Below are 288,358 nucleotides of genomic sequence, written 5' to 3'. Positions count from 1 at the left end.
TGTGGATAGTTCTGTGAAAACATCCACTGAATGTGCAGCGGCAGTCAAAAAACCAAACAGAATGCTGGGAATAATTAAGAAAGAGATAGATAATAGAACAGAAAATATCATGTTGCCTCTATATAAATCCATGGTACACCCACATCTTGAATACTGTGTGCAGATGTGGTTGCCCCATCTCAAAAAAGATATATTGGAATTGGAAAAGGTTCAGAAAAAGGCAACAAAAATGTTTAGGGGTATGGAATGGCTTCCATATGAGGAGAGATTAATAAGACTGGGACTTTCCAGCTTGGAAACGAGACGGCTAAGGGGAGAAATGATAGAGGTCTATAAAATCATGACTGGTATAGAGAAAATAGATAAGGAAGTGTTTACTACTTCTCATAACACGAGAACTAGGGGTCACCAAATGAAATTAATTGGCAGCAGGTTTAAAACAAATAAAATAATGTATTTCTTCACACAACACACAGTCAACCTTTGGAACTCCTTGCCAGAGGATGTTGTGAAGGCCAAGACCATAACAGGGTTCAAAAAAGAACTAGATAAATTCATGGAGGATAGGTCCATCAATGGCTATTAGCCAGTATGGGCAGAAATGGTGTCCCTAGCCTCTGTTTGCCAGAACCTGGGAATAAGTGACAGGGGATGGATCATTTGATGATTACTTGTTCTGTTCATTCCCTCTAGGGCACCTGGCACTGTCCACTGTTGGAAGACAGGATACTGGGCTAGATGGATCTTTGGTCTGACCCAGTAGGGCCATTCTTATGTTCTTATGACCCATGAAGAAGTACAGTGCAAACATTGTGACAAAGGTGCATATTTCCGAAAGGTCAAAGCTTGTCCCTGTAGCTTTAAAAGACCAAAGGCCAAGTTCACATCTCTGGTAATTTCATTTGTTCCGGCAAATTTATACTAAGGATGAATTAGGTCCCAGATCTTAATTAAAAAAAAAAAAATCAGTTCCGCGGTAATTATTATAGGCCAGTGTCTTGACTATAATATGCAGGAATCTGTTTTATTTTTTGCGAACCACTTACAACTGGAATTTTGGAAATTTTAATCAAAGGAGAAATGTTTGTTAATCATTATTTAGAGCCAGTTATAATCATTTGCACACATTTTGTAGTGCTGTTTGCAAGACTGATGTAAACAGTTAAGAGTGTCTCACAAATTTATCCTTAAGAACGTGCTTGCTCCCAAGGTAAGGTGACAACATTATGTTTAGTTTGAGTATCATTTACAAGAAACCTTTGGAACTTTGGAAATATTTGCTACTGGTAAGAACAACAATTTGAGGGGATGAGAGATTAGTATCTGCCCACACTATTGTTTTCATAGTCAATATATTCTTACAACACTATTTGTTTAAAAAAGACATTTCTAAATCAGTTGCTAAGCAACAGTGGTCTTTTTTTCAAATTTAATTCTGTAAATATTATGACTTATCTGTGGCCTAAGAAAGTCCTGTTGCCTCCCACATCTAGTCTTATGCCAAGGACAGATTTATTTTTGATATGAGAGTCACTAATTCAATGCCCTTGACTTGTCTGACTTCGTGGGCTGGTTTAAAGGGCATTGTACCATTGATCAGGCAAGTCAACAGAACAACTATTGCAGCTACTGAAGGAAGTATCCATTCATTTTTTAAACTCTAATGGTAAATATCCTTTTTGTGTCATATATGACATAGTGGAAGTAGAGATCCTGATACACCATGGAGTTTACTATTTTGTCATCGCATGGCAAACTTGCGACAATACCATTACACCTGTAATTCAGGAGAAGTTTCTATCCTTTGAAGTCATGAAGAATAAGGAGGGGGAGACATGAAAAATAAAGTGTTAACAAACTTTTCCTTGTTGGGGGCTCTGAAAAAGTTGGTTTTTGAGTATTACTAGTAACTATAGTGTGGTCCTCATTGTACTGTAGCGTATGCAATTTGAAACTACAAAATATCATGTACATTGTCAAAAATTGTTAATTTGTTGTGCTTTCCTGGTAAATCCCTAGAAAAACACAACAAATATATCATGATATGCTATATTTTGACAACTGTACAAGGGAAGCCAGACAGGCCAATTGAACATACTAGAGTGGGATAGGTCAAAGATTGAATTCAACCAGGAAGAGCAATGAAGCCACATGGGGAAGTTTTCTGTGGCTTTCACACCAATGCCCTATCCAGGAGAGGATCAGAAGGACTGGATCTTGTTCTCAAAACTGCATGTTTCTTGATCTGTGGGAATGAATTAAATTTTATTTAATATTTATAAAAAGCACATTATAAGTACCAAGTATTTAAGAATGTAATTATCAGTTTCAAAAGAAGAACCAAAGTGGAAGACAATTAAAAACTTGTAAATTTATTAGCAACTTTAATTATGAGGAAGGATTGCCTGGTGGTTAGGACCTTAGGCTTGGACTCATGAAACCCAGTTTCCATTCCCTGCTTCACCGCAGGTTTGTATGTGGCTTTGAGCAAGTTTCTTAGGCCCAGATCCTCAAAAGTATTTATGCCCCTAACTCCCATTAATTTAAATTGGAGATATGAGCCTAAATACCTTTGAGAATATGAGCCTTAGCCTCTCTATACCACAGTTCCCCATCTGTAAATTGGAGATAACAGTACTTCCCTTTCTCAGAGGGGTGTTGTGAGAATAAATACATTGAAGATTGTAAAGTGTTCAAATACTATGGTAATGGTGGCCATATAAGTACCTAGGATAGATTCTAGGTGATGCCTTTTAGTAGTACCCAATCAAGTAAAATCAGTACAATAGTCTACTGTAGTAATATTGCTAGTTTTTGGCTTCTGCGCATTCTTTCAACACACATTAATAGGAAATGTGAGTGGTACAAAAGGTAACAGTGATATGGGTGTCAATGGACATGGGACGAAATTCAATGGAGCAGCCCCTGCTTTAGGCCAGGCCTGCTTTTAGTCCAGGATGTTTAATAATTAAGCCCAAAGTCAGGTTAAACTGCTCCCATATTTCCTGGGTCTACAGGAATTTTGATAATGGAACATATACAGAAAAAGAGTCTGAGACATGCAGCTTTATCTGTTCCCCTCCTTGTTTTTCACTAAAACTCCTACCTAATGAAAGTGTGTCTTTACAGTGGAACTTATGTTCATTCCCAAAACTATTTTGGATTGAATACAAATATCTGTCACCATAGAATGACAATGTCCTTTTTAGAATGTTCCTTAGTTTTTGTTCTGTTTGTTTTATAAATGTTCATTTGCTGGACAGCTACCTTATTATTATAGGAAAATACTCTGCATTTCCTTTATAATTTACAGAAAAATTACAGAGGGAAATAGCCAGGGGTATGATAAAACCGTGGCTATATGAGAGTTTTGAATAACTGGGAAGTGTTTTATAATATCTATTGGACAAATGTGGGACAGTATTTATAAGGATCTAGTTTAATAAAATGCCTGCTCACAAATTCCATATGTGTCTTTTTAGGGGGAAAAATGAGAATAAATGAGATTATTCATTTAAATAAATGAAGTTATGAATCTTTGGTTGTATTTATATACAGATATCACAGTTGTCATTTCAACTCCACACACGCAATAAAGGGGGACAAAACCCATGATCTTCTGCTCCTAAAAAAGGCCCCTACTATTTGAACTCAAGAAGAACTAGCTATAGTAATTGGAGAACCTCGTTATAGGGCACCCACTAGCAGGGTATATAACTATACATTTGGGGAGTTCTGACCTTCAGTCAAGTAGAAGGTGACAGGACATACCACTGGCTTTTATATTATATAATATACACACTGAGGTGAGGATTTTTTCTGCTTCAGTATGAGTATGAAACTTCCATTAGCCTTTGCAGGAATTATGCACACATCTAGGACCAAAAAGATAAACACCCACTGTATTTGTCACAAGTCCATATTCAGCATCTAGTAGATAAGGATTGGAAGCCCCAGGGAACTTCTTTTGAATAGTATTCTTTGGGTGAGATTTTCAAAGGCAAGGAGAATTAGGCACTTATCTTCCATTTGTGCCTTTGAAAATCTCACCCTTAACATCAACTGAATCTTTATTACCTCAAAATGTGGATGCCCACTGTGATTATACAATTCAGCTTCAAGATAAGGATTCCCATAGTTTTCTCTAAAAATATAATAAATTATATATCCAGTAAGTTAAATACATTCTCTTATGTTAATGGCACTTAATGCTTCTTTTGACACGTTGTGATTGTTGCCATTTATAAGACACTTTAACTATACAATATGTTCTTTAAAAATGTCTTTATGCACATTTAATTATTTTATTAATTATCATTAACAAATATAAGATGTTTCTTTTGATTATGTACTTTGCTTTTGCAGTTAAGAAGGGGAAAGAGTAACTTAAATACGTGAAATTTAATTAATTAAAATTATTTTTTATTTTATGTTATTTTTTAAAATCTAAGTATGACTGAAGTAATATGAAGTAGTGAATGTTGTTTTGTGCCTGAATTATTAATCTGCCTGTTGAATAGAACTGAGCAACTATTTCACAGTGAATTATTAATTAAATGAATGTAGACTCTTTTCTGCTTGTGAATTTCCTCAGCAAGCTTATGATTTTTTCATACTTACTTGATATTCAAATTTCTTCACCATATTAATTGTAATTTCTACAAATTATTTTTGATCTGTAGATTGATTGTGAGCAAGTCACTAGGAATATTCAAAATTCTTGGTTTGTTGGCTAATGTTGACTGTTTACTGATTGTGCAAGTACAGCTCTTAAAATCCAGTATGGATATTCACAAATTGTAAATTCATAATTATCCTTCTATGATTGTTCTCTTATATTTGCTTAAAATGTGCTGCTCCTGTGAAAATTCCTGCTTGTCAAATTGTTTACTAGAATGCTAATGACAGGAGAACAGACAGGGTGCAAACACAGCATAAATGAAGTCAGGTTTTATGGTTAAAATGAATATTTTCAGAACATTTCTTGAGATACACAAGCAACATCTTGGAGTAAAAAAGATATACTAAGGATTTTGTTTTAGTGAGGGTAAATGAGGCCCAAGTTTGTATTTCTGATATAATAGATACCCATTGGGGTAGTGCTAACATCTGTGATGGATTTTCAAATATTTTGCTTACTATTAAACCCTCCCCCATCTCTTCTAATAACACCAATATTAACTAGGACACTTATGAGTCAGCTGAATCTTTTTTGGCACTCCACTCTTCCTGTTTATCCCAGGAGTTATGTTGCATATTCTGGGTCTGATTCTGCCAACAATTTTGTGAGCACTAGTCAACTCAAGTGAGTAGCCCCTATAATGCCAATGACTACTTTCTTAAATAAGGTTTGCAGGTTTGTTCTCTCAGCTTTTGGTTTGTTTTCCAATTTTGTTTTGTGTTTTTAAAATATGCATAGGTTGTAAACTCTGGGCTAGATTATGAAAGGTACTCAGCTTCCTTTTGGGCATCTTAATGACTTTTCAAAAGGGCTCAGCATTCAGTGAATCCCACTGATAACAGTTGGGTAGTGAGCAGTTTTCGAAAACTGGCCACCTTGCTTAGGTGAGTAAAAGGAAGCTGAGCTCTTTTGAAATCTGGCTCCAGTTGTGGGTGCTGAGCATTTCTGGAAATCAGACTTTTAAAAAAAATTAAGTTATTAGATAGGAATCAACTTTTATCAATTAAATTATATATCGATAGGCCCCAAACTAACAAAGTACTTAAGAATGTGCTGAACGTTTAAGTTCATGAGTAGTCCCATTGAAACTGAAATGCTATAGTGCTTTGCTGGATATGGGCTATATTTTGTAAGTTCTTTGGGGCAGAGCTACCTTTATTATATGTGTGTGTGGTTCCTAGCCCATTGGGACTCTAACCCCTGATCAGGACCTCTAAGTGCTGCAGTAAGAATGATAGTTATCCTGTAAGCATCATTGAGGCTATTGCCTCAATAGCCTTCCTGAGGTTTGATACTCATAGAAATGTATGTTGATGTATGCACTGTACAATATAGCTTAGCATTGTGTATTATATGATTTTGATACATATTTAATGAAATATTTTAAAAAGTCTAAGGTTTCCAAGAGGAGAAAGTAAGTAACTTGCTTTTTTTGTGACATTTGACATTATTTCCCTCACCTCAGTTGGCTGGATGTGCACCTTTTCAGGTGTTTCAAAAGGCTAATGATTTTTAGGAAAATATTAAATTCACATATTTGAAGAAGAGGTGATTTTCAGGATTTATACATTTAAACTATGCCATCAGATATGTGGGGTATGTGTAACATGTAGATAAGGCCTCCATGTAGATGTTGCTCAACTGGGGAATTTGTTCAGGCACAAAGTGAACAAAGAGATTAAATATTAACAGTGGAACGATAACTCTTTTTTCTGGTTAGACCTATCATTAGCAAGCCAGGAGACTTCAGACTGTCTGGTATATATATGAACACAAAGTGCCTTTCACTGTCAGTACCTTCAGCAGGGGAAGGTTACCAAGATGTTTAAGCAAGCCAGCATCATGAAACTGCTATTGCTGTGTCTGCTCTGTGTTTCCATAGTTAAATCCCTGGCTTCTGTAGATTATGATGATGAGGTTGTAGTAATGATGATAATAATTAATAATAACAATAGTAATGCTTGATCTTGCTTAGTTGTATATATGACTTTATAAGCTTTATAATTTAGTTAAATTACAAAAATAAAATGTTTAATTATCTCAAAAACATATTCATCTTCAGCTTAAGGTGTTCAAAGAAAATTGTTTGTAATTATTTTTTTCTCATATGTGTAACAGCAAACTGTAGGGTTTTCCCCTCCTGTTTTCTGATGTATTTTCCTTCTCTTCCCCCTCTCTCTCTTTGTAGGAAAGTGACAACGCTCCCAGGGTAAGATTGGATTTAATTACATGTTCAGACATATTCAAGTAAGGATATTTATTTAGCAATTTTAACATTTATTTAAGAGCATGAGAAACAAACTCTGCGTAAGTAAAAGAGTAGCAAAATGTGTGTTCAATAATGCCTTGAGACTATTGAAGTCAATAGGAGTCTTTCCATTGATTCAGTGGGCTTTGAATCAGGCTCTAAATGAGCAACAAAAGGAAGGAACTGGTTCCCAGTTCATACTGCACTGGAGTTAGAAAGAGAGAAGTAACATTCTGAAACAGAATTAAAAAACAACAAACAAACAAAAAAACCCACCAAGGCCAGTCTAAAATTAAGGCATAAAAATGTGTATAGCTGGTATATTAATTTTGCTTAAGGAAAGAAATTTAAAAGAAGTCAATATTTGATTTAAAATTGGACTTTTAAAAATCTTGTACAAATCCCTAAACAAATGAATACCAGGTTCAAAAATAAGAAATTATTTCATATGTGGCATAATTGGCTGGATCTATAAATTGAATATGTTTCTGATATACTATTTTACCGAATAACTTCCCAGCCATTTTCTACTGTACACTGCTTATTTCTGATGTTTCTAAGAGTTTGATCTCATAGCCATTACACATGTGGGTCTTACTTGTGAGAGTAGTCTCATTGACTTCACTGGGCTACCCACAGTGAGGGTGTGAAGGATCAGATCTGAATTTTTTGGTCTATCCTATTTCCCTTATTCAGAAGATTGTTATCCATATAGATGCCTAATTCTTTTTTGAATCCTACTAATAACTTGAAACTCCATGTCCAGTGGCCATGAGTTGTGCAAAATAATCTATTTCTTTTTATCAGGTTTAAGTTTCTCGCTATTTATTTTTTCTGAACCTTTTCTATTTTTGCTATTTCTATTTTGAGATTACAATATTTTCAGTATTAGTTTCAATTTCATCTTTTAATTGTGTCCTAACAATTTGTTCACTTTTTTAATGCCAAAGTACATTGAACAGATGTTTTCATTCAGCTACCCAAAATGATACTCAGGTCTTTTTCCTGCATGGAATTAGTGTATTTCTTGTGTCTAAAATGTGAGAGATAGAGAGTAAAATGACACCTAAAATATGCCAATAAATTGATGTATGCTATTTTTATATTTTATACAATTGATGTACCTGCTTTTAAAATAATGATCCTAATTATAAAGAGTTTTTTCTCCCTCTGGCTTTGTGTAGGCTAATGGCGAAAAAGTGGATGCTCGAGGTCACAGACCAGTAGATAAAAGACGGGAGCCAATGCCAACTCTCAGACCAGCTCCTCCTCCCATTAGTAAAGGTGGATATCAGGCTCGTCCAACAAAACCACCCACTCGGGGCCAGAAGAAAGAAAATGTCGTTTATCCTGATGCTGGAGGCTGCAGGCATGCATCAGATGAGCTAGTAGGTGTATTTTCCTTGTAATTGCAGTGGAGACAGATGCACTTAATAGTAATTGTATCCCTGCTTTCAGAAATGTACTAAACCTCACAATGGTACTACCTGCAGCTCAGCAGGTATCTTGAGCTTGGAATGTTCAGTAGCATTCAGGTGGTTACAGTGAATTCGATGCACTTCCCTTTCTAGTGCTTTGATGATACCCCTCCAGAAACATTAGTCATCACTATTTTTTCAGAACTCATCTTTTTAAACTGTTGTGCCCTTTAATATTTTTTTCTTTCTTTAACAGTTGTGAAGAACAGACAATTTTCTTAATCAACCAGACACCAAGAAGTGACCATTGTAGTTCACTGACAGCCCAACTCTGCTCTCCCTTGCTCGTGTTGAGCAGTACCTGATTGAGCAAGTAGTCTTGTTGCTTTCATGGGATTATTTGTTGAGTCAGATCCTACTTATGATGAGCAGGGAGGCAAAACTGAGTCCTGAATGATGAATGTAAATAATTATGAGCTAGATTGTGCCCCCCCATCACTTACATGGCTGTGCATTGGGAGGGAAGGAATAAGGAGCCTCTCTTCTCACTCTTCATGGCCTGCAAAAGGGCTGGATAGAATTGCAAGACCTGTGGTTGAGGAGGCATAGGGACTGCAATTGAGATGCTGCCCTCTACTTGAGGAGCCATTCATTGGAGAGGTGCAGTAGAGTAGGCAGAGCCAAAGGTTCACTTCTCGCCCCCACTCCCACTGATTTATTACCCTAGAGATGAAAGGAACGAAGATGGAAATATGTAGCTGTGTCTTTAGGCATTACGAATTGAAAGAAAGATATAGCACAGATCTGCTTTAACATATTAATACATTATCCAGGGCATCTTCACTATCAAACATTTTTGCATCTATCCTGTATGGCATGGCTCTGTCCAGGTGTCCAATATTAAAAGGAATCCCCCACTTTTTAAATTCTTCAAGCATTCATTACATTCTACCATCAGTCTTTAACCCAAGCTCTTTTAGGTGGGTAGTATATGCAAAGACAAGTAGTATGTCTAGTAGAATGCTAACTTCTCTATACTGAACCAGTTGTGCATCACATTACCTCAGTCTTGGTCTCCAGTAAAAAGCATAAGTTGTTACCATGCTGCTAGGCATCTTAGTATTTGAGAACTTATTACTTCTAACTAGAGATGACTCAAACAAGTTTGTTAAAGTTCAGTTAATCAGAAACGCAGGATTATTTTGGAGGCCTTTAGTAGGTTGGGTACTTTCAGTCAAATACTGCTTTGAAATTTGGTGCTTTTGTATTTTCTTCATCCGTTTTGGTATATTTTCATCCTTCAGAGGAATAGTGACTGATGCTATAATAATAGTGCAGGCTTCCAGAGGAGATAATTGTTTAAATCTTTTGGTGTATGGTTGTTTCACATGAAAGATACTCATACCTTATGTACCAGACTAAAGTTAATACTTAATTTTGTGATTATGTGGGGGACATATATCTCAATATTTTTGGGTACCTGGTATGGCTGTAGTGCTTGATGAGTCATAATTTTGTAGCTGCAGATGGTTAAACCATGAACAGTTGGTAATCCAGAAAAATTAGCCAAAAGCAGGTGGTGGATCACAGATATTAGGGGGTCTCCCCTGCCCAGAACTTTAATGAGTTATCAGAAGGGATCCCCAACTGGAGCTTGAGCCTGTTTTCTCCATTTAAGATGGCAGTTTTTTTTCCAATAAATTGAATGTCTGAAGTATTTTGAGACCATATTGAGACAACTAAATAAATGGCTTAGAGTTGCTAGATGCTCAGCACATTTAAAAATCTGGTTACTTGTTTAGGTGCCTAAATATGAGATTGGGAACCTAACTTTAGGCACCCAGTTTTATAAATCTTGGCCCTAATCTACAGCACTTGTAGTTGACTCTTCCCCCCCCCTGCTTTTTTAGGGAGTGTTGTGTCCAACTGGGTGTGAGCTGCAAACTGCATTGGTAAAACAGGAACAAAGTGTGAAATCCGACATTCGGGACCTAAAGAACAAAGTAGAAAAACAGTCCGAAACCTCTTCAACATTCTATGAGTACATGAATACACTAGAAGATAAACTGCAAAGAAGACAAAAACAAATAAAAGGTACATTATTGTTATGCATCATTGCAGTAAATCAGTATTACAGACAAATTTGCATTGCTACAAGTATTAAATATATAGGGCTTATTAAAAAAGGTTACAGATAGGAGCATCAGTCTAAGTAGCTAAGGTGTCACAAGTCCATAAAACTAAATCTAAAAAATCCTAGCTGAGGGGCCAAGGACCTGATCCTGCTTTTGATGAAGTCAAAGGTAAAACTTGCATTGGACCCTTAGGCCTGTGTCTACCCAACAATTAAATACCCAGGTCAGCTGACTCGGGATCGCAGAGCTTGGGCTGTGGCACTGTAAAATTGCTGGGCTCCAGCCTAAGCCTGAACGTCTACACAGCTATTTTTAGTCCCACAGCCTGAGCCCTGTGAACCCAAGTCAGCTGATCAAGACCAGCCACAGTCGTGCTGCAGGTCTTTTATTCCAGTGTAGACATACCCTAGATGTCCCCAGCTCCTGGACAGCCATAATAAGCTTCTGTGAGGATGTTTACTACAGGTCCTTGGCAGAATATGGTTAGATGGGATGGGATCTGAGTTACTACAGATAATTCTTTCCTGGGTGCTGGCTGGTGAATCTTGCCCACATGCTCAGGGTTTAACTGATCACCATATTTGGGGTCGGGAAGGAATTTTCCTCCAGGGCAGATTGGCAGAGGCCCTGGAGGTTTTTCGCCTTCCTCTGCAGTGTGGGGCACGGGTCATTTGCTGGAGGATTCTCTGTGCCTTGAGGTCTTTAAACCACGATTTGAGGACTTCAATAACTCAGACATAAGTTAGGGGTTTGTTACAGGAGTGCGTGGGTAAGATTCTGTGGCCTGTGTTGTGCAGGAGGTCAGACTAGCTGATCATAATGGTCCCTTCTGACCTTAAAGTCTATGAGTCTATGAGAATATAATCACAGCAAGAAATTTGTCCATTTATACTGAGCCATAATACAAAGTATGTCCCTGTTACTGGGACTAAAGCTCTTTGCACACTGTGAAATCAGGGAAGAGGGGGAAAGGACACACAGAGCACTCTTTTCATTTCTACAGCAGAAGTAAAATCTCAAATAATACTGACTGGATCATGGTTTATAATTTGGATTAGAATATGCTAGTTGGAAAACGTTGAAAATTGTGACAGTTGTTATACATTCTCTTTTCTAGATAATGAAAATGTAGTTTCTGAGTACAACACAGAGATAGAGCAGCACTATACATACATCAGAGAGAACATGGACAACAACATCCCATCTAGCCTCCGAGTCCTCCGTTCAATTGTGGATACCTTACACAAAAAGATACAAAAACTGGAAAATGCTATATCATCCCAAATGGAAAATTGCCGCTCTTCATGCATTGTTTCCTGTAATATCCCAGTGGTATCAGGCAAAGGTAACTCATTTACATGTACAGAAATCTCTCCCTTCCGTCCTTTATATCAATGTACAACTGGACAGATGCATTATGAGCACATGTTCACATTCCTCCAAAACATATGACACCAGTCACCAATCAGGACACCAGAGTTGATGGACTACTGGCCTGATCCAGTATGGAAAATCATATGTATTACCTGTCTTATTTATCTATTGTGGGTGGGATTTTCAAAAGCACCTAAGTGATTTAGGAGCATGAGTCCCACTGACTTTCAAAAAGGCATTGTGCGTCAGTGGGACCTGTCACTAAGGAGTTTTTGGAAATCTCATCTTATAAGGGATTGTGGGACAATACAGGTATAATTTTCTTTCTTTCGTGATTCCCTCTTATGTCATTTTAATTTATAATTTAAATCAAAGTGAAATCAAGCAGAATTAGATGTTTGTAAGATATTCCTGTATAATTAGCAAATAGAAATCTATTCTGTTAATTATTGTCTTTATGAAGAGGATTGTTCTACTAGAATTTCATAGATCCCTCAGAAACATAAACTGTTGATTTATGATTGCAGAATGTGAAGACATTATCAGAAAAGGAGGTGATTCATCTGAAATGTACCTCATTCAGCCTGATGCTTTCTTCAGACCTTACAAGGTTTACTGTGATATGACCACAGCAAATGGAGGTAAGTGTGAGATGAACTATGGTGCTGTGACAGGGATAACTATAAATATGCACAAAAATGAATTTGCACTGCTCCTGTATTTCTTTGCATTTGTGCTCATCTGAGATTATAACTTTTGGCACTAATTATTAGTTAATCTAAAGCAATTGTTCTCATGCTATGGCTTGTGAACCATTGCAGAATGTCGCCTACGGAAAGTTTTGAGAACTACGTGCTGAGGGATCTGAGTGCTGGAGTGGAAGGTGGCCCATGCATAGTAGGATCTTTCTCTAATAAAGTGGAGAAAGAATTGTTGGCTAGTCACTGACTGGGCTTGGTAGATGAAATTTTGACTCATTGTATATTTTACTGTGGCTAGATTGAAGTGAAATATCACAACTGTTCTAGGGAGGAAGAAAAGCGTGTGACTGCCCCCATCTCCACATCCTCCAGGTTGGCTGTGTTAGGGCTTCCTGGAGCTTGGGTCCAGGCCCTGTGCAGAGTGCAAGGACTGAGCCCCGGATGCTCCCAGTTTGGAGCAAGTGGAAGGGAATGGGCAGATAGGGAAGCTTTGACTCCTTCCCCACCTTTCCCCATTCATTGGCCAGAGGAGTTGGCTAGGTGCATGAAGGGGAGTAACTTGCACACTTTCAAGGCCTGCAATGTATTAAAACCTCCAATGATGGAGATTCCACAACCTCACTGGGTAATTTGTTCCTAACTGTAAGGGTAGTTGAGCACTGAAACAAATTACAGTGCAATCTCTGGTACTGAAGGTTTTTAAGAATAGGTTAGATAAGTACCTGTTGGGGATGGTCGAGACCAGTGATGCTCAGACTGAGGCTCGTGAGCTGCAAGTGGCTCTTTAATGTGTTTCCTGTGGCTCTTTGCAGCACATGATATGAAAACGCTGTGTGATTTAATTATTAACCAATCTAAGTTATTAACCGATCAGGATGCTTTTACTATGTTATTAACCAATTGTGGTTGATAATAAAATAATAATATGTGGTCAGTCATTTTGCTGTGAGAATAATATAGATATAAACTAAATATTTCCCCATCATACTGTTTAAATATGAACATATAGTACTATAGTGAATGAAACAATGAATTCACATACAGTGGCTCTTTTGGGTAATGTTGATCACTAATTTGGCTCCTGAACTACTGAGGTCTGAGTATTGCTGGTCTAGAAAATACTTAGTCCTACCTCAGTGCAGGGGACTGGACTAGATGACCTACTGAGATCCATTCTAGTTCTACATTCCTATGATTTTGTGATTCTACTTCTTCCCTCTATGCCCCAAGCAAGAGGGGAAAATGGGAAGAATTGTGCCTCTGAGACTTTCTCTGCCTTCCAGTGCTCCTCCTGGGGCAGCATAGCTACTCGTCACCCACAACTCACAACTAAGTAAATATCTAGCCAAATATGAAAATGTTACAAGCATTCTTTGCTTCTGACATGAAGATAGGCATTCAGGCCAGTACAGCAGTTTAACTATTTATAGATTATTTCAGAGAGTGCACACTCCAAAGATTGCACTCTTGCTTCATTAGTACTGTGATCACATCTGTAATAAGGGACCAAACATGTCCCTTTTGGCCTCCCTCTTCCAGCCTGACTCACAAGATATGGTACCATTCAATGTGAGTAGGGTGGTAGAACTAGGCCCTTACGCTCTGGGATCCTCCCACCCTGCAGGGTCTTAGAGCCCGAGCTCCAGCTCGAGCCCAGAAGTCTACACAGCAATGAAACAGCCCCATGATCCCGAGCCCTGCGATCATGAGTCTGCTGTCACGGACCAGCCATAGGTTTTTCTTTCCTGTATAGACATACCCTAAGGGTTCAGTCCTGCTCCAGTTGAAGTCAATGGCAAAGCTCCCTGTAGTAGGGTTGACTCTCTCCTGAGAGCCCCCTTGTGGTCAGAGGTCACTCTGCAGTGCCTTGCCTCTGTTTCCCCCTTTTTAAAACTCCTTACACAGACTCCATACATTTTTTCTGTGGTCAGAATACTCATTCTTTGGGTCTGGATTCACTCACAGAACATAAACTAAAAATAAAACATACAGTCCCAAATTAAAGTCCAACCGACAAACATTTCTCTTCCTACTCCCAGGCCTTTCTGCCTAGGGAGGCCTTTTTGCCCCCTGCTTGCTTGGGTCTCTCCCAGGCCTTCCTTCCTGGAGAACTTTGCAGTCCCTTTCTTTTTGTCCCCCTGCTTGCTCAGGATCTCTTCTGCCTTAGCCGGCTATTCCCTAGCTGGAGTTTTAGTCCCAGATCCCAGGACTCTGCTGGAACCTGCACACTCCTAGCAGTCTCTGCTCTCCCTGAGTGAGCACCCATCCATCCACCCCCTTCACTGCAGCTTCCAGCTGCTCTTTCCAGGGTGATCACCTGATGTCTCTTGAGTTGTGCCTCTTTCAGTAATCAGGGTTGGCTAGTCCCAGACCCTCCAGCTCCTCTTACACACCCCTTGACACAAACAGGAGCAGGATTACATGCTAACACTATTTGTTCTCTTGTTAATTGCAATTTAATTCAAATATTGTTGCCCCTGCAGGATGGACTTTGATTCAGAACCGCCAAGATGGCAGTGTTGGCTTTGGGAGAACATGGGATGCATACAAAAAAGGATTTGGAAATATTGCAAAAAGTGGAGGGAAAAAATACTGTGATACTCCAGGTAAAATTCTGAATACAAACCTTAAAGTGCTTCTTTTATTAAAACTTTTTTCTCAGGTTTCTTAAAACTGTCCACACTTGATTCAAAGGATGTTCATTAACTGTAGCAGATTTATGGGAAAATAGTAAAGTTGCCTTAAAACATATTCTGAAAGTGGTTTCACTGAGTTTCCTTTTATTGGTTGTCAGGTGAATATTGGCTTGGAAATGACAAAATCAGCCAGCTTACCAAAATGGGACCCACTGAAGTTTTAATTGAAATGGAGGACTGGAATGGTGCTAAGGTTTCAGCTCATTATGGAGGATTCACCATACAAAATGAGGCAAACAAGTATCAGATATCAGTTAGTAACTATAAAGGCACAGCTGGCAATGCTCTTATGGATGGAGCTTCACAACTGTATGGCGAGAACAGAACAATGACAGTTCACAATGGCATGTTCTTCAGCACTTTTGACAGAGACAATGATGGATGGTATGTACTTGCATTAGCAATTTTTTTTAATATCAAGATAAAGCTATCAAATTGGAGATATTACTGCTTTATGTGCATCTGAATATGCATTGTTCCACAATCTTTTAGAAAAGGGTAATATGTGCTAATTCTGCAAAATGTCACAATCTCTTAGAATATGTTTACTATCTGCTAGTCACCAGCCAAATGCATGCACTGTGCCACTGAAGTATCCAAGAGCAGAATTTGACCAAATGATTTAGACTAGAGCTGTACCAGAATCAAATACAGAGCACCTGCAGGTACACTGGAGTAGTGGGTTGAAGTTGTTCTAAAAATCACATCAGTGTCCACAGACTGGCACCTTTGGACACTGTATTATCATTCACATTAACTCATGAGATTATGGTCCCAATCTTGCTGTCCCTGAAGCCAATGAGAATTTTGACACTGAAGTCAATAGGAGCAGGATCATTGGGCCTTAGTCAGCGTGAGCCAAAAACGAAGGAGATCTGCTCCTGAAATTAGCAAAATATCCTGTTCTAAAAGAAATTCTACCTAATCAAGAATAGAAAGAATTTCAATTGTTAGTGATAAAGTGCATAATTTAGAATCTCTTTGGCACTATAAATGCCCTCTAACCCTTTTACATAGTCATTTACTCTATTATAATGTTTACTAATAGAGGAATTGCTTGTGTTGGCAAATCCATATGGTACGTATTGTTCGGTACCATTAAATTACAATGATATTTGCATTAGAAACACATATGCATAATATAACATACTATAGGAACGTTGTGTGCCAGTTTTCTTAGTTTTTAATTAAATTCAGTAGGTGAATCCTTATTACTGTGCATGGACTTACGCATTGAGTACCAGTGGTAGCTATAGAATATTTTGATGTGGTAGCTCTCTTCTCTACCACTATCTTTTTCAGCTGTAGACATGCAAAAAAATTGTGCATTGGAGTGATCTATCATAAGCACTTTTCCACTTTGTTATTTTTAAAATGTGTGTCATTTTTTATGTTTATCAGAATGAGGAATCAGGTATAGTGCAAATTTTCCTGTGCATTTCTACCAATGCACCTCCAGCATCCCTGTCATTTAAATCTTTGATTTTTCTGAAGCAGATTTTTCTAATTCTGTGGTAGTCTTATGTGGCGAACAAACATACAGTAGAGACTAGAATAAGGTTGCCAGAATAATTTTCATTTCCTTCCAAAGTTGCATTTGAACTCAGGTATCCAGAAATGAAAGTCTAGTGCATGAACCCACTCTGACACCTTGTTTCTGTCCAGCCTCTTTTTGAAACCAGGTCCCACATAAGTTTTAGTTAGGAATGTAATTAAGTCTATCCTGTGACCATTTACAGAACTGTTAGGTATTAGTTGATAAGCTAAAATGATCTTTCAAAAAAGATGCAGCATAATTGTATACAATTTGTTTGCAAATTCTTTGGGATAGTTTCTTAAAACAGGAGATTGCCTAATGGGGTGGTCTCTCATTCAAGATTCATTGTAGATGGATGTTTCTTCTGAGCCTAGACTTTTCATTATCGATTCTTTGGCTGTTTGGGCTCAGACCATATGCTATTATGCATAACACATACCCAGATGAAGTGTATAGAACACACTCGATGATCAATCATTTGTGGAAAGTTCAGAGATAACTTTTACTACATCTTCAGGATCAGAAAAAACAGATTCATACATGCACACACAAATAAGAATATAAGAATTGCCCTACTGGGTCAGACCAAAGGTCCAACTAGCCCAGTATCCTGTCTTCCGACCAGGGCCGGCTCCAGGCACCAGCCTGGCAAGCAGGTGCTTGGGGCGGCTGCTCCGGAGAGGGGTGGCACGTCCAGGTATTTGGCGGCAATTCGGCGGACGGTCCCTCACTCCCGCTGGGAGAAAATCGTGATCACAGCATTTTTTTTTTTTTGGCTGCTTGGGGCGGCCAAAACCCTGGAGCCGGTCCTGCTTCCGACAGTGGCCAGTGCCAGATACCCCAGAGGGAATGAACAGAACAGGTCATCATCAAGTGAGCCATCCCCTGTCGCTCATTCCCAGCTTCTGGCAAACAGAGGCTAGGGACACCATCCCTGCCCATCCTGGCTAATAGCCATTGATGGACCTATCCTCCATGAATTTATCTATTTCTTTTTTGAACCCTGTTATGGTCTTGGCCTGCACAACATCCTCTGGAAAGGAGTTCCACTGTGCGTTGTGTGAAGAAATACTTCCTTTTATTTGTTTTAAACCTGCTGCCTATTAATTTCATTTGGTAACCTCCTAGTTCTTGTGTTATGAGAAGTAGTAAACAACACTTCCTTATCTACTTTCTCTACACCAGTCATGATTTTATAGACCTCAATCATATCTCTCCTTAGCTGTCTCATTTCCAAGCTGCAAAGTCCAAGTCTCATATCTCTCCTCATATGGAAGCCGTTCCATACCCCTAATAATTTTTGTTGCCTTTTTCTGAACCTTTTCCAATTCCAATATATCTTTTTTGAGATGGGGCGACCACATCTGCACACAGTATTCAAGATGTGGGCGTACCATGGATTTATATAGAGGCAATATGGTATTTTCTGTCTTATTATCTATCCCTTTCTTAATTATTCCCAGCATTCTGTTCGCTTTTTTGACTGCCACAGCGTATTGAGTGGATGTTTTCAGAGAACTATCCACAATGACTCCAAGATCTCTTTCTTGAATGGTAACAGCTAATTTAGATCCCATCATTTTATATGTATAGTTGGGATTATGCTTTCCAATGTGCATTACTTTGCATTTATCAACATTTAATTTCATCTGCCATTTTGTTGCCCAGTCACCCAGTTTTGAGAGATCTTTTGTAGCTCTTCGCAGCCTGCCTGGGTCTTAACTATCTTTAGTAATTTTGTATTTTTTTAAATTTTGTATTTTGTAAAAATTTATTGTATTGTTTAGCTACAGTGCATCTGTCACTATTAACTGTGTGTTTCCCTCCCTCCCCCCCACCTCCCAGGGTTCATGCAGATCCAAGAAAACAGTGTTCTAAAGAAGATGGTGGTGGTTGGTGGTACAATCGATGCCATTCAGCCAATCCCAATGGCAGATACTATTGGGGAGGGCAGTACAGCTGGGATATGGCAAAACACGGCACAGATGATGGAGTTGTATGGATGAACTGGAAAGGGTCATGGTATTCATTGAAGAAGATGAGTATGAAGATTAGACCATTCTTTCCACAATAATCATCATTAAAATGAACAACATTAAATGTTTTCAAGTGCATATCAAAGTTAACTTCTTTAGTGCATGATATTTGATTTTGCCTTTACATAAGAGAAACAAAAATTCCAAAGTTTATATGTCTGACTATATTGTGACTTGAATTGGAGAAGTCATGCTGAATATAAACCTATGTCTGACCCATTAAAAAAAACTTGCAAGTGTCTTTTGTACCCTTTGTACTTGATCCCAGGATGGAAGTAACTGACAGCTATCTTGTTAGTCCAGAAATAGATCAATATCAAAAATATCAATTCCTTTTTCTTATAAAACAATTCAAAATCAGATATGAGGTGGGAGAGAATAATTTATCTTCACAGAAAATGTTTAAAGTAACTAAAATCTTAAAACAAAAGTGTCTTATAAATTATACTTATTTATATGTTACCAGTGAATAAGCAAATGTGTTCAAATAGGTGGCAGAAGATATATTGATGTTCATTAAATGTTTTCTACTACTGCAAAAGAATGTATTCTTATTCAGAAAAATGCACAAAGTAGCACAAAACAAAATTATTTCCTTGACCAACACAGGTTAAAGGGATCTCGTGACATTTCACTCAGCACCCCTCTCTCCACTTCAGGACCAGTCCCAGAAGCAAACCTCACTCCTGCAGCCCTCCTCCAACTGAGATCTCTCAGCCCTTTATAAGTATCACCTGACCCCTTCCCAGCTGGGTCTTACAATTGGACCTGCCTGGCTAAGGTCCCTGGCCCATAGAGGGGCAGACTGCCCTGTTACAGCCTCCATAGGGAGGCAGAAGCCCTCTTTCTATGGCCACACCTGGTCATGGAGAGGACCTCAGTCCTTCAGCAAAACCTCCACTGATGTTAAGCCAAGAAGCTTAGTCTGACAAGAACTGAGTGAAGACTACAAGAGTGTGTCCATGATTACCCCTTTGTCAGTTCCTAAGGATATTGTTACAATACATGCTAATCCATGTGATTAGAAACAGGGAGAGTCCACTCACACTCTCAGTTATCAGTCACACAAAGAAAACTCATGCACAGTACATATTTGTTGGTTAGCTTTAACCTTAAAGGCAAACATCTGCAGGATAAGCACAATGCATCCTTGTTACTCACAGGATGTAATTGTTCTTCCATACAGATAAGCTTTTGATTAAAAAAATTCTTACCAATACACCGTTGTATAAAAAATAGCACATTTGTATATGAACCCTAGCTACACACTACAGGAAAGAAACATACAAAGAAAAAATGTACTATTAAACCTAGTATGCTATTATGAACCATTCAAACTGAGTACTAGTATTCTGTTACTAGTCCTATTAAAGTCAATGGGATTCCTCTCACAGCAATGTACTACTGAATGTGAGTAAAAGTGGCAAAATCAGGCCCTAACAGAATGTAGAGGCTTTCAATCAAATGCTTTCCACACCCTGAATAAGGTTGTTTTGGGAACCTTGCTTTGGTGAGTTACAGTGATGTATCTTATTTTAAAACTGTAGTATTTATGGTGAGCTAGCCACCAGGCAGAGATGGGGTGGAAGTGACACTTGTGTAAGTGTTTGCAGGACTGGGAACTAAGATGTCCACAGCCATCTAGAAGTCATTCCCCCAAATGCATAAGTATTTTCATTTATTAAAGGTAAAGCCTGCCTTCCTTTCCCCTTTGTGGCTATGAGAGACTCTGAATCCATCAGAAACAATGTTGTTCTGCTGTGCAAGATGGGACACTCCTAGCACACCACACTGTACGCTGTGTGGAGATTCACTTCACCACAGTGTGCAGGGACCTTTGGGAGGGGCGCAGCATGAGACTGTTCAATTGTTGACTACACAAATCCACTGGCCAAAACACACACAGAGAGGAAATAATACAGTACTATCCACACTTTGCAGATGGGAAACTGAGGGACAGAATGCTTCAGATTTCATGTTTGACCCGGGGCAAGTCATTTAGATTTGCCCCAGGTCAGACAGGAAATCTGAAGCAAAACGGGATTGAACCCACATTCCTGGAGTCCCAGTCCAATGACTTCTCCACAAAAGCAACCTTCCTCTCTAACTGAATTGCTCTTATGTTGGGAGTTTATGACAGGCAAATACTGGATCCAACAATGCTATTTGTACAGTGACTTTCAAGAGCAATAATTGCATTTTGATTTAGTGGGCATTTGTAAAGGGTTGTAAAGGTTTTATAAATTGCCTATGTGACTTATGTGATGTCCTGCTTGTGAGTAAAGGATGTTCATGTGTTGGAAAGGAGAAGATACTCTAGATTTTTTGGGTTTACCATTGAAAAGGCCCAGTGTTAGTCTAACAATTCATTCTGAAAAAATATAAACTTTGTATTGTAAGTGATGTATTGTATAATTTTGGGCATGGGTACCCACTCATTTTCTAACTTGTTAAAGGATGGCTCCCATTCCTAAGTGTCCCTTTTCAAGGAATATTTTAGAATATTGCAATAAGAGTTTGTTTGACTTTTAAAAAATTCTTCAGTGTAGTTGAGGTAAATGATTAAGTTCAGCAAATCGCCACCCTTAAGCAGGGAGGAGTTTGGCTGGCTGGCCGGGAGAAGAAGGCAATGCTTGGGGGAGGAGGGGAGACGTAAAGCTGCTGAAAGAGCAGCCAGCATGATAGATGACTTACCACATAGGAATGATGGGTTTAAAAAGGTCAGCTGGGCCTGGCCACTCCCTCTTCACTCAGAACGCAACTCTTTATTTAAGTGTATAGCGGATGTTCAGTGCAGGTACTCAATAAATTAAGGCACAAAAGAACGAAAAAATGGCTTGGAAAAGGAATTAAGGAGAGGTGCTTGGTAATTGAGCGAACCGGGGGCAGTTGGGGACTCCTATAATTGGTACAGCAGTGAGCTAACCCCCGCATCATTATAGTCCACCTTAACCCCTCCTATGAGGGGGTGTGGTTGGTAAGGTCCCTGCAAGGGAATTGCTGGAGGGACCTGGATGAGAAGGGGGAGGAGCTGGTGAAAGCCCCCCCTCCCACTGGAATTGGCTGGAAGTGGTAAGTTCCCGGCAAGGGAATTGCTGGAGGAATCTCGATAAATGGGGGGGAGGGAGCTGTGGAAGCCCCCCCCCAAAATTGTCTGGAATTAGTAAGGTCTCAGCAGGGAATCTGCTGGAAGGACATACATTTTGCACCTGTACTGCACACATTTTATCCACCGGGTTAGTCCCAGACATCTGTCTAATAATAAAGTTGCAGCCTGATTAAACCCATATCTAATGTCTCCTGTCATTCTTTCGGCATAGCCAGACAATGGTATGTCTTAAAAAGAATGTGGAATGGAAAGGGACTACTATGGGAACCAGCTGGCTTGTTGCAAAGCACTGTTCAAATTCCACCTTTTGATGTTATTTGATTTTTTCTGTGTATTGAATGTAATTCTTGATTTAAAATGTGATCTATTGACCCCAGAAATTATTTATCTATCTATCTATCTATTAGCTTGCCCCCTCCGAATTATCAGCAAGTTGAACTCCAACTATGTCCTGAAAAAATCACTGTATATTAGTGTATTTTTTATTAATTAACTTCTTCTAGAATATTGGTAACTGATTAGAAGAGACCAGCAAGCTACAATCATTATTTGACTTTATCACCTTAAGTGTATGTGTTTGCTTAATTTGTGAAAATACTTAACAAAATTCAGCGGAGAAACACTTTCCCCATCAGAAATATATGTTTCCTGAAATCCTGTAATAGCTATGCTTACTATAATATCATAACTTTATTATTCTTTATAAAGATTTATAAAACTTGACATTTTTTGCAAGCTGTATTAGTTGTGAATAAGAAGACAGAAGAAATGCTTTTACAATTAAACAATGTTTATTTTTTTAAAGCACAAATGTGTCTCAGTTGCCTTCGGTTTGATTGGGTAAAGACACACCATGTATTTTGAGGTATATTAAACAAAAATAAAATAACCTGTTTTACTGTAGGGTTTGACTACTGGGTTTCTATGGGCCTAATTTTCATTCTAACAACTTTGAGAGAATAGTCTGAGGCTCTAAATGGTATCCAGACCACTCCATTTTCAATCTCATAAGGAACATTGTTCCTTGGGTCATACTGGCCTCCTCGGTAGTAAATGCCGTTGAGATTAGCAGCTTGACAGTTGTTGTACCACCAGCCCCCACCATACACTTCAGCACAGTTCTCCTCCCATTGGTCCCTGTCCCTGTCAAAGGTGCTGAACTTCATGTTAGCATGTGCTGTGTATTCACTACCTTCCTCCACTGAGCCTATGATCAGTGCATCCCCAGATGTCCCCTCATAAGCAGAGACGCTGAGGACATAGCCTTCTGACTCAGAACCTACATGTATATTATATTCTGCATAAGCATCATTGCCAGCCCAGTCCTCTAATTCGATTCGAAGGACAGTGTCCTTCTGGGTCAGTAAGTGGATGTTTTCATTGCCCAGCCAGAACTCTCCTTTCCCTTTGTCATCCACGCTGCCAAAACCTTTCTTGTAGTCTTGCCAGGTCCGGTTAAAATTCACTGATCCATCCAATCTCTGTTGGATCAAAAGCCATCCTCCCAAAGTGGTCTGTTGGTCGCAATAAACTGAAAAAACTTTATCGGATCCTGCTGGCTTGATTCTGAAAATGCCACTTTTGGCACCAGAAGTGTGTTTCTGGCGGACATCATCACAGTCTAAAAAAAAAAGTTGATCTGGTTCACAGAAGTTATCAGTAAAACTTTACATAGGCTCACGGGAATCCAAACAGTAATAATGTTGAGGGGAACTTGCTAACCATATTTTGGGAAATGTGCCATGCAACATTAAAAAATAGAGTTTACATGCAATTTAAATTGCAGATAACATTATCTGTGCAATTCATTTAGTATCCAATTATTGATATAAAATTTTGTCTCTACCTATCCTAAATGGCAACAAACAGACACATTGCTTGCATTGTATAATCAAATTAAATGGATTGCAGTGTAACCAGCGTGTCAGTTTGATTGTGGACTGAATCTGGCTCTGCTAACTCAGGATCTATTTTCAGTCATGTGGATGGATACCTGTCCCAGTGTAGCTTGTTCCAAGCTTCTCTCCTCCTGTTCTCAAGCTGCGTGCCCGAAAGTCTGGGGTATCCTCTCCACTCTCATCATGTTGCAACCCACCTAACTCCTCAGTCACTGCTCGGCTCTTTAGCAATTTGGTTTCAAAAGTGGAGCCACCCTTGTTGAAACTAGTAGAGCTGCTACTGCTGCTGGTCTTTATTGTCTTGGAATGAGCCGAACTGCCACTCTGAACTTTGCTGGAAGGGAATTTAGATGTGTCAAAGACATCCTCTTCCCCCTCCCCTAGATCTGTGAAACTCTCCGACCCTCCAAAACTCATAGTGTGACTAGCAGATCCACCACTGCTAAAACTTCCAGTTCCAGTTCCACGGTCAGTGCCACTAGTGCTTGTGTAGGTGGTATGGAATTTGCTACCAGCAGACCCAAACCCTGGGGTAAAAAATTTTCCAAAGTCTGGAGTTAAGCCATCAAAGTCAGGGAAGTCTCCTCTCTCACCCTGAGAGGTCACTCTGACATTCAAGGTGCCCCCTTGCTCTGCTACTTCTTCCTTCCCTAAACCTTGAAATTTGGAGCAGTCAGAACCATCAGGTGAAGTCATTGTTTCAACAATCTCTTCTCTAGGGCCTCCAGGACCACTGATAATTTTTTTGGTGATAGTTTTGATACATGTATGGTGGATTACAGAGGAGCTAGGTCTTTCTCCCAAACCACCAGATGCCTTTCCATGATCAGAAGTCACTATTTTGCCATCTCGTGGTCCTCCACCTACATCTGATCCTACTGAAACATGTGAAGAAGTCTCTACTGAGGATCCTTTTGCCTCTGCTTCTGGCCTTTCTAGGGTCATCACAACCTGTTTAATATCATCAAGGATGGTTAGCTCTTGGATTTCTGGCAGAACCACAGTTTTATAATGCCCAGGAACAGTAGAGTCCTTCAGTGGCCTCATTTTCAGCACCTTCAAAGAACTAGTTTCAAGTTCAGACTGCAGATTGATTGAATTGGCCTGTGTGAGCTGCTTCTGGATGTTTTCATAGCTCTCTGTGTCCACTTGGTAACTGAAACTTTTAGCACAGGATCCTTTGCAGGCACGTATCTTAATATCAATGTCCACCTTTACAAGAGATAGAGAGAAATACATTTGTTTAGATGGTGATCCCTGTCTCTTTCAAACAACTCTCTCTTTTTACCAGAGTGAGAACTCTGGTGATTACACTAGAGCCCACTGCCTCTCATTCAACTGTGTGTGCTCCAGCCTACAATTGAACTTGGGCTACTCCAAATCTCAGTTTTTAAATCTGAAGCACCAAAGATCCACTGATGGTTACAGCATGTATAATTGGCAATACTGGAGTCCTAGAATCATCCCTGCAAGGGCCCAATTTTTGCCATTCTTATTCACACTGTGTAGTATGGTCCCACTGATTTCTGTAGGAGTCTTCTGGAATAAGGTACTACTCAGAGCAAGGCAGAGTGGCAGAATTGGGCCCTTGCAGGTGTACCTATAGTATACCTGTCAAAAAATCACATGGCTATGCTTAGGGACCTACCAAATTTACGGTCATGAAAAACACATCGCGGACTGTGAAATCTGGTCTTTTGTGTGCTTTTAACCTATAATATACAGATTTCTTGGGGAAACCAGTGTTTCTCAGATTGGGGGTTCTGACCCAAAAGGGCTCTGCAGAGGGGGTTGCAGTATTGCCACCCTTATTTCTGCACTGCCTTCAGAGCTGGGCAGCTGGAGAGCAGCGGCTGTTGGCCAGGCACTCAGCTCTGAAGGCAACGCTGCACCAGTAGCAGTGCAGAAGTAAGGGTGGCAATACCATACCATGCCACCCTTACTTCTGTGCTGCTGCCTCCAGAAACGGGTGGCTGGAGAGTGGCGGTTACTAACTGAGTGCCCAGCACTGCAGTCAGCAGCAGCACAAAGGTAAGGATGGCAATACCATACCATGGCATCCTTACTTCTGCGCTGCTGCTGGCAGCAGCTCTGCCTTCAGAGCTGGGATCCCGGCCAGCAGCTGCCACTCTCCAGCTGCCCAGCTCTGAAGGCAGAAGTAATGGTAGCAATAACCTTGCTACAATAACCCTACAATAACCTTGCGACCTCCCCACAACTCCTTTTTGGGTCAGGACCCCTACAATTACAAGCCATGACATTTCAGATTTAAATAGCTGAAATCATGAATTTTCCGATTTTAAAAATCCTATGACTGTGAAATTGACCAAATTGGACTGTGAGTTTGGTAAGGCCCTAACTCTACTGGTATGTATAATGGTGGTGGGAATAACTGGTTCAAAGGAGCGACTGATGAAAAGAAGAATTAGCCTCTGGATCAGGGTTCAAAATGATGTTGCTCGCCCTGCTTGGTGAGCCAGGACATATTTTGGCAGCCCATCATTTTGGTTTTGCTCCTCAGCCTGTCCTACTGCTGCCTTACAGCCACCTTGTGTTGTCATCAATGCAACTAGCTAATCAAAAGGCCAAAGATCTTAATACAAACATAGATGGGCTATACGCCAGCTGTGAGAGCCCAGAAAAGAGATGAGATACCTTTATAGGTGCTCCCTCCTACCCTAGCTGCTCACAAGTCTCTCATCAGCCACACCTGCAGCTCCTTGGAGAAGGAGGAGCATCACTCACTGAGGCCAATCAGTGCCAGTTGTAGGGAAATGCAGCACTAACTATTCTTGTTTCCTGCCCGAGAGAGGGCAGTAGGCAGAAACTCTCCCACTAACACAAGAGGAACAACTACACAGACAATAACTCAGAGGGAGCCTACAAGCCTGCTAAGGGGCATCTGAATCTCACATAGGAGGATCTGAGCCTCATTGAGCAGAAACCAAGCCTATCTGAGTCTGAGGGGACATCTGTCTCATATAGGCGGAGTTTGGTTTGAAGGTAGATCTTGTGAAATTATTGGTCCATTTTCTTTTCAGCTGCAGAATTCCTCTGGATGTAAGGACTGATAGGTCCTGTTTTTTGTAGCTGTGCTTTGGAAATAACAGAAGTTACATGACAGTCACCTACCTCCAAGCGCTTCATCTCCACAACCTGATCTCGGATACTGTTTTGCAGTTCTTTAATCCTGTTTACTTGGACAAAAACTTTCTGCTTTAATGTCACAAGTCTCCTTCTCAGATCTTCTGAAACTTGTCCATATTTAATGTCACTCTCTGGAACAGAAAAATGTCCTTGTCAGCCTCATGGGAGATTTCTCCCCCAAGAATAGCAGATACAAATTAAATAAATAAAAATCAGAAATACATTTACAAGGATCCAAATTAACATGGAAAAAGATCCATTTAGAATTTTAAGTATATATGTATACCATAATATTGGATAGGTAGAAATTAGCACAAGATTTTATTTTAGTTAAGAGTCTTGTTATTATGTATGATCTGCCTTTTTGATAATAAGCAGTATTATGGCATATTTATTTTAATTAAATATTAATTGGTTGTGCAAAATAGTGCAGGAAAGGAACCTAGTGTGTTTTGGAAACATTAGCCCAACTGTGCTGGAAAGAAAACACACATTTTGATTCCTTTTGTAGGACAGAATTACCATTTTTTAAAAAGAAAATATTGCAATAAACGTATGAAATTTATGTGGTTGAAACAAACATGGACTATAATCATGAAGATTTTAGATATGTTAAATTAGATACAAGATGCAAATATAGTCTTGCTTTTGCACAAATATTTTTCTTGCAAAAGTATAATTCTGAAAAGGAAACATTCATGTTTTCAAAAATAATTAAGCATTCTCTTCTACAGGGATGCAGCAATAGTCTCAAAACTATGGTAAAAGAACAAGTGACTTTTAAAAAAAATCAATGAGAGTTTCTCTTTCAAAGGGATTACAGGATTCAGCCCCATGTAAATTGCTGTGTTTGAAGATCAATACTGCAGAAAACTATTGTTGTTCTAATTCTGCACCTGCCATAGCCAACAGCTGCTATCTCTCCCCCCAGGCCTGCTTTTGAAATATTTCTTTCAGATATAGATTTAGGGCCTGATCCTGCATTTCTTGCACACTCAAAAATCTCATTAACTGCAGGAAAGGCATAAAGTACAGGTCTTTAAGATGTATTATTCCATTTCTATGTAGTTACACTAACATAAAACTGGCGCAATCCGGAGAAGAGTCAGGCCCAATATTTTTAAGTCATGGTTATCTTACAAGAAGGACAAAGTAAACCTGCTTTCAACTGGCTGCTTTTAGCAGAAGTTAACATAACGTTGGTATATATTTTAGAACAACGCATATGTTAATACTTACCATGGCCACTGGCCACATTTCCTTTCAGGATGTTAATTGTTTCCACAGTTAACACGTTAGATTTTTTGTACTTGTTTTCATTATCTAACAACAGGTTCCTAATTCTTTGTATTCTATGATGAAAATCTTTATCAGTTTCATCAATCAATCCTTGCATCCTGCAGCCTGAAGGACATTTGTGACCCTAAAATGAGCAAAAATGAAAGATAAATATCTTAATGATACACATTTCTTTAGTATTATGACTACCAAGTTTTGTACAAACCTGGAAACCCACTAATGAGCTCAGGGCCAGATTCTGCCTCATTCCCTCATTTATCTTACATACTCCACTCATTCCACTATTAGTCCAGTTATTTTCAGTAGAAGAGGGATGGTCTTGTGGTTAAGACTCTGGACTGGGACTCAAAAGACCTGCTTTCAGTCCCTAGCTTTGCTACAGATTTCCTCTGTGACCTTGGAAATTTAATGTGGGGCTGATTCTTCATCCTGTTACATCGGTTTTACAATGGTATATTTCCATCAAAATCACTGGAGTTAAACCAGTGTAAAATTGCTGTGATGGAGTGGGTAATCAGGCCTTCAGTCTCAGTTCCCCATTTGTAATATGGGGATAATGGCAAACCCTCCCAGAGGTGCTGTGAGAATTAATTCATTATTCAGTCTGAGGAAGAGTGGCAGAATCTGCACCTCTATAAGAGAAGTTTGCCTAAGAAAAGCAAAATGTTCCTAGAAAAGCAAGGAGATTTGGAAACACACCAAAGTACAAATGGCAAGTGCCCAAAGGAGGATTAAGACTGAGAGGACTCAGAGGAGCACCAATTACTATTTTCAAAGCAACAATCACTATACATAATGCTCATGCTCTTATTGGTGTTAATGGCAAAACTCCCATTAACGTCAGATGGTGTAGGACCTGACCTCTTATGATTGGGTGCTTATACAAACATACATCCAGTCAATCAAACAGTGTGTATATTTTACTGAACATTTTGTCATCAGATTTTATATAAAGTAACTTCTTTTTGTTCTTCCTTTCCACATTTCTTTCCTGCCAGTAAATATTCCTCCCCACCACCACCCATTTAGTCCTTGGGTATCAATACTCTTGAAAATTTCCCACTCTTATCTGTTCTTTCTCTTTAAGGCACTTTTCTGATTCTGTCTTTCTCTAAACTTACTTCAATTTCTTTTTTCCTTTCCTTTCTCTCTCTCTTTCACTGGCTCATTTTTAATTCCTCTGTGATCTTCTCACCCTCCTTGCTCTATCCCTTTGTCTCTTTTTCCCTCTCTCCACACAAAATGCTTGGAAGTGGGAGGCTCTGTGCCACTATTCGCTTGGCACATGGCAAAGGGTAGCCCTGCAGCACTCACTGAGCCTGGATTCTGGTGCTCTGAAGATCCAATAATGAATGCACTATTGGTGTTATAGTGGATTCTAGTGGCGTGGTGGTGGGACTGTAACTATGAAAACAACTCTGATGCACTTACAAGTACTTTGCTGACCCATGAAGCAGTTTTTCCTGAAAATCAGGTAAAACAGCTGTGATAACTGATGCATTACAGATATACCATGTTGGATCTAAGATATATTTAGTAAACGTTCATGGCACCAAGGAAGTGTAGTGCACCTAAGGTCCATTTGAGTAGCAGTGATTAGCTAAGCTTTCTGCTTCCCTCCTCTTTTCTTACCCAGTCATCATCTGCACAGAAAGGCCAGCTCTTATCCTGTTTGCACTCGGATTGGATTCCATGTTCCATCACCCTCGGGCCACGCACACCTCCTCCCTCCTTCAAAAATAGGCTATCTTCATCTGTTGCCTGCCATAGAGACAAGGGAAAAAAGCAAAAGTGAGATTAGTTTTATAGACAGCAGTACAATGAAGTAATAAAACTGAAGTCACTGAACATTCTATGAAACAGTTAGCCTATGGCAGAAATAGGCATGTGGAAAAATATAATCAGTCAGTGTAAGTAATCTAGTCCATAAGTTTCCTGCATGAAATTATTTTGTTTTGTCCAAATAAGAGTCTCCTTCTAATCTAGTTAAAGCATATAACTATGGTATTGGATGATGCTTAAGATATTTTTAATAACAGAATGATTAAGCATGCATTTAATATTATATGTTTACATAAAAACAACTGCTTTAAACTGAATTGATAGTCTTTTAATTAAGCCCCTCAGTGTTTCTAAAATAAACCTCTATTTTCAGTCTACACTTTAGGCTACAACTAGGCATAGAAATGCTATGTGGTGATCTCTCTTTATTACTTCTGGTGGTTTTAAATTACAAGAGGTCAAAATTGTTTATAACTCTTTATTGGAAGGCATAGCTTTAAAAGCACAGGAAAATAATACTAATATGGTGACTGAGGGAGGAAATAAACATACCAAGATTTTGTTTAATCCTGAAAGAGGAAAAAGTCCTTGTTCACCAATTCTAAATCAAAATGTCATAAGGATTTTTGACCATGCATACTAATCTTTGTTCAGGAAAGTGATCACAGCAATATTTCTATTTCTCTAACAGATAGTACAGATGTCTTTGGGAGGTATCAGGTGTCACTGGGTACCTTTGACCACATTACAAATTATCAAAGTAGAATAAAAATTAACTCAGAGATGAGGAAGATCTTAGCTTCCAGAGCCAGCTCCTCAGTTAGTTTGGGGTAAAGTCGTTGAAATCAACAGAGTACTGCTGATTTACACCAACTGAGGATCTGGCCCATACGTATCTTTAATCTAATGAGCAAAAAAAAAAAAATTAAGTTCCTAAATATGTTCCATGGGCTTTTAAAAATTGACTTTACACACAAGTACATGATAGATTGTAATAGCTCCAAATTGACCCTTTCTGTTTGATCAGATCACCCACACACACTCTGACTTCTTCATTTCTTTCAAAAAGAATAATAAGGAAATGTGTATATAAGAATTTACCAGAGTATTATAGGCTGAATCTTAAACTAGCCAACAACAGGTTTAAATTAGCATAGCTGGGAGCTAAGGCTACTGCTCTTCTTATTGAAAAAGATATTACTCCTTAGCTCTCCTTCAGCCTGACAATGCTGCCACTGAAATCAATGGCAACATTCTTATTCTGTGCCTACGTACTACAGCAAAGATGGGACCAAATTCTGTCTCATGTACAACCAGAGAATCCCACTGAAGGCAACTGAGATCCAGGGGTGCAACTGAGAGTAGAATTTGGCTAATAACATCTAAAATCCCACACAGGGCTTGGAGACCTCTGTACCTAGGTGCAGTGGAATAGGTTAAGGACTTACAGCCTCACCTCTGAATCTACTGATTATTAGCCATTTATCTTCTTCGCGCTGCCAGATACCTTCAGCAAAATTCATCTCCAGTGCTTCTTGAGGAACCAGATTGGCAGTAAAATGCAGAAGAGACTCAAGTGGGAAGGGCCAGTAATGAAGTGGTTAGGGTAGGCTTGTGTGAGTGTGTGTCTGTGTCTTTTTCAAACTATGTCATAACCAAAGAGTATTTGTTTTAGTTTGTTACGTGAATATTCATTCAATAAAATGCCCTTTTTTTCAAAAGAGAAAGCCAAGATATCAAAAGAGTCAAATAAAGTGAAATCATACCCAGACTACGCTGAGGCACAGCCATGTGCACAAGATCCTCAGAAGTATCATCTTCGGTGGCAGGCTGAGGAGGAGTCTGACGGAAAGGATACCTTCCACTTGGTTTTTGCTTCATTTTAAACCTTCCTGAACTGCTTAGATTAATCATTATGTTCTCTTCTGTTTGAAGAGTTGCATGCAGCACGCCCCCAGTTGGTTACCTGAGGCCTCTTGCACAAGCTCCTGAGTTTGTTTGCTCTAGATAAGTTTGTGCAATGCCAGCTTGGGGGTGGGGTAGAACCCACATTCCAGGAAAGAAATTGTCTACAGCTTCATTTCTGGTAACTAAATTTTGGAATAACGTGTATGTAAAATAGCCAACAATACTTAACCACTGGAAGATATTCATGCTGCAAATCTGGTATTTAAATAGCATAATTAAGCAATCATAAAATCATAAATTTGTCCTTAATTGTATGATTATCTTCTGTGGACTTCAAAGTCAATGGGGCTACTTACTGCAGGAAAGGAAGCAAGATCATAGTCTAATAAATGTTAATTCAGGATATATATGGTCATCGACATAAACTAATTACTGAGAGATGTTTCTATGGACGTCCCATGCTCAGCTCTGCCATTTTCATAATTCTGGGTCAGTCTCATCCTGCGCTCTTTACTCAGACAAAATTCCCATTGACGTCAAATAAGGACTAACGAGCTGACCCTAGTTGTAAAACTGTGCTGTTTACACATTTATATAATTAAACAGTATTTGCTTAGTATGAAATACATATATCCCCATGCTTTATTTTATCTGGCTACTAAAATATAATTTAAATTAAGAAAAGAAAAAGTAGAAGTTGGGTCTGAAACTTTTCCCATTGTTTTCAACATGCACTGCTAGATACAAGATACAGTATATGGCTGACCAAATCTTCCCTGAGCAAGTGTCCTCTGTCCTATGTTTTCCACTTGATTCCTTTGAAATAAACATTGATTTATAAACAGCAATTGTACAGCAGCTTAGTATCTCTGAATGGCTGGGAACAAATATAGAGGATAAAGCTGTCTCCTAATGACACCTACTTTTATGTAGACCATACACTTTAAGAATCAGACATTTTTTAAAGGAAAGTATGAAGAACAGAAAATATAAGAACAGTCCTATATTATGAGATAGGGCTAGGTGCTGGAGGGTTATTTCTCTCAAGTCATTTTTTCTGCTGGGGAAATAGGGATTGGTTCAGTCTTATTTAGTATCACTGATTTAATGGCAATGTAGTTATTCTTAGTGCATAGTTTCATATTTTGATTGAAGTGGGAGATTTAGCATAGGAGAAATATTTTTAGAATTAGTACATCCCATTTAAAATCCCTGTAGTGTGTGATATGGTGACTTATTGCAATCATATCAATATGTGTAATAATACCAAGGAAACCCTTTAACGAATAACCTGGTGGCACAAAAAGTTCTTTCAACGTGTTCTGTTTATTCAGTAGGTATTGGTCTATGAAGGCTCTGTTATATTATTAAATGTGCTTTGGCTGTCACACAAAAGAAAATATATTCATTTAGAATTTATGCTTTTACTGGTTCACCTTTTTTATATTTTGCTTCGTAGGTCTTTGGAGGTTATAAATCACATAGGACTCCTGGCAAAGTTATTAAGATCCGGTCCATGTGGAGGTTGCTACAGAATTAATAACGACGGTTCATCAGTTCATATGAAGTTGTATATTGAGCAGAGACATGAGCATATTTTAACTGTAAGTCCAACACACTAACAGAGTTTATAAACTCTGCTGGTGAAATACTGTGCTTGTGGTGTTTATAAACTTCATTGGCTGAACCTTTCCTACTGGATTAAAGAAGAACTGGGTCCAGACTGGATAAGAGATTTGCATTTGTCCTTAAATAGTAGGAGAGTTTCTCCTTCACTTATGTATATTCCATGTATCTCTTCCACTCATCTTTGGCAATGACCTGTTTCTTTCAGTTAAGAGGCAGAACATTATCAGCTGCCATAATAACTTAAGAGCAGAGCACATGCATATGTCTTTGCCGGAATGGGATCTTATTCTGTGAACTCTTCTATATATGAATCATGTCTTTCTATCTGTGGTTCTGGGTGCCACTGGAATATAAAACAAAGATGATGATGATGATGATAGCTATTTCAAAACAAAACTTAAAATTTTTAAGGATGTGGGGAAACAAGTAAATATTATACTGCCTGTCAAATACTCGACAGCGTTTCTTTTTTGGAACAAAAAGTGTCACCAAAATATAATAAAATCTAGCATATGCAGATGTGGGACTATGCAGTTTAGAAAGTGAATAAAATTTGCTCTTGTGTTTTTAAAACTGCACCACACTAGGCATTCACAAACATCCCCACCACGCTGAAGCTGCACCATTGTATCTGTGTGCCATCCTGTAGCCACATTTTAAAACTTACTGCTAACTGCGTGCAACAAATTTAATTCGTAATAACTGCTTCTAATTGATCCAGCAGTCCTTTCATGTTCCCCTTCTCACCCTCTCACTTCTTATGCTCCTGCTTCTCCTCCTGTTCATTGTTCCCTGAGGGGTCAATTCAACTCCTAGTGAAAAAAGGGAGTTGAACTGAATCCTTTGTCTCCCTCTTCCATTCTTAACGTCATGCACCATTTCATGCTGCTCCTATGACTGTCAACAAAGGGCTAGATTCATACAAAGGGACTTTGGTGTTGTAATGCCTAACTCCTAGGCACCCTGCTGCCTCGCAGAATTCTCAGCACTGAGTTAGGCATCCGGGATGCCCATACAACACATGGGGAGTGCTGGGCATCTAACAAACAGATTCTCAGAAGCCAGCAAGCTGAGCAGGGAGGTGCCAAAGCTAGACAGGAGTGAAATGCAGAGGGAAGGGACAGGGTTCAAGCCACCAACCACAATGGAACTTAGGTGCCCTAACCACAGGGCTATTGGGTTTTCTGGGACACACACCCGGCCACAAAAATTACTGACCTGCTCACTCTTGGCTGGGGCCTGATCCAGTATATATACGATCCAGCAGGTGTGGTCTGAGCACACCCACTGAATCAGGACCCCAGGTGAGATAGTCAGGGGAACACCTAGTTTGAGAATCCCACCAAAGACCCAGGAAACAGTTGAAAAAGGGGAACAGAAAGGAACAGCAGAGACCCAGTGAGAGTTGCCATGAGAGAGCTGCATGAGACTGAGGGAGAATTGCTGAGAGCTGTTGGGAGAGTGCTGCAGATGAAAACTATCAGGAAGAACTGACCAGAGTGGAGAAATCCTGCCAAGTAAAAGGGAAGAACTCAGAGAGGCAGGCTGAGCCCAGGAACAAGAGTATTGATTCTGGAGGGAAGTTTGAATGAGCAGGGGTAGGACTCACAGGCAAAGGGGAATGGGGATGGAACACTGCAGGGACCAGAAGATGTGAGTTGAGGGCTGTGGGAGAAGAGCAGCAAGAAGAAAGGACAGTTACCTGTTCCGTAACTGGCGTTCTTCGAGATGTGTTGCTCAGGTGTATTCCGCAGTAGGTGTGTGTGCTCGCCACGTGCACCGGTGCCGGAAGTTTTTCCCTTAGCAGTACGCGTAGTGGGGGATCCCCACTGTGACCCCTGGAGTGGCGCCTCTATATCACGCCATAAAGGGGGCTGCGCACTCCCCTCACCCTCAGTTCCTTCTTGCCAGACAACTCCAACAGAGGGGAAGGAGGGCGGGATGTGGAATACACCTGAGCAACACATCTCGAAGAATGCCAGTTACGGAACAGGTAACTGTCCTTTCTTCTTCGAGTGACTGCTCATATGTATTCCACAGTGGGTGACTCCAAGCTATACCTGATGGAGGTGGGTAGGAGTTTAAGGTTACCAGGGTGGAGTACCGCCCTACCAAACCCGGCGTCATCCTGCATTTGGGAGACGATCGCATAGCGCGATGAAAAGGTGTGGACAGAGGACCATGTAGCAGCCCTGCAGGTGTCCTGAATAGGGACATGACCCACATAAGCAGCCGACGAGGCCTGCACTCTCGTCGAATGAGCCTTCACTAGAAGAGGCGGGGGAACCCCTGCCAGGTCGTAACACGTGCGAATGCACGAGGTGATCCAGCGGGAGATCCGCTGGGTGGAAACCGGTTGCCCCCTCATGCACTCAGCCGATGCAATGAAAAGCTGAGGGGATTTCCGGAATGGCCCTGTCCGGTCTAGGTAAAAAGCCAGTGCTCTATGCACATCTAGCATGTGTAGGCGTCGTTCCTCATTGGAGGAATGGGGCTTGGGACAGAGAACTGGTAGGAAGATGTCCTGATCCATGTGAAAAGCCGAAAGTACCTTTGGCAGAAAGGCTGGGTGCGGGCGGAGTTGTACCTTGTCCCTATGGAAGACCGTATATAGGGGATCAGAGGTCAGGGCCCTAAGCTCCGAGACCCGGCGGGCTGAGATGATAGCCACCAGGAATGCCACTTTCCATGATAAGTGGGACCAGGAACACATGGCCAAGGGTTCAAAGGGGGGGGGCATGAGGCGGGAGAGCACTAGGTTCAGGTCCCAGAGTGGGACCGGGGGTCTGGTGTAAGGGAATGCCTGATCCAGACCTTTCAAAAACCGGGAAGTCATGTGGTGGGAAAATACTGACTGACCAGACACCGGAGGGTGGAAAGCCGAAATTGCCTGCTAAGTGTACCCTGACCAAGGTGGGCGCCAGTCCTTGGGTCCTAAGGGACAGGAGGTAATCGAGGATGAGCTGGAGCAATGTGGATGAGGGGAAGGAGCCCCTCTCCCTCGCCCACGTGGAGAACCGATACCATTTGGCCAGGTAGGTTCGTCGTGTGGACGGCTTCCTGCTCTCCAACAGAACTTGCCTAACATCCTCAGAGCACCTCCCCTCCTCCTCGTTTAACCATGGAGCAGTCACGCTGACAAGTGAAGCGCGGCCAGGTCGGGGTAGAGGAGGGATCCTCCCTCCTTGGAGAGGAGGTCCGGTCAGAGCGGCAGCCTGCGCGGAAGGGCCACTAGAAGTTGTAGGAGGGTCCCATACCAATGTTGACGGGCCCAATCCGGCGCTATCAGGATAACCCTCGACCCATCTGCCTTCACTTTCTGTAGGACCTTGTCTATCAGGGGGACGGGCGGGAAGGCATAGAACAGGCAGCCTGACCATGGAATCAGGAACGTGTCCGATATCACTCCTTCGCCCCCTCCTGCCCTGGAGCAGAACTGAGGGCAGAGGCGATTCTGGTCGGTGGCAAAAAGATCCACCTGGGGAGTGCCCCACTCTAGGAAAAGCTGCCTGGCAACCTCCCTGTGAAGTGACCACTCGTGCTGTTGGGAGAAAACCCTGCTCAGGCAATCGGCTCACGTATTGCACACGCCAGGTAGGTTAAAGGCCCTCAAGGAGATGTTGTGGGTTATACAGAACTCCCACAGGTCTAGGGCTTCCTGGCACAAGGCCGAGGACCTCGTGCCCCCTTGCCTGTTGATGCAATACATCGCGGTCGTATTGTCTGTGAGGACTCTGACCATCTTCCCCCGCAGATACCGGTGGAAGGCTATACAGGCTAGGTGCACCACCCTGAGTTCTCTGACATTTATGTGCAGGGACAACTCCGAGGCCGACCATCTGCCCTGGGTCTGGAAGCTCCCCACATGGGCTCCCCACCCCAGGTCCGAGGCGTTCAACACCAGATGTATCGAGGGAGGGGCCTCTCGGAAGGGAATCCCTTGCAACATATTGCTTGGGAGGGACCACCACTCCACATCGGCCACCACCACGGGTGGAAGCGTGACGACCTTGTCCAGGCTGTCCCTGGTTTGGGAATATTGGGAGGCCAACCAAAGTTGAAGGGGCCGCATCCTGAGTCTGGCATGTCACACCACCGAGGTGCATGCCTCCATATGGCCTAAGAGTTGAAGGCACACCCTTGCCGTCATTACAGGGAAGGCCGTGACTGAAGCTATGAGACCTTTGAGCGTCTCGAACCTGTCTTGGGGGAGAGAGGCCGTGGCCACTACTGAGTATAACAGCGCCCCATGAAGTGTATGCGCTGAACCGGGACTAATGTGGACTTGTCCTTGTTTACCACTAGGCCTAGACTATTGCAAGTGGCCAGGAGGAATTCCACCTGGGCCTGTACCTGAGACTTGCCCTTGAGTAACCAGTCGTCCAGGTAGGGGAAGATTTGCAGCCTGTTCTGCTGAGGTGGGCTGCCACCACCGCCATGTATTTGGTAAAAACCCTGGGGGCCATAGAGAGGCCAAAGGGAAGGACCATAAACTGGTAGTGGTCCTTCCCTACCAGGAAACGGAGGAAGCACCTGTGACCCTCGAAAATATGGATGTGAAAGTACTCATCCTGGAGGTCCAGGGCTGCAAACCAATCCCCCGGGTCTAGGGATGGAACAATAGAGGTCAGGGACACCATACGGAACTTGCAACAGACCAGAACTGGTTAAGATACCACAAGTCGAGGATGGGTCTGAGCCTGCCTTTCGCCTTCGGAATCAGGAAATACCGGGAGTAAAACCCCTTGCCCTGGAATTCCCGAGGTACCATCTCCACCGCGCCCAGGGTGAAGAGGTGCGCCACCTCCTGGTTTAGAAGGAGGGAGTGCTCCGGGTCTCTGGGGACCTCCCAGGACAGAGGATGGTGGGGAAGGGGCGAGGCGAATTGCAACATATACCCCTTGGAGAGGATACTGAGGACCCAGCAGTCCGACATTATACGGGACCATTGCCCTCGGAAGGCAGATAAACGGTTGCTAAACACCAACTTTATTAACTGCAGGGCTTCCCAGGCAACAGGCCCAGTGGTCCCCCGCAAAATCAAAAGCGCCTCTTCCCCTGCCTCTCGCCCTTCGAGGGGCCAGGTCGTGGGGCCGAACGGGACTGGCGCTGAGATCTACGCCTCTGCTCCCTCTGCCTCTTAGGCGGGGGCTCATATCTGCCCCTAACTGGGGGAGCTGAGGTCTGAGGCCTGGGTTTGTCCTTGAGTGGCGGGACATACAGGCCTAGGGTCTGCAGGGTGGTGCGGGAGTCTTTCATTCCATGCAGACGAGTGTCTGTTTGGTCCGCAAACAGGGCTTTCCAGTTGAAGGGCAGGTCCTGCATAAGGGACTGGGATTCCGCGGACAGCCCGGACAGCGAGAGCCACGACGCCCTTCGCATGGAAATAGCTGAGGCCATCGAACGGGCCGCTGTGTCCGCCACATCCGAAGCCACTTGAAGAGCTGCTTTCACCGCTGCCGCACCCTCGTTGACCAAAGCTCTGAATTCCCTCTTGTCCTTGTCTTGGAGAAGAGGCTCGAATTTCGGCAGAGACCCCCACAAGTTAAAATCATACCAGCTCAGCAGCGCTTGGTGGTTTGCCACCCTGAGCTGAAAGCTCGCCTATGAATAAACCTTTTTCCCAAAAGTGTCTAGTCTCCTGGCGTCTTTTTCTTTAGGGGTGGGTGCGGGCTGGGACCGTGGCCATGTCTCTCACGGTGGTTAACGGATTCCACCACCAGTGAGTTTGGGGTTGGGTGAGTGTACAAGTACTCGTGTCCCTTTGCTGGCACGAAGTACTTCCGCTCCGCCTTCTTAGAAATGGGTGCCAGGGAAGCCGGGGTCTGCCAAAGTCCGGTAGAAATATTGGCTACCCCCTGGTGAAGAGGCAAGGCCACACGGCCCGGTGCCGAGGAGGACAAGACATTAAACAAAGTGTCCAACGGCTCCTCCATCTCTTCAGCCTGGAGCTGGAGATTTGAGGCCACCCATCTAAGAAGCTCTTGATGAGCCCTAAAGTCCTCCTGCGAGACAGGGGGCAGTGCGGCTGTGGACTCATCCAGTGCCGACGAGGCGACCGGTGCTGCCTCCAGGGTGTCGGGCGGTACTGTTGGCTCAAAACCTGCATCCAGGCCTGGGTGCGATGCCAGTGGTTCGGTGCCCGAGGACTGATCTCGGTGCCGAGACAGGGACGCCGAGTGGACCTGGGATGCCCCTGCCACAGAACGGGGTCTCGCTGGTGCGGTTGCTTGAGGCCACGGTGCCCATTGGCACTACTGTCCTTGTAAGAGCGAGGACTGACCCATATAGGGTCCTAACAGAGCCACTTGCTCTTGAGGGGCACTGCGGCCCGGGGAAGGATGGCTGGGAGCCAAGGCTGAGGTCACCGATGAACGCACGGTGCCATATGAGCGGCTGGACCAGTCCCGGCCATGTCGACGCCAACCTCGGGATTTGGACCTTGATGACGACGACATGTATACATCAGAGGTACTGTCTCTGGAATCCCTCCGGTGACCGTGGCTACGAAGCTTCGGTGCCGGTGACAGTCAGGATGCACTCCAAGTATGGCATCTGTCTCGGCGAACACTCGAATATGAGTGGTGGTGCCGACGGCGTCGAGGACTACTCCTGTCACTCCTATCACTTCTGTCCCGGTGCCTGTGGCCCCTCTGGGCAGTGGAGGCCTCCGGTGATTCGCTCTCAGGCGACCCGGCCCGTGGAGTAGAGGTCTGTTGCGGGCTATGGGAGGGTCTCTCAGAATGGGCAGGCACCTCAGTCTCGGATGTGGCTGGAGATGGTTGGTGCGCGCCCAGTGGTGGTTTCCCTCGGGACCGGGGGCCCAACTCAGGCGGCGCGCCCGGCACTGGAAGGACGAGGATGTCATGCGCTGCCTGTGCTGCCTCCGGCATCGACGGTATCCTCACCGCAGGAAAGGCACGCGCGGATGGGAGCGGACTACTCCGCTCAGCACGAGTCAGAGGTCTAGGTCCTGATGGGGATCGTGGGCTGCCCAACTCGGGTCCAGCCTCACCCCTATCCTTGTCTCGGCACCACTGGGTCTTCCCTTGCTTCTTAGAGGGGGAGCGGTGCCGACTGGTAGATGGGGCCTCACTCCACACCGAGGGCATGGTGCCCGGTGCTGTGTCAGGTCGGCGCGGTGGTGCCGGGGCCAATGCCGACTCCATGAGTAGAGCTCGGAGTCGGATATCTTGTTCGCGCTTCGTCCGAGGCTTGAACGACTTGCAAATTTTGCAACACTCTCTTACGTGACTCTCGCGCAGACAGCAAAGACACTGAGAGTGTGGATCGCTTCTGGGAATGGAATTGCGACAAGAGTCGCATGACTTGAAGCCTGGGGCACGGAGCATGCCCCAAGCCAGGCTACTAACTAGAGAAACTATCTACAGTCGAAGAATTGTACCACTAAGGCTAGAGGCGCTACAGCAAAGCTGGAGCACAAAGTTCCGACTACTTTCACTGGCGGCAAGAAGGAACTGAGGGAGGGAGGAGCACGCAGCTCCCTTTATGGCGCGATATAGAGGCACCACTCCAGGGGTCGCAGCTGGGCTCCCCCACTACGGGTATTGCTAAGGGAAAAACTTCCAGCACCGGTGCACGTGGCGAGCATGCACACCTACTGTGGAATACACATGAACAATCACTCGAAGAAGAATGGAGAATTGCCGGAGTTGTGGAGTCCCTGAAACAGTGGCATAGGAATTGGACAAGAGGGATTGTTGACCGTTTGGTGGGCATCCTGGAGATGGTGATCCTGGAGTGTGGGGCTGAAAGACTGCTGCATTTTAACCTGCTTTACTTTGAGAGTTTGGAGAATTGTCTTACTTTGAGAACTTGTTGAAGGTTTACATTTTTCTAATAAATTATGCCTGGAAGCAGGGCTTGTTTTGGACTCCAAGAAGGACAACACTCCTTGCCTGGGTGAGTAAGGTGACCATCAAGCTGATCCATGGTGAAAAAATTGTGCAACTCAATCATCCCTAGGAGGAGGAGAGATGAAGGGGAAACTAAGGCATGACTTGCCTATTTTGCAGTGGTTGGCCACAAGAGGGTGCCCTGGCAGGGGAAGTGAACCCTCCAGTGTCTTCCCCTTCCACTGTTGTCTTTCTGCTTTCTGTTTGATTTATTATTTTTGAGTTAATTGGGGCAGGGACCTGGTCTTTTTCTGCTTTGAAAGTAGATGTTTCATTTCTGTCTCCTGGTAAAGTCTGGTAAAATTATCTATTGAAGTCTAGTCTGTAGATAATAGTAATTTGATTCAATAGTCTCTTCTAGCTTCAGCAGTGGATGTGTAAAATGATCCCTAAACTGTATTCTCATAAATTTCAGGTCAGTCTATAATTATTATGTTGGCAGATTACATCAGAAAAGAGTATGTAAGGCTCTTCATGTATAAACATGGTATCAGATTAAATCATTCTCACAAATAAACAGATTCTTTAGGTCCAGGTTTTTATAGGTATTTAGGCATTTTGGTGTTCTGTGTTGCAACATCTAACTGATTAAGGAGCCTAAATTGTATTTTCAAAAGTAATTTAGGCACTTAGGGATGTAAATCCCACAGACTATAAATGGGATTTTGGCTCCTAAACCCCTTTTGAAAATGAGATTTAGGCTGTGAAATCAATTAGGCATTACAATGCTGAGCACAGCAATGCCTAAATACCATTAAAAATCTGGACCTTAGCTTCTAACTTTAGCAATACTATGATTCATGGTGCATTCTCACTTTGAATCCTCTTCAATTTTGTTCCCTCTGTCTCAAAAATGTTATAACAACCGTTCCTGCTGGGCTCTTTACCTGTGGCTGAACAGAAATGTTCCCCGCTGTTAGCCAGGCAGTGGGGGGAGGGGTAAAGTCATCATCCCAGAGAACTGTGTGTGTGTGTGTGGGGGGGGGTTAGTTGGGTTTGTGCTGCACGTTAACCTGGAAACTGCAGCCCCTCCTTTTAAATTGCCAACCCATTTTAAATGGCCAACCCAACAGCTGTTTGATATGGGAAATGAGGGTGCTGCTGTTTGAAACCATTTCCACATCTTATGAAGGTTAAAGAAGCCAAAAGACTGTGGCTTACCATGGCTGTCTGCAAGCCGAATTCTGTTGTCCGGCCCTGCATGAGTGATCTCTCACCCCAAACCAGCATACACTCAATAAGAGGCAAAATGCAACCTTGTAACGAAAGCACATGTGCTATGTAATGTTAACAACAAGATTTACCATGAAAGAGTGTACCCATTGTTCTATAAAATGTGTCTTTTAAACTACCACTCTCCCTTTTTTTTCCTCCACCAGCTGCATATGTTTCTCCTTCGCAGAGGCTAGTGAAGATTAGAGGGCGAAAAAAATGCACTCGGGATGAAATGTTCTCTGAGCTCATGCTATCCTCCCACACTGACAGACCACAGCAAAATGCGTGGAGGCAGACAATGTCAGAGTGCAGGAAAGCACAATATGAACGTGAGGAGAAGTGATGGGATGAAGAGAGTAAGTGATGGGCTGAAGAGAGTAAGTGGCGGGCTGAAGATGATCGGTGGCTTCAGCTTGCTGACAGAAGGCAGGAGTCAATGCTCAGGCTGCTGGAGGATCAAACTCATATGCTCCAGCGTATGGCTGAGCTGCAGGAAAGGCAGCAGGAGCACAGACCGCCGCTACAGCCCCTGTGTAACCAACCGCCCTCTTCCCCAAGTTCCATAGCCTCCTCACCCAGATGCCCAAGAATGCAGTGGAGGGGCCTCCAGGTACCCAACCACTCCACCCCAGAGGATTGCCCAAGCAACAGAAGGCTGGCATTCAATATGTTCTAAAGTGCAGTGTGGCCATGTCCTTCCCTCCTCCTCCACCCCTCCCGGGCTACCTTAGCAGTCATCCCCCTATTTGTGTGATGAATTAATAAAGAATGCATGAATGTGAAGGAACAATGACTTTATTGCTTCTGCAAGCGGTGATCGAAGGGGGAGGGGAGGGCGGTTAGCTTACAGGGAAGTAGAGTGAACCAAGGGGGGAGGAGGTTCATCAAGGAGAAACAAACAGAACTTTCACACCGTAGCCTGGCCAGTCATGAAACTGGTTTTCAAAGCTTCTCTGATGCGCAGCGTGCCCTGCTGTACTCTTCTAACCACCTTAGTGTCTGACTGCGCGTAATCAGTGGACAGGCGATTTGCCTCAACCTCCCACCCCGCCATAAACGTCTCCCCCTTAGTCTCACAGATATTGTGGAGTGCACAGCAAGCAGTAATAACAATGGGAATAATGGTTTCACTGAGGTCTATCTGAGACAGTAAACTGCGCTAGCGCATTTTTAAATGTCCAAATGCACATTCTACCACCATTCTGCACTTGCTCAGCCTATAATTGAACAGCTCCTGACTAGTATCAGAGGGGTAGCCGTGTTAGTCTGAATCTGTAAAAAGCCACAGAGGGTCCTGTGGCACCTTTGAGACTAACAGAAGTATTGGGAGCATAAGCTTTCGTGGGTAAGAACCTCACTTCTTCAGATGCAAGTAATGGAAATCTCCAGAGGCAGGTATAAATCAGTATGGAGATAACGAGGTTAGTGCAATCAGGGAGGGTGAGGTGCTCTGCTAGCAGTTGAGGTGTGAACACCAAGGGAGGAGAAACTGCTTCTGTAGTTGGATAGCCATTCACAGTCTTTGTTTAATCCTGATCTGATGGTGTCAAATTTGCAAATGAACTGGAGCTCAGCAGTTTCTCTTTGGAGTCTGGTCCTGAAGTTTTTTTGCTGTAAGATGGCTACCTTTACATCTGCTATTGTGTGGCATGGGAGGTTGAAGTGTTCTCCTACAGGTTTTTGTATATTGCCATTCCTGATATCTGACTTGTGTCCATTTATCCTCTTGTGTAGTGACTGTCCAGTTTGGCCAATGTACATAGCAGAGGGGCATTGCTGGCATATGATGGCATATATAACATTGGTGGACGTGCAGGTGAATGAGCCGGTGATGTTGTAGCTGATCTGGTTAGGTCCTGTGATGGTGTTGCTGGTGTAGATATGTGGGCAGAGTTGGCATCGAGGTTTGTTGCATGGGTTGGTTCCTGAGTTAGAGTTGTTATGGTGCGGTGCGTGGTTGCTGGTGAGAATATGCTTAAGGTTGGCAGGTTGTCTGTGGGCGAGGACTGGCCTGCCTCCCAAAGTCTGTGAAAGTGAGGGATCATTGTCCAGGATGGATTGTAGATCACTGATGATGCGTTGGAGAGGTTTAAGCTGAGGACTGTAGGTGATGGCCAGTGGAGTTCTGTTGGTTTCTCTTCTGGGCCTGTCTTGTAGCAGGAGTCTTCTGGGTACACGTCTGGCTCTGTTGATTTGTTTCTTTATTTCCTTGTGTGGGTATCGTAGTTTTGAGAATGCTTGGTGAAGATCTTGTAGGTGTTGGTCTCTGTCTGAGGGGTTGGAGCAGATGCGATTGTACCTCAGTGCTTGGCTGTAGACGATGGATCGTGTGGTGTGACCGGGGTGGAAGCTGGAGGCATGAAGGTAGGCGTAGCGGTCGGTGGGTTTTCGGTATAGGGTGGTGTTAATGTGGCCATCGCTTATTTGTACGGTGGTGTCTAAGAAGTGGACCTCCCGTGTAGATTGGTCCAGGCTGAGGTTGATGGTGGGGTGGAAGCTGTTGAAATCATGGTGGAATTCTTCCAGGGTCTCCTTCCCATGGGTCCAGATGATGAAGATGTCATCAATATAGCGTAGGTAGAGAAAGGGCATGAGTGGACGAGAGCTGAGGAAGCGTTGTTCCAGGTCAGCCATAAAAATTTTGGCATATTGTGGGGCCATGCGGGTGCCCATAGTGGTGCCACTGGTCTGGAGGTATATATTGTCACCAAATTTGAAATAATTGTGCGTGAGGATAAAGTCACAGAGCTCAGCAATAAGTTGTGCTGTGTCATCATCAGGGATACTGTTCCTGACAGCTTGTATTCCATCTGTGTGTGAGATGTTTGTGTAGAGAGCCTCTACATCCATGGTGGCTAGGATGGTGTTTTCTGGGAGGTCACCAATGCATTGTAGTTTTCTCAGGAAATCTGTGGTGTCACGGAGATAGCTGGGAGTGCTGGTGGCGTAGGGTCTGAGTAGGGAATCCACATATCCAGACAGTCCTTCAGTGAGAGTGCCAATGCCCGAGATGATGGAGCATCCAGGATTTCCAGGTTTGTGGATCTTAGGTAGTAGATAGAATAACCCCGGTCGGGGCTCTAAGGGTATGTTGATTTGTTCCTGTGTTAGTGTAGGGAGTGTCCTGAGTAGATGGTGCAGTTTCTTAGTGTATTCCTCAGTGGGATCTGAGGAAAGTGGCCTGTAGAATTTGGTATTGGAGAGTTGTCTGGCAGCCTCCTTCTGGTAGTCAGACCTGTTCATGATGACAACAGCACCTCCTTTATCAGCCTCTTTGATGATAATGTCAGGGTGGTTTCTGAGGCTGTGGATGGCATTGCGTTCTGCACGACTTAGGTTATGAGGCAAGCGATGTTGTTTTTCCACAATTTCTGCCTGTGCACGTCGGCGGAACCATTCTATGTATAGGTCCAGACTGTCATTTCGACCCTCAGGAGGAGTCCATATGGAGTTCTTCTTCCTGTGTTGTTGGTGGGAGGGTATCTGTGTATCAGTGCGCTGGTTCAGTGTCCTGACTGTGTATGGCTTCATGAGCCATAGCATTAAGGGGTAGACTAGGTCCCCAAGGATAACTATAGGCATTTCAAAATCCCCAATGCTTATTTTCTGGTCTGGGAAGAAAGTCCCTTCCTGCAGCTTTTGAAACAGACCAGAGTTCCTGAAGATGCGAGCGTCATGTACCTTTCCCAGCCATCCCAGGTTGATGTTGGTGAAATGTCCCTTGTGATCCACCAGTGCTTGCAGCACCATTGAAAAGTACCCCTTTTGGTTTATGTACTCACTGGCTTGGTGCTCCAGTGCCAAGATAAGGATATGGGTTCCATCTATCGCCCTACCACAGTTAGGGAATCCCATTGCAGCAAAGCCATCCACTGTGGCCTGCACTTGATATCACTACTGTTGATATCAGCAGCTCTTTGATTGCGTTGGCTACTTGGATCACAGCAACCCCCACAGTATATTTGCCCGCTCCAAATTGGTGCCCGACTGACCGGTAGCTGTCTGGGATTGCAAGCTTCCACAGGGCTATCGCCACTCTCTTCTCAACTATGAGGGCTGCTCTCATCTTGGTATCCTGGCGCTTCAAGGCAGGGGAAACCAAGTCACAAAGTTCCATGAAAGTGCCTGTAAGAGGTCGAACTCGCCCCTGTGGTGCCTCCTGCTGGTCATCCATGGTGTAGTGGGGCGGCTGCCCCACTCCCTGAGAGTATGTGCTGCGGCAGGCCAGTGGGCCTGCGCAGATGCACAGCCAATGGGAGAAGGGCTTACTGGGAGCCAATCAGGGCCCGGCTCACCCCTATAAGAAGGCTGCCCAGGAAGGGAGCAGGCAGTTTGTCCCAGGCCTTTGACAGGGGAAGGTCTGTCTCCAGAGTAGGGAAACTAGCACCACGGACAGCGCAGTGCTGGCCAGGCTAGGGGAGCAAAAAGGGAGCTCTAGCCTGAGGCCTGCCAGGCTGCAGGCCCTGAAGGGAAGGGCCTAGCGGGTGCAAGGGGCTGTAGGGGAAGCGGCCCAGGGAAGTAGGCAGATGGACGGGAGAGAAGGAGGACAGCAAGGCTGCCGCCAGAGGGTCCCTGGGCCGGGACCCAGAGTAGAGGGCGGGCCTGTGTCCTCTCCTTTCCCCCTTGCAGTACACTCAGCCATTGGCAGTAGGGAGCGGCCATTATAGACCATGCCAGATCCTTGACAGGAGGGATTAGACTTCGGGGTGTGTGTTGACCACGGTGGCTGGACATAGATTGCCCTCCCCCCCAGAAGGGGGTGTGGAAGGACTGAGGGGCACTGCCAGAGGGCAGTGGTCCTGAAGAGAATGCCGCGAGTTGGTGAGTGACGTGGGCTCAGAAGCCAACCGAGGGCAAGACGACAGGCGGGATACCACCGAGAGGGGATGCTCCACTGGACTGAGCTAATTCCCGGAGTAACCAGTAGGAGGTGCCATGGTGGTGACTCCCAACCTTGTTACACATGAGAACTAGCTCAATCCAGCCCGGAGCACCCTCTGCAGGCCGGTGATCCGCCTGTTATTACTAGCCCCGTGTCCCTCCCAGGACCCCGGTGCCCCTTGCTCTGGGTGCTGCCCAGAAACACATGCTGGGTTTCCCCTCCCAGGGGAATCCCCACCCACTAACCCCACCTTGCCTCAGAATAAGGCTACTGCCAGTCACCATCTAGCCCCACTCCCTGGGGCAGACTGCAGTATCAGTCACTCATCACAGGCAAGGTTGGATTTGGACCTGCTGCCTTGGCCTACCTCTGGGCTGCCCTCTGCAACCCCCAGTACCTTTGGCCCAAGGTTAGGCCGCAGCCTGGGGCTTTCCAGGCTGTAGCACCCCAGCTCCTCTGCCTTTCCCCAGCCCTGCTCCACTCAGGTACCCTACCCTCCATGCAGCCAGGCCCTTCTCTCTCTGAGTGCAGAGAGAGACTGCTGAGCTCCTGGCTCCCAGCCTCTTTATACAGGCCAGCTGGGGCATGGCGCAGCTGCAGCTACTTCCCCAATCAGCCTAGGTAGCTTTTCCCACAGCCCCAGCCCTCTGCAGGGCTGGCTTTAACCCTTCCCAGGCAGGAGCGGGTGTCCACCCCGCTACAGTGCCCTTACACATGCGAAAGTTTTGCAGCCACTGGGAATTGTCCCAGACCTGCAACACTGTGTGGTCCCACCAGTCTGTGCTTGTTTCCTGGGCCCAGAATCAGTGTTCCACGCCATGAACCTGCCCAATTAACACCATGATGTGCACATTGCTGGGGCCCATACTTTGTGAGAAGTCTATGTCCACGTCCTCATCACTCTCGTCACCGTGCTGCCGTCGCCTCCTCACCTGGTTTCGCTTTTGCAGGTTCTGGTTCTGCATATCCTGCTGGATAATGCACATGGTGTTTACAGTGCTCGTAATTGCCACGGTGATCTGAGCGGGCTCCATGTTCCCAGTGCTATGGCGTCTGCGCTGAAAAAAGGTGCGAAACGATTGTCTGCCATTGCTCTAACGGAAGGAGGGGCGACTGACAACATGGCTTACAGGGTTGGCTTACAGGGAATTAAAATCAACAAAGGGGGTGGCTTTGCATCAAGGAGAAACACAGACAACTGTCACACAGAGTGGCCCCCTCAAGGATTGAACTCAAAACCCTGGGTTTAGCAGGCTGTTGATTTCACGGACGGAGGGAGGGGAGAGCAAATGAATACAAAACAAATTTGGTCTATTTCTTGTTTTGATCCACTCCATCTATCTTCTACATCTTGGGCTGGCAGCAGACGGTGCAGTACGACTGCTAGCCATCGTCATCTCCTGGGTGCTCTCCAGAAGACGGTGTAGTATGACTGCTGGCAGGACTGAGTCTCCAGGAGACGAAACTTGAAAAGGGAATGACCTGGCTGAGTCACTCCCATGTCTGCACAGGCGCCCCTGACCGACCTCACCGAGGTCGGCTAAAAGAGCACCCAGGAGTATGACAACGATGGCTACCAATCGTAACGCACCATCTGCTGCCAAAAGGCAATGAGCTGTTGCTGTGTAGCAATGCAGTACCACGTCTGTCAGCACCCAGGAGACGTATGGTGAGCTGAGCGGGCTCCATGCTTGCCATGGTATGGCATCTGCACAGGTAACCCAGGAAAAAAGGCGCAAAACGATTGTCTGCCGTTGCTTTCATGGAGGGAGGGAGGAAGTGGGGGCCTGACGACATGTACCCAGAACCACCCGCGACACTGTTTTTGCCCCATCAGGCATTGGGATCTCAACCCAGAATTACAATGGGCGTTGGAGACTGCGGGAACTGTGGGATAGCTACCCACAGTGCAAGGCTCTGGAAGTCAATGCTAGCCTCGGTACTGTGGATGCAGTCCATCGACTTAATGCACTTCGAGCATTTTGTGTGGGGACACTGTAGCCTATAGGACTAACCTGCTTGTGTGTGTGTGTGTGTGTGTATGTGTATATATATATATATATATATATATATATATATATATATATATATTTATAAATTTACTTTATACTTTATAAATTTTTTTTCCTTATAGTTTAAGTATTTAATGTATTGTAATAGGTTTATAAATTTATATTAAAGTATAGCTGTAATGCAAAAAAACCTACAGGCCGTATCCTGTATGTTAAGCCAAGGCAAAGTTAGCATACCTATATTAAAACCTTTTACTCAAAGCAAAGTTGACCTATAGCTTGTTACCTAAATAAATAAGTACCCACGCCGATGTCTATAACCTTTTATCTAAACCAATAGACAATAAAAAATGGCATAGCGGGTTTTTCCCACAGACTTAACAAGTACACCACAAGAAACTGATGTGCATACATACCTATTGTAAAAACTATTCAAATCCTGTCATCAATACACACATACATACTAGCCTGTCATCAATACACACATACATACTAGCCTATGGGGTAAGTGTACCCTAACATTTCTGTGGGTAAGGAATAAAATTTGGGCATTAAAAAAAAGGAGGTCCAGCATTTGCCCTATAAAAGAGGTAACCCACCTCAATAGAGTATCTCTGTTCTCACTTTACTCCATCTCCATTTCTCCTTACTTTACTCCATATGCATTTCTCACTATCTCCATTCTCACTTTACTCTATTCTCATTTACTTCCTCCACTCTATCTGCAATAACTGCTACTATTTGTAGACTATACTTGTTCTTCTTAAACTTTTTAAGTTTCAAAGAAACTAGGCTAAGCTTGGTTTCCCTAAGTTTTATTCTTAGTTTGTTTAAGTTTTATTCAAGTTTAAGTTAGTCAAGTAAACCCTAGTCAGCTTTAATAGCGCTTAGCATTCTCTAAGCACTGCATCCCTCACTCAAAAATTAAGAAACCTGAACCACAAGGCTGGTCCTGTGTCTCTTACCACCAGGTTATCAAGAAAGAGTGTAAGTATGTTAACCAAAGCTTTGTTGCATGTAATACTATATTATCATATGTATCTTTTAAATAGCAGTAATGCAATTGTAACTTTGTAACTCTGGGTATTTTACAATTTACTTACTATTATTGATTTTAATAAAAAGTCTTTAAGGCTATATCTGTCTCAGTGTAAGCTTCCTGTCATACCCCCAAGGGTCCTTTATAAATTCTGTGAAGCCTAATTCAGAACAAAAACTTTTATCTTCTAATCAAACAAATTGGCAAGCCTAAACCCATACTAAATATTAATAATTATTATTAATATTATTATTAAAATAAAATAAAATTACATAAACTAAATTCCCATATTATCCAAATTAATATTAACAGTACACCCTAAATCAGGCTACAACACACACAATTGACTGTATAAAAATGATTTCTAAAAAACTGACTTCTATAAATTCGACCTAATTTTGTAGTGTAGACATACTCCTGGGGTCTTCAGTGAGGTCTGGATTAGGCTCAAAGAGACTGCAAGACCGAGGCATATATATAAAATGGCACATAAAAAAAAACTGTGCAAAGATCTCTAAGACTGCAAAACAAAGCACTCACTAATTAAGAAAAACCACCATTCAGATTGCCTATGCAATCTTCATTAGTCTCCTTTGTCAGTCTGCGTTAAGATAGTCTTTAAGAACCTGATCGCATACTATTTTTTCCTCACAGGATGCCAGCCTCCTTCAGTGCACAGGATAGACAGTGCTCAGTTAATGAGCAGCTAGTCAATATTTTGTTTTAATCTCATCATTCAGTGCATGGCTCTGGATCTTATTTACCATGCACTATTCAAATCCTCCTGGGCTTTCCTGTGGTGCTCATCTCTATAGTATCTAGTGCTTCACAAACTTAAATTTAGTTATTTTCATAAGACTGCTATGAGTTGAGATAGTATTATTCCTGTTTCAGAGATGGGGAACTAGGGCACAGGTGCCTAAAGCCACAAAGATATTTAGATGCCTAACTGTGTCTGTGGGCCTAAGTCCAGCATTTACATGCCACTAACATTATCAAAGCCACCACTCAGTTGTTGCCCAATTCTGCAGGTGCCTATCGGGTTCAGGTGTCGAAGTGGGCACTTGTAGGCATTCCCAAAGCTGCCTAAGCATTGATACCACCCCACAGCTAATGAGCATCCATAGCCCTGGCAGCCCCAAAGCAAGATTCTTAGGCCTGGTCTACACTATGACTTTAATTCGGATTTAGCAGCATTAAATCGAATTAACCCTGCACCCGTCCACACAACGGAGCCATTTATTTCGAAATAAAGGGCTCTTAAAATCGATTTCTATACTCCACCCCGACGAGCGGAGTAGCGCCAAAATCGATTTTGTCAATTCGAATTAGGGTTAGTGTGGCCGCAATTCGATGGTGTTGGCCTCCGGGAGCTGTCCCACAGTGCACCATTGTGACCGCTCTGGACAGCAATCTGAACTCGCATGCACTGGCCAGGTAGACAGGAAAAGCCCCAGGAAAATTTGAATTTCATTTCCTGTTTGCCCAGCGTGGAGAGCACAGGTGACCACAGATAGCTCAGCTCATCAGCACAGGTAACCATGCAGGCCGATAATCGAAAAAGAGCACCAGCATGGACCGTACGGGAGGTACTGGATCTGATCGCTATATGGGGAGAGGATTCAGTGCTAGCAGAACTTCGTTCTAAAAGACGAAATGCCAAAACTTTTGAAAAAATCTCCAAGGGCATGATGGAGAGAGGCCACAATAGGGACTCAGATCAGTGCCGCATGAAAGTCAAGGAGCTCAGACAAGCCTATCAAAAAACAAAGGAGGCAAACGGTCGCTCCGGGTCAGAGCCGCGGACATGCCGCTTCTACGCCGAGCTGCATGCAATTCTAGGGGGGGCCGCCACCACTACCCCACCTGTGACCATGGATTCCGGGTCGGGGATAGTCTCATCAGCTACACCTGAGGATTCTGCGGATGGGGATGAGGAGGAGGACGAGCTTGCAGAGAGCACCCAGCACTCCGTTCTCCCCAACAGCCAGGATCTTTTTCTCGGCCTGACTGAAGTACCCTCCCAACCCTCCCAAGCCAGTATCCAAGACCACGACCCCATGGAAGGGACCTCAGGTGAGTTTACCTTTTAAAATATAAAACTTGTTTTAAAAGCAAGGGTTTTTAATGATTACTTTGCCCTGAGGACTTGGGATGCATTCGCAGCCAGTACAGCTACTGGAAAAGTCTGTTAACTTGTCTGGGGATGGAGCGGAAATCCTCCAGGGACATCTCCATGAAGCTCTCCTGGAGGTACTCCAAAAGCCTTGCCACAAGGTTTCTGGGCAGTGCAGCCTTATTCTGTCCTCCATGGTAGGACACTTGACCGCGCCATGCTTGCAGCAAGTAATCTGGTATCATTGCCTGACAAAGCCTGGCAGCATATGGTCCCGGTGTTTGCTGGCATTCAAGCAACATCCGTTCTTTATCTTGCTGTGTAATCCTCAGGAGAGTGATATCGCTCATGGTAACCTGGTTGAAATACGGGAACTTAATTAAGGGGACAGAGGTGGCCGTTCCTACTGGGCTGTTTGCCTGTGGCTGAAAAGAAATCCTTCCCTGCAGTTAGCCAAGCGCAGGGGGCGGGGAATTGGCCCTGAGCTTTTCGCGTTTGGCTAGCAGGGATCTTCCCTGTTACCAGCCACGCAGTGGGGGGAGGGATAAAGCGATCATCCCAGAAAATTGGATGCGGGGGGCGGGGGGGGGTTAGTTTGTTTTCTGCTGCTGAAGGTTAACAGGAAAACCGCAGCAGTCAACGGGCTTTGCTTGGTATGTGGGAAAGGAGGGCGCAGAAGCCGAAAGACAATGGCTTACCATGGCTGCATGCAAGCTGAATTCTGTTGCCCGGAACTGCGTCTGTGATCTCTAACACCAAAGCCACAGGCACTCAATATTAAGATGGAAAATGCGACCTTGTACAGAAATCACATGTGCTATGTATATAGTGTTTTTCACCATGAAAGAGTATAAGCATTGTTCTGTAAAATGTATCATTTTAAAAACTTCTCTCCTTTTTTTTCAACCCTCCCTCAGGCAGCTGCAAATTTTTCAAGCCTCCCTCCTCCGTCCCGAAGGCTATCTCAGATAAGGCGTCGGAAAAAGAGGACACGAGATGAGATGTTCGCGGAAATAATGGAATGCACCCGCAATGAAAGAGCTCATTTGAATGAGTGGAAGGACACTGTATCTAAATTTAGGAAAGATGCCAGTGAATGTGAGGTCATGAGGGACGCTCGAGATGAGAGGTGGCAGGCTGCAACGCTGGGGCTGCTGCGTGAGCAAACGGATATGCTCTGGCGTCTGGTGGAGCTTCAGGAACGGCAGCAGGATGACAGAGTGCCGCTGCAGCCGCTGTATAACCTCCCTCCCCCCTCACCATGTTTCATATCCTCCACACCCAGATGTGTAAGAACGCGGGGGTGGGGAGGGGAGGCTCCGTGCACCCTCCCACTCCACCCCAGTGGACAGCCCAACCAAAAGGCTGTCATTATATTGAATTTGTTCAGTGGCCTTTTACTTCCCTCCTATCCTCCTCCCAAACCTCACCCAGATTACCTTGTTGGTTCTCTCCCTATGTTTATAATCACTTAATAAAAATACATGATTTTTAAATGATAGTGACTTTATTTCCTTTGAAAGAAAGCTGGGGGAACGGGGAGGGTGGGTTCCTTACAGAGAATGAATGAGTCAATAAAGGGGGCGGGTTTTCATGAAGGAGAAACAAACATGAAGTTCACACTGTAGCCTGGCCAGTCATGAAACTGGTTTTCAAAGCTTCTCTGATGCACAGCGCTTCCTGGTGTGCTCTTCTAATCGCCCTGGTGTCTGGCTGCGCGTAATCAGCAGCCAGGCGATTTGCCTCAGCCTCCCACCCTGCCATAAAGGTCTCCCCCTTACTTTCACAGAGATTGTGGAGCACACAGCAAGCAGAAATAACAATGGGGAGATTTCTTTGGCTGAGGTCAGAGCGAGTCAGTAGCGATTGCCAGCGACCTTTTAAACGGCCAAATGCACATTCTACCACCATTCTGCACTTGCTCAGCCTGTAGTTAAACAGCTCCTGACTCCTGTCCAGGCTGCCTGTGTATGGCTTCATGAGCCATGGCATTAAGGGATAGGCTGGGTCCCCAAGAATAACTATTGGCATTTCAACATCCCCAACAGTTATTTTCTGGTCCGGGAAGTAAGTCCCTTGCTGCAGCCCTTTAAACAGAGTAGTGTTCTTAAAGATGCGAGCATCATGAACCCTTCCCGGCCAGCCCACGTTGATGTTGGTGAAACGTCCCTTGTGATCCACAAGTGCTTGCAGCACCATTGAAAAGTACCCCTTGCGGTTTATGTACTGGGTACCCTGGTGCTCCGGTGCCAAGATAGGGATATGGGTTCCATCTATCGCCCCACCACAGTTAGGGAATCCCATTGCAGCAAAGCCATCCGCTATGACCTGCACATCTCCCAGAGTCACTAGCTTTCGTAGCAGCACCTCAGTGATTGCTTTGGCTACTTGCATGACAGCAGCCCCCACAGTAGATTTGCCCACTCCAAATTGATTCCCGACTGACCGGTAGCTGTCTGGCGTTGCAAGCTTCCACAGGGCTATTGCCACTCGCTTCTCAACTGTGAGGGCTGCTCTCATCGTGGTATTCTGGCGCTTCAGGGCAGGGGAAAGCAAGTCACAAAGTTTCAAGAAAGTGCCCTTACGCATGCAAAAGTTTCGCAGCCACTGGGAATCGTCCCACACCTGCAACACTACGTGGTCCCACCAGTCTGTGCTTGTTTCCCAGGCCCAGAATCGGCGTTCCATGACTATAACCTGCCCCATTAACAGCATGATCTCCAAAGCATCGGGTCCCGCGGTTCGATAGAATTCCATGTCCATATCCTCATCACTCTCGCCTCCGCGCTGCCGTAGCCTGCTCTTCGCCACCTGGTTTTCCAGGTTCTTGTTCAGCATAAACTGCACGATAAGGCGCGAGGTATTTACAATGTTCATGACTGCTAACTTGAGCTGAGTGGGCTCCATGCTTGCCGTGGTATGGCGTCTGCACTGTTCACCCAGGAAAAAGGCGCAAAACGGTTGTCTGCCATTGCTTCCTGGAGAGGGGGGAGGTTATACCCAGAACCACCCGCGACAATGTTTTTGGCTCCATCAGGCATTGGGATCTCAACCCAGAATTCCAATGGGCGGAGGAGACTGTGGGAACTATGGGATAGCTATGGGATAGCTACCCACAGTGCAACGCTCCGGAAATCGACGCTAGCCCTGGTACATGGACGCACACCGCCGAATTAATGTGCTTAGTGTGGTTGCATACATTCGACTTTATACAATCTGTTTTCCAAATTCAAATTATATAAATTCGGATTAATCCCGTAGTGTAGACATACCCTTAAACTAGGCATGCCACGGCAATTCTCTCTAGCAGGATCAGATCCCATAAGCATGTTCAGAGCATACCCAAGACCTGATAGAGAAGTCACAGAAGACAGTTAGCAGCAAACAGGCTAAGAATCTTTTGAGTGTGTGTGGGGGTCTCACATGTTCTAGTGGTTAGGGCAGTCACTGAGATGTGGAAGACCGCAGTTCCCTTTCCCAAGTGAGTGCCCTAATCGGCAGACTATTTGTTATTCTATGGTTGGTCCCTGTCAGTCTCTATTGTTGTGAAGCTGTTCTACTTTGCATATATAACTAAATGTTCTTTGGGTCAGAGAGAAAATGAGAGTGCTTCTACAGCTAGGGTACTCACCTAGGATAAGGATTTAAATACTTGTTCCAAATCAAGAAAAAATAGAGACTTAAACTCAGGTCTTCACAGCCCACGTGGGCTAATCTACTGGCTATACTGGATTGAGGCTAGCTCTCTTGTCTGTATTTCAGCTAGTCAGGCACAGGTTACTTAAATGGCAGATCTGTCCTAGACAACTAACTCCAGGAGACCATTCACAAGATGAAAATCCCAAGCAGAAGGAGGTGCCTCCATCTGTCCCATCACTCAGGTGCTGAAAGCCCAAATCAATGGGATTTGGCATCTAAATACCTTTGAGGTCTAAGCCCTGCCCCTTTCCTCTGCATTTCACTCCTCGCTAGTGTAGGCAGCTCCCCACTCAGTTTGCTGGCTTCTGAAGATCCCTTCCTTAGGTACCTACTGCTCCCATGCACTGTATGTGGACCGAAGAGTGCCTAGCTCAGGGGTGAGAATTCCAGTAGATGACAGAGTGCCTAGGGGTTAAGTATTATGCTGCTGAGCAGAACAATGCCTAAGTACCTTTGTGGATCTGGCCCAGGGAGGTTAAGGCCAAAGTCCACTTAATCTGAGATGTCTGGATCCTGATTTTTCTGAGCACTCAGCATTTTATAGCACTTTACATATTCAAAGCACAGCTTCCACTGAATTCAATATTATCTGTAATGCTCCAGGGTCTCAAGTTGTGTATCCATAAAATGAGGAACATACAGTAGCCTATAATCCCATTTATCCTGAGTAAAGGGGCTGAAGCATCATTAAGGGGCTCTAAAAGCCTGGATACTATTAGAGGAGAATGCCCCTGTGCAGGAATTCAGGAAGAAAGCTGCAGGCTGGGCTTCCAAAGACACCCTGGCATAGGATATATACAGCGAGGCAGGGATCCCAGGATTCAACCACTCTAGCCCCTGGACAAGTGAAGTAAACAGGGACTGTCCATAAATTATGGAATGTTTAGGGGATGGTTGAGTCCTTTGTTTTTTGTATTTATTGCAGTTTTACAAAGCATTACAAGGGATGAGTGAGTCTTGAAAATCACCACAAATGTGTTACATAATTTCTGGACAGCCCAACAACCCAAACTGAAAGATGTTCAAAATGCTAGACCAGCACTTAAAACACCATTATATAAGTCACAGGGAAAGAAATTTCAAAAACAGTATCAAGCTGGACTGCTACAGACCAATCCACTACCATCCTACCTCATCACAGTGAAATGTACGTAACTAAGACAGACTCTCACCAAATACAGATTTGTAACCAGAAACTAGAGATGTAAGTCAGGAGACACCCATCTAAACCCAGAGAAGACTATCTGTGGAGTCACAGAATCATAGAATATCAAGGTTGGAAGGGACCTCAGGAGGTCATCTAGTCCAACCCCCTGCTCAAAGCAGGACCAATCCCCAACTAAATCATCCCAGCCAAGGCTTTGTCAAGCCGGACCTTAAAAATCTCTAAGGAAGGAGATTCTACCACTGCTCTAGGTAACCCATTCCAGTGCTTCACCACCCTCCTAGTGAAAAAGTTTTTCCTAATATCCAACCTAAACCTCCCCCATTGCAACTTGAGACCATTACTCCTTGTTCTGTCATCTTCTACCCCTGAGAATAGTCTAGATCCATCCTCTTTGGAACCCCCTTTCAGCTAGTTGAAAGCAGCTATCAAATCCCCCCTCATTCTTCTCTTCTGCAGACTAAACAATCCCAGTTCCCTCAACCTCTCCTCATAAGTCATGTGCTCCAGCCCCCTAATCAATTTTGTTGCCCTCCGCTGGACTCTTTCCAATTTTTCCACATCCTTATTGTAGCGTGGGGCCCAAAACTGGACACAGTACTCCAGATGAGGCCTCACCAATGTCAAATAGTGAGGAATGATCATGTCCCTCGATCTGCTGACAATGCACCTATTTATACAGCCCAAAATGCTGTTAGCCTTCTTGGCAACAAGGGCACACTGTTGACTCATATCTAGCTTCTTGTCCACTGTAACCTCTAGGTCCTTTTCTGCAGAACTGCTGTCTAGCCATTTGGTCCCTAGTCTGAAGCAGTGCATGGGATTCTTCCGTCCTGAGTGCAGGACTCTGCACTTGTCCTTGTTGAACCTCATCAGATTTCTTTTGGCCCAATCCTCTAATTTGTCTAGGTCCCTCTGTATCCTATCCCTACTCTCCAGCGTATCTACCACTCCTCCCAGTTTAGTGTCATCTGAAAACTTGCTGAGGGTGCAGTCCACGCCATCCTCCAGATCATTAATGAAGATATTGAACAAAACCAGCCCCAGAACTGACCCTTGGGGCACTCTGCTCGATACCGGCTGCCAACTAGACATGGAGCCATTGATCACTACCCGTTGAGCCTGATGATCTAGCCAGCTTTCTATCCACCTTATAGTCCATTCATCCAGCCCATACTCCTTTAACTTGCTGGCAAGAATACTGTGGGAGACCGTATCATAAGCTTTGCTAAAGGAATAACACGTCCACTGCTTTCCCCTCATCCACAGAGCCAGTTATCTTGTCATAGAAGGCAATTAGGTTAGTCAGGCATGACTTGCCCTTGGTGAATCCATGCTGACAGTTCCTGATCACTTTCCTCTCCTCTAAGTGCTTCAGAACTAATTCCTTGAGGACCTGCTCCATGATTTTTCCAGGGACTGAGGTGAGGCTGACTGGCTGTAGTTCCCCGGATCCTCCTCCTTCTCCTTTTTAAAGATGGGCTACATTAGCCTTTTTCCAGTCATCTGGGACCTCCCTCGATCGCCATCAGTTTTCAAAGATAATAGCCAATGGCTCTGCAATCACATCTGCCAGCTCCTTTAGCACCCTCGGATGCAGTGCATCCGGCCCCATGGACTTGTGCTCGTCCAGCTTTTCTAAATAGTCCTGAACTACTTCTTTCTCCACAGAGGGCTGGTCACCTCCTCCCCATGCTGTGCTGCCCAGTGCAGCAGTCTGGGAGCTGATCTTGTTCATGAAGACAGAGGCAAAAAAAGCATTGAGTACATTAGCTTTCCACATCCTCTGTCATTAGGTTGCCTTCCTCATTCAGTAAGGGGCCCACACTTTCCTTGACTTTCTTCTTGTTGCTAATATGACATGCCAACAATGTGACCAAGGGCAGAATGCGACAAACTCTACTCCCGTGTCCGAAATATAATAAAAATTAGCTCTTATATAGCACTTTTTATCCACAGATCTCCAAGTGCTTTACAAAGGACATCAGTATCATTATCCTCATTTCACAGATAAGAAACTGAGGCACAGAGGGATGAAGTGACTTGCCCAAGGTCCCCCAGCAGACCTTTGACAGAGCCAGGAATAGAACCCAATGTAAGTCCCAATTCACTGTGCTATCCATTAGGCCACATGGATACCCCATACAATATGAGGGAATGCAAGAAAGATACTCCTCAAACTACAATTTACCATGACAAAAAATCTCATTAAAAACAATGAGGAAAAATTGGGCTTGACTCAGGGAGAAGGGAGATGTCATCATGTTTTACAGCAATCTGTCACCAGATAAGGAATGGACAGTAATAACAAGGACCCATAGGATCACAAACACCATGTGTAACCAAATCCTGGGTGGGCTGTACCTGCCTCTGACAGGTACCTGAGTAGTTAAAAATGTGTTAAGGCAGCATTATGAGGAATCCATAACAATGTGAGAAAAACAGTTAATGGTTTGCATGTGCCTTGCCTCTAAATGAATAATAGGAAAGTACCAGTGTATAAACTTGGGATGGGTGAACTGGAACAGATTTTTACGACAACTTCTGTAATTGTTTTGATTTGTTTACATGCCACTGGATCATTAATGACAAGTTTTATGTGTTCTTTGTAATCAAATTTTATTGAAAGTGCATACAGAAAAATAACCCCACACAGAGCAGACACAGTAACTTGCTCACGCAGAAAAGCTAGGGCATTTAATGATTTTGTTTTAATAGTGAGCATCAATTAACAGCCAGAGCTGAACTGAAGAAGTTTAGATGAAGTCATTGTCCCAGAGGTAAAAGATTTTGTTTTCCTGTCCAGATAAATCTTTGTTAAACTGTCTCTTTAAATGTCTCCAACCTACAACAGAAGTAAAAAAAAAGTATTATAATATTCTCCACCAAAGGATGAACTATGTATGGTTACGATGGTATGTTTATGGTGGTCATGCATATTTAGACAAGTTGAATTTCAAAAGGGACAATGCTCAAAATATATAAAGGCAAAGAGTCATTTCTGATGACAAGACCATATCCCTTTATTTGTCAGTCAGCTGAAATAAAAATTGTACAAATATACTAACATAAAAGTAAAAATGGGTTTCTGAGAAAATGCTGCACAGTGATAACGTTTATAGGCTATACCGGAATGCCAAGTGGAGCTATAAATATATTATTGTTAGAACTGTTATCTGCTGTCTATTATCTTTCTAAATATCGCCTCGGCCATCTGATCCAACCTGTTTGGAGCCACCTAAGTTGTGCTGCTGTCCATCTCCTATTGAAAGTCTGTTGAATGGGATGACTTTCATCGTAGTTTTCTTCATGGAATACCACCGAGAACGCCAGGTTGCCCAGATAATCCCATTGTCGTATCCAGCTGGACCAACCTCTCTTGCTGAGTAAGTGCCACCTAAAATATAAATTGTAGCAGAATATATAATTGTTTGTAAAATAATTTATATGCACATGCATGTCTGTAGTAATGAAATCCCTGTACAAAACTATACTTATCGTGCACCATTGACTGCCTCTACCTACTAATCTATCTCCTCCAGGATTTATTCTAACATTCCAAATCTCTGAGCAGCTTCGAACTGCTGTCACTGTAAAAAAATATCAGCCCGCCAGAAGAATGTTTCCTTCTCCTCTCCAAATGTAGATTTCCTCTCAAATTACACTGGTCTTAGGTACAGACAGCCAATATTCAGTCCTGCATGAGTGACAGGTTTAAGGTATGAAATCTCAAGATCAACCATGAATCCATGACGGTATGGTGTGGAATAAAGGTTTTATTGGTACTTGATGAACATGATCTCCATAACTCCTTCATGGCTACATGATTTATGAGTAATGTAGCCATCCTAAACTTATACTGATAAACTCTTTCTACTACATCATATCATCATGTATATATCCCAAACACACTGCGATTGCAGATTCCCTCTCCTCTTCTCCCTTTGTACAAACTTCTGTCCTATCAAGTCTGTTTCTCTCCTGAATTCCCTATCTCTCACCCTTTTTTCCTTATCTTTCCACCTTGCCTTGGGTTTTTTTGCCTGTCCTCCGGCAACGGGATTATGATTGGGACTCTGTTGCTGGAGACAATACTTTTGTAACCACAAAGCAAAAGGGAGAAACTTCTTGTCTTTGCCTCTAGCAGCAGTGGAAGACAGCACCTGTGCTTTAGCTCTTGCATACAATGCTTCCCCCCAGGCTCAGCAGAAGCTACCTGGAGTAACATATAAGGGCTGGGAGAGTATCAATTTGTGTTGCTCAGCAGCAAGGATCAGCTATGAAGTGTAAGGAATGGGATGGCCAAAAATAAATAAACAGCTAAAATCTACACAATGTTTTTCTCCATCGCTAGAATTTGTTGTAAAGCCATGAAGTTATTTTTTATATGAAGTAGGTACCCAAAGCATGTATTACCTTGATAATATTTGCCATTGAGGTTACCAGCATGACATCTATTCATCCACCATCCTGCTCCATCCTGTTCAGCACAATTGCCATCAAATTTATCATTGTCACTATCATAGGTACTGAACTGCATGCCATTATGGGATGTAAAAAATTTGTCACTGGGATCATCTCCAAAATCAAAACCATCAAGGGCATCCCCAGCTTCACCACCAGCAACAAAATAGGCATAGGTCAGTCGGTACTTGTCTGCTTCAGATCCCACTTTGAACACAGCATAGTCTGCAGTACTGTTAAAAAAAATAATGGTGAATTTGTGTATACTGGATTCCCAAAACATACACAATTAGACTATAAATGACAGCATTTTAGAGTCAGTTCCTGTGTCACTCTATGTCTAATTAGAAGACATATCTAATATCTAATTAGATATTTCCTTGCCAGATTATAATATGTCACCTTAATGAATCATTATGAACCCTTCTAAACCCCCCCAAATTTAGGTAGTCAAAGATAGGTAAACTGGGTCATCTCAGTGGTCTTAGAGTAGTGCTTTGCGATGGCTTTCAGGAGATCTGAGTGGGATAAATAATCACTGTCTCTCATTGTCCATGCTGGAATGAAATGGGGATGGTGAGAGCAAATTGCTCCTGGAAGGAGTAAATGGCTTGCACCACTCAACACCCGTCTCTTTCTACGGAATAGCGAAGTATGACAACAATAGGTTCTGAATGGAACCTCATCTAATTTCCAGCAGTTAGAATGATGAGTTATCAAATGGGATGTCAAGGGTGTCATGGCAGGCTAACCCCGGGGGGAAAGTAGAACATCTTAAATGCTACACATGGGTTGTGAAGAAACTGTGTAAGGAAGAAACAGACACATTCTACAGAGTAAATTATATTTTCCAAGGAAGATGTCAACATGGAGCTTTCATGAGCATATGTTGCTTCCTTTTTTATCACAAAGTTGCAGGTAGTGAGAGAAAATTCAACTGCAAATATATTTATGGTTTTATAAACTGATAGAGAAGGTAGTTTGATACAAATAGGCTAATGACACTGCATTATCCATTCTTCTGAAAGTTGTACAAACTGATCTGGCAGTGGAGACAGGTATCTGATATCTGGTAGTAGAGACAGATATCTGTGGCTGTACCAAAAAAATCAGTACACATGACAGGTGTGTATTTTAAGTTGACTTTTTTAGAAGGCTCATTAGTGAAATACCTTTTTTTATTCTCCCAGTCTTCCAGTTCTATCCTTAAGGCATATGGAATAGTAGACTGAGTGGTTATTAAATGAATCTTTTCATTTCCCAGCCAGTACTCTGACTGGTCATCTGGTGACAGGTGTCCAAATCCTTCTTTGTACTGAACCCAGTTTTTCTTGAAGTCCACGCTCCCATCAAGTCTCTGGTAGCAGATTAAGAAAGAAAGAAAGTCAACCAAAGCAGCATGTGCCCATGTAAATGAAATTCTGTTATATAATCAGAATTATTCATGACCTGAATTTACAGATTACATACTCTCTGGAACACTGTCCATCCATTGCCAAATGTGTCAATCTCACAATAGACTAGAAACTGCTGCTTAGCTTTTAGAGGTTTGATGAAGTAAAGACCACTGTGTCTGGCACCTTTATTTGCAATGTCTTGACAATCTGCAATAAACAAACACCATTGTTAGTATTTTGGCTAAAGTCTCATCTTGTTTTAAAGGTGATTTTAAAAGCATCTGATCATTTTCTAGTACAGTGCAACATACACAGTACATATAATAATTACTATGGCAAAGTTATCTCTGTAGGCTAGGTCTTCATCACACAGGAAGTCCTATTGAAGTTAACGGGACTTGTATAAGGATGAGTAAGATTTTACTATTAGTAAATATCTAGGTAGCATAACTTGAATGTAAAATACAATAATTTTATTTGTTTCTGCAGTCATAAAAAGGGCATTTTTAGGTCTAATGTATTAGATTAATTATTTCTGTGTGGCTGAGCGGAAATATTATAATATAGTATCCTTTCTGTTCTTATAACTCCATAAAAGCACTTGCCTGGTCTATGGACTAAAATAAAGAGAGGGTTTACTGGGATAGTCAAATCTTGGCTAATCATGCCCAAATGCGAAAATAAGATTTGTTCCACAACATCCTAGATGAAGAACACCTGTCTAGTATTTCTGTTGAATGACGCACTAGCCAACAACAAACAAACATAAAAATAGCAGTAATACAATGTAAATATGGAAAAGCATTATTTACATTGGTCATGATGCTGAGTCCCTTATTCCCATGGGTAATTCTTAGAGAAATTAATGGATCATGTGATTAAGAATAACTCCTGTAAGAAAGTTTTGCAGGATCACCCATTTAAGTACTCAGATGGCCCTCACCACTATATTGTCGACAGATAACACTTAAGAATTAATTTAAGCCACACAATAAGCATTTCATGTACCTCTTCCAGTTGTTTCCAGTATTTGGACTGTCTCTTTGCATGGCTCCTGACATTGTGATGTAAGCTGATTAGTCATCTGTTTTAGTTGTGAAATCTTCTTAGTGTTTAACATCAACACATCTGTCAGTTGCCTAGAGATAAAAACATAAAAATTACACGTTATGCCAGTTTTTCTTAATGAGAACAATACATATTTCCCTGAAATATGCCTTACATATCTAATGTACTAATCTAAAATATGTTGCTTTATTTAATGAGACAATGTAAATCATTTTGGGCTACAGTGTGGTATTTAGCTACAGCCCTACACTGTGGGGCAGTGCAGAGCTGCCCCATCCCCATACAAGCGTTTGTGCATTCTGCCTTACACTGCTAACCATTTGCACTGGGAGGACAATAATTTGCTACAATCAGAGCCTGGCTGGTGCACAAGAAAGTGGAGCCAAGATTCTGCCTACTCCTCTTCTCTATCTGCCCCCTTTATTGCAAGTTGCTTTTGAGTGGGAGCAACTTGGTAGCAGTTTTTGCACTCTCCTGAGAGTAAATACTACTGTTCTGGGTAGCCCATAAGAAGGCTGTACAAGGTGGGTAGTCTCCCTCCGTGCTCTCATTTTCACTATGCTGTTGCATAAGGGCCAGCCCACATTCCAGCCCTTTGTAAATACCTATTAGAGCTTCCATGTATATACACCTTTTCTAGAATTTTGGCTTTGATTTAATGTTTATTACATGTATCCAGAACTGAAACTGTATTTACGTGACCATTCCAGATCTTATCCCTTCACTACCTCCCTGTTGTTTGAATGTCTTTTGCCTTGTCAATTCTCCAACGTACTGCGCACTCTGGCCCTAATCCAACAAAGTGCTTACATGCATGCTCAATTTTGAGCAGGCCCATTGCCTGATTCAGGAAATCACTGAAGCACATGCTTAACTTGGACATGTTTTACTTGGACCAGTATCTCTTTACCCAGTAAAGCCCATTCTTGCAGTCAGTGCATGGACAAAGCTCTATGGGAATTTTTATTTTGTGAGAATTGCAGGTCTGAGTTCTGGAGGTAAAGTATATAGTAAGGTACAAGAAAGTACAATAGAAACCTGATTTTTATGAAGGTTTGGAGGACTCTTGAAACCTTCATAAAACTGGGAGTTCATAAAATTATGGGAACTTGAAATAACATGAAAAAATAACAGGAGTCTGCATCCATGACCCTACATATTATGAAAATTAACTATTGCATATTTCTGTTTTAAAAAGAGTAAACACATTTGAGAGCAATTCATTCTAATATTATATAGAGTGTATTAATTAAAAACAATATAAACCTAAATCTAATATGAAAATTAAAAACTGTCATCAGTGGGTGGTTAAATAAAAAATGCTCTCAGACCAGGTGATGCAAAGGCATTTAAGATAAGATATAGTTACATTAATTCTAAATGTCAAAAACTCAGACTTACTGTATATTAACCAATTCTCAGTGATTCCTGGCATAATATTATCACAGGAGTGACTTTGGCATTTAAAGTTAAATAGTACAATTACAATTTATAAATAATAATTCATTATTATAATTTAGATAAGTTAAATATGTTTTCAAATATATAGAACAGTATAGACTTAAGATGAACACCTTTGAGTTTAATAGTTATTCTGGATTCACTCCAATGAAACAGAGAGCAGAATTTGGTTCATGATGCATGTTCAGCAAAACCAATAAAAAAGTACCAACTGGCTAAACAAATCTTTGGTAAGATCCATGTTACAGTTTCATATTACTAAAATCTCTGAAGTCTAAGAATAATAAATGGAAAAATTTTGAACAATTACTTAAAGAAAAATACTGATTGAAAAAAAAAAAAAGAACAGCCAAACTTTCCCATGTTCTTACAGCCTGGTCTTGTATTCCAGTGGGAGATGTGGGTATTCAAGAAATGCAGGATCACATCCTAATTATGCAGTTATGAGTGAAAAGACACCAAAATGGTCTTTATATGCAGAAATGAAGTGCTGTGAAAAAACTTCAATTGCAGCTGGTAAAATAAAATAAAGGAACAGATCTGCATAGTTAAACAATATCAAATTGGAAAATACCTACTGTATAGTATTTTCATGTTCCACAATAGTGTTTTCATATCTGATAATTTCATCAATTATTTTCCTGTTTTTTTGAGTAAAACCATTGATCACATCTGTAGAACAGGAACAATATATTAATGCAATTACATGTAAAAGTAAGAAAACTAAATTTTTCATATTTTTCTCGGTTTTGTAATTGTCTTTCTGTTCTCACCTGGCAGACTCAGTTTCTCTGGGAGGCTGTGGATTTGGATTTGGCGGATCAACTGTTCTGTTACAGTGGAAGAGTTAGTGATCTGTTGCAAGAGATTTTCAAGGACCTGCAGCTCCTTATCCACACCAGGGTGGTATTTAGTTAAGAAGTCTGCAATGCCGCATGTAGTTGGGCAATAGCTACCCTAAAGGGAAAAGAATAATTAAACATAATAATAATAAAATAATAAAGGACCAGTCCAGTTTCTACAGTGAGGCAAAAGAGATGGTCACTCAGGGCAGGAAAATATTAAGGGCAGCCCAACATTCAATAAGGATTTCTGTAGGTAACTGTGGACACGTAGGACTGGGCATTTGCTACTGTGCTTGCAGTATCAGAATCTGTAGAGACAGTCCTGATAATGCATATTGTTATTAAATATTAAAAATAACAACATATGTTATTGATAATAGTATACTTTAGAATAATACATGGTATTATTAATGGAATTTACAGTACATTTTAGAACAATGAATGCTGTTATTAAGAGTGAACCGTAAAGCATAATATTACTTTTAATAATAGTAGATATTGAAAATAACAATGCATGATAAAACAAAATAATAATGAATGTTAATTATAAGTGGAACAATATTTTATTCAGTTCCTTAATTTAGAAGAAAGGAATCACACATCTACTTACAAATCGTTCATCTAAGATGCAGCAGTTTTCTCTGGTAGCAATATACTGAAAGGGGGAAAACAACATTATTTTTTAGTTATTGTTCTCCTTATGGTATTTTTGGGGCATTGTAATTTTTTACTGGTCCATTTGTACAGTTTCACTTACTGCCATGCAAGTTGAAAAGAGTAAGGACAGAAGATGCGCAGTAGCCCATCTGTGTAACTTCGGCACCATGGTGTCTATACCAAAGTGTGCTTCCAGCTAGTATGTGTGCAGAGTCAATGACTGAGAGATTCAGCTGTACGGGCTGCTGGAATCTGCCCTGACTCCCCTGCACTTCACAGCAGCAGTTTAAGGGAGCTGGCTGATCCTGGGGGCGGGCACCGTGTTGCAATGTGTAGGGGTGGGACAGTGGTGGAGGAACAACTTCTCAGTGCCTTTGTCCTGGATTCCCAGAATTTGCACTGAAGCTCCTGCTCCTCCCATTTTTAGCAGCAGTCTCCCACTTGCCCACACTATGTCCTTTGCAGCCAGGGCAGTGTTAGGATCTGGAGAAAGCTAAGGGGAGGCATGGAGCAATCGCTTCCAGTAACACTGGAGTAATAAAACTAACATATGATTCTGGACAATGTTGGAATGGTGCCTGAGATGAGCCCCGGTTGTTTAGTTCAAGGAGAAGCCCCAGTTACTCTCAGGGCCTAAATGTAAGAGGCACAGGTTATTCAATAAGGACAGGCTGCTATTTTTCAAGCAGTTACATTCTTACAATCCACAGATTCCATTCTGGGGAATTGTGTGTGTCAGTTGTAGGATCAAAGTGTTTTCCTTTCTAATCACCACTGGTTCAGAACCCATGCTTTGAAAAGAGCATTCCTTCTGTAAACAAGATTGTACACTCTTAGAGGCAAGGACTGTCTTGTATGTCATGTTCGTACAGTGCCTTGCCCAATAGGGCTAGAGAAAAGACAGTCTTGTGGTTCAGATATTGAACAAGGACTCTAGGCTCCATTCCCAGCTCTGCTACAGATTTCAGGGTAGGTCCGCAAAGCACTTAGGTATTCCAATCCTCAGCACTGCGGGGCCTCCTTTTTAGGTGCCCTGCCCCCCTAGTGGAATTCACAGCCCCAGGCTAGGTATCTAGGATCCCTATACAATGGATGGGGAAAGATTGGTGCTTACAGAAGGAATCCTCAAAAGACAGCAGTTTAGCAGGGTGCCACCTAAGCTAACCAGTGGGCAATGCCAGCCAAAGGTAGTTAGTGCTTAACTCTGAGCCGAAGGGAATTGCCTACCTCTGCTTGGGATTCACAGGCTTGTGCCCTCTCCTGGAGCTAGGCATCGAAGCCAGGTCAGCCCTTTCTTATGAAAAACCACAGAAAGAATGAATCTCTCAATGGCCAATAGCTGACAGGTTCAGGCACTTGCCTAGGAGACCTGTTTTCAATATTCATAGGCGTAAGGACATGATCTTGGTCTCCCACATCCCAGGTGAGTGCCCTAGCTATTGGGTAGTCTGAGACACACACTCACACCAGGCAGCCCCAAAAATTCGCAGTCAGACAGCCCTCAGCTGTCTTTTGTGTGAGGCCTGTTTGGGCCCCACAGATGAGACAGGCAGGGAACGTCTAATTTAAGACTCTTGCCAGGGCTTAGGTGTGAGCTAAAGCATGGAGTGGCTTGGGGGCCTCAGGGTTTAGGTGGTTTTGCACAAACCCACCAGCAGAAACTTAGATGCCCATGGGGTCTTTACTGGTGGAAATTTAGGTACCCACAGAGTTTAGGCACTTCCAGGATGTGGGTGGCATCTGAGCAGGGATTTTGAAGCTCTTGATGTTGCTTAAATGTTAGACCTAGACACCTAACATGGCAGGAAGGTTCCTAAGTCCTTTGTTGATCTAACCCTTCCTGTATAACCAGCGGCAAGTCATTTTACCTCTCTGTGCCTCAGTTTTCCGTCTGTAAAATAGGGATAATAATATAGCTATCTCATATTATTTGCTTATCTCTTCTATTAGGATTGTAAATCTTATGTTAGAAGGTATAATGCTTAGCGTTCTGGGGCCTCTAGCTGCAATTAATAATTGACTAGTTGGTGAGAGGCAATGTGGCCCATTCAGCTGGCACTTAGGAGTCCTGGGTTCTATATCTAGCTCTGCTACTGGCCTACTATGTGACCTTGGGCAACTCACTTCACCTCTCTGCACCTCAGTAAAATGGGGATAATTACACTTACCTTCTTTGAGACATGCTTTGAGATCTATAGACAAGTTATGCTAGACATCATTGCTAATATGCACCAAAAACATGAGGGTTTATAGCTGCTATATTTTTATCCTATCTAATATAACTGTGGGTGGGTAAATATCAAATCTTATTTGTATCCTGATAAAGTTTTATGTATTGATGACATATTTTATATTGGTCTGGCCCAGCCTGGATCCTACCATATACAAAATTGGCAGAGAATATATATATAGATACCATCAATCAAGCTGAGAGAGACATCAACAAGATGGTATAAAAGTTGTGTACATAGATGGGGGGGATCATCTTTCTAGGGGTTGCACTGAAATTCAATTAGAGTTGGGTACCTAACTCCCTTGGGCTTGTCTGAAAATGCCAGCCAAGTGCTGGCAGCTCTCCCTTCCAAAGAATGGCATTAGCCATCTTCATCTATAATGGACTCTGCTGGCTTTAATAAATTATGAAGGATATGGCTCCATCTCATAGTTAATTTGTTCTGTTCTCTGGACACTTAAGCTTGTGTAAATAAAAATGGGTAAAAGCCAAGCAGTACTTGTGTATTCCCCCACCACCTCACCAGCACTGTTCACACAGAAATGGTCAAGCAGACAACAGCTATGGTATACAAATGTGAATCTTTGCCTATAATACGTTCCATTTGTCTTGCAGTGAGTCTCCTGCCGCTGGTACTCCAACATTCTCCCTTGTTGCTTCATCAGATGCACATCATTTGTAAGTCATGGTGACCTCCTGGAATGAGACTGATGCAGGGTCCAGAGGCATCTAGAAAGCACTGTTTCAATGCATGCAGACAACACAGATTGCAATGTTTCCATTAGACTATGAACAGAATGGTTCAATGCCTAGGCAGTGTAAATTGAAAACACCTATGAAAAGTCACTGGACTAACCTGAGTCATAACTGTGCACTCACAAATGGACTTGATGACAGGAGAAGGCTCCTGACCCATATAACAAACTATAGATATATTCTGTACTTTGTCTCCTCCACAGAAGGGATTTTATCCAGGCTTGAGGCCCCCAAAGGAGCCTTCAGTGACAAGCGTACGGGAGGTGTTATTTATTCTGTGCAGAAGTTTCAGGGTTCAGAAAAAATGTTGAGTCTAGATTGGTGATGATAACTACTAGCACCCCTTGGGGGTAAAGGTATTATTTCCAAAATATATAGCTTGAAAATGGTTTTGAGGGTAATGCAATAATTCTTAAGGAAGTAACTATCCTCTGCTACCCTTACTAAGGAACCATCCACTGCTAAGAGTTTGACTGTCATAGATAATTGGCAAGTTGAGGTCTGCACATGATATTACAAGAACTAGCACAGAATATTTGGGAACTAAATTTATGGTGAGTTGCTTGTATTACACAACAGAGATATTATTAGGTCTATAGAGTTAAAGTGTATGGAGAGAATAACTGGTCCATCTGTATAATGATTGTCAGGTATCTGTTTAATTTTTAAATGTTGCCATTTTTCATTCCCAACTAGCACCTAGTTTACTACTCAACAGGAGCTGCAGGTTTTACACCTCATGAAATATACATTCTTCCTGTTCTTTGCAACTGTTTATGTGGTCATGATCTGGCCGAATGGGAATTAGGTCCCTAAATATGGTTGAGGATCTGGATCTAATCTATTGTATCTCCACTTCCTATACTCTCCTTCTGAGCTTTCACTTTGCATAAACCTGGACATTATTTATTCCTGGCTGTCTGTTGGCTCCAAACCTGAAAATGAGATGTGTTCTTAGCATAAAGGATGTATGGTGTTTTATTACCTCCCTAAAATTACACTTTCTTTGTGTTATTTATGCCCCAGCAGAGTTAATCCATTTATAAATTGAATGTTCTCTTAGAGAATGGATTATTCACGTTTTTGGAGATCTATTTGCTCTACTATGTGTCCAATTTAACTTGCCTATATTGATTTTTTGAGCAATTTTACCTTTCCTGTGGTTTATTTACTGATTTGCCAAGAAACGATCAATGATTAATGTAATGCAGACAGAAGGAAGATTTCTTAAATTCAGTTTGCTTTTTCCATGGAGTTTATTTTTTGAGTAGATAGCAAAGGTGAATCAGTATTTAGTTAAAAGGGGATTGCTAATCTAGTTCAAAAGCCGAGTGGTATACTTATTAATCAGATAAGGTGACAGAATGTGGGTACATTTGTTATGCAAACACAGCTTTAATTCAATCATGAGGCTTTTTTTGTGTGAGTGTTTTGTCAAAGAATCATTGGAAAGCTATCCAACACTTTCCTGTTATTGGTGATAAATCCTTATGTTCAGAAAAACAAAATAAAACCATGAAACGTGTCTGTGATTGTGAAATAGTTGCTGATATCTAGGACATTATTTTAATTTCTTTTGGGAAAAAATAAACTAGCTTCTACTTATCTATCTCTCTTAGATTTTGTACATAGCATTTATCGCTGTGGTATCTAATCATTGCTGCACTGATCACATTGCAAAAGGCCTATTGTTGTAGCTTCCTACCAAACATAAAAACAAATGCACTTAAGTGGGCACACATTAATGTGCAGAAGCAGTACTATTTTATACCCACATTTTGGGGTAGATTCTGATCTCATAACACTCATGTAAATCCAGACTCAGATTAAATCAGTGAAGTTACATTGTTGTAATGGATACCAGAATCTGGCCCTTTAATTGGCAAACCTTGCCTCTGACCCCACAACCATTCACCAACATATATGATTCCTGCTTGAAGCATAAATCATCTGTTCTAATAAGGGTGCATAATTCCCAAGGGCATGTCTACACTACGAGAGTACTTCGATGTCACTTAAATTGAATATGTGGAATCGATATTACAAAGTCGAACGTGTGTATCCACACTAAGGACAGTAATTCGACTGTGTGAGTCCACACTAACGGGGCAAGCGTCGACATTGGAAGCGGTGCACTGTGGGCAGCTATCCCACAGTTCCCACAGTCCCCGCTGCCCATTGGAATTCTGGGTCGAGCCCCTAATGCCTGCTGGGGGAAAAAATGTGCCGAGGGTGGTTTTGGGTAACTGTTGTCATCCAACCGTCACTCCCGCCCTTCCTCCCTGAAAGCGCCGGCGGGCAATCAGTTCGCGCACTTTTCTGGTGATTGACAGCGCGGACACCATAGCACTGCGAGCATGGAGCCCGCTGTGACCATCGCTGCAGTTATGGCCGTTGTCAACACCTCGCACCTTATCAGCCACCTTTTCCAGAGGCAGATGGTGAGAAATCGGGCGAGGAGGCTACGGCAGCGCGATGAGGACATGAAGTCTGAGAGTGGCACAGACCTGTCACAAAGCACGGGACCCCGCGCCGTGGACATCATAGTGGCAATGGGTCATGTTGATGCCGTGGAACGGCGATTCTGGGCACGTGAAACAAGCACTGACTGGTGGGACCGCATAGTGCTGCAGGTCTGGGATGAATCCCAGTGGCTGAGAAACTTTCGCATGCGGAAGGGAACTTTCCTTGAACTTTGTGAGTTGCTGTCCCCTGCCCTGAAGCACAAGGACACCCAGATGCGAGCAGCCCTGACTGTCCAGAAGCGAGTGGCCATAGCCCTCTGGAAACTTGCCACGCCAGACAGCTACCGGTCAGTCGCAAACCATTTTGGCGTGGGCAAATCTACCGTGGGGGTTGTTGTGATGCATGTAGCCAAGGCAATCGTTGATGTACTGCTGTCAAAGGTAGTGACCCTGGGAAACGTGGAGGTGATCATAGATGGCTTCGCAGCGATGGGATTCCCAAACTGCGGTGGGGCTATAGATGGAACTCACATCCCTATCCTGGGACCGGACCACCAGGCCAGCCAGTACATTAATCGAAAGGGCTACTTTTCCATGGTGCTGCAAGCACTGGTGGACCACAGGGGACGTTTTACCAACATCTACGTCGGATGGCCGGGCGAGGTTCATGACGCTCGTGTTTTCAGGAACTCTGGTCTGTTTAGACGGCTGCAGGAAGGTACTTACTTCCCGGACCACAAAATGGGGTGAGGGATAGCTAAGTGGTTTGAGCATTGGCCTACTAAACCCAGGGTTGTGAGTTCAATTCTTGAGAGGGCCACTTAGGGATCTGGGGCAAAATCAGTACTTGGTCCTGCTAGTGAAGGCAGGGGGCTGGACTCAATGACCTTTCATGGTCCCTTCCAGTTCTAGGAGATAGGAAAATAACTGTTGGGGATGTGGAGATGCCTATAGTGATCCTCGGGGACCCAGCCTACCCGCTATGCCATGGCTCATGAAGCCCTATACAGGCACCCTGGACAGTGAAAAGGAACTCTTCAACTACCGTCTGAGCAAGTGCAGAATGGTGGTGGAGTGTGCTTTTGGACGTCTCAAGGGGAGATGGAGAAGCTTATTGACTTGCTCCGATCTCAGCGAAACCAGTATCCCCATTGTTATTGCAGCTTGCTGTGTGCTCCACAATCTCTGTGAGAGCAAGGGGGAGACCTTTATGGTGGGGTGGGAGGTTGAGGCAAATAGCCTGGCTGCTGATTACGCCCAGCCAGACAGCCGTGCGATTAGAAGAGCCCAGCGGGACGCACTGTGCATCCGGGAGGCTTTGAAAGCTAGGTTCCTGAGTGAGCAGGGTAACCTGTGACAATTTTGTTGGTTTACAGAGAAGCTGAACCTGCCCCCATTTCTTTACCCAGTGACTGTTCACTATCCTCTCCAGTTTCATACCCCGTTCACCCCCTTCCAACCCACGTTTAAAAATAAAATCACTGAAAATTTGTTAATGAACAACGTTTTCTTTATTACTGTTTTCGCGGTAAAGTGTTGAAACTGGGACGCAGACTGTGGTGGGGAGCGGGCGTAGTGTACTGATGCAAAGGACGCTTCTAAACTCGAGGAATGACAGGCTCCTGCTTCTACAGTGGTCCACACTGGTGAACTGATTGTTTCAACGGAGCCTGCCACCCCTCCTGTTCGTGACTCTGTGTGTGGGGGCTATGTGACTTTGTGGCAGGGGGAGGACGGTTACAGATTCCCTGCTGCGTGGCTCTGTGATCCAGGATAAGGACCGCTGCATAAGTTCTGTAACCGCCCTCCCCCGCCACAAAGTCACATAGCACCCCCCCAGACAATGAAAACCACCTCCCAGACTGACCAGGGTGACTAGTGACTGCACTGTGTGTGTGACCTGCTGCTGAACCTGCCCCTGTGTCTGTACCAACCACCTTTCCCCCCCTTAAAACAGACTGTCCTCTAAAAAAACATGATGGAAACAGCAATTAACAGAAACGTATTTTTTATTAGCAAATGGACAGTTAGGGGATGAAACTGGGATGGGGGCTTGGGTGAGGCAGGAAGGAAAGGACTTATCAAATTTTGGGGAATGACAGCCTTCTGCCACTTGAGCAGTCTGCAGGGGTTGAGTGACAGTTTTCATGGGCTCTGCAGCCCCTCCTTCTTGGTACTTTCGGTGAGGGGGGTATGGGACTTTGTGGCGGGGGACGGTGGTTACAGATAGACTGCAGCGGGGCTCGTCCTCCTGCCTCCGGTCCTGCAGAACATCCACAAGGCGCCGGAGCGTGTCCGTTTGCTCCCTCATTAGTCCAAGCAGTGTTTGAGTCGCCTGCTGGTCTTCCTGCCGCCACCTCTCCTCCCGTTCGCTGTGTGCTCGCTGGTATTGGGACATGTTCTCCCTCCACTGACTCTGCAGGGTTGCCTCGGCTCGGGAGCAGCCCATAAGTTCTGAGAACATGTCGTCCCGTGTCCTTTTCTTTCTACGCCTAATCTGCGACAGCCTCTGGGAGTCTGATGACAGGATAGGTCGGGAGACAGCCACAGCTGTGGGATGGGAAAAAGGGAGTGAATTCCTCAGAAAGATAAATTTTTGGGTGAACAAAGAAAATAGTCTTTCTCTGTGAAAAAGACAATTCACAGCACCTATCACATGCGCACTCAGGACAAGGTTGAATTTTCGGTCTTCGCATTCAGTCCCTGGGGTCTTGCAGTGCAGATCACAGAATCGGAACAGCACAGCGGAATTTGGGTAGCGGGCTGACATGGTAAGCCGTAAACTTATGGCAGCTTAAAACTTTAATAATAGCACTGCCCTACTTTGACGTTCAAAGCAATGCTCCTAGCGTTGGCCAGTTCCTGCTGCCAGCAATCCGGCAAGCATGAACTCTGCCCCATCCCACCCCCTCGCGGCTGTCCCCAGGAAAGATCCCTCTATGCTGCCCCTCTCCCACCTCCACTGCATGGCTGTAAACCGGCGGTTACAGTTCTGTAAAGGAACAGGGAAGCAGTCCCAATACTAACATTCCCCTAATTCAAAGCAGGTCACCATGAGCGACATCACTCTGATGCGTATTTCAGACAGCGACAAAGAACGCATGCTTCGGGAAAGCCTGCAAAGACCAGGGCCGTATGCCGCCATGCTGTGCAAGGCAATGATACCGGAGTACTTGATGGTAGCCTGGCGCGGAAACGTTTCATACTACGGAGGACACAACATGGCCGCTCTGCCAAGGAACCTCATGCAAAGGCTTTCCAATTACCTCCAGGAGAGCTTCATGGAGATGTCCCCTGAGGATTTCTGCTCTATCCCCGGACATATTGACCAAATTTTACTGTAGCTGCACTGGCAAGGGCTAAACAGTAGAGCGCCTAGGGCAAACCAATCAAGATATACCGGAGATTGTTAGATTTTTTTGCAGCAGTTGCACTACCAAAGACTAGAACTTTAAGTGCCTAGGACAATCTAATCATGAAAAAGCCACAGTTAATATTAATATTCTTTTCAAAATAAATGTTTACATGTTTAATCCACTTACCGGCTGATCCTTCCCCTGATTCTGGGTCCAGGTTAACGCCTGGGGACGGTTGGTATGGGATCTCTGTGAGGGTGATGAAGAGATCCTGGCTGTCTGGGAAATCAGCGTTGTAAGCGCTGTCGACTGCCTCGTCCTCCTCATCTCCTTCCTCATCTTCCCCGTCCACTACCATCTCAGAGGAAGCGGGCGTGGACAATATCCCATCCTCAGAGTCCACGGTCAGTGGTGGGGTAGTGGTGGCGGCCGCACCTAGGATGGAATGCAGTGCCTCGTAGAAACGGCATGTCTGCGGCTGGGATCCGGAGCGCCCGTTTGCCTCTTTGGTCTTCTGGTAGCCTTGTCTCAGCTCCTTGATTTTCACGCGGCACTGCGTTGCATCATGGCTGTATCCTCTCTCTGTCATGGCTTTGGAGATCTTCTCGTAGATCTTTGCATTTCGTCTTTTCGATCGCAGCTCCGAAAGCACAGACTCATCGCCCCACACAGCGATCAGATCCAAGACTTCCCGATCAGTCCATGCCGGGGCCCTCTTTCTATTCTGAGATTGCATGGCCATCTCTGCTGGAGAGCTCTGCATCGTTGCCAGTGCTGCTGAGCTCGTCACGATGTCCAAACAGGAAATGAGATTCAAACTGCCCAGACATGAAAAGGAATTCAAATTTTCCCGGGGCTTTTCCTGTGTGTCTGGTCAGAGCATCCGAGCTCGGACTGCTGTCCAGAGCGTCAACAGAGTGGTGCACTGTGGGATAGCTCCAGGAGCTATTAGCGTCGATTTCCATCCACACCTACCCTAATTCGACATGGCCATGTCGAATTTAGTGCTACTCCCCTCGTTGGGGAGGAGTACAGAAGTCGAATTTAGGAGACCTCTATGTCGAACTACATAGCTTTGTTGTGTGGACGGGTGCAGAGTTAATTCGATTTAGCGCTGCTAAATTCGACATAACCTGCTAGTGTAGACCAGGCCCAAGTCAAAGATACTACATGACAAAACTGGATACCTGTGTGGACTGGTAATAGTGACAAGAAATAAAGATGATTTTAAAAATTAATTGACTGCCATTTTAAATACTGCATAATAGCAAAGCTGAGTCAGTGTACTACAGGCCTATCTATTTGAACTGTTACTTCATTTATAAATAGCTATACAAAAGTGAAAATGAAAAAAGTTTCCTGAGTCACTTCACCAATGTACACTTTCTGTTTCAATATGTAAATCAGGGGAAAGCTGTAAAAAGGAACATTTCCTTGCCAATTCAATAGTCCATTCCCTGCAGACGACATGCTGCCACATTGTTCCTGAAATAAAATATGTGAAATATTTGTGAATCGGCAAATAATTGTTAGCATGGCTCCATGGGTGATGTCAAATATTACTCTTTCTCACTAATAAGAAACTGTTCCCTCCCTTTATGTTACAAATAGACATTGACGGCATGGCGCATGTGCCCTTCCATTCAAACTCAGATTGGAAATTTATATCTGAAATAAAAATTTTAAAAGTGTGAAATTTCTTAGCTTAATGCCATTGGACAGCTTCTGTTTGGTCCATTTTTAAAGAGTTTATAATATATTTAGCTGCATATACCTTTTATAAAAATTACTAGTTGAAGATATTTTCAAATCTCTTAAGACTGTGTAATATATATATATATATATATATATATATATATATATACACACTGAAATCAAGGATCAGAGCCTAAGGCTTGTATCACCATCTGTAGGAGCAAATCTCAGTGCCATTAACAGGAATTCCATCATGAACTAATCATAAATATCATCACACTCTTCAAGATCCACGGGTTCTACACATGTTTATCACAACATGTGGTGTACCTCCTCCGTAAATGTCTCAATAACAACTATATGGGCGAAGCCAGACAATCACTACTTAATTGAATGAGCTCTCACAGAAAAGTTATAAAAGACAAAAACACCATATAACATGTGGGAACACTTTTCACAAAACGATTGTGCCATATTTGACCTCAGTGCTCATTTGTAAAGAAACCTGAATAACACCTTCACAATACAATCTTGGGAGCTTAAACTCATAACTTTGCTAGACACTTACAATCATGGTCTTAATAAAGACACTGGATTTATTGGTTTATTACAACAGTCTGTAACTCACTAAATCACCTATTTTTGTCCCATGACTGCAGAGGTGTTAAAACACCACACTTCACCTTGAATAGTCCCTTACAACAGGGGGTCTTAACCTTTTTCTTTCTGAGCCTCTCCCCCCGCCCAACATGCTATAAAAACTCCACAGCCCACCTGTGTCACAATAACTGGTTTTCTGCATATAAAAAAGTCAGGGCATTAGGGGGTAGCAAGCAGGGCAGTTGCCTGGGGCCTCATGCCACAGGGGCCCCCGCAAAGCTACATTGCTCAGGCTTCAGCTTCAGCCTTGGGTGGAGGAGCTCAGGGCCCAGGCTTCAACCCTATGTGGCAGGGCTTTGGCTTTCTGGCCTGGGCCCCAGCAAGTCTAATTCTGGCCCTGCTTGGCGGCCCTCCAGGGGGCCTTGGACCCCTGGTTAAGAACCACTGCCTTAGAATATGTGTTAACTACTTATGGTAAACAATCTGTTCCAGTTTGTATTTAGCTGTGATGTTGAGTATGTTTCCCAGACATGAAGAAGAGCTCTGTGTAAGCTGGAAAGCTTCTCTCTCTCACTGACAGAAATTGGTCCAATAAAAGATAGTACCCTACATACCTTGTCCATCATGAACTAAGGACAGTACAGGCACGGGTTGTTTTAATTTTTGTTTGAGAAGAGCAAACAAGTAGAAAGTGTAGGTGTATCTCTGCCCTAGAAGGACAGCACAGCTTACACAGCAAAAACACTGCCAGTTTAGACAATTCTGTGTACGTGGATCTGCCTGTGGGCAGTGTTCCCATATCCGTTCTCTGATAAATACATTTACAGTTTAAACAAGGCAGAGTCTGTCTCCAATCCATATATTTATTTCAATGTCTATTTATATCTAAAAAATTGATAATCTTTTCATTTAGAGTGCTGACAGCAGACTTAACACTAAGCTGTTGCCGGTCTGAGATAGCTTCTGCATCTTCTCCCTGGGGGAAGAGGATGGAAAGATCCATGTAGCAGCACCCCTTCTAGTCTCTGCTCTCATATTCAACCACTGCATATTGACACACAGAAAACCACCATGGAACTGAGCTCCATGATGTGCAATGGGTGTGCCCCTCAGTGTTGACCCCCAAAAGCGTTGCCCCCCTTTGGCAGTGCAACCACATCAAATATGTTACCAAGGACGGAATCCTCTGCAGCCAGAGAGGTAGGAGTAGGTCTGCTCCTAACTCAGTTTCATCTGTGCAATGCCCCCTGAAGTCAACTAAAGTCAATGAAGTTGCCCTGGTGTAAGTCAGGTTAGAATTTGGCCCACAATCTATTTCTGGACTCACTTGCCTTTTCCTGCATTCTATAGAACTACAGTTTATCTGCAACGTATGTTTTGAAAATTGTACAGAGTTACATAACAGGCCCTTAGGAGTACCTACAATTTTTTGGAAGAAGATTATAAAAATTTCTACATGCCCAGTCCTGTACTCCTTCAATGACCAATACGCCTTTTGACATTAAAAAGTATTAAAAGTACAATTTTCAGAAGCAGCAAATGATTTAGGAGCCTGAAAAATCAATGGGGCTTAAGCTCCTAAATTATTTAAGTGCTTTTGAAAATTTTATCCTAAAGGCACAAAAGAACTCAGGGCCGCCCAGAGGATTCAGGGGGCCTGGGGTCTTCAGCGGTGGGGGTCCTTCCGCTCCGGGTCTTTGGCACTGAAGGACCTGCCGACGAAAACTCTCGTGGGGGCCCCTGAAAACTCTTGTGGGGGCCCCTGCGGGGTCCGGGGCCTGAGGCAAATTGCCCCACTTGCCCCCCCCCCCCCCCGGGCAGCCCTGAAGAACTTAGGAACAGGTTTTTAATAACATGATGATTTGAAGGAATGATCAATCTTTTGAAGTCTCCTCATATTCATTTTTAACCATCTACACATTTACATGATAAAAAACACTAGTGATTTTGTTTAAGTACCATTCAAATCCCAAGCAATTAAAAGAGGACATAGCTTTAATAACAATAGAAATGTGATACAAGGCAACAAGAGTGATACAGTTTGTGCTTACAAAAGACTGTGTGTTATTATTTTGCTCTGTTGTAGCTTGAGTTTATCTGGGTCACAGAGCATGTGACAACATTAAATTTGTATACGCTAAAATTCCTAAACACAACAGGATTTGCTGGGAACAACTTGATCATTAGCATTGAATCATGATGCTTTTGGGAGTTTGTGACACAATATTTTTCTATGAAATGCTGGATTGCAAATTCCAGCTTTTTACTGATTTACAAAGAACAATTTAGACTGTTGGTTCATTTAGAAAAGGTTAATTTTTAGAGTATCTTCAAAAGAGAGATTACAATGTGTACTTTACCTTGAGTAGAAGAGTAGTGAACTCCATTTGTTAAACAAAAATATGCACTAATTTGTAATGATAAGATAAGAAATCAATTCAAATATTTGCTGAATATTTTGTAATTAGTTGAAGCCAGGGCGTACAATAAACGGAACTAAATGTTGGTAGCTATTGATATAGTACTTTCAGAAAGGAACAGACAGATAACACTAATGGCAACGTAGCAAAATTTATTACTGGATAGGAGAGTTTGGCTTGTGGAACATTGTGTTACAACATTTGTACTGTATTTGCCTTTTTGTGTGTGTGTGTCTCTGCAGCTGCCTGATTGTGTACTTCCAGTTCGAAATGAAGTGTGTGGTTGACCGGTCAGTTGATAACTCTGGTGTTTGTAACTCTGAGGTTCTAACTGTTGCTAGTAATGAGCTTTTATTGTTTATCACTGACTTCAGTGTGGCTTTGGGGTGATGATGGGGTCTGTCTGTATGAAGCTCATTACAGAACCGGGTCTAAAACTCTAATCAGAGAACAATAATTTGTGTGTGATAAACGTCAATGGGAACAAATCTACAAAAGAATTTTGAAGTTTTTAGGTCAACCTGTTTTTGAGTTGTAGAGAGAGAATTTAGAATAATTTTCACACACACACACACACACACACACACACACACACACACACACACACACACACACACACACACACACACACACACACACACACACACACACACACTTACTTTATTTTATGTTCCCTAACTTGAAACAATGACTTTTCCCCAAAAGTATTCTCTGACATAAACATTAGGTTAGCAAAATTTCAGGCCAAAAGGCATTTTTTTTTCTCTCTGAAATTTTAGGGGAAAGGGGAGGAGGTTCAAAATCAGGCTCAGAACAGTAAGTGTTTTATAAACTGTCACAGTAGGCACCGGAGTCAGTGGTGACTGGCCCCTGCCATATAACAGGTTATCACCTTTTGTAATGCTGACCCTCATGTGACTATGGCTTGGAAATAAAGATATTTCTATCTATATCTTATCAGCAACCCTACGTATCAGACCATTACTACATAAATTTAACTATACAGTCACTACTGGACTTCAGTAATAACCATATAGTGCCATCTAATGTCCTGTATGTGCAATTTTACTTTTTCAAGTCTGTATTAGGTGATTCACATAAAAAAACAAACTACAAAATTGAAACTTACAACACTGCAACGTTTCCCAAACCCAGCATGAAAATGGCTTGAAGGTAGCTCATTTATACTTTCACTAAGGCATAAAGAAGTATGTTAATACTGTTGCAGTTGACAGTTAAGTGGTTCTTGTAGTTGCATCCCAACTGCTACCCAACCAAGTCTTTCAAAGACACAGTAGGTACTTTCTGAAGGGCATGATTCACCAAAATGAGCTCTTTATGCAGGGCTACTATCTAGTGAATAGGCACTGAACTGGGAATCAGGACACCAATATTTTATTTCTAGCCCTGCCGCAGACATGCTGTGTGGCCTTAAGCAAGTCACTTCACCTCTCTATACCTCTGTTTCCCCTCCCGCCATCTTCATTTGTCTATTTCGATTGTAAGCTCTCCAGGAAAGCATCTGTTATTATGAGTTTGTACTCAGACACTACAGTGATGGGCAGCAGTATAAAACTCAAAGATAGACGGATCTAGCACAGTGGGACCCAGATCTTAGCTAAGGCCTTAGGTGCTATTGGAATACAAATACCTCATCAATAAATAAATAATAATAATACTAATAGTAAGGACTGGCTCTAGTTCTGCAGTTCTAAGCAAACTGGCAAATGACTGCCCTTAATATCCACCACGCTCTCTTTTGTTGCCCCTATCATCTAGGTATCGTATGTCACCGCTTCTTCTGGCTGTAAAAAAGAGCCTGTCCTTTGTAAATGTATACACCATTTTTAACTCAATTTTAATTACTGTAAATAAAAAAAAAAAAAATGTAGCCCTCCACTCAAGTTAAATGAAGTAGATCAGTGGTTTCCAAACTTTAACAACCTGTGAACCCCTTTCACTAAAATGTTGTCTCGTGAACACCCACCTAAAAATGAATATTTCCAGGGATTTTTTCCTTTACCTGAGTATAAATTATAAAAGCAGTGATCTTGGAAATATAAAATTTGTTTTTATGACAATCTTATTACACACTATTTATTATTAATTATTATTTTTCATTACAGTATTTTTATTACATTATGAAAACGGCAACATTCTTCCAAGATCTCACTTTCGTAGCTTGTATCACTTTGAATAAGCCTGTTATAAGACAAGTCTCCTATGTTGCATCAAGGAATATCAGATGTGAAACAGCATGAAGGTATTTTAGAAGCCAACTCAAAGAGTTCCTCCTACACAAGCATTCAGGTCTTGAGCAGTCCAGGCAAACAACGCACGTTACAACAAAGCTTAAACTTGTTTTTCATAATAATTTTAAAAAACAATACCAGCTGCCTATTTAATTTTAAAAACAGCAAAAAATATCCACCTCCCTTTCCATTTCTTATAAGGAGTCTTGAAGTTTAAATCTCCTCAGTGTGATAGATATGCTTACTTTGGTCTGCTTAGTTCTTGGAAGTCAGGGGCCCCGTGCTGCCCGGCGTCCCTAGGGACAGCTCTGTCCACAATTAGGGAATTTTTTCCTGAGAACCCCCTGTAACATTTTGCAAACCCCCAGGGGTTCATGAACCCCAGTTTGGGAACCACTGAAGTAGATGAATGCATAGACTACTGTAAGGGATTAAGTGCTTGGTTTATCTTCAGCACACGTGACGCAGACCTATAGGTGGCCTACCCACGCATAAGGGTATGACAATCAGAAAAGATCTGTGGACAATCGCTGTCAAAATCTATGGTATGATAGTATTTGAAGGCAGTTATAAGAATAAGTGAGGCATTCTCTGTCTCTCTGGGATCCAAGTGAATCCCCTATACAAAACATCAAAGTAAGTTAATTCATGTTTATGCTTAACTCTGCCAAGCAATACATACGTTTGCCTGATAATATACCAGTTATATCACAAATTACAATTGGTGTTGACTGGAACAACTGACATTTATTGGCATGATGAAGCCACTTTTTTGTGACCAGATAATTATTTTGCAGTGTTAGGCCAGGATGATGGATGTAATAGGTGGTGCAACACAGCCATCTACTGGCCATCCTAGTAAAATTATTTTTTCTATTAACACCATCAGTTTGCATAGTGTGCTTTTTAAACTCAGGAAATAATCTTTCTTGGTGTGAAATCCTGGGCTCACTGAGGTCAATGGGAGTTTTGCCATTTCATCCTGGTACTTCCATAGTATATGAATGTATATAGTTTTATACTAGTGACTGAGATTTCTCTTGGATATTTCTCAGCCACAGACATGAATAAGGTTGCAGTGGAGGAACACTATTAGATCCTCAGCTGATTATGATTTTTGTTGCTTTTCTCTAGACTTTCTCCAACTTGTCCACATCTTTCCTGAAATGTGGCACCAGAACTGGACACAATACTCCACTTGAGGCCACCATGGTGTCAAGTGACTCAGACAGGTCTAGCAGAATGAGTACTGTTTATAAGTGCTGTTGATGGACATTGCCATAGCCTGAAGCCTGATTGACAAGGATCCAGGACACGGGCAGTTAATACATGGCACTGGAGATTTGTTGTTGTTGTTGCTAGCTTCTCCATTAGCTTACATACAAAACTGTGGGGGGGGGGAGGAGGGGAGAGTGAGGTCAATAAATGGTCAATTTCAGACCTGATGTAAGCAGGTGCAAATCCACTGACTGCATTAGGCTTGTACCCAATTACACAAGGTGTGAATTTGGCCTGAAATGTTTTATGAAGTGAAGTCAGAGGTTTTTTTATTTAAATTGCATTTATTTTATTTTATTTACACTATACATTTTTCTTTTTTAAAAATAACTATCTAAAAAAAAACAAATTTAAACAAAATTAAAAATCTGATTTAAATTAAAGAATAGTTAATCCCCATTTAATAAATCATTTCATTGTAAATATGAAACATATTTTGATAAGAGAAGTTTATGTATCAGAAACATTTAAGGTTGCTTTGTTAAATAAAAATTAATGTTATATGCTGTTTTGTGTGTTTAATTAAATTACAGTTGCCATCCTAATACAGCTTTATACAAATCATAAGCAAAAAGTTTATTATCTAGTAAATAAGCAATAGATTATTCACCATTTTCTAACATACTAAACATGTACAATTAAATAAGAATCTGAAAATATTAAGCTATATAATTGCTTAAATAAATATATATAGTTATAGTGTACCTCCTAGGTAGCAAAAAGATGTACAAAATGTAGGGTAAAGGCTGTATTATGTTGTAAACCAACATGTTTTTATAATTATATCAACCAATGAGAATGCACCTTTCTTAGAAAATAACTGACCTACAAATGGAAAAGCTGATAAAAATTGATGATTTATATCGAGGTTTTCCACCTGGTGATTTAAATCAATCCACCCTGAGTGCAGCCAGCATTCTGAATCAATTAGGACAGAATGCGAGTTACATTAGCTCCTGGTTTAAAGAAACACTGAAATAGTTTAGGATGTAGGTTTTAAGGATGGTCTTGTGGTAAATACACTGGACTAGGACTTGGGAGCTCTGACTGCAATTATTGTCTTTGCCACAGGCTTCTTTTGTCACCTTGGGCAAATGACTTTCTCTCTCTCTCTGCCTCAGTTCCACATCTGTCAAACAGGGATAATGATCTACATCATCTCTGCTTTAGTTGTTGTTGCCTGGACAAATTGATTTATGTTTCTTATGTGCTCAGATATTACAGTGATATTGGATAAAAATCAAATTTTTAAATTCATTTGTAATATTAAAAACTTAGCTACACTACTGTGCATGCATAAAAATTATAAAGTAAAGTTAACTGAAGAAAAGGGGACTCTGGCTAGTTCAGTTTCATTCTTCAAGGTGTGAGGAATGTTTAGCTATGCCCCAAGAATGGTTCCCTGATCACCTTGTGGCATCAAGTGTGTTCGTGTGCAGGCTTTCTAGAGGAGGACTTGGGATCATATATGTTAAAATACAGACACCACTCCTTCCACTGAAAGTAACACCTCGGAGCCAATCTCCACCCTGATCGTTCTGCTTGCACCTTGCATCCCTTTTTCCAATCATTGTCTGGCTGCAGCTTTTTTTAAATTGCAAACTTCTTGAGGCTGTAGTTCTGCCTTTCTATTGCTGTACAGGGCCTAGCACATTTTGGTGGCTCAATAACTAGCATATCCTCCTGCTTTTGTCTCTTTGCCCACAGGCTACCGAGGTGGCCTGCAGTAGGAGCCAGGGGTTGGTGACACTTTTCAGTAGAAGGAGATAGGAAGGGCTAATTTGTCACTAGCTGTAGGGGCCTTAGTGCTACCAGCCCAGGGCCTCTGCCCCAGAGCCAAGGCAGGGCCAGCTCCTCTCAGCCCTGGTGGTGGGGACTAGGAAGCACCGATCCAGCCCCGGGAGCCGGATCGGGCCCGGGGCTGAGTCAGCAGCGGCCCAGCCCTTCGCCTCCGCCTCCCGCCCCGGCCTCGCTCGCCCGGCGCCACCATGAGCTGCGCCGCCGCGCTGCTGGGGCTGAGGGGCGCCGCTGCCCCCCGGCTTCTGCGGGCAACAAGCAGCCGCCGCCGCTGGAGCAACCTGGGCGGCGGCTCCTGCGAGCCCCAGGCGGGCGCGGCCGTGCGGGTGGGCTGCGCTGCGGGATTCTGGGGAGACACGGCGGCCTCAGGTACCAGCGTTGGGGGGACGGGCAGAGGGGTGGGGAGATGCATCAGCTCCCCCCCCCAGCGCACACCGCACCGCACGGCCTCCCGGCTGGGGTGGCCCATGGCGCTGGGGGGGGTGATAAGCCCAGCAAAACAACCCTCTTGTCACCGGAAGCGGATGGGGCCGGCGGCGCGCAAGATGAGAGCCGCTGCCTTGCTCCGCTCGAGCCCAGACCCAGGAGTAAAGCTGGGTCAGCGCCGCGGGGGTGGGGGCTGACGCAGCCCCACGAGAGGGGGTTTGTAGAGCCCGCCCTCCGTCAGCTCCCGTCCCGCGCGAGGCGCCTCCCAGCAAGGGATGCCTAAGCTCAGAACATTGTCAGCCCAACTTGATTGGCATGAGCATCTCTAGTGGCATTGGCAAAGCCAGCATAGGGCCTCATTCCCCCACCCCTATGTTGTAGGGTATAGTTCTAGATATAGGTACGGTGCTTTGTGTTTGGACTGTTTGTTTTAAAAACTGTTTCCCCTTCCTCTCCAATACATAAATAAAACAGTGATCACAGCACAACACTAAGCATCAGCCCACAAACAACAAAATATTTAGTGTCCAATGTTACAGACACTTACTCATGTGAGTAATTTGCTCACACGTTGACTCTAACGGAATTGGTTAAGTGAGTAAAATACCGTGCATGTATGTTTGCAGGATTGGGCCCAAAATCTTAAAAGTGATATTTCTATCATTAATATATTGTCTCATGCTTTGCAGTAATATATGTTTTTCTGATTTTGTTTTTTGAAAATGAAATGGCTTTTATTGTAAAATATGACTTCCAACTAAGAGTTACTTAATATCTTTTTGATTAGTTCCTCAGCTTCTCTATGGAGGAAAATTGGATTTTCTGGTTTTTGATTATCTTTCTGAAATTACAATGTCTCTGTTGACAGCTGCAAAAGCCAAATCACCGGTAAGGAAAGAATGATTTTAATTATGAAATAATAATTCAAGCAATTTCACATGAGAAAGGAATCACAATAATTGTATAATTGATGGTTTGATTTAGTTAACTAAGTTTTACAGTTTGCGCTGTTTGAAATGTTCTAATATCGTCACAAAGTGATCAATGTTTTAAAAGTGCTTCAAATCTTTGCAGTTGCTGAATGATGCAGGACAGTTGGCTGGAAAGCATTATTATACAAACATTAAGATTTTAAAATAAATCAGGCCCAATCCAGCCAACACTCCTGGGACTACTTGCATGAATAAGAATATGCAGGAGTAGGTACTTAGTATTAACATAGGAGAATGTTAATAGTCTTACAGTGCAAACATTTAGTCTTGATTATTTTAGTTTGAGATGACAGATGGCAGATCTGATTTGATTGACTAACCATAAAATCTTACTACTAAGAAATATCAGCAATATAGCTCTATTAGAAAGAGACTGTTAATTGCAATACAAACATATTGGAAGATCAGAGTGTTATTTACTCTTGGAGGAATTCTGCGCCACTATGCATGCACAGAATTTATGTCCCCTGCAGATTTCTTTGCTTCCCTGCAGGAAAATGACTTTCTGACGGGGAAGCAAAGGGAAGCCACAAGAGCGGTCATGCGACCCTACCCAGCAGTATGTTTCGGAGGCCCAGGGCAGCTGGCAGAGAGGTAAATCACTGTGGGGCTGGGGGCAGGACTGGGGAAGATCCGGCTGGTGGCTCCTACCCTGCGCCAGGCTTAGCTGCTAGTGCTGGCTAGGCTGGAGAGGACAGGACTTCCTCTTCCCCTGTACAACTTCTGGGACCGGGTCAGACCACCACCAGATTTCTTCCCCAGCTACAGGAAGCTCTGCAAACTCTTCCCTCCCCCCCTTTCCTGTACCCCCTGCTCCTCAGCTGCAGGGGGAGGGATCCCTATACATGAAGCTGCTCCCACAGCCACCCTATCCCGTGCATCCAGACCCCCTCATACCCAGTCTCTCCTTCTGAGCCAAACCCCCACCTGCACTCAGAACTCTCCTGATGAGCTCCACTCCCCCTGCACGTGTATCAGCCCACAGAGCCACCCGGATCCCCACCCCACCGAGCCCCACCCAGCTGCACCTGGATCCCCACCCCACTGAGCCCCACTCCTCCAGCATCTGGACCCCCCCACTGAGCCCCCACACACCCAGGCTCCCCCCGCTTAGCCCCAATCACCTTCACCTGGATCCCCCTGCAGAGTCCCATTACCATTGCACCCAGAACCCCCCAACAAGCCCCTGTGCATCCAGATCTCCCCCGCACCCAGATCCCCCCCACACTCTACACCCTTTCAATCCACACCTGGATCCCCCCACTCTAAGCCCCTCCACACTTGGATCCTGCTTTGCTGAGCCTGCCTGCCCACGCATGGTTCACCTGGTGTGGAGGGGCAGGGCCCTGGGGTGTTTCTGGGACAGGCCCGGTCCTTGCACTGTATCAGGGTTGGGTGCAGCTTCATTGCTGAGTCCGTGTCCTGGGCGGGGAGCTGCACAGTGATCTCCCACCTCTGTGCAGCTAGTTGCCTGTGCTCCCCATGCCATGCTGGAGCCTCCACATTTATTTGACAAATAAAATTTGCAGAATTTTGCAGAATTTTAAAATACTGTGCACATAATTTTTCTTTTTTTGGCGCAGAATGCCCTCAGGAGTAGTCATTGTAGTTTCCATTATTCATTCTTATTCTGTAAATTATAGTCATGTCTGAATATAAGATGCCCTTTAATATAAACATAGTAATAGTACAATAGCTTCATAAGTTTAATAAACATATTATAACAAAATTTGAGATTCAAATATTTGATCTTGGCTGCTCCAGAGATCACTGCATTTCAGTGGAGGAGGAAATTATCCCTCACCATTCATATATCAATTTCAGGGTGGAATCTTGAGTGGTACTAAACATCATTAGCCTTTATTATTTCAGCAGTTGGTCAGTCCCTCATAAGGTCAGGCCTATTGAATTCCAAAGGAGTTTTCCCATTATCTTCAGTGGGAGCAGGGTTGAGTCCGTAGGCCCTGATCCTGCAAAGATATAGGCATATGAGTAATTTTAGTCACATGAGTAGTCCCATTAGATTGTGGATGAATTCAATTTAATGTTAAAAACAATGGGCCAAATATCTGCTAATGAAACTGGCAGAACTTCATTGCCTTCAAAGGAGTTCTGTCAGTTTACGCCAGCAGAGAGTTAGGCACACATGGCTTGAAATTTGAATGCATGGTCTCAATTCATATGGCTTCAATAAAACTTCTCCTTGAATGGGATAGTTGTGAAGTGTTTTTTTGTATGTTGTAAATATATTTTGTATTTTACTTTATAAATGGAATTGATTAGATCATTTGTTCCCTGTATGATTCCAAAAGCTAATTAAAAATAGTGGTATTTGAAATATATAATTAGACTCCTGTGAAACTAATCTGATGTCCATTTGTGTTGTATTTATGTTAACCTATACACCTCTACCCCAATATAACACTGTCCTCGGGAGCCAAAAAATCTTACCACGTTATAGGTGAAACCGCGTTATATCGAACTTGCTTTGATTCACCGGAGTGCGCAGCCCTGCCCCCCCCGGAGCGCTGCTTTATTGCGTTATATCTGAATTCGTGTTATATCGGGTCGCATTATATCGGGGTAGAGGTGTATATTCTTAAGGATTTTTTTATTTTAGAGAAATGTTTTCCAGGTTTCCTTTAGAAAAATAAAGGAATTAAGATTTTTAATTATAGAATTAAGAAAATGAGTATTTTCTTATAATTTTTAATTATAGAATTAAGAAAATGAGTATAGGCCGTGTTTCAATCTTTTCTGCAATCTAAGAGCCAATAAAGAGAAGGAGTTGATTTACCCATGACGAAGATTTGGCAAGTACATTATATAACTTTTTATTATTTCAGGATTTGGGTTACACTCCTGATTTTGTGTTGACTGCAATGGGTCCCTATATTAAGGACATTCACAGGAAAGGTATGTTATTGAATAATATGGGTTGGATAATTTTAATAATTTATAGCTTGATCTTTGAAGTACTCATCACTCTTAACTACTATTGTCTTCAGTATTAGTTGGGGTTGCTCAGGACCTCACAAGATCAGACCCTTAGTGTTCATATCTTCATTGTGTACTTTGTTACTTCAAAGCTGAATATAGGAAGTCTGACTGTTTTTTCTATGGTTTGAATGAAAACATTCAGCAAAGGGAATTCTCATTTTCCCTTACCTAATACACTATATATTACTTACTGTATAAATTGAGCTATGCATTTATTTTAAAAGGGAAATTGCATTTTTCTTGTCTCCTTTGAGATGTACTTTTATCCAGTTTCATGTTAACTGTTTAATGAGTGAGGTGGGAAATGGTTTTCCCATCCCAGAGAATTTTCAGAATTTGAAAAAAAAAAAAAAATCCAAAACATTCCCCATCCTGAATTGGGGCAAGTATCTTGAAAACTTTAGTGAACAGAAAATCTGGAAAAAAAAATTGACTGGGTCAAATGAAATGTTTCACTTTGATAATTCTGAAACATTTTGTTTTGATTTCAACTTTTTTATTTTTCTACTTTGTTTTTTACTATAAATTACATTTCAAAATGAAAAGTCATTTCAAACTGAAAAACAACTTTTTCATTTAGAAAGTGTCAAAACAGGATGGTTAGACAATTTTAAACTTTTTTTCAAAATTTTGTCTAAAATCAAAAATCTATCAAAACAAACCCTTTCCTGTGAACAGTTTCGGTTCTGATAGATCAGCATTTTCCAATGAAAAAACATGTCATTAAAAATTCCCGACCATCTCTATCTGTTTATATTAATAGAGAGACAAAGTGGGTGAAGTAATAACTTTTACTGGACCAACTTCTGTTGGTGGAAGAGACATACTGATTTATACTAATAGAAGGTTTATACTAATAGTATGCAGCCATACCAGTTTTCTTCACAACTCCTTAGAAGTCAGATTTGTGGATAACTAATAGAAGGTTTATACTAATAGTATGCAGCCATACCAGTTTTCTTCACAACTCCTTAGAAGTCAGATTTGTGGGTAAAAGGTAGTACTAATCTCCCTAAAATCCTCTCATAATTCCAGATTATGCCTGCAATTTTAGAATAGCTGTATGTTTCTGCCCAAGAGTCTTCAGTGAAGTAGTGAACAGTGTAGACGTTTAAATTATGATTAGGTTTCAGAGTTGCACCAGTCACAAGTCTGTTTATCTGTAGACTTGATGAGAAAGCACAACATTTGGTTTATTGTTCTGATTGATCAAGTGCTTGACAACATGCAACAGTGCATCCTGGGGCTCAGGGTGTTAAGCCTTTCTTGTAGTATAACTGGTGGTTTTAACACTGAACTTTTTGTTCTGTTAAGGTGTTCGTGTCATTAGTAATGCTGGTGGAATGAATCCACTTGGATGTGCTGCTCGTCTTCAGGAGGTGGCAAAGAAAGCTGATGTTGATTTGAAAATAGCTGTTGTTGCTGGAGATGATCTGATGGGCGAGGTATTTTATTGATGTTTTATGGCTCAGTAAAAGTGTGGGAAGTTTGATTAATTCTTTCATACAGCACAGGAATGACATTTAAAATATGTGGTGTCATTGGAGCTTCACTTTTGTTTAATAATTATTATACATTGCATCATTATTTGAGAAAATAGCCTCTATCCTTGGTCTGTTTTATATATGGCATGCACAAAGTTAAGTGTATATTACTCAAATCAAATTTAACTTAAACGAGCTAGATTGATTGCAGACACAGCTGATTCCATAATCACTACTAGGGATCATGTTTTCTATTTGTTAAACTCAGAAGGCATGAGTTATCTGATCTGAGAGATTGCAAGAGTCTAAAGTGGCCCTGGTGTTTCAGTTCATAGTGGTATATTCACAAAACTGACGTGTTTAGTATAGATAAATAGTAACTTGAGTGTGTCTAGAAGCTAATGAATTCTGCTTTTTGAGCTGACACTGTAAGACTAGTTTTGGATTCTAATGTACTAATAGCAGGCCCTCTGTTTCTAATCATGCTAGTATTTCTAGTGGCTCATGTTACAAAGTAGATATTTATTTGTGGGGGCAAGATGAAAATGTTTAGTAATCAGACAGGACATTTGAATTTCTAGTATGTTTAACATTGAGAAAAATGTCCAGTTTTCCCCAGCTGCTCATGAATGATGCTACATAAATTATGTGTGTTAGAAAAATAACTCATTTTAAAGGGAATGATTTGCTTCAGATCCATTTAAAATAAAAGTTAATAATAAAGTCCAAGGGTGAAACCTGGCCCTACAAAAATCAGTGGGAGTTCTGCCATTGACTTCAGGGGGCCAGAATTTCACCCCAAGTCTGCTCCAACTCCCCTTGTGCCGAATCTAAGTCTAAATCACTTTGCTTTTGGCTGTGGAGAGATAGTAGAGTTGCTCAATTACTTTTGCCTTGAGGATACCTGTAATGGCAGATACCCTGGCCTGCTTCAAACACTGTAGTACCTAGACTTGGCAGTCTGCAGAAGGTGTAACCCCACATGCATCAGGTCTGCAAGTCCTTGTCCACTTTGTACAGAAGCTCAGCCACTGTATATAAGGCTCTCTGAGTGCAGAGAAGGCAGGATTTAGCCCTAAGCTATTTTTAATTTCTAGTTGCCGTATAGACTAAATAATAGTGACTCTTTGATCTCTTAAATTGAACATTCCATAGTTTGCACAGACTCAAAGCTTCATAGATTCATAGATTCTAGGACTGGAAGGGACCTCGAGAGGTCATCGAGTCCAGTCCCCTGCCCGCATGGCAGGACCAAATACTGTCTAGACCATCCCTGATAGACATTTATCTAACCTACTCTTAAATATCTCCAGAGATGGAGATTCCACAACCTCCCTAGGCAATTTATTCCAGTGTTTAACCACCCTGACGGTTAGGAACTTTTTCCTAATGTCCAACCTAGACCTCCCTTGATGCAGTTTAAACCCATTGCTTCTTGTTCTATCCTTAGAGGCTAAGGTGAACAAGTTTTCTCCCTCCTCCTTATGACACCCTTTTAAATACCTGAAAACTGCTATCATGTCCCCTCTCAGTCTTCTCTTTTCCAGACTAAACAAACCCAATTCTTTCAGCCTTCCTTCATAGGTCATGTTCTCAAGACCTTTAATCATTCTTGTTGCTCTTCTCTGGACCCTTTCCAATTTCTCCACATCTTTTTTAAAATGCGGCGCCCAGAACTGGACACAATACTCCAGCTGAGGCCTAACCAGAGCAGTGTAGAGCGGAAGAATGACTTCTCGTGTCTTGCTCACAACACACCTGTTAATACATCCCAGAATCACGTTTGCTTTTTTTGCAAAAGCATCACACTGTTGACTCATATTTAGCTTGTGGTCCACTATAACCCCTAGATCCCTTTCTGCCGTACTCCTTCCTAGACAGTCTCTTCCCATTCTGTATGTGTGAAACTGATTTTTTCTTCCTAAGTGGAGCACTTTGCATTTGTCTTTGTTAAACTTCATCCTGTTTAACTCAGACCATTTCTCTAATTTGTCCAGATCATTTTGAATTATGACCCTGTCCTCCAAAGCAGTTGCAATCCCTCCCAGTTTGGTATCATCCGCAAACTTAATAAGCGTACTTTCTATGCCAATATCTAAGTCGTTGATGAAGATATTGAACAGAGCCGGTCCTAAAACAGACCCCTGCAGTACCCCACTCGTTATGCCTTTCCAGCAGGATTGGGAACCATTAATAACAACTCTCTGAGTACGGTTATCCAGCCAGTTATGCACACACCTTATAGTAGCCCCATCTAAATTGTATTTGCCTAGTTTATCGATAAGAATATCATGCGAGACCGTATCAAATGCCTTACTAAAGTCTAGGTATACCACATCCACAGCTTCACCCTTATCCACAAGGCTCGTTATCCTATCAAAGAAAGCTATCAGATTGGTTTGACATGATTTGTTCTTCACAAATCCATGCTGGTTGTTCCCTATCACCTTACCACCTTCCAAGTGTTTGCAGATGATTTCCTTAATTACTTGCTCCATTATCTTCCCTGGCACAGAAGTTAAACTAACTGGTCTGTAGTTTCCTGGGTTGTTTTTATTTCCCTTTTTATAGATGGGCACTATATTTGCCCTTTTCCAGTCTTCTGGAATCTCTCCCGTCTCCCATGATTTTCCAAAGATAATAGCTAGAGGCTCAGATACCTCCTCTATTAGCTCCTTGAGTATTCTAGGATGTATTTCATCAGGCCCTGGTGACTTGCAGGCATCTAACTTTTCTAAGTGATTTTTAACTTGTTCTTTTTTTATTTTATCTGCTAAACCTACCCCCTTCCCATTAGCATTCACTGTGTTAGGCATTCCTTCAGACTTCTCGGTGAAGACCGAAACAAAGAAGTCATTAAGCATCTCTGCCATTTCCAAGTTTCCTGTTACTGTTTCTCCCTCTTCACTAAGCAGTGGGCCTACCCTGTCTTTGGTCTTCCTCTTGCTTCTAATGTATTGATAAAAAGTCTTCTTGTTTCCCTTTATTCCCGTAGCTAGTTTGAGCTCATTTTGTGCCTTTGCCTTTCTAATCTTGCCCCTGCATTCCTGTGTTGTTTGCCTATATTCATCCTTTGTAATCTGTCCTAGTTTCCATTTTTTATATGACTGCTTTTTATTTTTTAGATCATGCAAGATCTCGTGGTTAAGCCAAGGTGGTCTTTTGCCACATTTTCTATCTTTCCGAACCAGCGGAATAGCTTGCTTTTGGGCCCTTAATAGTGTCCCTTTGAAAAACTGCCAACTCTCCTCAGTTGTTTTTCCCCTCAGTCTTGATTCCCATGGGACCTTACTTATCAGCTCTCTGAGCTTACCAAAATCCGCCTTCCTGAAATCCATTGTCTCTATTTTGCTGTTCTCCCTTCTACCCTTCCTTAGAATTGCAAACTCTATGATTTCATGATCACTTTCACCCAGGCTGCTTTCTACTTTCAAATTCTCAACGAGTTCCTCCCTATTTGTTAAAATCAAGTCTAGAACAGCTTCCCCCCAGTAGCTTTTTCAACCTTCTGAAATAAAAAGTTGTCTGCAATGCAGTCCAAGAATTTGTTGGATAGTCTGTTCCCCGCTGTGTTATTTTCCAAACATATATCCGGATAGTTGAAGTCCCCCATCACCACCAAATCTTGGGCTTTGGATGATTTTGTTAGTTGTTTAAAAAAAGCCTCATCCACCTCTTCCACCTGGTTAGGTGGCCTGTAGTAGACTCCTAGCATGACATCTCCCTTGTTTTTTACCCCTTTTAGCCTAACCCAGAGACTCTCAACACTTCCGTCTCCTATGTCCATCTCTATCTCAGTCCAAGTGTGTACCTTTTTAATATATAAGGCAACTCCTCCTCCCTTTTTCCCCTGTCTATCCTTCCTGAGCAAGCTGTACCCATCCACACCAACATTCCAATCATGTGTATTATCCCACCAAGTTTCAGTGATGCCAACCATGTCATAGTTGTATTTATTTATTAGCACTTCCAGTTCTTCCTGCTTATTCCCCATACTTCTCGAATTTGTATATAGGCATCTAAGATACTGCTTTGATCTTTCCTCCCAGTTTTGTCCTGACCCTCCTTTCTCTCTGCCAATATAGCCCACACTCCCTCTCGTTTCCCACCCATCTCCCCGGTCTCCATGTTCCCCACTTACCTGTGGGCTTTGCTCACCTGTCCCCGTCGAACCTAGTTTAAAGCCCTCCTCACTAGGTTAGCCAGTCTGTGTCCAAATAGGATCTTTCCCCTCCTCGAAAGGTGAACGCCATCTCTGCCTAGCAGTCCTTCCTCAAATAGCATCCCGTGGTCTAGGAAGCCAAAGCCCTCCTGGCGACACCATCTTCGCAGCCAGGCATTCACCTCCATGATGCATCTGTCTCTGCCCGGGCCCTTACCTTTGACAGGAAGAATCAAAGAGAAAACCACCTGTGCTCCAAACTCCTTCACCCATACTCCCAGAGCCCTGTAGTCACTCTTGATCCGCTCAGTGTCACACTGCGCAGTATCATTTGTGCCCACATGGATGAGTAGCATGGGGTAGTAGTCAGAGGGCCTCGACAATGCCTCCGTAACGTCTCGGATACGGGCTCCCGGCAGGCAGCATACCTCCCAAGATGAAATGTCAGGGCGACAGATGGGCGCCTCCGTCCCCCTCAGCAGAGAGTCTCCGACCACCACTACCCTACGTTTCCTATTCGCAGTGGTGGCAGCAGACCTCCAAGACTTAGGGGTACGAGGCTTCTCCTCCTTTACTGTAGGGGGTGATTCCTTCTTTCCTGTATCAAGAAGAGCATAATGGTTACCTATTACCACGGCAGGAGGGTTCGGAGCAGGGGTGGAGCACTGCCTGCTGCCAAAAGTAACCAGCTGCCAGTGTCCACCCTGAGCCATCTCCTCCTCCACCAGTGGTGTATCAGCAGTCCTGTGTACTGGGACAACTACCTCAGCTGTCTCCACATGGACACTGTCGAGGAATTGCTCGTGGATTCGGATGCTCCTCAACCTAGCCACCTCCTCCTGTAGCTCTCCCACCTGCTGCCTGAGAGATTCCACCAGCAGGCACCTCTCACATTGGATGGTCCCCCCAGCCTGGATATCAGTAAGTGGAAATTGCAAGTTACAGTCTCTGCAAAACCACACCAGGATCTGGGTAGAAGCATCCATGCTCAGGTGCTCTGTCTGGCTACAGGCACAGGTGGAGGAGACAGAAGCAGTGCTGGCACAGGTGTTGCGGGTCTTCCTAACCATCGTAAGCCTCCCTCTGTCAAACTCCCATCTGCAGCCCCCTGTCCGCTGAAAGGGTTGTTTAAGCAAGAAGTTTTGAATGTAGTTGGTTTTAGGTTTAAAGGGGAATAAAGAGAAAAGAGATAGAATCGGCAAGGGACCCTCGCCCCCTTCCTGCTCCCCTTCCAAACTCCCTTGCGAAATTCCCTGTTAGCAGCCTCTGTTCGCAAAAGCTCCCTGGTCGCTTGTGCGCTGCTTTATAAAGCCCTGGCCTGTATGAATGCCCCGCCCACTGATTAAGGCTCAGCCACTTACCAGAGGCTTCTAGCTTTCAAACCTTCCTTTGAAGCTCACAGCTTCCAACTGCCAGCCACAGCACATGGTCCTTCAAACAACCAAACAAACAAACAGACTGACAAACACAAGCTCAGCACACAGCAAGTAACCCTCAAACACAAACAAACACACACTACAGACAGTCAGTTACCCCAAAAGGGTGCTGTATTGCTCCTCCTTCACCTGGAGAACTCCCTTGCGAAACTCCCTGTTAGCAGCCCCTGTCTGTTGACTGCTTCCAATACAGTAGAACCTCAGAGTTATGAACACCATAGTTACGAACTGACCGGTTAACCACATACCTCATTTGGAACTGGAAATACACAATCAAGCAGCAGCCGAGAGAGAGAAAAAAATAAAATAAAAGCAAATACAGGACAGTACTGTGTTAAATGTAAACTACTAAAATATAAAGGGAAAGCAGCATTTTTCTTTTGCATAGTAAAGTTTCAAAACTGTATTAAGTCAATGTTCAGTTGTAAAGTTCGGAAAGAACCACCATAACATTTTGTTCATTTCAGAGTTACGAACAGCCTCCATTCCCAAGGTGTTCGTAACTCGGAGGTTCTACTGTAGCTTATAAAGTACTAGTTGGTTTCTTTAGTAGGTAACTTATTGTAATTAAGTCTAAGGTAGTTTATGGTTGGTAGGTTTGCCGTTTGGGTGCCTTAAGACATTTGAAATCTAGGTAATATTGTGCTAAGAGGCTGCATTTTTCCTCTATATGCAGACCGCCTATGCAAAAACCAAGAGAATTAGAATGGAAAATGCTGTGTTTCATATAATATCTTTTGCAGATGTGATTATTTTCCCTTTAACTCAGGAAGTCTAGCAGAAAACTGTTAGATATTTCAGTGCACTGTATGTTACACTTGATGGGAAAACTGGTATAACTTAAGACAGAGATGGCCACAGTGTTGTTCAAATGTACTTCAAGTGTCACAGATTGGCCTGCACCCTCTCAAATTATTAATACAGGGGCATGGCCAACAGACACTACAGTTCCAGTGGTGGCTCCAGGCACCAGCGCAGCAAGCGCATCCCTGGGGTGGCAAGCCGCGGGGGACAGCCTGCTGGTCCCTGTGAGGGCGGCAGTCAAGTTGCCTTTGGCGGCATGCCTGCAGTAGGTCCGCCGGTCCCACGATTTCGGCGGCAGTTCGGCGGCGGGGACGCCGAAGGCACGGCACTGATATGCCGCCAAATCGCCGTGACCAGCGGACTGCCCTCAGGCGCGCTGCCGAGAGCCACCTGACAGCCAGACTTGGGGTGGCAAAAAACATGGAGCCGCCCCTGTACAGTTCCTAGCATGCCATTAAATGTGAAGAAAGCTGGAATCTGCTCCATTGTTTACAAATTAGGTGCAACCCTTTGGCTTCTGGGGTGAAATCCTGACCCTACTGAAGTCAGTGGGGATTTTGTCATTGATTCTAAGGGAGCCAGGAATTCACCTTTGGTATGTTGCTGTTCTGATCATCCCATGACCACAGTTTAGACATTCCTGATCTGCAGTCAGCATTTAGATTCTCTAATTTGTTAGTCCAGTTATCACATGAGTGACACATAGTTATGTAGATGATAATTAGAGCCCTGTGCGGATTCAAAATTTGTATCTGCGTCCGATCCACGATTCACGAACATGGTCCTCAGATGTAAAGCAGATATCTAGATTTGCAGGGCTCTAATGATATGTATTGCTGACACCAAACATTTTAAATTGATCAATGCAGTGTGATAAAAATTTAGTGTGTGTAAAGTTCCAATCTTACACTTAATAAAAATAAATGTAGCAGAAGTGAAGATTTTTGTCAAATGCTAAATTGCTAATCAATTAGAGTAGTCTCTGTCTTTATTAGCTTTGGTAATGAGAAATAGGGATGTACTGAAGAGAAAAGGTCAAAGATCAAGCCACTAAAATCCAGTTTATTAACTGGGTCAATACAGAAGGCCTGCCGGCACCTGTAATGTTGACAGCTGTCTAGGATTAGAAGTTAGGTTCTCAGAAAGGTTGTTTAGATAGGTAATCCAGATCCAAATATTGCATGTGATCCCAGAGTTATTCCACAATTAATGAACTGTCAGCTATCCACTGTAAGACTGAATTGATATAGTGCTACTGAAACCAGTGAGGTGAGGCCTGAGCCTTAACACTAGCTTCATTTTCTGATCTTGCAACGACTGTGATTACAGCAGATATTTCTGTGGAAAGGGTTTGATTATGTTCAATTTTAAATGTGTTAAGGACATCTGAAGTAATTGTAACTTACAATGAGTTGATAAATTGTGTAGGTTTACTATCTTTGAAGTTGAAGACTTTGTTTCCTCCAACTTCACGAAAGCTCTGATGAAAAAAGATTAACTCGGCCTCTTATTGGACAGTGTTTGTTAAAGTGATTTACTTTTTGTTAGGTATTTTAACAGTACCATTTTGCCTCGAGTTACGAAAAGATGGATATTTGCTGTTGTCTGATACTTAATACTGTAAAATATTCATAGACCTGGATGTTTTAACAGAAAGACAACCTAAAAGGAGATGGTATCACAGATATGGAGAGTGGAAAGCCATTTCCAGAGAATATTCACAGCATGAATGCATATCTTGGGTAAGATATTTTAAAAGTTGTATGTTTTGTATGTTGTTTTAAAAATGTTGATGTCATACACATTCTGTTGATTGCATCAAGATCGTTTGTTTTGGTTTGCAAGTAAAATAATAATAATGTAGCGAATTAATGGTGTTGGGCAGCCTGCAAAGTCAGATTTATTTGCTTTCTTTCTCATAAATATTTAGCACTGAGATTTTCCTGTTGTAACTCTTTGGCATCACTCACCATTCATCCTCAGCTTTTATTTCATGCCAAAAAATTTTAGTTCAGTTTAATTTTAAACAATGCCAACAATCCCTTGAAATCCACGTACAGAGGCTCCTCTCCTTGCATGGAACAGGGTGGTGGGACAGGGGGCAGCTGCTCTGGAGCCATCATCCCTAAACAAAAGTATTGGAATCTGTGAAAAAAGTAATGTAATCTTAGGCTGCATTAGCTTTTCTGTGGCGCCTCTCCCTGCTGTGAAACTTCTGATGGAGCTGGGCTGTCCTGAAGTCTCTGCGTAGGTGGCCCTGCCCTCCAGAACCTTTATGGATCTGGGGATTCTGGGAACCAAACTTCCTGTCTGTCCCATGGGGAACATAACTGTTCTTTCCTCCTGGGGGAAAGGTTCAGAGAAAACTTCAGAAGAGGAACTTTCAAGAGTTTTCTTCCATTTGTCTCACTTCTGCAGGCTTTTTTGTGGAAAGGGGTGAGTTGGCCCATCATTCCTATTCTATATCACTATTTGACTGTTCAGAATTTTTTAATAGCTGTCCAGTTATAAGTATACACACATGCCTGGTTTACTTGAAGACAATGAATGTGTTGGCATATGATTCTAAAAGACTAAATGTCTTTAGTTCACTTTTCTTTTTCAAAATACTACTCTTGTAACTCTTCTCTCTTTGATTTTTGGCAGTCTAAAGTCTTTTGTTTGCAGAGAGCATAAGATACGTTTTAGCTCAACCATAAGTTATGGGCTTGATGCAGGGATCATTGGGAGAAATCGTGTGGCCTATTTTATGCAGGAGGTCAGACTAGATCAGGGGTGGGCAAAGTACGGCCCGTGGGCCGGATCTGGTCCATCTAACATTTCTGTCCAGCCCGCCTTGACTAACATTTCTGTCCGGCCTCCTCTGCCCCCTCGCGATCTCCGAGTCTGGGTTGCTCAAAGTCCCGTGGTGCAGCCGGGCGCTCAGGCAGGCTGCCTTCCTGCCTGCCATGGCCCCACGCCGCTCCCAGAAGTGGCCGGCTGCTGCTGGCATGTCTCTGCATGCCCCTGGCGGGGGGGGGGGAGGGGAGAGAAGGCAGCTCTGCGCGCTGCCCCTGCTCCCAGCACTGTCCTCACAGCTCCCATTGGCTGGACACTGGCCAATGGGAGCTGCGGGGGCGGTGCTTGCAAGCGCGGGCAGCGCATGGAGACCTGCTGCCCCTCCCCCACAAGGGGCAGGCAGAGACGTGCCAGCAGCAGCCACCAGCAGCCGCTTCTGGGAGTAGTGTGGGGCTATGGCAGGCAGGCAGGCAGCCTGCCTGAGCCCTGCTACACCACCGGCTGGGAGCCGCCTCTGGTAGGCGCCTCCCAGCCAGAGCCTGCACCTTGCACCCCCTCCTGCACCCCAATCTCTTGCCCCAGCCCAGAGTTCCTTCCTGCACCTAAACTCCCTCCCAGACCCCACATCCCCTCCATTAATATAGTAGACATGTGTGGCTCATGGCAACTTACCGAAATTTGTGGAGTGCCCCCCCTGCGAAAATTATTGCCCATCCTGGACTAGATGATCATAATGGTCATTTCTGGCCTGAAAATATATGATTCTATGTAGCATAACCAGATAAGAAATCAAATATATTGTAAGCTTTTTGTTGTAAGTTTACTGCTGATGAAAGCTGCCAGAGTTCTAGCCCTTACTATATATAGTGATCTCCTAACATACCAGGTACAACATAAGCAGTTCAGTATTCCCCACATAGCCCCACTATTTTGCTAAAAGAAGAACAGGAGTACTTGTGGCACCTTAGAGACTAACAAATTTATTAGAGCATAAGCTTTCGTGGACTACAGCCCACTTCTTCGGATGCATATAGAATGGAACATATAATGAGGAGATATATATACACACATACAGAGAGCATAAACAGGTGGGAGTTGTCTTACTAACTCTGAGAGGCCAATTAATTAAGAGAGAAAAAAAAAAAAAAAAAACTTTTGAAGTGATAATCAAGCTAGCCGAGTACAGACAGTGTGATAAGAAGTGTGAGAGTACTTACAAGGGGAGATAGTCAACGTTTGTAATGGCTCAGCCATTCCCAGTCCTTATTCAAACCGGAGTTGATTGTGTCTAGTTTGCATATCAATTCTAGCTCTGCAGTCTCTCTTTGGAGTCTGTTTTTGAAGTTTTTCTGTTGTAATATAGCCACCCGCAGGTCTGTCACTGAATGACCAGACAAGTTAAAGTGTTCTCCCACTGGTTTTTGAGTATTTTGATTCCTGATGTCAGATTTGTGTCCATTAATTCTTTTGCGTAGAGACTGTCCGGTTTGGCCAATGTACATGGCAGAGGGGCATTGCTGGCACATGATGGCATAGATCACATTGGTAGATGTGCAGGTGAACGAGCCCCTGATGGTATGGCTGATGTGATTAGGTCCTATGATGATGTCACTTGAATAGATATGTGGACAGAGTTGGCATCGGGGTTTGTTACAAGGATAGGTTCCTGGGTTAGTGGTTTTGTTCAGTGATGTGTGGTTGCTGGTGAGTATTTGCTTTAGGTTGGGGGGTTGTCTGTAAGCGAGGACAGGTCTGTCTCCCAAGATCTGTGAGAGTAAAGGATCATCTTTCAGGATAGGTTGTAGATCTCTGATGATGCGCTGGAGAGGTTTTAGTTGGGGGCTGAAGGTGACAGCTAGTGGTGTTCTGTTATTTTCTTTGTTGGGCCTGTCTTGTAGGAGGTGACTTCTGGGTACTCGTCTGGCTCTGTCAATCTGTTTTTTCACTTCAGCAGGTGGGTATTGTAGTTTTAAGAATGCTTGATAGAGATCTTGTAGGTGCTTGTCTCTATCCGAGGGATTGGAGCAAATGCGGTTATATCTTAGAGCTTGGCTGTAGACAATGGATCGTGTGGTGTGTCCTGGATGGAAGCTGGAGGCATGTAGGTAAGTGTAGCGGTCAGTAGGTTTCCGGTATAGGGTGGTATTGATGTGACCATCGCTTATTAGCACAGTAGTGTCCAGGAAATGGACCGCTTGTGTGGATTGATCTAGGCTGAGGTTGATGGTGGGATGGAAATTATTGAAATCATGGTGAAATTCCTCAAGGGCTTCTTTTCCATGGGTCCAGATCCTGTTCCGTAGGGACAGCTTCTGTGGATAAGAATAGTATCCATCTCACTTAGCCTCTTTGCTGTGACTTCCCAAAGGGCTGCCCAGTCTAATGGTAATTTTTAAAAATAGCCACCTGCCCACAGTGAAGTGCACAGGGAGTCCTCCTGTTTCTTTCACATAGGCCACCAAAAGTCATTACATGTTTAAAAAACAAACAAACTCCCAAACAAAAATAGCTAATTGTTCAACTTCTCAAACATTTTCTTACTGCAAAAATCCACATTCCTGCTGTGTGAAAGTGGAGTTTTCTTTTGGTCCCGTTAAATAAATGGTTTCCACAGACTTGTATGCAGACTACATGACTGCACATCTTACCATCTAGGAAAATATTCAAGTATTCAAGGAAAGATAGTAAGTAAGTATTTAATGCAGCATACATATTTTTTCTAGATGGAACAAAAATATTGAAATAGAGCTCTCTTAGTTTGTCAGTCAATATTTTCTTTTGAAATTGCTCTTGGCTTGTTTACTTATTGACCCTCAATATATAAAAAAGGAAAAGTCGCAATGAGCTATACACGAGGCAGCGGAACATAACATAAAAATGGTCACACTGGTCCATCTAGCCCCGTATCCTGTCTTCTGACAGTGGCCAGTGCCAGATGCTTCAGAGGGAATGAACATCACAGGGCAATTTATTGAGTGATCTATCCCCTGTCATCCAGTCCCAGATTCTGGCAGTTGGAGGTTTAGGGCGACCTAGAGCATGGGGTTGTCTGATCATCTTGGCTAATAGCCATTGATGGACCTATCCTCCATGAACTCATCTAATTTTTTTTTAAACACAGTTATACTTTTGGCCTTCACAACATCCCCTGATAATGAGTTCTGCAGGTGAACTGTGCATTGTGTGGAGAAGTACTTCCTTGTGTTTGTTTTAAACCTACTGTCTTTTAATTTAATTCAGTGACCACTATTTTTTGTGTTATATGAAGGGGTAAACAACATTTCCCTATTCACTTTCTCCACACCATTCATGATTTTATGGATCTCTACCATATCCCCCTTTAGTCATCTCTTTTCTAAACTGAACAGTCCGAGTCTTTTTAATCTCTCCTCATACGGAAGCTGTTCCGTAACCTTAATCTTTTTTGTTGCCCTTTGCAATTTTCCCCTTTGTGAAATAATACTTGCCCTCCCCTGTAAAACACTTTGAAATCTGAAGATCAGAGTGCTAAATATTATTGTTGTTAATAAAAAAATGGAACCCACAGTTAACACATACCTCTTAGTGTGTGTGAAGACAACTTTGGCTGCATAATTTAGGTGGCTAGCTTTATTAGTTTGCCCTGTGTTTCTAATGAATGATCCTTTATATAATGAACATATTCAGATAGCTAGAATGGGTGTTTTTAAGTTAATATCATAAAGTATGTGTGCATGATGTAATATGATACCTCTGGAATAAATTTAATTTTTAAAAGAAATTTTAAAAATAGTTATTTTAAAAGTGTGAATTAAATACTCAAAAAATGTTGTTTTTGTTATGTCAGAGCAAGACCAATAAGCAGGGCTCTTGATCTTGGAGCTGATATTGTTGTGACTGGTAGATGTGTTGATAGTGGCATTGTATTAGGACCACTCATTCATTCGGTAAGTATAAGTCGCTTTTTCATAACTGGAGCTTAACTCTCTTTTCATAGTGCTGTATTGTGAATACATATGAATGAATGGTTAGTAATCATTGTCAAGTACTTTTCTTTTTAATTTAGTATCTACATTTTAATAAAAATAATGAGGTCATGTAGCTTTTGGCCTTTTCTTTGTCGTTTGACATTCATTTTAATTTGCCATAAGGCACATGCCATCTTTTCAGTTTCATTTAATACATATGTTAAAATGGTCCCCTTAGGCCCCCCCTTAAGGCTGGAGACCATGGGGCTAGGCAACCCTGATTACTAAAGTGGCACATCTGAGTTGGATCAGGTAATTCCCTATAAAGGGCAGCAAGTGGCTGCAATGAAAGTAGAAGCTCAGGTAATTGTAAAGCAGGGGTTCTCAAACTGGGGGTTGGGACCCCTCAGGGGGTCGTGAGCTGTCAGCCTTCACCCCAAACCCTGCTTTGCCTCCAGCATTTATAATGGTGTTAAATATATAAAAAAGTGTTTTTAATGTATAAGGGGGGTCGCACTCAGAGGCTTGCTGTGTGAAAGGGGTCACCAGTACAAAAGTCTGAGAACCCCTGTTGTAAAGAAACTGTAGGAAGTGAGAAAGGCTTCTCCTATAGGAAAGACCATAATACCAGCAGAATGTAGTAGCCTGAGCCAGGAGGCTGAACTCCTCCCAGGCTTTACCTGGCTGTGAATGTGAAGGACCCAGCTTTGTGAAGGAAATTTTGGAACTCAACTCCCTACCTAATTGCGGTGGTGGTGGTGGTGGTGGGGAGATTGGATCAGGGTTGGGACTTGGAGGGCCAAATTCTTATTGGGGGGGGTGGGAGGGGGAGAGAGAATTGGGACCCAGCTCTGGAAAGAAGGGCTGGAGACTCCGTACCTAAGAGGGGAGAGACAATGAATTGGGGTTGGGGTCTGGAGGACCAGTGTGTGTTGAGAGGACTAAATAAATTGTACTCCCAGAAGGGGAGTGACTTACTTAACTTTGGACTGAGTGAATTATTGAGGGGACCGGAAGAGGGGGAAACACAGACAGGGTGCCAGAGAGTGATCTCTGGCCATAGCGGGGCATTCAAGAGGCAGCAGGTCATGGCAAGCTCTCTTGTTCCATGTGGGATTTATTGTTCAAATAATGTTTTATCTGAAGTACAAAAAAATAGAGACACAGGGTGAAATCATGGCCCCATTAAAGTCAATGTGAGTTTTGGTGTTGATTTCAATGGGGCCAGGATTTCACTCTTAATCTTTTCTACGTTCAAATTGTAGTGCATAAGATTGTGAGATGGAAAATGTCCTTTGCCACAAGGTGGCACAAGTGCTTTTTTGTTTTGTTTATAAAATGCTGGTGAGCAGTTTTTTCTTCTTGTGCTGGTCTGTTTTCTAAACAATTTTCTTTTTAAGTTGAATTTTAATGTGATGTTTCTCAGATTAATCTAGCTACAGAAATAACACAATGCAGGATGTGTGACGTTTTTTGAGCACTTATATATACATAATACCTTTATGACCACACATCTTGGAATGTTGACATCTTTTTTTTCTTTTTGATTCATATTAAAATATTACTAGGTGTGTGTATGAATATAAGAATAATAAATAGTTCATTTTAAAACCTTATACTTTTTTGACTGCACGCTTAGAATGTCTAGCTAAACTTTTCCTTTTTTAGTTCAGGTCATTAGTAGTAGTTCTATCCATAACTTATTTAAATACGCGAGAGAAAAATTATTTAGTTTCTCCCACAGAAAGTTGCCATTATTAACCCCAGAGTGGCCTGTATGTGGTTTTTCATATATGGCTTGTCTTCTCTGTTAAAAAAGTAAAATGAATAATGCTGAATATTTCATTACTTGTATTGTGTTAATTTTAATTTATTAATGCACTATACAATTAAAACAAACAAAAATCCCTTCAGATTTTCAAGGAAGATTGGGCTGCTGACAATGCTTTATTACTCAGAGCATCCACTTAATTTTATTATCTCTTGAAGCCTGTGTGTGTGTGTGTGTGTACATAATGTATTTGTATTTTTTTTTTTAGTTTGGCTGGAACAGGGATGAGTTTGACTTGCTAGCAGCTGGAAGGTAAATGATATAACTATTAAAAATGTTATAAAATGATCTTGATTTTTAAAATAAAATTAAGTGAGCTATTAAAGAGCTTCAACACACAGAATACATGGGTGACCATTTTGTTGAATACACTTGTTTGGATGCTACAATTTATTAAATTAACTCTTTAAAAAAGCAAACATTCTGTGAAGCTTTGGAACTTAAATTTTAATAAAAGAATGAGAAAAATTAAAAATATGCTTAAGAAACTATACAGATGGTTTGTGTCCATTTTGTGAGAAAAGGAATGAAACCTTATGTTATAGACAATAAGGTAACAGGGCTAGATGCAGGTATCACTGGGTAAAGTTCTATGGCCTGTGGTAGACAAGAGGTCAGACTAGATCGGGGTCTCAAAGTCCCGGCTCGCGGGCCATCTGCGGCCCGAGAACCTCCCTAATGTGGCCCGTGGGGCTCCAGCAATTTTGGGGCCGGGTCTCTCCCTTGGCCCTGCCTGCTGCACCCAAGTGCTCCCCCTCACATCTCCCCCACCCAAACTCCCTCCCAGAGCCTTAGGCAGGTGGGGGGTAGAGTTTTGGGGGGTGAGTTCTGGGCAGCATGAGTGACATTATTGGTCTGCTGAGAGGATTTGAGGACTGGCACTGGCCGTAAGGTAGATTGAGTTTGAGACCCCTGGACTAGACGATCAGACTTGTCCCTTTTTTGGCTTTGAAATGTATGAAAGAGTGATACTCAGCTAATCCCAGTGGACTCATCAACAGGGCTGGTCAAAACTCAGAATGTCTGTTCTGCAGAAAATTCTGACACTTTGAAAAAGTTTTTAACCTTATTTGGTATGAAAACTTGAAATGTCAGAATTTCCTTCAGAAGAGACAGTCTGAAAAGTTTTTGTTTTGGAAAAATTGAAACATTTTGGTTTGACTATTCCAAACAAAATAGGCCAGCCAGCTGCCCACTCCTGGAAAGTCCCCAGTGAATTCCCTATCATGGAGCAGGGTCCCTATAAAATCCTGGGAGCTCTGGTTTTAGCTGGGGGTTCCCAGGTCTGCCAGGCTCCCAGCGGTGCAGCAGGGAGTCTCAGAGCCCCAAGCTGGGCACTCAAAATCACTAGTCATTTTTGAAAATATTGGCTTTGATATATAAACTGCATCAAATAGCTATGAAGGAGGTGTCCAGCATGTTCCCTTCTGTCTTATTTAACCCTGGTTATACTGTACTGTTATATTTGTGAATAAGTGGCAGTTTGTTTTTCAACGTAGTTACTCATTGGAGTGTTCTTTGTTTTCCAGTCTTGCAGGCCATCTCATTGAATGTGGCGCTCAGTGTACAGGTGGAATATTCACAGACTGGCATACTATTCCAGACTGGTAGGGAGCTGTAATACTGATATAAAAGTGTTTGTGTGTAGCCATTAGGCCCAGTTTTCTACTCTGTGCTTTTTCCTGTCTGTGTATTTTGTCATATTTCCTCTTTAAGATACACAACCTCCGTACTTCTATTATCTTTCCTGACTACATAGGGCCTGTCATGCTCCAAATGGAGTCTTGTCATTGATTTTGATAAATGCAGCTGTGGGGCATTTATCTGCATGTTTGTTGTCCTTGGTATTGTTTTCTCTAAAATATATTTGTATCTTCTACTTTTTAGAATGATCTGGTATTATTCTTGGTTCTCTACTGTCTGTTGTCTTCTCACTGTGTTCTTTGATACTGGCAATTGTATACTTTATAACTGCTATGCCAATCCTTCAGTTGGATCACCCAGGCTGCTATGCTTTTTCTGTTGCAAAATATATTTCTTAGTCCGGGTTTGATCCTGCAAGGCATTACATAATGCCTCCAACTCCCATTCAGGAGAGAGCATTCAGTACCTCAGGAGTTAGCACCTCGCAGGGTCAGATACTCTCTTTTCAGACCTTTGTTCATTAATGGATAGTGTTCTCCTACACAAAATAATCCTAATGATTGTACAGTTTAGCCTGAGAATCAAGTGACAGAGTTAGTGTTTGTGGTAACAAGATGTTCTGTTCAGCTTACAACATTATAAAACTAATCGTACTTACTGGCATATCCCCTTGTATCCTGCAGTACCATGAAACTGCTTAAAAATCCTATGTAACTGGATTCCAAAAGAGCTTTGTTATCTAAAGTGAGCCCAGGAAAATGCTGTTTCCTGTAAAAATGCTAGTAGATCTTTGTTTCTGGGAGTTTTTAATGCTAAATAACAGAGGTGAATGGTTTTAATAAAAAAGGAAAACATGTTTCAAATATATAAAACTCCATGAGATGCACATGTACACATACATTATGTATGGGTATATGTATCTGTGAATATTGATGTACTTATATATGGCTATCTAAAATCATGGTATTTCTGTGACACTAATGCTGACTGCTGGTAGCATAGAATTAGTGCGTAATAGTAGACTGGGACAAGGTACCTGGGTGGCAGAGACTGGGACTTTGGAATCAGGGGGCAGAGATGGGGATTGGCAGGGCAAGGAGCCTGGAACTGGGAATCTGTGAGGTGGTAGGAAGGGAGACAGATTTGACAAGCTTGGATGCAGGGGAAGAACTGGGACTGGGCAAAGAGACTGGGATGAGAAGTGGAAGGAGGTGAGGGCAGTGAGGTTGGATGAGAAGCCTGGGGAGGGAGACTGGGAGGAGATGGGCATGGAGAATATGGGTGGGAGAGAGAGAGACAGATCAGCGAAGGGCATGGAGAATATGGGTGGGAGAGAGAGACAGGTCAGCGAATGGTGGAGGGAACTAGGACTGGAAGGACTGACCAGGCCAGAAGAGTGGGTGTGGGAGAGACTTGGGATAAGGAGTCTGAAAGGGTTGAGGTTAGGATTTACTGGGCATGGACACTGGGACTGGGATCAGAAGCCTGAGGAGTGGAGACTGTGGTTGACTAGGTGGGGAAAATGGGACTGGGACAAAGAGCCAGTGGTGAGGTAGAGACAGGATTGAGACAGGGACAGGTTGGAGGGGAAAGGGTAGAGGGGATCACGCTTGTGGGGAATGAGAAGAAGTCTGTTCCCACCAGAGCAAACTCCCCTCTATTGCCTGAAATGGAACCCAAGATTCCTGAATCTCACCATTCCTCTGCTGCCAGCAAGTATCATCTGTGAAATCCACTGACAAAGTGTCTCATTCCTCTCTAGTGCTGACTAGAGGACAGAAACTTCTAGGGCTTTTTATTTTTGGTTTTAACCAATAAAATAGCCTTGAATAAAAAAAAAAGCATTTATCCAGTTAATATTGGAAAAACATTGGAAATAGTTACTTGTATGGAAGGGCTTGTCTACACAGAGCCGTAATGCCAACTATGGGCATGTGATTTCTAAAGCCCACTGACGTGTTACATATTTATTGGTCCATGTAGACCCTGCTGGTGCACACTAAAGGTTCCCTAGTCCGCTTTAATGTAGTGCTGGGTGAAACAGTAATACATTAAAATTCTATAGGGAACATTACTAAGAGATTACTTATGACTATATACACTATTGTAATGAATAATGTGTATATAATATACATTACTCATTACAACATATACAAAGAGAGAACTCTGAAAAACACAACCTCAGATTTTTGGATATCTACATGAAGCTCAAAAATTGCTAAAAATAAACCCTGAAAAATGAAATTAATAAACACTGAAAAACAGAAGCCCTACAACTTACTGCTTTGATCAGTTACTGCTTTAGTTCAAGTTGCTGAGGTTGGTACTGTGGATGACCCATGTGGCTCTTAACATGATGCTACATAATGGAATTTCTGTTTCCTTTTTTAAAAACTGAGGAGATTACATTAAAATCACTCTTAAAACATTAAAAGAACATTATTAAGGGTTGCAAAGTCAAGCACTCAAAAGTTACGAAATGCCAGAATTAAGGTTATCTGTGTAACCTTAATTCGACCCCTTTGTGCCTATGCATTTGTGACACAGTCTTTTATTACATGATCACATATTGTTTTCCCACAGGGCCCATCTCATTCAGTGTACAGATTGGATGATGCTCACTTAATGAGAAGCTATTCAATATTTTGTTTTCTTTTCAATGTGTGAATGCCTTATTTAATGACACTATTCAATCCTTGCTCTGAAGACAGAATTATTAATGTTCTTATAAGCTTTCCTCTGGTGCTCATCATTATACTATCTGAGTGCTTCACAAACATTAATGAATTCATTTTCACAGCTCCCCTGAGAAATGAGTGGGCATTATCTCCATTATATGTTTGGTGAATTGAGAGATTAAATTCAAAAGTTTCCACTAATTTTGGGTGTCCAATTTGATTTTTCAGAGTACTTTTCATTATATAACACTTAGTATGTTCAAAGCACATTCAGTTGCAGCTACAAGTGCTCAGCGGTTCTGCAAAGCAGACCCCACGGTCTCAGGTCAGGGACCTATAAAAAGAGGAACACACAATTAGTGTCCACATGTGAAAAGTGGGGTGCTTACAGGTGGACCCACAGCTGGAAGTGAATCGTCTCAGAAAATTGGTGCAAAGTAAATTAAAATCAACTGACACTATCAATGCGATCTTCTTAGATGGTAAAGGGTACAACAGTCCATTTCTTACACATTGGAATCCTTGAACCAGTTCTGTGGAGAGACACGTTTTTTGAAGGAGACAAGACTTTGTGGTACAAAGGGAGACAATGGCAGGTAGTCCATTTTGGATCTTGGCTCTCTCCACAAGGAGATCAATATTCCTCGTGGAACTACTGAAATGTATCATGGCCTTATCTTTCCAAAACTTCAGAATATGAAAATAAAACTCCTGGAGATTACTGAAGATATAATCAGGGAGAGTCACTCAGGGATACTTTAGCTTCTGCCCCAACAAGCATTTTCAATACACAATGCTCCACTTTTGGACATGTAACTTCTACATGGATATTCACAAAAGTTATATCATCCCTCCATTGAAGCAGAAGGGATACATGTCTAAAGTTGTCTGACGACCTTCTCATGTTACACAGGGTCCAGGCTAAAAGCCTCCAGAAACATGACTTTGAGTGAACAAGTGGAAGGGCCATTTACAGCCCTCACAAAACTTTTTCCCTTTCTCATGTTTTGAAGGGCTTGAATGGTAATAGCTGCTATTAGATTGCCTGACATTTTCCATTATAATGCTGTTTTTAGTTGTGTGACTTTGTCAGATATTTAACCTTGTGAGCTGAAATTTTCCATGCTTTGTCTCTGCCTCAGGGTGGGTTTTTATTGTTTTTGTTTTTTGAAAGTTTGAGCAAAAATGGTTCAGCTGTTTTTGAGAATGAAGTTTGTAGGGGAAAAATGCAATTTGTTCAATGTTAATTTTTTGAAGATTTTCTTTTTGACAAGCTTCAGTGTTTAGAGTGGAAAGTTGAATTTCATCAGCAATACAGTCCTGGGGTTGAAGAATTGCCTTTAATGTCCATCTGAAATTGGCCAGATTAGGCCGAAGTATGAGAAGATCATTATTTCCATGTGAATAGTAGGGCCATAGTTAATTGGTGCTGTGGTGGTAGGATGGGTTGAAGCTGGGATGTTCCAGTTCCTCCTTGCCCTGCTCCTGCTAGTCTTGTGGCTGTGCTGGACTAGGTTGTTAGGAGATCCCACAGGAAATGAAAACTTCCATTCTGCAGAATTTGGATTTGCCTGGGTGCCTCAAGCAGGCAGGATCCAATCTACAGGCAAGATGTTTGCATTACTGCTTTAAGCCGTTTGTTCTGTTCAGCACATATAGGCAGCATGGTCCAGTGAAGTAAGCATGGAGCAGGAGCCAAGAGCTCCTGAGTTCTAGTTCTGATTCTGTTACTGACTTGCTGTGTGGCCTTAGACAAGTCACTTTGCCTTCCTTTGTGTCTGTTTCCCCTACTTGCAATTTGAGATAATTACATGTGGTAGTGTACAGCCTCACAGCAATGTTGTGAAGTTAATGTTTGTGTTTTTTACAGTACATTATAAAGTGCAAAGTAAGTGTTAAAGATTATTTAATTTCCTTTTCCATTATTTACTGATCTAAGACCATATCAAATAACTTCTCAATATCTCAGTGCACTATGTTCAGTGAATTTCCCTTATCTGTTTATGGCTAAAATAGCTTCAAAGACCAGATTAATGAAGTATTACCTTTCCTGTTTGAATTCATGGTGGGCTTTTCTAAGTTTCCTGAACAATCCTTGCTGATCTATAGTCACATAGTTTGTCTCTTAATCCTTTATTTAAATAATGGAATTATGTTTGCAGATTCCCCATGCTAAGGAATCTCTCCAAACGCCTGTGAACTTTTACAAATGTCAATTAAGAGTTCACTGGTTTCTTTGCTTACTTCTAACTTCATGTATATCTGTTCTCCAGACTTCGTGCATCTAACTTTTCTATAACCAATTTTGTTGTGTGGAGTACACTGCCTATATTAGAACAAGAACATAATTAGTTCAGGAGGACTGTTCCAAAGGCAAAACAATTTTAAGTATGCATTTAGAGCTTGATGATCACTGATTTCAATGAGAATTGTGATGCTCAGCCTCTATCAAAAACAAGCCCTGAGAGAGAAGCTTTGGGGGACTATATAGCACCTTAGCTCCTCTGGTGCCACCATTTGTTCTTCTCCTCTCTTTGGAAAAATTTTTTTTGGACAGATCTCCACCTTCTTATGAGAGGAGTCGAGCCAGATGGCCTCTTTAGAAGCTATAACATGTTGGTTTTGTTTTAAGTGTCTTTCTTGATCATTGCTTCTATTCAGAGAAGTTCTTTGGAACAGAAAGAAAAGCCTTTAAAACTGGGAAAGCAACTTCCATAGAACCTCAGAGTTAAGAACACCAGAGTAACAAACTGACCCGTCAACCACACACCTCATTTGGAACTGGAAGTATTCAGTCAGGCAGCAACAGAGACCAAAAAAAAAAAAAAAGGCAAATACAGTACAGTACTGTGAATAACCATAACGTTTGTTTGAATGAATAACCATAACGTTTTGTTCAGAGTTTCAAATATTTCAGAGTTACAAACAATCTCCATTCCCGAGGTGTTCATAACTCTAGATTCTACTGTATTCAAGAGTTCGTCCAGATGTCCATGAAGAGTCAACCACATTTTAGCAGTGTTGGAACTGTATTTACTACTGTTTTTTTTATCATTTTCCCTGTGCAATTACATTGTTTTTTATGAAAACCTTCTGTTTCTCTCTGTGTCATACTGCTCTTCTCCTGTTTGCCTCACTGTTTTCTCTTACCCATCTGGGTTTTATTATTTTACTGCACTGAATTATGATTTATGTGTGTCTTTAAATACTTCCAGTTTTCTGATGCTGATTTTCCATTTATTATTGTGTATCTTCAAAAGATATAGTTAACTCAATCTCCCTACGTCCCTTTGCCTCCAAGATCCTTGAGCCCAGTCTGCTTCTGCTGTTTTGACTGCTCCTCTAGTACACTCCTGTTTTCTCCTCCCTCCATTCCACTTTACCTGCTCTAATAAATCGCCAGTGACCTCATGGCCAAGTTGTAGGGCCGGTTTTCCATTCTGATTTCCTGTATCTGCCTGTCTACTTTCAGAACTGTTGGTCATGACCTTCTTTCTGTGTTCTACCTCTTCCTTGGGTTTTCATGAATCTTTACTCCTCTGATTCTCTTCTCACCTCTTCAACCACTGCCGTAATCTATGGCGTAGTCTAGTTTAGTGTCGTAGTCTATGGCGGCTCCTTCACCCCTCTTTTAGTCTTTGGGGGTTCTATGGTTACTTCTACATTTTATTACTGGACAACATAATTTATGTAAGTGTGTGGTCTTATCTGTCTTAGCGCAGGTAATACAGTTAGTTGATTGTCTTGACAGTTTATTCAGTATTTTCTTGAGTTTGTGTCTAGAAAGGCTCTGTGCTGTATCTTATTGACTAATTTTTAATTTAGTTGCTTCTATAAAAATGTTGGTGTGTGTTGGTTATTACTTATGAAGTAATTAATAATATTTTTTCTTTTATTCTGAACTCTTAACATTTTTAATGTTTTTAATTCTTTAGGCATAACATGGGGTTTCCCATAGTAGAATGTTCTTCTGATGGACGCTTTACTCTATCCAAACCACCTGACACAGGGGGCCTAATCTCTTTTGGCACCGTGGCTGAACAGTTGGTGTATGAAATTGGCAACCCTCAGTGTTATCTCTTACCAGATGTCACATGTGACTTTTCTCAAGTTTCCATTACTGAAATTCCAGGTTAGTGGCTGTTGCAGGCAGAGGACCCTTATATTGAGGAAATCTATTCAGTAAGTTATGTTGGCAGACTAAAGTAGTTACTGTAGTTTCCATTTTTTCCATGTAACTTTACTTGTTAAGTCTGTTCTTTTGAAGCCTGATCTTAAGATGGGCTGTCTCATAAGGATATCCAGATTGCTTTGTGCCATTCTTTGGAAATTTAGATTAGCTGTGAGCAATTCCGCAGATTTTTGAGTAACCTAATTTTTTTTCTTTATTAAAATACATATATAATAATTACCCAGTTTATTAAATCATGTATTTCTGTAGCACTTAAAAATATTTTTGCTGTGACTTTCAGGAAGTACTCCCCATCTCTATTAGACTTGACTACATTTTAATCCAGTTCACCCTCCTTTTGTTACTAGTTACTGATGCAGCCCCCCCACCCCCACTGCCACACACACACAGTCTCTCTCCCTAGTGGCAATGGGTAGCCACCACTCTGCTTAAGACAACACATGATAAACCTTCATTTTTTAGCCACTTGACTGTGTCACCTTTAAAAGGGTAAGATTTCTCAGCTAGAGAACAGCTGTTACAGAAATCCCACTGCACTACCCTCCAAAATACTTTAATTTCAGGCCCAAATTTGAATACTAGACTTCAAGATCAGAAGTGTGGACAAGCCACCTTGCTAAACTGCTCATTTAGAGTAACTTGACATCTCTTAGCTCTTAGTCCCCATGTTTTATAGACAAACCAGTGTGAAAAGGAATTTGCTTTTTATGGATCTTATCCAATATGGGAATCTAGTTCCCTTATAAAACCCAAAACAATTAAAACTCAAACTAAAAACTCATTAGGATAAAATCCTAAACTTCATATTAGCCTTATTTTTAAGCAAAACATTTCTATCTTAAAATTGTACAGTGAACCTTCTGCTCATGCAACATAATCAAATGACAAATAGTCTGATAAGGCCAGCTTGTTGCTTTTAGCCACTAGTCCTTTTAAAAAATAGAACCTTAACCTTCCAATGAACTTTTAGCTTGTAAATGACCCGATATGACACGTTTGAACTTAAAATGAACTTTCACATGAACTTTCAGTTAGTCCTCCTCTTAGAAATATAACAGATGGAAGATAGGCAGATTTCTTAAATACTTTTAGTTTTAAGTGCTTTGACACGTACACCAGAAAGAACAGGGCAGGCTATCTATTTTTGATGTTCACATTGCTGATTTTGTTGTACTGCAGGATTAGTTACAATACTCGCTTGAACTAAGAGGTTTTCTTTCTGTTTTCTTTTTGTTGATGGATGTCATGCATTTCTTTTTCACCTTATGTAAAAATCCTGCAAATCTTCCATCTGATTGTAGAGATATTATTCTATAATAGCAGAGAGGCAATTTAAATTAACACTAAATTAACCTTGCTGTTGTAGTTTTGACAGTGACATTTAAGATTATTGTAAATTTTCATTCTTCAGAAAATGTCTGAAGAAGTTCTCTTTATTTTTGGTCTTTACGAAGTTCAGAGTATTTGTATGATGGCTTTCATATTTTGCTAAACACTCGCAGGCATAGATTTGTTAGAGATAAACTGCATCTTATTTAGATGTAGGTGGGTTTAGACATACTGTATTTGAGTAAGACCCTGATCCTGCATTACTGAAGTCAATGGGAACATTGCTGTTGACTTCAGTGGGTACAGGATCAAGCCCTAAGACTAGACAGGCAGTGCTTTGACTGATTCCTCGCACGTGTTACGATGTGCATTGTCAAGTACATTATTTGCCCTGAAATGTTCTCTAGATTATCTTGTTACTGTTATCAACAAAAAGATTAAGGCTATATAGGGCCTACATCTATACAACTTTTGCCATCCAGCTCCAGCCAGGACACATTTTCTAACAATGTTTCTTCAGACAGACTCTGGTCTTTCTCCTAACATTAATTCCTTAATCTTCCCAAGTGAGGCAGCCAACTGCAGTCAGTGGTCTGGTACATTGCCACCTGCTGCTCTCTTTCCAACACCCTTTCTCTGAAGGCCTCCTCAGTCAGGGGAAGGGATCGGGTCACAATCCCAAAGATCCAATAATTTCACCTTAATATTGCTTAATATGAATTTTTTTTTAAAAAAAGCTTCAATCCTTGAATTTGCTGAGAATTGTAGATGTGTGTCATCCTTGCATTCGAACAGAAGACAACAGTTGAATCCTAAGGCCATGTCATGTGTTACATATTCAAATATTCTGTGTGTAAATATTTCAACAATTATGTTAAAAGGCAAATTGAAGGTAGTCCAGGGGTTTATACTCCATAGATTTGATGCTTGAGTTGCTAATGCAGACGTGGCTGTTCAATAGAAAACTTTCTCTTTTGCATGGATCTTGATGATAGGAGTATCAGTAACATTTTTTGCTTTGTATTGTGTCACATAAGGTGAATTGATAGTACTTTCTCAGAAATTATATTGAAGTCATTAAAATAGATGTTTTTTAACCATTGTAGGTATTGAAGGTGGGGCAGTGAAAATTCATGGAGCAAAAGGATCACCTCCTTCAACGTTTTATAAGGTTCTTTTCTTATTGCTTTGATAATTATATAGAATGAAATGCTCTTGATTTATGAAATGTTGGTATTTTGGAGAAAAAGGCAATACTACTGCCAGGTGAAACCCTTATTTTTCCACACCTAGTATATTAACGCACGTAAGTGAAATTGCTATATACAAAATTGAGGTTATGTTATAAGTCTTTGGGGAAGTCCACAGTAAACCATAGTAATTAAGATTGAGATGGTTCTTTAATTATAAAATTCTGTTTTCCGTCACAAAATCATATTTTAATTATAGTTGTCATTTTTTGTCTTGCTTCAATGTGAAACATATTAAGCGCATGATTCTCAAAGACAAAACACTGCATAATCACTTATATCAAGATAATTCTTTACAGTTTGATAAGGGTGCTGTGAAAGATTAATGAATTAATGTTTGTAAAGTCTTTTGATATCCCCCTATTGGAAGATGCTACATAAGTGCAAAGCTTTTTTTTAATTATGTGTTGTTATAGTCTTTACTCCCCTGCAGGGACACCAATTTAGGCAAATACATCAAAGTACAAATAGGGCAAGCCTAATCCCATTTAACTCAATAACAAAATTTCAACTGACTTTCCGCGGGAACAAGATTGGATCCATAAATTAAAACTGCTCTTAATAGTGAGATAGCAAAGCAGAGTTGATTTGACTGGATCCATTTAAAACTTTTAAATTCTTTTTTAGAGAAGATGTATAATTTGCAAATATGCTGACACTATTGTTTGTGTGATAAACTATAGATCAGACATACCTTTTTAAAAGTCCAGTGATTACATTTAAAATATTTCTACCAGTTTGAAAGTTTGTTTTTTATTTTTTTTTAATATAATAAAAATATCTAAAGGTAGTGTTTAAGTGACCACTTTATAAAATGTATTTAAGATTTAAAAAATAAGCAGTATTGTTTTCAAAGAAGATGGAGGTATGATTTTGGACTTAGGTGACCTCAGTGCAGAAGCCAAAGTAATCTCTAAAGACATTGGGTTGGAGTATATTACTAACTCTTTTTCAGATAAATGAATAGCTCCTATTTCATTTTTCTCAGGTGTGCAAACAATCCTTAAGTTTTCCACTCATGCATTATTTTTCTAATAATCATCTGCTTTATAAAGGAATATATTTTGTCCTTAACTGTCACAGTATTGGCTACATACTCTATAACTGGATTCGCCATGGGTATTCGATCAAGATTTCTAATTACATAATGTTAGAATAAAAAAACTCGATCTGTGTGGTCTGTGCCTGGGAGCAAACTTTTTCCTCAAGTTTGGGGGGGGAAGTTTCAGTTGTTTTTGAACCTTAAGAATACCTTTAAAAATAAATAATTGAGAGGATTTCTGATTGTCAACTGATAGAACTCAGGTTGGTTTGTTTTCCAGACTCAGATTTCATTAGTGAGTATGAAATCTGTGGACTAATCATTGCCTGTTTTGATTTAAAAAAATATCATTTTTAAAAGAATAAATATATTCTAAAAATGACACTGGATAAACAAATTATTACATTTCATATAAGGATAGTGTCAGAATTATTTAATTCCATATTTGAATGAACCAGCAAATAATTTAGATACAAAATATTTTAGATAAAGAAAATTTGATTAAAATATGCACTCTCTTTTTCATGTATTACAGGACATTAAAATAGTACTAAAATAACTGTAAATAAGTCAATAGGCCATTTAAAATATACTTGTTTAGAGACATTTTTAGAATATATACTGTAATTATATCATTTAAAATGGGAGGCCTTACTTAATGTTCTGAAAAATCAATATGACATTAATAAGACTTGTTTATATATTTATGTATTAGTTTTGTAGAACATTTTGTTTACTCAGAATCTCAGATACCATTATAATGGATGGACAGATGTCTTTCTTACATACTCTTCCCCCCTGTCGTCCCGTCCCGTCCACTGTTCCCCCCCGAAAACCAAAACAAAAACTTAGGCTTTATTTTGTGACCTCTGAGGAAAGAGCTAAATATGTATAGCTTTGGTAAGTGGTGAGTGGAGGGGCATGCTAATAGACTAGAAGTGTTTGAAGGGTGGAGGAAAATGCAGGAAGAAAAAATATCTAGTGAAAAAAATATCTTTTACGGTAAACTATGAGAAATCCCTCAATTCATTTTATAACCGTTAATTACTAGGTAAATGCCACTTACCTGGATGGTTTTAGAGCTACAGCTGTCTGCCCAGTGATAGGGCCAAAGGCAGTGGAAAAGGGAAGACAAACTGCGGAAAGCATTCTGAAAAGGTGAGTATTTATTACAGATATGCTTTATTTTGCCTTTTAAATTTAAAATCAAAATATAATGGTAAACTGTACTAATAAGATGGCAGCTATATCAACTGGGAGATATCCTTGAAGATAGCATTCTTTTACATGGAAGGACATTTCAAAATATAAATGGTAGAAAAAGGTTCTATAATTTACTTCTCCATAAAATTATTATACAGCTACAAAATACTAGTGACATGATTTATCAGCAAATAGATTGTTTCTGAATAGTGCGAGAAGTTGGACTTTGTTGTTTAGCCAGTTTTAGTCCTAGACCTTGGTGACCTAGTGAACTGAATAGCTTGCTAACTTTTGACGAGGGGCCAGTTTCTGTCCTAAGGCACCCTGAGGACCTTATTAGTCATTTTGGAACCTGAGTACATTTTACTTATTTTATTGATTTCTTCAAACTTTAAAAACTATAGATGTCCATCCAGGGCTCTGGGCACATATCCTCCCATACATTTAAAAATTGTAACATAAAGGACTGCTTATAAACATATCCACTTCCACCTGAACAAAAAGGGGATTAAATAGATGCCCAGAAGTTTAATGCATCTGAGCTCTGAAGGACCAAGGGTGGAGAAGAGAGTTCTACAATCAATGACCCCATCAGAGAATACTCTGCCAGCAGCCCCCTTTTGTGTATATTGATGGAGCTCCAGCTCAAGTGCTTCTGCTGATTTTGGTTCTGCCAGAACTAGACTGGGAGAGATGCAGTCCCCAGTAGCTAGTGCACACTCATTACTCCACACTAACTCTCACTATGGACATTTTTACCACGCACTAACAGTGCCATTGTGGACATTAGCTTAATGCACGATGCACAAAATATGCTAAGTTAAACCACCGGAGGGAATTCTTAGTGCTCAGTAAGAGTGTCCACAGGGGGATTTAATTCGGAGTAACTAATACACTTCAAATTCACACCCTAGCTTATTGCTCACTAACTTCCCTGTGTGCACAAGCCAGAGGTCTCAAACTCTTTGGGATTTATAGATTAAAACCAACATCTTGAATTCTATCCAGAAATGTATTGGAATCCAGTGCAGATCCCAGAGTACTGGGCTAATGTGCTCTTAATGTGCAACTCCACTTAGGGCAGTTCTACATTACCGCTTAAGTTGATGTAACTTAGGTTGCCCAGGGGTGTGAAAAAGACATCCCCTTGAGTGACGCAAGTTACAGTGACCTAAGAGTGGTCCACACAGATGCTATGTCAGGGGGAGATGCTCTCCCTCTGGCATAGCTTCTGCCTGTTGGGGAGTTGGAGTAATTATGCCAATGGGAGAGCTCCATTGGCATAGAGCATCTTCAGCAGACAGGCTACAGCAGTCTTCTAGTGTAGACTGCCCTTAGAATCCTGCAGACTGCTTACACCACTAGCTTCAATTAGTGACAAATGATATCTCTGTCTCCTTCATTCTTCCCTTCCTTCCTCTCCATTGTTCAAAATGAATAATTTGCAGAAGCCTTATGAGTGGTTTTGAGTGTCTCCCCTTGGGATTTTTTGTATGTGTGCATTCTAGTGCATTGCAAAGGCACATAAAGTGCTCTTCAAAATTATCATTGTGTTGCTAGCAGGTTATCCCAGGTAAGTACATGGTTGGGTAATATCCAGAGAAGGGAATGAATTTCATTCAAAGTAAGGAAATTCCCTCCATCTCCACTTTAATCCATTCACCCATGTTTGAGTTAAAGTGCCTGCCAAGTCAGGACTGAGATGGCCTCTACAGGAAACCCAGCCAAGAAACAAAGCCATCATGCTGCTTTGGATAGGCACTTTGTAGAGCAGCAATGCTATTAGTGCTGCAGTAGAATGACTACAAATCCCACAACAAGGGTTGGGTCAAAGGACCCACAGGACATAGCTATGGACTGAAAGCTGTCCACAGAACATATTTCAAACTTAAGCACCTACATTTTATATGTATCTGTTTACAGTAACTCCTCACTTAACGTTGTAGTTATGTTCCTGAAAAATGCGACTTTAAGCAAAACGATGGTAAGCAAATCCAATTTCCCCATAAGAAATAATGTAAATGGGGGGGAGGGTTAGGTTCCAGGGAAATTTTTTCACCAGACAAAAGACTATATTATACACACACACACACACACAATACGTTTTAAACAAACAATTTCATACTGTACACAGCAATGATGATGGTGAAGCTTGGTTGAGGTGGTGAAGTCAGAGGCTGGGATATTTCCCAGGGAATGCCTTACTGCTAAATGATGAACTAGTATTTGGCTGAGCCCTCAAGGTTAACACGTTGTTAATGTAGCCTCACACTCTACAAGGCAGCACAAATGGAGGGAGGGGAGACAGCATGGCAGACAGAGACACACACCCTGTGTATGAGAGATGCAGAGAGAGAGAGAGAGAGAGAGATGCTGACCCCACTCTAAGTACATTGCCTTTTTAAGTAGATCAGCAAGTTGAGACAGCAACTGCTGCCAGCAAGCTCCCTCCGTCCTGAGCCCTGTCCTGTCCCCGCCCTGCTCTATGGAGATGGGGTAAGTGGGGGGCAGGAGCAGGGGGAGCCCCCCTTTCCCCCTCCTCCCCTGCACAGCAAGCAGGAGGCTCCCGGGTGCAGCTCCAAGGCAGAGGGCAGGAGCAGCACATAGCAGTGGGGGGAGGGACAGCTGAACTGCCCGGCAATTGATAGCCTGCTGGGCGGCTGCTGCACAGGGAACTTACGGAAACTGGGAGCTGATAGGGGGGCTGCAGGTCCACCCTGGTTCCAAGCCCCCACCAGCTAGCTCCAATGAGCAGCTCTTTCTGCAAGCAGTGGACAAAGCAGGCAGCTGCCAAACAACGTTATAAGGGAGCATTGCACAACTTTAAACGAGAATGTTATCTAATTGATCAGCAATGTAACAACGTTAACTGGGACGACTTTAAGTGAGGAGTTCACTGTACTTCATTGGGTGTGGGGTTGCTCAGTGCATCGAAAAATCTTGGCCACTTGTATTTTGGTGTCATAAATATGAATTTAGGTGCCTGATTTTAGGCACCCAAGTTTGCAAATTTTTACCTTAATGAGTAACACAGGAATATCATATTTATGAATCACTTTTAAATTAATCTTAAATACATTGATCTCTTTACTGCTGGTCTCATGTGTAATATTGACAATTCAATGAGCATATACAATAGGTGTATTTAAAATCTTCCACTGGTGTGAAAGATTCTGTCGGTTTTAATGTAATTTCCTTTTTGAACCTATAAAATCTCTTAATCTGGTGGAAATATGTAAGGGTGCCAGATATATGGTGTTGCCTCATATACTTGGTATGTGTTAAGGAAGCACTGACACTGGTAAAGGGAAACAGAAGGACATTTTACATTGTTGTTTTGGTTTTTTTATATATATACTACCCTCCTATTGACTGCCTTCACAAAGTTGAACTTTCTGTCTGTACTAATTTTGACCTTTTATCATCTTTTTTTTTTATATTGATATTTTCTTTCAGTTTCAATGGAGTGGAATTACTATGACAATTTTTAGTTTGATTACTTCCCTGGTTTTGTAACTGCAAAATTGAAGAGATCTAGTTCTGTGAATAGGGTAAAATACGTCACCTCTACTAGTTGAATGGCTTTGCAGAAACTAAGAATTATGGATTCTCTTGCACCAATCACTGTGAAAGCTCTGAAAGCTTGTTTCTAGTGTGTATTTTTCCATGTCACTAGATGACTATACAGAGTGTTTTGCTACTTGTGAGAGAGAAAACAACCTCTGGCAACAGTTCGAGGTTTTTGCATTGAGAGGTTATATAGTGTCTCTGATTTGAGCCTGAGGAAAGAATTTGGAGGATTTTAGACACAGACACATTCAAACTGTAAGTGCCACTGGGGTTTTTCCAGCTCTGTGTGGAAGAAAGAGAGGGTTTTGCCCCATGTTCCAAGGATACCACCCAGACCTGTTCAGATTCTGGAGGATCCATAAGAGGCACATAGCTATATGTGCAAGTTGTTCTGGAGTCTCCTGAATCAATGCATCCACTATCCATCTTGGCTTTTCCCCATCTCTAGTCAGAACAGCCTACTTTGGGGGCTGTGCTGATTGGCTGCAGGCTTCTTAGTAGAGTGAAAATTTTCTACTACTATGGTTTGGGGTGGAAGTGTCTCAAAGCCCAGGCTCCAGCCTGAGCCCAAACATCTACATTGCAATTTTTAGCCCTGCAGCCCAAGCCCTGCAAGCCCGAGTCGGTTCACCCAAGCTTTGAGACTTGGTGCCTCAGGTCTTTCATTGCAGTGTAGACGTACCCACAGTGAGTCAGTAGCTGAGCTCATAGTAGGACTCAAGAGTTCCTGATTCTTTACTCTAGACCATGTTGTATGGAATCTGGAACAGTGTAACGTCTATTATTTTTTCTCACTTCCAGTTGTTTTGACATCTGGTAAATATAGGTTAACCTATATTATCTGTGGCTCTGCTGAATATGACCTGCAATGGAAAAAAATGTGTATATACTTCTTTTTAATATAGTATGAAGAAAGCTGGAAAGATGTTTTTCCACTGTTTTCCCCCTTTCCTCCCTCCTGCTCGTTGTTAACTATAGACATATTAGGAATGTCAAGTCTTGTCTTCCTGGTGTTTAGTGGCACTTCCACTGGGAAGGACCCAGAAAAATGTATTGAGAGCTTCTCAGCTCTTAACTGAAGAGCTGAGGGTGGTAAAAATTCAACAAATAACTTTTCTTCCAACTGTTTTTAGGCATTTAATTTACATAGGGATTAACACAAAACAAGGAATTTTAAAGTCTGAATAAAAGTTCCTCCTGAACTCAGTTAAGTAGATTTCATTTCTTTGGTACTTCTGATGTCATTCATGTATTTCTTAATTATTCATAGTGTCTTCCAGGAAGAGCAAATATAGGAGCTGAATTTCTAATGTGAAAGCAAGCAGAATGTATTAATTTTAATAACATTTTCTGCTTTCTTCCTTCATCAGAATGAAGCAAGTAAAAAAATACAAGCCCATTTATTTTTTCCTTTGCAGGCCATCTATAAGATAACTTAAATAAATAGAAATTTAGAATCAAGAGGTCAGGATGTATTTTAAGTATGACTAACTTGATATTGTCATATGATATAGCAGTAAATTTGCCCAGATAAGAAATATTCAAATCCAAATTTAACTAGAACAGAACTAAAACTGATGGACTGCACTGTTACTGCATATAATATTTTTTAAGCAGTTTGATAATAACAAATAATCTGTTGCAGGACTCGCCTTATTTTCAGGCAGCTTGGGTATGAAGATTACTGTGCAGTTAACATACAAATTTTAGGTTCTGAAGATACATATGGACCCCATGCTAAAAAGAAAATAGATGATGTAAGTACTAAGCACAAGAATATGAAGCCTTTTCTGACCCATTTTAATTCCCCCATGTTATCTTTATGTAACTTTTTAAAGAGATTACTTACTGGGGGAAATTCCTGAGCTGACAACATCTTGCAAAGACTTTTGCACGTGCCTAACTTTGATGTTCACGGGTCTACACATGAACCTAATGTGAGTACTCAAATGTTAAGTAATGAGTAAATCTTTGTAGGATTGAGACCTTGCTGTGCCACAAATACATTGTTATGAAATCTAAAGGAACACTTTTTAACTTATGTGTGTGTGTAAATAAATATCTGCCCAAGAGCAAACTTCATAATAGTAGGAGTTCTTTTGATGTGATCACATATTACACCTATTTAAATTATATTAAAATACTTTAAAAGAATGTTAAGGCTACACAGTTAAGCATTCAGAAGTTAGGAAATACCAGAATTAAGGTTGCCTTAATTAGGCCCCCTTGTGTATATGCATTATGATAGTCTTTAATTACATGATAATGTGCTGTGTTTTGTGACTTGTTAAATTCATATGTACAGATTTGAATGGTAGCCATAGTGGGTGCAACTACCATGCATCTGCTCCAACTAAATCCACATATGAAGGTCTGTAAAAGACAGCAATAAATCTTGAGTTAAGTTATACACTTAAATATTTAGGTTGTGTGACTTGTTCCAAAACAGTAGCATCTAATTCTTCTTTGTCAGTTGCAAAGTCTTGCAAAATTCCAAGATACATGTTTGGCAAAGCTCAGTCTATGAATCTGATGTGAGGAATGTGTCAGTATTTTAAAATTGCTGAATATATATGTTTATAGGAGACAAGAACATGTGTTATGTAGAAAGTTAACAAACTGTTTATGAAGAGTCAATTTCCACAATAGAACTAGGTAACTTATCAGTGTAACTGTTTATTTTAATGTTTATGCTTAACTTCATTCTGCAGTGCAGCAAAACTCCCTCTGCTAAATCAGAGTGTAATACTTATGTGGCGGACCTATGCCTTCCCTTTCCAGGATCATATGCTGTGATTCTCTATTTTAAACACACACAAACTGTATTAAATAATATTACTAAGGTCAACCTCTCAGAAGTTAGGAAATGTCAGAATTAAAGTTGCTTGTGCATTATGGTGCTGTCTTTAATTACATGATATAATACTTCTCTCCCTCCTCCCCCCCAGGACCCATGTTCTCAGTTAGTACACAGAATGGAGGGTGCTCACTTAATTAGCAGCTATTCAGTATTTTTGTTTTCTACTCCTTGTTCCATCTGTAGCCCTCACTTCTTATTTACTGTACAATATTAAAACCCTGCTCTAAAGACAGTATTATTAATTTCTTCATGAGCTTTTCTATGGCGCTCATCATTATAATATCTGAGTGCTTCATAAACATTCATTTATTTTTGCAACACCGCTATGAGATGAGTGGCTATTATAATCCCCATTTTACAGATAGGGAACTGACACACGGAGATATAAGATCATCAAACCCCCTGGTCTCAACTCAAGTAGCCAAAAAAATGAGGAACACATGATTAGTTACTATCTGTCAAAAGGTTAGCTTAAGCGATTTGCTTAGAAAGTTTGCTGTAGTCCACAAAAGCTTATGCTCTAATAAATTTGTTAGTCTCTAAGGTGCCACAAGTACTCCTGTTCTTCTTTTTGCGGATACAGACTAACACGGCTGCTACTCTGAAACCTGTTCTGAAACTGTTTCTTTTAGGCCAAGTATTGTAGCATCAACTAGTCTTTAATTTAGACATATCAATCACACTTTACATTAAGAGTACGTATATAAATAGTTTTTATTAAGAAGTAATAAATGATTAAGTAGATATTATAAGCGTGTTATAGATATGAATATTATATGTTATAGGTGGTTATAAGAATCCATTGAACTCATTAACAATTGATTAATCATTTACTGAAACATCTGTTATTTGTTTATTAATGCTCCACATACTGTTTATATACATATCCTTAATATAGGATATGACTGAAATATTTAACTTTGTCTAGCTAGCACTTTTTGCTAAATATGTGTCCACTAGATTTTTAAACATGACCATGTAAATCTGGATGTATTAATAACTATGCAGATATACTATACATCTGCAGTTCCCAACATTGGATTAAGACACTGAAAAAGACAGCAATTTTGTGTTTTTTATTTTTTAGATCACTGCAGCATCCTTTATCTGAAGGCTAGGAAGTAAGCATAAGGCTGAATGGAAATATAAAAGGAATATTGAAGGCCTGATATACTCCGGAAACAGATGTTTTATTTTGCATAGACATGTTTCCTACTAATTACCAGGCGACTTAATTGCACTAATTTAGTCCCTAAGTCTTGAAGCTGTGGATGTGAAAAATACATTCCTTGTTAAATTTGAGCTGGAGGCTCCCTCCTGTTCTCTGTAGTAACAGTTCTTAAGAAGATGCCTGAAGATTGCTGCTTTGTTTGATTTTTTTCAGTTGTATAAATGTGGTCAGAGCACCGGCTGTTGGTACACTTTATAAAATATATCCTTAAAGTTTGCCCTCGTGGCACACTATCACATGTAATGGGAGCTATGAAAAATTGACTTTGTAATTTCAATTCTGTTTTGATAACTCTTAGTAGGGCTTGTCCTACATGGGCAGTTAAGCTGAATTAACCATTGGTGCCGAATTAACTATTGGTGCATTAAAACTCCTGTGTGGGTACTTTCGTTCAGAGGTAAAGTGGTCTAAGAGCTTGTTTACATAGTGCCACAATGTGGACTGCAGGGGTGTGAATTGTAGAGTGCTCTGAAATGTTGCGCTGTAACTGTCCCATGTGGACCCTGTTGGTGCGAACTAAAAGATACTTAGTTCGTATTAACGTAGTCATGGGACTATATCAGTGCTTTAGCTAGTACACTAAACTAAAGTGAATTAAGGCCACTTTACTTCTAAATGAAAGTGTCCGCACAGGGGTTTAATGTGATTTAACTTACACACTTTAAATTTGCAACTTTAATTCATTTGGCTTCACTTTCCTGAGTGCACCAGTGTAGACATGCTCTTAGAATAGGAGAGGGTGAAAATGTCCCAACTTTATAAACAAGTAGTTAATTAGTTCAGGCTTGTATCAATCAGATACCTGTGTTTGAGTAAAAGAGGAAAAAAGAAAGTCAAATTATTATCATTTTATTGTGAAAGCTTATGATTGGGTGATTTTAGCTGTGGAGTAGCTGAATCATTGATCTTCATGTCTTGAATGTGATAACAGTGGAATGAATTAATTGATTGATCGCCTTATTTAGCAAGTTTAGGTTGCTTAACAATTAAAGATAATTTTTACAAATGAATTCTTACTGTCTCCTCTTGTTCATTAAGAACCTGATGCATAGTCCATTGAATTCATAGGAGTATTTCCGTGTAGTTTAGTGGGGATTGGATTGAGCATTACAAGAAGGTTCCAGAGATGACAGCACTGCTAGGACATTGGGTAGTCTATAGTGTGTTTGTCCTTTGAATGAAGAGTGCGTTTGGGTGCTTTTCTGTTTTTTTTTCTCACAGCTTAATATGCTCCATGTGCCCTCCATTCATCCCAAGGGAATGGGCAACAAATATGATCTGGGACATCGTAGGTTTTGATGTGAGAAGACATTAAAAATGTTGGGAAAGAAGAAGATTAAGAAAAGTTGAGACTATTTAATAATGGGTAGCATAAAGAAAACTAGTAAAACTTTCCTATTTACTTTGCCCATTGATAATATGATCCAGTGGGGCCTCTATGAGATTATAAGGCAACAAATTTTAAAATTTATATATGGAAATGCTTTTAAAATCAAATCACAGTCCAGTTGTAAAACTCATTGCCACATAATCTGATTGAGGTAGATGCTGCATCTTCGAAAAATGTAAACACTAGCTTGGATTTTAAAAAAGTTAAACAAACAAAAAAAAAAGATACTTGTCAATCTTCCAGCATCAGTCATAAACTGTGTCATGCTGTCTGGATTGCCTCACAACTGAGAGTGCCTACCTCAGGGCAGACTCTCAGAAACCAGAGCAGACACCCCAAGCTGATGGGTGAATTCTGTAATTAGTTTTCACCAAGCCAGCAACAAACGTGACCTCCTGGATCATTATACCAGTCTTACCTGAATCCTGGTAATAGCACCAAGCAAATGCTTTCTCTGGGGAAAGTAAACTGTTTCTGTTAGTTCTGAAAATATTATCAGTGTGTGTAAACCCTGCAGTGGGCATCTAGCAGTAGGAAAAACTAACATACTGTAGAAATCAGATGTTTCCTGAAATGAGCCACAGTGGTGCATATTTCAAATACTGTATCTTGAGAGGTACTGGGCTGTGTATCAGCTATGTGATTTTAAGCACTAGGGAAGTTCCCTAGTGGTATATTAATACAAACCCAATAGTATCTTATTTGTTAGTATCAGGGGGTAGCCATGTTAGTCTGTATCCACAAAAACAACAAGGAGTCCGGTGGCACCTTAAAGACCAACAGATTTATTTGGGCATAAGCTTTCGTGGGTAAAAAACCCACTGCTTCAGATGCATGGAGTGAAAATTACAGATGCAGGCATTGTTATACTGACACATGAAGAGAAGGGAGTTACCTCACAAGAGGAGAACCAGTGTTGACAGGGCCAATACAATCAGGGTGGATGTAATTCACTCCCAGTAATTGATGAGGAGGTGTCAATTCCAGGAGAGGAAAAGTTGCTTCTGCAATGAGCCAGCCACTCCCAGTCCCTATTCAAGTCCAAATTAATGGTGTTAAATTTGCAAATGAATTTTAGTTCTGCAGTTTCTCTTTGAAGTCTGTTTCTGAAGTTTTTTTGTTCAAGTATGGCTACTTTTAAATCTGTTATAGAATGTCCAGGAAGATTGAAGTGTTCTCCTATTGGCTTTTGTATGTTACCATTCCTGATATCCGATTTGTGTCCATTTATTCTTTTATGTAGAGACTGTCCGGTTTGGCCAATGTACATGGCAGTAAGACATTGCTGGCATATACCACATTAGTAGATGTGCAAGTGAATGGGTTCCCTGATGGTGTGGCTGATGTGGTTGGGTCCTCTGATGGTGTCACTAGAGTAGATATGGGGACAGAGTAGGCAACGAGGTTTATTACAGGGTTTGGTTCCTGGGTTAGTGTTTCTGTGGAGTGGTGTGTAGTTGCTGCTAATGCCAGTAGGTACCTATTCCTTCCTGCTTCACGGGGAGCTTTTGTATTATAAACGATAGGACTGATGATACTTTTTTTCTAAATAACATGGGTTATTCAAGTTTCACGCACAGAGCTATCCAGGCCTGATCTTTGATGTTTACGAGGATTGTAGTGGGGGACTCCCCATTTTGGGGAGAGGAGGAATCCCTGACCTCTTTGTGGCTGTGAAGGAGCCATCTGGGTTTCCACCGACAGTATTAGGATCATTGCAACCTCCCTCCCAGCCACTGGCTTGCTACCTGCAACTGAGCCAACTCCTCCTGTGAGTTACTATTGCAGCCTCTAGCTATAAGGAGGGAAAAGCTCAGTGAAGGAGCTGACAGGCTTCTGGAATATGGGTGGGCAGAGGAAGCAGGAACATGGTCTCCCCATTTACTCAGAGCAGTTCCCTGTGAGGAGGAGAGAAGGTAATAGCAGATTGGCAGAAGAAGTGTACGACCCAGTACCTGTTGGGGAGGAGGAAGTTAAAGAAAGGGTAGACCCTAGTGAGCAGAGATGGTGCCTTCTTCTCTCTAGGGTCCTTCAGGGATGATTCTAATGGGAAACGGAAATAAAATGTGGAAGAGACAACTTAATGAAGTAAAAAGCAAAAAGGGCATTGAACAAACAGAGAATGAGGATAATCTCTGACTGGTTTGGCTCCACTTTGTTGGATTCTCCCTTTTTGGTTGCTTTACTTCTTTTCTCTGCCCATTTTTTGCTAGAATATATCATGAGTCTAATATTCTTTATGCACAACATTCCAGAAGCAAAGTCTAAAGCACTATGGGTTTTGTAGAAACTAATAATATGTTTAATATTTAATGTTGGTGTATTTTCATAGAACAGCTCCTTTCCCTGTGCAAATTTTTTTATAGCAAAAGGACAGAAGAAAATGGAAATGAGAAAAAACCCTCCTCGTCTTGAGAGGCCAAATCCTGCTCCTGTTTGAATCAATGAGAGTTTTGCCATTGTGTTAAATGGGATCAGGATTTCATGTGAACTTATCAAATAAACTTTTAGAATTTTTCTCCATGTTCACTAACAAATAGAGTAAATCTCTTAGCAAAACTAGGTTTGAGACACAAACACAGCAGTGAAGAAATTAAAGTTTGTATAAGTCTAACATGACCTTGGATAGACCTAGGGGGATTGCAAGAAGAACTTAGCATGAACTGTAAATTATATAGCAGGGGTCAGCAACCTGTGGCACGCGTGCCAAAGGCAGCATGCGGGCTGATTTTTAGTGGCACACTGCTGCCAGCTGGGGTCCCAGCCGCCGGCCCCGCTCAGCCTGCTCCCAGCCTGGATTACGGAATCCCAGACCAGCAGCGGGATGAGCCACTCGGCCCCTTGCCAGCCAGGGTCCTGGCCGCCGGCCTTCCTCAGCCTACTGCTGGCCTGGATGGATGGAACCCGGGCTGGCAACGGGCCAAGCAGGGCCAGCAGCCAGGACCCCAGACTGGCGGCGGGATGAGCCGCTCAGCCCACTGTCAGTCTAGGGTCCCGGCTGCCGGCCCCTTGCCAGCCGGGGACCCAGCCACCAGCCCCTTGCCAGCTCACTGCCGGCCTGGATGGATGGAACCCGGGCCAGCAGCAGGCTGAGCAGGGCCAGCGGACGGAACCCGAGACCGACAGTGGGCTGAGCGGCTCAGCCCGCTGCTGGTCTGGGGTTCCGTCTGCTGCCCGCACTGCCGGTCTGGCACGCGAAACCTTAAATTAATGAAGACTTGGCACACCACTTCCCAAAGGTTGCTGACCCGTGTTGTATAGTATAGCTGACTATCAGGAAGAGGAAATATTTCACAACACTTTATAATTCCATGTGAGAAAAATCTGAGCTGTAGGGTTATAACTTTGTGCAATCCCATTTCATATAAAAAGTAGAAACATTTATTATTGTTCCTAGGGAACTGAGGATGGTATATTAGATTTGTATTCCAAATAACTGATATAGGGCTTAGTACTGGAAATTTGATCAAAAGGGTAGAATCAAAGCTGACCCAAGCTTTTACCTTACTGAAGAACATAAATTCCCACTTGAAAAAACACAGGTATGGCTGATAGCTTGTGGTAAAAAAAGAAACCTAAAGCGGACAGAGGCTGTCACTGAAATGAGAGTAAAAGCAGAAAACTATCAGAGGAGGCTGGAGAAGGAATCTTATCCCAGCTGCAAAAAAGGAGAGTATTTAGAAATGCTGTGTTTAGGCAGATACAATTAGGGATTACATCTGCACAAGACAAGCAAAAATTGTTAAGTATAAAGAGAAAAACATACAATAGAGAGGAGGGTTTTGGGGGGGGGGGGGGTTGTATTTTTTTTAAAGGTGAAATCCTGGCACCATTGAAGTCAATGGGAGTTTTGCCATTGACTTCATGGGAAACAAGGTTTCATCCTAAAGCTTTTGCCAAAGTGTAGACCCCAATAGAGGATCCTCCAGTGGCAGAAAGTCCATTTCAGGACAGACTTTGCAGAATGAAAATCGAAGTGAGAAGTGGATATGGTTGGCCTGGGAAGTGGAGTATGGCTAGGGAGCTAGAAGAAGGTATGGGAGGGTGGAGGCAGTGAATTGACTTAATGTGTCCCCACAGCAGTTTCTGCCAGCAACATAAGAATAACCATACTGGGTCAGACCAAAGATCCATCTAGCCCAGTATCCTGTTTTCCGACAGTGGCCAATGCCAGGTGCCCCAGAGGAAATGAACAGAACAGGTAATAATCAAGTGATCCATCCCCTGTTGCCCACTCCCAGTTTCTGGCAAATAGAGGCTAGGGACGCCATCCCTGTCCATCCTGGCTAATAGCCATTGATGGACCTATCCTCCATGAATTTATCTAGTTCTGTTTTGAACCATGTTATAGTCTTGGCCTTCACAACATCCTCTGGCAAGGAGTTCCACACATTGACTGTGTGTTGTGTGAAAAAATACTTCTTTTTGTTTGTTTTAAAACTGCTGTCTATTAATTTCATTTGGTGGCCCCTAGTTCTTGTGTTATGAGAAGGAGTAAGTAACACTTACTTATTTACTTTCTCCACACCAGTCATGATTTTATAGACTTCTATCATATCCCCCCTTAGTTGTCTTTTTTCCAAGCTGAAAAGTCCCAGTCTTATTAAGCTCTCCTCAGACGGCAGCCGTTCCATTCCCCTAATCATTTTTGTTGCCCTTTTCTGAACCTTTTCCAATTCAGTATACCTTTTTTAATATGGGGTGACCACATCTGCACTCAGTAATCAAGATGTGGGCATACCATGGATTTATATTGAGACAATATGATATTTTCTGTCTTATTATCTATCCTTTTCTTAATGACTCCCAACATTTTGTTCGCTTTTTTGACTGTTGCTGCACATTGAGTGGATGTTTTCACAGAACTATCCACAATGACTCCAAGATCTCTTTCTTGAGTGGTGACAGCTAATTTAGACCCCATAATTTTATATGTATAGTTGGGATTATGTTTTCCAATGTGCATTACTTTGCATTTATCAACATTGAATTTCATCTGCCATTTTGTTGCCCATTCACCCAGTTTTGAGAGATCCTTTTGTTGCTCTTCAGAGTCTGCCTGGGGCTTAACTATCTTGTGTAGTTTTGTATCATCTGCCAATTTTGCCACCTCACTGTTTACCCCTTTTTCCAGATCATTTATGAATATGTTAAATAGGACTGGTCCCAGTACAGACCCCTAGGAAACACCACTATTTACCTCTCTCCGTTCTGAAGACTGACCATTTATTCCTAGCCTTTGTTTCCTATCTTTTAACCAGTTACCAGTCCATGAGAGAACCTTTCCTCTTATCCCATGACTGCTTACTTTTCTTAAGAGCCTTTGGTGAGGGACTATGTCAAAGGCTTTCTGAAAATCTAAATACACTATAACCACTGGATCCCCCTTGTCCAGATGCTTGTTGACCCCTCTCCCCAAGAATTCTCGTAGATTGGTGAGGCATGATTTCCCTTTACAAAAAACATGTTGACTATTCCCAAGCAAATAATGTTCAACTGTATGTCTGACAATTTTGTTCTTTACTATAGTTTCAACCAATTTGCCCAATACAGAAGTTAGGCTTACCGGCCTGTAATTGCCGGGGTCACCTCTAGAGCCCTTTTAAAAAATTGGTGTCACATTATTTATCCTCCAGTCATTTGGTACAGAAGCTGATTTAAATGCTACGTTACAGACTACAGTTAGTAGTCCTGCAATTTCACATTTGAGTTCCTTCAGAACTCTTGGGTGAATACCACCTCGTCCTGGTGACTTATTGCTGTTTAATTTATCAGTTTGTTCCAAAATCTCCTCTAATGATACCTCAATCTGGGACAGTTCCTCTGATCTGTCACCTAAAAAGAATGGCTCAGGTTTGGGAATCTCCCTCACATCCTCCACCATGAAGACTGATGCTAAGAATTTATTTTGTTTCTCTGCAATGGCCTTATCGTCCTTGAGTGCTCCTTTAGCACCTCGATCATCCAGTGGCTCCACTGGTTGTTTAGCAGGCTTCCTGCTTCTGATGTACTTAAAAAAAAAAAATTTGCTATTACTTTTTTTGAATCTTTGGCTAACCGTTCCTCAAATTCTTTTTTGGCCTTCCTAATTGTATTTTTACACTTCATTTGCCAGGGTTTATGCTCCTTTCTATTTTCCTCACTAGGATTTAACTTCCACTTTTTAAAGGATGCCTTTTTGCCTCTTTCTGCTTCTTTTACTTTGTTGTTTAGCCACGGTGGATCTTTTTTGGTTCTCTTACTATGTTTTTTTTAATTTGGGGTATACATTTAGGGTTGAGCCTCTATTATGTTGTCTTTTAAAAGTTCCCACACAGCTTGCAGAGATTTCACTTTTGGCACTGTACCCTTTAATTTCTGTTTAACTAAACCTCCTCATTTTTCTGTAGTTCCTCTCTCTGAAATTAAATACTACAGTGTTGGGCTGCTGTGGTGTTTTCCTCGCCACAGGGATGTTAAATTTAATTATATTATGGTTACTATTACCAAGCGGTCCAGCTATATTCACCTCTTGGACCTGATCCTATGCTCCGCTTAGGACTAAATCAAGGATTGCCTCTCCTCTGGTGCGTTCCAGGACTAGCTGCTTCAAGAAACAGTAATATAAGGTGTCAAGGAACTTTATCTCTGTATCCCATCCTGAGATGATATGTACCCAGTCAATATGGAGATAGTTGAAATTCCCCATTATTATTGAGGTTTTTATTTCAATAGCCTCTCTAATATCCCTGAGCATTTCACTGTCACTATCACCATCCTGGTCGGGTGGTCGGTAATATATCCCTACTGCTATATTCTTATTATTTGAGCATGAGATTCTATGGTGCAATTTGGTTCATTTAAGATTTTTACTTCATCTGATTCTACACTTTTTTTCACATTTAATGCCACTGCCCCACTAACGCGACCTGTTCTGTCCATCCGATATATTTTGTACCTTGGTATTACTGTGTCCCATTGATTATTCTCATTCCACCAAATTTCTGTGATGCCTATTATATCACTATCCTCATTTAATACGAGGCACTCTAGTTCACCCATCCTATTATTTAGACTTCTAGCATTGGTATATAAGCACTTTAAAAACTTGTCACTTTTTAGCTGTAATTGAATGAGACTTTTTTTCATTTGACTGTTTCTCATCAGATCCTATCTGTATTTTATCTTCCATACTCTCCTCCTTAGTAGGACATAGAGAATATCCATTAGTAGATTCTCCCCTAAGGAATGTCTCTGTCTGAACTACGTGCTCCTCTGCATCTGTTGGCTTTCCCCCAGCCTGATGGATTTTTAAAAGTGCCTTCATCTTATGAAACTACTGAGGAAAGAGGGCACAGTGTTTTCATTGCCCTCTTCTCCATGAGTGAATCCCTCCGGGCACAGCAGGCTCTCCTCATGTAGGGTTTGAGCCTGGCCCATTAGCTTTGACCCCACAATGTTTTCAATAGCTTCAAAATGAGACAAAAATGAGTTTGCCCACCCCAATTTGAAAGTGAAGTAAGTGTTTCTTTTACTTAAATACTGGTTGAGATCAAATTAAATTCAAAAGTTCTCTAAGATATATTAGAATGCAACCCCAGGCTTGAATGTCATTGGATGCACATGGTTATAGTGCTTAGTAATATTGTATAGTGATTGGCTTTCTGCAGTGTCTTAACTGCAATAGTGGTAGTTCACTTTTGTATGATTCTACATGTTTAAATTTACTAGAACTCTGTATGTAAGTTAACCTTTGCTTATCATTCTTGAACCTATTACTCATAATATTTGCAAATAGGGTCCACGGGAAGCTGTTATCTGGCTTGCTGTACACCATAAGCAGAAAAAGGCTGTGGAAATCTTCTCCAGAGAGATTGCACCAGCTGGAACTGGAATGGGTAAATATTCACTACTTTCTCTTAGTATCTACCACTTACTTTGTCGTTGTTTATTAATAATTGTGATAGAATAATTAATATTGTGATAGATTTGGGGATTGGTCCTGCTTTGACAAGAGGGTTGGACTAGATGACCTCTTGAGGTCCCTTCCAACCCTGATATTCTATGAACACAAAGACCCAGTTGGTGTCCCATGGTGCTATGTGCTGTATGAACACAAACTTGAACGTATACTTCGCTGAAATGGGGCCTAAGATATTAACAGACTTTTCAAGCGTTGACTTCGTTTGGAGATTCACCTTTTACTCCTCCCATGTTTCTCAGCATTTCTGCTGCTGCTACCTTTTTAAAAAAAAAATTATTAAGGCAAAGTTGCTATAAAATGTTAACATACTACATCGTACATTATTTATTCAGGATCAGGTTAATATTCAAAGAATCTGGCTAAAGATTCTAGTGGGGTGGATTTGATTTAAATCACTAATCAGGAAGACTCGATTTAATCATGAATTTCTCCATAAAAAGGCATTCTTGTTGGTTGTTATAACCTTAATACATATTCTTCACAACTCAGAGATAGATCTAGGTTTCATTTTTAGAAGGTACACACTATACATTTTTAAAATGATTTATTTTGAAAATTTTTCAGATTAGTTTTACAGCGATATCAGAAAATGAATAATTGAAACTATAGAAAACGATGGTGCTCTTGAAAGTGGATAGTCTTCAGAATCTTGTATGTTGAGGATGGATTCTCATAAAATAAGACAATGCAGTTATTTAATTATCATTACCATACTGCTCATTTAGTATTACTCATTGCATTCACTGACACTCAGTACTACTTTAGAGGTGAAATTGTAAAAGGAAGATCTGCCTATTTCAGCTATTGTTTTTCATTGCAACTGCATCTAAAATGATAGTACCATACAGTATTTTTTGCTCAAACATGAGAATTCAAGAAAGTCCAGAAGGAAGACAGGCAGTCCTTAAGAAAGAAGTATGAAATAAAAAAGTTTACCAACCTGAAGATCCTGCATGTTCAGACACGTTCCTTTCATCATCTTCAAAGCAGCTTCCTCCTGAGAAGGAACACTTCTCATGGTGTTGTTTCATTCGGGAACCAGGCCTTGCATTTCTTTGTTGCACTGTTTGCATTTTGCACGCATGCCTGTCTTATCCACATGTAGAGGAACTTCCATTAAAATATTCCCCAACTGGGTCTCTTTTACAGCCTGCTGCCATTATAGGTTTTCCCTTCTAGTGAGAGAATGATATGGTAGATCTCAAATCAATGAAGGCTATACTCAGAAAGACCTCAAGAATTCTGGAATATGCTGCTCAAACAGCTTCACTTTTGTTTCTACTGCCTGTCCCTCCCTTCTCACATTTATTTCCAGATTTCTTCTGCTTGTCCAGATCTATTCCACCACCAACAATCTTCTATTCATTGAACTTTTTGAAACTTTGTACTTTTAGAGAGAGGTAAGGGATTGACTCTGTGTACACAAATTTGCAGAGGGACAATAGGATTGAGGTCTGTTATTTCTCACCTCTATTTATTTATTTAAAACATTTTTTCTGTTAACAAGCATGTTATCTCTGGAGACACAAATCCACAGATTGAGAACTGCAAAACTAAGCATCTCTGATGGTATCTTCTAGACTGAGCACTGAGTCTCATTGGGTAGATAGAAAGATGAACCTAAATAATCTATACAGAAGCCTCTGGAGCCCCATAAGATTGGTTCCCTAATCCATGAACTATTGGAACTCATTTATAAAACTTTTCTTAAACATTACATGAATATATTGTCTCAGATTATAGAATTAGAATGTATAATCCCTATTCTGTGATGAATTATCTTTGAGCTATAATGTATCTTAATTAAAACTATCTTTAGATAGTTTTTTTCCCTCAAACATCCGATTTTATTTATTTATTTATTTATTTATTTTAAATCATTGATTTTTATCCACCCTGGATTCTAGGTTGCTGGTTGGGGAGCCCTCCTCATCTGGGTATTCATAGTTTTTCTTTCTGTCCACTTTTTATTGCCTTTCCACATTACCTGTACAGCTATATGCTATATCTTTATTCTGTTACACCACATCCTTAGAAAACTCACAAATATCACTTTCACTAGAGGAATGCTATTTTTCTAGCAGAATTGGATTACATACTGCCATTTTGCTAGTGAAATAACATTTGTATCAGGAGATGAGTAACTCCTAGAGCAGGGGTCAGCAACTTGCGGCACGTGTGCCAAAGATGGCACGTGGCTGATTTTTAGTGGCACGCTGCTGCCAACTGGGGTCCCAGCTGCCAGCCCCGCTCAGCCTGCTCCCGGCCTGGATTACGGAACCCCAGACCAGCAGCGGGATGAGCCGCGTGGCCCCTTGCCAGCTCCAGGTACCAGCGCAGCAAGCAGGTGCTTGGGTCGGCCAACGGAGAGGGGCGGCACGTCCGGCTTTTCGGCAGCAATTCGGTGGCGGGTCCCTCACTCTCTCTCGGAGCAAAGGACCAGCCGCCAAATTGCCACCGAAGACTGAAGCAGCGGTGGTAGAGATGAAGTGTCGCAGATCGCGATTGCGGCTTCCCCCCGAAGCTCCGGCCTGGCGCCACTTACCTAGAGTGGATCCAGGGTGGCAGCGCCATGCACCACGGCCAGGGCAGGCTCTGCCCTGCCTGCCTGCCCTGTTCCCAGCCCCGCTCTGCTCCGCTCCAGGAAGCAGCCGGAGTCCCTGGGGGGAAGGGGAAACAGCACAATGTGCTGCTCTTGATGCTCCTCCAGGTACCTCCCCCAAAGCTCCCATTGGCCGCAGTTCCCAGTTCCCGGCCAATGGGAGCTGCAAGAGCACGGAGCCCTCTATTTGCCTCCCACACCCGTGCCCGGGGCTGCAAGGACATACGGTAGTTCAGCCGCTTCAGGGAGCGGCACGGGGCTCATAGCGACACGGGGTAGGCGGGGAGGGGGAGGCGCGGGGAGCTTGGTGGGCCGCATGAAAGAACCCCACGGGCCGCATGTTTGAGACCCCTGGTCTTATATGACAGGAGGAGGAGTAATGGCTACAGTAATACTGCCAAACAAATGATATATTTTCTAGATGACAGGTCTACAGAAAGATTATTGTAAAAGGTAACAAATAAGAATGCTTTGGGAGCAAAAAGAATAAAAGGTTATATTATTAAACTCAAAGGTGATTTGGTCTGAATTGAAGCTTTTCTTCCTGTTTCTTTTTCACATTTGGAGACTAAGTTTTGTAGGAGAGAGAGAGAAAGTGTACTGATTTACTCTGTACCAGATGTTCAAAAGGAATAGTAATTGGAAAAGTGTTTTTTTTTTCTTTTTCCCACCTGCTTAGCAAGTTGACATTACATTATATTGTGTGTGCGCGCACGCATGCACTTGGGTGCCTAATTAATACTTTTTACTTATAGCACCTTTCATCACAAATACTTAGTTGCAAACAAACTAAGCACTGAAACATCTGATGAGACAGGAAAGTATTATTTCAGTGTATAGATGTTTTTCTCAGCTAATACAGAGAATCAGTGCAAGAATGAGGAATAGAAATCAGAATTATAGATTCCCATTCCTCTTTCCTAACACTAGACTGATTGTGCGTCTTATTCGAGATAACACAGTGGTGAGAGTAGTATAAATTCTAGGCAGTGCAGCTAGTGACACCTCTAGTTAAAATTGCCCAACACTTTTAATTTAGGACTCTCTTCAATTTTTTTATAAATTTCTCAAATGTGTAAACCACTCAGGTCAAAATTTTCAAAGCTGGGTATTTGCCTAAGGCTGAATTTTTGGGGGACATTTCTGAGGTGAAGATTAGGGGAAAATTTGTTGCATTATCTGTTTTTAAAAATTTTTAAACATGTTTGTTGAGACATTCCAAAGCCTTCATGTTCTGGAGCACGGACTTAGAATTTGGCAGTGGGGTCTCCCTAGTGTTGGCAATATGCTTTTTGCTGTCTGTGAAAATTTTGCTCTGTTTAGTTCATAGAATCATAGAATATCAGGGTTGTAAGGGACCTCAGGAGGTCATCTAGTCCAACCCCCTGCTCAAAGCAGGACCAATTCCCAACTAAATCATCCCAGCCAGGGCTTTGTCAAGCCTGACCTTAAAAACCTCTAAGGAAGGAGATTCCACCACCTCCCTAGGTAACCCATTCCAGTGCTTCACCACCCTCCTAGTGAAAAAGGTTTTCCTAATATCCAACCTAAACCTCTCCCATTGCAACTTGAGACCATTACTCCTTGTTCTGTCATCTGCTACCCCTGAGAACAGTCTAGATCCATCCTCTTTGGAACCCTCTTTCAGGTAGTTCAAAGCAGCTATCAAATCCCCCCTCATTCTTCTCTTCTGCAGACTAAACAATCCCAGTTCCCTCAGCCTCTCCTCATAAGTCATGTGCTCCAGCCCCCTAATCAATTTTGTTGCCCTCCTCTGGACTCTTTCCAATTTTTCCACATCTTTCTTGTAGTGTGGGGCCCAAAACTGGACACAGTACTCCAGATGAGGCCTCACCAATGTCGAATAGAGGGGAACGATCACGTCCCTTAATCTGCTGGCAATGTCCCTACTTACACAGCCCAAAATGCCGTTAGCCTTCTTGGCAACAAGGGCACACTGTTGACTCCTATCCAGCTTCTCATCCACTGTAACCCCTAGGTCCTTTTCTGCAGAACTGCTTCCTAGCCATTCGGTCCCTAATTTGTAACAGTGCATGGGATTCTTCCGTCCTAAGTGCAGGACTCTGCACTTGTCCTCGTTGATCCTCATCAGGTTTCTTTTGGCCCAATCTTCTAATTTGTCTAGGTCCCTCTGTATCCTGTCCCTACCCTCCAGCGTATCTACCACTCCTCCCAGTTTAGTGTCATCTGCAAACTTGCTGAGGGTGCAGTCCACGCCATCCTCCAGATCATTAATGAAGATATTGAACAAAACTGGCCCCAGGACCGACCCCTGGGGCACTTCACTTGAAACTGGCTGCCAACTAGACATGGAGCCGTTGATCACTACCCATTGAGCCCGATGATCTAGCCAACTTTGTATCCACCTTATAGTTCATTCATCCAGCCCATACTTCTTTAACTTGCTGGCAAGAATACTGTGGGAGACTGTATCAAAAGCTTTGCTAAAGTCAAGGAATAACACATCCACTGCTTTCCCCTCATCCACAGAGCCAGTTATCTCCTCATAGAAGGCAATTAGGTTAGTCAGGTATGACTTGCCCTTGGTGAATCCATGCTGACTGTTCCTGATCACTTTCCTCTCCTCTAAGTGCTTCAGAATTGATTCCTTGAGGACCTGCTCCATGATTTTTCCAGGGACTGAGGTGAGGCTGACTGGCCTGTAGTTCCCCGGATCCTCCTCCTTCCCTATTTTAAAGATGGGGGCACTACATTAGCCTTTTTCCAGTCATCCGGGACCTTCCCCGATCACCATGAGTTTTCAAAGATAATGGCCAATGGCTCTGCAGTCACATCCGCCAACTCCTTTAGCACCCTCGGATGCAGCGCATCCGGCCCCATGGACTTGTGCTCATCCAGTTTTTCTAAATAGTCCTGAACTACTTCTTTCTCCAAAGAGGGCTGGTCACCTTCTCCCCATACTGTGCTGCCCAGTGCAGCAGTCTGGGAGCTGACCTTGTTCGTGATGACAGAGGCAAAAAATCATTGAGTACATTAGCTTTTTCCACATCCTCGGTCACTAGATTGCCTCCCTCATTCAGTAAGGGGCCCACGCTTTCCTTGACTTTCTTCTTGTTGCTAACATACCTGAAGAAACCCTTCTTGTTACTCTTAACATCTCTTGCTAGCTGCAACTCCAAGTGTGATTTGGCCTTCCTGATTTCACTCCTGCATTCCTGAGCAATATTTTTATACTCCTCCTGGTCATTTGTCCAATCTTCCACTTCTTGTAAGCTTCTATTTTGCATTTAAGGTCAGCAAGGATTTCACTGTTAAGCCAAGCTGGTCGCCTGCCATATTTACTGTTCTTTCTACACATTGGGATGGTTTTTTCCTGTAACCTCAATAAGGATTCTTTAAAATACAGCCAGCTCTCCTGGACTCCTTTCCCCCTCATGTTATTCTCCCAGGGGATCCTGCCCATCAGTTCCCTGAGGGAGTCAAAGTCTGCTTTTCTGAAGTCCAGGGTCTGTATTCTGCTGCTCTCCTTTCTTCCTTGTGTCAGGATCCTGAACTCGACCATCTCATGGTCACTGCCTCCCAGATTCCCATCCACTTTTGCTTCCCCTACTAATTCTTCCCGGTTTGTGAGCAGCAGGTCTAGAAGAGCTCTGCCCCTAGTTGGTTCCTCCAGCACTTGCACCAGGAAATTGTCCCCTACACTTTCCAAAAACTTCCTGGATTGTCTGTGCACCGCTGTATTGCTCTCCCAGCAGATATCAGGGTGATTAAAGTCTCCCATGAGAACCACGGCCTGTGATCTAGTAACTTCTGCTGGTTGCCGGAAGAAAGCCTCGTCCACCTCACCCCCCTGGTCTGGTGGTCTATAGCAGACTCCCACCACAACTTCACCCTTGTTGCTCACACTTCTAAACTTAATCCAGAGACTCAGGTTTTTCTGCAGTTTCATACCGGAGCTCTGAGCAGTCATACTCCTCTCTTACATACAATGCAACTCCCCCACCTTTTCTACCCTGCCTGTCCTTCCTGAACAGTTTATATCCAACCATGACAGTACTCCAGTCATGTGAGTTATCCCACCAAGTCTCTGTTATTCCAATGACATCATAATTCTTGTGTTTCCTAATTTTTGAGTGCTTGATTTTGCTACCTTAACATTCTTGCAGTATTTTTGGAAGTAGTACATAGCTACACATTGATTTAGGGGGACAATAAAAATATGGATAGTCACAACAGAGAGAACCACTGTACTTGCCGATCAATAAGTGATTATTGAAATAAACTTTTTCTTCTCTGGTGGTTTACATTGTTTGTTTGAAAATCAGTATAGAGAGACTTTAAATAAGACAGGTGTGCCATAAATAGTTATGCTGATTTGGAACGGAGACTGGAATTCCATAGCAAAAACCAGTGTCTGAGAAGAAGCAATAGGAATGTTGCCTGTGTGTTGGAATTTGCTTGTGTATGTGTTCCTATGCTTTATAATAAATAAAAGGTGTTAGATCTGTCAAAGATAATGTTGAGAGAGCAGCACCTTTTAAAAATGTATACCTCCATAATGAAAAGCGAGTGAGTTAAAATCCACAGAGCTAATTCCTAACATATTCTTCCTAATCTTTATTTTTAAAGCCTAATGTTTCTTTTGAGAGAGTGTTTGCAGATGCAAACATACTTTATCAGTAATGCTATCTAAATACAAATTTTAATTTCGCATTGTCAAAATTAAATTTGAGATTCTTTCTGAGTTTAGTGAAAAGTTTGAAATTATAATCTGTCAATAAGTGATATATTGAAGAAGTTAGATACTGGTTTGTTACTCCTTTTTCTCTGTTGAAAAGGAAACTTCTTTAATGTACGATTTAGTTGAGCATTAGCTTTAGTTTGCCAGTTTATACAGTAGCTCAGATTTTATTTGAATGAGGCTGATCTTATTGAGATTAAAAGGCTGCAGTCAAATAAAATGTTGTTTATAAAGACAAAATCAATGCCCTTATCTACATATGACTATTAACACCCGAGATTATTAAACCTGAAAGAATTTTTTTAAAACCCTGCCTTACTTTTTACCATGTGTTCTTTGGTTATTCCTTTTTTTTCCCCTCTGCTTTTTAAATTAAAAGAGACCAGTAAATTTCATTTTTTAAAATAATTTCTATCAACTTCACTTACTTGTCTTCATGTATTTAAATACAGTATTGTAATATTTGGGTTACAAAAAAGGCAGGGGGATGTTAAAAAAAGAAAATGTTTTCACTAAATATTTTACATTTCATCTAAATATTTCTAGTATTAGTTTCTTTTTACAAAACAAAATATTTTTGAATTTCAAAACTATATAGTGTTTAATCCCAGTAGTTGAATTCCTGGGTGGCCTAGGGGCATAGTGTTTTAAGATGAAATTATCAAAGCCAAAAATTGAAATATAGCCACAATTTTTTCAATCTAACAGATATTTTGCATGTGCAGAAATGTGTAATTTGATGGCTATCCAGCAGTAGCAAAAAGATGCAGTTTGCAAGTACATATCAGAGTTTTGATGCACATGGAAATTTAGTGATGACATTATTAGAGGCTAGGATCATAGATTCATAAATTTTAAAGCCTGAATGGCTAAAGGTCATCTGGCCTGATCTTCTGCATAACACAGGCCATAGAAATTCGCCCAATAATTATAGAATTGAGAACAATAGCTTTTATTTGAGACCTCTGAAAATATGGTTAAAAGGAAAAAGACGGGTTTTTAATATTATTTGAAAATGTCTTCATAGTGATTTTAAGTCAGACCATTAACAGTTAAATAATTGTTGTAGTTGATTTGGGGGTTTTTTGTTTGTTTTTTAGTCTGAATTGTTTTCTTGTTCATATACTAGCACTAACAAAATGGCACTGTAGAGTTCTTAAGAGTGTCAGTAAGGCACATTGTTGTATGCAGTGTTGTGGTAGCCGTGTTGGTCCCAGGATATTAGCAAGACAAGGTGGGTGAGGTAATATCTTTTATTGTACCAACTTCTGTTGGTGAGAGCGACAATTTTTCACACTTATACAGGCTCTTCTTCAGGTTTTGTGGTTTAATAAGAGTTCAGTAGCTAAGAAATATTTTACTAATAGCAAAAAATCAAGTGCTGACCCTTATTTCACATTAAAGTGACCGGAGTTTGACACCAAAATGACAGCTGGTTAATACAGCTTGAGATTTCAAAGTGCTTGAGTATATGTAAATATTATGACTGATCTCATAAGTGTGTTGGAAGACACTTCAAGAAATGTCCTAGTTGTAAGTTTACTCCAGTCCCCATGTTGGTTAGAGGATAATATCCCACAGGATGTTTTATCTGCTGACTGTAGAGGAAATGAATAGAATAATTAAGAACATATAATTGATCTCAATAAACAAAGATTATACTTATGTGCTGTACAGTATTATTATAACATAAGTGCTGTTCACTGCAGAACACAGGATTTCAGATTCCTGTAGCTTGGTAATTTAAAAAGATAATGCTTCAAAACCAGTTTGTTACAAAGGAATGTCAGTCTCCAAAACATGCTGCAAGTTCATTGGTAACATTTGGTTCAGCCTCTTTGCTTCCAAGGGAAATATGAAGGAGGAGGAATGTCAGATCCAAAAAAGGTAAGTCAGCATGGCAAGAGCCATGGCTACATTGTGTGACTCTGTGAAGTTTCAATCTGCTATGAAATATTAACTGTTCAAAACATTGTTTCTGTATATAACTATTTTTAGCCTTAAAGCATTTTACAAAATAATCTAACACCCCCATTTAAGTATTGCAAAATATCTTATTCTGTTGCAAAATATAGATTTGCACAAAATATTTATGGATATTTATGTAGTCATTAATAACCAAGGCTTATATACTGACAAAGTAAATTAAAGAGGGTAGGAACTAAAGGTAATAAGCCAAAATCAGACAGATGAGATGTGGCTTTTTAGATAGGGCTGGAAAAGATTAAGATATTGTGACAGAGTTTGTTGAGGGGTTGTTCTCTGGAAAAGGGACAATATTGGCTTCAGGTTCCATCAATAAGTGGAAAGATGGATGAGGAAATTGAAAGTAGGCTAGAGGGAGTGATGAAACCAGTGGATAAGGTGAGATTGTGCAAGGAATTGAACAAACATAAGCAGATAAAGAACTATATTCTTTGCCACAAGTACTCCTGTTCTTCTTTTTGCGGATACAGACTAACACGGCTGTTACTCTGAAACCTATATTCTTTAGAGAGTATGAAATTCCACGAAGGTCAATATGGACCGAAGGTCAATAATTTCAAATCTGGATGCCTAAAGCTAGGCTCCTAAATCAATACTGAGGCACCTAAATATAAGTAGCCTGATATTCAAAGCTGCTGTACTCCTGCAGCTCCTACTAACTTGAGTGGGATATGTAGGTGTGTGACATTTCTGAAAACAAGCAATTTATAGATTAATAAATATAGATTTAGGAGCCTAATTTGTCTGAAACTTTTGGCCAAAGTGAACTGATCTCAGTGGGTTTTCAAGACAACGTTGTTAATTATTTTCTAGATATGCTGGAGTTTGGTTCAAAGAAATTTAGGGAAACCAGCAAATAGAGAATTGCAGTAATTGAGATGGGCAGGAATGTGGACATGGGAAAGTATGTCGGCTAATGTAAAGATAAGGTCAGGTATGGACATTATTGCATACATTGATATGGTGGGAAGAAGTCAAGAAGGACATTGATTTTCTCTATCATTTGGCAAGTAAGAAATTAGAATTAGTGAAGTGCATTATGGAGAGGAAAAGCACTCTGCTTTTGTCTCTGAACTTTTCTCCTCTCCTTCCCCACACAGAGGAAAGGGCTTTCCCCATCACCTTATTCCCTAGTCCTGGGCCTGAGTAGGTGACCCCCATCTCCAGGATATAAGGCCCTAGTGGCTTCCCTTCCCCACAGTCGCATGGTCTCTGGGAAGAAAAACTGGACTACCAGGACAGGCACAGCCCTGAGAGTAAAGGACACTGTCCCCAAAAGTAGAGCATAAGGCCCAGATGGGGCCATATCTTTAATATCTTCAGAACCCCTTGTATTACAAGTGGTGTTGGCAACAGACTCAGCTTTTGTCAGTTTGAACTTTGGACATACTGTTCTGACTAGTTCTTTTCTATGAGCCCTTCTCATTTCTGTTCCTCTCCAAATTTCCTTCCTCCTCTGCCCCTTGCCTACTTGCACTTCCCTCCCTTCCCCCCTCAGTGTACCAAAACCTTTTCCTTCCTACTTTTCCCCCCCTGCTGACGCACTCCCTTACTACTGCTTCTACAATATGGGAGGGAGTACATGAAATTTGCTAACCATCTTTCGGCTTCTCTGTTGTATCTAGAGTTGGGTAAAGAACAGTCATTCCATTTGAAATTTGTTTTTTTACTGAATTAGAATAAAAAGCAATTTTTTGAAATTCTCCAAGAAATGGAATTAACTGTTCTGTGCCCAGCTGTGCTGGGAACCCTGACTCTGGGTCAGTCTGCCAGAGGCCTGCTAGGAAGCCTGGGACCTTGGGCTACTGAGCAACTGGGAAGCTCTGACTGGCTCTCTATATATCCTTTTTCTAGATGTCCTTTTTTTTTTTTTTTTTTTTTTTAAAGATAAGGTCTTTGGAAGGAGGATAGACTTTCCCATATGTTTAAGTGCTCGCTCAATGAGATCTTAATCCTGATTGCAGTCTGTGGGCGCCGCTGCAATTCTCATTAGTCATAAACCATTATCTGTTTAGGACTTGGCTTCTCTCCCTAATAATTATAATCTAATCTTTTATTTAAATATTGGTTTATATGTAAAGTAAATTATAGTTAAATTCTTCCAGGTAAATACTCATTAGTGTTAGTATAAATAATGGCTATGGAGGACCAAGGATTAAAATAAATAAATCTTTAAAATCTGGATTTGTAGATTTGCTCTACAGTTGTATTCTACAATGTCTACTGAGACAGGCCTGGTGATAGAGAAGGATGTAGGGTGTAGGTTGAACCTTGTAAAACCAGTGCAGCAAACAGCTTTGGAATAGCAGGAGCTCTTAGCTCCAAGGTGTGAGCATACTTTGTTGCTCTTTGGTCAGTTATTTTCTTGATAATGGTTCGAGAACTGCTTGGTTATAGGAAGCCAAATGAAATTGTGTGAGAGCATGCTAGTGAGAAGTTTTCTTTGTAGACTTTTCAGGAAGTTAACATTGATTTCAGAGCAAATCTGGTATCCTTAATTAAAAATTATCCTACCAGGAAGTTGTCCATATGACAATCCACAGATAGGTTGATGAAGTTAGTTAATTTAAACTGTGCTTTGTGTAGAGATTATTAAATGCAGATAGCTCTCAAACACAAGTGATATTCTTGTCATCTTGAAAAAGCCTTAGCCAAGTGTTGTACAGTAACATAACTGTCGTTCTTCTATATTGTAAGCGTGATTACAATAGCCTGTCACTGCTTTTGACAGAACATAGGACAAATATGTGTACAGAACTGTATCTAAATTGGATCTTCCAAGCAAGCTTAAATATAATATAAATAAGAAACTGCTTTACATGCTGCCTGATAATTCTTCTTCTTTGTGCAATATACTTTAAATTCATTTCAGAGGGGTAGCCATGTTAATCTGTATCAGCAAAAACAACAAGGAATCCTTGTGGCACCTTAGAGACTAACAAATTTATTTGGGCATAAGCCCTTTCATGGGCTAGAACCCACTTCATCTGAGGCATGGAGTGAAAAATGCAGTAGGCAGGAATAAATATACAGCACATGAAAAGATGGGAGTTGCCTTACCAAGCGGAGGGTCAGTGCTAACGAGGCCAATTCAATTAGGGTGGATGTGGCCCATTCCCAACAGTTGACAAGAAGGGGTGAATATCAACAGAGTTGAATTGGCCTTGTTAGCACTGACTCCCCCCCGCCCACATACATATTTTTAAATTCATTTTTAGTGAAGATATAATACATATTTTTAATAAAACTGGAACCAGTGCTGAGCCCCTGCCCCCAGCCTTTCCCGTCAGTTATGCATGCTGTCCCCAAAGGTCCACCTCACCATAGGCGCTGCAGTTTATAGTTTAACTCCTTGAGGACTGCATGGCAGGTAAAGTAGGGAACACAGGCTTCATACACAACTTTCTTCAGCACAATAAATTTTACCTTTAAAGCATACAAATCTTTAAGAAAAACTACAAAAGCCTAAATGATCTGTCTCCTAAGTTTATGTTCGCTTCTTGTGAGTCCTAGACCAGTCAGTGTGTCAGGCAAGTAGGGCTTCCTGCCTTCTGCAGTTCTTCTGGTGGCAGATGATGGTCAGACAGTGAAAGAGAGTCTGGAGCAGATCCTGCTTTTAAATAAGGATTCTGTCCCCTTTGCCATGTGACCAACTGATCAACAGCAGCTGGTTAGCCAGGAAGTCCGAGTTCCCATGAAGTCTGAACTGCAAAAATCCTTTTCATCCAGCCCGGCTCTTCTCTGGCAAAACCAGGGGTGAACCTCTTGACTGGGAAACAATTACAATTGATGACTCCTGTGTTAGCCCTTCAGAGAGGTGTCAGGAATTATAAGCTGTCCCCTTGGTCTGTGCTTTGTAGCACTAGGCAGCTAGTTATATTCTCAAAATGTAGGTCACATTCTTCAAAATGGCAGTTGTATTGTCATTTGCAAATTACAATTTAATATAGACATATATCCATCTGCTACAACATGTGCCTTAGCTTCTAATATAAATAAATAGGAAGTAGAGTCTTAGAAGAAATACATGAAAGATAAATGCATTTGAGTCAAAATTAAAATACTCAGATGAGTTTTATTCAAAATACACCAAATTTGAAGCTTGTGTAAAACAAATGAGTGGCTACTGCTGAGCTGCTTTTAATCAAATTTCCACAACAGGTTTTGCAAGTTAAAATGCACTACGCATCACACGATGATGCTTTAGTATTATGAATAGGTAAAGAGATTGATTCCTTGAATTATCTAGGGTTACCATATCTAACAAATAAAAAAAGAGGACCCTCCACGGGCCCTGGCCCCGCCCATTTCCCCACCCCCTTGCCCCGCCCCAACTCCGCCCCTTCCCCGCCCTAACTCTGCCCCCTCCTCCCTCCCACTCCCAGCCACGCGGAAAGGGCTGCCCGAGCGCTACCGGCTTCACGGTTTGCCGGGCAGCCCCCAGATTCTGCGCCCCCGGCCGGCGCTTCCCCAGCGCAGCTGGAGCCTGGGAGGGGAAGCACCCAGCCTGGGGCGCAGGGTCTGAAGGCTGCCTGGCAAACCGTGAAGCCGGTAGCGCTTCGGGCAGCCCCCTTGCCTCCGGACCCTGCGCCCCCAGATGGGCACTTCCCCTCCTGGGCTCCAGCGGCGCAGGGTCCGGAGGCATGGGGGCTGCCCGAAGCTGGTAGCACTCGGGCAGCCCGGCTCTTAAACAGAGCCGAAGAGTCAGGGGAGGAGCAGAGCCGCCATTTTCCCAGATATGTTCGGCTTTTTGGCAATTCCCCCCCAACGGGGGTTTGAGTGCCGAAAAGCCGGACATGTCTGGGAAAAAGAGGACGTATGGTAACCCTGAATTATCTCTAAGTCAGGGGTGAGGCGCTTCTTAAAAAATCAGTTTTACTGTATTAATCAAGTGCTGATTAGACTGGGTATTACATACAGTGTAGTTACAGCAAAGCCTTTATCACTGAGACCCATCAAACTACCATCCTTTGAGCAGACTTTTGTGAAACAGGAGAATTCAATTCTGAACTGAGCTGTGTTTATTGCAAATAAGGGTTCATGATTTCATGAAGAGATTGTAGAACTGTAGAAAAGACCTTTCCTATCTCCACAGGAAATACATGCATCCTCCCTCTGTGCTGAGAGGGAGGGGCTGGGGTTGGTGCCAGAAGCAACATGAGCACTTGAGTGGCAGCCATTTTACTGCAGCTCAAGCACACTGTCTGGACGCACCGAGGAAGCACAGGGGGCAGCTTCTCAGCACTCGGAGCTGCCAGCTGCACCCTGAGCCCGTTTTGCTTGGCATTTCCCCCATACCAACATATATCCGGAAACATGCCTGCTGAACATGTTAATGGGAATGGTACTGAAGAGCCCATGGATACTTCTGCTACATTTACCCATTCTGAGCATTTCCAGATTTTGCTTGATGCTGGTTTACAACTGCAAGTTGGTGAAAAATTAGATGGGGTTTACCTTGTGGGGCTAGTTGCACATGGTGATCTAGATAAAAGAGCTATTGAAGTTGTAAAGGAATTTAATAAAGAAGGTCTGTTGGCAGCGCTTCAGCACTTTAAAGACCCTAATGTCTCACATGTTCAGAACAATAGTGCTTTTTTTTTTTTTATATTAAGACGACACATGCAGAGATAAAAACAGAGGACCAAGGTGGCAGAGAAGTAAAGAGCAAGATGGAGAAAAAGTTAAGGTACTCTTGAAAGGAACAGGTTACACATTGATGTAACTAATGGTCAGAGGAAGCATGGTCGTCCCTCCTTCAGAACGTGTGTACTCTGGACAATATCCTTTTGTCAGTATAGAGATTTTTGTCCAGCAGTATTCCAAGAGATTTACTTGAGGATGAGCTTGTTCCATATTTGAGAAAGCGGATCCTGTCTGGGATCAGCACTTCATGATGGGTCAGTTAATGGGTCTAAATATAGAATATATTTTTGTCACTATGCGCTAAAGAGGCAGCTCAGGAGGCTGCTAAATCAGACTGAATTTGTAACAGAATCATCAGGTGTGTTTCTGTTGGGGTCCTACAGGAATTGGTTCTTGTCCCCCAGCTATTTAACATTTTTATCAATGAGCTGGAAAAAAAACATAAAATCATCACTGATAAAGGTTGCAGATGACTCAGTTCGGAGTGATTTGTAAATATGAAGAGTACCGGTAACTGATATAAAGCAATCTGGATTGTTTGGCAAGCTGTGTAGAAGCAAACAGTATGCATTTTACAGTGGCCAAATGTAAAGTTATACATCTAGGAAAAAAGAACTTAGGCCATACTTATAGGATAGGGGAGTCTACCTTGGGAAGCAATGACTGTGAAAAAGACTTGGGGGTCCTTGTGGATAATCAGCTGAACATGAGGTCCGAGTGCTATGCTGTGGTCGAAGGGGTTAGTGTGATCCTTGCATGTGTAAACTGGGGAATCCTGAGTAGAAGTAAGGAGGTAATATTACCTGTGTACGTGGCACTGGTGCGACTGCTGCTGGAATACTGTGTTTAGTTCTGGTATGCACAGTTCAAGATGGCTGTTGATAAATGGAGAGAGTTAAGAGAAAAGCCACAAGAATAACTAGCAGATAGGAAAACTTGCCTTATAGTGATAAACTCCAGGAGCTCAATCAGTTTAGTTTAACCAAGAGAAGGATAAGGGGTGATTTGATCAGTCTGTAAGTACCTGCATGGGGAGTAAAACTGATAATGGGTTGTTCAATCATCCAATGGCTGGAAGTTGAAGCTAGACATAGTGACGAGAAATAATAGGGTTACCATACGTCCAGATTTTCCCAGACATGTCTGGCTTTTTTGGTCGTCAAATCCCCGTCCGGGGGGAAATTCCAAAAAGCCGGACATGTCTGGGAAAATAGGGAAGGGTTGTGGGGCTTGGATCCACGCTGGGGCTGGTGCCGGATGCCATTAGAGACTCCTAAATGTCACAGGACTCCTAAGTCATAACCACATAGAAATCAACTTCAGCTAATGTGCTAGAAGTAAGTGAAGTTCCAAACTGAAAGCTTAGCTGTCTAAAAATGGTGTACTAGCTTTCTTTTGGAAGCAACTAGAGATTTGAAAGGTGCTCAGACTTCTCTACAGTTCTTCAGAGGATGCTGTCATGTAAAGACTAAGTTGAAATATACTGCTGCATGCCTTTGAAATTAATCTACCAAAGCACATGTTGCTTTTCGCAGTTATTTAAAGGTCTGTCTATACTGCAGCCAGGAGCAAGCCTCTGAGCCCAGGTAGGCAGATTTGTGCTAGTAGGGCTTGCACTAGCACACTACAAGTAATTGTGTGGACATTGGGACATAGATGGAGGCTCAGGCTAGCCACCCAAGCTCGGACCCACCCTACCCCCTGCAACTAATATCTACCCTGCTATATTTAGCATGTTAGCATGAGTCTGGGCTGGGAATCTTGCTCCCAGCTGCAGTGCAGACATACTTTAAGGACTCAACTTACTAATGGTTTACTGATTGATTTCTAGGTAAAAACTAACCAGTAAAGCATTTCCCTTTGGCATATGACTATAATTTACCAATGCTATGTATGCATGATGTCAGTCATTCTAAAAATAAATAGCAAAAGTTATTCACAATTCTATAATCATTTTCATGAAAAGGATAACAATTATTTGCATTAAACAAACTACAGTTTGGATCAGAATTGTCTGTTTTTTTAACAAATAGTTTGTTCCTTTTCTATCAAATTTATATGTTTGGGTTTTGAAAATAAATTCATATATATGATTAGGGACTTTCATGAATGTTTGTAAACCATTTCAGATGTTTTGTGAAAATTGCAATTTCTTTCATCAATTTCATAAAAACATTTTGTTTCATATGTCTGGTGTAACACACGTTTCAGTCATTATATTTCTAGGGAGTTATTACACACAATCTCCCCAGCGTTTTGTAAGAGGAAATCATAGGAAGGGTTCAGGGTGCAGTAATATCTGAATTACAGTGGTTTGGGGAAGAAATCTATTAAGAAATTAACCTGTTTTATTTCGTTTCCATTTTTAGCACCTGGTCTTACTGCAGTTGTTGGAGGACGTCCAAGAGTGTAAGTTCACTTCTGATCTTCCCTTGTTTTACTGTGTGCATATAGTATCCTTTAAAAAAAAAAAAAAGTCCAGTTGTGTCTTGTGTTATGTCTACTACTGGTCACAAGATAACAGTCATACTGCAAAATTCTTGTTAAATTAGCAGACTTCTCTATTGGTTGTTGGTCACACCATATTTACCTCAGGTGAGACTCTATCTAGGGTCTTAGTGGCAACATTTCTACTAGGTGAGCCATAAGGAAAACTGTGCTAACTTTGTTTCAGCTGGAATTGGCTCTTTATACCAGCTAAGAACTGCTCTTAGATCATTTATGCTTACAAAACGGTCTCCTTTTGCAATCATAGGTTGAAAGCTATGAAGCAGATTAGCTTTAGAGTAATTGTGAGCATCCCTATAAACTGGTTTTGGATCAGTATTTTTTTCATATTTAAAACTCTGTTGATGACTTAAATCTTTGTTTTAAATGTACAAACTCGCACTTCTGCTCTCACTCATAAGAACAGTTACTTCTAACTGTGAACAGTCACAGTAGAAATGCCTCAGGATGGTCAGGGTACTCTGATTGGGTACTATCTTTAACTACCATAAACTCACTCCGAGCATATATTTGTGTCAGTTTTGCCTAACCACCTGCAAAATACAATACCATATTGGACAGATATTCAGAAGGTACATGGATTTTGATTGGTCATCCTCGGTTTTATAAGCATATTAATGATACCATTTAAAGCTGCCTTGCCCCTTTTCCTTCCCTTTTTTTATTTCACTTTCTTAATAAGAAATAAGGCATTTCAGTCATTATATTTCTAGGGAGTTACTACACTTTTCAGATATACCAAAATAGCTCAGAAAAGCATTTCTGATCATGACTTTTAATTCCTATACTGTGGATTTTCAAATGCCAAATGATCTTAAAGATGAATAATCTGACATTTGTATTTGTTTCTATTTATATTCATTATATCTGTTGCTTTGTATGTCCAGGTCTCCAGTTCTGAAACCATTTTTCTTCCTTTATCCCAAAAGAAATGTCAAGGTAAGAGCTACTCCTTAAGGGTGTGATCCTTTTCTTGTTGAAGTTGATGGAAAGATAATATTGATTGCCTGGGAACAGAATCGGGCCTTAAAGCTGCAAAATCTACTAGTGAGTTTTATGAAAAGTATATTTTCCTAGCAGATTGTTGTGCCACAAAAAGTGTTATAGCCATCTATCATAGATTAACTTTAAAATACTTCCTTTCTAGTGATTACTGAAACACTAGATTTCTCCCAATAGGTTTCTAGGACTCCTGTCTTTGCATATACACTTGACTGTAAAGAGAGTTTATGAGAGAGACAATTAAAGATATTACCTCACTCACCTTGTGTGTCTCATATCCTGGGACCAACATGGCTACAACAACACTGCAAACATTATAGTTTATAAATACTACAATATATTAACTTAAATTAGTGGTCTTGTTGTAAAGGCGGTGAACTTGGAATCAGGAGATCTGTATTCTAATCCTCTGTGACCTTGGATAAATCTTTTAATCTCCTTGGGTCTGATTCTACTTTTATTAACACTGGTGCAAGTCAGGAGTGACTGCTGAAATCAATAGAGCTACACTGGTGTAAAACTTGTGTAAGTGAGAGAAGAATCAGGTCCTTTGTGTTTCAGTTCCTCATCTGTAAAAATGGGAATTGTAATTCCCTACCTCATAGGGGCATTGTAAGACTAAAATAATGAATGTGAGAAACTCACTACTGTAATATCTGAGTGGAGGAGTTCCATAGAAATGTCTATGAATAAAAATCAAACTATGTCCTATAGGTCATGTTTAGTTCACAATAAGAGTTTTCTTCAGCCTGTGGAGTTCATGTTCAGGTGACTGACAGCATGATCTGTAGAATTACAGCGGAGATGGGCATGTCTACACTAGAGGTGGAGGTAGACATACTTGCACTAAATTCAGTCAAGCTAGCATATTAAAAGTAGCAGTGTACCCATTGCGGTGCAAGCGGTGGGAGAGGCTAGTTGACCAATTGCATACTTAGGGTTTCAGACAGGATTGTACTTGGGGTGGCTAGTCAATCCCACCTGTAATGTCACCATGGCTATACTTCTGTTTTTAGTGCTCTAACTCAGAGTTAGCACAAGTATGTCTATACAAGCTGGAAATTACCCCTTTAGCTCATATGTTGACATACTTGATGTGATGTAGCCCCACATCTTTTTTGTTATGCTTGCACTTCCATGCAGTAGATTTAGGTCTTTGTGAGAGCAGCTGGAACAGGAGATTATTCTTTTTGTGAATATAGTGTACTTATTCTTCTAAGAAAGTGTGGGTGTCATTGCTCTTCAGATAGGAACTAGCTCCTTTACCCTGTGGAGACTGAAGACCAAACTGCATATACACCCTTCCTCCTCCTGATCATTTATTTGACTTGCTCCTTAAATTTTGGCTATTACTTACATTTCATAATAAGGCATCCTAAGTGAAATTGCAGCTGATACAAAAGCTTCTTGGCCTATCCAATATCGTGAGGTAGACCAACATATATTGACCTTTGGATAGAGTTTAAGCACCACAGTGATGGTCTTCTAAATGGTGTGAAGATGGGAAAGCTAGAGGAGATGGGCAAAGGCAGGAAATGAAAGAAGTAAAAGCAAACTAGAAATTGTGAAAGACATTATACCTTTAGCAGAACAATTGAATGAATATGTTTACAGGATTTGCCATGGTAAAAATATTTTTCTTTAATAGAAGAGAAATGCCTTTTTCTAAATGGTTATAAGGCAAATCTAACACTGCAAAGATGACAACAAAGTGTCAGGTTCGCTGTCCTGATCCAGGTGTAACTGAGGAGACTGTTATGTGCAAATAATCTGAAAGAATGTAAGCAACTTGAGACAAGGACTGCATCTGTGAGTTTATACAGTGCTTTGCACAATAGGGCCCAGATTCTGATTGGGTTTTTTTGGGGGTATTGCGGCAATGTAAAATTAATAGTAATTAAAATACTGTAAGCAATTTTTGAACTGCAGTAGCAGAAAAAGGAGCAGGCTATTTGTCACATTTGTTCACTATATGAATTATGACTTGATCTGATAAACCGTAGTTCAGTAAAATACACGCCTCTACTAGAGATTAAATTTTAAATGACTGTCAATACAGCCTAAGGTATTTTATCAAATATCTTGTTGTTGCCAAATCTGATGTACAATAGACCTTAGCCTATTACTGTTTAAATTGATCAGATTAAACCTAAAATAGTTAATTATTTTCCAGGCTTGGTAAAATGCCTATTGAGATTAAATAGTAACCTAATCTAAGTCTACACATGCCATTTAAAACGGAAAAAGTCCCTTTTTTGCGCAAAAACCATGGGAGCGTTTACACTTGCCAATGACTTTTTGCAGTGAAACTCAGAAGTTTCACTGCAAAAAGAAAACCACCTCCACGAGAGGCGTACAGCTCTTACCAGTGATACTTTTGCGGTGATGTGCAAGCGAAAACACGTTCTTCCTGTTTACAGAGCTTTTGGCCTCCGGAGGATATCCCACAGTGCCTAGGTGACCACTCTAGCCAGCAGCTCTGCTGCTCTGTTTCCAGGTAAAGAGACATCCACCCCTCCCACTGTAAAGCCCCGGGAACTTTGAAACTCCCCTTCCTGTTTTCTTGGCTAGTGCTCACGTATCTGGCCAGGTGACAATGCCTGCTCCAGGGAACAAACAATCCCCTGCTTGGAGCAATGCTGAGCTAGTGGAGCTGATCAGTGTTTGGGGAGAGGAGTCTGTGCAGGGACCCAGGATGCCCCTCGATCATCCCCCGCTTCCCATAAGACCCATCATCAAACTGGAGAGAGCTGCACTGTGGTGGGATAGTTGCCCTAGAGTGCTGCTCTCATCAGTGATGGAAGTGCTGCTAATGTAAACACTCTCTGACACCTGAGGAATTAAGTGAGTACACAAACCAGTGCTTTACTTTCACCGGTTCCCTATCACTGGTGAAACTTACAGTGCAAAAACTCTGCAAGTATAGACATAGCCTAGCAGAGAAGGAAAAGCAACAGCTTTCTACTTCCTCTTCCCTCAAACAGAGCACCTCAAAAACCTTACTCATTCAGCCTCATCTCCTGTAGGTTCTCTATTTGATACATTGATAGGCTTAATCAACAATGAAATTGTATGTGACCTACCATCATTAGAGGGTGTCATTACATAAATACAAGTCTTAGATTAAGAATCTGGAGCCATGCATCAACAGTAATAGTCTACATGTAGACTGTAGCGCAGGTATGGGATGGATTTACTGCTTCTATGATGTAGGAGTTCACTTAGGGAGAGTCTGACTCCCATTGAAATAAACATACTTCAGCATTTGCCCTAAAAACAAAAGTATTACTTAGGAGATTTTTGAATGTTTTAATGTTGCTACAATGAATTCTCTTGCTTTGTGCTCAGTAAATTAGTTTTTGTTTCCTTTTTTGGTGAAAAATGAGGATTGTCTTCTTGTTTATTTCTTTGCTCATATACAATTGTTCCAACTGAGCAGACAGCATTTATGGCTTTACAGCTGAAAAAGTTACTTAACTTTTGTTAGAAGATGGCCTTATTTGAATACATTCATTTAAAAAAACCCTGAAAGCATTTGTCAACCTAACTTTAAAAAGAACTCGCCAAAATCCCAGCAAAAATATCTAAGGCAATAATAGTTTTTTCCAGAATATTTTTTTACTTATGATCTCTTCACGTAAGCTTTAGAGATCTTGTTAAAAGTTCACAAATTGTGTATGCTGCTCCAAACTGACTACTGCTTACCAGGCAATACTCTCATGGTCTTCAGACCAACATTAGGAGTGCTTCTGTGACATATTTCAGCAAGAGAAATGGATAACGTTAACTGGTGTGCCCTAGCAAACTTTTTTCAGTCTGAAGGTGATTGGTCTCCAACTAGACAATGAGTTTTTATGTCACACTTTAAATAGAGCACCAAAACAAGGTTGTCTCGAGTTTCCTGGGAGTTTCCCCTTTTCATGTTCTGTTCATTCAAGGTAAACAACATGAATATTTATTCACTTTTGCTTTCATCTCAACATGAAGAAAATCCATCATCTCTCTCTCAGTGCCAACCTTTCTCCTGACTCTAGTCATACCTGCCTAATGATTCAGGGGAGGAGACTTGTCCCCAGAGAGAAGAAAGAAAAATAGAAGTTACTCTGTCCAAAGGACAAAACAAAATTGTTTTCCAGGAAGAAATTGAATACTGTATTATATTGCAGAATATGGAGGAAGTTCAGTACATGGTGGGTACAGAGCTAAAAAGCATAAAGCTAAGTCACCCAGTATTGCCCAAATAAAATATTTCCCTTAAAATGGACTTTCCCTGGGACTGAAGGTGAACATACTTTGCAACATGCTTCAACTCTTTTCATCATTCTAGGAGTAAACAAGCCAAGGCTCATCCTGTCAAAAGGTTCCTAAGAACTACAATACTTTTTTAACCCACAAGAAAGAGATTGAGTTGCTCCTTGGCGACTGAATTTAGTTCCAGATGCTCTCACCAAAACATCATTTGGATCTCTACATTTAAATTTCTTGTACTCTCTTTCTGTTTAAAGTGGCATTTGTAGTGGCAATCATCTCAGCCTGGTACATTTCCAAACTAAAGAGACTATCTGTGGAACCTCAGTACTTCACTTTTAATGCAAAATAGCGCTTCATCCGGATCAGTCTTCATCCCTAAGATAGACACAATTTCCCATCATGCTTAAGAAGTGTAGTTTATCCTTCCTTTTACCCCAAGATCATTCATCCTAATGAAAAAAAATATAAGCGCTGTCCTAATTTATCTAAAAAGGACTAAAGCCTTCAGAAATTCATTTCCAATTCATCTTCTGTCAGCCTGCAGTTAAAACTTTGAAATCCACAATTAAAACTATACATGTTGAAGCTTACAAAACAACAAATGCACATTAGACCAGAATTGTGTCAATGGGTAGAGAAATCCTTTGTATTTTATGAGATCTGCAAAGATAGGTATTTGATCCTCTGTGCACACCTTTCCTGAACATTAAAATTGGATGCACAGGTGCAGATGCTGCTTTTGGAAGTTTTGAACTGCATGCTAAAAGACCTACTTGCTTCTCACTTATATTTATTAAACTTCTTGTAAGTAGTTTAGGTATTAATTTGGTTTCCACTGATAAACACATACATATATACATACATACATACACAGAGATTTACTGCTGTTATCATAATAGTGAACTTGGCCATGAATGATGAAAGACTTCCAACAGAACTGAAAGGCAACACATTGAAAACTAATAAAAGGCATTTCCTTTTATATCGCACAAAAATTAATCTGTGAAACCGACTGCCATAAAATATCATTGAGTGTTAGAGCTTAAGATTCAAAAAGAGGTTTGTTATAAGAATGGCCCTACTGGGTCAGACCAAAGGTCCATCTAGCCTAGTATACTGTCTTCAGACAGTGGCCAGTGCCAGGTGCCCCACAGGGAATGAAAGAACAGGTAGTCATCAAGTGATCCATCCCCATTCTGCTCATTCCCAGGTTCTGGCAAACAAAGGCTAGGGACACCATTCCTGCCCATCCTGGCTAATCGCCACTGATGGACCTATGCTCCATGAATTTATCTAGTTCTTTTTTGAACCCTGTTATGGTCTTGGCCTTCACAATATCCTCTAGCAAGGAGTTCCATAGGTTGACCGTGTGTTGTGTGAAGAAACGCTTCCTTTTATTTGTTTTAAACCTGCTGCCTATTAATTTCATTTGGTGACTCCTAGTTGTTGTGTTATGAGAAGTAGTAAACAACACTTCCTTATCTGCTGTCTCTACACCAGTCATGATTTTATAGTCCTGAATCATATCTCCCCTTAGCCACCTCTTTTCCAAACTGGAAAGTTCCAGTCTTATTCATTTCTTCTCATGCGGAAGCCGTTCCATATCTCTAATCATTTTTGTTGCCCTTTTCTGAACATTTTCCAATTCCAGTATATCTTTTTTGAGATGGGGCGACCACATCTGCATACAGTATTCAAGATGTGGGCGTACCATGGATTTATATAAAGGCAACATGATATTTTCTATTCTGTTATTTATCCCTTTCTTAATTATTCCCAGCATTCTATTCGCTTTTTGACTGCTGCTGCACATTGAGTGGATATTTTCAGAGAACTATTCACAATGACTCCAAGATCTCTTTTTTGAGTGGTAACAGCTAATTTAGACTGCATCATTTTATATGTATAGTTGGGATTGTGTTTTCCAATGTGCATTACTTTGCTTTTATCAACACTAAATTTCATCTGCCATTTTGTTGCCAAGTCACCCAGTTTTGAGAGATCCTTTTGTAGCTCTTCGCAGTCTGCCTGGGTCTTAACTATCTTTAGTAATTTTGTATCATCTGCAAATTTTGCCACTGTTTACCGCTTTTTCCAGACCATTTATGAATATGTTGAATAGGACTGGTCCCAAAACAGACCCCTGGGGGACACCACTATTTACCTCTCTCCATTCTGAAAACTGACCATTTATTTCTAGCCTTTGTTTCCTATCTTTTAACTAGTTACCAATCCATGAGAGCACCTTCCCTTTTATCCCGTGGCAGCTTACTTTGAGTAAGAGCCTTTGGTGAGGGACTTTGTAAAAGGCTTTCCGAAAATCTAAGTACACTATACCCACTGGATCCCCTTGGTCCGCATGCTTGTTGACCCCCGCAAGGAATTCTAGTAGATTGGTGAGGCATGATTTCCCTTTACTAAAACCATGTTGCCTCTTCCTCAACAAATTATGTTCATCTGTATGTCTGAAAATATTGTTCTTTATTATAGTTTCAACCAGTTTGCCCGGTACTGAAGTCAGGTTTACAGGCCTGTAATTGCCGGGATCACCTCTGGAGCCCTTTTTAAAAATTGGCATCACGATAGCTATCCTCCAGTCATCTGGTACAGAAGCTGATTTAAATGATAGGTTACAGACTACAGTTAGTAGTTGTGCAATTTCACATTTGAGTTCCTTCAGATCTCTTGGGTGAATACCATTTGGTCCTGGTGACTTATTGCTGTTTAATTTATCAATTTGTTCCAAAACCTCCTCGGATGATACCTCAATCTGGGACAGTTCCTCAGATCTGTCACCTAAAAAGAATGTCTCAGGTTTGGGAATCTCCCTCATATCCTCAGCCGTGAAGACTGATGCAAAGAATTCATTTAGTTTCTCCGCAATGGCCTTATTGTCCTTGAGTGCTCCTTTAGCACCTCAATCGTCCAGTGGCCCCACTGGTTGTTTAGCAGGCTTCCTGCTTCTGATGTATTTAAAAACACATTTGCTATTACTTTTTGAGTCTTTGGCTAAGTGTTCCTCAAATTCTTTTTTGGCCTTCCTAATTGTATTTTTACACTTCATTTGCCAGTGTTTATGCTCCTTTCTATTTTCCTCACTAGGATTTAACTTCCACTTTTTAAAAGATGCCTTTTTGTCTCTCACTGCTTCTTTTACTTTGTTGTTTAGTCACAGTGGCTCTTTTTTGGTTCTCTTACTATGTTTTTTTTAATTTGGGGTATACATTTAGGGTTGAGCCTCTAGTAGGGTGTCTTTTAAAAGTTCCCACATAGCTTGCAGAGATTTCACTTTTGGCACTGTACCCTTTAATTTCTATTTAACTAACCTCCTCATTTTTCTGTAGTTCCTATTTCTGAAATTAAATGCTACAGTGTTGGGCCACTGTGGTGTTTTTCCTGCCACAGGGATATTAACTTTAATTATATTATGGCTACTATTACCAAGCGGTCCAGCTATATTCACTTCTTGGACCAGATTCTGTGCTCCACTTAGCACTAAATCAAGAAGTGCCTCTCCTCTAGTGGGTTCCAGGACCAGCTGTTCCAAGAAGCAGTCATTTAAGGTGTCAAGAAACTTTATCTCTGCATCCCGTCCTGAGGTGACATGTACCCAGTCAATATAGGGATAGTTGAAATCCCCCATTATTATTATTGAGTTTTTTATTTTAATACCCTCTCTAATCTCCCTGAGCATTTCACAGTCACTATCACTATCCTGGTCAGGTGCTCGGTAATATATACCTACCGCTATATTCTTATTATTAGAGCATGGAATTTCTATTCAGAAAGATTCTATGGTACAGTATGATCAATTTACGATTTTTACTTCATTTGATTCTATGCTTTCTTTCACATTTAGTGCCACTCTCCCACCAGCATGACCTGTTTTGTCCTTCCGATATATTTGTACCCTGGTATTACTGTATCCCATTGATTACCCTCATTCCACCAAGTTTGTGATGCCTATTATATCACTACCCTCATTTAATACAAGGCACTCTAGTTCACCCATTTTATTATTTAGACTTCTAGCATTGGTATATAAGCACTTTAAAAACTTGTCACTTTTTAGCTGTAATTGAATGAGTCTTTTTTTCATTTGACTGTTTCTGATCAGACCCTGCCTGTATTTTATCATTTTCCATCCTCTCGTCCTCACTAAGACATAGAGATTCTCTATTAATAGATCCTCCCCTAAGGGATGTCTGAACCATGTGCTCCTCCGCACCTGTCGGCTTTCCCCCAGCCCTTAACATTAAAAAGGTCATAGAGCAGTTTTTAAACTAAGTGCCAGCAATCTGGTTCCATTTTGGTTTAGGTGAAGGCCATTCTTCCTGAATAGGCTCCACCTTCCCCAAAAGTTTCCCAGTTCCTAATAAATCTAAACCTCTCCTCCCTACCCCATCGTCTCATCCACACATTGAGACTCTGCAGTTCTGCCTGTCTAACTGGCCCTGCTCGTGGAACTGGGAGCATCTCAGAGAATGCTACCATGGAGGTCCTGAACATCAATCTCATACCTAACAGCCTAAATTTGGCCTCCAGGACCTTTCTCCTATCCTTCCATATGTTATTGGTACCTACATGTATCACGACCACCGGCTCCTCCCTAGCACTACACATAAGTCTATCTAGAAGTCTCGAAGATCCGCAACCTTCGCACCAGGCAGGCAAGTTACCATGCAGTTCTTCCACATATGAATATGGATAATAAGAACATTCACAGTTACAAAACATATCTACAATTTTAAAGGCTATAAACTTTCAGACTTCAAGGCATAAGCCAACCATTAACTTCATGGGGCTAGGAAGAATATGTCCTTTATAGGTATTGTAATTGTCTGTTATGGCATTTCTTTCCTTTGAAGCATATGGTACTAGCCAGTGTCAGAGATAGGACACCCAACTAGATGGAGCTCTTGTTTGACCTGGTAAGGCAACTTCTATGTTCCTATATTAAAATAAGCCATACAGTCCATCACTTTTTCCACCATACTTGAAGATGGGGTTTAGGAATAGAAAATTATAAAGCAGAAAGTTTAATAAAATTCACATGCATTGCACTGCATTTCTTTTTGTGTAATTTAATAGTTTAAAAATGGGTATTTTTTCAGATCAACATCTTTTTGAATGGACAGCATGTTGAAACATTTCAGGAAGATCTTACATTTACGTCAGATGCAGTTGTTTCACTTGATTCACCAAAGACTGATGATGAGTTAAAAGGTATGTTTGTCTTTAATATCACTGACTTTTCTCTCTAGCTATTATTTATACATTTTACTAGGTATTCATCTTTGTCTCTGTGTAAACCTCAATGTCATGAGAAATACTTGCATAAAGTTTTGATTTGTGTGACACATAGCATTGTCCACATGTTAGATGCAGGGACCAGAACAAACTTTTTCCAGTGGCAACAGAGAGTGGAAAGCACTGCACTGGGAGCACCTCCTGCTTGAAACAGGAGTGTGACACCTACATGTAGTGAGAGAAGGGGGGAGATAAAGAGGGGAAATGATGGTGTAGAGCAGGCAAAAAGCCATGTGGCTAACCACTTAGATTGACTCTGTAAGAGTCCCCAGCCTTTGAGTCCCTTTGGGTTTGTCTACACCATAGATGTGTGATTGCAGCATGGATGTACTTAAGCTACCTTTGATCTAGCTGGCTTGAGTAATAATACAGTGTAGTCAGGCAGTACAGACTTCAGCATAGGCTAGCTACTCGAGCATGAGTACACTTGAGGGCCCTGTGCTGCTGCAGCTTCATTGCTGTAATCACTTGAGCTAGCTAGATCAAAGCTAGCTCAGGTCTTCAGCTACCTGGGCTTCAGTCACACCTGTTGATTGCAGTGTAGACATACACTCTGTTATACATCTCTGGTCACAGATTACAGAACAAAATACACTCCTGGTTTATCTACCGAGGTCCTCTGTTTCAAAAAGAAGCCAAACGGGATGGAAAACAAAACAAATGTGTATATATATCATTAATTTTCATTTATAATTTGACCTGAGGATATATATTGGAAAAAGAATCGTTATTTACTTTCCTTTTGTTCTTCCAAACTTCTTGTACTCATAATAATACCTAGCTCTTATATGGCATTTTTCATCTGTAGATCTCAAAGCACTGCTAAGATTACTCTAGTCGGCTTTGTAAATTTAATTACATTTACTAAGTTGAAATATTGTCTACACATAGAAATATTTCCCAGACAATAGTAATTGCAGTAAATCAACAGCATGGTGTTCCCAAGATATCCTATGCTCCTTTTGCTTCACTGCTGAGCAGTGTGCATTCTGGGATTTTTCTGGCTGTGCATTGTGGGATGCATAGCCAAAGCCAGGCTAGTTCCGAATTTTTAAATCTGAGGCACAGCTGATGGAGGGGGGCCTGGCTGGCTTGGTATGCAAATTGAAGGACATATTTACAACTACCGAAATGACTAACTCCTACCAACAACATATCTTTCCCTGTCCAGAAAACTAGGACATTCAATGGCAACAAACTGCTGAAGCAAAACTACCTCTGCGTTGTGATCCATCATGCCCTTGCAGAACACTGAATTGAGCAACTTCTGAAAACCAGGAAATACAGCATTGTTTGCCAATGTAACCGTAACTCTGCCCTCTTTCAACAACCCTGTTAACACTCATACCTTACTCTGCCAGTCCCACAGTTGTTGAAATGTACAAGCTCTTCATCTCCTCTTACAACCCATTCTCTCACCCACAGAATTCCATTTACCACTACGGAAAGATAATAAGGAACAAAAAATGCTCACGCCACCTTTCCTCTGGAAAGAGTAGCGAGAGTTCTCTGGCTGAGCTGTAGAGCCAGATCAGGCTGGTGCAAGCAGAAGGCAGTCAGGGAATCGCCAGCAACCTTCCCCAGGCCACAGGGCCATGAGCAGAAGGGACAGCCAGAGAGGGCTGAAGGTTGGGGAAAGATGGAGAGGTGAACTAGCTGATGTCTCCAGGAGAAAGCTAGAACCAGACCTGAGAATTAAGCAAGGATGAGAAGCACCCCAGCTAGAGAGGCTAGGGTTAGGGATGGTGAGAGATGCCAGAGCCATAGCTGAGAGGCTATGCAGAGTGAGAGATGCTGGAGCTGTACTGGAGAGCTGGAAAGTGATGAGAGACACCAGACACCTACTGGATGTGTCAATGGACTATTGGGACTTGAAAGACTTAATTTACTCTTTGGACTGTGCTAGGGAATTCTGAATTATGGTTGTGGGAATTTTGTAATAAATTACCCCACAGAGCTAGTTATACTCAAAAAGCTTGCGTGGAATTACTGCGGATTCAGGAAGAAAGGAGAAATGGAGGCGGGCTTATCTGTTGTACTGCAGCTTGCCACAGGAAAAATGTGGGCAGGCGATTGGCCCCTGGCAAGAGGGATACTCAGAGTGCCTGGAATTTGGAAAGGGCCACTATGAGGCCACCCCATGTCAGACAAACATGGAGTTCACAGGAAACCAATTCCTATGTTCCTGTCAAACGTAGCTAATCAGATTATTTGAGGGAGTGCCAAAGAAATTCAAGGAGGGCAAAGCAGTGGCTGAGCCTGACCTATCTTTCATCAAGACAAAACTTTCCATAAAAATAAATATATTTAGAGAATTTGAGGTTCAGAGCTAAAACTGATGGGAGCGTATGGTACTGAAAGTCATAGTGATGGGCTGCTAGTTATCCTGAAAGTAGCAATTAGCTGGAAATTGAAGGCTTTTCATACACTATTTATTGACAAAATTGCCCACTGCATTTTAATAACATATAATAGATGTGAATATCCCCTTCAGGTCAGTCCAGGATTGTCATTATTTCAGGTCTGCCCACCAGAGAAATGTGAGATGTTCTGTCAGGCTCTTGCGCTCTATGTTGTCAGATAGTCTCAACCTCTAGATTTCATGTTAGAATTGTTTTTCGTAAGGTATATAATTCTTCGTAACAGTTTAAAAGAAAATACCAAAGTACAGATCTGCCAAGATGTTTGATGTATCTTGGGTACCAGGTCTAAGTCAGCTGATGCAGTATTTTCAAAACTGGCCAACATGTTCTGTGATATTGGAGCAGGTATAGAACGGTTGATTCTGAGGAGCACACCACCGGGGATGACTATGCCTGAATAAAGATGGCAGGATTGAAAATCAGTTGGAGATCAGTGTCTAATTGCCATTTGTGTCTTCAAAAATATCTTCCTCTATTTACAATCTTATCCTTTGAAATAGATGCTTTTTAATATGTGGTTATTTATAACTAACATAGAACCAAATTATACCCTTGGAACACTCATTTAAATCAGGTGCAAATGCTAGTCTGGGGGCAGAATTTAATCTATAGCTGGGGGTTCCAGGGAGAGTTAAATTAAGATTAGGAAATGACAACTTGGTCTAATTAGGAAACAAGAAGCTATTGCCCTGTTTAATAAGTGCTGGCAGTCTATTATGTCCCCAATCTGTCAAGGAAATTGTTAATGCTAAATGCTAATGAAACTCATTGCTATCAAATGCCATCTCAGCATCAGGGAGAGATCATGTCTCTTGAGATATTTGACATCAACAGTTAAGTTCTAAATCCTGCAATGTTTATTCAAAACTCAGATTGACTTCTCAAAAATGAACTCCAGTGTCAGTTTGCTCTGAGTAAGAACTGTAAGATTTGGCCCTTAATGCATAAAAGTGGCTCAAGGTTTACTTACTTCTGAGAAGTTAAACTGTTATCATTATGTATGAGACTTAGACCAATAGAGCAGATTCTGAAGGGAATAACTTTAGCTGCATTTTTTCTGTCAGCATTTAGCAAGGAGATGAGAAGTATTTTTCTTATGTTGCTTGGTTATCTTGAGTGTGAGGGACTGTTCGTTGTCTTTAAATTAGTAGATAAGGGAAATATGTGAAAACGGATTTCAGCAATGCTGCTTGCTGTGGCTCTAGGTGGGTGGAAAGGGAATTCACAATTTGCTCTAGCTTCAGAGAGAATGCTGCTTTGGTAGTTATTCTGAGAAGTTTATGAAATAAAAAACAACTTACTGATTATTAGCCAAATTAATATATCCTTCATCTATTTATCAATGGAAACACCAGAACACTTTCTAGTTCTGCTTTGTTTAAAGGGACGTTGTCAAAGACTTGATTCATGTAAAATACTGTTTGATGGAAAGAGCAATACTGCAGTTAGCATACATGCAACAAATAAGTTTAAAAACTGTGATATTTTAATTTTTAAAGGAGCACTACATTTAGTTTTCTTTACCAACTATGAAATAGGTACAAATGACTACAAGTGGGATGACTCATGGGGTTGCAGATTCAGCCAAAACAACCAGAGAGGTGCATTGCCCCACAAAAAAGTTTATTCAAAAAGAGTGAAGTTTGAAAGTGTGTTTTAATGGAGTTCAGGTAACCCATCTTCCCCACCCCCAAATGTTACACCTTTAGGAAACTTCAATGTGAAAAAACTTAAAATGTTAGAAAGTCTAGAAATGAACATTTAAGATGGTCAATCATTTTCCCATAACCATTAATCCTCTCAATCATTCACTTTTACTCCAACTAACTTGCACTTTTTCTCCAAGGAATAAATTTCCAATAGACTATAATACTAAAACATATACAATATTATTCACTTAAAAAATCCTTATTTCCTACACAATTAAAAGTATAACCTTTATAACTTGATCTTAGTGGAACTACTAGAGAAGTACACAAAACACAAACTTCAAAGACACCTATTCCATCAAAATGTACAATTTATTTATTTATTTTATAATTTATTTTGTATTTTTACACAGATCTGCCATGTGGTCCACATACATATTGTTTAGAAGATCTTGCTTATACTAGAAGTGGAGACAAAGGCAACTCTGCAAATATAGGTATTTTTCTATTCTAATATTGTAATGTAGGGAAGATTTTCAAAGGCACAAATGGCAACTTAGATGCCTAATTCTTATTGACTTTCAGTAATAGGTGCTGAACTGTCATTTGTGCCTTTGAAAACCTCCCCCGTAATCTGATTCCTTCCTTCTACCCTGTAACATCAGTACAAGTGCTCTCTTAATGAAATATGTTTGCTTCTCTGTAGTTTATTTTAAATAATAAATCCATGAGAGTGTGTTAGCTGTTTAGTTAATTGACATTTATCCAATATGTGTTTAAATATAAAGTACATATAAAATATCTGTATATTGTATTGCATACAATACCTCTCTCTCTCACACACACACACACACACACACACACACCCTTTGTTAAAAGAATGTTCTTGTTGCAAAGTTAAGAACTCAAAAGCTAGGAAATGCCAGAATTAAAGTTGTCTGTGCAACCTTATTTCTATTTTCTTGTGCATATGCACTTAAATTAATAATGACATGATCACATACTGTTTTTTCTCCATTTAAATCATCTAACATGTGTGTGTGTGTTTGTATGTATTTATGTGTATATATAAATTTAAAAAAATAGAGTTTGGAAATTTAAAATCTCTATTTACGTGTAAGTAATTGTTTTAATTACATGTTGACACCAAGAAGTGTTGTATGCCTGTGCTGCAAACTCATTATATTGATTAGATACCTTTTACATTTAAAAAAAAATGTCTTCTGTTCCTTACTTTTGCAAGCATCAAATGGCTCTCTTACTTGTTGGAAGATGAGTGTGTGATGTTCAAAGCTCATTATGAATTAAAGGTGCGTTTGGGATTTGATTTGCTAAAAGGTGTCACGCTATGACTGATAAAGTAGATTTATTAATTTATTTGTAAAGAGACCAACATTCTTCTCCCTGTGTGTACAATTGTTTCGTGTTCAATAGTGATGGAATTTGATGATTTCTGTTGTATAACATCACACAGTGGCTTCATAGCATTGTGAAACAATGAATGAAAAACATAATTCATGGACTTTCTTGAAATATTCAGAGACAATATTTCTTCAATGAAATTTAAAATAACAGTCCTTGTTCTACCGAGCTAAAGTAACATCAAGGTCTGCAAATCCCAAGGTCGGTCTAGGCAACCGAATTAGTATGAGACGCTAACGTTCTGCTTGACTGATCCACTGGAGACACTCAGCTTCACTGTAGAGTTAAACCAGCTTTTTGGGAAACTGCTATACCTTAAGAACAATGGAGCTATGTCCGCCCCGATAACAGATCTCATACATGGAGAGGGCAAAACCATAGATACATCTTCTACCTCCATGACTGATCCTACCATGCTATGAGGGATAATCATAATGCGTTCTCCAAACTTCATGAGTTACTCCTGGGGAAAGAACCACACTCCCTTTACCTGCCCTTTGTCCTTTATCCTTCCTGAATTGGCAAGGGCTGTCCTCAACCAGAAAAAAAGTTGCAATAGCAACACACAGCTTGGCAGCATTCCTACATGTCATGCACCTAGTTAGACCTCCATTCCACTGCAGAGCATTAATCTGTTGTTCTAGCTATTTTTGTGTAGCTGTTGATTAACAAGGACCCATATGCACAGTTTCAAATGACAGGTGATCTTAGTTTTGAAAAATAAAAATATAACGTGATTAAATTGGTTGTATTCTAACTAACTGTGTCACATGTTACAGGTGTGATAGCACGACATCCCCTCTATTATCCATACCTAAAGAAAACGTTAACTGCTCAGGCTCTGGAGGATTATTTCCAGCATCTTTTAGAGAGAGAACAACCTGAAGAGAAGTTAGTCACAAGGTGTGTATCTTTCTGACTTGTCCACATTAGCACATCCAGGCATTGTGGCAGGAGAGAAATAATTTTCAGTTGTTTTAATGTAAAGATGCATAAATTCAGGTTTGCAATCTTTTATTTGTATGCATACATCATTTGCATGGCATAATTAAATGTACAGGCTGGGCACTCTCCACCTAAAAAACTCCAGTATAGAGCTGGATAGAGAATGGTAATTCCATTTGTGAATTTGATTTTGTTCCAATTGAAACCAAAACCCAAAAATGTCTGCATTCGCTGCAGAACAGAAATCTGGAAAAGTTTTGTGTCAGAAACACCAAAATAACATTTAGTTTACAAGGCTTCCAGAGTTGTCCAGAGCCCCAGCAGCCTGCCAGGCCAGGGGATGGGACCTTGCAAGCCCTGGGTTTGGGACAGTCCACGTAGCAGGCTGGCCTGGAGCTTGGCAGTCCATCTCATGGACTGCCCCGGAACTGGGGATCCTGAGAGCCCTGGGGACCTGTTAGTGCTGGGACCCGGGACTTCCAGGCTTTCAGCCTACCAAACAAGTTACGGGGGAGCCAGGCAGACGAGCTGACAGGAAACCAGGTAGCCTTTGAAGCCTAATGGAACCTTGCATGGTTTGCATTGGAATGTCTAAATGAAACCTGGAGACTCCAATGAATTTGCGATTTAAAAAAAAAAAAAAGTTGTTGACATTTTTTTCAACCAGCTCTGCTCCAGTATAAACGGTCACACTCTGGCAAAAGACTACATACTTGAATTTGGCATTTAAAGGAAAGAGCACAGATTGGTTCCTTTCCTGGATTAAAAAATAAACTGAACACTTTATATGGCTTTCATCCACAATAGGGCATCCTCTGCCAGAGAGCAGGGTACACTGCAGTGGTGGTTTTCCTGCTTTCTGTCAGGCCCCCATGTGTTTGATGGTTGAAGAATTTGTCATAACATCAATCCGTTGCCTCAGAACTGTATTCTAGAATCTAAGCTAAGAAAGTAAAATGTTAACCCTTATGATGGTGAAGAAGCCATATTATCTCATATTGTGGGGCCTCTAACATGTCAGTCTGCAATAACTGTCTTAGGAATCCATTTCTATATAAGGGGGTGATTCTATAGCCATCTGCAAAGACTACAGTCCTCAAAATAATTATATATTTCTATCTGTCTAAGTTCCACCAAGGGCCTTTCTAGTTCCTGGAGCAGCTCAGGATTGGGAGGAGGTTTAAAGTCCACCTTAGTGACACCCCCACTCACCCTCCTGCCAGGCTGTGAGTTCTGTACTGTTCATTAGAGAGACAGCACAGAATCTCACCTGCTATTTATTAAGTGCTACCAAATGAATTTACTGATAAACGTTTTGTGTTAATTTTAAAAATGGTTTCATAACTCAGCAGAGGGAAACAAAAATGAGAAAATGCTACACATTTAATAGATCTGCTACAAGAATTGCTCATACATCAAACAACTCTCACTGGCATTGTCCTTTCTGCTTAGTTAATAGAGGTTTGCTTGTTTCTTAGTGCTGTTTATGTTCACAGACAGAGGCTAAAGTTTCCCTCTGTTCTGGATAGCAACCGTTTATTTTGATTAATTAGATCATCTCTGGTTTGGGCTTCTTTTAATGATGTGATAATGGGACTCTGTGAGTAGCGTGAAAAGCTACTGGGGAAAATAATGGATCCTTTTATAGAGTGTTTTTTAAGATTATAAGGATTATGCTCACATGTTTCAGATCTGAAAGTTTCTTTTTAGACTACAACACATTTTTATGAACGTGAAAACTAGAAATAAACCAAGCACTCTTGCTGTTTAAACCAACAGTGTTGGAAATATGGAAATGTGAATGACTTTTTGAAAATTATAATTTGAAAACCAAAATATTTTTGAACTTTTTTTAAAAAAAAAATGTTCTAGCCACAGCTCTACTTCATTGCAGATCAGAGGTTAACAGCATTTTCCCTTTCATGGCATTTCTTTAAGGCTGGTAAAATAAATAGGCACACAGCCTAGAAGGGAAATTATTTTTGTTAGATTATACCTGTAATTGCACACATTCTGAAGCTTTCAGGGTTTGGGGTAACATATAACAACAAAGGTATTATTTCTAGCAATATGGGGAATTTGCTTTTTTCCTTATAAAGCAAATTTGTCTTGAATTAATTGTACTTTTTGCCTTCTCTATGTGATATGCAACCTCAAAATGGAATAGTCAGACAAATTTGGATATACTTCCTGACAGCAAGGAAGATATAACATTCACACACAGAAACTAGTTCTAACTCTAGAAAAGGATGCCAGTCTCTGGAACTCTGCAAAAAGACAGGTCTGAGCAATGCTGCTGTTGAAAGCAGTGTGAATTTGTTAGCAAGGCACTGTAGTACATATAGAATCATAAAACTTAGAGATGTAAAAGATTTGCTAGTTACTTTACCGCCTCCCCCCCAGACTGCCAATGGAGGGTTATTTGTGAATCACTACACTTTTCAGTGCTTTATACACAACACAATGCACATTCATATTCATATTTATTTAAAGAAAGATATTAGAAATATAGCATAAAACTGTAGAAATAAACTTTGTTTTCCTCTCTTCAAAAGGAAATAATAAATTATTTCTCAAACTAATGAAATCCTTCTCTTTTGTCTTAATTAGCTCATTATATACCCTCTTACACTATTAATCAGATACATTCTGTGAGCCTCTTGTCAGCACTTCAGCTGCACCTAGCTTTTATCACTTTTAATTCTGCATGCTTCTAATTGTACATATATCCATAGTAAAGGAAAATATCAGAAACATACACACAAACTGTTCTATTCAGAATTATGGCTCAATTTAGGAAACAAGATTAAAAATATTTACAGTTCTGAGGTCTCTACTTTCCTGAATGAGTGAGAGTAACAAAGTTGCTCTGTGAGCATTTTCTGGTTTCTTTCTCTCACTTTGAGCCAGGGTTATTTTCTTTCCCGGTGGATAAGGGTTCCCATGTTCAAAAAGATAATACTTGTCAGATGTATGTTTACTAGACGTTACCAGTCATTTTACATAAAATTAAGCAATGAGAAAACTATACTTATTTACATACTGAGACTCAAAATCCTCTGTAATTTCTATCCATATATTTAATGCACAATAATCAACCTCCTATATTATTCCACCACACACCTATTACACAAACATCACTTCTCTGAAACCTATCATTTCACCTCCAGCTCACTCTTAACTAGGAAGAGTGTTCTCTTTCTCTTGATGTATAAATTCACTAAGCAAAAATACACGCAAAGTATAATGTGGCCAAAGTTAACTGGGAACTCACAGAAAAGTCTTATCTCTAATGAAATACCGAGGCACTGCACTTTAGAGGAAGTAATTAAGGAGGCACCCCGTTGTGCCTAGTTATGGGAGTTCAGTTAGAACAGTGAATTTTCTTCATTTTATTAGTTTCTGTCACAATCTTAATGTTCTTTGACGTGTTTTTATTTGTTTTTTGGAGGATTTCTGCTGTTTAAAAGCAGATTTTAAAAATACTGAGTGAATTGTACAAATATATAATCTTTTCTTAGGCTTGTTTTAGATTTTACACAATTACAGTATATATCAATGCTAGGTTAATACACTGGGTAACATGTATTTTTGTTGATGTAATATAACTGCATGTGCATTGTAATCCATCATTACAGACTTTTTGTGTTTTAAGCATGTTCACATTTGAACCTCCACAAATGTACCCATAATATTTCCAGGTGCTTTTGTTTGTGCATCTGAATAGAGTAGTTGCAATTTTATGCATGAGTTGCAGAATCATAGTGTGGTTATCTCATAGTATCTCAATAACTGATAGCGTGTGAATTCCTGGTGGGATGAAAGCCATTCTTAGCCAAAGAAAGCTCAAGGATTTGATTAATTACTGTACACATGCAAATGTTGTGTTTTGTATGCACAAACACATGGACCCGCAGATATTGAAAATACTGCCTTCCATAGAGTTTCTGTAATTCTCATGGTAGCTAGAAATGTTGTCATAAAAAATTATTGCAAAGCCCTTGAAGTAAATAAGCCATTAACTGCTCTTCTAAGTGAATATCTATTATCCTAAGCAAAATTGTTTTACTTTATCAAAGTTCACAAATCCAAAGAATTGCGGAAGAATTAATCTACATTTTTAATTCAATAAAATTCCCTATATTCTAACTGGTTCTGGATGTCTGATTTGCAGAATCATAGTATGGCTATTTCTCAGTAACTGATAGCATATGAATTCCTGATTGGCTAAAAGCCATTCTTAGCCAAAGAAATATCAGAGATTTGAGTAATTACTGTACAGATACTTTTCAGTAACAGGACTATGAAATATTCAAATGGTTCTACTCTGAACACTATAATCCCTCTGTTTGAATTGGCTCCTGCACTAAAACTTTGCAATTTGCCCATCAAACTTAGGCTACAGTTGTTACCTAGTTAACAGAAAACAACCTTAGTTTATTAATGTTGGGACATGATATAATCAAAATTCTTGTACAGCTTAATGAGAAAAGACCAACCAAGTTCATATCCTACCTTATTACTATTAAGGTGGAGTTTTAGGGTTTTTTTCTTCTGATTTGTGTGCTTGAATCAAAATGGGGGCATCATCACAGTCCTTAAAAAATTACTTTGGAACTTCAATTTCTAAATGCTGCCTTTCACTAGAAATTAATCTAAATCTACTGTAAAACGAACATAATTCTAAATCTTACCTTTAAAGATATGAATTGCCAGGAATACATGGATTAAACTTTGTTCTGAAAAATTCCCTTGGTGGTGGCGGTATTGCATCCTTAAGAAGTGACCCACAGGTATGTATGCAGGCATTGATTTTGATTTTAGTTATTTTTTATAACTATGTATTGCACAAACTCTTTTTAACCAACACTGGGATGGAGTAATAATCTGCTGTTGACTGATAGCTACCTTTTAATTTCACAAAAACATAGTCTCTCATTCATTCTTCCAAGTTTGAAAACTAAGCAGTGATGCATAGCTCAGTTAGTGGAAAAGATTTGGTTTTACATGTGAAATGATGGATTTGCAGGCTTTATGAAAGGTGAAGTTGCCATGCTTTGTGATGTGTCAGCTGTGTTTTTGACATACTAATGAATTTAGCTACTCAGAAAAATGTGGTCACATTTTTGGAGAGCAAGTGTTTACTAGACAACTTGGTTTTGAGTGTATTCTGGTATACATAGGACCCCAGATTTCCAACTGGTGTAACTCCATTGATTTTGATCCAATATTTAATTGGTATAACTTGAGTGACTTCTATGGAGCCACACCAATCCACACCAACTGAGAAGCTGGCCAGGGTTTAATTCTGGTTAATCCTGTGTAGGTGTGCAAAGGGAAGATGGAGGCACAGGAGGTCTGTTAGGGTATGTTTACACTGCATTTAGATGCCCGCAGCTGGCCCATGCTAGCTGACTTGGGCTTGCAGGGCTCAGGCTTAAGGGGTTGTTTAACTGCAGTGTAGACATTTGGGGTTGGGCAGCAGCCAGAGCTCTGGGACCCTCCCACCTCACAGAGTTCTAGAGCCTGAGCTCCAGTCAGAGCCTGAACATCTAAACCTCAGTTAAATAGCCCCATAGCCTGAGCCCTGCAAGACCAAGTCAGCTGCCCCAGACCAGCCATAGCTTTTTAACTGCAGTGTAGACATACTCCTAAGTCTCCCAACCCCAGCATAATTTGCTATTGCTGTCACGTCCAGTGGCACTCTCTCGTCACAAGGGGTGTGGCCTATAGGTTATGGGTGTGATGAGAGTCTTGTGCCTTTGTTGTCCTGAGTGGAAATGCACATTAAACTATTCTGCAGCTCTTGTAAAAAGTTCCGCTCTTTGCGTTCCTCATCTACTTCCCCACGATCCTGTGACCTTCTGCCTGACTACGCCACCCCAGAAACCTTGCATAGGCTCTTTGATAGATGTGAATAAATAAAGGATGATTTTTAGCCTGGAAAGTTCCTTTGATATCAAATTCTTGAAAAAGCGAAAAAAAAAAAATAGGAGGCGGCGCTGGACCCAACATTGACCGAGAGACTAGGATAACATTTTGCCAGGAGTCAGTCAGATCATCCAAAATTAAATCAAATCAACAGCTTTCACATTGTACTCCACATATACTGTTTTTTTCCAAGTACAACCCAGATGGTAGAAATGAGACCAACTTTGTATGTGCATTAGTTTCATGTTATTGGGGATGCATGAAAAAAAGCACTTTCAAAACCTACATCCCAAATATTAAGTGACATTAAAGATCAGAAATACCTCCATTAACTGTGCACAAAGCCCCAACAGTACACACACGGTGTTGACAGCCCAATTCTGCCATCCTTACTCATGGTGAGAAATACCTTACTTCACAAGTAGTCTCACTGAAATCATCTGGACGGTTCACAGAATAAAATACAATTCAACATGAATATGGTGTCAGAATTGAGTCCTAAATAAAAAAAACTATAAAGCAAAGAGATCTAGCTCACTGAACTCTGGTATGCAGTAATTTAAATAAATAAATAAGTGCTGGAAAAGCTTAGCTCTACCTACCAAAGTTTAAATGGTTGCAAATCTTAAGTAAAAGCTAAAAAACTTGACTTAGGAAAAACTTACGTGAGTAGCAAAGTCAAACAAATAAAAGGAAGAAAACCTATGTGGATTTGCAGTTCAAGGGTTGAGGAAATTACCTAAAAGCTGGTTGTAATATTATATAATTGGCTATTGGCTTAGCCGCAAAATTCAGATCCAGACTTTGAATACACCAAAGTTCAGGGATGTTATGTAATGTAGAAGTCTGATATCCTGTTTGTTTCAAACAACTTTTTTAATTTAAAATGTATTTTTGCAAAGGTGGTATATTTAAATATGTAACTTAATTTTAGATATTTGGTTCATCCAATGCAATCTATTTTCTGTTTTGTTCTCTCTACAGGGCAAGGCATTTGGACAGATGTTACTGGATTTCCAGATAAAAAATGTTCCAGATTTAAAGTCCTTAATAGAATAATGATTTTTGGGTTCATCTGTTTTTAAAAGTCTGAATACAAACAAACAAACATGCAAAACAAAAACTAGCTTCTTGAGTCAAATTCAAGAAACTGCAAACTAAAGTGGTGGTGACAGTTCTCTCTCTCAGGCTTAACTGTAAGGCACAGAAAAGTGAATATTTTGAGTATTACCAGACAAGTAGCTTTGTCTGTGACTAATAGCATTTCCTGTCTAGTTAGTACATTGGATAAAGAGTTAATTTATTTCCTGTAAAATATAATAAAGCAATAAAATAAAAAATAAAAATTTTACAGTGAGATAACCAGACAACCACACTCCCAAAATGAAAACTACCTTTTGATCCAGTCCTCCTCTCCGTCCTTCTTTAGAACTCTTAATAATTAAGAGGAATAATATTGTTGAACTCTTAACTGCTCAAGTCCACCACCTTCAGTCTGCACTGTGATCTTGCACAGTATATCCCTTATTTATACAGAACAGTCAGATAACTTGGTGCTCGTCTATTGAAAAAATCACCATTTACCAACAACTGTCAAACTGTGGTAGCTGAGGTCAGTTTTTCCCTCTAATTAGGACAGTATATAGCTGCAGTAACTCAAGCACCACTGTGTGGTGACTGATGGTGAATATTGACTTTGAATGGTGACCACTATACTTCAGGGTATTCTGCAGTCAGTGAGAGAAAGCTGAGTGTTTTCTATCCCCAACTTCTCTCATTGCGTATAACCCTTATTTGAACAGCACGGAAGTAATTACAAAATGGAGCTCTTGTCATGTGGATTATTTTGAAGAAGAAAAAACGCTAACAGCCAGATTTGATGCCCCACTCTCTCTTGTGTGGTGCTACAAAAGGGATGGAATCTGGACTTATCACCTCTGTTGGAGATTCCCCTAGGGCACAGGAGTTCCCAGCAGGTGCTGAATCAGTTTAGCTGTCCCTTGCACCACCCTTCTCCACAACCCTGGAGGGGGAGTATGTTGGGGGCAGAAAAGAGGCATGTCTGATATGCACTGTATTCCATCTATCCTCAGCTTCCTCAAAGTACACTGCATCAGAGCTGGTGCCAAATGGTGAATTAGGGAGTTGTATCCAGCTCCCTGAAAAGAAACTCAGCCTAATAGAGATTCAGGCCTGATAATTCTCTGTATCTCCTACCACAGCAGAAAGATATGTACGTTTGGGGTTTTTTAAATCTCTTAGTGGACAATGTTTAGATACACATTTCTGAATATAAAAGTATGTTCCTTTATTTTCAGAAGAATTTATTAACTGTTTAGTGCTGATAAAATTGAGACTTTAATAATAGTGGTTACAACTATGAATGATGTGTAGGTGCTTTATAAGCCTCATCAGAAATCTTTGGCAGTGCCTCTGAGCTCTAATCCGTTCTATCACTGTTCTCCATTTGCTAGCCTATCTTTAGCAAGGATTGTAACTGATTTTTTCCAGTTTGCATTGTGGTTTTGTCCATTTGAGGACTATGTTGAGGACATCATGTGTGGAATCTTGACCCTATTAACATTAATGACAAAACTCACATGGAATTTGATGGGGACAGAATTTCACCCGTATTCTTTTCCCTTGTGACCTAAACAGAATGTAAGAAGATAATATACTAATTACTGTGTCAACTAGTCATATATAGTATTATTTGTACATCATTATTAAGTCTGGTTGTAAAGGCAAAAATGGGAAAACCATGGCTTTGTCACAGAAAAATATGGAAAATTCAGACCATTGGGATGAGGGTTAAAAAAGGTTGGGGGGAGGGGAGTTGCACAATATTTAAATTGTTTACATTTCTTTTCCATTAGAAAAGTGTTAAACAGCTGTCATCAATAGTCTGAAACCATATTAAGACAGGAAAACAGAAAAACCCACCAAATAGTCAAATTTGTTAATAACAATAATTCATGGAAGAAAGTCTTGCTCAGTAGCAGACAGACTAAGATGAAAAAGGACCATGGGCTAGACCCTCAACTGGTATAAGTAGTGCAACTCAGTAAAGTTTAATAGTTATGCTTATTTACACCATCTGGGGATCTGGCCCCATGATGTTATTATAATACCCTAAAAATGACATTTTTGGTCATGGAAATCATGGCTATGCCAAACATATACAGCCTTATCACTATGCTGTTTAAGTGATTTTGTATTTCTATATGCAACTACTTTAATATTGAAAGTAAACGGGTAAAAAAACTAGATATTTCAGTAATTTAAATAGTTTATTTTAGTATATTTTCCAATTGCAACTTAATTTAGAAAGATTTTTAATATTAATTGTTTTGGGTTTTTTTTAACGTTTTCTGAGTTTGCATGTTGGTTCAGTTCCCACTTTGGATTGTATCTCACCCAGTTCTGTACCAAATTAAACATTCACTGTTGGTTAATATGAAAATTGAACGACTAAACAATGAACACTTTAGACCCACTGGTAGTGGTGGACTGTTGGCTGGGAGGTGCAGACCATTCACAACTGTACAACAGAGGCACAGTTTGTTCAAGAATTAAACCATGCAGTGTTCATGTTGATGGGGTAGGGGATGGAAAGGGGTTTCTCTGTCTCTGTTGGAGTTCATACCCCTCCAGACACCACTAAACCATCCCCAATAGGGATAACTTTGATCTATGGTTGTGTTTTGTTTATTTGTTTGCTTTTGCAACACACTAGATTGCACCAAGTGGCATTTATTTTCATAATATTTCCTTGGGGAATGTGTCAAAATCCCTTAGACATAAATGTTATTCCTTGGCCCTAACACCATAGTTGTGCAATAGTTAGTTTAAGTCATGAATTTGTACCTATCTTAACAATCCAGAACTGACCTGAAAAGCTATATTAAAATTGCATTTATTTCTTCATCTAGAATGAAGACTGAATAATTACAAACAGAATTTGCAAATGACCTCCAGTACTTGGAATAATATTTCCCACTTATTAGAGTGACTCTCAGAGCAGTCTTCTTGTATATTTCCATAGCTTGGTTACTCTGAAGGATGGGATAAACCAGCATAGTTAGGGGTTTACCATCATTCTAAAGTACCAAGGAATATTCAACCAACAAGATCACTAAATTCTCTGTATTCTGAACTGCTCCTCAGTCTTTGAGGGTTTGGAAAGTGCAGGTCAGGCCTATTTCTGATTCTAACCCCTATATTAGGACAAACGTTATTTGTGCAACGGATTATCCAACAGACCATTTCATTGTCACCATGGGAGAGAGAAGGCTTCACTTTTTATTTTAATTTTTAATTACATTTCTTCAATTTGAATCCTTATTGAACAGTTTCAAGACATCACATTTTTTCAAACTTGATGGTTGCATGATGGTATTGATAATTGCCCTTGCTGTCTAGGAGAGTGGCATTCTCAGGTTAGACAAACTATAGCTGTTCAGCTTTGCATTGGGTTCTTATGCAGCCATCTGTAACATGAAAATAAGTGTAGGCCCATAAACGGCCAACCTATCCTACCTGAGGCCTTATTTGCACAAGAGTGGTTGCACTAGTTTAACTAAAAGTGTGATGTTAAACCAATTTAGTGTAAATCAGTGGAAATTCCTGTGTGCGTTGCGTACTCTTGTTTTGAGAAGCTTATTTCAGTGTAGCGCAACCCAATTTCTGATTTAAACTGATCAAAACAAGTGTGTTTGCTCTCGTTTAGTTTAAATATATGTTGTTAAATTGGTGCAACTTTCTGATGTAGACAAAGCCTTACTTTTCCAACTCTTTTTCTTCCTGTCTTTTGCTGGCCATGAGGGCAAGGAAACAGGGATTAATATGAAACTCCATGGAAATTTGTTTGGCTCTAGGCAGGAGGCCTTGTAGGCACCCTCCTAGTGTCGGGGAGTTCATACATAATAGATGTGAGTCCATGCCACAAAGGTGGGAATTGTTCACACCTGCTGTAGCTCAAAATCTACGGTGCTGTAGTTCAAACACGAATTAATTCAGGGAAGTTCTGTGGCCTGTGTTATACAGGAGCAGAGACTAGTTGATCACAGTGGTTCCTTGTGTCATCGTAATCTATGAACCCATCTCCAAAACACAGTAATTTAAATTAAAAATTGTAAATTATCACTTGCCTCTGAGCTTTCTATTCTTACTGTTTCTTATGACAGCTCTAATTCTCAAAATAAAATATATCCTAAAATGTTGCACGGTCCCTAACATTCAAAACAGATGGTACAATTTATCATATTTAAAACCAATATTTTGAGATAGTTTTGCCATTTTTGTGACAATTTAATCTGCCCATTAAACAATGCACAGAATGATTATGTACTGCAATGACCATCCAAAACAGGATGGAAAAATAGTGTGTTCTAGAGTTGGACTAGAGGTAAAGTGCCTTTTTAAATGTTAATTATAATTCAATAAATTAAACAAATATGTTTTTTCTTCACTAAAGTATTTTCTTTCTGGAGAAATGTGTATTTCCAAGAGGTTAGTTTCTTATGTTTATGTTTAACAGAAACCATGGGCAACTTCAAGTAATATAAACACACCTTGTTTTGTTTTACTAAAAAATAGAATAGAAAGGGGAAGTGTTGAAGTATATATTTTATGTCTTGTTTTGCTCCCCTATTGGTTGAAAGGGATTAGGGGTGCAGGAGCCAGAGTTAGAAAAAGCCTAATATAGGTGTTCAACCAGAGATTTCCATGCAGGACTTGAAAGGTTTTGCTGCTTTTCAAAATACGTGTAATCGTCTATTTACTAACAAAGAAAAATGTTATCAGTATACAAGTTACTAAGTTTAAATGTATATTTTTGTAATAATAAGCAGTTACATTGCACCTTCTATCCAAAGATCTGAAACTTTATGAGCATTAATAAATGAAATCTCTCAGCAGCCTTGCCTTGAGGCAGTTATCTGATTGTATCTCCATCGCTGCGCTGGGGCCATGTGTACGGGCTGGGAGCAGTAATGCTACATTTCATTGATTTCTTGTTCATCTGATGCCTTCCAGTGGCTTTCCAGCCCTCGGTATAAGCCAGCTGTCAGGAAAGGTGCTGCTTTTTCATGCTTCAGGTGTTTCACTGCTCTGTAGGTGTGGGGGTTACTCAGTGCAGTAATGTCACAGTCTTCACTTTGTTCCTTTGAAACTCAGGAGCATAAAGGCTTTGAGCCTCCTCTCCCTGTGGAGACCACCCCACTTCTCTTCTTGGGTTTCACCTTGGGTTTCCGTCCCGGATTTACTTGTAATGGACTCTGACAATTTGGGGATTAAAACTAAATGGCCTTTAACAAGCAAACAAAGGCTGTCTCTGACTAAACAGTGAGATGATCCAGTGTGAAAACATTAGTATTAACCAAGGAGTTACCGCTCCCTCTGCATTCAACCTAACGCTACTTCTGAGGGGGAGACCCTTGGGGCCCCGGAGGCCTCCCCTTGTTTGCTGAGCACCTCAAGTTAATTGGGAAAAAACCTGCAGGAATTCCTGCCAGCGGTGTCCAGGTGTTACTCTGATGTGACAGAGGCAGGAGAATCAGCCCTATGGGGTGGGGGAATATGCAGCCAAGGCATTGGGGGACTGTGGGGTGTAAGTGGGGTTCTAGGGAGCCGCCTCCTTATTTAGTATAAATGGAGCCATTTCTGCTGTGATCCTGCGTGGGGAAACTCCGTGCCTGCTCCAGACACCGGTGAAATCAGTGGGCAGCGGGAGGATTTGCTGTTATTTCCCCCTTTCTCTTCAGTCCAGTCCTCCTTTGGTCATGGGGATGCTACAAATCAGGGTTGTCCCTCCAGAGCACCTATAGGGTGCCGAGCGCCCTCCAATCCCCTTGGACCTGAGCCTAACGTTGGGGGCCATCAGCCCTTTGCAGAATCTGACCCAAGATGTCTCGTCTTCAGGTGCTCAGGTGCTCTGGCATTGGGAGAGCGTCTTCAGCCGCTAGGAAATGGTGCAGGAGGGTGAGGGTGTGTAGTGTGAAGTGCAGTAAGTGGGGGAAGCTGAACCCGAAGAAGAGATGGAGGAGGCGGCGCAGGTGTACAGGGGCAGCTGGCCTGGGCTAAAATTTGGCTCTTGCGCTAAACACCGAATAAGGATTTAAGAAGCGCCGGGGCCAGTTCTGCAATGCGCCGAGCACCTTCTCTGACTTCATTGGCAGACACGGGTCTTCAGCGCCTCAGGATTGTGTCGATCTTCTCTTTTCTGTGCAGAATCAAAGGCGAGAGGGAGGGATTTCTGGGACAAGGGATATTCGCATCTTCTCGGCAGCGATTCTGTTGGGATAAAATGATGGCAGGGTTCACGCTGCTTGTCTAGAAAGGAGAAGAAACCCGAGGAGATGGCAGTAGCGGACAAGTGAGCAAAAGAAAAGGGCCATGTTCGTCAGTTGTAATTGTGCGTACCAATCTGAATAAGAAAAGGGCCCCTCTCCATTTTCTCTGTTTGAATCTTTACTGTACCCCAGCAAGGGAGCCTCCCTCGCCGCCTGCTCTAGGGATGTCGATGCATTTAAGTGTAATCTGGTGATTTGGGCAGGCGGGTTTTATATTGTTCATTTTCTGTAACGTTCTTCATTCCGATTTCCCTCCTTATTTTCACTAAACCTGGGGATCCTTTATGCGGAGTAAACAATGTATTCTTTTCTGAAAATGCACTCCGAAACGTACCTATTGGTTTAGCTTTACCAACTGCGGTTGGCGATCGAACGGAGGGAAGCAAATGTTTGAAACATAAACCTTTAAAAAACACACACAGCATAACTCTGCATCCTTGAAATCGATGCTTCTGCCGTTTGGCTGGCTGGCTGAAAGTTTGTCTGCAGTTTATCCGAGAAGTTCCCACAAACTTCTTCTCAGTGCAGTTGCACCTAGAAATAGATCAATCCCTTAAAACCACTTCGATTAAAGCTGGTTTTTGCAGCAATGTTGTTTAGGGGGATGAACCAGCCACGAACCAAACAAACAAGCAAACGCCCCCCGCAATTAAATAACGTGAACATCGGCTCGAGCTATTTTCTCTTGTATACCGGGCAGATTTTGGAGCTGATCCGCGACGTGTCTAAACCTGCATTATATAATAACTTGGCTGGGACTCCCAAAAGAAACTCCCTAAAGCCTGATTCTTTCCATCCCCCACCACTCAGAGGTGCTGGGGCAAGGGCCAGCAGTGAATGGCTACGCAGGAGGTTACTGCTGGTTTGTCACTCGGTTTGCAGATTAGAGAGGTGAAAGTACTTTTCGTTTAGCACGGAAGCTGCTTGTTACTTCTGAGCAAGATCAGGCCAGTGGTTCAAAAGTAGGGAATGGCCCTTTAAAATAATAATAATTTCATGAAATCCACGTTTCGGTTCCAAGCCCATAGTTGTGAAGATGACCCCTTTGCTGAAATGTAGCCTCTTCCAAGGAGTGAAAAGGGGAGTAGCAGACTTTAGGATAGGCACCACACTGCGTGCTCTGCAGAAGCTTCTCCAATTTCTTATTCTCCTTTCTGCTGCACCCGGCTGTGAGGTGTCATTTACCAAATCACAGAGAACCATCAGAAAAATATTGATCGTCCAGGGCAAAAGCCCTGGGGAGGGGAAAGGAAAGACCAAAAAACGGACTAATCCTCAAATGATCCCTTGTCTTGCTCTCTCCTACTCGTCCTCCAATATGCCCGCTCTAAGGCGAGTTTTATAGAGTGGTTTCTTTTGGGTTTCAAACACTTGACCTTAGGGTAGAGACTTTTGTGGTAAGTGATTAATTAGATTAATTATATAAACGCTTCCAGAACGTTTGGGTTTCGGATCCATTCCGGAATGCCCGGTCTATGCTATGTCCCGTCCCCCCCGGCCACTGGTACAATGACTGAAAAGGGAAAATATTTATTTGCTCTAAGCCGGTCCTGCTTTGCCCACAAAAATGTGTCGAACCTTTTTATACATACACAGTTCCTGCCCGCTTCTCAGCAAGTGGCCAAGACATGCTAAATCAGTTTGTTTGCAGATGTTCAGGCAAACAAAACTTCAGGAAATTAGCTCATAAAATTTTCCCAGCCCTGCAATCTTCCATAGAAAGGGGGACAGTGTGAAAAGCTGGCCCTGCCCCTCCCCCTTTTGCTTCCCTCCCGCTTTCTTGCCTCATGTGTAATTGGACAGAGTTTCTTTCTCCAGACGGAACTAAAAGGTTGAATCGGGAGTGTTTGTGACATGAACAAAAGTCAATGGCACTGAGTCTGGGGGACAGTAGGACTGCAGGGGCTGGGAGAAAGGCTGTGGGGAGCTTGGCCGCCCTCCCTTCCTGGTCTCCAAGGCCCTGTCATTTTCCAGGTAAGATGAATGTCCTCCCATCAATCATCCCGCGCAGCCCCCAGGGAGAGCCGGGAATTTGCTGGGCTACTGAAACTTATTAGCCTCAGACTAGGCGGCTTTGTTGCCCTGACAGAGCTGCTCTTTTGTGGGCTTTGTTCCGGGGATTTATACATTTACATAATGGATTAGCGGGTAACAAGCCGCAGAGGCATGGCTCGCCACGTTTCCTCCGCTCTCTTAGCCGACCGATTTTAGCACAAGTTAATTTGTAAATATGAGTTCCACTCCCCTCCTCGCTTCGCTACCTGTTGTCTTCCCAGATAAGCGGGCACTTATCGATCGATGTACATGCAAATAGTTTTGTAAAGGAATCAAGTGCACGATCACTTGTCATTGTCACTACAATTTCCTCTCCTTGTGCACTGCGCTGTGTAATAAACATTTATTGTGCCAGCTAATCCTTTGAACTTTGAGGAACTCAGTGCGAGTGGAAAGAGCTTTGTTTAGGAGGAGGAAACAAATTGGCATTGTCGTTCGTCACGAAGTATGACAAACAGGGGGAACTGTAAGTTGTAATTTAGTGTGCTTCTATCCCGGCCAGTTAATCCTTTAGCGAATACATCTATCAGGGGACATTTTAACTCCAAGGAGGCTGTAGCCACTCACAACATCAAAAATGAGTGCTAGTGTTTGAGGTCAGATATCTTGCTCACGTGCATATTTATAACTACATATAGTCCAAGCAGACAACTGCCCGTAGGAGCTCTTAGGCATTGTAATGTTGAATGCGGTGTTTGCTACAATGACGAACGGATGGTCCTGGTATAGAATAGAGTCCGGTACATTAAAATGCATTTGATAGCTGATGCTCGTTTTAAAGAGATTAAAAGGAATTGCAAAGAAAACAGAACACACGAATGCAAGTGGTAGTTGGAGAGATCCAAATGCAACGGGAGAAATTCTCGGGGAGTCTTCTGGCCTTTCTATTCTACAGGCCCAACTAGATGATAATGTTCTATTTTAACGCCGTGAAAACTTGAAAAAAAAATTTGAACGCGGGAGAAAACGCAACTTTTTATCTTGGAAGCAGTTTGCGTTACTTTGAAGTCCCCACTTACAGACTGTAGCTGTACACAGTTTACACCCATAACGAAATCAATGGCACTTGTGTCAGTCATAACTTCCCTCAACGGCCATTCAGTTTATTCCATCGTTTCCCTCTCTCAGCTTTGGTCACTGGGCAAGAAAAACCTGGGAGCGGAGTGGTAAATTGGTGCAAACGGACAAACTGTTCGCTTGCCCAGTTCCCTAGCCCCTCTCATCTCGAACATGCAATAGAGAAGCCAGTAGCTGCTCTGGGGAGGATCTCTACCTCCCAGAGGCTTTAACAGAGCAGCAGCATCAGGGCTGGCACAGGAGACTTTTTGTAGGCGCTGCTTCTGAATAAAGGTTTATTTCACTGCCGTTTGGAAGCCGCCCACTTCCCTCTCAACCAATCGGGGTTGTGCTTGCTTGTGGCCCCGCCACTCCCGCCCGCCAGGATAAAAAGGCAGGATGCAGGGGTGGGTGGCAGCATCCCGCAGCAGGAGGAAGACCAGGAAAAGCCCCCAGGTCCGCAGCATGAAGAACCCCATGTACGAAGTGGCCTCCCTGCTGCTGGAGAAGCTGCTCCTCCTGGCCAACCTCAAGCTGTGCAGCGTGGGCCCCGGCGCGGCGGAGGAAGAGGAGAAACACGCCAGCTACTACGACACCACCTACTTCAAGCGGGGCGACCTGCTGGAGGTGCACCGCACCCTCTTCGTCCACTTCGGCATCTACCTCGGGGACAACCGGGTGGCGCACCTGATGCCGGACATCCTGCCCGCCTTCACCGACGACCAGCGGCAGATCCAGCAGGTGGTGACCAACAAGAGGCTCATCCTGGGCGTCCTGGCCAGAATGGCCAGCATCCGGGTGGACGTGGTGGAGGACTTTGCCTACGGCGGCTCCATCCTGGTGAACCACATGGACGAGGCCTTCCCGAACAAGGCGCTGTGCGACGAGGAGGTGGCCCGCCGGGCGGAGAAGCTGGTGGGGGCCACGGCGTACAGCCTGCTGTGGAACAACTGCGAGCACTTCGTCACCTACTGCAGATACGGCTCCGCGGTCAGCTTCCAGACCGACAAGGTAAACCCCGCCCAGGGTCCCGGGGCCCCGCTCAGCCTGACGGCCTGCCTAGCTAGCAGGGTGCACCGGGGAGGGGACACACCCACCCAGGGTTGCCCTGCGGTGCTGGTCCTCTGCAAATCTCCGCTCTGTGTCTGGGGGTGGGGAGCAAAGCAGAGCAGATCTATTCGCTTTGGTGGCGGTCCCTCTTACCTTCTGATGTCCCGTGGAAACCCTAAACGGTAGGATGAGCTACCTCCTCCGGGTCAGGCACACCAGCTCTAGAATAACCTGGCGAAGGCAGTGCCCCCTGGCCTCCCACGCGGTCCCACCCGGCACGTGAGCCAAACACCTGCCCAGCTGGAGTGAGCGAGGACTCAGAGTCTTGGAAGACTGGTGGGTGGGGGGACTGGAGAGGAAAACTGCCCTTGCAGGAACCGCAGCGTTCTTGCTGTAACTTTAGCCTGTCGCTCCCCTGTGTGAAAGGAGAGCTCACTCGGCCTCTTTCCCCGAGCAAGAGCAGCATCAGTAGCTTAACGTGAGCCTTCTCGCCGGAGGGCTCTCTTCTCCTCCTCCTCCCCCTGGTTCTTTGGCTGCTATTCCAAAAGCTGCTTGCAAAAGGAGTTGTCTGAAGCCATCATTTGCCTGAGGTTTTGAATTTTGTCTACATACTTCTAGTCTAGTTTCCTCACACCCCAGAGCCTGAAAACTGGCAAGAGACAGTCTTAACACTTCAAATCTCCCACGAGGTCAAATGACCTGACATCCTGCAATGGACCATTAACGCTGAAAGGGATTTTGGTCCTTGACTGCTAATGGTTTGCTAGACTCAGCATGAAAGGGATCTTTCCACGCAGAGGGCCCAAAATGTGTAAATACAGGTAGAAGTTACAAACTCACCCCGCTGTAGATCATTTCCGCCTGCCCCCAAAGGGAACCTCCTCCGTTTCAAACCCAATTAGAATGCTTGGAAACGGGTTAAAACCCAGGGCTGTCTGGTTCCAAGCATTGTTATTGCTGCAAATCAAGCCCCCCTCCACCTTAAATGCTAACTTAGTGGAAGAAACACAGACTCTTGTAATATATTTATAAGTAAAATATTTAATCTGTGTGTATTAGCAATGGAGCACTTTCCATCAGTGAAAGCTTTGCCAGGTTTTACAGAAGCAGAACAGATTTTAATTGGCATTACTGTTTAGCACCTCCAGAATAATAGAGTTTTTGTGTGTGGCTTGAATAGTCCAACAAACAGCTTGGTGAGAGGCTAGGCTGTGTAAAATCTCGATCTGACTCAATCTTGACAATTCTTAAAAAAAAAAAAAAAAAAAAAAACTTGTTTTTTTTTCCAAGTGTGCTCCCTGAGAAGTAGGTCACTTGGTGCTGAGGCCTGGTTTCCGTAAGTAAGCAATCTTTTGAGCAGTCTAGTCAATACTCTCTCTGGTTCGAAGTTACCATATACTGGCACTGCAGCCACTCTGCAAAACACTGTTTCACTGTCTCTCCCTTCCCCACCCAACGCCAAGCAGGATCCTGGATATTTTATTCAGCAGGAGATCAAACAGAATTAATGGCATTTTAAAGGATTGCAAAGACTGACTCCAGGCACATTTCAGTCTGAAACCTGTAGTATGTGAAGGGGAGCGGGGAGTATCTCTATGAAAGCGTAATTTTCCAGTAGATGCTAACAGTCAGTTCTCCAAATTACAATCAGTTACAGGTTTTGCAAGTCATTAAAACAATTTCCAAGCTGCTTAGAAATAACTTAACTGGCAGCTAAATTTAACCTCTCCGCAGTGACTTCGATCTTCTAGAAAATAAAGCACGATTCATTAGACAACTAGTAATGAACTCTTAATATAGGCTTGGGGTCTTTAAGGACCCGATTCTGCATTCACTGCAGTCAGTAGTAAAGCTCCTACTGACTTCAATGGGGCAGGGGCAGTTTCTAAGGGGAATACATCCCTTTTCACTCACCCAGGCATCCCTTTCTAGCCCACAGGAGTTGAATCGCTGGTACAGAGCAGTCTTTGATGGTCTGCTTTCTCCTTGCCCTCTCCAATACCTATCAGTTTGGAATGACTTTCATGTTTAACTGTGAACCTTTCCCTCTGACTTTTGCAGTTCTGTGAAACAGTGAAGATGATTATTCGGGACCAGAGAAGTGTTCTTGCTTCAGCGCTCCTGGGATTAGCATCTATAGTCTGTCTGGGTTTGGCACCTTCCACCACCCTGCCCACTATCATTATTCCATTCTTTCTGTGGATGGCTGGTTAACAGCAGCACCAGCGCCTGTCAGTGCCTGTACATAGAATGTATAATATTGTATTTATAAAAGCACAAATTACTTATCAACAGTTGTGTAAAGAGAAAAAAATGTGACCTGTAACTTGTGTAGTATTTTAATCACATCTTTATCCAGAACACAATGTACAAGGAGTAGCTTACTGTGTAAGCCAAATAACCAGATTTCCTGAAAATCTCACAGAAGGTAAATTTTAACACACCTTCCAAGCCATGAAAAAGTGTGTGTGTGTGGGGGTGATATAGTTCTGCTCCCTGCTTTCAGTCATAAGTTAATCTAGTGAATGTATTTTATCTGGTATTTTTCTCTCTTAACTCTGTGTATCCAAGTGCCATATAAAATACTGAAGATTAGAGTTTCATCCTGAAAGTGGATGAGAGAGGCCATCTAAGTACCTAGGTAGAAATGATGGAAGATGAAAACAAGCTAATTTCACTTCCCTATATATGTATTTTTCATTCAAGGAAGTTACTATTTCTAAATCCACTTGTATTAAGCCTAGAAATATCTTTTAATGGGGAATAAAAGCAGCCTCAGGATTGTATTCTGCGTTGGTAAAAACTCCTAGTTAAATATTGTTTGCTGTACTACTGTGTGGCCAGATTGGTACTGCCCATTCAGTTCCTTTCTGAGAGGTGTTCACAAATCATATATCCATTTTAATTGCACAAACACTTTATACCATCCTGAACAGTGTTTTGCCTGGGTTTGGTTGCAAGGAAAGCCTGCAGTTCCTCAGAATTTTCCTTGCTAATAAGTGTCAGTGCAGCCAATATAATTCAATACAGGGGGTTTCAGAAGATATGGAACAAAGCAATTTGGTTGGTGAAAACTAGTAACATGCAAACCAATAAGAATTTTCCTATGTTCCAGGGGAGAAGGAAAGGGGCCTTTTTTCTCTTTTCTCTTCCCTCAGTAATGGGACCAGTGTGGGTGCCATAAAGTATCATGAGACTCTGTGGCAGATATTACAATCAAGCTACTGTAATTTAACAACTAAACATACCATATACCCCTTAAAAATTATGTCTTTCATATACTGAATGTGTGAATATTTACCTACAAGCCAGCAACTTTTTGAAGAGCATGTGATATATGGTTCAAGGGCTTTTTGGAAAATATTACTATTCTTAACTCAGGCTGATACTTTTTTAATCTCAGACCTCTAAGGATTCTTTCCTTCAAAATCCAAACCTATCTATTCACTCATTTTGAGTGACTATTCTATTTTTATTATTATTTATCTACAATGTTTATTGCTGTTTGTAAACATGCCTTTTCTGTGTACTTAGGCATTTAAGCATTATTCTGCCTCTCCTTTTAAATCTAAAGCATGCATAATCTCCAAACCTTGGCTCTCTTCACAGTGAAAGCTCAATATACGACAGTCAATTAAGGACAATATTAAATAACAAAAAATGCCTCCTTTACTACCATTTCTACAATAAGATTTGCTTTATCTTTATTTAAGAAACAAAAAACCCAACTGTTTGAAGTGTGGTATCTTGAATTAAGTGTCTGTTCTGTTGCTAATAGCAATGTCTCGTTTTGGCTACGCCGCTACAACTGACTGAAAATGTAAAGACCAAAGATGAAATCCTAATCTTATTGAAGTCAATTTCAAAACTCTCACTTATTTCAATTGAGATAGGATTTCACCCCAGACTTCAATACTAATACAGAATTGTATTTAAAATAAATTATATGTTCAGCTTGCAGTCATGCTCCAAAGCAGCTGGATTTAAACTACCACTAAATTGTTATAAACAACTTACATTCTTTTTAAGAGAGTCCTAAGGTGCCAACCTACAGCAATTTTTTAAATTAATGTGAAATGCTATTCCATCAAGTATGTATCATAACTTCTAAACAAATTCTATTGTATATTTTATTTACTGTACATAAGGTCAGCACTGCATAATTATATAAATATAATTCATTTGTATATGTTTACTTGTGTTCTGAAATCGATGAGCATAATGGAATAGCACTTCCCTAACAATGTTTATCCCAATAGGATACTGAGCAATCCATTGAGACATATATGGTATCTAATTACATTATATGTCCGCTCCTCCCTTTTACTTGGGATTTGTAAGAATTCCGGTAATTCTCATGAGTCAGTTACAGAATAAACAATGGGTCCATGACCAATAAGCTAATCATTGTTAGGCTTGTTATGAGGTGAGTGTACTCACAGTAGCTGTAATATCAAAGGACTGATGTTGCCTCTTCACTAATGGGGATGGGACAACCAGGGATATTTGGGGCAAGAAGACAGGACAGGCAAGATGTGATTTGTCTGAAAACTTTATTAGATGACACAGGGCACCTGGAACAGACACTGGGTTATTGTTCAGTCACATCTAGTAAGTGGAAATTGCTCAATAAAAAAGTATCTTTAAGGAATACTTAAGACATGCTTAGACTAAGCCTTTTAAACCTGTGATACACTTGCTGTATTTTTTTGTCAGAGCTGATTCACAGGAGGACTTCAGTTATGCATTTAGGAGTTTTCATACAGTCTCCAATTCAGCAAAGTCCTATTAAATTAATAATATGCTAATTTGCTTTGCTAAATTGGGGCCATAGACTGAGCAGATCTAACACCGGTGTGAATTCTCTTGTTCATCCCCTTGGATTGTTTGCTCTGAAGTCTCAAACTTTAAATTTCAACACCAACTATTTTTCTAATGACTATTTTTGCTAATATAATAATCTATTTAGGGATTATGAATAGAGTTTGCCTTTCAGGCCTACGCTCAAATATGAATTTTAAAGGACAAAACACAGGGCAGTATCGTCATTGAGATTTTGCATGTGTTGTCAGTGCAGGATTGGCACAATATATTGGTAACTATGAACGGTGGAGGATGGAGTAGATAGGGAGTGGAAATACAGAAGTTGCATTTCATTTTAGTTGGTCCTTTGTATGATTGCTTTTGAGGGTGGTGGATCTTCTTTAAGAATGTTAATGTGCAATGCGGGGACCGAAAAGGACATGAGTCTTGTGTTGCTGGGACCTGTTAGTAGTAAAGACGTCAGGTTAAAAGCACACATTTCATTATTACCTTACAAAGGTAAACAAAACAAAACAAAAAGATATAAGGGGACAATGCCAGGATAGAAAAATATTTAAAAAAACCTTAGATTATTAAAATTCAAGTTCTAATGTTTTAATCACTTGATGCTATATTTACTTTTGTATTTTAGCTTGATGAATGAAAATAGTCAGTTTCAATTTGTGTACAGTTAGTTTCTTTCAAGTCCTTATGCACTAACACTCTGTTACAATGTGTAGGTTGTAAAACTGCTAGGGAAAGTGTGTGTGTAAGTAAGATACCATTGAGATTTAAAGGGGGAGAAATCATGGCAAGATTTGTCAGTATTAGGTTTTGAGGAAAAAATGAAACTACATTTTTGGCGACATATGACCTGACAGCATCTCCTGCGGGATTCAGAAAGAAAGCTATAGAAGCAAGACATATTCTCTGTTATGGCAACCGTAGGTCTGGTTTGTCCATATTGTGTGTGTATGTGTTATGTAATTAAATCAAAGGGTCTCACAACACAGTATGATGATATAGTGTTGTCTGAGAATGCTTCCTATGTTAGGAAATCAGTGGTTAGTATGCTCTGACTTTATATTTGAATATTAAATGGAAGTGACCAGATAACAAATGGCTCCTGGAGGTGCAAACTGCTCAAGCTCTGTAATACGTTAGGCCCCAATCCTACAAACACAAACATATGCTTAAATTTACTACCTGAGTAGTCGCATTGATTTCAAGTAAGTGTGTGTTTGCAGGAAAGAGGTCTTACATTGTAATACTGTGATTCATTCAGCAAGGGTGTATGTGATGTACCTATTTTTGTAGTGATCTTGCATGACCTTATGCTGTTGAAATAAACTGCCAACTCAAATCTTATTATTAAAATAAAAAAGTTTACTTTGTTTAAACATCTGGGGTCAGATTCTCAATTAGTGTAACTTGGCAAAGCTCTATTGACTTCAGTACCAAATTATGCCAGTTTACATCAGCTGGAAATCCGGTGAGCTTGTGTTTTGAAAATGTCATAGTTTGACCACAATTCAAATGAGGTTTAAGTTGAGCTTTTTATATTAAATAATTAACATATTACTATCAGTCACTTTATAGTCAAATTTAAACCTGTAGTTGCTACCTTACTTCACCAATGTCAATGTAAGATTAGTGTATTATTTGCATAGGGACTTCCTGATCGGACCTACTATATTCATCACTTTATACCAGAATCCATTCTGCAGAGAATGAGGTTCTGTATCCTTTTTGCCTGTTGTTGCTAAGGCTATTGGTAAGAAATGTGGGCTAACTCCTGTTCCTGATGCTTAGTAAGGGGCAGAGAGAGAGAGGTTAGAGCATAGAGACAGGGAACATGGGCACTATTTCTGTCTCTTGCTATGTGATCTTGGACAAGTCATTTATCATCTGTGCCTCATTTTTCCCTACCCATAGAACTAAGATAATACATACCCTTCCTTACAGAGGTGTTGTGAGGCTTGGTTAGTTAATATGTGTATAGTGTTTTTAGATCCTTGGATGAAATATGCTATGTAAGTACTATTAATATTAATCTCTACCAAAAGCAAAATGTTCATGTTAGCAGGGGCGCTGGAACAATTTGTACAGTGGGGGTGCTGAGAGCCATTGAACCCAACTGTAAACCCTGCATATGATGGAAACGCCTTCAAGCCAGGGGGTGATGCAGCACACCCCTCCTCCCTGCACCCTTAGTTCCAGACCCTCTGCCTGTTAGTGGCATCACAATTACTCTCTCCGGAAATCACTGTGATGCCATAGGCTATGTCTACAGTATGAACTCAGGCCAGCAGATTTAGACTTATGTTAGCTCAAGTATAAATAGTAGTGTAGCCATGGTCAGTACTTTGTGGGTAAGTACTCAGCATGGCGGAGACATGTCACTGCTGCCCATACGACCGTGGCTACACTGCTATTTATTCTCATGTGAGCATGTGTACACGAGCTGGTAATCATACCCCTACCTCACAGTGTAGACATAGGCATAGAAGAATAGAACCTTAAGTGTGGAATAAGCAGCAGGAACAGATGAATGTTTTTGTCCTGCTTTTCAAATAAACTTTTTACTAATAGTAGAAAACAGGATGACAAATATAGGTAATAGAATAATCATAGTGGGAGGGGGAAGGAGGATCAAAGCTCAAATGCAGCTTGCTTCTCCATTGTATCTCAATCTAAATTTTTACCTGCTTAATCATAACCACCTATTCTCCCGTTAAATACTCACAGTGGCTCAGAGTATTAGTAAACACCTAATGTTAACCCCTTCAGCATTGATGATGGTAATAACCACTTTTGGTTTGGATGCTAAAACAATTCTTATCTCTCACCTCCCCTAATGCTCACCTGTACTTCACATGAGGTTCCAAAAATCTTTGAAATAATACTATAAATTAATATATATAAATATAGAAAAAATATATAAATACAAAATATTCAGTAAAGTTTCATATAATTGGGCCATTATGAAGCTGCAGACTTCATACATTTCTGGCCACAACACCACAAACGTTTTAGGCCCAAATTTTTCAAGGTATTTAGGTATTGCTGCACTCAGTATTGCAATGCCTAACTGATTTAGGAGCCTCATTTTCAAAAGAATTTGGGCACTTAGAAGTCTAAGTCCCATCTACTGTCTATGGGACTTAGACTAAGTGCCTAAATCCCCTTTGAAAATGAGATGTAGCCTCCTAAATAGGTTAGACATTGCAGTGTTGGCATCACTGAAACTTGGTGGGATAATACACATGATTGGAATGTTGGTGCGGATGGGTACAGCTTGCTCAGGAAGGATAGACAGGGGAAAAAGGGAGGAGGTGTTGCCTTATATATTAAAAATGTACACACTTGGACTGAGGTAGAGATGGACATAGGAGACGGAAGTGTTGAGAGTCTCTGGGTTAGGCTTAAAGGGGCAAAAAACAAGGGAGATGTCATGCTAGGCGTCTACTACAGGCCACCTAACCAGGTGGAAGAGGTGGATGAGGCTTTTTTCAAGCAACTAACAAAATCATCCAAAGCCCAAGATTTGGTGGTGATGGGGGACTTCAACTATCCGGATATATGTTGGGAAAATAACACAGCGGGGAACAGACTATCCAACAAATTCTTGGACTGCATTGGAGACAACTTTTTATTTCAGAAGGTTGAAAAAGCTACTAGGGGGGAAGCTGTTCTAGACTTGATTTTAACAAATAGGGAGGAACTCGTTGAGAATGTGAAAGTAGAAGGCAGCCTGGGTGAAAGTGATCATGAAATCATAGAGTTTGCAATTCTAAGGAAGGGTAGAAGGGAGAACAGCAAAATAGAGACAATGGATTTCAGGAAGGCAGATTTGGGGAAGCTCAGAGAGCTGATAGGTAAGGTCCCATGGGAATCAAGACTGAGGGGAAAAACAACTGAGGAGAGTTGGCAGTTTTTCAAAGGGACACTATTAAGGGCCCAAAAGCAAGCTATTCCGCTGGTTAGGAAAGATAGAAAATGTGGCAAAAGACCACCTTGGCTTAACCACGAGATCTTGCATGATCTAAAAAATAAAAAGGAGTCATATAAAAAATGGAAACTAGGACAGATTACAAAGGATGAATATAGGCAAACAACACAGGAATGCAGGGGCAAGATTAGAAAGGCAAAGGCACAAAATGAGCTCAAACTAGCTACGGGAATAAAAGGAAACAAGAAGACTTTATCAATACATTAGAAGCAAGAGGAAGACCAAAGACAGGGTAGGCCCACTGCTTAGTGAAGAGGGAGAAACAGTAACAGGAAACTTGGAAATGGCAGAGATGCTTAATGACTTCTTTGTTTCGGTCTTCACCGAGAAGTCTGAAGGAATGCCTAACATAGTGAATGCTAATGGGAAGGGGGTAGGTTTAGCGGATAAAATAAAAAAAGAACAAGTTAAACATCACTTAGAAAAGTTAGATGCCTGCAAGTCACCCGGGCCTGATGAAATGCATCCTAGAATACTCAAGGAGCTAATAGAGGAGGTATCTGAGCCTCTAGCTATTATCTTTGGAAAGTCATGGGAGACGGGAGAGATTCCAGAAGACTGGAAAAGGGCAAATATAGTGCCCATCTATAAAAAGGGAAATAAAAACAACCCAGGTAACTACAGACCAGTTAGTTTAACTTCTGTGCCAGGGAAGATAATGGAGCAAGTAATTAAGGAAATCATCTGCCAACACTTGGAAGGTGGTAAGGTGATAGGGAATAGCCAGCATGGATTTGTGAAGAACAAATCATGTCAAACCAATCTGATAGCTTTCTTTGATAGGATAACGAGCCTTGTGGATAAGGGTGAAGCGGTGGATGTGGTATACCTAGACTTTAGTAAGGCATTTGATACGGTCTCGCATGATATTCTTATTGATAAACTAGGCAAATACAAATTAGATGGGGCTACTATAAGGTGGGTGCATAACTGGCTGGATAATCGTACTCAGAGAGTTGTTATTAATGGTTCCCAATCCTGCTGGAAAGGCGTAACGAGTGGGGTACCGCAGGGGTCTGTTTTGGGACCGGCTCTGTTCAATATCTTCATCAACGACTTAGATATTGGCATAGAAAGTACGCTTATTAAGTTTGCGGATGATACCAAACTGGGAGGGATTGCAACTACTTTGGAGGACAGGGTCATAATTCAAAATGATCTGGACAAATTGGAGAAATGGTCTGAGTTAAACAGGATGAAGTTTAACAAAGACAAATGCAAAGTGCTCCACTTAGGAAGGAAAAATCAATTTCACACATACAGAATGGGAAAAGACTGTCTAGGAAGGAGTACGGCAGAAAGGGATCTAGGGGTTATAGTGGACCACAAGCTAAATATGAGTCAACAGTGTGATGCTGTTGCAAAAAAAGCAAACATGATTCTGGGATGCATTAACAGGTGTGTTGTGAGTAAGACACGAGAAGTCATTCTTCCGCTCTACTCTGCTCTGGTTAGGCCTCAGCTGGAGTATTGTGTCCAGTTCTGGGCGCCGCATTTTAAAAAAGATGTGGAGAAACTGGAAAGGGTCCAAAGAAGAGCAACAAGAATGATTAAAGGTCTTGAGAACATGACCTATGAAGGAAGGCTGAAAGAATTGGGTTTGTTTAGTTTGGAAAAGAGAAGACTGAGAGGGGACATGATAGCAGTTTTCAGGTATATAAAAGGGTGTCATAAGGAGGAGGGAGAGAACTTGTTCACCTTAGCCTCTAAGGATAGAACCAGAAACAATGGGTTTAAACTGCAGCAAGGGAGGTCTAGATTGGACATTAGGAAAAAGTTCCTAACTGTCAGAGTGGTTAAACACTGGAACAAATTGCCTAGGGAGGTTGTGGAATCTCCGTCTCTGGAGATATTTAAGAGTAGGTTAGATAAATGTCTATTAGGGATGGTCTAGGCAGTATTTGGTCCTGCCATGCGGGCAGGGGACTGGACTCGATGACCTCTCGAGGTCCCTTACAGTCCTATAATCTATGAATCTATGAATCCCAAGCACAGCACCACCTAAATACCTTTAAAAATCAAGGCTATAGTGCCAAAATCAATACATAAAGGTCTTCCAGATGTAGAGAAGTAGTATATATTCACCCAAGTACTAAAAACCAAAGTGACCCAAATTTGTGTTTCATACATGTAATAAACTTTGTTTTAAACCTATATATGATAGATAGTGGACACAGTGTTCAGAGCCAGAGCCAGAGCACAACGAAATAACATATTTTCTAAAATTGCCAAAATGGGGATTGCAAGGATCTACAATTTATCTTCTGCAGTACATGAATGCTCTTTAATCTATAATTCTTCATGAATCTAATCACTGTAAAAGGACCCATTCTTCTACAGTCATGTTCCTATGCAACTCTGACACATAATGTGCGTAACACAAACAGCTCTGTATAATCACATTTTTATGAGAGAACAAATGTCTACAGCACTTCAAATGCTCACATTGACTTTTGCTATTCTGAGTGTTGGAGTCTTTGCTGGATTCCGCCACATCCCAATTTTAACTCTGAAAGAAGTAACTCATCATGGAGATACTCTGGCAATTGTAGATACTCTCTAAAGATTCTCCAAATCATTAATTCAGAGCTGCATAACTATTCCCCTTTGGAGGCAATAAAGCTTAATTAATGGGGGCAGGAATCATCCACCTTCTTGGAGTTATGCTCCACAGATACGGAAGGAGAAAGCTATCAACATAAATTCACATTTTTCATTTTTTGAGGTACTTCTAACAGCACAATCAAGTATTTGGTCTCACATCTTTTAATATTAATGGGTTGTTCACAACACTTCTAACTGACTAAAGATCTCATAATTAAGGTAACTGAGAAGTTGCATGATGTCATTGTAGTCAGAGCTTGGAACAGAACACCCAGGTCTCTAGTTATGTTCAGGGCCAGCTCCAGCTTTTTTGCCGCCCCAAGCAGCAAGGAAAAAAAAAAAAAAAAGAAAGAAAACGATTGAGCTACTGCCGAAATGCCGCCGAGGAAGACAGGGCGTGAAGGATCCACCGCCGAATTGCCGCAGAAGACTGAAGTGGGCCGATTGAGTTGCCGCTGAAGTGCCGCCGTCACCGACCCGGACGTGCCGTCCCAACATGCCGCCCCTTTCGATTGGCCACCCGAGGCACCTGCTTCCTTCGCTGGTGCCTGGAGCCGGCCCTGGTTATGTTTACACTGCAGCTGGGAGCAAGTCTCCCAGGCAAGGCAAACAGACTCATGCAAGTGGGGCTCAAACTAGTGCAGTAAAAATAGCAGCAGTATGGATGTTGCAGCTGGGACTGCAGATCAGACTCTGAAGCCCACCCAACCCCCTAGGCTTGAGAACTTGAGCTGTAGCCCAAGCCACAGGATCCACACTGCTATTTTTGTGCTAGGCTAGCCTGAGTCTATCTACCTGGACTGGGAGGTTTGCTCCCAGCTGCAGTGTAGACATGCCCTAATTGGACAGAACCAAGATGCAGCCACTCAGCCACATTGGCTTTCATAATGTGTACCAAATCTATCAGTGTGGCTAGTCTATCTGCAACTACTATTCTAACCACTGTAGACCATTCTGCTCCTAAAGCCAGGAATGACTGATGCCCAGCATCTTAGTGTTGTCTCAAAACAGTTTTGTAAGCCATTGGCAAAAGTGTGTCATGCCTTTGCTCTCAGGGCTGCTCCACATAGAAAATAACAGCCTATATCTGCTACTATTTGTGCCTTTATCTCAAATGAAAGACGTACAGCTATAGTCTGGATCGAAAGGTTATAAGGCCTGACCCAGTTGTATTAATACAGGGAAAATCTGATTGTCTAATTAAAGACTGTTTCCTAGTGTATAATCACATGGAGGCAGAATTAAGGTTGCATAGACAACCTTAATTCTGGCAATTCCTAATTTTTGACTGCTTGGTTTTGCAATGTTCTTTTAATACACTTTTTAATGTTATATAATATAGGATCCCTCTTTAGTGTTGGATCCAGAAATAATGCACTTGTTGAAATGATTTTATTTAGATGTGGATTTGGATGTTATGTTAATTTTTTATTATTGTATTTTTATTGTTTGTATTTTGGCTAGTGGGAGCTGACTCTAAGTACAGTGTGAGGTATGTTTTCAGGATACTGAAAGTTTTTCATGTGTGTCTTCAGAGTGGAAGACCTTGCTTGAGTAAGCTCCATAAAGGTCAGAACTTGATTTAATAAACATTTCTTTCAAGAAAGCAAGCCTTGTTCTTGAAGGTATGAAATTAGCACTTATTGGTACTTCAGAGCAATGCTAAAAGCTATAGAGCCTTTCACTTTTACATCACTAGTTTGAATCCAGCCCATGTGAGAAGGGATCAAAAGATGTTCTCATCTACTAGATATCTGGTGCTTTATCATAAGAGATGTGTAGGGTGGGTCTTAGTTTGAGCTCCCACATCACAAACGCAACATCATAGTTTGCAATAATTGGCAGACTCTGCAAAGGGGCCAAGGACTGCATGAGTCATGGAGACTGAACTAACCTTGTTTACCCATGGAGACTGACCTACCTCTAGAGGAAGTCCTTCCTCTATCCCCCTGATAAAAGGTGAGGCATGCTGACAGGACACTGTGTGATAAATGGAGGATTTAATTCAGCAGAACTCACAACTCAACTCCTTCCACCACTGATGGTCAAATAGGCCAACTCTTTTACCCAGTACTAAATTCATACAATTTTTTACACTGAAGTTTGTGGTTATATGCAAATTATTTTCAATATGAAAAATTCTCATTACATAATTTGCATAAAATATCACAGAAGGAACTGCACAAAATGTCGAAGCAGAGACAAATATTTAATTGCTCTTTCTAATTTCTTGCTTGGAAAGTTGTGCTTCAGCTCCACCTCCTGGCTTCATGGTCCCTTTAGTAACCACCCTCTGCAGAGTCCTAAACAGGTGCTCCAGAGGATTTGCACAACCCAAAGAGTGGTTTGTAGACAAAACTAAAACAGCTGGGATATGTGGAAGCAGGGGACACCCAATCATCTGAGCTAGGACTCCACGAGCTATTTCCAATACAGGACTTAGGGCCAGCCCTGTTTTGCCATGAACCATAGAACTACCAGCCCAGGTCACATAGGCAAGTTTCCCTACTACAATCTGATGTTCTGCTGCTACTGTAACAGATTGGTTATGCAGTACTGCAAGGAATATACCCATTACTCCTACACTGAACCATGTGTGGCATTGCAGGGCACATTACACTATGGAGGCTGTTCCTGGAACTTCCATTCAGCACTGTGTAGTAATTCTCGGAAGGACATGCCTAGTACTTATGCATAAGAAAAAATATTTTAATAACTAATTATAACCAAAAGAGTAAGGGAATGTGGGGTCTGGGCACAATCAATGACAGGGGTAGCAGGAGAAAGACTATTCACACAAAATGGCATACAGCGTAAGAGAGGGGAAAAAGAACCAAGTATTACTAGAACCAAACAGACCTACTTCCCTATTGACCAAGTAGGTCAATATCCTACAAGTTTGTGGCCATATCATTCCCACAGTCTTTACATAAAACTTACACTGAATTAATTTGGAATTCTACACATGTAGTAAGTTAGGATATGTCCCTGACAAAGTCATGTAGACCAAAAGAAATGGAGGCAGCAGTAGCATTCTTCATACTATAAACTAGCTATTAGGAGCTAATAATCACAGGATCCAGCATCATTCTATTTTCCCCTTTTTATCCCACCTCCTGGCTTACTCCTAGTGGTAGTGCCTCTGCCACAGGATAGGTAAGCTAAGGGGCCATATGCCAGAACAAGAGGGGTGGTTCAGCTGCCAGGGAAGGTTCATAATTCAATTATTACTAATTTATTTAATAGGCAGACTTTAGATTGGGAATGAGGGCTATTCAAAAATTAGCCTGGAGGAAGCACAAGAACTTGTAGGTAATAATCTTGCTCTGCCAGTGAGATGAAACTCTCTGAATGTAGACCTTTTCTACCTGTAATTTCTATGATGGAACCCATAAATCCAATGGTATCAGAGTGCAGACATTGCTCAAGAAGCATGTCTCATATAGAATTATGAAATATTTTGGAATTAGTCTGAAGGATAAAGCTTCAGGACTTAAAGTTCTTATGGGCAAACTAAAAAATAACAGCTGTAGACAACTAATTAACTTCATCAGTAACTTTTTGAATTCAATTTGTCTATTTTTGGGATATTTGTGTTAGAATACAAGGTGTCTCCTTGACAGCCACTACTTGATCCTGCAACAAAGTCACAATTCTGTGTTTGTGACAACATGGTCTGTTGCCATGGGAAGGGTTAAGATGTCACAACTTCAGTATTATGACTTGACTGCATGATTAAGCAGGAAGAGAAGATGGGCTGTGAGGGAGACACTTGTTTAAACTCACACAAAAAAAAAACAACCTTTGATCATTAGAAAAAATAGCAAGGGGAAGATATTAAAACGATCCAAAGATTCATTTGATTAGTATGGTCAATCTAAAGCGTTCTCCTGTATGAAAGTCCCTCATTTACTCAGCAGATCCATACAGCTGAACTAAGTCTCTTCATTACTGAGCACACACAATAAGTGGTATGGGCTTCATGATTTTCCATTTATTTCAATGGGAACATTCTGTCATTGACGTCAGTGGGAGCAAGATCATATATGTATTTTTTTCCCTGGTCTCTGTTGCTAATCCTTACAGAAATCTTGTTGACATGTTCAGAGCTGCAATCACTATGAGCCTTGATTTAAATTACGACTCATAATTAATGTATAGATTTAGTAGCTTTATTTAAATGCATCCAGCTGGTGCTGATTTAGCACTCCCCAAATGTGCCAAGTCTTCTGTAAAATCTGAGATGCATGTTTTCTCTTTCCTTTGATTGTTCTGGAGTTCTGATCAGTAACAGCTGGAATTTCTTTGGATATTGCACACACATGTATAATTACATCCCATATCCACTTATGTTGAAGCTGGGTTTTTTAGTGCCTCTCTTCATGTCGAATAAGTTCCTTGAGTTTCTTTTGGACTCAACACTAATGTGCCAATTTGTCACTAAGAGAAAAATTAACAGTGGGGCTCAGTGGTCAATTAGGTTGTAATTCATGTAGTTGTGCAGCAGGAAACATGGTTGTATTTTACATGGGATGGAAAGACCTGTTGTATAGCCAGAAAGATATTCAGTTGAGTTTCATGACTTATTTAAATTTAAAATAAATAAATTAATGGAGATATCCTATCTCCTAGAACTGGAAGGGACCTTGAAGGTCATCAAATCCAACCCCCTGCCTTCACTAGCAGGACAAAGTACTGATTTTGCCCCAGATCCCTAAGTAAGTGGCCCCCTCAAGGATTAAACTCACAACCCTGGGTGTAGCAGGCCAATGCTCAAACAACTGAGCTATCCCTCCCCCTTCTTTCTTAGCACTCTGCTTCCTTTATTTCAAGGTGCAGTAACATGTCTTGAACTTTCTGTTTGCAGTTAATATATCTATGAATACATTTAATCCTTGCTAATCTTTCAGTGAAAGCTGGATTATATCCCAAACAGCTAATCAAAGTTCATGGCTCTAGGGATGTTCAAGTTGGAAGTAGAAATTGATGAAATCTGGTATTTTCTTTGATGAAATCTTGTTTGTTTACAAGGAATGTACAAAGTCCAGCTTCTCCGAACAGAGGAGGAACCAAGAATAAAAGAAGCAGTTTCTTAGCCTCAAGCCTCTTCAACTTGCAGACCCTAAAGATCTCTCTATAGCTTTTTCTAGGGTTACATTCTGCTCACAGGCCACTATTTGGTTTTCTTGATTTTTGCCTCTGCCTGTTCTTGTCTGTCCTAAGTTTCTGTGTGTTCTCCCCCCGCCCCCCACCCCATGTGTTTGACAGATAAGGAGAATCCAAAGTTGAGAAGTCTTATGGTCCCAAGGTATCTATAATTATGTGGTAAGTTTTGGGCTGATGTCAAGCAAAATTCACTGGTATTTTTGTTCTAACAAGATTAACTTGACTTTATGGTAGGCACCACCACAACATCCATTTTAAATTATCAGTGTTTCACTTGCAAAGAGCGAAGCTGAATACAGATTAAGTTGAACAAGTAGAACTTTATTAAATCCCTCTGCACTGCACTATGTGGCTGAGTTGCTTCCAGCCTAGCTCCCCGCATTCCTTATTCTACTGGTGTTCCATCAATAAGAGTCCTTTCAGGGCACATGGGTCTGCTGATTCCAGTTCCACTGATCATGACACAATCACTATATACTGTAAAACTTTTTTGTTATGGTATAAACTTTTTCTTGAGGGCCTTCATGTACCAGCTGAAATAAAATACTAAAGTACTAAACTACTAAGAAACAATAAGACCAGCTATCATTGATGGTGCAAAGGATAAGAAAGGTCTTCTACTCCCTCCTGCAGCTCACAATGTACCGAGGGACCCACCTGGGGCATGTTGTCCAGCAACCTTCCCTAGTCTCCTCTAAAGGGAGAACAGTTGCAAGAACTGGTTTGTGGGAGAGGAGCTTATAAGGCCTCTTGACATCATCATCATTCTCTCAACTCTAATTCTCTCCTATTTGTTGAATTGCTATTGATTATTGGTCCTCCTTCATCCCATTTCTCTTCTAGCATTGCAACACTTCAGCTGCCCAATTTCACTGCCCATTATATTTCTTACATTCCTTCTCTTTCCTACCCCCTCTTCCTCCTTCCCTTTGAAACTCCCTGCCCACAGATGCCCTCTTCTTTATTCATTTCCTTCTCGATTCAATCTCTTCTCTTCCACCACTTCAGCCTTGAATGTATCCCCCAAACCCTGAATTTTTGTAACAAATTATATAAACACAAACAGAGATGTAAAACCAACATGGAACTAACATGGTAGATGCTTGTTATCATGCTGATCATTATGCTTCTATGTTGTATCTCTTTTTTCTCCACTCTGTCTGATTTTGTCTTTTAGACTGTAAATTCTTTGGGGCAGGGACTATGTCTTCCTATATGGCACGGGAACCGGCTCACTTTTTTAAATGCTAGTTAAAGTTGCCAGTGCTCAGTCTATATCAGAGCTCCTATGCTTGGAGGAGCAGCTTTGGTGGTGGTAGAACAGTGACATTCCCCAAAAGTTGAGAGACAAGGTGGATGAGGTAATATTGTTTCTGTACTAACTTCTGTTGGTGAGAGAGACAAGCTTTCAAGATACTCTTCTTCAGCTCTGGGTTGCTTGAAAGCTTGTCTCTCTCACCAACAGAAGTTGGTCCAATAAAAAAAAAAAATTACCTCACCTGCCTTGTCTCTTTAATATCCTGAGACCAATCCAGCTACACCACCACTGGTCCCAAAAATCTCTATTGTAGATGTCAGCTGGAGAGATGCAAAATCAAGAGAAACTCTGGTGCTGATTACATTTTGCACTAAGGATTTGGACTGTTCCCATGTGCACTAGAGAAACATTTGCACAAGTCGCTGCAAACCAAAGCGCCCTAGTTTTGCACAGCCCTGTTTTTTTAAATAACATAATATCGCCACCTAGTGGCTAGCTAGGAAGTGACATTATCTACTGCAATAATATGGTATATGAAGCCATTATTATAATTGCAGCTTCCCCTCCTTATAATCTACCACTACCCACACAGCAAAACCCACAGTTCTTTCCATAACATAAATAAGGAACAATTAACTTTGGATCCTACTAATATAAAGTAAAAGAAAAGTAGACACGTGTTAAGGTGAAATTAACCACAAAAAAGTACTGAACATTGCAGTTTGTTTCATCTCTGTTGGATTCCTGACATAATTAAGGTTTGGAGCCATCACCCTTATTCATAACTGCATATAACATTTCTGATTTTAAAAAATAATTAGAAATAGAAATGAAAGCATTCTATGGCCATAAAGATGTGAAAGAATTGACAGAAAGTAGCTAAATAAAGTTGTTCTCTACCTCCCTAGTCCTTTAGGTCATCTTTCTCCTTTTCTTCCCTTCCATTTTTTGACTGTCATTTCTGTTTCATATTATCACCATTTTCCTTTTTTCTCCCCCATCCTCCCAATTCTTCCAGTCAGCTTCTTTACTTCCATGAGCTACCATCAGGAAACAATGATTTTTCTTATTGATTGTCTGAAGGCACTGCTTGGCCATAGGGGCAATAGATTTTGGAGGCAGATATACAAAGTGGCAATAACCAATAGGTGCTGTAATCCACAGGCTAATATACAAGGTAGTAGGTATCTACTATGCTGATACGAATTTGAACTCTGCAGCGTGGGAAATAAAACAAACACTTACTAAAAGTTTTATACATCTGTTCATGTATGGTTTTCTTTTTAAAATCCTTCTTGCCGCTGAAATAAAAAAAGTTATGGGACAAATTCTGCCGTCAGGTGTATTGGCATAAATATGGAGTAATTACATTTACTTCACTGAAATTACTCTGAACTGATGCTTGTGTAACTAAGTGCAGAATTTTCCCCAAGATCTATGTTTAACATTTACTGTACATATACATGTGCAAATTCAGATTCTACTGACCCATTCTTCACAGATGTATTCCTCGCTCTAAGAACAGGTAATCACATCAAAAGAGGAAGAAAGTGCTATAAAATGTTTTCTTCTGACTCCTTCAATAGTATCAGAATTCCATAGCTCATAATGAAAACAATCCACTCTTTTAAAGAAGCAAACTGTACAAGAGTAAATGGCACTCTTGAAGAAGAAAGACCCTTGAGGCAGTATAACTTTACATAGGAGGATTCCACTAAACAGGCGTTTGCAGCTACCTGATGAAATGGAAACTAAATTAAAATGTATAGATGGACTGAACTGAAAGCTTTTTCTAGACTGTTTACTATAATTAGATTTACAATTACATAGATTACATTTTAGGTCTAGGTTCTGTAGAGACCTTTGTCTAAACTTCAAAGGATGTCTGCTTCCTTTTAAAGTATTTGCCCTACCTTCACATCAAACTTGTCAGAGTGCAGAAATGCTACATACCAGCTTTTCCAGCTCCAGGACATAGTAAAATTTACTCTGACAAAAAACCTTATTTTTCTATAAAAATGTATTATAACTGTAATAATAGTCTACTCTATGGAAAATATGTGATGAGACTTGCTGACATTCCAAACAAACAAAACAGAACAAAATTATGTACTATAGTTAGTTGAAACAGCTGGCAAAGAAAAGAAAAGCAACTGTCACACTTGATATTAAGTAGTCAGATGAATGGGAAAGATATTTTCAAACATACCCAAGGGAATAAATGGAATGATCTATGCCATGTTCTATCCTTGTTCTACATGCCTCAGATCAGTGAGAGTTGTGAACAGATCTGCCACATTCATATAGTAATTTAGGGCCCACTGATATCGATGGGTGCAGGATATAGCACCTAGGCAAACGGCACATTTTACTTAGATTCCAAGTACGTTTTTAGCTAGAACTTATGCCAAATGTATTTTGTAAAGAGCAAGTAACTCTATTGTAAAATGCCCCCTTTACACATCTTTATTTAAGTCTTTGCTTATCAAGACTAAAAAGATTAAAACATGGCTGTACTTAAGTCCAGATTCAGCAAAGCACTTAAGCATAGCATTAAGTGTTTTGCTGACTAATGATGATTTCCTGAATCAGGGTCTTGTTCTCCTGTCCTCTAAATAGTAGTGTATCAAAACCAGCAGAGTTAAACCTGGTACTAGTTTGGTGGTCTCAGTTCACTTCCAGTGGACAGGTGTCTATGTCGAAAAACAGTCATCACAGCTGATATTGTCACTCTTGTTGGCAGTTTTAGTAGAGATGGGCATGAAGATTTAATTACCCTTCTGCTTATATCACTTGTTCTTTGAAGCTTGACTACTGACAAACACTTGAGTGGAGCAAGGGCAGCAGCTTCTCTTTTAAAGACCTACTCCCAACAAGTGTTACCTAAGAGAAGGAAGGAGGAGAGGCAATTGAAGAAGGAAGAGCCAGAGAAGAAGGTAAAAGGAAGGAGACAGAGGGGAAGGAAAGGAGACGGAACTCACTTCTCATGCACATACTGCTGTTTATTTGATAAACTTACACAAGTGCATAGAAGATTTAAATTAACTAGATTTAAAATTGTTTAATAAAAATGTGTTTTAGTAATCTTCTTGATGAAGAGGTTGCATAGTTCTGACATCCATGTTTACTGCAAAATAATGACATAGGTTTGGAACACTTTCAGCCAATTAGATTTTCCCTTTCATTTAAGCCATTTTATAAAACAAAAGGAAGTCTGACCATAAATTTGTGCAATCTATTGGCTACTGTGGATAGAAATTAGATAATATTCATTTACTATTTAAAGGAATATTATTCAGTTTCTGTACACTCAATGGCAGACAGCAATACTTCGGAAGTGTCTGGTACAGCCCCAGACAATGAGACCTCACGTGCATGGAATCCAGATTAAACACTCCAATTTTTTTTAAAGTATAGAAAAGAAATATACCTAGCATACTGTAAAATAGCAATAACTAAAATGGAATTTCTTATTGGGTAGTGACTGATCTCAGGCAGTGGAAAGCCTGAATTGCTGCCAAAATACACTGGCTTGTTAACATTACATACACTCAATTCCCTCATGTTAGAGATGTCATGACTCATTTGGATGAGGTGAAAATGATTGTAGGCACCTACACTGAAAAATGTGGTGCCCCTCCATGAAAAGTGATATCACGGGCACACTATTAAGCTTTTACTGTTAAAAGTATTAAATGTCAAACATATCATTAAAGCATTATTCTATAAATAACAATAATGGAACAAACCATCTCTTTTGAAAAAAAAATAATAAACTGATTAGCTGAATTGTCTACCATGACATATCAGAAATTACTTAGAAATTGGCACTCATTTATAATTAGACTAAAAATACTGAAGCATGTTACTATAGTGACTAGAGTTATAATTTCTCTGATTCACTGGAATATGAAATTAAGCATTTAAATATTAAAGTTGGGGAACTTCTTTAATGAGTTAAAAGTTGTATGCTTTTTCTTTAATGAGCTCATTGCTGTGCAGTCCGGGTGCAATAAGTACACAATACTTTGATAACAGCAAATTAAAATGCCCACAACCAACAAACTTTACAGACTTCTGGTGCAGCTGATGGATGCCCATCAAATGTATATGACATGGGTATGGTTCTGCAGCCATGCTCTGACCCCTGAGGAATTTTGTTGGGGTTCTGAGTGTTGTGTAAAAAATACATGGCCCCAATTGCCACAACATTGCTGTGGCATTTAAGAGATGCCTAGCTCCATTATTTAATTTAATTTAATTTAATGGAGAGATAAAATAATTTTAAATTTCTCTTACTATGTACCTATTTTGTAATTGTGGTGGTTATTAACTGGTACCAATGGGTTTGTATAAAACTAATTTTTTTTGTGAATGTTTCTGCAATTTTGTTTCAGGTAACTTTGCACCTGCTATATGTGCTACCTTTTTGCAGGACTGTTTAAGATTGGACTTTCAAATCAAAACAGGTGAAAACATATCTTAGTCTTTACATTTTCACTCAGCAATGGTGTGACTTTCAGAAAAGCTCAACCTTTCTCAGACACTCCATCGTGCCCCACCCCCGCTTTTTTGCAATACGTTAGTAAAACTGAAATCACACTAAGCGGAGCAAAAATCGCGAATTGCGGAGGTTTTCCCTCAGTTTGGCTGTATTTGCAGGAGCAGAGGGAACAGTGGATTTGCAGCCCTAGGGATGAACACGCTGTACCCTAGCAGGCTGGGATTCACATGGAACAGTGGGACGCCAACATTGCTATGAGCTTTGTCAGCATCAGGGTAAGAAGCCCTCCCAAGCCCACTTCACACCCCCACCCTTCTCCTTCAACGCCGCACTCACATGGTAGCACCTCTCTCATTGGTTCCTTCATACCCTCCTTTTAATTGGTCGCACACCCTCCCTCAACCTCCAAGGGTTTTTAAAAGCTTTCCCCGCCCTACTCGACTCTCGACACGTTCTGATTGGTCGCTGGCGCCCGTCAATTTTGTCAGGTGCCCACTCGGACGGCTGCTGATTGGTGCCGCTGGGGCGTCAGACAGTGCCACGCGCCGAAGAGTGGGAAAGTCGGTCGTCGTGGTGGCGCCGAATACCACGCGTGAGAAGGGCGGTGGCAGGTGAGGCGCTCGCGCTGCCATTGTCCCTTCCCCAGTCCCGGGAGTCGCCGTTGGCGGTAAGGGTCTCCTGGGAGGGGGGCTGTTCAACGTTCTGTGTAACGGTTCCACCTCGGCGGGTGGGGCCGGGTATCTTCAGCCTGAAGTCTCTGCCGCGCCGCTGGGATGGGCGGCGGCTGACAGGCCAGCGCGGGTGCGGCCCCAGAAGCCCCGTGGGGGGAAGCGGGCGGGGGGCTCTGGACATAGGCGCTGACTTTCTCATTTCCCCGGGGTTCTCGGCTCCAGACCCCGCCCCCACACCACCCTTTCCCCTAAGGCTCCACCTCTACCCTGCCTCTTCCTGCCCTGCCCTTTCCCCTCCCCTCCCCTCCCTTCCAGTGTCTCCTGCCCGCCGCTGAACAACTGATCCGTGGTGGGTGGGAGGGAGAAGCTGATTGGCGGGGCCTTCCCGTGGGTGCTGGGCACCCACTATACTTTTTCCGTGAGTGCTCCAGCTCCAGAGCACCCTCAGATTTGGCGCCTCTGGCTCTGGATGAAAAAGCGCCTTTGTGACTGTTGTTCCAGTGACTCCAAGGCAGCACCAAGAGACCCAGGGAGCCTCTCCCCTGCCACCCTTCTCTCCCTGGGACCTACTCCCATGCCACCTCTGCCGCACACCCAGGCCTTTGTCCGCCTCCCCTGTCCCTTTCTCACAGCCTCCAGCGCTGTGTACAGCCACCCCAATCCCACAGCTCCCTGTGCCCTGCCAGCCAGCCCCTCCCCCTGCATCAAATATAACATGTCCTTTCCCTGCTACGTAGGTCTTGATGTTTCCACAGATATTCCCATCCCCTTCCTGCCAGCTTGATTGGACTGGGTGCAGCAGAGGCAAATCCATTTGTCCCGTGTGGTGTCCTATCAGCAGTGAGACGTGTGTCTGCCAAGTCGGGGTCTGCTGAGTGACTGCTGTTCCTTCTGGGCATGCGTGGCCTGCATGCTGCCAACCACGGTAAAAGTAACCCAGGCTATGTCTACGCTTAAACAGCTACAGCTCCTCAGCGCAGTCACTTGCCAGTTCTACAGTGGGGTTTTCCCTTTGTTGTAAATAAGCTACCTCCCTGGGAGGTGGTGGGGTGGCTAAATTGATGGAAGAATTCTTTGGTAAACCTGGCACTGTCCACACTGGGGGTTAGGCTGGCATAAATGTATCAGGGGTGTGGACCCCTAAAGACAGAGCTATGCCAATGTAAATTTTCAGCATAGATCAGCCCTAACAGCTAGTGTGGCAAGCTGCAGTTGTGCCACACTCACCACTATCATCATCACTATCCAGGAATTACCAGGCAGAATTATTCCACTTTCTTTTCCCTCATGCCCGACTTAATCTCCATTTTAATGCAAAGGAATGGCAAAGAGGGTGGGGTGAGCAATAATAAATAGTAATAAAATAACTAAAGACATTTTAATTCATTGGTCTATTTATGTGTGATATGTATTTAAGTTCTTGTGTTCAAATAGCAGCCTTCTTTCTATGGATACTTTTTTCAAACACTTATACCTCCAGATGTGTATGTTAATTTCAATGAACAAAGGCAAAATAACTTACCTGACTGTGTAGGTGTTAGCCTAACATGTGCCCATGCACCATGCAATGTTTTGCTGCTTGAAAAATGTATACATACAAGGTTTCCAAGTGGTGGCTGCTTTGGAAATCAGGCCCTTAATGTTAGTGGGTTTTGAAGTAATTCTCTTTCAATTATTTTTTATTTTTATTTAAAGAAAATACTGTTCCTAGAAAATTTTTTCATACAAAATGCTTTTCCTAAAATTTTGAGGTATAATAAATATTCATCTAATTTACATAATCTATCTAATAGCTCTGTATGAGGAGTAGGACATTTGCATAGAAAAATGATTTTCTTTTGACTTTCGTTTGTTAGTATTTTAAGATTGTATATTAAGCATGTACGCATTTTGTTTTTTATGTTTGTTCACTTGTGCAAGCACAGTGTCTGTCCCTGCTTCAGAACTGGTTTGCTCATTTTAAACATTGCTGACATTAAAATTATAGTAGTGAAATTAGCAAACTTAGTTTGTTAATAGAAATTTAAACAATCATTTGAGTGTTTTTAAAATTGATTGTTAAATTCAAGTTGAACTTTTCTTTAAAGACCAGTTGGAATTGAGCATGTTTTAAATATTATGGGGAAACTCTGAAGTATTCTAGTTTAAATCCTTCTAAACTGAGTTAAGGTTGTACTATGAAATGCTGACTTGAAATATTTATGATGATAGAATTACTAACCCCACTTTTTTCAAATTTTTTAAAAGTCTTGTTGAGAGCTACAAAATAGGCTATGTTTGAAGAAAGTGAGTGGTAATTAATGTTCAGAAGCAGCAAAATGCATCCTGAGGTTTAACAGAGGCTGTCCTGATTCCAGTTTGACCTTGCCTCACTGTTGCCTCTTACACTGTACCCTCTGGCCCTCTTACAAGTTTCCAGGCCCCTAAAATACCACCTAGTTGTGAACTAGGTCGCTTTTAATGAAGAATATAAGTAAGGCTGTTTGCAATCCAGGATGGTATTACTAAAAAGATAAGGGTCCTTATTTCATGCATTTGTGGGGATTTGTAAATGGAGCAAGGGCCTGGAAGCTGTTCTCTGAGGGATAGGAAACTCCCAAACAGTAGCAGGAAGCTCAGCCTGTCAGGAACTACATGCTGCCCCATGGAAGAGCTGCAGTGAATAGATCTCTGCAGACATCTGGCTCTGCATCGCGGCAGGAGTCCTGACTCCAGGAAAGGTACTGAGCTGAGATCCCTGCTGGAGGGCAATGGTGGACCCAAGTGGGAATGGATAAACTGATACTTGACTCTAAGATCCTGGGGTGAAGTCTTACTTATCTTTTCATTGGGTTTTAGGTTGTTAAACTAGACCCCTCAGAAGGGGCATTGTTCCCTACATAAAGCCTTGGTGAACTTATTAATGACACTAAAGGAAACTGGCAGAAAGCGCTGCACTTGGCCACCATGTGACACTCCATTGGCGAGTAAACCACATAAAACAGAACTTTCAGGCTATATCCTACAGATTATTAATGCTTATGTGTACTGTATTCTCATGTGTAATTTTATTGTAATAAATGAGACCATATTTGCAAGAAAATACGTAGATGATAACTTGCTAGTTTAGAACAAAAAAGCTTACTCCTGCAAGGGAAGAATTTCATGAGGTAAAGTTGAAATAACTTATGCTGTTACAATAGCTACTAAAAGCCAGAAAAGTATGTGGATAAGTTTAGAATTCTGTATTATGAAATTTTATCTTAATGTTTTGTTGAAGATATTGCAAATATGCATGACGAAAGTACAGATGTAACAAATGGATGTGGCAAAATCCGAACTGGTACTCAGAATGAGGCTGCCTTACTAGCTTTGATGGAAAAGACTGGCTACAGCATGGTTCAAGAAAATGGACAAAGAAAATTTGGTGGTCCTCCACCAGGTGAGCATTTGTTTGAAATTATAAAAATACCAGGCCAAGTTCTGCCTTTACTTTTTTCCCAGTTAAACCATTGAAATTGACATTTAGCAAAGAAAACAGGGAATTGAGAATACATCATAGGTGTTAAGGGCTTTCCCTTTGCCCCTCCCTTGGTCCTTGTCATGCAGACAGAAAGCAGAAGTTCTGAAGTGCAGGCAATGCAATGTTTATTGGGGTTAATCAAGCAAGCATATCCATAGTTCTGTATGCCACAGAGCCTTCCATGTCCCCTTTTTCCCCATCTCCTTCTTCTTGGCAGGCTTGATTATACCTGTAGTGCATGCCCCTGGTCCCATCCCTTACAATTTATGGTCATGTTCTGTTTTGGAGGGTCACGAGTCTGGGGACTTCGGTACCACCCCCTTTATCCCCATGGGAGGGGTAAGGAGTGAGGCTATGTATTGGCCAGGGTCACCTTTTCTCTGGATTTTTAGTTTCTCTTATGCCTCCCCTCCCCTGCCCCATCCCCTCTTGCCCTTCCCGACTGGTTTCTTGACCTTGCCTTGAGATAGGAGTCGAGGCAGTGTACACTCGTATATTAAGCTCCCACCATACCCAGCAACGCTTAAACTCTCTTCCTTATCTCTACTCATTGTGCTATAAACGCCATCTGGTTAGGCAGAAGCAACACACGGTGTGTTTGTTCTTTGTTCACATTAGTAAGGATATAAAAATATCAAAAATCAAACCCAAAATTCTATCCCAAGCTAAGAGACAGGCCTGTATACTAACACATATGTGTAGTGAAACTAAGGTGACCTGGAAAAAGATACCTTAACTTGTATAACTTCTTGAATTTAATGCTTCATTTCCCAATTTAACATATCATTAATGGAGTTATTTATTTTAGAATGTTCCTCTTTTTGTTCTAAGGGTGGGCGGGGGGATCCATGTTTAGTTTAAGAATGGTGGCAGGGCAGGGCTGTGGAGGTTTGGACTTAATAACTAGGGCTGTCAAGCGATTAAAAAAATTAATTGCGCTATTAAAAAAATTCATCGTGATTAATTGCACTGTTAAAAATAATAGAATACCATTTATTTAAATATTTTTGGTTATTTTCCACTTTTTCAAATATATTGATTTCAGTTATAACACAATACTAAGCATACAATGCTCACTTTATATTTATTTTTGATTACAAATATTTGCACTGTAAAAACAAGATATAGTATTTTTCAATTCACATAATACAAGTACTGTAATGCAATATCTTTATCATGGAAGTTGAACTTACAAATGTAGAATTATGTACAAAAAATAACTGCACTCAAAAATAAAACAATGTAAAACTTCAGAGTCTACAAGTCCACTCAGTCCTACTTCTAAATTTAAATTAGTATTCTATTGCTTAACAGCACAATTTAAACTGTGATTAATCACAGTTAATTTTTTGAGTTAATCCTATGAGTTATCTGTGATTAATCTACAGTCCTATTAATAAGTATTTCTTCACTTAAGAATGCACTTAAAATTCTGTGCATGCACAACATGGTCAACTTTAAACAGATATGATTTTAATTTTGAATCAATTTTCCTCAAATTTTATTTTTTTAAGTCACCATGAGATTTACAGGCAAATTTTGAATTATTTCACACTTTTAAAGTTATATGAATAAAGAATTTCTGATTGGAATAAGTAGGGAAACTGCAGTTTGAATTACTTGGATAATTCAAAACCAGCTCAATGAATTTTGCTCAGACTTGAAGAAAAAAATGTTTTTATGCTGAATAATATCATTGAATATTAAGCACAAATGATTTTATTGATAAAATTACAGACAATAGTGGAAACTGCATTTATGCTCTATAGCAGTTGCAGGTCACTTTTGAAAGTCTCAGTGGCTTTGGGCTTAACTGCACTGCAGTGTTAGTTCAAGTTATCGACCCATGAGTTAACGCCTGTTGAGTTAGCTGAGCCTGAGTGAGAGCAGCAAAACGTCACTCGAGCAGCATAGCCTGTATGTATTAGCAGTGCAGAGTAGCTGAGGCACTTACTTTTAAAGGCACTGTGATGTTGAGCTGAGTAATGCCTAATACCTTTAAAAATCTGGACCCAAGACCCTATAGTATTACTAGTTCAAGCATCAGCAGCACTTGGCCTTCAACTGCCCCCCACCTCCCCCATAGGTGAGCTAGCTCGAGTTTAAACCACCACTTAAGTTGGAGACTTGTGTGTGTGCGTAGGATTTGGGTTAGGAACAACATTAAAGTTGTATCTTGAGCTAATGCTGCTGTTCTTCCTCTTATTATGGCCCCATTTGGAAACCAGAAAAGACAGACAAGAGCAAGGTGATTCCATACCCCCACTGTTAGAGCACTTCCTGGGATATGGGAGACTCAAGTTCAAGTTCCTGCACCAAACTGAGCAGAGTGGGGATTTGAAAACAGGTCTCCCACCTCCCAGGTGAGTGCCCTAACCACTATGCTCTTGGCTATAATGGGGTGGCGGGGTATTGCTCTCACTTTTTCTTTCTCTGGTATTTTGTGAGAAATGGCTTACCTGGCTTAGGCACCTAACTCCAGGAGAGGGTTCACAGCTGTGAATCCTTAGCACCGATATTGCCTAATTAGCTTTTGATGAACAGGACTTAAGCCATGCCCTTCTCCTCAGCATTTCCTACTATCTTAGTGGCTTGCCACTCAGTATGCTGGCATCCGTGAATCTTTTACAGGTGCCTGACTCTTCCCTTGCATTGTATAGGGAGCCATGGGGCCTAACTTTGGGTTGAGGATTCTCCTGGATGGCAGTTGTGGCAAAGCTGAGTGGAGCAATAGGTTCCTTCATGGATCTAGGCCTTAGAAGCTTGTTTCAGAAACCAAATTACAAATGTATTCCAGAGGTGAAGGGAAGGGGGGCAGTCAAGGGGCAATAGCCCACCCACTTTCCACCACAGGCCTGGTCCCCTTCTCAGTGTCTCCTGCCACCCCCCCGCCGCCAGGCCGGAAGCTGGAGCTTGGCCTGAGTAAGAATAGCCTGGGGAGCATGGGAAGCTGTGGGGAGCCATGGACCCTCCACTTGCCCAGGGTGGGAGGGCCCCAAGAGCACCCCCGGTCTGTGTCCCTGTCCCCTGGACCTCCCGGCCAAGGCACATGGAGGGTCCGTGGCTTCCCACAGCTGCCCAGGAGGCTCTTACCATGGCCTGGCTGTGGCTCTTTGGCCCCCGAAGCCCTGCCCCCGGTCAGGCTGGAAGCCAGAACTGGGTCAGGGTAAGAGCTGCGTGGGCAGCTGTGGGGAGCTGCAGACCTTCCATCTGCCCTGGGTGGGGAGACAGGCTGGGAACTGCTCTCGTGGGGGGGGGGGGGGGGCACCCCTGGCAGATGGAGGGGTCTGGGCTCCCTAGCCTGGCTTCTGGTTTGGCTGGGGACCAGGGCCTCAGGGGAAGAGGTTGGGCAGGGGTGGGATCATGGAATGGGTGGGGCCTTGTGGATCCCCCCCCCCACACTTTTCGGTAGAATGTCACCCCTGATTGTATTCTTAAATACAATAAGCATAATTCAACAGAACAAAGGCTATGTTTTCTAATTTGGAGATGTTAAGTATAGTCTGTCAAACAATGTGTATAGTACCATTGTTCCCAAACTTCTTAGTACAGCAACTCCCTTACAGATACTGTACAATTTGGTGGCTCCCCACAACTAAATACCATTTTCTTTTTTTTATTTTTTTTTACTGTCTCAGGACACTAACTTCAAGAGGGACCACTAGTTTGGTTGGTTTGGGACCTTTATTTCACTATTCAGTTGGTTTAATTATATAATGTGATCTAAACCAGATTTTTGAAACAATAATTTGAAAATTATGAATTTTTGACATGTTTGGACACAACTGAAGATTTTAATGAGAATGGTCCTATTTCGAACTGCATGGTTGCACAGTGTTTTCCAGATTTAAATGATTTATGTGTTTAGTTTTCACAAATCATAGGTAAAAACCTAGACTCAAAGATAACTGGGAGCAGCACTTTCATGGATTCATCACTGAGTTCTTTGTACTGTCCATTAACAGAAATCCAGAATTCCTGGATTTTTATATTTGAAATATGTGATCTTCTACATGTGATCACTTGACAATGTGATACTTAAGGCTGGTATGGAGTCGTGTGTTACCGAGAATCTGTTTTTAATCCAATCAGTAACAAAATTAATGTTCAAATCTATGAAATATTCATCAAAATAAGAATACAACTCAGACAAATGAGTCAATATTTGGTCTGTAGTGGCATTTTGATTACTTTCACTCTGTTCTGTTAAAAAGTGTGATAACCCTGGAAACATCTTGGTAACTCCCTTTTCAATGTGACATTTCTAAAGACAAAGTTGCTTCATGAATTGCCTAGTTTCCTTTCATATCTAGTACATTTGCTTTCCTCCTTGAAATATTAGGTTCAGTGCATTCAGTAGGTCAAATATTTCCACTAGGTAAGCTAATATATTTAAGAAGTCAGCATTACACATGTAATCTGCAAGGTTTGTTTTCCCAAGAAGGAAAATTCTGATTTTTTTTTTTTTTTTTTTGTCACTCAATTCAAAGACCTGTTGTAATACTTCCCCACGTGACTTCTCTGTGAAACAAGTGGAGTGTGGTCAGAGCCCATCTGTTTGCACAGCATAATAAAATGTGTGGTTGCTGCTTGGAATTAACAAATTTGGTAACTGTTGAGGGCCTCACATACTTCACATTGCAGCTTCTTAAATGTCAAAGCTTGGAGGTGAATCATGTAGTGAGTCCAAATTGTTGCTGGTGCCACTTTACTCATTCTGCAGGCCTGCTCTTCTATCCGTCATGGCTGCTGCCCCATCAGTGCACAGCCTCCCCCACAGTCCATTCAAAACTTTCATCCGCTATGAATTTATTGAGGATCTTGTTCTTAACTTGTTCTGTCCGCTGGTCCTGGATGTTTTCTGCAAGATCCATCAGCATGTTGATGGATTGTGGTATTTAACATAGGAATGTTTTTCAGTGTTATGGTTTCTTGTCTCCCAATCATGATTCTGTGCATGTCTATTGCTGGTAGAAGGGTCTTGTTTATGTTTTTCAGTTTGCATGGTTACAACATAAGATGCTTCTAAGGCTTTTTGAGGAACGATTGCTTATTTAGACATTACTCTTTTGCCTCCTTAGTTCTCCTTGTTTCCGAAGGAAAAAGTCACAGCTCTGATTTACAAATTCTAGGTGTTTGCTTTCTAAATGTTGCTGTAGTTTCCCTGACCTTGTACTTTCATTTACTAATGCCTGAAAACAAATGATACATTGTGGCTGTGGACTTTCCAAAGTAGTATCCAGACCTGAAAACTCAAACATAATGTAACTATCACCATATTGTCTATTTTCTTCCTTTTCTGTTTAACTTTATTAAAATTGTCTTTAGTTGAATGTTTGCTTACATGTACGCTTAGCACTTGGTAAAAATTGTTCCATTATAAAAATAAAACTCACCTGTCTCTGCCTCAGCCCCCTACCCGCTAATGCAGTGGTGCTGCTGCTACTGGCACTGGGAGCCTTTCTGTGCACTTTGCTTCAGCAGAGATTTCTGATGAATATTTCCCCCAGCAAAAAGTCTCTTTGCTGAGGGCCCCCTGCAGGAGTGGAGGGCATGGAGATGCTTCCAGTCACAGTATCAGCAGCAGCAGGACAAGACCCCAGTGATTTCTAAGCTTAGTTTAATAGTCTCTTACTTAGGGGAAAACCCAAAATGGGCATATCTGCTAAAAAAGAAAAAAATTTCTCATACGCTCGTGGCTCTCCCATGAACCCCCCCTCGTGATTCTCCAAGGGAGCCGTGGGTCACAGTTTTTGAGGCTCTGGTGTAGCACATTTTGCTAACGTCTGGAAAAAAAAATACCGACTCTGACCATGCTGGAAATACACCATTCTCCAAAACAGCATCAGCAGTATGTCAAATGACAAAAAATGCGGAGGACAACATAGCACATCATTTTGCCAAATGCAGTTAGGCTGCTTCAGTCTCTGACTATGGTATGTATTTTGCATTAATTCTTTGACATGTAAGATTAGACTGACCAGTGAAGGTGCTGACAGATACTGCTAGCAGTATAGTTTGGCTTTGCTGATTTTTTTTTTTTTTAAATGCAACTTTAACCCGTTGGCAGTAACAGGTCTAAAGTTGCAACCATTAAGTGCCTAATGCACTTTGCATAAACACTGAGTATTTGGTAAACCCAGCTAAACTAATTTTGAATAGCTGTGGAAGAATGATTCAGTGTGTATATATAACTTGAATTTTTTTGCAATATTGAGTGTATTGAAAAAGGCAATTAGATCAGTTCACTCTCTTAAAAGAGAAGAGATGGGAACATGAGTTTTATTTAGGACTTAATTGGTTGGGTAGATTGAGAGTAACAATAACAAATCAAGTCACATTAACAAAGGATCCATTATTGTTTAACTTTGATTTCCTGACAATACAAAGCATGCACATGTATCTGCCCCTTTTTGTGAAGATTGAAATCTGTATTGCCTCCTCTGTCCCCAAATCAGGCATCTATCTGCACGTAGGAAAGGGGCCTGCTTGGGGCAAGTCGTAGCAGTGTTAGATTGCCAGTTGTGTTAGCTGCCTTGTCCTGTGATCAGTCCTCTGAGGAGAAGTCTTACATGTTAATAAAGCCTTAAGCCTTATTAACATTTAAGTGGTGCACTTCCATGCTATGTAAGTTTGGGGACAATGAAGTGCTATGTAGACCCTGGTGATGTGGCTCCAAATGGATGCTGATAACCCTGGCGGATTCACTATGTACTGTGCAGTTCTTGGGCAACCCAGCAGGCAAATCAGATCATTCTGTTTGGAGGCTAACCTCACCCAGCCAATCTGGTAGAGTTTTCATCTCTGCTGTTGCATCTCTGGGACTTTTCTGGAGATGAGGATTACCTGGTCCACTAAATATTACATTTGTACACTTTTAATCACTATAACATTATTTACAAAAGTTATTGTAATGTGTCTTAATTATTGATAAGCTTTCATGTAAAATTTAGGCAAATTCTTACTCGCCTTCTGGAGGCTCGCAAGCCTGCCTCTTCCTTATTTTCCCCTGTTTTATTTCTTTCCTCTTTCTCCTGTCTCTCCATGCTGCCTGTCATCTCATAATCCTCAAATCTGCTCTTTGTTTTACATGTAGATGCAATTTAGTTTTCAAAGCTTTTTTCTTCATTCATTCTAAGTTGTGGAAGAGCGTGCAAAGACGAAGGATATGTTACAAGGGGATGTTGATCACTATTCAAATTGGTCTGCAAAATTCATCCTATAACTTTTAAAACATCTGATATTTTGTATGCAGTGGTGAAAGATAACGTTATATCAGATCTGTGGTGATACTAGATAATCAGGGCATGTGAAGACTTAGCTTGTCTAAAGGAGAGATACATGGATTTGATGAGTACTTTCAGACACCAACTAAGGATTTGTCTGGTTTCTCCCTTCAGTGTTAGGAAAGACTGTTCTTCAGTCTGGGGCACCATTGATTCAGATTCTTTTGTTCTGAGAGTGACTGAAATGAAGAACAGTTAAATCAGAATGGTTATTCCATTCAATTTGAAATAACTGATCTATAGAAACTAGTATGAATACTTACAGCTATTAGTGTAAAGATCCTAGTGCACACAGTGGTACTAATATGCTATGGATTTGAATCACTGTATGATTTTTAGTTGCATATTCAAAATTTGACATGGGACAGGATACAATTTTTTAATATTTTCCAAAGGAAAATTCACCTATACTCTTCAAACGTTCTCAAATTTTAAATATAAGGCACCTGTTAGCATAAATAAACTTCGACGTAAAGTGTATATGAAACTTAATTTGGCATCAGCTTGTGAAACTGGAGAATTATGGGATGAGCAAAGTGGGTACAATTTTCTTGCGGTTTTTGAATATAATGAGAGAAAACAGTAGACTGCAAATTATTAAATATGCAAAGGATGCAGAATTTTGTTATGTCAGCAAAGTGAAAAATATGCCATATGTTCATGTTTTGGCAAGGACAAGTCTTTTGTTCTGTTTCATACTGCGAGCAAGATCTGGAATAGCACAGCCTGAGGGCCTACAAACATATTACCTGACATAGCACAGTCAGATCAGCATAATGTTTACAGGGTTGAGCAACAGGAGTCATTTTAGAAAATAATGAAGCATATCCTCTTCTCAGAACTTCGATTGAAATATTGAATAATTGGAGAATGTGCCATAGGGATGTGCATTAATTTTGCAGCACAAATTGGAGAGGAGAATTTTGCAATTGTTTTGGAACTTTACATCAAGAGATGGAAGAGAATTCTCCCTGTGGCTTCTGGGGATGGGATGGGCTCACAGCCTACTTCAGTAGCGAAAAATCTATTATGGCAGCTCAAATTAAGGTTGTAGCCAGTCTCCCCCATTAGGTAGAAAAGGAAAGGAGAACGAAAATGTGTGGGATTTTTGGGAGGTGGGGTGGGGAAAGAGAAGTAGCTCCAGGAGAACCAGGAACCTGAAAAACAGAAAGGGGGGAAGGGGAAGAGGTATGGAGAAGCAACTTTTACGGGTTAGGCTATGAAATATGAGTTTCTTTCACTGCCAGTACAGTTAACCACTATTATATTAAATGCATAGCTGAAATGTAAAAATCTAATCCAAACTTAGGCCTTGTCTGTACTATGTAGTTTTGCTGACAAAATAGGGGAGGTGTACACACAACAATGCTCCCCCTACCGATTTAACTCATGCTACGCTGAAATAATAAATCCATCTCGACGAGTGGCATAGAGCTTTTGGCGACAAAATTAGTGATACTGTGTCACTGTAGACACAGGGAAACATAAGCAAGCGCACAGTGGCCTCAAGGAGGCTTTGCACAATAGCTATCATTGCAGTTTCTACTCAGCTGCTCTGCAGCCAGATATACATGTGCATGCTCCCTTCCCTCCTTCCCCCAAAGCCTTGGGAATTTTTGAAATTCCACTTACAGTTTACTTGGTGTGGACAGCTCACATCACTTCCTAGCTGACCATGCTGGCTTTCTGCAGCAAACAGCTCCCGTGTGGAGTACACCCCAGTTGTTGGGTCTGGGGGGAGAGGAGGCTGTACAGTCGCAGCTCTGATCCAGCCATAGGAACTTTGACGCCTACGAGCAGCTTGCTCATGGCATGGATGAGGAGGGGCATGAAAGGGAGACACAGCAGTGCTGTGATAAGATAAAGGAGCTGAGGCAGGTGTACCAGAAGACTCCCTCTACAGCCCATAGAGATGTGCATTCCTTGTCCTCCCCAAATTCCCCCCCACCCCCACATTTCTCTCATGTACGGCAATGGGCTGGGATCCTCTTGCACTCCACCTCTAGGCACATGTTCCATAAAGACAGGTGGATTTACATACAGCGGTGAGATCCTCACTTCAGTGAGTGTTACTCACTGTCATGTCCGTTGTAAGAAATGTTAATCTGTGTATTGCTGTTTCATAAAAATTGGGTCTTACAAAGTCAGTGATTCTTTATTTGTGACCTACACAGGGTGGTTGCAACATAAGTTCAAATATCGTGGCAATCACCACCTTTGCAGATAATTAATGCTCAGGTAGGAATCATTACATGGATCATTCAAGAGGGCAAGTAAACAATGCCTGGCTCAGTTCATTACAGAAAGACACATTACAGGGGCTCATTGTCAAAATGCTGCTTCAAAGCCTCCCTGATTTGAATTGCCCCCTACTGAGCCCCTCTAATAGCCCTGGTGTCTTGCTGCTCCAAATCAGCTGCCAGGTGATCCATTGCAACGCTCCACCCCTGGGGAAATTTTTCCTCGTTAGCTTCACAAATGTTACGAAGAGCACAGCACGTTGCTATCACCATGGGAATATTTTCCTCACTGAGGTCTAACCTGCCAAAAAGGCAGTGCTAGAAACCCTTTAATCTGTCAAAAGCACATTCTACCATCACTATGCACCTGCTGAGCCTGTTGTTGCAGTGCTGCTTGCTGCTGTCAAGGCTTCCAGTGTATGGCTTCAAGAACTACAGGTGTAAGGGGTAAGTTGAGTTTCCCAGGATCACTATGGGTATTTCCACATCCCTTGTTGGAACCTTCTAGTCTGGAAAGAAAGTTCCTGCATGCAGCTTTCTATACAGGCCAGCATCATGCACCTTTTCTAAGCAGCCCGTATTGATGTTAGTGAAACAACACCAGCGATTTACTAGTGCCTGCAATACCATAGAGAAGTAGCGCTTTTTGTTGATGTACTCTATCACAAGATGGTCTGGAGCCAAAATTGGAATACATGAGCTATCAATTGCCTTGTCAAGGTTAGGGAATCCTATTGCCATAAACCTATCTGATATTTCCTGCACATTGCCCAGAGTCACAGTTCTTCATAGCAGGAGGCCATTAATGGCCTTGCACACGTGCATCATCACAACCCCTATGGTGGCCTTCCCAAGTCCAAACCGATTCGTGATTGGGTGGTAGCAGTCTGGAATTACCAGCTTCCACACAGCGATTGCTATTGCTCTTCCACCATTAGGGCAGCTCTCATTTTGGTGTCTTTGCGCTGCAGGGCAGGGGCAAGCTCTGCACACACTTCAAAGGAGATGGCTTTGAGCGTACAAAAGTTCTGCAGCCATTGTGTGTCATTGTATACCTGCATCACAACTTGATCCCACCACTCGGTGCTTGTTTCTCAAGCCCAATAGCAATGGTCCACCAAGTGCAGCTGCTCCATGAATGCCAATGTCAGTCTTGAATTGTTTCTTTCCATAGCACACAGCAGGGCAGGCAGCATGAATTTCTGTTCATTCATAACACTTATCACAAGACTGGCCCTAGCACAGCGATGAGTGCAAAGCTTACAGGGGCAGTTGAAAAACAGCATGAAATGCAGTTGGAAGCCCTTGGAATTATGGGATGGAGAAAACTGCATCATGGGGGGCAGTGATCTTGCATCATGATACACTGTAATCCACTACTAATCCAGAACTCCTAGCAGGAGAAAGTGATTTGCACAGTGGGATAATTACCCAGGGTGCACTGCTCTGTCAGCACTAGAGTACCAACTGCGGATGCACTCCACCAACACAAGGAGTGTTGTGTGAACGTGCACAAGTGATTTAATTATGATTAAGGCTCCATGTTTGTCACGGAGGTCGCGGAAGTCACTTCTTGCAACCACTGTAACTTCTGCACTGTAACTTCCGGAGCAGCTGGTGTGGCTGTTCCCTGGGTGGCCCTGGGGTCAGCCACACCGGCCACTGCTGGAGCGGCTCTGAAGCTAGCCACTTGGATGGCCCCGCAGCCAGCTGCTGCTTTAGTGGCCCCAGGCAGCTGGCTCCAGGGACTGCCCGAGCAGTGACTGATGTGGCTGGCCCCGAGTACCGCCTGAGCAGCAGTCCCGGGGGCAGTGGGAGCAGCCACAGCTGAGCAACTCCTGGCAGTGATCCCAGGGCAGCCGGGGCAGCGACTGGCCCCATGGGGCTCCCCCAGCCGTGGCAGGAGTGGCAGCAGGTGCCCCCCCGGCGCTCTTCCCCTTGGTAGCTAGTGCCACAGGCTCCCCCCCCCCCCAAGGTCTCCCCTCACAATACCCCCTCCCCAAGAGTCAATCGGGTATTTATGGTATAAGTCATTGACAGGTCACATTCATTCATAAAAGTGCTCTAGATAATGTTAATATCAATTTGATGCTATTTATAAAGCCAGGTAAGAGAAGCTGAAGTTGTCATTTCATGAAGTATGACACTCTTGCAATTCATAAACACAGCACCAGGAAAAGAGCTAGCTTTTGGATGAACACGTTCTGTATGTTTAAGCAGCATGTATCTGGAAACCTTTGCCATAACTATATCTCAGTTGTAGTCTGGGAAGGATTTGGATCAATTTTATGCAGAGATATGTGTAGTTTGGAAATTTGACACATCTCCCTTACCGTAGAATGTAACTGACTTTTTTTGGATAAAGCATTAGGGATTTACCTTTGAAAATTATTTGTGTAAAATGTATTTCCTCTAATTGCTTTATTGAACTTAGTAAAAGTTCTTAAAAAACAAACAAACCGAAAATGCTGAATGGGTTTGTCTTGTTTTCAGAGCTGTAGGGAATCAAGAAAAGATGACATAAATCAATACGATAATAACCTTTGTAACACACTGTACAGTATTATTACATCAGAAATGTGCTTACAAATTCTGAAAAAATATTGTTTGAGACAGTTGTGGTTATGGCATTCATACTTACTGGTTGCTGGACAATTTTTTTAAGGTTGGGAAGGTCCTCCCCCACCTCGTGGCTGTGAAGTTTTTGTGGGAAAGATTCCTCGTGATATGTATGAAGATGAATTAGTCCCTGTTTTTGAGAGAGCTGGGAAGATTTATGAATTCAGATTGATGATGGAATTTAGTGGCGAGAATCGAGGATATGCCTTTGTGATGTACACAACTAAAGAAGAAGCCCAGCTGGCCATAAGGATCCTTAATAATTATGAAATTCGTCCAGGAAAATTTATTGGTGTCTGTGTAAGCTTAGACAACTGCAGATTATTTATTGGAGCTATTCCAAAAGAGAAAAAGAAAGAAGAAATCTTGGATGAAATGAAGAAAGTAACAGAAGGAGTGGTTGATGTTATTGTTTATCCAAGTGCTACTGATAAAACTAAAAACCGTGGCTTTGCCTTTGTAGAATATGAGTCTCACAGAGCTGCTGCTATGGCTAGAAGAAAACTAATTCCAGGTAAGCCTTTAATTTTAATATTAAATGTGCAATTTATAAATCAAAGCATTTAAAATAGATCTGTGCTTACACCACCTTTATCTTACTCAGTTGATTTCAGTGGGACTTGACAAGTGCTTCGTTCTCTCCTGGACAGGGATTTTTTTAAATTGTGGGATGAAGTTACTGGAATTTGGAAAGGGGGAGAGAGAGAGAGAGAGCAAGCAAAAGGTTCAGTAGCAAGGGAGAGAGTTGGAAGGAAAAGGAGTGAAGAGATCAGGAGAAGCAGAGTTGGAGAAATGAAAGAAAGGCAAAGAAAATGTGTGAAATCCTGGTCCCATTGAAATGATTGACAGAACTCCTATTGACTTCACCCAAAGTCTTATGTTGGTCACAGACAAGAAGCATTGACTTTTCAAGGCTTATATAAGCTTCTTTAAAGTAACAGGAGAAATAATAAGGCCAACTCAACACAAATGTAAGGGAAAAAATGGCATGGCACTCAAATTTGAACTTTTTAAAAACATAATATGCTTTATGATCTTCAGTGAATTTGTTTTAATGCATATTGGGGAAATAAATTAACAGGGCTCATTCTAACATCGACACACATTATTTTGTATTTTGTTTCCCTGTCGTTTCCCCATCCCTTCCCCTCCCCCAGGTATGACTATTTTAAAAATACATTGCATCATCAACTGGCAAAATTTTTGACTACTTGAAACCACATAGATTTCACAAAAGCAATCATCTTTAGCAAAATTGGCACTGGTTGTGGTTTAAGCAAAAGCAGACTGAGTAATTTTTAAACAGATGAACATTGCTGAAGAATTTTTTGCAAAGTTTTATTTTTCTTATTGACCTCTACTTTCAAGCAATGTTTGTTTAGCGAAGTGAATGCAAATAAAACATTTAATCGTGTCTTGTTTCAAATTTAGTATTATAAATAACATAGGCTTATTCCAGTGTTTTGGTTCCTGGAATGGTTAATGAATATTATTTATCCCTTAGCTTTCTTTTTTCAGTATTATGCATTTTACTTAAATTTAATACTACTTTGTCCTAGGAACGTTCCAGCTATGGGGACATACTATTCAAGTAGACTGGGCAGACCCAGAGAAAGAAGTTGATGAAGAAACAATGCAGAGGGTTAAAGTGTTGTATGTAAGAAACTTAATGATCTCTACTACAGAGGATGCAATTAAGGCTGAATTTAACAAATTTAAGCCAGGAGCAGTTGAACGTGTAAAGAAACTGAGAGACTATGCTTTTGTTCATTTTTTCAACCGAGAGGATGCAGTTGCAGCTATGTCAATTATGAATGGAAAATGCATTGATGGTGCTAGTATTGAGGTAACACTGGCAAAACCTGTAAACAAAGAAAGCACTTGGAGACAGCATCTTAATGGTCAAATTAGTCCCAATTCTGAAAATATTCTAGTTTTTGCTAACAAGGAAGATGGTCATCAAAAATCGTTAGGAAAACCAGCAAATCTTTCAATTCGTCTTAATGGTCAGCACAGTCCAAGCCCCCCTGAAATTGAAAGGTGTACTTACCCATTTTTTCCAGGGACAAAGCTTACTCCAATTAGCATGTATTCTTTAAAATCCAATCATTTCAGTTCTGCAGTAATGCATTTGGATTATTACTGCAACAAAAATAACTGGGCACCACCGGAATATTATTTATATTCAACAACAAGTCAGGATGGAAAAGTACTCTTGGTATATAAAATAGTTATTCCTACTATTGCAAATGGATCCCAGAGTTATTTTATGCCAGACAAACTCTGCACAACATTAGAAGATGCAAAGGAATTGGCAGCCCAGTTTACATTGCTACATTTAGGTAAGTTTAATAATTATTTTTAATTAGTTCTTAAGAATTGAACCAGAGAAAGTTACTTTAAATTTGTTCTGTGTGTAAATAGCCTACGTCAGGGGTCGGCAACGTTTGGCATGCGGCTCGCCAGGGTAAGCACCCTGGCGGGCTGGGCCAGTTTATTTACCTGCTGACGCGGCAGGTTCGGCCGATCGCGGCCCCCACTGGCTGCGGTTCGCCGGCCCGGGCCAATGGGTGTGGCGGGAAGCCGTGGCCAGCACATCCCTCACCCACGCTGCTTCCCGCCACCCCCATTGGCCCGGGATGGTGAACCGTGGCCAGTGGAGGCCGCGATCGGCCGTACCTGCCGCATCAGCAGGTAAATAAACTGGCCCGGCCCGCCAGGGTGCTTACCCTGGCTAGCCGCGTGCCAAACGTTGCCGACCCCTGGCCTACGTACTTGCTGCCTGAGGGCCAAGTGCATCATCTTTCCTGTATTCTCAGTTCACCAGTCTATAACTTTAGGGTGATAAATCAGAAGCACAGCAGTAAGGAAATCTTCAATTTCACACTTCCAGGGCCATTTTTCTGCTTTAGTTCCTTCACATGAATGCAGGTTGTAACAATGCATCTCTTATTTTTGATCTTTTCCCTATATCTGTTTTATACTTTTCCCCATTTCGTCTTCTCTTTTGAATTGAGTACAAAGTGGGCTCCAATAGGAGTTTCATCATCAGATGGTATACATTTTGCCCACAGGAATGATTTAAACCAGGGGTAGTCAGCCTTTCAGAAGTGGTGTGCCGAGTCTTCATTTAGTCACTCTAATTTAAGATTTCGCGTGCCAGTAATACATTTAACGTTTTTAGAAGGTCTCTTTCTATAAGTCTATAATATATAACTAAACTATTGTTGTATGTAAAGTAAATAAGGTTTTTAAAATGTTTAAGAAGCTTCATTTAAAATTAAATTAAAATGCAGAGCCCCCCAGACGACTGGCCAGGACCTGGGCAGTGTGAGTACCACTGAAAATCAGCTTGTGTGCCACGGGTTGCCTACCCCTGACTTAGACCATAAGCTACAGGAGACTTACCAGGAAGAAGAAATAGTTACATGTCAGGAAGAGCTATAGCTGCCTTCAGGAGGGATTGACTTACCTGTCTTGTAGAACCGAGGACTGTGGCAATAGAAAGGTGGCTTTACAACCACCTACCTCGTCCTGGGTCCTGTGCCATTGGCAAGTTGGCTAGACCAAAAGGATAGAGCTCTATCTGAAGCTGAGAATCAGGGTGGATTTGATTTAAATCACTAGTCAGGAAGACTCAATTTAATCATGGATTTCTATATAAAAGTGCATTCTTGTTGGTTGTTATAACCTTAATACATATTCTTCACAACTCAGAGATAGATGTAGGTTTCATTTTTAGAAGGTACACACTATACATTTTTAAAGTGATTTATTCTGAAAACTTTTCAGATTGGTTTTACAGCTATATTAGAAAATGAATGAAGGTTTGGTTATTTCATTTACCAAAGGTAACTGAAGCAGATATTTATGAAGTCATTGGGAGGTGAACTATCTCCAGTTCAACAGGTTAATCATTAATATTTGGAGGATTTTCTTGCTGTGCTGTATTAGGAGGAGAACATCACCAGACAGACATTTAAATTGTTTTATTTAACTAAAACAACAATATTATATATTCTGGATTTTTTTCTTCCACAGCAGACCTATAATATTTTTAACAAAACATACCATAGAGTAACAACTATATTTTTTGCTCAAACATGAGAATTCAAGAATAGTCCAGAAGGAAGACAAGCAGTCCTTAAGAAAGAAGTATGAAATAAAAAAGTTTACCAACCTGAAGATACTGCATTTTCCTTTCATCATCTTCAACACCGCTTCCTCCTGAGAAGGAACACTTCTCATGACGTTGTTTCATTTAGGCAATGAGGCCTTGCATTTCTTTGTTGCACTGTTTGCATTTTGCATGCATGCCTGTCTTACTCACAGGTAGAGGAACTTCATTAAAATGTTCCCCAACTGGGTCTCTTTTATGGCCGGCTGCCATTATAGGTTTTCCCTTCTAATGAGAGTATGGTATTGTAGATCTCAAATCAATGAAGGCTATACTCAGAAAGACCTCAAGACTTCTGGAATGTGCTGCTCAAACAGTTTTGCTTTTGTTTCTACTGCCTGTCCCTCCCTTCTCACATTTATCTCAAGACTTCTTCTCCTTGTCCAGGTCTGTTCTGTCCCCAACGATCTTCTATTCACTGAACTTCTTGAAACTTTGCACTTTTAGAGAGAGGTAAGGGATTGACTCTGTGTACACAAATTTGCAGAGGGACAATAGGGTTTAGATCTGTTATTTCTCACCTCTATATATTATTTATTTATTTTAAAACATTTTTGCTGTTAACAAGCATGTTATCTCTGGAGATGCAAATCCACAGACGGACAACTGCAAAACTAAGCATCTTTCATGGTATCTTCCTGACTGAGCACTGAGTCCAATTGGGTAAATAGATTATTTAGGTTAGTCTTTCTATACAGAAGATTTTTGTGACACTTTAAAAAAAAATCATTAATTTTTATCCACCCTGCTGAGAATTGATTTAAATATCTAGGTTTATTGGAATGATAAACTGTTTGTTTGGGTATACAGGAAAGCAAAATTGGTTGTTAATCCATATTCAGTTGAACAGTTAGATCTGGAAAGCAGTTGCCAGATTCCTCTATACATACATTGTCAAAGCTCTAGAAGAATGACTTGGAAGTCTCAGCTGATGAAAGAGTCCAGCAATTTAATGACTTCATGATTATTTAAAAAAATTCTTCTCAAATGAAAAAAAGTTGTATATAGTTATACTTAATTACATTCCTTCCCCAGGATCGTCATTCCTGTATATATTCCACTTTAGTATTGAACTATGTATGAGTGCAGGAGAAAGAGAAATTTTGATGGAATTTACCATATATCTTCTCCTACTTCTGATATGTCAGTCCTATCCAATCAGTTGATTGGAGTTCTAATACTGCATTTGTGTGTGTGTGTTAGATACCCATACACATTCTTATATAAATAGGCATCTAACATATTTCCTATGTATTCTACAGTGCAATTTTCCTCTTCTGTGGTGATGGATGTGTTGTAGCTTTCAGAAGGCCCAAGCAAGATCACAGCCCATCTCCCTGATAGAATGAGTAAAGTGGAATATTTCTATAAGTATAATAATTTATACAGAGTGTGTGTTAAAGGGCTAGTAATCTAGAATTATTCTCTGATGCGCATAGAAATTCTCTGCTTTGTCATTCCTTTAGTAGATAGGGCCTAATTCAGATTTGAAATGATAATTCTCCTTCTCTCCCTGTACAATACTGTAGAACTTGTGGACATGAGAAATAGAAGAGAAATTAGATAACCAAAAATATCTTTTTATTCCAGGAAGCTACTGAGAATGTTTGTTTGGGTTGTTGTTGTTGTTTTAATTCTGGAACATAGCTGGTTGTCACTTGGAGGCTAACGATTTTGCCTTTTATTACTGGACACACACCTTGTGTGTGAAGTTCAGTTGTCTCTTCTTCAGAGAAACAGCACAAAACAATTTCAGATTTCTTCTTTTCTTTGATTTTAGCCTTCCTGTCCAAAAAGTCTTATGCAAGGAAGTGTCCAATATGTACAACCTGTTCCTTCCCACCAGTTTAGTACTGATTTATTTTATTTACATGTTGTTGGTCATCTCTGGGGAAATACTTTTGTCAGAGTATCCTTGGCTCATAATGTACAAAATAGAAAGGCTGCAAGTTGGTTATTTGTGCTTGTTTTCTTTAAATGCTGTAGAATTGGTCAACTTTGCATTTGCTAACAGCCTTGGGGAGATGCATCCCGGGCATAAGCACCGACTTCCCCGTTTTCCTGTGAGTGCTCGACCTCCCCTTTGTCCCCGCCCCCATTCCACCCCTTCCATGAGGCCCCACCCCACATTCCAACCCTTTCCCCAAAGTCTCTGCCCCCGCCCTGCCCCTATTGCAACTCCTTCCCCAAATCCCTGCCCCAGCCCCGGCTCTTCCCCACCTCCTCCCCTGAGCATGCCACATTCCTGCTCCTCCCCCTCCCTCCCAGAGCGTGCTAACGCTGCCAAACAGCTGTTTGGCTGCGGCTGGGCGGGAAGCGCTGGGAGGTAGGCAGAGGAGCGGGGATGCGGCGCACTCGGGGAGGAGGAGGAAGTATAGATAGAGCGGGGGGCATGGGGAGCTTGGCTGCCAGTGGTGCAGAGTACCCACTATTTTTTTCCCATGGGTGCGCCAGCCCCGGAGCACCCACGGAGTCGGCACCTATTATCCCGGGAGTTCAGTATCTCTTCCCACTGTCCTCAGAACTCTGCAAATCAGGGGCATTCCCACTCCAAATCCAGTTTGGGACTATTCAAAAGTTTAAAAAAACACTAACTTGAAATACAGCCTCTGTGTCCACACTGCCCCACAATTTGGACCATGGAAGTGTAAATAGCACTGTGCACCCAAGTGCTGTGCTGTAACTCCCCTGTGTGGACTCTGTGGGTGCGAACTAAAAGATTTGTAGTAGGGCTGTCAATTAATTGCCGTTAACTCACGCGATTAACTCGAAAAAATTAATCGTGATTAATCGCACTGTTAAACAATAGAATACCAATTGAAATTTATTAAATATTTTGGATGTTTTTCTACATTTTCATATATATTGTGTTGTGTGTTGTAATTGAAATAATTATATATTATTTTTGATTACAAATATTTGCACTGTAAAAATGAAAAAAAATTAGTATTTTTCAGTTCACCTCATACAAGTACTGTAGTGCAATCTGTCGTGAAAGTGCAACTTACAATGTAGATTGTTTTTGAGTGCAGTTATGTAAAAAAAAAATCAATGTAAACCGTCAGAGCCTACAAATCCACTCAATCCAACTTCTTGTTCAGCCAATTGCTAAGACAAACAAGTTTGTTTACATTTACGGGAGATAATGCTGCCCTCTTCTTATTTACAATATCACCAGAAAGTGAAAACAGGATTTGCATGGCACTTTTGTGGCTGGCATTGCAAGGTATCTACATGGCAGCTATGCTAAACATTCATATGACCCTTTGTGCTTCGGCCACTATTCCAGAGATCATGCTTCCATGCTGATGACACTCGTTAAAAAAATGTGTTAATTAAATTTGTGACTGAACTCCTTGCGGGGAGAATTGTTTGTCCCCTGCTCTGTTTTACCTGTATTCTGCCATATATTTCATGTAGCCGCCTTGGATGGTGACCCAGCACATGTTGTTCATTTTAAGAACACTTGCACTGCAGATTTCACAAAACGCAAAGAAGGTACCAATGTGAGATTTCTAAAGATAGCTACAGCACTCGACCCAAGGTTTAAGAATCTGAAGTGCCTTCCAAAATCTGAGAGAGAAGAGGTGTGGCACATGCTTCCAGAAGTCTTAAAAGAGTAACACTCCGATGCGGAAACTACAGAACCCAAACCACCAAAAAAAGAAAAGATTTTTTTAGTGTTTGCCAGACACCTAGCAACACTTCAGTTCTGTCAGTTTGTTGATGTTTGGCCTCAGCGACTGAGTAGTTGAAACCTTGAGGATTGCAGCCAGGTGTGCATCAGATAATTGTTTGGTATTTTGACTTGTTTATATTCATTGTGGAAAAAAGTGATGCTGCCTTCATGGCTGACTCTGCCCGGCGACTAGTGATGGTATTTCTGTCCCTCTCCCCCAGCCAATGGGAGCTGCGGGAGGCTGCGCCTGCAGCAGTCAGAGCCGGCAGCGTGGCTGTATGTGTCTTTCCTCCGCGGGCCGCAGTGGGGAAGTTCTCGAGCCGCAGAGGGCCCGCGGGCTGGGAGTTTGAGACCCCTGCTTTAGTGCATCTAGCATATAAATATCCTACAACGCCGGCTACAACAGTGCCATGTGAACACCTGTTCTCACTTTCAGGTGACAATGTGAACAAGAAATGGGCAGCATTATCTCCTGCAAATGTAAATAAACTTGTTTGTCTGAGCAGTTGGCTGAACAAGAAGTACGACTGAGTGGGCTTACAGGCTCTAAAATTTGACATTGTTTTATTTTTGAATGTAGGGTTTTTTGTATCTTATTCTACATTTATAAGTTCAACTCTCATGATAAAGAGATTGCAGTACAGTACTTGTATTAGGTGAATTGAAAAATACTATTTCTTTTTGTTTTTTTTATAGTGCGAATACTTGTAATCAAAAATAAATATAAAGTGAGCACTGTACATTTTATATTCTGTGTTGTAATTGAAATCAATATATTTGAAAATGTAGAAAACATCCAAAAGTATTTCAATAAACGGTATTCTATTATTGTTTAACAGTGTGATTAATTGTGATTAATTTTTTTAATTGCTTGACAGCCCTAGTTCCTAGTTTGCATTAATGTAATTCTGTTCAAACAGTTACATTAATGCAAACCAGGAACCTTTTAGTTGGCACTCAGAAAATTCACACAGGGGAGTTACAGTGCAGCCACTTTGTGCACACTGCTGTTCCCACTCCCACAGTTCGATCTGTGAGGCAGTGTAGACAAGCCCATTGTCACTTTAAAAAAATGAACTAGAGATAGTTTCAGTTAAAATTTACAAATGAGTCCCCCTGCCAGTTTTTGTGGTTTTACAGTCACATTTTCCTAATTTTTAAAATGGCTTTTGTATCCCATGTTGCTGTGTGGAAAGACCTGCATAAACAACTGGGGCAAAATGCCTGATTCTATGGTGAAACTGACTAAGGTCAAATGCAAAATGTAAACTGTGTGTATGGGGGGGAGGGTGTGTGGAGGGGGAGAGTAGAGAGAAGTAATTTCTTCTCTAATCATTTTCAGAGTAGTAACTCTAGGTGCTCCTTGTAACAATAGTAGGGAAAACATTATCAGGCCCAGTAGGAGTTTTGAAGTCCTCTTTAGAGTTCTTTGCAATATAGTACAGTGCATAGGATAGCTACACATCACAAACAGTATGCATTTTTACTTGTTAATTTGATTCCTGTAGCCAAGATTCTGGCTAGAAACAATCTACTTAGTGGTCATTGAGAGATGTTCATAAAGTTTTCTTGTTTGTATTTTTTTTTTATGGATCAAAGGTATCTTCTTTGACAGTCTCTGTGTATACCTGCTTATGGGGAGTTACATACAGAGCATACAGAACTCTTTCAAAGTGTGTGTTCACATTTGACTCTGGAAAGAAAGATGTCTCATGCATTCTATTAAAGCTTTTTGGGGTTAGTACTGGGCATAGATGTGGTGTTGAAACTGAGCATCTAGGGATCTGAGGAAATGGAGAAATCCTTCCAACCTTACCTACACTATAGTAAAATAGAACACTAAACGATTTTTAACAATGTATAAAAAGATGTCTGAAGCGAAACCTAAGAGAATGAGTAGCTGACAGATATGACAGAGGTCCCTCTGTGCCAGAGGTAAAAGACTTTACAAACTATTCTAAATTCTCATCTTTTATTGAATACCCGCCACAGGATCAGAGGATGATTTTAAGCCCTCATAACAGAAGGCCAGACAATCACCAGGGCATCTCTCCAGGCTTCATTAGATGCTGCTAACAGAGCTGCACTCTCCATGGCTACAGCAGTAGTAATGTATCGGGCTGCTTGGTTGCAGTCCTGTGCTCTATCTCAGGAGATGCAAAACACTGTTGATGATCTTCCCTTTGAGAGCCCCAAGTTTAGTGATGTCACAGAAGGTACTCTTTACTCTCTTAAAGCACCTAGGTGATGTTACAATCTCTGAGTATTTAAATCTGGACCTCAAGAGAGTAAACATCTTTGTCCACTCTGAGTGGTTCAGAATGGTAACCCTAGCAGCTATATCAGCCTTGTTTCTACAATACAGCAGAGCCTGCAAACAGCAGAGGCTTGCTTGCAACTTCTGGTCATATTGCACCCTGTATATTTGTGACACCCTTAGCAAAACTACACTTCCAGTGTCTTTAAGCCTGGCTCAGAGCCATCTACCCCCCGCCCCCCAACAAAAAGCATATCCAAGTGCATGTTAGTAACCCAGGGTTTTTCAGTTCTCTAAATTGGTGGACTGTTTTTCCATGTAATAACTTTTTTATTTAAGATTTTGATATTCTCATAGTTAAAAGATCTTCACATGCATGGCAGTCATTGAGTAATTCATGCATTAATAATAGTCCTTTATTTGGCTTTTTGGTATCACAAAATAAATAATCCCATATCATTGATATTCCTGTGAGAAACCTGAATAAAATAAGGGAGGTCAATTTGCCATTTTTCAATATTTGTAAGGACCCAAGAGTCGTCACTTGTTCCATTATACTTTGTGTCTGAGACTTCCTTGACTTTCATAACCAGGTTTTCTGAAAATCTGGTCTAGTAATCTACTGAATTTGAAGTATAATTAGACAGAAGTTTTGAACCGTTCATGGTTCAAACTATGAATTTTCCACTAGTTTAAATAAATTAAAGTTTCTGTGTAAACAGTAACACAGTGCTTGGTTATAACAAGATGTTCCTGGACTTCAAGTGCATTGCAAGGCATGAGGCCAAAGCCAAATATTGTCCTAGAAATTTTGGTGGTATTGTACAGACTAATTTCTTAATGAAGGTGACTGCTTTTATCTTCTTTAATGTCAGAAGTGGGTAATCTAGTTAACAAGTCTCCCTACATGTGTGATTGTACTGAAAATTGTTTGGAACTCTTTGATGGATATTCTCAGTTAATCCTGTCAGAATCTTGTGTCATGAGTTTGTAAAGCAATTTTAGTGATAATACCTAAGGGCCAAATTTTGATATCATTATTCATATTTAATACCTGGCTTCACATATTAGTCCAGCGTGACTATTTATAGAGTTGAGCTACTGCTCAACATGAGGAAGGATATCAAATTCTGGCCCTTATTGATATCTCTCTTTTTTTTTTTAATGGCAGATATGAAAACGTTTACTGCGGATATAATTTTCTGTAAATAATTGTCCTTTTATGTTTTATATATATATATATAGAATTCTTAAAACATATTTCTCTTTCATTCTCTTACATAGGTCTGTACTGAGGGGATGATATTCCTTCTATGAAAGTAGTGGAGACAGAAAGAAACTGAAACTTCTGGAAACTTGCCTTAGACTGTCTGTATTGGAAATCTGATATATTTAATTATTTGCTGTGTTTACCAGAGAAGACAGCAGTCTTGTAGTTCTGGCATTTGTTTACACAGTTCAAGAGAAATATTTTCCATCTTACATGTTGTCTTCCTTAAACTTTTATCGGAGCCCTCTCTCCTAGGTCCTTTGTAGCGCGGTTTTTGAACTCCCATGTTCACTGGCTTACTAGCAGTTGATGTTTGAATCATCAGATTATTTTTAAAATCAATCAGGCACCCAACAAATGAACCTGATAGCCATCACAGAAAAGTGGAAGTCAGTGTAGTATTTTAACATACTGATGGGTATCGAGAATAGACGCATTATTTTAGAAATGGGATTTCCATTTCTCTTGGACCACATCATTCATCTTGAGATCCATGTGTGGATCTCCCTGTGTGCAGAAGAGGGGCTCAGTCTTGCTGTATCAGTGCCCCAAACTGCCCTCCCACAGCCCTGCAGAGTGATATGTTTGTGATCAGAGATTCTTGCAGGGAGAAAGGTTGGGGGAGCAGAGGAAGCATGTCGCTATCACCCAAAACTCACACCATTTACCACAGATTGCATAAACTCGCTTGCAGAGCCTTTGGTGGTCCTCAGAAGCCTCCACAGCTAGAGGTGGAGTCCCTGGCATTGTGGCTGTAATGGACCTTCACTTCACAGGGGGGAGATGCAGAGGGTTGGCGCTGCTGTGAGGATTTGTGTCCTCCTGTGAATCCTAGGGGATACAGCAGGTTTGCGGGTGGCTGCTCCATGGGGAAGATGTACGTTGTTCCCTTCCTCTAACGTGACAATGCAGGGTCACCTCGGCGTGAAAATCCTTGTGAATATTCCTTGATTCATAGTTGCTGCCTATGGTTTTTAATGTGGGAACAGACTACCTACACCAGTGTCTTTTCATCCTAATTCAGAGGAATATTCAGAAACATAAACACTGCCTACTGCACAGATTTTGATTGTTATGGATAGGTTACAGTGATCCTAGAATTTACCTGCAGTAAATCGTTTAGTGATTTCTTCAGTGCTTTTTATTTTTTCTTTTCCTGCTCATTGTAATGAGTATATAAGAAAGTTTATCTTCATTACAATTTCTAAATGACAGCTTTCTTGTTTTTTAATTCCAATTCATCATTTTTTCATGTTGTATGGCTAGCTGTATAAATTCAGAAGCATGGGGAACTGAAGCACAAAGAGGCTATCTAAAAATATAAATTCAGTTATTGTGTTCAACATAGTCCTTATAAATCAAGGACAAAATAGATAATTCACCCGAGAAACTTTTTGCTCTTGGTCTGGCTTTTAAAGCAATGATTTCAACATAAATACTTAATCCTATTATTTCCTTGAAGATACCAGTAAGATCCATCTTTCTACATATTATTGAATAAAGAAACCTTTTCTTTCATGGTGCTATGATTTAAACACCAAGCCTTTCATATTGCCATATAATTGAGTTATACTTTTTTCAATATGGTCTGGTCTCAGTTTGCTTTATCAAAATTCAAGATGTATTTGTTGGAGCAATTAGAGCAAAGTAAGGAACCTTTTCCATAGTCTGAAATCCTGATATCACCAGACTTTTTAAGCTACTAATATTATCCCGTGCTTTACTTTGATTCTTTCTTGAAACCTTATTATTGTTAGAATTTTTACAAAAAGATTTGTATCATTTTGATTGTTGTTAAAATTACAGACTTAAATGAGTTGCTCTCAACTCATTTTTCTTTTTTTTTTTCTGAAAATAATTTAATCATACACTGTACACCAGAAATTGATTCTTCTGTCTTTTTTTCAAAAAGTCTCTTGTAAAGAGAAGACTTAGTTTATTTGGAAGGATTTATATTGTTAAAAGGTGCTCTTTACAGTGAGTTCTAGTGGTCTGTAATTGAGAAGCTTGTGAATATTTAGTAGGTGAGGGCTTTGTCACAGTTCTGAGCAAAGGGCAGTTTATAGTTGTGCCCCAGAAATCCAGGAGGCAATTAATCTGCACCAGTTTATATTTGGTACAGATTAATTTCCCCAGTGCACTAACTCAGTTGCACTGGTTAGTGTGTTGAGGAGTTGAAGCCAAGGCTACTCCCCATCCCTTCCCACGGAGATTGCTCTCCCTCTAGTACTGCTACCTGCAAAGAGCCCCATTGCTCACCTGTGCAATTGCTTTAGCTAGTCTGCAGTCAGGTTTTGAATATGTTAGGTGCTGCACAGGTGAAGTTTATGGGTCTGATTTTTAAAAGGACCTTAACTGGACCTCCAATTTTGAGTGCATTTTGCAACCACAAACAATTTTATGCTCAGACTTGGAGCTTCTCACTTGAAAATCAGGCCTTATACATACAGATGCAAAATACTTTCTAGTGCTATGAGGCTTTCATTGTACTAGGACAATCTCTGCCTTCCTTTTTGGGCACAGAGTGCTAAAGTTTAATGGTGATGTGAAAGAAAAGAAATTGGGCTACTACCTTTTGTTGTTTCTTTGTGATGTATAAAGAAAGCATCATTTTTTAAAAAAAGTCAAATACTGCCTCTTACATTAGAAATTAAGGTCTTATCTTCTCTAGAAGACTGAATGGATTATTAATAATTATTTCAGTTTGAGTTATGGGTGCTCAGCACTTCTGAGAACCATGTCTTTAACTTCTTTGCCTCAGTTTCCCCATCTGTTTAAAGGGGGATACTTGTACCTACTCAACTGAGTTGTTGCAGGGTTAAATAGTCAAATGCTTTTAAGGCATTTTGAAAATATGAAGTTTTTTATTCATTCCTGAGTATTAATTATACTGTTGGGAATTTTTTGTAACCGAGTCTCCTAGGGTTCCATATACTTCAAGTAGGGATCACAACATTGTCTTGAAGATTCAGTTATTCTCTGTCTCCACTGCTTACAGACAGGGAACATAATCTCATCAGTCTGGATCTGTGTAGGAGAATTTGGAGAAAATAAATAACAGGTAAGAAATATAAACTTGGCGACGTTGGGTCAAATTCATCCCTGGCATAACTTGATTCACTTCAGTGGAGTTTTAGTAGAAATGAAGTTGGCTCATTTTACTCTGCTGCTAAATGGCCAGGTTATGTCACCAGAGTTACAACCTTACTCTGAGTAGTCCCACTGAAATCAGTAGGATAGTTCATGAATAATTACTCAGTGTGGCAGAATATGGCACCCCAAAATGTGTTATTTTCAGAATGTATATTTAATGTGTTTAATAAAAACAAGTAAAATGAAAAGGCTGATAATACAAAATCGATATATAGCACATGAAATATATGAATAACTGGAATAATATAATATAAATCATTTATCTTCTTTACAGTATAAACAAATTATATTCTGTATTTATCAGAAGAAGTGATGGGCCTGATGTTAATTTACATGACCCCATTTCAGAGCCAGAACAGTGTAAAGAAATGTTTCTGGATAACTTAGTAATAACTGGTCATTGGAAGTCATAAAGACGCTTTTTAAAAAATTACTTGATGAAAAGTTTCTTAAGTTTTGATTCTCATCTTGCACTGGAACTCTGGTGCATGGGTCTGCCTGCACAGTTGTCAGTGAAGGATCAGAGCCTTTGCTTGCAAACTCATCACTTACTGATGTATATGTTTTTGCTAATTTCCACCATGAATGTTGTTTATTGGAAAATTAAATTTTGAAAAAAAAATTCTTTTTTTTAGTCTCAATACTGAAAATGAAACTAACCTTTCTAAATAGTTTCAGTTTTTTTAATTTCTCCCATTTTTTTCTTAACTAGGTCCTTTCTGATGATGCTTGAGCTTACACTACTGCTGTTGGTCTCATTCCTGTTGGCTAAACATTTATTCTCATTGACTTCATTAAGTTAATGCTTGCCAAAAAATTGAGGTACAGCATTTACAGAATTATGAGGATACTGCAGTGCAGACCTTAACCTTCACCTTAAAATGACTTTATTTGCAATTCCCTCTGAAGATAGTGTACAATGCTTTTTGGAAGCCAGAAGGTCTCCTTATTTCTAGAATCAGCTCTGCACTTTGTTTGGCTTGAACTACCACGAAGAGCATAGTTGCATGTTTGAAAAGTTCAGAATTTATTATTTTGGAGAAAAGGATAACACTGTATGGTGCACGAGAATTACTGGGAAATAAAGTATGTGTTTATTGGGAAACAACAATTCTACAAATAGCATCTCTGTATTTTAAATGGTTTAATTTAAAGATTAGTGAAATTTATTACATTTTATTTGTCTTTTTGCTAATGTTTGATTAATATAGTTTTTGTTTTAAAGGGATGATTTATTTAAAATTGTATTTACCAGTAATACTTTAAATGGTAAGTACAACTAGACTTTTATAAAAGGTTTGCAGTAGTATGTAAATCAAATATTGGCAAAGTAATCTAGTTAGAATACCTCACCCTCCACATTTCTGTAGTTTTAGAGAAGATTCTATCAGTTTGTATTGTAAATAATAATAAATCTTAGAAAAAGGCAAAAATGAACTGGTTACACCTCTTCTTTCAGAGATGAAATCCCAGTTTTTCTGTACCAGATCTAATTAGCAAGAAAATTAGTATCTTGTGGTAGTAATATAAATCAGAGATTTGTTTCTGCAAAGGTAGAAAGATGCAAAACAAATTTGTTAGTGGAAAGATACCTTTCCAGTCAAATCTGTGGTCCTGGTATAGAAGTATATCAGTGAAGTGCAGGTATTTGTGTCTCATACTGGTAAAACAGGATTTGCAAGGCGACAAATCAGCATAGTCTCCATTGCTATCAACAAAATATTGAGGATTGAAACATGTTAGAAAATGATTTTTTGTGTAGTAGTCTATTTTGCCTCTTTGAATTAAATTTGTATTTATAGACTTACATGCAAAGTAACTATTCATATATTTATTTACAGACTACAGTTTTCGTCGCAGCTCAGTAAATAGCATTTCCCCTGTTAGTGCCACTCTCTCTTCTGGGACACCCAGCGTGCTTCCATTCACATCAAGGCCTTATTTTTATCCAAGCTACCCCTTATCACCAACAATTCTGCTTGCTAATGGCAGCCATGTTGGACAGCGAGTATATATCTCTAATGAGGCCTCATTCTTTTGAAGAAAAAGTTGTACAGCATTAATATGAAAGTTTTCAATTTTAGTTTTTAATTGGGTCTACACTATTCATTTTCATGAGTAAAATATATTTACTTCCATATAGGGAACTTTTCACATTTCAGTAAATATAAGTATTTTACTAAGCATTTGTCAAAAGATAAAGTTCAAAAAAGTTTCTTTTCTTGGCCTGTGTACTGTAGATTGATGCTCTTTTATCTGTTTATGGTTCCTGGTCAAAGTGTGGGCAATAAACCACTGGGTTCTATGTTAAGAATTTTTCTAATAATTACTTTACTGAATAGTATCTCTTTAATTTAATCTGTGCAAATATTGGTTGTAATCTTGTTACCAAGGATCGCTGTTATGTTGAAGATTAGTAGTTATTTAGCGAGAAGGCAACTATTATGTGGCCGGAAAATGATGCAAAAGAGAGATTTTAAGAAACTTTTTTTTTAACTTTAAAGAAATAATTTACTATTGTGGTCCTTTGCATAGTTTTAGTAATAGAGTAAATTATCTTACTTTTTGTGCTGTTAATTTATTCAGAGTTAAAATTGTTAAGCTTCATCTGTGTTTTGGTATTACCTGTATAATAGTTCTGTTTTAAAAAAGAGTTGTGCTGTTTTTTTTTTTTAAATGTTGAAATCATGTGTTAATTTCTGTACTTGAATTCAAATATTTTGACATTAAATTTATGCTGTTCTTTAAAAGATATTTGTGGGGTTTGCATATATTGTTGAATGCTCAACATTGTTTACAGACAGGGCCTCATTCTCCCCCCCCATGGAAGCACTTACATAAATGAACTTATCTTTAAGCACATGCTTTGAGGGTAAAATAACTTTATTTTAGAGATGGTGTGTGAATGGGGTGGAGGTTCATAAACTAGCTTGGCATGTTTCACTGTTACATAAGAAAATTTGATGTGGACCAACCTTGGGACTCTTGTTCCTTTGGTCAGTGAAGCTTAAACTTGAAGCAAATATAATCAGAATGCTAATATTGTTTATCTGTCAGTTCAGAAATAACATGGATGGCTAGTATAGGAGAGGAATTCAAAACGTCAGTCTAGCACACTTTTGCTTTTGGTATAAGAAAGAAGTACTTCAGTTTTTATTATATTGTACAATATTCAATCAAATTGATTCCTTAGAACAGGGAATCTTAACCTGAGAGTGAGGCACAAATTGCCTGGTATAATCTGCAATTTTGAATTTGAATTCGGGGTATCAGAAATCCTTTGTCTTCGCTCAGATTAATTTTTGAATAATTTTCATGATGATTTATTTAATATTGAAGCACTCTTTAACCAGTCAGTTGTGCATATGTGAAAATATGCTGAGTTTTATACATATACAAGAAAACACACTTCATTTTATACTGATAGTATATTTATTAATAACCTTTTAAAACCCTTCCCCCGGGATTAGCATTCCATAAGTGTTAAACATAACACTTGTAGTAGTCTGTACAAAAGTGTGAAAAATTCCTGTAATGCTTTTGAGGGTGTTGCCGGCACAGAGTGCCCGAGGAAAGCAACAGCGGCGTTTGTTGCCCGGTGTGCTTCGCGCCAATGAACACACCAGGGTGGAGAAGCAATCAAAGTTTATTTGAGATCTCAAAGCGGTGCAAGGAGACTGGCACGTCTCAGATCAAGCACACTAAGTTTTCCCTTTTTATTCTTTTTACAGCTAGGCTTTTCCCTTCACCCCCCTCCCTTCCTCTTATAATAGTTTACTTTAAGCAAGTAGCAAGCAATTACATTTAAGCAATTAAATCATCTTGGCGGCTATAAGTCCAGCTTGTTAGTAACTTCTTTTTAAATTATTACCTTGTCCATTTCCTTTGATTTGTTATTTTGCCTTTCAGCCAGAAGTATGCAGGCCTCATTATTACCGCTTGGTACCGATATGAGCGGTGCGGCACCTGATAAACTGTTACACATTCCAATTTCTGCATCTGGCTTTGGAGGTCGATTAGAGTTTAAACATGGAAGGAGTTTGGTTCATTTAGGCCTGGTGCAGGAAGGCTTCATCGACACTCGTGGTCTTCCACCCTCCTGAGTTACTTAGGGTTATGCCTAATGACACCAACAAGGGAATCTTCCTATGTGGGGTGGGCCATGCAAGGCCCTCTGGGACATTAAAGCCTGTTGTCTATGTAGAGTGATCACGAGTGTAGGGGCCTTCTTGCCACTTACCAATAGGCCAGCAGGGAGGGTTTCTTGGGGCAGGCTGTGGGATGGTTATGGGATTTCATGACTATTCATCTAATGAGCAGGGTGGGATATCAGACATTTTGTATGAAACCTGTAGGATAGAATAATAATTGCAGGTACTACATTGCAGCCATGCAACCACAATGGCGGTTTAAACCTGTGCACCCCCACTTCATATGCTGAGCAAAGACTACTTCAGATAATTGAGAAATCTCTCAATGGAACCTGTTAATCTTCAGGAAGAACAGTTGTCACAAAGTTTTTCTCATTGAATTTTGAAAAACTATAGGAAAAAAATTGAATTGTGTACTGTGATTTATACTAATACTGTACATGCTGGTCAAAAAAAGTGGAATCCATTTACAAATCTGCGATACAATAAATAGTTTAGTTTTGAGAGTGGACACTGCAAGGGTATATAACACATCTTGGAAAGATTCTTTATTTTTGTGTGTGTAGGTCATCCTGTGCTAAGCCCCCTTTGTACCAATTAACCATTAAATCTGCGTTAAATCAGACAATTCCCCCAGCATCGGGGAAGTTGACACGGGCAACTCTGTGCCCTCCCCATCTCCTACTAAGGTGTATGCTGGGAGCCACAGGGTATGGCCAGAGTTTGTGGCATTCTGGCAGTCTCTGCTAGTGGGGCTGTTACAAGCCACCACAACTTGGAGCAGTCCCAAGGCCTAAAATTTATGGTTATGGCTGAATAGCTCTGGGGCTTGGCGTGTCAAAGTTGGTTGCAAAATACCTTTTCCCATCCTGCCCCTGTCCTGTGCACTGAGTACTGTTCTGACACTTCTGAAGATGGGGGGCATTGTAATTAAATATTTAAGTGACCCCTTCAGGATTTGAATCTTGGTGCTGAAAGCTGGCACTCTAACCAACAGCATCATGCTACTTATCAAGAATATTGCTCCTTCATAAAGAATTGCCTAACATATTTGCGACCACCCTGCTACTGCAGATGCAGTATTATAGCAGGGTTCTGTGGCAGAAGCAGGGAGAGCAGCTGCCAGAGTAGTCCATATAGTTAATTCCTTAATACTAACTGAATATTTGTACCTACAAAGTGTTTTCTATCCAAGGAACTCGGAGAGCTTTACGATAATAGTCTTACAGAATATCTGTAAGGTAGCTATTATCCCCATTTTACAGATTGGGAAACCAGGGCACAGTGCAATTAAATGACTGGCACAGAGTCACCCAGGGCCTGATTTTAAAAAGGCATTTAGGCATCTAAAGCTGCAGATTGATGCTTAGTAGGATTTTCAAAAGCACCTAGCGGTCTAACTTCCATCTTTGTAAAATACTTTAGAGCATTTATACATGCTACATAAGGGCAAAGTATAAATATTTATCACTGTTTATTAAATGGCATCTCCACTATTGGGAATCTCCAGTGGGAGTTAGGTGCCTAGTGGAATTTTCAAAAGTGGCTATAGCCAACAACTACCTTTTTAAAAACAAACTGTCCCACAAATCTGTGGCAGATAGAACTCAGACCTCTTTATTCTCAGTCTTGCACTTTAACAGCCAGGCGCTGCCTAAATGAAACTAGGTAATATAGACTCACCTAACAGCCATAGATTAGGGCATGAGCCAGAACTGAACTAAAGTTGCACAGCAGGAAACTTGTGCTAAATTTAACACCTTTTAAGCACAGTACTGGTGCCAGGCTTGCAGGCAATAGTAAGGATTCCATTTAATAAACAAAATAGTATTAACTAATGATACTTCCCCCTGTGTAACATCTAAAGGCTTGAAAGTGCTTTACAAAGATGGGTAATATCACTCTTTTACAGATGGGGAAATTGAGGCACAGAAAGCATTGACTTGCCTGACATCACAAATTGAATCATTGACCAAATCAGAACTAGAGCCTAGATACATTATGCCATTAATAAAGAACTAATTAAGTGGATTCTCCTCTACTAATTATATTATCTTGTTTCTTGGACATTTATTTTTTTATGCTGCAACAGGGTGTAGCTGCAATTGGCTTCCAATTTCCTGCAGAGGGAGGCATTTGCCAGTACATAAAAACAAGGACTTCAAGTTAAATGATCCTTTTAACACTGGAAGGGGGTAGCTTTACATAGCAAAACCGCTAAACCTTTCTCCTCAAACCAAACTACGGAATTCAAATAGAATTCATCCAAAAGGCTTTTTTATTCATTTATTGTGTAAAAGTCTATTTTGTATGTAAAAGAGTATATACTGGAAGATGGATAATAGCTCCAGTCCAGCACAGTTATTTCCAGGAAAATGAAATCATGTCATGGTAAGAAACATTTATTTTTGCCCATAACTGTACTGATCAAATATACATTTACATAAAAGCGAGTTTTCTCTCTCATTTCTATATCACCAGCAACTGGATGATTATATAGGAGAAAACTCCCTTCATCCCTGTAAAGTGAATAATGCATTGTGAACAACACTTCCAGTGGAACTTTTTCTATTAAAGGCATATTGTTTTAAGATACCAAGAAATCACTTATTTTCTTGAGTGCTACAAAAGAGCGTTGGATCATCTAGCTTGACTTGCAGTATAACACAGGCCATAGAATTTCAAATGACTACCCCAGTGTTGAGAGAAAATGCATTTGACTAAAGAAAGGCATCCAGGCTTGATGTGAAGACAAGAAGAGATGGAGAATCCACCACTTCTCAAATTTGATAGCATAAATGGATCAATCTTTCAAGTTACAGCATTGTATATAGCTCTCTAACAACTATAAACAATGCTGTATTTTATTGTTTATATACTTTAATGCTTGCTATACAACAGTTTGTGTCAAACTTTTGAAACTTGAGCCCTGTTTAGGAAAATGAAACTACACTCCTTTTTCAGCTCTACCATGTGCTGTAAAAGGCCTGCCCTTCTTAATTTATACATTTGCCCCTCTCCAACTAGCCTTCAAGCCTAGGTTGTGCCCAATGCTTTAGGAAATGCTGCTGTACATAAAGTTTCTACAAACATTCCACCTAATTCTAAAACATATGTGACCAGACGCAATGGGAATTTATATTATAGCACTAGCTAACTTTGTAGTTATTTCCCATTTCCTACTGGTTGAAGCTGTAGTGTAGATGGGCTCACCACCTTCTTCAGGTTAGAGTGCATGATAAAGAAAATGTGAGCATCCTGTATGCACTGCTGCCTCCACCATTGCTATCAACAGGTCCTTATTTTACGTATTCACTGTAAATCAAAATGCTTGACAGGCATGACAAATTTGCTATGTAAATGTTGCCAAAGTTTACAAAAGGAAAGAACCGTCATGAACATTTTCAAGAGGTAAATATAATACTTCAAGCAGCGTCTGGACACTTAAGTTTTTCATCAATTTTTCTGGAACACTTTTAAAAGTGTAAATTCCTAAACATTATAGCTTATGAAGATAATGTATAAATAGTTTCAAGTACTCTTTAATCTTTGCAAACAGTTCTCATGCTGCCCCTATGCATACACTAAAGGATCTCTAATGGTAAAACAAGGATGTCCATAACCGTTCACAAAATTCAGGCTTTATTAGCTCATTCTATTACAAAGCAAGCTAATATTTTAGTGCAGTGGGGTCTTTCTGCCCATTTGATTCTCTAGGAATACAACATCCAATTATTTTTATTTTACATTGCTGCCCAAAATGACCGTAGCTTGCTTCTTGGTTTAGAGAAAGAGTTGGCACAGGAATGCTACGTGGCAGAGTTTGGGCAAGTCTCTTACAGTCCTAAATACCTAGCATTGTAACCTGTAATGATTTCTGATGATAGGTAGCATTTCCATTTCATACTAGATTTATTCTTATCTGATAAATTTCAATATCATGAGATACCCTTGTTCCTTACACCACACTGAGAGAAATTTTTCTACTGTTTAAACCCAACATGATAGAAAATAGAATCACTTTTGAACTTTCTTGTTTTCAGTTATTCCCTTAGGCCTAGATTCTGCTTAGACCTTTTGGGATGCTCATTGTGGTAAAGTGTAAGCAGCCTCCATTTTGCACAGCCTGTATAATGGCTGGGATTGCCGAAAATGCTGCCTAATTACTAGATTATTTTTTTTTTAAGAAAGTGTTTGCAAAAATAAAAAAAAGAAAAATCGGGGTTTTGGAAAATTTTGATATTTTGGCAAAAAATTCTAAATGAAATGTTTTATTGATTTTAAAAATTAAAAGTTTAGATGGGTATACTCCCCACTATCACTTTAATTTTTTTTTCACTTGGAAAAGTGGAAGGTAAACAAGTGACAGAGTGGATTTTTTTTTCATTTTTTTTACTCTGTCCCCCTTGTTTGCAAGTTGCAACCTAGAAAATTCTAAGTACATGAGCCAATCATAGTAGAGAGATTTGCATATTTACAAGGTTATTGATAAATTAACTGTTTTGTGATTATTTAAATCCCTAACAATGACTATCAGGCAATCTGAATACAGAGGATTACATACCATAAAATTGAGAAATAATCGTAAAATAATTTCCAAGCAGGACCATCCCCCAAATCCAAGATACAGAGAATTGCAAAACTGAATAAAAACTAAATAGTTATGCAATTCCTTATATATGGATTATTGGAGACAATTCCAATTAAGTATAATGTTTAATCATTATAGAATTAAACATTTTTTAGTTTTTTTTTTTAAATTCTGCTTTAGAGGTACAATAGTTGCTTTATAAGGAACAATGGCAGTTAATTAAAGCACTAAATTGGCAATTTGTGCACTTGATAATTAATGTGTTTCTTTGATTTTTTGGTAACATTTCTGTTAAATCTAAATAAAATTGCTGATGGACAAATTCTAATTGCATTTAAGCAGATATCAGTTTCATAAAATTAGGCAAGCTTTTAAAAAAAATCAATGTAGTGATTAATAATTATGCCAATATAAGCAGATGTCCTTGTGTAATGGGAATATTCTCTCCAAATAATTTTAGTGTAGATAACTTGTTTTTAAAAGTTGTAAAATAACTTTATTACTTTAAGATAAATTTGTTTTCTATATGTATTTCAGAAAAAATATTTCTTATAATATGTAAGATATAGTAACAATGCATTCCGTTCATAATGGACAATAAATAACTGCACAGTGAACCAAAATGTATCCCAATTCATAGCCTACCACTAAAAGAGTTATGACAACACATCCATTATAGAATCTTTAAACACTACTAGTGTTTTGAAGCATTGCTGAATGTTGAGGTGGAAGAAGAGAGAAGGTGAGGACAGCAAGACCAACTAGACAGATTGTCAACTGTTGAAATGATTTAAAGTTGTTATCGAGAGATTTCATTATCTTCAGGTTACAATCCATATCGTCAGTTCAATACATTTTTTAAGACAGAGACATACAATACAAGTAACAATGACCTATGTTCGCACTGCTTGGAAAAGCTCAACAAACAGCTGAAGTAAGAGATTTTATATAAAAATCTTGCTCAAGTTGCATGGGAGGTAATTGTTTGGCTATCCTCGGCACTGGTGAGGCCTCAGCATGATTACTGTGTCCAGCTTTGGGTGCCTCACTTTAAGAAAGATGTGAACAAAGTCGAGTCCAGAGGAGAGCAACAAAAAAGAAAGGTTTAGAAAACATGATCTGTGAGGAAAGGTTTAAAAAATGACATGTTTTGACTTAAAAAAACTGATAGGGGACCTGCTAACAGTCAAATATGTTAAGGGCTGTTATAAAGAGGATGACAGGTTTCAGAGTGGTAGCCGTCTTAGTCTGTATCAGCAAAAACAACAAAAAGTCCTTGTGGCACCTTAGAGACTAACAAATTTATTCGGGCATAAGCTTTCGTGGGCTAGAACCCACTTCATCAGATGTATGGATTGGAAAATACAGTATATTTATACATAGCACATGAAAAGATGGGAGTTGCCAGGTAGGGGTGGGGGGTCAGTCTAACGAGATAATTCAATTAACAGTAGAATACCAAGGGAGGAAAAATCACTTTTGTAGTGGTAATAAGGGTGGCACATTTCAAACAGTTGACAAGAAAGTGTGAGTAACAGTATTGGAAAATTAGTAGGGGGAAATTAGGTTTTGTAATGACTCATCCACTCCCAGTCTTTATTCAGGCCTACTTTGATGGTGTCCAGTTTGCAAATTAATCCCAGTTCTGCAGTTTCACATTGGAGTATGTTTTTGAAATTTTTTTGTTGAAGAATTGCCACTTTTAAGTCTGTTATTGAGTGACCAGGGAGGCTGAAGTGTTCTCCTACTGGTTTTTGAATGTTGTAATTCCTGATGTCAGATTTGTGTCCATTTATTCTTTTGTGTAGAGACTGTCTGGTTTGGCCAATGTACATTGCAGAGGGGCATTGCTGGCACATGATGGCATATATCACATTGGTAGATGTGCAGGTGAACGAGCCCCTGATGGTGTGGCTGATGTGGTTAGATTCTATGATGGTGTCTCTTGAATAGATATGCGGATAGAGTTGGCACCAGGATTTGTTGCAGGGTTTGGTTCCTGGGTTAGTGTTTTTGTTGTGTGGTATGTAGTTGCTGGTGAGTATTTGCTTCAGGTTGGGGGCTGTCTGTAAGCGAGGACTGGCCTGTCTCCCAAGGTCTGTGAGAGTAAGGGATCATCCTTCAGGATAGGTTGTAGATCCTTGATAATGCGCTGGAGAGGTTTCAGTTGCGGGCTATAGGTGATGGCTAGTGGCGTTCTGTTACCTACTACAAGACAGGCCCAACAAAGACAGTAACTTCTGGGTACCCTTCTGGCTCTGTCAATCTTAACTTCACCAAGTGGGTATTGTAGTTTTAAGAATGCTTGATAGAGATCCTGTAGGTGTTTGTCTCTGTCTGAGGGATTGTAGCAAATGAGGTTGTATCTTAGAGTTTGGCTGTAGACAATGGATTGTGTGATATGGTCTGGATGAAAGCTGGAGGCATGTTTCCAGAAAACACCATCCCAGCCACTATGGATGTAGAAGCTCTCTACACCAACACTGCACACAAAGATGGACTACAAGCCTTCAGGAATAGTATCTCCTATAATGTCACGGCTAACCTGGTGGCTGAACTTTGTGACTTTGTTCTCACCCACAACTATTTCAGATTTGGGGACAATTTATACCTTCAAGTCAGTAGGACTGCTATGGGTACCTGCATGACCCCACAGTATGCCAACATTTTTATGGCTGACTTAGAACAACACTTCCTCAGCTGTCGTACCCTAACGCCCCTACTCTACTTGCACTACATTGATGACATCATCATCTGGACTCATGGGAAGGAGGCCCTTGAGGAATTCCACCGGGATTTCAACAATTTCCACCCCATCATCACCCTCAGCCTGGACCAGTCCACACAAGAGATCCACTTCCTAGACACTTACAGTGCTAATAAGTGATGGTCACATAAACACCACCCTATACCAGAAACCTACTGACCACTATACTTACCTACATGACTCCATTTTGTATAAATGTATTTTCCACTCCATGTATCTGATGAAGTAGGTTCTAGCCCACGAAAGCTTATGCCCAAATAAATGGTTAGTCTCTAAGGTGCCACGAGGACTCCTTGTTGTTTTTGCTGATACAGACTAACATGGCTACCACTCTGAAACCTGTCATCCTCTTTATAACAAGGACTCCTTGTTGTTTTTGATAAAGAGGATGGTGATCAAGTTTTCTCCATGCTAACTGAAAATAGGACAAGAACTAATCAGCTTAATCTACAAAAAGGAAGATTTAGGTTAGATATTAGAGAAAAAAAAATAAAGGTAGCTAGGTAACTGGAATAGGTTACCCAGGGAAGTTGTGTTATCCTCATCCTTGGAGATTTTTACGAACAGGTTAGACAAACATCTGTCAGGGATGGTCTAAGAATACTTGGTCCTGCCTTTTAGCAGGAGACTGGACTAAATGACCTCATGAGTCCTTTCCAGTCCTATATTTCTATGATTTGCCTTTTTATCACATGAGCTTCACATCCTCTTTCCCAATGAATTCAAGGAAGAAACAAAAGAGTTAATAGTTCATTAAATCCTTTATTAATGTCTTAAGGGCTGCTTCAAAGCTCATTAAAATAAATGAGAGCTTCTATATTGACCTCCATGGACTCTGATTCAGGACTTTGTGGTTCTGTGAAGACACCTGATAAGAACTGATCCAGCTTGTTGAGAATTCAGGGTGTAACAAATGAAGAAATTGTGCTTGAGGAAGGGCTAAGGTGATGACTACAGCTATGGAAGAAGTAAGTGAAAAGAATACAAGAAGATCTTATGATATGCCATACCACCAGCATAAAAAAAAGAGGTAAGCCATCTCAAGGAAAAGGAGTAAGTGAAGTCAGCTGGCAAAAGAAATGAGATCTTGAGCTGTATGTTAAGGTCATGCTCCCATTATTAAATGCATAAGAATAAAGGACATCCCAAGGGAAAACCCATTGGATATCTTGAATACTCTTCTATCGAGTAAAAAGAAGAACAGGAGTACTTGTGGCACCTTAGAGACTAACAAATTTATTAGAGCATAAGCTTTCGTGGACTACAGCCCACTTCATTCTATATACATCCGAAGAAGTGGGCTGTAGTCCACGAAAGCTTATGCTCTAATAAATTTGTTAGTCTCTAAGGTGCCACAAGTACTCCTGTTCTTCTTTTTGCGGATACAGACTAACACGGCTGTTACTCTGAAACTCTTCTATCGAGTGTGGTCAGGCTGCGTGAGCTCCTCATGACTGACTTATTTGCATAGGGCTAGATTCACAAAGGGATTTTAGGCATTGCAGTGCCTAACTCCTAGTCACCAGGGGAAATTCTCAGCCCTGAGGTAGGTCCCTAGGCTCCCCATATAATGCACAGGGAGAGTTAGGCACCCATAAAAGTGATTATCAGAAGCAAACAAGCTGAGTGGGGAGCCACCTCAGCAAGCCAGGAGTTAAATGCAGTGATTTAAGGCCAAGATTCACAAAGGTACTTAAGTGTCTGATGGGCCAGAGGAAGGTGCTTATCTCTGCTTGTGATTCTCAGCTATGATCCCTCTTGGGGAGTTAAGCATCTAAGTCAGGTCAGCCATTTCTCATGAAAGACCACAAGCCGTCCCTATTGTAGTCAATAATCCATTGGTTAGGGTATTTAACAGGGATGTGGGAGACATGTTTTCAAATCCTTGCTGTACCTGATTTGGAGCAAGACCTGGACCCAGCTCTTCTGTATCCCAGGTGAGTGCCCTAACAGTCAGGCTGTTTTAGGGTGGAGCCTTTTACAATCACTCCTGGTGCAGATACTGGTTAAAGCACTCACCTGAGATGTGGGAGACTTGCGTTCAAGGTCCAGCTCCAACTCAGGCAGAGCAGTGATTTGTATTTGGGTTTCCCATATCCTAGGAGAGTGCCTGAACCACTGTGCTACACATCCAACCAGCCCCTGAAATTCCTGACCTACTTGCCCTCTGGCTATATTTTGCTCTGGTAAGGTGAGCTGAGAGCATGCCTACCAGATTGGGCCCGACAGGTGAGAGAGACCGGGAAACACCTACTTTGAGAATCCCACTGAAGGTTTGGCTTGTGTTTGTGTTGCAAGCAGCTCATTAACTGTGGGGTGACATCAGGACGTCTGTAGCTTTGACCATGCCTTCTGGGTAGAAATGTAGGCATCTAGGGGGTTTTAGGCACCTACAGGTGAGAATATCACTGGTGCCTAAAAGTTGGACTTTAGGCACCTAAAAAAGCAGTTAGGTACCTCTGTACCTTTGATGATCTGGGCCTTACTTTCCTGTGAAAGATGGGGTATTGATGTTGTGGCTAGATTATTAGTGTCCCAGACTTTGAGTCTTAGCTTTTTTTTAAAAAAAGCATTAAATTGTGTTAAAATGTCTTCCCCACCCTTTTTGCAGGATCCTTTATATCCCATTTCATTCTTCTTCGAGAGATGTCCCTGTGGGTGCTCCACTACAGGTGTTGGTGCGTCCCTGCGCCTTCGCCCGGAGATTTTTGCAGCAGTACTCATAGCGGCCACGCATGCTCAGAATCTGCCCCCCCGCTGTGACTCTAGGGTAATAGAACGCATGCGTGGCCGGTCTCCTCAGTTCCTTCTCAACCGTCCCCGGCCTGAGACGGAGCTCAGCAGACTCATTAGAGAATCCTTCACTATTGCCTTAATTATCCTTTAGAAACCAGTTTTTTCTGTCAGTTTTCTCTGTTAAAATAGTTACTTACCCAGTTTATCTTAAAAAAAAAAAAAAAAAAAAATTCCTGTCAGCCGCGGCTTTGCCGGGCTCCACCGGTTTCAAGCGCTGTGCTATTTGTAAGGAAGCTATCCCGTCATCGGACGGGCACTCAAAGTGTATAAAATGTTTGGGGGAAGCTCACATTCCCCAAAAATGTGCCCACTGCTGTAAACTCAACTCCAGGGCACGGAAAGACAGGGAGCTTAAACTCAAACTGCTCCTGCTTCAAAAATCTATCGGGTCAGTTTCAGACCCAGGCATTGAAGCCGGCTCCGCTACCCGACACAGCCCCCCCCCCCCCTCAAAAAAGCTCAAGAAGTCTACGAAAAAGGGGCACCTTTCCTCACCGAGCAAGACTAAGAGGCATAAAGTTTCTCCAGGCAGATCAACGATCTCTCTGCCTGTGATTCCTCGCCTCAGCAATTTTCACGAGCCAGGCTCCTCCGGAACAGCGCAAAAGCCGCCTGAGGCTTCAGCGCCGCCGAGAAGCTCCGGTGCCGAGGCATCAGGCTTCCAGTTGCCTGCCTCAGGGACGGCACCGTTCGGCACCGCGAATGAGACGGTGCCGACATTCTACAGCACGCCTCACCCGAGGCAGCCCGACATTTCTCACGCGGCACCGACGCCTGCGGGGCATTCTGACACACAGATCACAGCCAGAAGCCCCGATCGCAGGAATGCTCTTGTGCAGCAGCCTCTGTCGGCTCAGCTTTCATCTCCCGCAGGAGCTGCTTTCACTCATTTTACCCAGACAGCTGATCTGATAGTATCACCTACCTTGCAGTCTCCGCTCATGAATGCATATTCTGTTTCGATGCCTGAGTCAGGATCTGAGCAGTTTTCCTCCAGTGAGGAGGAAGCAGATCCACAGGGAGTTTTTTCCCCATATCATGACTCCCAGCCCCGGACCCAGAGCAATAAGGGCTATGGAAATACTACCTCATCCCACTCTCAGGACCCTGCCCCTTGGGGGATGAACCCCTGGATGGCACCACCTATGCCCTACCCGCCACCATGGCAATACTGGACACCATGGACATCATACCCTCGGGAACACATGCCCCGTGGCCATTCGACCAGGCGCAACACTGATCCAGTGCCGTCTCCTAATGCATATGCTAGTGACACGAGACGCCTGGCAACATAGCCACGTTCCCAGGATAAACCTAGCCCTTCTCCTGGTCCAACAGATCCGGAGTTAGCACCGGAGGAAGCATTACTTCCCCTTCCTCCCACTCCCTCTGATGAATATACAAAATTCCAGGACCTCTTTAAGAGAGTTGCTAGTGACCTGAACATTAACTTGGAAGTGGTTCCCGAACAACAGCATGAGCTAACGAACATCCTACAGCCCCCTTCTTCCTCCAGAGTGGCACTTCCAATTAACGCAGCCCTTTTAGAACCCGCTAAGTCCATCTGGCAGACTCCAGCGACAAGCCTACCTACCTGCAAGCAAGCGGACAAGAAGTATTTTATTTCTCCAAAGGACTCTGAATTCCTTTTTACCCACCCAGCACCAAACTCATTGGTAGTGGACGCTGCGAACCAGAGGGCCAGACAACAGTATTCTCGTTCTGCCCCACCTAACAAGGATAGCAAACGACTGGACCTGTTTGGTCGCAAGGTCTATGCATCCTCCACCCTCCAATTTCGCATAGCTAATTATACTGCAGTCCTGGCAAAATACGACCATAAAAACTATAATAAGTTAATGGACTTTATTGATGACATTCCAGAACAAAGAAAACAACAGTTCAGAGCTATAGTTTCTGAGGGCCAAGCCATTTCACGCACCGCTCTCCAAGCAGCCCTCGATGTAGCCAACACAGCGGCAAGATCTACCGCTACAGCGATAGTCATGCGACGGGGCTCATGGCTCTCCTCTTCCTTTTTTCCTCGCGAAGTTCAGAACACAATTGAAGATCTTCCCTTCGACGGTGACAAACTCTTTGCTGCTAACACGAATGAAGTGCTTCATTCAATGAAAGACTCCAGAACAACCCTCCGGTCTTTAGGTCTCCAGACACCTACGGCAAGAAGACGACAATATCGATACCAACCATACCACCGGCCACGTTATCCCGCATTTACACAACCTTCCCATAGACCGCAGGAACAGCAACAGCCGCAACGTCCACGACCAAGATTCCAGCGACGTCGCCCAAACTCTACAGGGGCGCCTCAACCCCCACCAGCTAATAGGCAGATTTGAAAACTTGGTCGAGGGTTTAGAAAGCAATGCCCTCACTTCAGCCGGCACACCAATCTTTGGACACCGCCTACGACCTTTTTTCCAACAATGGAGGAAGATTACCTCCGACAAGTGGGTCTTAGAGGTAGTTACAATTGGATACGTCATCCCCTTCCTCTCCTTACCTCCCACCCACCCACCCTCCCCGTCCCTCTTCAGGGACCCTTCTCACGAGCAGCTACTCCTCCAAGAGGTGCAACATCTCCTTCATCTGGGAGCAGTAGAAATCGTGCCAGAGCGACACAGAGGGAAGGGTTTTTACTCCCATTATTTCTTAACGGAGAAGAAAAATGGGGGATGGCGACCAATCCTCGATCTCAGGCGGCTCAACAGATTCATCAAAAAGCAAAAGTTCAAGATGGTGACCCTCAATACCATAATCCCAGCGCTGGAGCAGGGCGACTGGTTTTCTGCCCTCGACCTACAAGATGCCTATTTCCACGTCACTATACATCCGGCCCACAGACGTTTCCTCCGATTTACCCTTGGTTCCACACATTTCCAATACAGGGTACTCCCCTTCGGACTATCTACAGCCCCCCGTGCTTTTTCCAAACTTCTAGCTGTAGTCACTGCTCACCTCAGGAGACAAGGGGTAATAATATTTCCGTACCTCGACGATTGCCTCCTCAAAGCTTCAACATTCGACGAGGCGCTCCGGTTCACACGACTCACAGTCGAGTGCTTTCTTTCTCTCGGCCTACAAATAAACAGAGACAAATCCACATTACGCCCCACCCAGCACCTTCAGTTCATAGGCGCAGACCTCGACTCTCGGACCGGGCTAGCATCGCTCCCACCCGATCGCTACAATTCCATAAAACAACTGACCACAACTATTCGCAACAGCCCTCAGGTAACTGCCCGAGACTGCCTGCAACTACTAGGTCACATGGCCTCGTGCACTTTTGTCGTCCAGAATGCACGCCTACACATGAGGTGCTTCCAAGCGTGGCTGGCAACGGTTTACAAACCGAATATGCATTCTTTAAACAAGACTCTCTCCCTGCCTACTCCAGTCAAAGACTCGCTACGTTGGTGGACCGTCCACTCCAACCTTTGTTCTGGAGTCCCGTTTCTTCAACAGGCTCCATCACGCATTCTGACCACCGATGCATCTATGACAGGGTGGGGTGCATATATGTCTCATCACACAGTACAGGGACTATGGTCACCAACCGAGACCTCCCTGCACATAAATGTACTAGAACTTCGAGCCATTCGCAACGCGTGCCGTCACTTCCTGCCACTAATCAAACATCATCACGTACGCATAATGACGGACAACATTGCTTGCATGTTTTACGTAAACAGGCAGGGCGGAGCTCGTTCCCATTCGCTGTGCACAGAGGCTATGAAGCTCTGGAATTGGTGCATTGTGAACAACATCCGGGTATCAGCTGCTTATCTTCCCGGAATCATGAACACCACAGCGGACGAACTGAGCAGACGCTTCCCATGGGACCACGAGTGGGAGATAGACGAGAAAACCATTCACAACGTATTCAGCATCTGGGGTTACCCAACAATAGACCTCTTTGCAACTGCAAAGAACAAGAAATGTCTCAATTTCTGCTCCAGAGCAGGACTGGGCAAACATTCCCTGGGGGACGCATTCATGATCTCATGGCACCGAAACCTATTCTATGCGTTTCCCCCGATACCAGTTCTCAACAGGGTTCTGATAAAAATACGAACGGATCGAGCTAAGGTGATCCTCATTGCCCCATCGTGGCCCAGACAACCATGGTTTCCCTTCCTCACCAGAATGTCAATCTAACCACCAATCTCCCTGCCGCTTATTCCAAACCTTCTATCTCAGCAGCACGGTCGTTTTCTCCACCCCAACCTGTCCATGCTTCACCTCAAGGCCTGGTTCCTACGTGGTTCTCCCAATGCGAATTAGATTGCTCCGAACAAGTTCAGGAGGTGCTCCTACATAGCAGAACGCAAGCTACTCGCAAGACCTATCTTCAAAAGTGGAAACGATTCACACATTGGTGTTCTGCCAAACATCTTTCTCCTACCTTGGTACCTCTTCCGTTTATATTGGACTATCTCTTGGGCCTTAAGCGATCCGGCCTTTCTTTCAGCTCCATCAGGGTCCATTTAGCTGCTATTACGACTTTCCACGACAAAATTGATGATACGTCTGTCTTTGCTCACGCTACTACGAAGCGTTTCCTCAAGGGCCTACAAACCTTATATCCAGACATTAAACAACTGACCACCCCCTGGGACCTTCATCTGGTACTGTCTGCCCTAACTCAGCAACCCTTTGAACCCCTAGCCACGTGCTCCCTTTTACACCTCTCCATGAAAACAGCGTTTCTAGTGGCAATTACTTCTGCCAGACGGGCAGGAGAAATAGCAGCTCTCATGGCTAATCCACAATATACGATATTTTTTAAAGACAAGGTTACCCTCAGATTGCATCCCAAATTTCTTCCAAAGGTTCACTCATCATTCCATATTAATGAACCCATACACCTCCCGACTTTTTTCCCGAAACCACATGCAAACTCCTTTGAAGCCTCAATGCATACACTAGATGTTCGCAGAGCCTTGTCATTCTATTTGGATAGAACCAAACCCTTTAGAACCTCCTCTAGACTTTTTGTCTCTGTTGCAGAGCGCTCCAAGGGCATGCCTATTTCTACCCAGAGACTCTCGAACTGGATCTCCCAGTGTATCCGACTGTGCTATCAGATGAAAGGGGTTGCACCTCCAGATGGCATTAGAACACACTCCACTAGATCTCTGGCTGCCTCCATCGCATTCTTACGCAAAGTCCCTTTGGCTGACATTTGTAAAGCAGCCACCTGGTCATCTGACCATACTTTTGTTAAACACTATGCCCTTATTCAAGGCCCTTTATCTGACATACGCTTGGGCAGGGCAGTACTCTCGACGGCGTTCCTACCAGATCCGAAGTCCCTGCCTCCTTAAGATACACTGCTTTTAAGTCACCTGTAGTGGAGCACCCACAGGGACATCTCTCGAAGAAGAAGAGGAGGTTACTCACCCTGTGCAGTAACTGACGTTCTTCGAGATGAGTGTCCCTGTGGGTGCTCCACTACCCACCCTCCTCCCCTCTACTTCGGAGTTGGGGGGCCTCCGTGGTAGAGAAGGAACTGAGGAGACCGGCCACGCATGCATTCTATTACCCTAGAGTCACAGCGGGGGGGCAGATTCTGAGCATGCGTGGCCGCTATGAGTACTGCTGCAAAAATCTCCGGGCGAAGGCGCAGGGACGCACCAACACCTGTAGTGGAGCACCCACAGGGACACTCATCTCGAAGAACGTCAGTTACTGCACAGGGTGAGTAACCTCCTCTTATTAACCTCTCTCTGTTAGTGCCTCTTGCAAATCTTTATACTGTGCTATAGATTCCTTCTCTTAAGATCACTGACAGAGTGAGCAAGGTGCCTAGACTATGCTGTTTTTATCCCTCTAGCACTGTTCTCTGATTTTGCTCGCTAAATTAGATTTTATCAAATTAAAAATGTTATCTCAATAAGTCACTTATTAACCTTACACAATAGTCTTCAGTTTGCGTCCATAAAAAAGCTATATTGAAGTCCATGTGGATTATGTCTACTGCTTCCTTGCCAGTTCTCACTGTCTCATCTTTAAAGAAATTAATCAGATTCGTTACGCATGAGCTCCTCTTTGTAAATCGATGCTGACTGTCCTTGGTTAAATTGTTCTGTGTCCAAATGTTCTCCTAATTTATCCCTTATTACTGATTCTAAAATAATTATAAATAAATGACTGGTACAACCTCAAAATTATCCTGGTTACCATTCCTTCATTCTAACCATGTAGATTAAAAGCCTATAAAAAGGCAATTACCCCCCCCCCCAATCTCTTCACTTGTACAGTACAAATATTTGTAGATGGGCAGGCAAGGGGTTTCACTGAACTCAAGAACGGGAAAGAAATGGCACACTTCATGTTTGATTGCAATATTATTTATAGAAGGCAAAGTTAATATGTCTATCACATATATAATGAAACTTTCTGGCCTCTAGGACTTTGAGTGCTGTCCCTGTAGGTGCTCCACTTCAGGTGTCGGTGTGTCCTGGTGCCGTTGATCGGAGATTTTCTATAGCAGTGTCTCGTCGGGGTGCGCATATGCAGTAGCAGTCTTGCGGCGCCACTGGTGCCTCATCTAATGTACACACTCCAACCCCTACAGTTCCTTCTCAATTGTCCTTGGCTTGAGATGGAGTCCATTAGCAGTATCACTAAAAACCTTCAAATAAAATTAGATAGCCTAGTTATTACCCTTGACTTTTTGTGTCAACAATAGAAACATCAAAAGGCTCTGCCATATCTATGCAAAGATTATCTAAATGGATATCTAGCTGTATCCATATGTGCTATTCACTACACAACACTGAAGTCCCTCTGGGTATCAGAACCTTCTCAACAAGAGCTTCATTTACCTCCACAGCATTCCTACACAATGTGCCCATTCTAGACATCTGCAGGGTGTCCAACTTGGCCTCTGAACACACATTCACGAACCACTATGCAATTACTCTCAGTTTAAGCTCAAAACACAAGACTAGGTAGGCCTCACTGTACTAACCTCAGCAATGAATTCAAATCCGAAGTCCCTTCCATCCTCACTCATGAGGGCACTGCTCTACATTCACCTAAAGTGGAGCGCAGGGACAGCAGTCAAAGAAGAAGAGAAGGTTTCTCACCTTGTGCACTAATTAGGTTCTTTGAGATGTGTCCCCCTGTGGCTGCTCCACTACCCACATTCCTCCCCTCTACTTCGGGGTACAAGCTAAACACTCCACGGTAGAGAGTGCTACTGTGCATGTGCACCCCAACCAGACATTGCTACTGAAAATCTCCAATCGACAGTGCTGGAACACACCCACACCTGAACTAGAGCACCCACTGGGGGACACATCTTGAAGAATTTCAGTTACTGCACAAGGTGAGTAACCTCCTATTCCTGGTTAGAAAGATTTACCCATTTTCAAGGTATTGCCACAATATAAGTTGTACTGATTATTCTAATGACCAGGCACAGTGTTGATTCATTTTTATAATGTGGTATCCTTGCCATAATTTGGTGATTTTATTAGGCATGGGTTAAATAAGGGCACAAGGATATGTCATTATTAAAACAGCAATTAAAATGGACAAAAGTGAAGAACAGGGATATTTATGTAGATTTCAGGTGCTCCTATGTTAAACTATAGGAACAGTACAGAAAAATAACATTGTTTGACCAAATGCATCAATAAAAATAATGCTTAAAAAGGCAGAATACCTAAACACTCTTCTTAGCTGCTCACAGAGTATCCACCCTGATGTCAGTTGTAATCTCCCATTCATTCCTCACTACTCTTCATCCTTTGAAAAGCCCAGAAGAACAGTTTTGCAGTGTGTCCTGAATGCCATCCCATTTGGACTCTAAGAAACTGAAGATGGAAGTGAATTCCTAAACCCATGACACCTCACTCAGAATGTTTAGCTGCCAAGAGTAGACTGACAGTTTGAACTTTTCAAGTGATCTCGACTGCTACAGGAAGTGGTGGAAAAGAAGTAATTTCAAATAGATGGCATCAAAAACATTTAGGGACTTATAAGGCAAAAATCAACCCCCTATTTCACACAGAATCCTCTGACATTGCTGCAGATTGTGCAGCACCAGTATAATGTTATCCCAGCATAAAACCTGGCGTAAGAAGCCACCTGCTGCATTCTGTACTAGCTTCAGTTTCAGAATGGTTTGAATGTGTAGCCCTAAATAACTGTCCACAACAATTGTTGACTTGAGGGGCAAAAGTTAGAGAGACCGTCAGATTGTTTCTTCAGCAAGGATCTAACAATTGTACAAAGGTGCCATTGCAATCCCCTGATCCTCAGCTTAGGGCAGCCTAATATGCAACACCACCAAACTTGGGTATTGCAGGAGGAGGAACGGGTGGTTGAGGAACTGCCTTCTCCTGCCACATCACTGGACGAATCTTTGGTTGCCTCTTCTTCCTCATCTCTGGGTGCCTGTAACAGGGTCGTCTGTCTCTGTTAAGGACAGTGGTACATGAGGCCAACCTGTTCCAACGCATGGATCTTTAAGAATATATGTTCCAGGGAGGATCATCAGACCTAGTTGGGAATGAGGGCCAGGTGTCACTCAGGTGACTACCTCCTGAGTATTATAAAGGACAGCTCTCAGCTCACTTGGGAAGAAGTCTAGTGAGATTTGCAAGGACACTCTCCAAGCCTGAGCTCTGGTGGGTTGGGGAAGCCAACCAGGATTAAAGCACAATCTCAGAAAGGAGGGCTGTGTATACCCTGTCCCAAGGGGAAAGAAGTTTGAGCCCAGGACTGGAGCTTGAAAGACCTGAGGGAAAAGTCTTTCCAAAGATGCCAGGCTGGTGCACAGGAAGATTGAGTTTGAGTTATGGATCTGATAACTGAGTTGTGTATGATTGAGTGCCAGACACCCATAGTAGTGACTGTGGTTTTCTCCCTATGTTGCCATCCTCCGGGGTGGTGGTGGGTAATGGTGGGCGATTACCCCATCCGGTAAGGGGATGAAGAAAGGCTTATCGGAGACCAGGAGTAGTGGAAACTGAGCACAAAAGAAGGGCTGAAGATTGTTGTGTGCAACAGTCCAGATCCTCAAAGGACGGGCTGTGCCCCAAGCAGAAGACTGAGGTTGATATCTTCCTTTGGCCTTTGATTACTGTAAAGGATGGATTCTTTGGTGACTTACATGGAGGGCTGTCACCTCAGCAACTGAATTGTGCTTAAGGCAGAGAGAACTGAGGTAAGGGAAAACTGAGGCAGAGTGATTCATTGCTGTACCAGGAGTGGAGGTGTACCGTGCTGGAATGACACTATGTGTTGATCTACACTGAGAAATTAAGTGGCAAAGCTATACCCATATAATTATACTGCTATAGTTCTACTGGTATAACTCTTATTCTGGAAGAAGGGTGTCTTTTTCTGGTATAACAATACCTAACTCTTTAATGCTTTTCACCCATTGATCCAAAGTGACATAAGCTAAAAAAGTCACTCTTCTTCTGGAATAAGAGAGTCCCCAGGGAAAGTTTTATACCAGTATAACAATAGCAGTATAAATTCACAACTTATAGTGGTATAACTTCCCATTTAGGCAAGCCCTTAAGCATTCCAGGAGCTGGAGGTGTGCATTCAGCTCAGGCCTTAAACATTTCAAGTGCTACTTTCTGGGATAAAGCCCACAGGCTGGGATTCACAAGGGGGACTTAGGCTAAGTATTGCAGTGCCTAAATTCTAGGTGTCCTTCCACCAATTGGAATTCACAGTTAGGCTCCTTAATACTGTGCATTGACAGAGTTAGGTGCCTGAAGAAGAGATTCACAGAAGCTGCACACTGAGTTGGGAGCTGCCTAAGCTAGCCAATAGGAAACACTGAGGAGAAGGGTGGAAAGAAAAAAGAAAAAACAAGGAGGTAGGTGTAGAAATTAAATATTCACTGTGCCAGAGAGAATGACTTGGGCCCTCATCTGGGGACCTGAATTCTAGGCCCTGCTCCAATGACTATTTTAGTATCTTATACAAATTGGAATAGCTTGGTCAGGAGAGAGTCAGAGAGACATAACCTATAGTCCAAGTGTTAGGGCACTCTGCTAGGAACTGGGAGACATGGTTCAAATCTCTGCTGTACATCAAGCAGAACAGAGATTTCAACATAGGTCTCTCACATCCTGGATGCTCTAACCACTGGGCTATTGGATGAAAAGAGGGTTTCACCACCTCTTTTGGCTGTGTGTGTTTGTGGGACCCAACAGATGTGCTCTAGGGCAGTTTCTGAGCACATCTATCAGATCAGGCCCCTCAGGTGAGATAGGTGGGTATTGCCTTGCGAATCCTGCTGCAGCTCTGGTGCTGAGCTGCTTGGTAGTGCCGGGACTTAGATAGCTGTGTGCAGAAATTTAGGTTTCTCAAGGACTTTACCAGTGGAAATTTAGGCTTCTAGGGACTTTAGGTGCCTAAAGGGTTAGGGGGCAGCTGTGCAGGGGTTTTGAAGATCTAAATTTTGGACTTCAGTGCCTAAGTCTCCCCTGTGAAGAGTTTGTGGGTGGGATTCACCATCCAGGAGATAAAAAAATAGAGGTGAGGTGATTCTGTTAATAAATGAAGGTGTCATGGTTCCAGTGACTTCACTGGAGCTTTGCTGATTTATACTAGCAATGGATCTGGCCACTTGAGGAATTGTTCTGGGCAGTAGCCTGGCTTGTGAGGGTTATCTTTGTGGAACAGTTTCAGGTAGATGAACCTCATCACTAACTACTTCATGAACACTACATGTTTTGAAGTGTTTACTATACTGAAGGAGCTAGAAAACAAAATTAAACAATTAAATTAATATTCAGTGTTTTTATATCAACTGTGATGATGTCCATTGTTTGCAGCAGAAACACTGAGTGATAAATGAAGAGCCAAGGAAGAAATGGACGGCTGCTTTGTGAGGCTTTACACCTAAATTAATCTAAATTGGACAAGCACTAAAATAGAGAAGAGCCTATGTCTCTTTTGCAAATTTTATCTCATAAGTCCCACTGACATTTTTGGCTTCATATGAAGCACTTGGAGGACAGGAAGGTGATCAGGAACAGTCAACATGGATTCACCAGGGGCAAGTCATGCCTGACCAACCTGAATACCTTCTATGATGAGATAACTGTCTCTGTTGATATGGGAAACATGGTGGATGTGATATCTTGACTTTAGCAAAGCTTTTGATAGGGTCTCCCACAGTATTCTTGCCAGCAAGTTTAAAAAGTATGGACTGGATGAATGGACTAGAACATGGGTAGAAAGCTGGCTAGATTGTCGTGCTCTACGGGCAGTGATCAATGGCTTGATGTCTAGTTGGCAGCTGGTATCAAGCGGTGTGCCCCAGGGGTCAGTCCTGGGGCTGGTTTTGTTCAACATCTTTATTAATGATCTGGATAGATTGCACCCTTGGCACATTAGTGGATGATACTAAGCGGGGGGGGGGGGGGGGGGGAGAGGGGGAGGGGAGGTAGATACACCCAGGGTAGGGATAGGGCCTAGAGTGACCTAGACATATTGGAGGATTGGGCCAAAAGAAATCTGATGAGGTTCAACAAGGATAAGTACAGAGTCCTGCACTTAGGATGGAAGAATTCCATGCACTGCTACAGGCTGGGGACTGACTGACTGGCTAAGCAGCAGTTCTGCAGGAAAGGACCTGGGGATTATACTGGATGAGAAGTTGGATATGAGTCCGCAGTGTGCCCTTGTTGCCAAGAAGGCTAATGGCATATTGGGCTGCATTAGTAGGAGCATTGCCAGCAGTTCGAGGGAAGTGATTATTCCCCTCTATTCAGCACTGGTGAGGCCACATCTGGAGTATTGCGTCCAGTTTTGGGCCCCCCACTACAGAAAGGGGGTGGACAAATTGAAGAGAGTCCAGCGGAGGGCAACAAAATTGATCAGGGGGCTGGAGCACATGACTTACGAAGAGAGGCTGAGGGAACTGGGCTTGTTTAGTCTTCAGAAGAGACGAGTGAGGGGGGATTTAATAGCAGCCTTCAACTATCTGAAAGGGGGTTTCCAAAGAGGATGGAGCTAGGCTGTTCTCAGTGATGGCCGATGACAGAACAAGGAGCAATGGACTCAAGTTGCAGTGGTGGAGGTTTAGGTTGGATATTGGGATACACTTTCACTAAGAGGATGGTGAAGCACTTGAATGGGTTACCTAGGGAGGTGGTGGAATATCCATCCTTAGAAGTTTTTAAAGCCCAGGTTGACAAAGCCCTGGCTGGGATGATTTAGTTGGGGATTGGTCCTACTTTGAGCCGGGGGTTGGACTAGATGACCTCCTGAGGTCTCTTCCAACCCTGATATTCTATGATTCTATGTTTGAGCATAGGACTGACAGGAACTCTTTTTTTTTTAAGCAGCCCTGGCACTGCCTTTCTTTAAGTCCTTGAGTAAATCTATCATCTTCTATTTCCTCCTCTGTAAAACAGGAATGTTTATCTACCTCACAGGCTGTCCTGCAAGTTAATCAGTTTATTTTTGTAATGTAGTTTTATGATGAAAAACATATGGACCTGCTAAATATTATTAAATGTTAATGTAACTATGGCGGGGTGATGACTTACTGCTTCAGCGCCTCCTGCAGGTTTTCCAGGGAATTAGCTCTTTTCCAGCTCTGGAGGGCCCTCTGCCAGCTGATGTCTCACCTGCTGCTGGCCCTCGTGTCCCTCCCAGACCCCGGTGCCCTTTGCCCAGGAGTTCTGCCCACCACAGTATCCACTCACTCTGGGTCTCCCCTCCCAGGGGAACCCCCAATCCCCACCTTGCCTCAGTGGCTACTGCAGTCATCCTCTAGCCTCCGCTCCCTGAGGCAGGCTGCAGTCTATAAACCACTCATCATCGGCAAAGGGAGTGGACCAGCTGCCTCTGCCTATATCTGGGCTGCCCCTCTGCAGCCCCAGTACTTTTGTGGGCCCTTAACTCGGCCTGCAGCCTGGGGCTTAGCTAGGCTGGAGCTCCCCAGCACCCTCTGCCCTTCCGCCAGCACTGCTCCACCCAGGGCCAGCTCAAGCTTTTCTGCCGCCCCAAGCGGCAAACCCCCCCCAAAAAACAGATGAGCAGCGGAACTTTGGCAGCAGCTCCATCACGCTGCTTCTTCTGTGACAGTTCGGTGGCGGGTCCTCCTTCTCTTCGGCGGCAATTCGGCAGCAATTCAAAGAGGAAGAGAGGGAATGAGGGACCCGCTGCCAAATTTCCCGCCGAAGACCCGGACATGCCGCCCCAATACCAGATGGAGTGCCGCCCCTTTGAATTGGCTGCCCCAAGCACCTGCTTGCTATGCTGGTGCCTGGAGCCGGCCCTAGCTCCACCCTAGGTACCCTCCTCAGCTTCCCAGGCAGCCAGGTCCTTCTCTCTCTAGAGCCAGAGAGAGACTCTTTTTTTTTCACCTGCTGGCCCGCAGCCCTCTTATAGGGCCAGCTGTGGCCTGATTGGGGTGTGGCCCCAGCTGTGGCTGCTTCCCCCAATCAGCCTGGCTTTTCCCCTGCCACAGCCCTCTCCAGGGCAGCTTTAACCCCTTCAGGGCTGGAGCGGGGTGACCACCCTGCTACAGTAACAAATAAACTTTATAACAAGTAATATTATTGTAAAGTGGGATTATTATAAACCTAAAAGAGCATCAAGTTAAAATAAGCTTCTATTGTTATAAACTATGGGGAAATTGATCAATAAGGTGAAACAATAACCTGTTCTTCCCTATAACTTTTTAAAACTTGCATTGGATTTTCACTAAATGTTTTGAAGGATAATTTGCTTTTACATGAGCTCCTGTGTATAAATTTACCTTATTAAAAACAAATATTTACAAGCTTCCTGTATTTTTATGTTGGCTTCTGCTAATAAATTCCTATTTGGATGGTAGTTTAACTTAATTTTTGCTAGTTAAATTCTGTGATTTCACCTTTTATAAGATAAAGCTACTGAACAGTTTTTCTTTGTTCTGTGTCACTGTACACAAAAAAATAAAGTTTGATAATGTTGACGAAAGATAATATATTCTAATTCTAGCAGGTTTAGCTGTGCTGTAACTACTCATTCACATTACTTTTAATAGGAAATCTTGATCTTGTAAAGCATTACATCAAATGAATGGCTTTATAGTCTCATTCTAAAAAGAAGTTGTTGTAATGCTGCATATACTTGCTAGCAGCTCTGATGGAAATGTGAGTCATTGTCACACATTTCAATTTAATAATTATGCTTCTTCGACGTAACCTAGGACCCAATCCAACAGTTCTTCCTTAGGCAAAACTCCCATTGAAATCAATGTTCCATTTAAGTCAATGGGCCAAATTACTTTCTTGTGTAACTCAACTGTGTCCTACAGGGCTGAGGAAGCATGCCATGGTGGTAGCATTTCCCTCCGCCATTCTGTGCCTCTCTAGCCTAAATCTATAGCTGCAAACTCTCAGTACATGAGGAATTTGTGGGGAGCCTGGAGGTGGATTCTGGTGAGGAATGTGGAGCACTACTTTGAAAATACTAAGCAACAAAGCTTTGTTCTTCAAAGGCCAGATTAACAGGCAATCTCATAGGCACCCTGGGTGGAGGGGTGCACTAGGGCTACTCACAATAGCAGTACTTACGCTCTCTGGATTCTCCAGAATGCAGGGTCTGTTTTCTTCTGCTTTAGGGAAAGCAGGAGGCTGGAAAGGGGCAGGAAGGAGGTGACATTTTGCCCCAGCCATCTCCACATCACTCCTGTTCATGGAACATGTTGGCTCCACTAGAGGAAGCAATGTGCTTCATTCTAATGCTTGGAACAGACCTATGCGCAAAGAGTAGTGCCAGGAAAGATTGTGTTGTCCTGAGGCACAGCCTCCCCAGAGCTTTTCCTAGGATTGTATGGTTCTGTACTGGCCGATGCAGAGGGTTGTGATGTAAATGCCACAATATCATCCTTAATGCTTCTAATATTAGGTATGTGCAAAGCGTTGTTTTACTAGAAGCTCTGAGTGTGGGTATACATATAGCTAAAGCACAGTAAATCTGATTCTCAGCAAGAGCTGCATCTAAGCAAAACGTGATATAAATTATGGAAGAGACTTTGCACTCACTAAGACTTATGGCAGGGCCTTCCCTGCCTTCAAAAGCACTCAAGACTAGAGGTGGTTTGAAACTCTTCAACAAATCCTTTTTTCTTTTGTTGTTGTTAGAAAATACCAATTTGTTTAAATGGAAACTTTTCATGGAAGCCTGTCTGTTTTAGCTAACCTTTTATCAGGGAAGGTTTTTTGGGTCCAGGATGGAATTTCTGGTCAGAGAGAGAGAGAGACCCACTACAGAATAGGCACTAGTCTGGTGGGAGACCTAGGTTCAAATTCCTGCTTTGCCTCATAGAAATCAGGGACTTGAATCTGCTCTCACATTGTAGGTGAGTGCCCTGACCACTTGGCTTTTCTGTCGCTTGCTTTTTTTCACAAAAACATGGTTTTGTTCTGCATCAGCTGGAAACAAATGGTGAAACTTCAAAAGTTTTCATGAAATGGAATGCTGGTGGTTTTTGGCAAGCCATACCCATTAAACAGGAGTCTGTAGCATGAGTGTGAGGGGCTGAGAAAAATCTATAGCACCTGGGACTGTATTATATTTTTCACCCATGAGTGTAGTGTGAGGAATTATGAGCATAAAAATCTCCTCCCTGTATATTCTTTGCCATCTGGCCCCACACAGATACTCAGATCTGCGACAAGCTCTCAGAGTGGGGTTTTGGTGGGGGAAGAGAAATGTTACCATGGAAACAACAGTCGGAGAGATCTGGACAAGAAGAGTTGCCTTCACTGTTGGATGTGAAGATTGGTCCAGGCAGAAAGTGAGAGTTAATAACTCTGTAGTCCAGTGATTAGGACACTCACTTGGGAGATGGTAGATCCTGGGACCAGCTGCCCCTCCCCTCACCTCCAGTCACTTTTTCACTATTTTTCCATAACAAAACAGCTTCAACAAGAGAGACTAAGGGAGCCCTATGTCAGAATATCCTATAGCTCAGTTGTTAGAGCACTCTCCTGAGAGGTGGGAGACCTCTATTCAAATCCTTTTGTCTCTCTCCAGTAGAGAGGGAGGAATTGAACGTGAGTTTCCTAAATCCTAGTTAAGTGCTCTAACCATTGGGCTAGAAGTTATAAGGTGGCTACTGCTACTACAACCTCCTCTTGGAGTTTGAATGGGACCTGGTCTGGTATGTAGCATCCAAGCGCACCTACTGGATTGGGCCCTCCATGCTACTTCGGTAGATGAATATCTGTCTTTCCATAGTTCATGAATTGCTCTGGGTCTTAGGCAGGAGGCTAACATCTGGACACTTACAGCGAGGCAGCAGTGCATGTGCAAAGAGGCAGGAATGTAAGGGCCTTAGGAACTTTTTCTCTTAAAAACTTAAATGCTGATTGAATTTAGGTCCCTACAAGGTTTGGGGAGAGTTTTGTTGATTGTAATAGAGCCAAAACTGGGACTTAGGCACCTAAGTGTTGGATTTTAGTGCCTAACTACTTTTGTGAATTCCACCTTCTTTGTGCCTCCATTTCCCATCTGTAGAATGGGGGTAATAGCACTTTCCTACCTCAGAGGGTTGTTGTGAGGATAAATACATTAAAGATTGCATGGTACTCAGATACTACAGTGATGCAGGACATATAAGTACCTAGGACAGGCAGATAAGAATTGATGTTTATACCATAGTGACGTGAATAAAACCATAAATATTTTTTGCTGGAAGGTTGCAACATAACACTACTTTATTTCTTAGAATTCAGCACACAAGAACCCAAAAAACAGAGAAACAAAGCAGGCTGCTCTCTAAAACAGAGGCACAGCTAACATCACCTTTCTCTAGACTGTCTGTAAACGGACTCTGTTAGGCTCTGGTTCTGTGCAGAGCCCCTTAGTTTGTAAGTAGGACCAGGATTTAAAGTGACAGCATATGATTTTTTTTTACAATTTTCAATATACCACAGAATTACCATTATCTACCTAGAACGACAGATAAGGCTCTTTCAGATTGTTGCCCTGGTTTACAGCCTTCTAAAATTGAAGACATTCTAGTTGTTTACAGCTGGCTACTTCTTACAATTAAATAATTGTAACAGAGGTTACAAATTTATCAGCCTTTCAAGCATCAGACTTTTGTAGAAGTTCTTTTCTTATTTAGTGCTTTATTTCTTCTTTATCCAAATGTTTGTTCAAACACAATTAGACTAGGATAATCAAAGGAGCTAAATACAACAGCAGTACACTCCAGAATGAATTTTTACTGAACAAAACCTCAGTACTGCAGCTGATTCATCAGCTTTAGTGACTGAGCAAACATCACAGTGGAAAGGAAATATGAATCTCGAGGTTGCTATTGTTTACTTTGTATGTGATCTATAGAATAAACTAGATTATATAGCCAGAATGAGCTCCACAATTGAACTTTAATAAATACTGAGCTATTCATCATCACAAGTATGTTAAAATAATGTATGATGTTGAAAATCATATGCATATCTGATGGTTACACATATTCAAAAGACAAAGACTGAAAGTACTCAGTCACTAAGCGTAGGTTTTTCTTCATATATACCCCACTGCTCCCAGGTCTGCATAGCACACTCCTATTTGGGGCTTCTGTTCTCTGGGCCAAATCACCCCCCCCCACACACACACACACTGAAATGCCCATGGTAATAGGTAAGGCAGGGTAGGAAAACAAGTGAGGCTCACCTTTCAGTTTTCTAAGAAGTATCCCTTTAAGGAAAGTGATTTAGGGACTGCTCAGCACTAGCTGAACAGGTGACTCTATGCTGTTAATGTAGTTTTAATGGAAATCAATGGGATAATCGAAGAACAGTGTCACACAGACAGACATCCCCCTTCTATCTGTGCAATAATTCTAATGCCATCAATAGTGAAATTTCTGCAAGTTTAGTCCCTTTATTTCTTAGTCTCTAAAAATCTGATTTATGTTGGCATATATTTGATTCAAATTGGCTTTTTTTAAACGTGTTTCAATTAAATTAACTCCACTGACTCCTCTCAAATAAGAGCACAATTCATGCCATAAACACAAAGAAGTTAGATAAAAGAATAAATACTCTTGCTGGAAGGTTGTAATGTCACACTCCTTTATTTCTTAAAATTCAGAACAATAACACACCAAGAACCCCCAAGCAAAGAGACAAAGAGGCTGATCCCTAAAACAGAGAGGCACAACTCACCCCACCTTACTCTAAGCTGGCTGTCTCCAGACTGACTCTGATCGCACTCTTCCCTACCCTCTAGCCTGCAAGCAGGACCAGGAAACCCCATACAAATTAAAGTGTCAGCCTACAATTCCAACAGTTTTCAAATATACCACAACAATCCGGTACCTTATCTTGAAATGCAGATATCTTGATCCAGGGTCTTAACATGTGATTTCAAAAGAAGCATGGCTTTTATTTTTGTTTGAAATTCTGGTGCACATTAAGTTCTATATGATGACACTAATAAAGGGAAAAAAGCCTCTTAAAAACATATCAGGTAGATGCATTTTTAGCTGTAATTTTACAAAAGTGGAATATGTGGAAGCAAATATCTGTCCAGGTTAGATGAGGTGCATTGTCCTCAAAGCATTGCTCTCTCTTGAGGTAAAAGGCAGAAGGGAAGACTTGTAGAGGGACAGTCTGTTCAACAACAAGTTTTCTCCGGCCAGAGGGCTATCTCCTGCTTTTCTTATATATGTCCCCCATTGATTTCAGACGGACAAATTGTGTAAGACAAGAAAGATTTAGCCAATAGGCTTTGGCATAACTATTGTAGATACAGCCTTTTGGCCTGATTCTTGGTCTTCATTTTGTCAGTTCTTCTTGCTGTGCCTCCTTAATTTGCATTCCCACCTTTTACATTTAGTCGTCACTAATGGAATTGCTAGACAAATCCAAGTGGTGCGGGACTGGTGGTTGAGCCTATCACTCTTCTAAATCTGTTTCTCTATCTATTCCTCACAGGCCTGATGTCCCTGGAACTTGTGAAAGAGAAAAGCCATTATTATATTGAGGAAGAGCTTATCATATACATTTAATAACTGAAAAGAAAAGACAGTGAGATTAGTATTTTACCTCCTTTGGTGGATTCTGTGCTAAAAATCAAGTACTAAACTACCTATCAGGAAATCAAAGAAGGTCCTTCCAGGCTGGTAAATATCTTCCCCATAGGATGTCATCCTCACTGATTGGAAGCAGATCTCATACACTGTGGATGACAATTACACCCATTCAGAGGGCCAGCACAAGATTTATGCATAATTTAAATCCACTTAAACCATGAAAATAGGGTTTAAATGCGATTTAGTTCATACATAAAACTTGTGCTGGCCATTGGCTAAGGGGTGAATTTCACTTTCTGTGAGGAGCCAAATTATCACTTGTTATTGATATGTAACACAAGATCATCATCTTGCTGGCTACCTGGATTCAACATTCACTATTTGTCAGAAAACAGCTAGGATGAAATCCTGGCCCCACTTAAGTCAATGACAAAAATACCATTGACTTCACTGAGGCCAGTATGTTACCCCTAGTATTACACCTCTACCCCAATATAACACTGTCCTCGGGAGCCAAAAAATCTTACGTTATAGGTGAAACCGTGTTATATTGAACTTGCTTTGATCCGCCGGAGTGCGCAGCCCCGCCCCCCCGGAGCACTGCTTTACCGCATTATATCTGAATTCGTGTTATACCGGGTCGTGTTATATCAGTGTAGAGGTGTATTATCTATTTTTTAAAGTGAAACATCAAACCCCTACTATATGCAGAGTTTTATACTTTCCCTTAGAAGAGAAAAGGTAGGGGACTATTTTAAAGTAACTTCTGACTTCAGGAAAGAACATATAATGCAGAGTTTTATTACTTAGCACTGAGGGATTGGATACCCTTTAATGCTGGTTAACAGTTGCAGAATATCATTTTGATGATATAGCACCATGATTTCATATCTAATAATAATTAAATAATCCATAAATAATTCAGAACAGTAAAGCCCTATCAATAACCTGTTAACTGTGTCTGGCATTAGAAATAGGAATAAGGCATAATGATTTGATGTTGTGGGGAATATTTTTAAAGGAGGATGTGCAAAAATCCCATGGATAAATAATGTGTACTGCTTTGAATCTTTTCCTTAATCCATATCTGTAGCTTTCAGTTAATATTTTTAATCAATAATCCTATATTGACTAAATTCACATGAAAAATTAGGTTCAAATATGGGCAAATAAAGCATAGAATCTATCCAACGTGTGTAGCAGCTTCTCAGAAAATTGTATTATTATCTCAGACCAATCCTTCTATTAGAAAATGTAGTGAGGTGGAAAAAATTACTTTTATGTCTGTGTCAAAATATTAATTTTATCTTTCCACTCTGAAATTTGAAGGAAACGATTGCACATGCATAATTTTGTAGGACACAGATATTCATCTAGAAGGCCTGGCTCAAATCCCTCTATTTTTTTTCTCACACTAGGTATAGCAAACCAAAATACTTAAAAGATTATCTGAACATGCCTTTAAAAATCTGATGACCATACAATCAAGTGCTGAATATCTCAAGTAACGAAGGTAAAAGGGGCATTAGCACAAAAATTATTCTAAACAGAACATTTTCTCTGGCCTTCTTATGTCCCTAGAAATCATGGCTGGCTAGAACCCCTTCTGCTGTGACATTGCAGTTGGCAGGAGTCAACTTGTAATGTGGTGTCTTTTATTATATACATATATCTAGGTGAGTACGTGGATTTTTTTATTAATTTTTTTATTTTTTTATTAAATTATTTTATATAGTTCAGTTTTGCAAAGATTTTATTATTGGCATAGAGCTCAAAGGAAATGTCCCGTGCTTCTATCTTTATCTGCTCAGTTAAAATAAACTAGGTCACATTCTACAACACATGCAAATTTAACTCTTTAGTTTGATGAAACCATAAATGCTTTTGTTGATGGTCAAAATGTTTACAATAATTAACCCTGAGGTTTTACTGCACTACGTATGTTTCACTTTTTAATTTGTTCTAATTCTTCAAACTGAGAGTAAGTATTTACTTACTCAAAAGCATCCATTGCTGATCTAACTCCAGTAAGGGTCTGTTCTAGGGGCGGGTCAGCAGGGCGGTCACCCAAGATGCCTGCTCCTGTAGGGCGCCATACTGCTATAATACTTTCCCCCTCCCCTTCTGCTCTGATTGGCAGCTGTTTTTGCTCTGCTGATTGACTGGCCTTTACACCCCCAACCACTTGGTGGTGGTGGGTGGGGGGCAGACACCAAAACTATTTTCTACCTTGGCTGACAAACTGGCTAGGGCCACACCTGACTCCAGAATTACCAGCCTTCACAAATCTATTGTGAGTCTTGTGATATTTGAGTTACTTAATGCCTCAGCTTCTGTAGACAAGTTATTATGCAAAAATCTCAGCTTTCATTAAAAAAAAGGAAATTCTGATTCTCACAGTTGCAGAGAAACTTGAAAATGTGATCCAAGTGCACCTAATAGCTCAAAATCCAAAAAGAACCTCAAGTGTATTATCTTGTAAATATTCCTGGATTAAAAACCATCTCTCTTATTTTTGAGCAGGTGTGTGTGTGGGGGGGTTAATTTATGATTTTTGAACATATGATGTTGGCAGTACTGTAATTCAGTTTCCACTGAAGTCAATGGTCAATCAGTCTATTTAGTTTAACAAAGAGAAGGAGAAGGGGTATTTGATCAGTCTATGAGTACCTACATAGGGAACAGAAAATTGATAATGAGCCATTCTATCTAGCAGTCAAAGGTATAAGAAGATCCAATGGCTGGAAGTTGAAGCTAGACAAATCCAGACTAGAAATAGGTGCAAAGTTTTAGTAGTGAGAGTAAACAACTATTGGAACACATTCACAGTAGATTCTCCATCACTGGCAACTTTTAAACTCAGATTGGATGTTTTTCAAAAAGATAGGCTCTAATTCAGGGAAGTCATGTGCAGGGCTGGCCCACAACATTTTGGCACCTGAGGCGGGACACCCCCATGCCCCTTCGCTTGGGCCAAAACTTTGAAAGGTTGCAATTCTGCCTTCTTCCTGTTCTACTCCTCTCATGGTACTGCTCTGCTACCTACCCCAATAACGGAGAACTAACAACTTAAAATGCCTTGTTCAAAAATGTTAAGTAACGCTTAACTTTCAAATGCCTGAACAGCAAATATAACTTTTCTTGCCTGCATAGTAAACACTGGCATTTTTATCTGTTTGAATAATCGAAGTGGTGCTTTCCATGCCTTCTTGGTTGCAAAGATTTGAACTGCTTCCTGAAGGTCCACAGTCTGGGCCAGCTCATGCTCTATTGAGATGGTTGCAAGGCTGACCAGCCTCTCCTGTGTCATTGTAGAGTGTAGATGTGTTTTTATTAACTTCAGCTTGGAGAAGCTACGTTCTCCACTGGCAGCTGTTACAGGAGCTGTTAGAAGTATGCACAGAGCAACAAAAGCATTTGGAAAGAGGGTGGTCATCTTATTTGTGCACATATATTCCAGAACAGCCTTTGGAGTTGATCCTGCTGAAATGTATCTTGAAAGGGCTTTCAGTTCATCACCTAAATCACTCGCATCAATATCACACATGTCATCATGTGTCACTGTCTCTAGTGCCCTGCATTACTGGTGTAGGTCTTCTTCAGGTATAGTGAGGAGTTTTGAAATATCATACAAAATCCCAAATATACTGCTGTGTTCCTTGAGCTGCATGAAACGTTCTTCAACTGACTGTTGAATCTAGCACCTGGTTGAAGAATTCAACTTTGAATGGTTGTTCGGGGTCTCTTATAGGATTATCCCGTGTCTCGTAATCAAAATGTCTTCTTCTTTGGTGACTAGTGTATTCTTGAATGGGTGGGAAAATAACATCAGTGTGACATTCCTCTGCCAACTTCTGTGCACTCTTCAGAACGTTTTGAAATCCCTCATCTGACCGGTAAGACTGTAGGTATGACTTTGCTTTGTTCAGTTGTTCCATTGCTCCAGATATATCAAGGCCAACATCTTGGAGTCTCTTGCTTACAACATTTATTTCAAACAGTATGTCATGCCACAACACTAAGCCACACAGGAATTTGAAGTTATGTATGTTTCTGGTGATTCCATTTCCCTCTGCCACTGTTCTCCCACGAACAGTTCCTGTCATAGATTATCCTCCATAATGGCAACTATGGCATCGTCTATCTTCCCAATTTGGTATTTGATAGGCTTTATCGCCTCCACTCGACTTTCCCAACGTGTGGCACTCAGTGGTTCAGTGTCAGAGAGGATGTTCCCAGGTGTTGCTTCAAAATTTGTCATTGATAGTTGATGCAGAGAAAAATACATAGATGCTTTGAATTACATTAAAAAATTCAGCAGCCTCACTAGAAGCTGATGTTGCATCACTGATGAGAACTGAATGAGAACTGCATGAGACAAAAAAAGCTTGAGGGTTTAACTCTTGGTTCCGTGTCTGCACTCCTCTGTTCTTTCCTCTGATGTTGGCACCATTATCGTAGCCCTGACTTCTCATGTCAGCTATCGCAATTCCCGTATCTTCCAGCTTTTTAAGAAGCTTTTGTCATACCAGCTCCTGTAGTATCATTAATATCAATAAATTCTAGAAAACACTCTCTGACAGTTACCCCTGCAGGGACGTTTTCACTAGGTTCTGTTGTTGTTGTTACAAAACGCACCATTAAAGCCATTTGTTCCATATGGCTGAGGTCAGGTGTGCAGTCCAGAAAACAGAGTAATATCTTGCTGACTTCAGATCTGCCACAATCTTCTGTTTGACTTTTGTTGCCAGTAACTATATGATCTCATTTTGAATTGTTTTTCCAAGGTAGTGATGTGTGAACATTTCTTGGGTGGTGACTCTTAGATGCTTCTGTAGTACAGCATCAAACTCAGCCATCAGCTCCACAATTTTAAGAAAGTTTCCATTGTTGGCACATACAGCTGCTCTGAAGTGCCACACCGTGCTAGGTTTTGGGTAGCAAGCATTCTCACAATGGCAGTGAGCCTTTTCAGAACATTTTTGCCAGTAAAGAGACTCTGGTGCAATCTTCTCTTGATGCTGATAATCTATGTTGGCCTTTAAGCTTAGTCTCATCTCATTCCACCTATGGAATGCTCTCTGATGATTTGCTGCCTTCTCATGGCTTGCCAGATTTCTAGCCAGATTTTTCCAGTCCTTTGTTCCTGTAGAAACCAATGTGGCTGGAACATTAGACTGGAAGAGTTTGCAACAAAAACAGTATGCAGCATTCTGGGTTCTTCAGTACACAAGCCATGGCCTCCATTTTGTCACCATTGGGGATTTCACGCCAGTAATGTGTTGGATGGAAACTTCTATTTTCATTGTTTTTGCATAACATGAAGTTTTTCCACTTGCTGTGGCCCATGCAGTATAAGGAAGTCCCTCAGGCTACTCCTCAAGTGGGTCCACAATCCTGGATCATCTAGACTTAAGAAACTAAACTCAGCAGCAGCTGTTTCTTGTGTCTCCACCACACTCTTCTCTGATCTACACTTTTCTTCAGGAATATGCATGGTTACATCCATTTGAGATGGAGATATGGATGCTGCAGTAGCTGCCAGGTCACCTGCACTCTGACTTACTGGAAGATCAGGCATCTCCTCACCACTCACATCCTCACTGGGGCCGGAAGGCTCACTGTGAACATTTGTGTCTATGTATCTCAGGAGAGCTCCTGCCTGCGTAGATAGAAAAGCTTTCTTTGCTTTCTTTCTTTTTCTGAATGCTGCCCCATAGGGGCGTTTTCTTCTTTCACTCATGACTGCTGTTCTGTGCCAGCTATAGTGGCTCTCAACATTCAATTGAAGGGGACAAATAAGCAGGCTGGTAGCAGGGCCTCAGTGAGGGAAGATATCAGCGTCTTAAGGGTCTAAACTGGCTCCTACTACTTCAGTTGACTGCCTGTTCTCCTCAAGTGGGTTCAGGGAAGCAGCAGGAAACAGGAAGTTCCCTGAGAAGCTGGTGTTAATCATTCCAGGCTCCTGAGGGTGCTAGAGAGGTACATAAGAAGCTCCTCCTCCTCTCTCTCCCTGCAGCTCCTGCTGCTTTCTGTTATTCCCTCTCACCTTTTCTCCTGCCTACCTGTTATATCTCTTGTGCCCTCCTTCCTCCAACACAGCACTCCACCATCTCTGTGCATCTAGAGCAGAGAGAATACATATGCACCAGCAGCAGACACAATTTTCTACACTCTGGGTCCTAGTGGCGCCCCCCCACAGTCTGGCACCTGAGGTGGCCACCTCAATTCGCCTCATGGTAAGGCCAGCCCGGATCATGTGGCCTGTGTTAGATAGGAGGTCAGGCTAGATGATCACAGTTGTCCCTTTTGCTCTTTTAAAAAAAATTCAGTTTGAGCAGTTAGGTCAAGATGGGGCGCTTTTGAAAATCTCACTCTTATTCCCAGTTGAATAGATACGGAAGTTTATGTTACACTTAAATTAACATCTCCTAAATCTGAACATGTCAAATGAAGATGGAACAATCTGAACTGTTACTATTATTTAATTTAAATTAATCAGCAAATACAACATCACTAAAAGGCTCTGTTTAAAAACTAGTAATTTGAAAGAAGACAATTAGGATTTTGGAAACCTTTCAAAAACCTTTGTAAATATTAACAAAAGCAGGTGGTATGATTTTTTAGGGTGAAGGTACAAATGGGTAGCAAGTTTGTCAAACTGTTTAGCATAGATCAAATTATTAAGAGTCTAATCCAAAACACCTCAAAGTCTGCAGAAAGAAACCCATTAATTTCAACGTGGGGTTTGGATTCAGCTGTAAAAATGTGCATCTTCTTTTGTAAAATAAATCTGATTTTAGCTAGATGTAGAAGAGTCAACTTCTATACTTTTACTTGTTGCAAGTCTAACTTTTATTACCATCTCTCTGCTTGGTTTAAGTCAATAATATCTGGAAATTTAAAAAAAATGTTTCTATAGAATAAATAATACATTTCCCTGTCTGCAAGGTAGAATTCTTATCTCCTCCATGCAGCATGCTAAAGTTCAAGTTCCCTCATTTTCTTCTACTGTTTTCCAGTTGGGATCTTGGGAATGTTTAGCTGCCTACTGCATGTGGGAGTAAATATCTAGAACCAATGGGTTCATTTTCTCATATTATACAGGTCAGATGCCTCCAAACACCCAGGTGATTGGGAAATTTGAATCTTCTTTTCCTTTTGTATTGACTGTCCATTGTCTCATATATGAGTTTTAACATTCTGGGCTCTTTGCCCAGGTGACCTATTTGGTTTGTGCTTCTCTCCTATCTGTAAAACCTGCAAGTATCTCTGTTTTTTGTTTGTTTGTTTATTTTGGACATCTTCACCTCTCTCCAAATTGTCCAAATGGAGTTGACTTTAATCATTTTTTGACCAAGTACTATTAATGTCAGCTGTTGTCTATTAAAAATAGGAAGTAAAGTTCCCATTGCTAAAGGAAAATGGCTTATTTGGATGACCAAGGCCATGTGAATCACTGATGTGGAAGAGGCAGATGCCAGAGGAATAGATTGTTCCCGTAGATGGGCCAACACTTAAAACTAAACCATTTTTGGAGGATTGTCGAGGAAAATGTTAGTTCAAGTATTTTACAGTTAAAATGTCAACAAAATGAAAGTAAATTAGAGAGAGCTAAGCAGGGAACTCAAACAATGTGTTTGCAATTTGGGTGCTCACTCCTCCCCTGGAGTATGCCTTTGTATTGGCAGGATTCATTCTTCAGCCGTATTTCAGGCAAAACTTCCATTGGCTTTAATAGAGAGCTTTGCATGGATGGATCTGACCTTGTAACCTTTGGTGTGAAGCAAAGAAGAAATAAGTTAACTATTGTATAAATAATTGAGATTTTGATCTCATTCCACTTTTACATCAGTGGAACTCAATTGACTTCACTGGAGTTATTTAGGATTTGCACCAAAGTAACTGACAGCACAGCAGACCAATCATATGTTAAACCAGCCATTTGTAGTAGGGCAAAACTGATTCTGCTGGCATAAAGCCCAGTTATTCAGGTTCTATATGGAGTGCAGGGTGGTTTGGGACATGAAAGCCATACTCACAACAAACTAGAACAAAGGTAGAGAGTTGCCATACAGCTCAATATGGCTGCTCTTCTAACCTGTACATAGGAACAGTTGTCATAGGCCCTCTCATTTGCGTGAAGTAGTGAGACCACTAGATCTGCGCCATATGACAAAGGTTAGCCAAGCTACTTCTCTGGATTTAAATCAGGGCAACATGAAACCTTTGAGGGGAATGAACCTAGTCAAAGGACTGTGATCTTCCTCCCAACAGATTGTGCAAGGAAGCTGACTGACTGTGGTCAAGGTGGGTACAAAGGGCTATATTCATTTCTGCAGCTGCTCTTGGTTCAGGGATGGAAAGAGACACCACCTTTGCAACATTCCCTTTCTTGGTTCAGCTCTTGGCATAGGTTTGAACGGCCACATGTGATCCATGACAAAGTTTCTAATATTCTTGTCACACGTGATTATTTTATACTTCTACACATAACTTCCCAAGTTTTGCAGCCAGACTCTTTGAAGAGTGGCTTAGGCTCAGGATATCTGATTATGCACATACACAAAAAACAACCCCCCACTCCACATCTTGGTGTCCCATATTTATTCTCTGTGACTTCCATATTACATTTTCTCAGTTTACACATCAAAACAAGATTTTTCTAACTGCCAGTTCTTCACGCTCAATCTGCTTTGTTGAAAACAAGCTATGTTCTTTTTTCTTCATGTATCATCACCATCAATAAAGATTCTGTAATCAGAATTTAGCTGACAATTTGGCTGATATGTGAGGCATAAAGAAACACACTTTGATTTTCCATAGATATGTTGCAACGCTCTGTAATACTGACAGTAGTAAAAACTGTTTTGCCAGTAAACTACACGGATATGACTTAGAGGATAACTGGGAATAGGGTGACCAGACGTCCCGATAAAATCGGGACTGTCCCGATTTTTAGCTGTTTGTCCCGTGTCCTGACCGATCTCTGGTTGGGACGCAATTTGTCCCGATATTTCGCTCCGCCAGCAGTTTTTTTTTTTGTTCCGCCGGCAGCACTTGGCTTTTTTTTTTTTTTTTTTGCTTCCCGGTGTCCCGATATTTTCTTCCTCTCATCTGGTCACCCTAATTGGGGAACAGATGTGTAATATTTTACAAAATTTTGTTTTTTGCTTTAAAGTGAGGTTCTACTTCGGAAAGTGACTGTGTACACATGGTACCATGTTACTCGATAAATCTGCTTTCTATGGCCTCACTTTAAGGACAAATATGTTTTTACTGCTTTTTACTCCTTTTAGACCTGGAGACCAAACACTGTAAAGACACTGAGCTGGATTCTATTCCTTCTTGTCATCTTCATTAAAATGGTTTATTCAATTGACTTCAGTGGAGTTTAGGATTTTCATCAGAATAACTGACAGCAGAATCAGGCCAATCCATTACACCTGTGCATACCCGCTGATGGTGGTGGAACTGCACAGGTGTCACTGAGGGTCTAACAGGAAGGCAGTGGAGTTGCACAGATGTCAGTGAATGCCTAGTTTGTCTTGCAGAATTTTATTATTGGTGATGATGGGTGAGATGGAAAGAAATCAGCTTGACACTCAGAATCCAGGCTGAGTTTGCAAGACTGGCAGTCAGAAGAAAACATCTCTTTATTTGTAAATGAAACACATTGAGTAAAGAGTCCATGATTCACAAACAACATGGAATCCATAGATGCCATTACAGAGTCACTTTTCAGAGCAGTACTGCATTTTAAAGGAAGAATTAAGTAGTATAATAGATGAATATTGTTTGGGAGGTTTAAATCAGATATTTTGGATGCTTATCTGAAATGTATCCAAACCTCTTTGGTTAGAAATCATGCTGGAAGGGTCATAAGGACAGGATTTAATCATAACATTTCTGGTAGCAATTCTTTCCAGTCAGGCAAGAAATTCTGAGAATAGCCACGTGGAATATTTTATCACCTCTAGCCTAAACCAAGAAGATATGTGGATGTGGGGAAAAACAAACCCAGTTTCTTAATTTTGAGTTTTGGTGAAGGTGATGATATCTACATTGGTTTGCTCATCCCTAATTCAAAGCAGCATTGTTGCATTGGGCTTTTTCATCCAGCTGCAGTGGTATTGAGGGGCTCAAAAAAGGACAGAAGTTTGAGTTCAATACCTTTCAGGTTTTTCTTTTCAATTTTAAAATGCTACAGCCACTGCAGCAGCCAACAGATGAAATCTACAAATGAAAGTTCTCACTCTCAGCGGCTGTCTGCTCTTCTAATCCATCTTCTATGGAAACAGATCAAAAGAGAGTGAATGAAAATGTTATACAGTAAATTCAAGCACTTGCACAGATCAGGTAAATGAGTTATGTGTGCATGACTGAGGAACAGAATCATGAGCCCTATCCCATCTGAGCTGAGCTGTCCTTGATTATTAGACACCTTTCACTATATGTATATTTATACAAAAGAAGTTTCTCCCAACACTTTATGTAGCTCAATCAGTTTTTGTTTCACTTATTAAAAAAACCCCCGATTATTCCCCAGCAGTAAGTTACTGTGGGCTAAATTTTCCTGCAGTACCAAGGGTTTCTATAAAGTCTCATAGGTAATTGAGTGGCAGCCTCAATAGGCAGGAGTCAGGATGTGAGCCCCTGGAGGAGTAGTAAAATTTCCTATTCTTCATAATAGTTTTTTAAAATATGAGGGGGGGGGGAGAGGAGTAAAGAATGCAGGGAAAAACCTCATGCCATGAGTAAATGTTATAACTGCATTTCTTTCTCCCTTACAGTTTTTACAAGCGACACCACAAATTTGCAGGGTTATTTTGAGGCCTTATCTATAATGAACTGACTGGGTCTCATGCCAGAATGTTATGCTACAAGCACAGGCTACACGTCCATTTAAGATTCCTAGCCTGCTTGTTCCCCAGTGCAGATACCACCATGTTGCCCTTCTCACCCTGCTGGGCACAAAAACAGGCCATTGATAAGACAGGTTAGCATGCTTTTAGCCTTCCAAGTACTCTGGACCATTCATTCCTTACCTTGATCCTGTACTCCTTACTCAGACATAATATGGAAGTCAATCTGAGCATTAGCTGAGTAAGGAACGCAAGCTCAGGCCCTTTTTGGGGATTCTCCTAGGTTTAGTTGTGAGGAGTCACTCTTACCCTGGTCATAATGATGATGAATTACTTCAGCAGAATCATTAAGATGTACTTACAGTATAACTGTGATCTTACTACTGTCACCCTTGTGCTCTCCTTGCTTGTAATTTCTCTTGCACTTCTATTTCTATCCAGTCCATTTGCTGGTTAGCTCAAACATAAAGCTACAATTTGAATAGTTTCATAGCACATTGGTTCAGGAATTGCTCATTTATAAATACACCTCTAACCTGATATAACGCGACCCGATATAACACGAATTCGGATATAATGTGGTAAAACAGCGCTTCAGGGGGGGCAGGGCTGTGCGCTCTGGTGGATCAAAGCAAGTTCGATATAACACGGTTTCATCTATAACGCGGTAAGATTTTTTTGACTCCCGAGGACAGCATTATATCGGGGTAGAGGTGTATTCTCATTTTTCTTGCCTTTCAGTTTCCAGTGACAATGTTAATATCAAATGTAACAAAGCTAAGTTAATTCAATTAGTGCTGGCACACCCTGTTGGTGTTACAGAAAAAGTGATAGAGTATTTAATACCCCATGCTGTTCTGAGGCAAATGCAATATATAGGTACATACAGGTGAATTAAAGGTTTAGGCTGAGATCCCCAAAGGTATTTATTTGCCTAACTCCCAGAGGGCTAGGAGTTAGGCATCTAACTACCTTTCAGGATTTGAGCCCTAGTGCTGTTTTAACTACTTGGACCAAAAGAACTAGGGAGGCAGGGCCCCAGAGGTAGAAAGTTCACCAAAATGGAATAAACCTCCTTCAAGCTTGCTCCACTGGGGAGTCCACAGCTAGCTAATGCAGCCCGGGCTCTGTTATACAACTTCTCGGCTTCTTCCAGTGATGGATATCCTATGGAGCTGTGGCTGTAATTTAAAGCTATCCCCTGTGGCAGAATCCCTATGGCAGTTGTATTGCTGTCTTCTGTTCCCCAAGGCAGCTGTACTGTTTCCACAGGCCCAGGAGGTTCCTTTTGTTACTTAGACACTTCATTTTATTTACTCTTGATCCCTTAATGTATTTATCTCTAGAACACAATAGCTCAAAAACACTTAAAGTATGCCTCCTGCCTTTTTAAAAAGGAGTGCGGAGGATTGAGCCACATGGAA

General features: G+C 41.3%; 6 protein-coding genes across 8 annotated transcripts; 4 read left to right on the top strand and 2 right to left on the bottom strand.

Annotated features, from left to right (window-relative positions):
* The first annotated feature begins 6,471 nt into the window (after positions 1 to 6,471).
* Positions 6,472 to 19,065, top strand: FGB (fibrinogen beta chain). The gene is made up of 9 exons (XM_054029507.1): positions 6,472 to 6,598; positions 6,870 to 6,890; positions 8,114 to 8,317; positions 10,258 to 10,441; positions 11,600 to 11,827; positions 12,384 to 12,497; positions 15,041 to 15,163; positions 15,352 to 15,637; positions 18,636 to 19,065. The coding sequence occupies exons 1-9, from the start codon at positions 6,503 to 6,505 to the stop codon at positions 18,862 to 18,864; spliced, it is 1,485 nt and encodes a 494-aa protein (XP_053885482.1). The 5' UTR covers positions 6,472 to 6,502; the 3' UTR covers positions 18,865 to 19,065.
* A 3,639-nt stretch (positions 19,066 to 22,704) lies between these two features.
* On the bottom strand, positions 22,705 to 31,936 carry FGA (fibrinogen alpha chain). The gene is made up of 6 exons (XM_054029506.1): positions 31,828 to 31,936; positions 29,912 to 30,040; positions 28,220 to 28,403; positions 26,966 to 27,111; positions 23,929 to 25,045; positions 22,705 to 23,556 (listed from the first exon to the last, which is right to left on the bottom strand). The coding sequence occupies exons 1-6, from the start codon at positions 31,876 to 31,878 to the stop codon at positions 22,847 to 22,849; spliced, it is 2,337 nt and encodes a 778-aa protein (XP_053885481.1). The 5' UTR covers positions 31,879 to 31,936; the 3' UTR covers positions 22,705 to 22,846.
* Positions 31,937 to 60,244: 28,308 nt separating this feature from the next.
* On the bottom strand, positions 60,245 to 67,829 carry FGG (fibrinogen gamma chain). Of its 2 annotated transcripts, XM_054030944.1 has the most exons (10): positions 67,635 to 67,822; positions 67,488 to 67,532; positions 66,806 to 66,989; positions 66,611 to 66,704; positions 64,512 to 64,642; positions 63,577 to 63,710; positions 63,279 to 63,463; positions 62,059 to 62,339; positions 60,867 to 61,039; positions 60,245 to 60,487 (listed from the first exon to the last, which is right to left on the bottom strand). In XM_054030944.1, the coding sequence occupies exons 1-10, from the start codon at positions 67,701 to 67,703 to the stop codon at positions 60,473 to 60,475; spliced, it is 1,311 nt and encodes a 436-aa protein (XP_053886919.1). In that variant the 5' UTR covers positions 67,704 to 67,822; the 3' UTR covers positions 60,245 to 60,472. The 2 variants fall into 2 exon arrangements, with proteins under 2 accessions (XP_053886919.1, XP_053886917.1); XM_054030942.1 differs by having other exon boundaries at positions 60,443 to 61,039; positions 67,635 to 67,829.
* Positions 67,830 to 86,554: 18,725 nt separating this feature from the next.
* Positions 86,555 to 183,914, top strand: LOC128837780 (uncharacterized). The gene is made up of 20 exons (XM_054029309.1): positions 86,555 to 86,755; positions 87,600 to 87,700; positions 90,651 to 90,720; positions 92,119 to 92,249; positions 100,344 to 100,432; positions 105,295 to 105,394; positions 107,455 to 107,498; positions 108,776 to 108,853; positions 115,504 to 115,700; positions 118,196 to 118,260; positions 120,433 to 120,539; positions 125,800 to 125,911; positions 137,413 to 137,512; positions 154,925 to 154,964; positions 155,951 to 156,002; positions 165,431 to 165,542; positions 170,112 to 170,195; positions 171,900 to 172,023; positions 176,768 to 176,858; positions 178,981 to 183,914. Exons 1-20 carry the CDS (start codon positions 86,578 to 86,580, stop codon positions 179,053 to 179,055), a joined length of 1,950 nt encoding a protein of 649 aa, XP_053885284.1. The 5' UTR covers positions 86,555 to 86,577; the 3' UTR covers positions 179,056 to 183,914.
* Positions 183,915 to 188,873: 4,959 nt separating this feature from the next.
* Positions 188,874 to 191,733, top strand: LRAT (lecithin retinol acyltransferase). Its single transcript, XM_054029312.1, has 2 exons — positions 188,874 to 189,470; positions 191,571 to 191,733. Exons 1-2 carry the CDS (start codon positions 188,925 to 188,927, stop codon positions 191,721 to 191,723), a joined length of 699 nt encoding a protein of 232 aa, XP_053885287.1. The 5' UTR covers positions 188,874 to 188,924; the 3' UTR covers positions 191,724 to 191,733.
* Positions 191,734 to 215,786: 24,053 nt separating this feature from the next.
* Positions 215,787 to 244,994, top strand: RBM46 (RNA binding motif protein 46). 2 transcript variants are annotated; one of them, XM_054029310.1, is made up of 4 exons: positions 215,787 to 215,948; positions 228,221 to 228,688; positions 229,734 to 230,516; positions 244,552 to 244,994. In XM_054029310.1, the coding sequence occupies exons 1-4, from the start codon at positions 215,798 to 215,800 to the stop codon at positions 244,749 to 244,751; spliced, it is 1,602 nt and encodes a 533-aa protein (XP_053885285.1). In that variant the 5' UTR covers positions 215,787 to 215,797; the 3' UTR covers positions 244,752 to 244,994. The 2 variants fall into 2 exon arrangements, with proteins under 2 accessions (XP_053885285.1, XP_053885286.1); XM_054029311.1 differs by lacking the exon at positions 244,552 to 244,994 and adding an exon at positions 243,423 to 243,484 and having other exon boundaries at positions 215,798 to 215,948.
* Positions 244,995 to 288,358: the final 43,364 nt, after the last annotated feature.

The sequence above is a fragment of the Malaclemys terrapin genome, chromosome 5 (genome assembly GCF_027887155.1).
Source record: "Malaclemys terrapin pileata isolate rMalTer1 chromosome 5, rMalTer1.hap1, whole genome shotgun sequence".
Classification (NCBI taxonomy): domain Eukaryota; kingdom Metazoa; phylum Chordata; order Testudines; family Emydidae; genus Malaclemys; species Malaclemys terrapin.
The sequence above is the reverse complement of the archived record's forward strand: the minus strand, read 5'-3'. Positions and strand labels throughout refer to the sequence as shown.

Bases quoted from the DNA above. Each gene is read 5' to 3' on its own strand.
- FGA (XM_054029506.1), bottom strand. From the start codon at position 31,878: ATGATACTTCTGAGGATCTTGTGCACATGGCTGTGCCTCAGCGTAGTC. The intron at 28,404-29,911 runs GTAAGAAAAGAG...TGCTCATTTTAG, and splicing joins TCTGTGCAGATGATGACTGG to GGTCACAAATGTCCTTCAGG. The intron at 25,046-26,965 runs GTAGGTGACTGT...TCTCTTGTAAAG, and splicing joins TGGAGATGAAGCGCTTGGAG to GTGGACATTGATATTAAGAT.
- FGB (XM_054029507.1), top strand. From the start codon at position 6,503: ATGTTTAAGCAAGCCAGCATCATGAAACTGCTATTGCTGTGTCTGCTC. The intron at 8,318-10,257 runs GTAGGTGTATTT...CTGCTTTTTTAG, and splicing joins GGCATGCATCAGATGAGCTA to GGAGTGTTGTGTCCAACTGG. The intron at 12,498-15,040 runs GTAAGTGTGAGA...TTGCCCCTGCAG, and splicing joins TATGACCACAGCAAATGGAG to GATGGACTTTGATTCAGAAC.
- LRAT (XM_054029312.1), top strand. From the start codon at position 188,925: ATGAAGAACCCCATGTACGAAGTGGCCTCCCTGCTGCTGGAGAAGCTG. The intron at 189,471-191,570 runs GTAAACCCCGCC...TGACTTTTGCAG, and splicing joins TCAGCTTCCAGACCGACAAG to TTCTGTGAAACAGTGAAGAT.
- FGG (XM_054030942.1), bottom strand. From the start codon at position 67,703: ATGGTGCCGAAGTTACACAGATGGGCTACTGCGCATCTTCTGTCCTTA. The intron at 66,990-67,487 runs GTAAGTAGATGT...TTTTCCCTTTAG, and splicing joins GCATCTTAGATGAACGATTT to GGTAGCTATTGCCCAACTAC. The intron at 61,040-62,058 runs GTAATACATGCT...TTTATATTTTAG, and splicing joins CAATGGCAAATATTATCAAG to GTGGCACTTACTCAGCAAGA.
- LOC128837780 (XM_054029309.1), top strand. From the start codon at position 86,578: ATGAGCTGCGCCGCCGCGCTGCTGGGGCTGAGGGGCGCCGCTGCCCCC. The intron at 118,261-120,432 runs GTTCTTTTCTTA...GTTAATTACTAG, and splicing joins CTCCTTCAACGTTTTATAAG to GTAAATGCCACTTACCTGGA. The intron at 170,196-171,899 runs GTATTTTTCTAT...CACATGTTACAG, and splicing joins AGGCAACTCTGCAAATATAG to GTGTGATAGCACGACATCCC.
- RBM46 (XM_054029310.1), top strand. From the start codon at position 215,798: ATGCATGACGAAAGTACAGATGTAACAAATGGATGTGGCAAAATCCGA. The intron at 228,689-229,733 runs GTAAGCCTTTAA...ACTTTGTCCTAG, and splicing joins TAGAAGAAAACTAATTCCAG to GAACGTTCCAGCTATGGGGA. The intron at 230,517-244,551 runs GTAAGTTTAATA...ATTTATTTACAG, and splicing joins GTTTACATTGCTACATTTAG to ACTACAGTTTTCGTCGCAGC.